The sequence below is a fragment of the Scyliorhinus torazame genome, chromosome 15 (genome assembly GCF_047496885.1).
Source record: "Scyliorhinus torazame isolate Kashiwa2021f chromosome 15, sScyTor2.1, whole genome shotgun sequence".
In the NCBI taxonomy this organism is placed as follows: Eukaryota; Metazoa; Chordata; class Chondrichthyes; order Carcharhiniformes; family Scyliorhinidae; genus Scyliorhinus; species Scyliorhinus torazame.
The window spans coordinates 123,592,054-123,880,411 of NC_092721.1; the positions used below are offsets into that span (position 1 = coordinate 123,592,054).

Below are 288,358 nucleotides of genomic sequence, written 5' to 3' on the forward strand. Positions count from 1 at the left end.
CTGCTCCTAGTGCGGTCTACTCTACATTGGAGACGAAACGCAGACTGGGTGACCGCTTTCCAAAACACCTTCGGTCCATCCGCAAGCAGGACCACGACCATCTCGTTGCTGCCATTTCAACTCACCGTGCTGCTCTCATGTTCACATGTCCTTCCTTGGCCTGTTGCAATGCTCCAGTAAAGCCCAGTGAAAGCTAGAGGAACAGTACCTCATCTTCCGATTAGGCACGTTAACAGCCTTCTGGATTTAATATAAGAGTTCAACAACTTCAAACTGTGAAATCTCTCCTCCACCTTCATCCCATTTTTATTTCCATCAATTTATTTCAATTTGTTCTATTGATCTGTTTTTCCCTCACCTTTGTTTCCCTTTCTCCCACCTGGTCCATCTGTTCCCTGGTCCTAGTTGCCCTTTGACACACTGCTCAACTTTGTTCGACCATTCACACATTCTAATCTCTTTATGTGCTACTATCAGGACCCTTCTTGGCCTTAATCACCCTCATTTACATTCCCTTTAGCTTTCTGTCCATGGCATCTCTGTCCATCTCCATCTATCACTGCCCCCCTATCCAGCCTCACCGCTCCACGCCTTCTACAACAGTATAAATCGGACCCGATTTCCAGTTCTCCCCAGCTTTGACGGTGTCATCCAGACTCAAAACGTTAGCATCATTCTCTCTCCACAGATGCTGCCAGGCCTGCTGAGATTGTTCAGTATTTTCTGTTTTATTTCAGATTCCAGCATCCGCAGTAATTTGTTTTTTGACCGTTATAGTTTCTTCAGTACTGGGAATCAAGTAATTTGCCAGCAGAATGCAGTCACAGAAGCCATTTTAAAATAGTCACTTTATTGCCATAGGTACAAATAGGGGCAGCACGGTAGCACAGTGGTTAGCATCGTGGCTTCACATTGCCAGGGTCCCAGTTCAATTCTCGGCTGGGTCACAGTCTGTGCGGAGACTGCACGTTCTCCCCATGTCTGCATGGGTTTCCTCCGGGTGCTCTGGTTTCCTCCCACTAGTCCTGAAAGACGTGCTGTTAGGTAATTTGGACATTCTGAATTCTCCCTCTGTGTACCCGAACAGGCGCCGGAACGTGGCGACTAGGAGCTTTTCACTAACTTCATTGCAATGTAAGCCTACTTGTGACAAAAGATTATTTTTTTAAAAAATTCTTATTAAATTTACAAAAGGGTTATTATGATTTAAAATAAGAAGGATGGTCTGACAAAGCAACCATATCACTTTGCAGGCTACTACCACATCCCATCATAGGATTGTTCATCAGGAAAAAATGCTGATGGAATGATCATAGTTACTTTCCAACCGTAGCAGTCCAAGGGTAGTTGACTCCAGATTGCTTCAATTGATAAATCTTTGGATTTTTGTATTGTTTACAATATTGTAATTAAAATAGTAGCAATCTTAAATAGTGACATAGCTTCCTTCAAACGGCAAAGAATACAGGCAGCTGAGGACAAGGCGAGCTGGAAAGAATGGGCAATACCAACAAAATCAGACAATTCATCTTTGCCAGCGCTGTACTCTGCAATTGAGCCACATGGCCACGCTAGAATGAACAGATAACGCTATGCAGGCAAATGGCCATTTTCAATAATGAAGGGAAACCAACAACAAAGAAACAAGTAGCTCAAAATTAGTCAAATTCAGACAACATCCAATTGATACATTTTTTGACCAGAGAAAAGTCAGTTTGGTGCAAATAAACATAATGGATCATCCTTACAATAAGGAGGTAACCTCAAAATAACAGTTTAAAATATGGAAGTTAAGTTTCCTTTCATAGGTTCACCAAGAAATAATACCGTAATGGTGTTTGAACAGAGTTGCTAATTGTTAGGGGTGAAAAGATATTTCAACAATATACACCAAGATGTTTGAAAGTAAAAATTGATGGCAGACAGCAATTAGAAAGTTAGGAGAGATGACTTGAAAGCAAGATCAAAACTGGAAAAATCAAGTTTACAGTCTCAAGATCAGGGACATTTTTTTTTTTAAAAACAAGACTCCAATTAAGCTCATATTTCTGACCATTTTTAAAATAGAAAATATATTCAAGAAATTACAAACTAAGCACATGCTTCATTAACCCTTTCATTATAGTTTGTACTATTAAGGCCAGAAAGTAAACAATATATTTGAACCAATGACTCGAAAAATTATTTATCAAATGGATGTACCGCAAGCAATCATAACAATTCACATCATATACTATAAAATTAAATTTTCGAGCACTGGTCAGACTTAATGTTTCTTGATGATGTGGTCATGTCCATAAACCCAATATCATCCAAAACTATGCTGCCTCTTTCCTAACCTGCACCAAGCCTGGCTCGCCTGTGCACATTGACCTATATCAGCTTTGGTTCACTAATGCCTTAACTTTAAAATCATACAATTCTATTTTCCCAATGAAAGAATTTATTAAAATTGCCATCTGTACATTTATACAATTAAGTATGTCACCAAATATTTACAGTGCAAAGTTTAATAGAAGCAGAGCAGTTAGATACAACAATTAAAGTAGAAATTACTTCACCGCATTAGGCAATTTGCAAACATTAAAATGTTTCCACTTAAATGTCACCAGTTTTATGTGAGCACAAAGAGGAAACAAAGTTTAGATCATCATCCAATATATACTTTACTGCTACCAGCACTAATGCATATGCACAAACACTACAAAACCACAGAAACATAAGTGCATATCTGTGATTCAATAGTAAACATGCACTTTGGTTCAGTTTTTCTCATTTTGATTGCATTGTTGAAAATTTACCGAAATTTTTAAACTTGGTTGTTCGCTATTTGAAGCAAAATCTATGTTTTTCCTTTTAAAATCTAGTACAATTCACAAATTGTAAAAATATGCACATTTTAATAGAAAATGTTTTATTTACTTTAAAACATATCTTCTAAAGTATGATGTAACAGAACTGGAAGTTATCATTGATTAAAAACCTTTTAAATGCTATCAAACAAAATGGAATTGGAAATAGAGACACTAATGAAGATTTCGTTGCAAAAATACATTGGAACGAAATGGAAGAAACACTGTAAAGGAAGTGCAAATTTTGATCCAGATTTTTTTTATCAGTAAGCAATATGTTCAAAACACACTTATCCGTTACTGCGAACATTTAAAAGGTGTAGTATGGGTGAAATAGAACTGCAACAGATCTTTCGTCCAATACTTAATAAATCCTTCAGCATAGCGAATACAGAACACCTGAAAAAGATACATTTGACCAGGCCAGATGCTCTCCATAAACAAGATTTATAAATTAAATGTTCACTTGTAATGGAAGTATAATCATTGCAAGATAGAAGATTACTTAAACAAAACTCAGCCAGTTGCAACAGTTAATTGAATTATATTATGTTAATTAAACAAAACTCAGCCAGTTGCAACAGTTAATTAAGTTGTTATCTTAATAAATTAATGGCATCATTGATAAATAGATAAGTTGTAGATTTAACAAATAGCAATTGATAGGATGAAAGGGGTTATTTATTCTCATTTTTGTAGACTTGGATAATCAAACATTTTGCTTCATGAAGAATTTTTCCAGACCATTTAGTTTAATCAACATTCTCAGGTAGCCAAAAGCGATCTTCTCAAACAGAATAGAATTGTGTGAACTAAAACCTAGTCAGGCAATCAGCTTGTTCTATCCTCCCCAACTTTTCCCTTTAAAATTATGTGGAAATGGCATGCATATATCAGAATATACAGATTCACAAACTGAGCATATTGGAGATCAGACAATCATTATTCGCATTCGTCTTTTCTGTGCTCTCCATCACTCCACCCATCATTACTTGTCAACAGCCTGCAATCCATCGTTGCTGGGAAAGTCAGATTAAAAGATGAATAGGAAGGGAAGTGTAATGTTTGCAAACTCATTATGTAAAACACCTGGTCAGGACTAAGTTATAGATACAAATAGGACATTATATCTTTAGCCTGTAAATGAGCTCTCAGCTCTCCCACTATATACATACTGGCCCAAGTGTGACATGTACATCCACAGTTCACCCTTAGCAGTGTTTCTATGACAGAATTATTGGACAGTCAGAAGTCTATTAGTGGTGTTCAAATAAGTTCTTTCAGGAGCAGTAGGGATAGCCTACACATATCAAACGAAAGGTCGAAATTCACAGGATAAAGTATGATACTTGCACATTCACATCGAAAAATTTCCCAAACCATCAAGTAGAATAGAACCAAAGTCCAAGTCATCATACTATGAAGACAAACATGGCCAGGTGATCAGAAGATCCTTCTGCAGGTTGCACATTACAGCTAACTCGTATTGGGGGATTTGAAAAGTTCAGGTAATGCCCAACTGCGTTTCCTTTGTAGATCAGTGCAGTCATTTACATATAATGTAGGTTGCTGGAGATCTCCAGTAGACGCAGACTTATTTCTTTTTCTTTTTTATTAGCAGCATGTTCCACTTCCTTACTGTGATCTTCAATCAGGTAATTTTCGAACTGGCCAACCCACTCTGTTCTGGCCAATGTTTCATGACTGATTTCTAGGACTGGAAGTTCTGATCAGTGGCAGACAGGCTGTGGAGTTTTGTAGCACACTGGATGTGAATAAGACCACCATCTGGGTATCGCTGAAAGACTGGCTCAGTGAAAAAACCCCGGCATACTTGGCAGACTTTTTTATCGGAAAGTGTAACAATGTTTCCTCTTGATTTTACCTGAAAAGTGTAGAGTAGAGAGCAAAAACAAAGAGGGGACTATTTTTCAATTCATTTTGGTTTAGGTCCAAAAACAAACTCGAAAAGTATCTAACAAACCATGATACAGAAGGCAACCTGTGTGCAAAAATTGGAACAGAACTTTGTTTTAGTATTTTACTGTATAAAACAAATGTATTGGGGGTTATATTTGTCCATCATGCCCTGGGTTTAGAAAAATTACTTTTTAGGAAGTTTAGATTTAACCCTTACTCAAAGTGCTGATGCACACTCTCTACCTGAAGATTTCCTATCTTATGGCAGACAAAATAATAAAATATACTTTGTGCAACATGAGGGTGCAGCTAGAGGCAATGGTATAATAGACATGTTATGGCTTTGCTCCTAGTGAGATCTTATCCTCGGACCACAGACAGACACTTCTTAAAGCCTAGTATACTCCCGACACAGGTAAAACCAAGACAAGGTCTCTCATATTGGTGCCAGAACAGACTGACACAGGAGTCAATTGTTGGTTAACCCTCTAAAATTACACTTGTACAGTAGCTGATTCTTCAACTTAATAAAATCAGCTTGATCTGGAGAGATACAGTATTGCATTCTCAATAGACTTTAATCAATTATGTCTCCCCATGAACCAGAGATAGTCAGGGCATAGACAATGGGTGTTGAAACCTGTTCACTGACAGAACATTCAAAGTGCAGTCTTGAACAATGTTTTGGTCCAAGCTGTAAAAAAAAAAGGTAATAAATGTATTGCTCTGTGCAATCATATGCAAGCGTTCTTGAAGAGAATGATGAAACAATTGAAGTAATAGAGCATGTCATTTGTGAGTTTGACCAGCGCAGCCTCAGTAACAGAAAATCATGGTTTCATAAGGAATGGTGGAAGCTTGGATCAAACATCATACTCCAGATTTTTCGACTGCAGAACCATAGCCATCTAGCATTTTCAATCACTTCTTCATATTCTTTAATCAGTGTGACATTTTGTTCCTTATTGGAGTTTTACACCACCAAAACTAGAGACCATTTTGTAAATACAGAGTGCCTTTCTGAACACAGTCAAATAGAATGAACGGATACAAGGAAAAAAAGGGAACATAGTTTTTTAAAAATTCTTACATATGGGTGTCACTGCCTGCCTGCCCCTAGTTGTCTCACCCCTTGGATTGAGTGGCCCATTTAAGAGTGAACCACATTGCTGTGGGTCTGGACTCACATGTAGGCCAGATCAGCTAAGGATGGCAGATTTCCTTCCCTAACGGACATTGGTGAACCAGTTGGGCTTTTACGACAATTGGCAATGGTTTCATGATCATTGCTCAACTTCTAATGGAGGAGGTATTTCTTTTCTCAGAGGATCATTCATATTTAGAATTTTCCTCTTGATTAAGTAGTGGAGGCTGGGTCATTGAACATATATGAGGTTGAATGGATTATTTGATCCACAGGGGAGTCAAGGGTTATGGGGTCGGGGATCCAAAGTTGATTTCCCCAGAATGAATTGCCCCTGCCAAATTTCTCCAATCACCCAATCCATTTATGTTCCTTTGCAACCTCCTTTTTACATTTACACAACTTACTGTATCTATTCATTTATTACCAACTCCAAATTAGCCAAGCTACTCAGTACAGATACAACACTGGCATTTACCCAGCAATGTGAAAAAGTTCCCAGTTTGTCCTGTCCACAAAAGGCTGGACAAATCCAACCCGCCATTTATCACCCTGTCAGTCTACTCTGTATCATCAGCTGGGTGATGGCAAGTGACACAACAGTGCTAGCACACATCAGTTGCACAGCAATAGCCTGCCCACTGATGTTCAGTTTGGGTTCTGCCAGGGTCCCTCAACTCCTGACCACATTATTGCCTTGGTTCAAACATATGCACAAAAAAGCTGAAGTCAAAAGGTGAGGCGAGTGTGACTGCCCTTGACATCAAAGCAGCAGTTGGCCAAGTGTGGCATCAAGGAGCCCTAGTCAAAATGGAGTCAATGGGAATCAGGAGGAAACTCTGCTGATTGGAGCCATACCTAGCACAAAGATTATTGTGGATGTTGACAGGCAATCATTTCAGTCCCAGAACATCACTGCAGAGTTCCTCAGGGTAATATCCTAGGGCCAACCATCTTCAGTTGTACATCATAAGATCAGAGAAGTGGGGATGGTCGCTCAGATTGCAAAATGTCCAGCATGATTTACAACGTCTCAGACACTGAAGCAGTCTATGCCCATGACTTGGACAATATTCCGGCTTGGTCTGATAAACGGCAAGTAACATTCACACCATAGAAGTTCCAGATGACATTACCATCACTGAATCTCACATCATCAACATCCTGCGGGGTTACCATTGACCAGAAACTTAACTGGAGCAGCCATATAAATATTTTAGCTATAAGAGCAGGTTAGGGGTTGTGAATTCAGTGCAGAGTAGCTCATCTCCTGACTCCCCAAAGTCTGCTGACAATCTACAAGGCACTAATCAGGAGTGTAATGGAATACTCCCCACTTGCCTGGATGAGTGCAGCTCAAGTAACATTCAAGAAGCTTGACACCATCTAGGACAAAACAACCCACTTGATTGGCACTCCCACCATCTTCAACATTTACTCCCTCCACCAGTGACACACAATGATAGTGTGAACCAATTACAAGATTTACTGCAGCAGCTCACCAAGGCTCCTTCAACACTATCCGCTATACTGTTGTGCTTTCACTGTGGCTGGATCAAAATCTTGGAACTCCCTCCCAAACAGCACATAGTATGCCTTCACCACATGGACTTTGCAGTTCAATAAGGCAGATCACCACCACCTTCTCAAGGGAAATTAGGGACACGCAATAACGCTGGACTAGCCAGCCACATCTCACGAAAGAACAAAAAAAATTCCCTTCATCCAAGTTATGGTATAAAACTGACGGCCCATGCAGTTTCCTGTTGGAATGCCACTGGTCATACCATACTGGTCATGCCACTCCAATTAGAATATTCCCATTATTTGTAACTCTGCTCCTCACTCCCAAATACAGAGCCCTGTCACAAGTTTACTTCCAATTGCTGTTTTACTCACAATCCCCTGCAAAAACCTTGTCAAAAAATTTCTGGAAGTCCATATAGACACTTTCCTATCCACCCTGTTAGTGACGTCTGCAGAAGATTGAACTAAATTAGTTACAAATCCGTTGTTGACTCTATTGGTTCAGCTGAGCAGAAGGTCCAAGATGAGGTAGTTGAGAGAACAAGAAGTGATTTTGGGTGCAATTTATTTAGCAAGACAACGCAGAAAGTAGTGGGATATAAAATGGTGAGGGATTCAGTGAGGTGATCAGAGATAATGTGACTGAAACAATGAGAATACAGAGAACAACATAGCAAGGTTAAGGGAACAGCTATAAATATGGGTTGGTGAATTCAGGTTAAGGGAAGGCAAGTGAGTAGCAATATCAGAGGAGAGAGGGCAAGGTTAGTTGACATGTATTGCAATTACAAGTCATTGTTCAGTGCAGAAAATAATTTTTCAAAAATTGGGGTGGGCAACAACATTCCTTTTAAAATCTTTTAGGGTGGAACAAAGTGACATGCTCAAAAAAGAAAGTGTGGGGTAATAGGAGGATGAGGTTAACTTGAGTTTTGTGATAAGGAACATAGCAGTGGTTTGAGTGTGTGTGATGGAGGAAAGCATCCAGGAGGACAGAATTTAAGAAGAAGAAAAATGTTTGTTCCCTTTAGCCGAGTTTTCATCAATGAAATTATGCATTAACAGTGTCAATGTAATCATCAACTTTAAAAGTTGGTGAATGACAAAGACAAATGACGATGCAGAGGGTCGCTAATTGATGATCATCTGGCTGAGTCCAAGGAGTCAGAGGTTGAAGAGGTCAGCAAGGTGGGAAAGATTTTGGCAAGATTAGTCCAAATTCTTTGGGAAGAATACAGATGCATATCAACAAATAGAGCATTGCGTACAAATATATTGGTTCTGGAATTAATAATAATAATATTATATTGTATTAAAGCCACTACAGAACAGTATAACCGAGATAAAGAGGTCTATACAGGTATCGCATAGAATCCCTACACTGGGACTTCCGGGTTGCAGCGATGCGGAGCTAAGCCGCGCGATTCGGCAGCTCCCGCGAAAACGGACTTTCGGGCCCGCTAACGGAGCTCCAACGGCATTTTTTTGAAAACCAACCCGTGGGGAAGGAAGAAGAAAGGTCCCCAACCAACCTGTATGGATCGGACCCGCAGCGAAACGGCAAAAACAGCGGCCCTGGAGCAGCGAAAGAAGGGAAAAAAAACAAAATGGCCACGCCAACAGACAAAGAGATGCAGGAGTTCATCAAGCGCTGCTTTGAGGAGATGCGCAAGGAGATGGTGGCGCCTCTGCTGGCGATAATTGAAGGACTTGGAGCAACCCAGAAAGCCCAAGAGGTGAAGATCCAGGAAAAGGTGACCGTGAACGACAATGAGCTCGTGGGCCTGGCGGAGAAAGTGGAGCGGCACGAGGCGCTGCACAAGACGTGGGCGGGAAGACTTGAAGACCTGGAGAATAGGTCGAGGAGAAACAACTTGAGGATCCTGGGACTCCCAGAAGGAGTGGAGGGGGCCGATGCCGCGGCATATGCGGGCACAATGATCGGGACGCTGATGGGTGTGGAGGCCCCCCCCGGGATTGCTGGAGCTGGATGGGGCGCACCGAGTGCTAGAGAGGAAGCCCAAAGCAATGAGCCGACAAGGGCGATGGTGGTGAGATTTCACCGGTTTACGGACAGAGAGAGGGTCCTGAAATGGGCCAAGAGGGAACGGAGCAGCAAGTGGGACAATGCAGAGATTAGAATATACCCGGATTGGAGAGCAGAGGTCGGTAAGCAGAGAGCGGGTTTCAACCGGGCCAAAGCGGTGCTGCATCGGAAAGGAGTAAAATTTGGAATGTTGCAGCCAGCGCGACTGTGGGTTACACATAATGGCCAACACCACTACTTCGAAACGCCGGAAGAGGCGTGGACTTTTATACTAACTGAAAAGTTGGACTCTAATTGAGGGTTTGTGTGGGAGGGGGGTGTTTGAGGGTTGAAGTATGATGGTTGTTGTACATACGGGGTCAATCACGCACAGGGAATGTTATATGGGCTGGGGGAGAGAGACAAGGTCACGACAGGAGGTGCCATGGGGGGCGGGGCAGGCTTTGGAAAGCGCGGGGTTTTCTTTACCGCGCGCGGCAAGAAAGGCGGGAAGGGGAACGAAGGAATGTATATTGATTGGGAGATTCCCACACGGTGGGGGGTCAAAGGGATGGCGGGGGAAGCCGGGGTCAGCTGACTTACGGGAGGGATATGGGGGAGCAAAAAAGCTAGACGGGGATCTAGCGAGGGGGAGGGGAGGGAGGGAAGTGGGGGGGGGGGGGGGGGGGGGGGAGGGGGGAAGGGGGAAAGGGTTGCTGCTGCACTGGCCGAAAGAGAACGGGACACAGAAGAGGTGGCTGGGACGGGGGTCCCCCGGCTGGGGGACTGGAGAGGGAGGGAGGGAGACAAGGGACTGGCCCAGAAAAGGAGATGGCTAGTCGGCAGAGGGGGGGGGGGGGGGGGGGGGGGGGGGGGGGGGGGGGGGGCGGTGAGAGTGCCTCCAATCCGGCTGATAACATGGAACGTCAGGGGCCTGAATGGGCCGGTGAAGAGGGCTCGAGTGTTCGCGCACTTGAAGGGACTGAAGGCAGACGTGGCAATGCTCCAAGAGACACACCTGAAGGTGGCGGACCAGGTCAGGTTAAGAAAGGGATGGGTAGGACAGGTATTTCACTCGGGATTAGACACGAAAAATAGAGGGGTGGCAATTCTGGTGGGGAAGCATACGTCATTTGAGGCCAAGACTATCGTAGCGGATAATGGAGGGAGATATGTGATGGTGAGTGGTAGGTTGCAAGGGACGTGGGTGGTGTTGGTAAATGTATACGCCCCGAACTGGGATGATGCTGGATTTATGAAGCGTATGTTGGGGCGCATTCCGGACCTGGAGGTAGGAGGACTGATAATGGGAGGGGACTTTAATACAGTGTTGGACCCAGCACTGGACTGCTCCAGGTTCTCAGTGGTTTTATGGATCAGATGGGGGGAGTGGACCCATGGAGGTTTGCAAGACCGCAGGCCAGGGAATTTTATTTTTTCTCCCACGTACATAAGGTTTACTCCCGGATAGATTTATTTGTTCTGGGTAGGGCCGTTATTCCGAGAGTGGAGGGGACGGAGTATTCGGCCACAGTCGTGTCGGACCATGCCCCGCACTGGGTGGAAATGGGGCTGGGAGAGGAGAGGGACCAACGCCCGCTGTGGCAGTTGGACGTGGGACTGCTGGCTGATGAGGTGGTGTGTGGGAAGCTGAGGGGGTGCATTGAAAGGTACTTGGAGGCCAACGACAACGGGGAGGTGCGAGTGGGGGTGGTATGGGAGGCGTTGAAGGCGGTGGTCAGGGGATCTCCATTAGGGCTCATAGGGAGAAGACAGAGGGCATGGAAAGGGAGAGGTTAGTGGGGGAGATCTTGCAAGTGGACAGGAGATACGCAGAGGCCCCGGAGGAAAGAGTACTCAGGGAACGGCGACGGCTCCAGACGGAGTTTGACCTACTGACCAAGGGCAAGGCGGAGGCAGAATGGAGGAAGGCGCAGGGGGCGACCTATGAGTATGGGGAAAAGGCTAGTCAGATGCTGGCGCACCAGCTCCGTAAGAGGGCGGCAGCGAGGGAAATCGGGGGAATCAAAGATGGAAGGGGAGCCACGGTTCGAAGTGCCACGAAAATAAATAAGGTATTCAAGGCCTTCTATGAAGAGCTGTACAGGTCCCAGCCCCCGGGGGGGGGGGGGGGGGGGGGGGGGGGGGGGGATGAGGCGATTTCTGGACCAGCTGGGGTTCCCGACGGTGGAGGAGCAGGAGGCGGTTGGTTTGGGAGCACCAATTGGGTTGGAGGAGCTGAGTAAGGGCTTGGGGAGCATGCAGGCGGGGAAGGCACCGGGCCGGACGGGTTCCCAGTGGAGTTCTATAGAAAATATGTGGACCTGCTGGCCCCGCTGCTAGTGAGGACCTTTAACGAGGCAAGAGAGGAGGGAACCCTGCCCCAGACAATGTTGGAGGCGACAATCTCCTTGATTCTTAAGCGAGACAAGGATCCACTGCAATGTGGATCGTACAGGCCGATATCGCTCCTCAATGTGGATGCTAAGTTATTGGCAAAAGTGCTGGCCACGAGGATTGAGGACTGTGTCCCGGGGGTGATTCATGAGGACCAGACGGGATTTGTAAAGGGCAGGCAGTTAAATACCAATGTGCGGCGGCTCTTAAACGTGATAATGATGACATTGGAGGATTGAGAGGCGGAGATAGTGGCAGCTATGGACGCGAAAAAAACCTTTGACCGAGTAGAGTGGGAGTACCTCTGGGAGGTATTGCGCAGGTTTGGGTTCGGGGGAGGGTTTATTAGATGGGTTAAGCTCCTTTATAGCGCCCCGGTGGCGAGTGTAGTGACGAACCGGCGGAGGTCGGAGTACTTTCGGATGTACCGAGGGACGAGGCAGGGGTGCCCGCTGTCCCCCCTGTTGTTTGCACTAGCGATCGAACCCTTGGCTATATCACTTAGGGAGTCCAAGAAATGGAGGGGAATAGTCCGCGGGGGAGAGGAGCATCGGGAATCGCTATACGCGGATGACCTGCTGCTATACATGGCGGACCCAATAGAGGGGATGGTGAAGGTCATGCAGACTCTGAAGGAGTTTGGGGCGTTCTCGGGCTGCAAGCTTAATGTAGGGAAGAGTGAGCTTTTTGTATTACAGGCAGGGGACCAAGAAAGAAGGATAGGGGACCTACCGTTGAGGAGGGCGGAGAGGAGTTTTCGGTATCTGGGGATACAGGTGGCCAGAAGTTGGGGGGCCCTACATAAACTGAATTTGACGAGGTTGGTGGAGCAAATGGAGGAGGATTTTAAAAGATGGGACATGCTCCCACTCTCGCTGGCGGGTAGGGTGCAGTCGGTCAAAATGGTGGTCCTTCCGAGGTTTTTGTTTGTGTTTCAGTGCCTCCCCATCGTGATCACCAAGGGCTTTTTCAAGAAAGTAGGTAGGAGTATTATGGGGTATGTGTGGGCAAATAAGACACCGAGGGTTAGAAGAGGGTTCTTGGAACGCAACAGGGACCGAGGAGGGTTGGCTTTGCCAAACCTAGAGAGTTACTACTGGGCAGCAAACGTGGCGATGATCCGCAAGTGGGTCATGGAGGGAGAGGGGGCGGCATGGAAGAGGATGGAGATGGCGTCCTGTAAAAGAACGAGCCTGGGGGCGTTGGTAACAGCACCGCTGCTGCTCTCGCCGACAAAACACACCACAAGCCCGGTGGTGGCGGCAACGCTAAGGATCTGGGGCCAGTGGAGAAGGCACAGGGGTGCAATGGGAGCATCGGTGGGGTCCCCGATCAGGGGTAACCACCGGTTTGTCCCGGGGAAGATGGACGGGGGGTTCCAAGGCTGGCATCGGGCGGGGATTAGAAGAATGAGGGACCTGTTCATTGACGGGACATTTGCGAGCCTAGATGCACTGGAGGAGAAATTTGAGTTACCCCCGGGAAACGCATTTAGATATATGCAGGTGAGGGCATTTGTGAGGCAACAGGTGAGGGAATTTCCGTTGCTCCCGGCACAAGAAGTTCAAGATAGGGTGATCTCGGGGGTATGGGTCGGGGAGGTCAAGGTGTCAGAAATATACCAAGAGATGAAAGCAGAGGGGGAAGTGCTAGTAGAAGAATTGAAAGGTAAATGGGAGGAGGAGCTGGGGGAGGAGATTGAGGAAGGGCTATGGGCTATTGCCTTGGACAGGGTTAATACCTCCTCCTCGTGTGCCAGGCTCAGTCTGATACAATTTAAGGTGGTTCACAGAGCGCATTTGACGAGGGCGAGGCGGAGTAGGTTCTTTGGAGTAGAGGATAGATGTGAAAGATGTTCAGGGAGCCCGGCGAACCATGTCCATATGTTTTGGTCATGCCCAGCATTGGAGGGGTTCTGGAGAGGAGTGGCGGGAGTAATATCTCAGGTGGTGAAAGTCCGGGTCAAGCCAAGCTGGGGGCTAGCAATATTTGGAGTAGTGGATGAGCCGGGAGTACAGGAGGCGAAAGAGGCCGGAATTCTGGCCTTTGCGTCCCTAGTAGCCCGGCGAAGGGTCTTGCTATTGTGGAAGGAGGCAAAGCCCCCTAGCCTGGAGGCCTGGATAAACGACATGGCGGGGTTCATAAAATTGGAGAGAATTAAGTTCGCTTTGAGAGGGTCTGCACAAGGGGTCTACAGGCGGTGGCAACCGTTCCTAGAATACCTCGCGGAGCGTTAGAGGAAGGTCGGTCAGCAGCAGCAGCAACCCTGGGGGGGTGGGGGGGACGAGAGATTGCTGGAGGGGACGGATGAGCGGGGGATAACATGGAGGGTGGGGGAAACTGGCACGAATGGGCGAGAGCCAGTGAAAAAGCTATGTAAATATACCATCTTGCCATGTATATATATCTTGCTCAGGGAGAATTTGCGTTATTGTGTTACGAGGGGGGGGGGGGGGGGTTATTATTTGTAAGGGGAAAAAAATTGTGTTGTTAAAAAACCGTAATAAAATTATTTAAAAAAAAAGAATCCCTACACTGGAGAAGGCAGCCATTTGGTCCATCGGATCTGCACCGACCCTCTGAAAGAGCATCCTACCGTGGCCCATTGCCCCACCCTATTCCCGTAACCCCACCTAACCTGCACTTCTTTGGAGACTAAAGGGTAATTTAGCATGGACAATCCACCTAACCTGCACATCTTTGGACTGTGGGAGGAAACGGGGCCACCCGGAGGAAACCCAAGCAGACACAGGGAGAACATGCAAACTACGCACAGATTGTGACCCCAGGCCGGAATTGAACCCTGATCTCTGGTGCTGTGATGCAGTACAGTGCCATCGTGCCTCCCCTAGGTAGATATTGCAGCTTATTTTTACTTACTACCCAAATATAGAAACGACAGTTTAAAATAATTGTATTCATAGCGTTTGATATTTTAATTACTTTTTAAATTCATCTAATACATGGAGGATTGAAAAATAACGTATAAGTAATTTAAGAATAAGATTTCCTTCTACTGAAAGCTACCCACCTTTGTGTATTTATAATTTAAGTTTTCGGATCTTGCCAAGCCGGATGAAAGTTCTGCTGTGCATTTGGAATGAAAGCTCCCTCTCATCGCCCTGGTTAGGAATGGTGAAAGCAGTTGTATTGACCAATTTTCAGGGACTAGCTGTAAAACGCGAATTGCATCAAACTCAACAGCATGATTATTTAGAAGGTCCACACCAGCCATTGTTAATGCATCACTGGTGACACCTGGGTGCAGGTAAAGTGCTAATAACATGTGGAAGAGCCTCTGTCGACACGAAGGATCCTTTCCATGAGAATTCCACAAACAGTAATCCTCAGCTGCTCGGAAATCTTTTAACTTGTGAACCAGGATTTCGAGAGCTTTCTCGTGCTCTTCCAGTTTTCCGTGTAATATTGCACATTCCATGTAGAGATCAGTGTCTTTAATTTTACCTGCAAGTGAGGAGGGAGAATACATATTAGTTTCCAAGTTAAGTAAAATGCTGTTTTTATCCTTTTACACAGTATAAAGTAATTACTTTTCAAAATCAATTAAGGATAGTCTTTTTGTGATGTGGTCAGTTATACAAATATGAACACGGTAGTGCACACAAATCAGGTATAGACTTTCTGTAAGGAAATGCTATCAGCAACTTCATAAAAATTCAATAGATGGGACCACAGCGTGCACAATATTTTCTTACTCAGGAATTTCTTCATCCATACTCAAGGGAAACTTAGATGTCAGTCCATGCTAATCTATATAGAGCTACTTGTTGGCCTTCCAGCAGTTGGCATCAGCTAATGTCATCAGAATTACTCACTACTGAAGGGGTGAATGTATATTATGGGAATCCTTGGGTTTGAAAAAGATGATAGACAAATCTAGCACCGAGTTTGAAAAAACAAGGTTGTACTTTGATGTTCTTTTGTGCAGTGAAAGCACAGACTATATAAATTAATTTCTAAGCCAATAAGGCAAGTTTAAATATTACAAGTTTAATTTTGCATTACTTTGAAATGTTGAACTAACAGCAAGATGATGGCAGGACTTACCGAGCAAAAGATGAACTCTATAGAGATCAGAATGTTGAAACAGGTTCTTGAGACTGCGACGTGCTGCAATTAGTTCTTCTGAAATGTTCCCTGCCTGGGAGTGTAATCTTAGAACTTTATCCAGGTACAATACTGCCAAATGAGTGTGGTACTTTTCCTTCTGTAGATGCAAATAGATCAAGGATAATTCTCTTAAAACAGAAATTTGGTATGCAGTTCGAGAGCCATCAAATAACCAGATAGGCCACAAATGTCTTCTATGGCTCTGTACTTTCCTATATGCTCATCAAATCTAGAACGGTGGCCAGAGGCACAGAGAAACTAAGAATGGGCTGTTCAATACAAGGCAACTCTGGAAATCCAGCATGAATTAGACAAAATAGGTAAATAATTGCAAAAACAGAAAAGGCTGGAAAAACTAAGCTCGGAGGAGTTACTCAAAACGTCAACTCTATTTCCTCTCTCCACAGATGCTGCCTGACCTGCAGAGATTTTCCAGTCTTTTCTGTTTTTGTTTCAAATTCCAACATACTCAATATTTTACTTCTATTTTAGGGAAATGATTAAATGGATTCAGTTTAATAAATTTGTTCTCGAGCACTAATGCAAAGCAAGACAAGGACACATATTCAAACAAGTGAAGGGAAAATTTCAGATTGATGCCAGAAATTGCATCACACACATGATTAACAAATGGAATCGACTCTGAAATTAAACTGATCCATTTAATTGTTTAACAGTTGAATGCTGTGAGATGGTTGTGGAACTATGACCTTTCCGGGTGCATGAATTAAGCGTGGTCAAACAGCCTTCCTCTTCTGAAAAATCAGCATTGTAGTTAACTATGCCAAAAAGCAATTTCCAGCGTTAAATTTCAAAATTAAGAAACACAGTCCACCACAAGTGACAGCTGCTTAACTGGTACAAAGAGATATAACCGTACAATTCCGCTTTCTATTAATGCTGTTGCATAGTTTAAATATTCAAGCAGAAACTAAGGCCCACATATTGTTGGGCGGGGGGGGGGGGGGGGGGGGGGGGGGGGGGATGGAGCCAATTCCTTCCACGCCAGACCAACCCAGTTAGAATGTGCTCCATGTAGGCTAAATAGGTGTGGGACTTTCATCCCTCCTTGATGTTGACGTCCTGTCCTCAGGGGCTTCTGACCAATCGGACTGGCCAGCAGCTTCAGACATCCTGACAGTGCTAAGAGCACATTCAATGGGCATTTCCAGGACTGCAAGCAAGCCCAAGGCAGCAGCCCACAGATCCCTGAGCAAGGTCCAGGATCCTGGGCAGGGAAGATTTGGACCGTTTAAGGAAGGTGATACGATTGGCACCGGTCCGATTTTACGTGGCCTCCCACCACCATCAAAAGCATACCTGGCATGGGACATTATATCCATCCCCAAGTTGGATTTTTCAATCTTGAATTTTTCCCCACAAAGAATATTATGTCCCTCATTTATGCACCATAAATATTCGGCAATATTTTTCAATTTTCAAGCTGCATATTCATACATGTTTGCTGAAGGTTTACCTGAATATTTCTTTCAAATACTAAATGTTCCAAGTATGCAACAACAGCTTTCTTGTACTTGTGAAGGTAGTTGACAATGTCATCTGGATTCACACGGCTTGTCTGGTTTTCATCCAAAGGTCGCCTTGTGAAAATGTTTATACCAACCTACACCACAAGAACATAATGATAACTATGTCACTGCAGGAATCCTGAATTTATCTCATCCTGAACACTTTTACTGACTGTGAAGATTCTGCTGATTTATCACAGGACATAAGGTTTGCGAATTTCTCAATTAAATTACAGCAATCTACAATTGCTTGACAGATGATGTGTTTACAAGGAATAAAAAGCCCTCTTTCTTTCCTCTCCAATGACAATGTGCTACCAGACTTGCACGGCTGGACAAAATTCACAGATATAGACTTAAATGACAGTCACACACAGTTCTCCAGATTTGGTTTATCTAGCTCAGATGGCCATCTATTACTTGTTCAGGTAAATGTGTTTGTAAAAGAAAACCTCCCACGGCTTTGTTCAGCATCAATACTGAAGCTATTTGGTACTTTGTTACAAATTTTCTAATCCATAAGCGCATTGTGATTTTAATTTTAAACCTTGCCTAATATTTGTAGAAGGCAGATTCACATGTTGCTGAGATTATTGTATCTATTTTTCAGTTCTCAAACTAAAGATAAACCATTATCGTTTTCACCTCTATTGCATGTAGCAATTAGGAATGTGCACCATGTTCTTGAATACACAGTTACTACTCATGATGATGATTAATAAATATACCCTTCTATATAAATTATACCTGGGAATACAAGTAACTCGAACTAAACTTATGCTCCAGTGTGAAATTAATTCAGTGTCAGATTTTAAAAAAAATATATTCCATATGTATACATTAAAATAAGTTGCATTTGTAAACTACTGTGGAGCAGTTGCCCTTTGTGCATTCAAATTTTCAGATGAGACCAGATTGCAGGCTTTCACAGATAAGACCAGATTGCAAAATAATAATTAAATAATAATAATTTAAAAACATTAAGTCAATGACAACTCATCCAGCACCTACATCAATGAAATTTATAAAAAAAACAAGCTAACCTCTTCATTTTTCTGCAAGGCCCAATCTGCATACTTCCACACCAGTTCATAGTTAGAACAGAAACTGAGAAAATCCACTATATACTCAAAAAGGTCTGAACGGGTTGTATCCTGGAGCTGTCCATCCACGATCTTCACCCACAACTATGTGGAAAAGAAAGGAAAATATATAGTTGCACAAGTGCCTCAAATTATCAGACCATAAGACATAGAAGCAGAATTAGACCACTCAGCCTGTAGAGTCTGCTCCGCCATTCAACCATGGCTGATACTTTTCTCATCCCCATTCTCCTGCCTTCTCCCCATAACCCCTGATCCCCTCATTAATCAAGAACCTATCTATCTCGGTCTTAAAGACACTCCCTCCACAGCCTTCTGCGGCAAAGAATTCCACAGATTCACCACCCTCTGGCTGAAGAAATTCCTTCTCATTTCCATTTTGAAGGATCGTCCCTTTAGTCTGAGATTGTGTCCTCTGGTTCTAGTTTCTCCTACCAGTGGAAACATCCTCTCCACATCCACTCTATCCAGGCCTCGCAGTAGCCTGTAAGTTTCAATAAGATTCCCCCTCATCCTTCTAAACACCAATGAATACAGACCCAGAGTACTGAACCATTCTTTGGACCAGAACTTCCGAGGAGTGGAAATCAGTGGATTGCACTCCACTTTACATCGCTTCATCAGGAGCTGCACACTTCTTGCCCATTCTCTCAGGTCCTGGTGTGAAACGTACATATATATATATATATATATATATATATAGATAGATAGATATTAGAGTTTTAAATCTATATACTTATGAATTTTATTTGCCCAAATAAAGCAAAATGTAAAATTACAAACTCAAAGGCCTTCACGATGTGCACAGTCAACACGTCAATGCTAGACCTCCAAACTGCCACGTCAACATCACCATCACCCGGAGATAGACAACTGGTGCATTTCAGCACTGAAGAAATCAGAATCCAACAGTACTTTAATTAATGGTTGATCGAACAGTGAAAATTAACAATGTAAATATGAAGTCCTTTAATCTTAAACACCTCAATCTGCTCTCTTCTAATCAAAAATTAACACAGACTAAATGGCTACTTTGTCAAACCCTTGTTCTGTTCACAAGTATGACTGAAGTTTCCTGTCACTTGAGTTAACCAGCTGTATTCCAATTTAACCTCCAACTTTTGCCCTTCTTCACTACTGCAATTAAGCTCAACACAGACGTGAGGAACAACATTGGCAGCAAGTTTGTTCTTTCCCCTAAAAGTCCTGCAGCTGTAATTTCTTACAGTTCTGACAAAAGGTCTACACCTCAAATGCTAACACATCCATTCTCACCAAATGGTTTAACATTTTCTGGTCTTGGTTTCAGATTTTCAGCATTTGTATTGTTTTTACTCCTCTTAAATGTTATTTATTCTAACAAAATGTTTCCTCAAATCTATCATCACTGGTACATTAGTCAAACTCACTTATTCTGCTCAATGACCTTATTGACCATTGTTCCAAAAGTAAGGCACTCAAAATCTAACTGCAGCCCAAACTCCAATTTGTCCAGATTTAATACTGCTTCTTTTCATTTGCATTCCAGTTCTGATATTAATCACAAGTACTCATCTTAAAAATATACTAAATTATTTTTGTAATTATATGATTCTGTTGGCAACCAAGACAACGGAGGTACAGGTTTCCTTGATCTAAACCTCTATCGCCCTGCATTTCATTTAGATTCGCTTTAAGAGCCACCGCTTTTGATTAAGTTGTCATCCCACCTTCTTCAGTTGTGTGTCAATTCTTTTTTTATTACACTCCTGTGAAATAGTTTTTTCTAATTTAAAGGCACTACATAAATGCAGGTAGTTATTGTCGTGAACTTTCAAAATATTAGTCGAAAACAAATATAGTCCAAAGTGGTTAGCTTGAATCACAGCTGCTATTTTCACTCGATTTTGACATTGTGCGGTACAATGACTTGGCTCCCATGTGTTTACACTTATGGGTTCAAAGGAGGGAATATGGTACTGGGGGCAGGTTGACAAAGGGGAAAAGACATAGGCCAAAAACAGGAATTACCAAACAACGCCCTGGCATTTATAGATTTTGGTCCGTCGTCAGCGCGCTCAAGTCAACACAGAAATTCATTATCACTATATAGAATTTTGTGACTACCCACTTACAATAGTTATCATGTTTACGCAAAAGGGGGTGCCACATGGCACAATGGTTAGCATTGCTGCCTACGGCGCTGAGGACCCGGGTTCAAATGCCAACCCTGGGTCACTGCCCGTGTGGAGTTTGCACATTCTCCCCGTGTCTGCGTGGGTTTCACCCCCACAACCCAAAGATATGCAGGTTAGGTGGATTGGCCATGCTAAATTGCTCCTTAATTGGAAAAAAATAATTGGGTACTCTAAATTTATATTTAAAAAAAACACTTACGCTAAAGGACAAAATGCCATGCTATGAATATGTAACTTCAAGACAGTAGTGATCAACTTTGCAGCAGAATGTACAATGAGTAAAGAGGCCATCAGGCTCCATAATGGGCTAAAAGCTGGTCAAATACGAGTGCCCCAGAGGGCAATGGATCTTAATTGAATCACCCTGGCTAAACTGGTTTACTTCTATTAATGAATTTAAGTCTTGATAGGACATAGGACTCAGGCCAGGTCCGTTCGTGTATAACTCAGCACTAGCAGAACCTGGATAAAAGATGGAACACCTGAACACAGTCAGTGACAACATGGGAACCCCCAGGAGCAACCACTACACGCGAGGAGCTCTGAGCTTAAAGAAAATATATTCACACTGAATGATCGCAGCCTGGTCAGCCTCCTTCACTATAGCGGGTAATACCTAGAGCCCAGCTGTAAATCTGAGTCATGTTCTGTGTGATTGATGTTGAAGATTGTAATCCCCAAATAAAATAGGGTTACAGTAGAGAGGGTGTGTTTTCTTGTGCCTGTCCAAACCAAGCGAGAAGGATTTTCAGTCAACATGGGACATTCCCATGCTGAGGTTGGTTACGTGACTACCTACCTCCTGTGTGCAGCCCACCGCAGAACAGAATCGCCGAAACTCCAAACTGTTAGCCTCTCATGTCTATTGACAAAGTCTAGGAATAGAGAGATTGATACTCTGGGAATGCCTAAGCAATGGCAGAGATCTGGGAGTGCAAGTCCACAGATCCTTAAAAGTGGCAGCACAGGTGGAAATGGTGGTAACGAAAGCATATGGCATGCTTGCCTTTGTTGCTGATTTTCTCCTTGGTTCAATTGCTCTGTTTTATTACCTTTGCTCTCGAGTCGCCAGGTATCTTTATGATACCGCCACGAGGTTCAAGTCAGAGTAATGATCAATAACCCAATACACCGATTAGTAAGATTTAAATCAAAGCACATTTATTATACACAGTAATCGCTACTCATGCACAAATTCTACGTCTAAGCTACTTCTACAACTAACAGGCCTATACTTAACCTTGGACTGGCCCACCAGGTCAGGGGAACAAATGGCCTTTTGTTCGGGTTCGGAGTCTGCGTGATTCGAAGTTGGTACGGATTGGTAGCTAGGAGCGCCTATCTCGTAGCAAGCGTCGAATTAAGACTTGCGGGCTTTAGGCGATCACTGCACCGGTCATGGTCAATGTTGGTTCGTGTTGCTGGGTGACCCGGGCAGAAAGAAGAGGTGAAGAGAGAGCGATTTGAACTTGGGACTCAACTCTTATAGTCTCCAGGGGCTTCCCGCCTTTCGGGGCGGACCCTGTACCTGGTCCCACGTGATTGGACTTTGTCCCAATCGCTTGGTTCGATTTTCTCCAATACTGGAGTGGTTCCCTGATCGATGGGCGGTCTTGAGGTGCTCGTTCACCTCCTTTGTGTTGGCTCCTGCTGGCGCCGAGGAGTCTGGCTTTGCTTTGTGTGTCCAAAATGTTACTTATTGTTCCCGGGGATTGCTCATCAGTATGCAAATGGCTGCTACTTTGTTAAGCTGATGGTCGCTGGTATCGATATTGTCTGGCCTTTGCAGAGGTAAATACACTGCAGCTATTGGTTTTGATCTATGTTGGCTGACTTTCCCATCAGCCTTTGCCGTTCGCCATTTTAAATCGGGAGTTGGCCAATTTAGGTGGCTACACGCCCTCCTTGTGATCCCTGACCTGGGGAGCACTTCTTTCATGGCCTCTACACTGACCATAGCTATGCAAAAAATTTTAACTGACAATTCTAAGGGGCGCTATGTCAAACAGGAACATGCATTACAAAAAAATTGGGAACCTCTAACTATCCTTAATACACTACACTCACTTAAACATTTCATCACTCTAACATCCTCAACCATACAAACAAAATCATAGTCTATACACATTTTTCCTGGCTTGGCAGTCAAGCTCAGGATCGTACAATTGCTCATGAACATTCTGAACATTTCTTTATTTACAACAAAACGCGAATGAATGCTCTTTATTATAGATCGCGGGGGTCGGGGGTCTGGTCGTATCCAAAGATAGGGGATCTGATCCTATATACCGGGGTGCGAGCGCAGTAGGCTCTCCTTCTCCATTTTCTTAGACGCATAGTCTGCACGATGCAGCAGAGTATCACCAATACCAGGAAGGATTCTATTACATAGGACAGGGAGCACCAGGTTATAAACCTGGCACACCAAGATGGTGCAGTGTCACTGGTGACTGGGCTCTGGGTAATGTGGGGAAGTGAAACATTAACGGCTGGGGGGCTTAAGGTCATGTGGTTCGCGTTCACTCGCAACCAAATGTCCATTATCATGATGATGAACCATGTGAAGGAAGTCCTCCTGGTGCTTCTTCTTTCCCTTCTCTTCTCTTCTCCGGTCCTGGAGCTTCTGGCGTTCTGTGGAAACAAGCATGGTGTCTGTAACTATCTTGGTTTAACATCTCGTATGATAGCCTGTCTGTCCTTTAGTGCCAATTACTCCCTTTATAATTGGTCACTATGTGTGACTCCCTCATTTTTTTTTTCTTTCAAAAAACGAATTTTAGGACAAGACATACTTTCAAATAATGAACCAGTGCGAGTCGTCTCGCAGACTGTGCGATTTACCATCCAAATGTTTCAGGATGTAAATAGCATGTGGTTGGCAACCTAAGGGTCACCTGAAACAAAGCAAATCTTTTTGAACTAAAATTTCCAAAATGAGATGCGTATGGGTCGCGACGGGTAAGAGTTGGATGGAGTCCCCGGGTAGGACAGCTACCAATACAGTGCCTCCCCTACCCGAGCGTAGCTGACCAGAGCGGGGTTCCCAGGCAGGGCGGGTCCCAAGCCGTTTCTCCACTGCCTGAGCAACCGACAAGAACGGGCAAGAAATGTAATCATCGTGGTGGGGCTGCCGTATTGGTTCCTTCCTTGAACCAGAAGAGTAGTTATGAACGGGGGTCTGTGGTCTCTGTCGACAGACGAGTTCCACTGATCTGGCGTCTGGTACCTTAACAAGTCTCTGCAGACAAACTAGTTCCGCTGAACTAGCGTCTGGCCAATAGCAAGTCTCTGTGGGCAAGTCCTCAGTGGTTTCGGCCGAAAAGGCGTGGGGCCGTGAAAAAAATCTCTGCGGTCTGACAAACAACATTTAACAAACTGACAAACAACGTAAAACATGCGTCAGGTTCCATCAGAAAAGACAGTTTTCTCCCAAGCGGTTCCTTTTAAAACATCATCTGGACACCTCAGTTATCGGTTGCGAACAGGTTCGCAAAGGGGTTCTCGTTTTGGGAGTCAGACTCAAGGACGTCATCTTCTCCCAGATGCCAAACTCTTGAATGTATTAAGGTTGATAGGGCTGCATGGTGCGACTTGGGGTCGCTCTCATCGTTTCGGACAAGTCTGTATGAGTTGTCTCTGTGCCAATAGGTGGTGTCTAGTCGTGTGGGGACGGAATCGGGGTCGTCATGGTAGGTCGGTGGTCAGTGGTGGGGTTTGTTTAGGAAAGTGATCATGAAGGGATCACTCGGATCGTAGTCGGATTTGCTGGGTGTGGGTCCTGTTGCATGGGGATAGTAGGGAGGCGTGCTGTGGCTATCGTCCGAGTCACAGTCGCTGTCTCTGCTGCTGTAGTCGGTGGGCGTTCCGGGGCGGAGTGTATATTTCGGGGGTGGAGTTGAGGTCGAGTCCGTGGCTGGGCTGGACGTGTTGGGGGATGGTAGGGTTACGTTGGCTGTGGGCGGGGTGTGGTGTGCTGCGTCGAGCATGACGTGGTGTGCGTGGTTAGACTGTGTTCCATATGCCTTCAGCTGGTTGATATGGAACCACGCAGTCTTACCGTTGGGATACTTTATCTTGTATACGGAAGGGCTTACTTTGTCCGCAATGGAGTACGGACCCGAGTACTTTGGTGACAGGAATGTGCTGGGGTTGTATACGGAGAGCATGACTTGCTGTCCTACACTGTACTCAGTCGCATGCACTGTCTTGTCGAAACAAGCCTTGCTCTGTTTCTTTCGTGTGCCCAATTTCACTGCGGCTGCTAGCTGAGCCGTTTTAACATTATTCACTAATTGCTCTACTGCTTTCTCGTGTGTGAGGGCCGTCAACTCGGGGCTGGTCAAGTCTAAACTTAATAAAAATTCTGTGCCTTTCATGGGGCGTCTGGTCATGAGGGTGTGGGGTGTAACCTGTGGAAGTTGAAATTGTATTACGCAAGAACATCAGCGCAAAAGGGAGGACTGAGTCCCAAGTGGTGTTGTTTTGCTGGACCATTTTTCTGAGGGTGGATTTTAGGGTCCGATTCATGCGCTCCACGATACCACTCTATTGTGGGTGGTATGCCATGTGGAATTTTTGAGTGATGCCAAATATCGTGAGGACGTTCTTCATGACACGTCCCGTAAAATGGGAACCTTGGTCGGATTCAATGCTGCGGGGGACTCCCCATCTTGTAAAGATGTGGTGGGTCAAAACGTTGGCTGTGGTTTTTGCAGTGTTTGTTCTGGATAGGAATGCTTCCACCCATTTGGTAAAAGGGTCTATCACCACGAGTACATATTTATTACCATTCCTACAAGGGGGCAATGGTCCTATAAAATCAATCTGGAGGTTAGTCCAGGGGCCATTAACGGGTCGGGTGTGACTAAGCTCAGCCTTTTTGGCATATCTGTCTGGATTATTCTGGGCGCAGATAAGACAATTCTCGATGTAGTGATTTACATAGTCCTTTAAATTCGGCCACCAACAAAGCTGCTTGAGGTGGGCTGTAGTGGGATCGATTCCCTGATGTCCATGACCGTCGTGGAACAAACAAATCATTTGATTCCTGTCCTGTTCAGGAACCACATAAAGGGTGTCTTTTAACACCACACTGTCATGTGTGGTCAGAGCATTTTTAAATCTCTTGTAGGGTGCTGGATACTTTCCTTTTAAAATCTCCCTGAGATTGCTGCCCTGCTTCTGGGACTCCACTAGATCCTCAATCCTAGTCTGCGGGAGCTGAACTGCATTCACTGGTGCGCTTTTGGGGTGTGTCCAAAAATATCCATGCCTGGAACCTGCTTTAGCCAGTGCGTCGGCTTTTACATTTCCGGGGGCGGGGGGGGAAAGAAGAGGAGCGATGGTGACTTCGAACTTTGACTATCCCAAAAGTCCTGTTCTGTGCTCTCTAAAATGTGATGGAGCAGTGGGGCTGAGGGGAGGGGTTTTCTGTCTGCGGAAACAAATCCTCTTGCTTTCCACAGGGGCAGGAATTCAGTGAGGCTGTTGCAGACACAGAAGCTGTCAGAGTACATGTCTGCTGGGCTGGGGAAGGAATCTGGGTGTTCCACTATATATTCACTCAGGAAAAAGATAATGTTGTGGAGGAGAATGCTGAGCTCCAGGTAAATAGATTAGATGGCATTGAGGTAAGTAGGGAAGAGGTGTTGGCAATTCTGGACAGGCTGAAAATAGATAAGTCCCCGGGGCCTGATGGGATTTATCCTAGGATTCTCTGGGAGGCCAGGGAAGAGATTGCTGGACCATTGGCTTTGATTTTTATGTCATCATTGGATACAGGAATAGTGCCAGAGGACTGGAGGATAGCAAATGTGGTCCCTTTGTTCAAAAAGGGGAGCAGAGACAACCCCGGCAACTATAGACCGGTGAGCCTCACGTCTGTAGTGGGTAAAGTCTTGGAGGGCATTATAAGAGACAAGATTTATAATCATCTAGATAGGAATAATATGATCAGGGATAGTCAGCATGGCTTTGTGAAGGGTAGGTCATGCCTCACAAACCTTATCGAGTTCTTTGAGAAGGTGACTGAACAGGTAGACGAGGGTAGAGCAGTTGATGTGGTGTATATGGATTTCAGCAAAGCGTTTGATAAGGTTCCCCACGGTAGGCTATTGCAGAAAATACGGAGGCTGGGGATTGAGGGTGATTTAGAGATGTGGATCAGAAATTGGCTAGCTGAAAGAAGACAGAGGGTGGTGGTTGATGGGAAATGTTCAGAATGGAGTTCTGTCACAAGTGGAGTACCACAAGGATCTGTTCTGGGGCCGTTGCTGTTTGTCATTTTTATCAATGACCTAGAGGAAGGCGCAGAAGGGTGGGTGAGTAAATTTGCAGACGATACTAAAGTCGGTGGTGTTGTCGATAGTGAGGAAGGAAGTAGCAGGTTACAGAGGGATATAGATAAGCTGCAGTGCTGGGCTGAGAGGTGGCAAATGGAGTTTAATGTAGAGAAGTGTGAGGTGATTCACTTTGGAAGGAAAAACAGGAATGTGGAATATGTGGCTAATGGAAAAGTTCTTGAAAGTGTGGATGAGCAGAGGGATCTAGGTGTCCATGTACATAGATCCCTGAAAGTTGCCACCCAGGTTGATAGGGTGGTGAAGAAGGCCTATGGAGTGTTGGCCTTTATTGGTAGAGGGATTGAGTTCCGGAGTCAGGAGGTCATGTTGCAGCTGTACAGAACTCTGGTACGGCCGCATTTGGAGTATTGCGTACAGTTCTGGTCACCGCATTATAGGAAGGACGTGGAGGCTTTGGAACGGGTGCAGAGGAGATTTACCAGGATGTTGCCTGGTATGGAGGGAAAATCTTATGAGGAAAGGCTGATGGACTTGAGGTTGTTTTCGTTAGAGAGAAGAAGGTTAAGAGGAGACTTAATAGAGGCATACAAAATGATCAGAGGGTTAGATAGGGTGGACAGTGAGAGCCTTCTCCCGCGGATGGAAATGGCTAGCACGAGGGGACATAGCCTTAAACTGAGGGGTAATAGATATAGGACAGAGGTCAGGGGTAGGTTCTTTACGCAAAGAGTAGTGAGGCCGTGGAATGCCCTACCTGCTACAGTAGTGAACTCGCCAACATTAAGGGCATTTAAAAGTTTATTGGATAAACATATGGATGATAATGGTATAGTGTAGGTTAGATGGCTTTTGTTTCGGTGCAACATCGTGGGCCGAAGGGCCTGTACTGCGCTGTATTGTTCTATGTTCTGTGTTCTATGTTCTATATGCGATGGCCGCAGGTTCTGCTGCCTGCGCGCCCAAGTGGCCTGGCAGTTTTATTGCTATTTCTTCTGCGCGTCCTCGACATATATACCGCAACCTGTTATGCGTTTCCCATCCAAGACTGTGGAAGATCCATCCACATAGATCTTTATGGGCTCGCACGTGTCTGTGTGCTGGGGGCTCTGGGGTGAACTACCCATCTTTCTTGGGGGGGGGGGTTTACGCGATAAAGGGACCTGTGTTGTGGGGTGGAGAGATAATTTCACATTCATGGGGGGTTACGGGGTACTGTAAGTTGTCTGCTAAAAAGGTGTGCGTCTTTGTCCGTTTAACAGTGATGTCCCGTCCCTGCAAGAGAAGGGTCCATCTAGCTGCTCTAATTTGGCTTACTGTACCGTCCTGGAGTCGTCCGTCCAGTAAAAGTTGGGTGGGGGTGTGTCAGGTGAGAATTGTGATGGGGTTCAGTCCGGTAATATACGGAAAATACTGAACTGCCCAGAATACTGCGAGCAGGTGCCTCTCAGGCTGAAAATCCCTGCTCCACAGCATCTAAAATTTGGGAGGCGTAAGCTACAGGCCTTAACTGTTCGTGCCGTTCCTGGAGTAGAACGGCCGAAAGGGTGCGGTCTGTGGTTGCTACCTCTATAGCGTAAGGGGAAAGTGGGTCTGGAACTTGTCGTGCGGGGGCTGCTATGAGTGATTGCTTCAACACATCCACAGCATCTGTATGCTGCGGAAGCCATTCCCAGGGGGCTCCTTTCTTTAGGAGGTCTGAGAGGGGTGCTGCCTTGCTGGCGAAACCGTCAATGTGGTTTCGGCAGCAGCCAACCAGTCCTAAGAATGACCGGAGGGCTGAAACGTTCTGGGGAAGGGGCAATTTAGCAATCGAGTCAATCCTTTTATGCTCAATCTCACGTTTACCATGTGTGATAATTGTTCCCAAACATATCACCTTATCTTCCAAAATCTGGGCCTTTTTGGGGTTGACTTTACAACCAATTGAGTGTAAGAGTTCCAGGAGTTCAGACAGAAGCTCAATGTGCTCTTCCTTGGTGTCTGTCTGCAGTAGTAGGTCGTCTACGTACTGGACCAGACCTTCAGGGCGAGAGAATTTGGCTAAACCATTTGCCAGCTGTCGGTGGAAAATGGGGGGAGTTGTGGAATCCTTGTGGCAGGCATGTCCACGTGTACTGCTGATTTTTAAAGGTGAAGGCAAATTTGTACTGGCACGCCTTTGCCAATGGAATGGACCAGAATCCATTACTGACATCCAAAACCGGAAAGAATCGGGAATTGAGTCCCTGCTTGAGCATGGTCTCGGGACTTGTTGCTACTGTGGGGGCTGCTGGAGGAAGGGGGGGGGGGGGGGGGGGGGGGGGGGGGGGGGATTTTGTGGAGTTCCCGGTAATCGATGGTCAGTCGCCATTATCCATCGGGCTTTCTCACTGGCCAAATCGGGGCATTATTAGTGGAGGCTACTGATCTAAGTACGCCCTGCTCTAATAAGCTTTCTATTACCTTTGAGATTTCTCCCTCTGTCTCTGGGGAAATCCATACTGTTTTTGGGGTCTAGGGTCAGGTCCTGTTATCTGTACGGAGCCAGTCATCCGTCCAGTCGTGCTTGTGGGTCGTGAATGCTGCCCTGCTCTTTTGCAGAACTGCCCTAACTTGCTTCTCCGTACTAAGCGTGGTCGGGTTGAACCAAAATTTGCCTACTGCGCTAATTTTGTTCGCGTATTCACCTATGTTGAGCGTTGCGGGGGCTCTTGCAGACTTGCCATTTTCCAGACACACTGGTTGACTGGATCAAATTAAAGATTGTGGGAATTCATGAAATCGATTCCCAGAATGTGTTCTGCTGTGTGGGGCAGGTCAACTAAGACTACGGGGTGCTTGGTGGTGATGGTACCGATTTGAATGGGTACAGGGGCTGTGATGTATCCCTGCTGTGAGTGGCCTGTAAAGCCGCTGAGGGTGATAGTGGCTGTAGTGGGCCACGTGTCTTTTTGAAACAGGGTGGAGGAATTTATTGTGGTGCGGGACCCTCCTGTGTCCCAGAGAAACTCGATGGGCTGTCCCCGAATTTTCGCTGCGACTACCGGTCATCCGGACCTATCTCAAAGGGTGTCGCAGGCCCAACTGGGGGAGCCCAAACACAGTCAGTCCATTCCGGTCAGGTCCGTCTGATCTGAAGGGGCGCTAACGCTATGAATGGGCTCTGTCTTCTTCTTACTTAGAGTGCCCGTCTGCTGGGCTCTCTGTGACTTTCTAGGGGCATTGCACTCACTTGCAAAGTGTCCCAACTGTCCGCAGTTGTAACACGCCTGTGACTTGGGTGGGGGGGGGCTGTTCTTTCCCTCATTCACCCATGCGGGGTTCTGGTGTGTGTAACTGCCTGTATATCTGCGGCGGCCTGCTTTTCCTCGGGATTCTTGACTGCGGATTTGCTTTGTATAGATTGTTCCCAAGCGCGGGACAATCTTTTCACTGCCCACTTCTCGTGGTGGGCCTCCTCGGAGGGATCATAACTCGCGCAAGCTTTCTGTCCTGTTTCTGTGGCATGGGAGATAATGCGCGGGTCCATTTGGCCATGTTGTCTGGGGACAAATGGGTGCGATCTAAGTCTCCAAAGACTGCTGCAAAGTGGATTCACAGGCGTCCAGCGACCGCTGTGGGGTGCTCGGATTTCTTTTGCCTGCATTTGTTGAGGCCATCTACGGGGTCACCCCGGTTATACCCGATCGCATCCACGATCGCGGTATGCATTTCTGCAAGGGTGCCTCCTCCTACATTCTATGGGTCAGGAAGGGCTGCTGCTACTGAAGGGTCTAAACTTAAAACTGTGAGCTTTACATGCTCTCGCTCATCCAGGCCGCACATGGTCGCCTGATGCTTTACGGTGGCAAAGAAATGGTGGGGGTCTGAGGTGGGAAGGAACGGTGTGATCTTATCGCACGCATCCCGTAATTGGGTCACTGTTAAGGGGGTGGAGTGTAGAAATTCCGCATTGTGCGATGTGGCTGTGCGGTGGGTGGTGACTGGGTTCACTGGAGCCTGAATTATCTGCTCTGTGGGGGGTTGGGGCGCTTTTCTCTTTTGTGGTTTTCCCTGCGCACATGTTCCCTGAACATATCTCTGCGCTGTTTCATTTAATTCTTCCCCATCAGGGCCGTCTTCCTGATCTAATTTCGCTCCAAAGGTTTCCTGGAAGCCTTTCTGAACTGAAAGCAGCGATTGCAGCTCTGCAATCTGCTTCCGGCACTTTGTGAGATCTAGCGTGCTTTGTCTTTGTTCTGTGGTGGCAGCATGGAGTGCTCTTTATGCTGCCTTTAGATTGCTGCACTGTCTCTGAAACGCTTCTCCCTACTTTTCTGTATCTTCACGTACCAGGACTGCACGTTGCGTGTCCTGATAGGCCTTTTCATATTGAGACTAGAAGCTGCTTAAGTGCGCCAGACAAGACTGGTGAGCCCTTTTGGCATCATCCACCTCTCCATCTTTTGCTGCCAATTTCCTTCTCAATTCTAAATTCTCCTTTTCTACCTCGCTTACATTGATCTTACTCATTCGATGTATGCCGTCTACTGCTTTCCGGAGCATCCGAACGACCTCCTCTGTGCCTCGCAGTTGTGCCAAGCAGGACACGATTGCCATCGGCTTGCGAGCTTTCCCTAAGCTCTTTTTGTGGATCTCGCTCACGTTCTCCCACCAAGTATGTCCTATATTCCCGGGGCCCGATTCCTCGTTGTCACAGAATTCATTCCAAAAGGGGCCATCCTTTCCCTTTGAGATATTTCCTGATCTCTTCCTCCCAAATGGGACACATTGTCCCACTCTACTGCTGCTGGTCGCTGCGACCGCAAAATCCTCTGGGTTCATGAGGCGTTGCATTGCCATCTTTCCTATCCGAATGCTGCTCTTCAAATTTGGGACAGGGGTATTTAGGTGGTGCTGTAAATACGGTTACGGCTTTCGCTACGTTCCGATATACAAACCCCCGACAGTTTAGTCGCAACAAAAAATCTATCAGTTTTACCTTATCGCCCTGTTAGTTACGCATGCATACACACACTTCCGAATTATGAATATTGATCAGAACTGCTTGAACGCTTGAGGTTTTCTGTTCCCAATTGGATCTCAAATTCAAATTCTGGGTTCTCCTGGAGTGGTTTTCCACTTCTAGATCGGGTCCCACCAGAGTCGCCAAATAATGTTGCTGATTTTCTCCTTGGTTCAATTGCTCTGTTTTATTACCTTTGCTCTCGAGTCGTCAGGTGTCTTTATGATACCGCCATGAGGTTCAAGTCAGAGTAATGATCAATAACCCAATACACCGATTAGTAAGATTTAAATCAAAGCACATTTATTATGCACAGTAATCGCTACTCATGCACAAATTCTACGTCTAAGCTACTTCTACAACTAACAGGCCTATACTTAACCTTGGACTGGCCCACCAGGTCAGGGGAACAAATGGCCTTTCGTTCGGGTTCGGAGTCTGCGGGATTCGAAGTTGGTACGGATTGGTAGCTAGGAGCGTCTATCTCGTAGCGAGCGTTGAATTAAGACTTAGGGGCTTTCGGCAATCACTGCACCGGTCACGGTCAATGTGGGTTTGTGTTGCTGGGTGACCCGGGCAGGAAGAAGAGGTGAAGAGAGCTGAAGAGAGAGCGATTTGAACTTGAGGCTCAATTCTTATAGTTCCCAGGGGCTTCCCGCCTTTCGGGGCGGACCCTGTACCTGGTCCCAAGTGATTGGACTTTGTCCCAATCGCTTGGTTCAATTTTCTCCAATAGTGGAGCGGTTCCCTGATCGATGGGCAGTCTTGAGGTGCTCATTCACCTCCTTGGTGTTGGCTCCTGCTGGCGCCGAGGAGTCTGGCTTTGCTTTGTGTGTCCAAAATGTTACTTATTGTTCCCGGGGATTGCTCATCAGTATGCAGATGGCTGCTACTTTGTTATGCTGATGGTCGATGGTATCGATGTTGTCTGGCCTTTGCAGAGGTAAATACACAGCAAACCTGCAACTGTGGGTTTCTGACTATGTTGGCTGACTTTCCCCATCAGCTTTTGCCGTTCGCCATTTTAAATCGGGAGTTGGCCAATTTAGGTGGCTACACCTTCATCAGATGGGGCATCGAGTATAAAAGTTCTCAAATTATGTTACAAATTATAGAACGTTGATTAGGTCATATTTGGAATACTGTGCCCAATTCTGGTCACCACACTACCAGAAGGACGTGGAGGCTTTGGCGAGAGTACAGAAAAGGTTAATCAGGATGTTGCCTGGTATAGAGGGTATTAGCCGAGGAGATTGAATAAACTGAGATTGTTCTCCCTAGAAAGACGAAGGCTGAGGGGCAACCTGATAGAAGTTTATAAAATTGAGGGATATCGATCGGGTGAACAGTTGGAGGCTTTTTCCCAGAGCGGAAATGACAATCGCAAGGGGTACAAGTTCAAGGTGAGGGGGGATAGGTTCAGTGGAGATGTGCGAGGGAATTTTTACAGAGAGTGGTGGTGGCCTGGAATGCCCTGCCAAGTGAGGTGGTTGAGGCAGATATGTTAGCGATCTTTAAGACTTATGTAGATAGACATATAAATAGACGGGGTATAGAAGGGTACAGGCGGTTGATCTAGATAGGACACGTGATCAGCACAGGCTTGGAGGGCCGAAGGGTCTGTTCCTGTGCTGTACTGTTCTTTGTTCTGATCCAAAGTCCACAAATAGGGAAAAGATATTTAAACCACCTTGTGGAAGGTGGCCAGTGACAAAAGGCTCCTGGAAGGATCCTTTGTCTTAAAGCGGGGTAAACACGTGATATTGGGATAGTCAGGGATTATCCAGAGGAAAACGAAAGACACAAATCTTGGTCCATGAGTTTTACATCGGAACAAATGATGGCATGGGAATCCTCAGACGCAATCATTGCAGAATAAGAGCCCTGAGCTCGAAGGGTAGAAAAGAAGATACCCACACAGTGATTGTAGCCTGGCCAGGCTCCTTCATGACGGCAGGTAACACACATTCTGTCAGACTGATTTTGAAGAATGTAATACCCAAATAAAATAGATTTACAGTTGACAGGGTGCGCTTTCTTGTGTCTGGCCCAAGCCAATCGAGGAGGGTTTTCTTGGTCAACCAGAACAGCAGAGGAGGTTGATGAGGGGACTGCAGTTGATGTTGTTTCTATGAATTTTAAGAAACATTTGGCAAAGTATAACAAAAAAAGGCTGTTTAACAAAATTGAGCCTCATGGAACACAAGGGCCAGCAACATCTTGGGTAAACAACTATGCTTCCTAAGGATAAGTCCGAGGACCACTTCTTTTCAGATATATAAAAATAACTTGGATATTGAAATATAGTGTCAAATTTCAAAATTTGCTGTTGACACCAAATTTGGAAGTGCGGCAGAAAGTGAGGTGATACCAACTGACTGTAACACAATGTAGTTAGGCTGGTAGAATGGGCAGACAAGTTGCAGATGGAATTTAATACAGAGAACTGTGAGATGATGCATTTGGGCAGAAAGATAGGGAGAGTTGATATCAGCTTAATGCTACAGTTCTAAAGACTGTGCAGGGACAGAGGAACCTAGGGGTTTGTGTGCACAGATCTTTGAAGATGGAAGGACATATTTGGAGAGCAGTTAGCGAAGCACAAGGGATGCTGGTATTCAGAAATGGTAATATTCGGTACAACAGGAGGGAAGTTATACTAAACACAAGCTCTGGTTAGGCCATGATTAAAGTAAAGTATTGCACCCAGTTTGGCCCACCACAACTCAGCGAGGATCTGAAGGTCCTCAAGGGGTTCCATAGATTAGGGATTTTAGCTACAACGTTATATATTATGGGGGCTGGTTTAGCTCAGTGGGCTAGACAGCTGGTTTGTGATGCAGAACAAGGCCAGCAGCACAGGTTCAATTCCAGTACCAGCTGAGAATTCTGAATTCTCCGTGTGTGTGTGTACCCGAACAGACGCCGGGATGTGGCAACTAGGGGCTTTTCACAGTAACTTCATTGCAGTGTCAATGTAAGCCTACAAGTGACAATAAAGATTGTTTATTTATGTTTATATAGCAGAAGCTGAGATTGCAAAAATGGCTCTGGGGAGATTTCATAGAGATATGCAAGATTATGACCCTGTTGGATCAAGTGGACAAAAAAAAAAAAAAAAAAAAAAATGGGGGGGCCAGACCCCGAGGTGACAAGGACTCGGAGACATAGAATTGAGGTTTTGGGCAAGAGATTCAGGAGGGATTATGAGGAAATTTTTAAAAATGCAGCGAGTAGTAATGATCTGGAACTTGCTGCCTACAAGGATGGTGGAAGAGACGACAATCAGTGACTTAAAAAGGAAATCAGATGTATTCTTGAAGGAAATAAACTTGTAATACCCAATATATATGGGGATGGACTGGGCAAATGCTCGACAGAAGCAGACATGGACTGGATGGGCCAAATTACCTTGTCCTGCTCCATTATAATTGTAATTTTGGACAGAGAGGAACCTCCTGGGCATTCCAACATGCCAATTAGAATATCAACTCTTTTTTTATCTTTAAATTTAAGCATAATATCTGCTGAATTCCAAGCAATGTGGTTGTTAATTGTCATGAAGGAGAACACGGCTGGACTCTGCTCTTACAGAAGATTCTGGGAGAAGTCAACTCAGTCACCTCGACTGTACTGTGGGTAGCCGAAGAAGTGGTGTGAAAGAGAAGTTAAGCCGAACACTACATTAGTGTTTCCCTCCCTCCTCTTCTTATCGTGCTGGGTGAATGTAATGCAACATGAATCCAAGGTCCCAGTTGAGGCCGTACTCATGTGTGCAGAACTTGGCTATGAGTTTCTGCTCGGCGATTCTGCATTGTCGCGCATTCTGAAGGCTGCCTTGGATGTCCTGAAGCATGGTACATTGGCAAGACCATGCAGACGTTGCGACAACGGATGAACGGACATCGCGCGACAATCACCAGGCAGGAATGTTCCCTTCCAGTCGGGGAACTTTTCACCTGTCAAGGCCATTAGCCTCTGATTTTCGGGTAAGCGTTCTCCAAGACAGCCTTCAGGATGTGCGACAACGCAGAATCGCCGAGCAGAAACATATAGCCAAGTTCCGCACACGAGTACGGCCTCAACAGGGACCTTGGATTCATGTTGCATTACATTCAACCCCCACCATCTGGCCTGGGCTTGCAAAATCCTATCAACTGCCCTGGCTTGAGACAATTCACACCTCTTTAACCTGTGATTATCCTTATCTCTGGAGCTGTAAAGACTTAATTACCTGCAAAGTCTTGCATTCAAAGTATCGTCTTGCATCTTTGACTTTGTCTATATATATATATCTTTCTGGAACCAACCTCTTCATTCACCCGAGGAAGGAGCAGTGCTTAGTGATTTGAAACAAACCTGTTGGACTTTAAACTGGTGTTGTAAGACTTCTTACTGTGCTCACCCCAGTCCAACGCCGGCATCTCCACATCAAAAACAAAAAGGCACTGTGAGGAGGACAAGGAGGGATAAAGAAGGATGTCACGTCCAGCAGGTTGATTCTGGGAGACGTCAGCTCAGTCACCCCGACTGTACTGTGGGTGGTCGAAGAACCCCTCCAGTGACTAACAGGAGGTAGGTCATCGTCCAGCAGAGGCGGCAGAAGAGCATTCTGGGAGAAGTCACCTCGACCAGCAGTAAGTTTGACTGGTGACTGGCAAGTAGTTTTTTGTTAATTTTTCTCTTGGCATTGTAGTTGTTGTTGTAAGTTACCTTAAGGGTTAAGTTGGGAGTGCAGGGGGCGAAAGAGGCCGACGTCTTGGCCTTTGCCTCCCTGGTATCCCGGAGACAGATGTTGTTAATGTGGAGGGACTTGAAGTCCCCGAGTGTAGAGACCTGGGTTAGTGATATGGCTGGGTTTCTTAGTCTTGAGAAAATAAAGTTTGCCTTAAAGACGGTCAATGGTCAGGTTCACTCTGAGGTGGCAGCCGTTCGTCGACTTTCTCGGGGAAAATTTAAATGTCAGCAGATGCAGTATTCCAGGGAGGGCGGGTTGTTGTTGTATGGCTGGGGTGTGTGAAGATGGAGATTGGGGGGGGGGGGATGTTTATTATGCCATGTTGATGTTATTTTTATAAAAATTTTCAAATACTGTATTAAATTTTAAAAAAGAGTTAAGTCATGGCAGGAGATCCCAGACCCATGACATGTTCCACTTGTGCGATGTGGGAATTCAGGGACCCTTCAGATGTTCTTGGCTCCTTCACTTGCAAGAAGTGTGTCCAACCGCAGCCCCTGTTAGACCGCTTGACGGCTCTGGAGCTGCGGATGGATTCACTTTGGAGCATCCACGATGCTGAGGAAGTCATGGATAGTGTGTTCAGTGAGTTGGTTACACCGCAGGTAAAATTTACTGAGGGAGATAGGAAATGGGGGACCACCAGAGGAAGAGTAGGAAGGCAGTGCAGGGGTCCCCTGCAGTCCTCTCCCTCCAAAGCAGATATACCGATTTGGATACTGTTGGGGGCGATGGCTCACCAGGAGAAGGTAGCAGCAGTCAGGTTCATGGCACCATGGTTGGCTCTGCTGCACAGGAAAAAGAGAGTGACAGAGATATAGTGATAGGGGACTCTATGGTAAGGGGAATAGATGGGCGTTTGCGTGGATGCAAACAAGACTCAAGGATGGTATGTTGCCTCCCTGGTGCAAGGATGTCTCAGAGGGAGGGTGAACAGCCGGCTGTTGTGGTGCATATAGCACCAACAATATAGGTAAAAAAATGAGGTCCTACAAGTTGAAGTTAAGCAGTTAGGAGTTAAAATAAAAAGTAGGACCTCAAAGGTAGTAATCTCAGGATTGCTACCAGTGCCACGTGCTAGTCAGAGTAGGAAGGTCAGGAGAGAGAAGGTGAATATGTGGCTTAAGACATGGTGCAAGAGGGAGGGATCCAAATTCCTGGGACATTGGAACCAGTTCTGGGGGAGGTGGGACCAGGACAAACCAGACGTCTGCACCTGGGCGGGACTGGAACCAATGTTCTCGGGGGAGTATTTGCTAGTGCTGATGGGGAGGGTTTAAACTAAACTGATGTGGCACGGGGATGGGAACCGATGCAGGAAGTCAGAGGGAAGTAAAGTGGAGACAAAAGGCAGCAGGGGGAAAAGTGAAAGGCAGAGAAACCAAAGTCAAAAAGCGCCACAGTACAGAGTACAGAAACTGTGGATAACTCAGTGAATGGGTCCAGGAAGGCTGAGAGAAATAAAACACAGCGTGAGTGTGCAAAACATGACCGGACAGATGGTCTGAGAAAGCAGGGCAAAGGGCAAGGGAAATCTAGATGAAACTGCATTTCATAGAATCACTGAATTTACAGTGCAGAAGGAGGCTATTCGGCCCATTAAGTCTGGACCGGTCCTTGGGAAGAGCACCCTATTCCCATAACCCAGTAATCCCACCTAACCTTTTGGACACTAAGGGGCAATGTAGCATGACCAATCCACCTAACCTGCACATCTTTTTATTGTGGGTGGTGTAATAAAAAATAGGAAAATGTGGCATCTGAGCCGCGGGTGTTGTCCTGGGAGGACTTAGGATTTTTGTTTGAGGAACCAATGTTGGGCGAAGGGAGCGGATGACAAACTTGAGCTGGTGTCTTTAGAGGAACGGGACGTCACCAGTTAGTGCCTTGAAGCTCATCTGCCTGCCGTTCAATTAAAAATCATGGCAAATCTTTGACCATGTTGCAGGGGAGAAAGAAAAGATGGCTGGCCACTATTTGTATCTGCGAGTGTGTGTAGAATCGACCCTAGTGGGAGTTTGTTGTTGTTTACGAACATTTTTGAAAAAAATTATTGGAAAGGGGCATGTGCTGGGAATCGCGGGAGTCGTTGTATTTTTTTTTAAAAAAAGGCAGCAGTTGGCAGCGCATGCGGGAGGCACGTGTGGCGCTCGCGGCAGCCGTTATTTTAAAAAATAACAGCAGTTAAGAGCAGTTGGGGCTGTTGACAGCAGACAGTTGAACAAAGGAAGCCGGAGGGGAAGGCAGCCGACGACCGGAGCAGAAGAAAAAAGCCAACGGCATGCGGAGGCTGGGCGAACGGCTCCGCAAAGCGAAAAAAGTGCCAGCAGCTATAAAGAACAAGGTCACAAAGAAATAAATAAAGAGCAGGAGGAAGAAAGAAGGAAGAAAGAAGAAAGAAAAACCAAACAACCCAGAAAATATATCAGAAGACCCAAGACTAAAAGAATTATGATTGACAAGACCTGAAGGTCTTACTACTGGCCCAATACATCGAAAGAAAAAGATCAGTTATATCCTTTTTAAAAAAAAAGTTTTAATCTTTTAATTTTGAAAATAAACTTTATTTAAGTTAATATCCTGAAAGAATTGCTATCAAGTCCAATTGTAAAGTTTACTTATTCTACTTAAAAAGTCTGACCCGTGTGTAGTGCTATTAAGTGATAAGAAAATGAAATATTCGAGGAAGATATTACCGGTGATTACCTTGAAAGATTAGCTTGATCCGAACAGCACCCACCTTCGTCTGTCTAGGAGTCAGGGGCAAGGGAGTCCCTGTGCACCACATAGAATTTCTCGACACCTTTTGATGTAGGGGGAGATTTCTCGACCCTTTAGAGGTTTAGAGGGAGGTTTTTTGGTGTATCTCAACTCTTTGTCGTTATGGGGGAGATTTCTTAGGGGTTTCTCGATCCTTTGTGGTTTAGGGAGAGAATTCTTGGTGGTAGTAACTTCAGAGGAAACCGGAGCATCTGGAGGAAACTCACGCAAACACAGAGAACGTGCAGACACCGCACAGACAGTGATCTAAGCTGGAAATCCAGCCCAGGTCCCTGGCACTGTGAAGCAACCGTGCTAACCACTGTGATACCGGGCTGCCCCTTTTATTTCAATGCAAGAGGCCCGACAGGCATGGCAGATGAACTCAAGGCGTGGATGGGTACATGGGAGTGGGATATTATAGCTGTTACTGAAACATGGCTAAGGGATGGGCAGGACTGGCAGCTCAATGTTCCAGGGTATAGATGCTATAGGAAAGATAGAACAGGAGGTAAGAGAGGAAGGGGGAGTTGTGTTTTTGATTAGGGAGAATATCGTGGCAGTACCGAGAGGGGATATATCCAAGAGTTCACCCACTGAGTCTATGAGTAGTAGAACTGAAAAATAAGAAGGGAGAGATCACTTTGATAGGATTGCATTACAGGCCCCCAACTAGTCAGCGGGAAATTGAGGAGCAAATATGTAAGATTATAGATGACTGCAAGAAAAATAGGGTGGTATTATTTGGGGACTTTAACTTCCCATCATTGACTGGGACAGCCATAATATTAGAGGCTAGAATGGAGAGAAAGTTGTTGAGTGTATTCAGGGGGAATTTCTCATTCAGTATGTGGATGGTCCAACTAGAGAGGGGACAAAACCTTACCTCCTCTTGGGAAATAAGGGCAGGTGACAGAAGTGATAGTGAGGGATCAATTTGGGACCAATGACCACATGTCCATTAGTTTTAAGATAGCTATGGAGAATGATAGTACTGGCCCAAAAGTTAAAATTCTAAATTGGAGCAAGGCCAATTTTGAAGATATTAGACGGGAACTTTCAAAAGTTGATTGGGGGAGTCTGTTGGCAGGCAAAGGGACGGCTGGTAAGTGGGAGGCTTTCAAATGTGTGTTAGCCAGGGTTCAGGGTAAGCACATTCCTTTCAGAGTGAAGGGCAAGGCTGGTAGAAGTAGGGAACCCTAGATGACTCGGGGTATTGAGGCTCTGGTCATAAAGAAGGCGGCATATGCCATGCATCGGTTGCTGGGATTACATGGATCCCTTGAAGAATATACAGGTTGTCGGAGTAGCGTTAAGAGATAAATCAGGAGGGCAAAAAGGGGACATGAGATTGCCTTGGCAGATATGGCAAAGGAGAATCCAAAGAGCTTCTACAAATACATGAAGGGCAAAAGAGCAACGAGGGAGAGAGCAGGGCCTCTTTAGGATCTACAAGGTGTGGATCCGCAAGAGATGGGTGAGATCCTAAACAAATATTTCTCATTGGTCTTTACTATTGAGAAAGGCATGTTGTTAGGGAACTTGGGGAAATAAATAGTGATGTATTGGGGAGTGTACATATCACAGAGGTGGTGGTGCTGGAAGTCTTAAAGCGCATCAAGGTAGATAAATCCCCGAGACCTGATGAAATGTATCCCAGGACGTTGTGGGAGGCTAGAGAGGAAATTGCGGGTCCCTTAGCAGAGGCATTTGAATCGTGGACAGCCACAGGTGAGGTGCCTGAGGATTGGAGGGAGTAAATGTTGTGCCTTGGTTTAAGAGGGGCCACAGGGAATAATCTGGGAATTGCAGACCCATGAACCTAACGTCTGTGCTGGGTAAGTTATTCAAAGATATTCTGAGCCAGGATCTAACAGCATTGAGAGGCAAGGATTGATTAGAGACAGTCAGCATGGCTTTGGGAGTGGAAAATCATGTCTCACGAATTTGATTGAGTTTTTTGAAGGGGTAACCAAGAAGGTGGTGAGGGCAGTGCAGTCGACATTGTCTACATTGACTTTAGCAAGGCCTTTGATAACGTACTGCATGGTAGGTTGTTGCATGAGGTTAAATCTCATGGGATCCAGAGTGAGGTAACCAATTGGTATAAAATTGGCTTGACGACAGAAGACAAAGGGTGGTTGTAGAGGGTTGTTTTTCAAACTGGAGGCCTATGACCAGCGGTATGACTCAGGGATCAGTGCTGGGTCCACTGTTATTAGTTATTTAAATTAATGATTTGGATGAGAATTTAGGAGGCATGGTTAGTAAGTTTGCATATGACACCAAAATTAGTGGACAGTGAAGAAGGTTATCTTGGATTGCAAAGGAATCTTGATCATTTGGACCAATGGGCGGATCAATGGCAGTTTAATTTCGATAAATGTGAGGTGATAAATATTGGTGGATCGAATCGGGGCAGGACCTCCTCAGGGTGTTGGGGAGGGTTATAGAACAAAGAGATCCAGGAGTACAGGTTCATAGCTCCTTGAAAGTGGAGTTACAGGTGGACAGGGTGGTGAAGAAGGCATTCGGCATGCTTGTTTTCATTGGTCAGAACATTGAATACAGGAGTTGGGACGTCTTGCTGAAGTTGTACAAGGCATTAGTAAGGCCACACTTGGAATACGGTGTACAGTTCTGGTCACCCTATTATAGAAGTGATATTACTGAACTAGAAAGAGTGCAGGAAAGATTTACTAGGATGCTACCAGTACTTGGTTTGAGTTATGAGGAGAGGCTGGATACACTGGGATGTTTTTTCCCTGGAGCGTAGGAGGCTTAGGGGTGATCATATACAGGACTATAAAATAATATAAGAAGTCTTACAACACCAAGTTAAAGTCCAACAGGTTTGTTTCGAATCTCTAGCTTTCGGAGCGCTGCTCCTTCCTCAGGTGAACCTCGGCATCTCCCCATTCTAAAATAATGAGGGCCATAGATAAGGTAGATAGTCAACATATTTTCCCCAAAGGTAGGTGTGTCTAAAACTCGAGGGCATAGGTTTAAGGTAAGAAGGGAGAGTTACAAAAGGGTCCAGAGGGGCAATTTTTCCACACAAGTTGGTGAGTGTCTGGAATGAGCTGCCAAAGGCAGTAGTAGAGGCAAGTATAATTTTGTCTTTTAAAAAGCATTTAGAAAGTTATATGGGAAAGCTGGTTATAGAGAGTTATGGGCCAAATGTGGGCAATTGGGACTAGCTTAGTGGTAAAAACGGAGCGGCAAGGACAAGTTGGGCCAAAGAGCCTGTTTTCATGCTGTAAACCTCTATGACTCTAAGACAAACATGGTGCCTTATCGGTGAGGCATTCTTCGACACTGCTGATAATAAATAGGAGATAAATTACTGTAATTTAATCTGAGAAGATTCACTCCATTTAATGTTTAAAGAATCAATCTAATTTTCGACTGAGTTTCAATTTTACATCGTAATCGTTACATCAAAGAGGAACATGACAAAGAATGTAATGTATTAAAATGTTAAAAATTAACAAGACAAACAATAGAAGAAATTCTATAGTGAGCAGCATCAGAATTTAGTGCATTTAAAAATGGTACAAAAGTGGTGTAGTAAACTGCTAAACTGTGCAGCACAAAACTAGGTTTCAAATAAACTGAGAAATCTATTGCTCGAGACAAGAATATTCATTCAAAACCATTCCAAGTCTGTTTTGTGTTAATTATATACAGACAAGCTGACAATCAGTTCAGAAATCTGCAATGTTCTGAAAAGCGATAACCAGGCACACAGGTATAAACTGAGCTATACCCAAGGGGCACATTTACCCACACTTGATTTCCTCCATGCCTGCTGGGAATTTTAAATTCATTCTACATTCATAGTCACTGCTTTCCATTACAGCAAAGCCTACATGCCCCTGACTGCTCAGCAAAGGTGACATTTCTTAATGCAACAACGATCTGTATAATCACATTAACTTCTCCAAAATCTGTAATTATTTCTATTGTCATTTTCCAGAGTGCTAAGAAATATAAAGAAAAGCATGAACAGAAAAGTGAGACACCACAGAAAAGCAAAAAGGTTGAGAGTGTACACTTTAAAATCACAGACATCAGCTAAAAAAAAAAAAAAAAAAAAAAAACTTTGCATGATTACAAATGTTTTTCATTAAATATTGGAACGGCTGATGTTTTTTGGGCCCCACTCCAAACTCTGTTCCCCAACTACTGACTCTGTCCCGCTGTTGGAAGATGAAGCAAGTTTGTTGCAATTTTGGTGTCAAATTTCATCCCAAGATGAGCTTCTGACTGCATATTTGTACCAACACCAAGACCTATTTCCATCTCCGTAACATTGCTTAACTTCGTTGTCTCAGCTCATGTGCTACTGAAACGCTTGTTCATGTCTTTGTTACTTCTGGATTTGACTATTCCAACACGCCTGGATGCTCTCTCACAAACAAACAAACAAATCTTTTATTGCCACAAGTGTGAAGTCACAAGTATGAAGTTAGTGAAAAACCCCTAGTCGTCACATTCCGGCGCCTGTTCGGGCAAGCCGGTACGGGAATTGAACCCGCGCTGCTGTACTTGTCCTGCATTACCGACCAGCTGACGAGCCATTTGAGCTAAACCAGCCCCATATTACCTTCTGTTAACTTAGAATCATAGATTAGAATCATAGAATTTACAGTGTAGAAGGAGGCCATTCGGCCCATCGAGTCTGCACCAGCTCTTGGAAAGAGCACCCTACCCAAGATCAACACCTCCACCCTATCCCCATAACCCAGTAACCCCACCCAACATCAAGGGCAATTTTGGACACTATGGGCAATTTAGCATGGCCAATCCACCTAACCCACACATCTTTGGACTGTGGGAGGAAACCGGAGCACCCGGAGGAAACCCACGCACACATGGGGAGAACTTGCAGACTCCACATAAACAGTGACCCAAGCCGGGAATCAAACCTGGGACCCTGGAGCTGTGAAGCAATTGTGCTAACCACAATGCTACCGTGCTGCCCAAACTTAGGGCCATTCAAAATTCTGCTGCCCATGTCTTCACTCACATCAAGACTCATTTCACCTATACCCCCATAAATCCACTAACCCAGAGTGATTCACAGTCATGAGGCATCTTCTTTTAAAATTCTCTTACTAATTTTCAAATCCTTCCATGGCCATGTCCTTCTCCATCTCCCGCAACATTCAGATGTCTGCACTACTCTAATTCTGACCACTCGAGGCCCCCAAGTTTAATCATTCTATGTTTGATGGCCATGTCACTTGCCTAGACCCTAATCTCTGGGAATACCCCCTCTACACTTGTCAACTCTCTAATTCGCTTGCTTCTTTTCACACTCCTTAAAATCCACCTTGATTACCAAACTTTTGGTCACCTTGCCGAATATTGGCATATGCGGCTCAGTGTCATATTTTTCTTTGTACTACTCCTGTAAGGTGCCTTGAGGCATTTTATGTTAAAGGCACGACATATGTTATTGCCATGCTAACAAATATTATGATCACTTTAGATTTACAGGACTATAAACTAATACACTGTTCACATTTAGGCATCTATGGCATTTTTGCGTAGCTAATGTCATGGGAAGATTGCATCTATAGTTTTCATCCAATACGAGATTTGGAATACCTATCTTCCTAACAATCTAACTGGATTGCCCCTATTTTGGGCAGTGGTCTTTGCCTGGGGGAGGGTGGGGTAGGTGTTGGGGGAGGAGAAAAATCTGAGAATGCTTCTAGTTGGACGTTTAAATTGTTAGACTCAACTCCTATAAGCACTTCACCTATAAATTTCTGTGGAAAGAGATTCACATCACATCACGAGAGAAAGTAAAGCAAACTTCTTCCAACCAGCAGTGAAAGTTGTTCTCGTCTAACCCACCAAATTACACCTCCTCTTGAGACAAATATCAAGCACTGGTCAAAAGAGCATGGGCTGGATTCGCTGTTCCTGAGACTAAGTGTTGACACCAGGGCAGGATTCATGGACTTCTACAATAGCAAAACTGACGCCGCACCTGGGCCGATTCAGCGACTGCTGAGGGGCTAGCACCGGGTGCACCATGTGGAGCATGACTGATTCCAATGAAAAACAGTCTGATTCACCGGGTCTGTGATTGACACTCAGGAGGCTGACAAGCGGCAGCTGCATATACACACTTCACTCCTCACACACACTCATCCTAGCCAACAAGATGACACTGGTCGCACTGGAGTGAGTCTATCCCATTGATGGGTTGGCTGGGGCCAGAGGGCAAATAGGGGAGTGGCCTGGGAGGACACCCTTACGCCCGTGGCACTAAGTTCGCTGTGGGCAATCACCAGTGTGCGCAGCTGCATGGCTGCCTTTCCGACTGCAGCAATGGTGTTCCGTGCCCGTCCACCCCGACCCCACAGCCCACCTCCAGGCCACACCACGCTACTCCCCCGCCGGCCCAGGCAGAAGCCCCCCAGCCCTGGCAGAAGCCCCCCTGTCCTGTGGCAGACCTGTCAGCACACTATGGCAATGTTGGACACTTTTTGTACCTCCTCTCTCCCCCGCAGCAGCCAAGGCACCCGTTTCACGATTTTTCAAAGCATAAGTGAACCTCGGCGTCAGGAATTCCCCACTGTGGAGGCAGAGAATTATGGCGGCCCCAGAGAATACTGGGTCAGCCCCACTAATGATATGTAAATGGAATTTACTGCATGTGCAGAGTGGAACACATTGACGCCGCTGTTGAGGCAATGGAAAATTGTGATTTGGCATGAACCTAGTTCCCGCCACAATTTTGGCATCAAAACCAGTTCTCCGCCTAATCATCTTTATGATTTCGGTGTCGGCCGACAGAGAGTCCCACCCCATATTTTTGGATATAACTGTACATTTTAACAAACTCCAATAACTAGCTACCTTGGACTGTTGATCACAGTCAGAATCAGGAATATGAAATAGATGCTCTTCCTGGATGAAATATTCACTGATTTTCCTGGATAATGGTTTCAATTTCATTGCATTTACATGTGATGCTCTAGTTTCATAACCAGTAAAATTTCCAAGTCACAGCATTCGCTGTAGAAATCCCAATAAACAGTGTCTCAGCAAGTGATTTACACTGGACAATTTCTAAGCCAAGCACATATAGTAGGGCACGCTGAGACAGTGGTTAGCACTGCTGCCTCACAGCGCCAGGCACCCGGGTTCAATTCCAGCCTTGGGAGACCGTCTGTGTGGAGTTATGCACTTTCTCCCCATGTCTGCGTGGGGTTCCTCTGGTTGCTCCAAAGATGTGCAGGTTAGATGGATTGGCTATGCTAAATTGCCCCTTAATGTCCAAAGATGTGCAGTTTAGGTGGGGTTACAGGAATAGGGCAGGGAAGTGGGCCTACGTAGGGTGCTCTTTCAGAGGGTCGGTGTAGATTTGATGGGCCAAATGTATTGTAGGAATTCTATGATTCCAGTACGTTTCGTAGCATCACTACTACAACAGCGTGCTTTCACTCAGCCTCATCTGTCAACTGGGAGAATAATTTATTGAATGTCACTGTACATGGACTCATCAGCATATTATAGTTGTAAGCAACGTCATATTGCACTAAGACTACTGCGTTCCAAGTGTAGGTGCCCTGCAACCGCTGCAAATGAAGTATGAAATTGCTTCAAAAATTTGCGAAATCTATGACTCGGGGAAATTGTTTACGCAAGAATAGGTCTCACACTATATACAAAGTACTTACATCAGTGGTATGCCACTGACCATCATAGGTTCTATCACTACTTTGACCCATATGAGCAGCCAGAAGACAAATATCTGGATTGCTCAAATTCACTAAGCTCAATGACAAATGCACAAAAGACAACGAAATGCAGAAAATAATTTCAAGACCACAAAAGAGCCTGCTTCTGGTGTCAGCGCTCCTGGGCTATACAGCCAGGCAATTTGGGAACCGTTCTCGTATTCGACAATTACCACATTAAGTAACATTTAACAATGAACATTTGCAATTTCCCTGCTCCTCATCCCCACCCACTAATTGAGAAACTTCAATAGTTTCTCCCCAGTGAATTTCACCAATGCAGATATTATAGCACGAGTAACAACGGTATTGAAATAGATGTCTAAGCTCCAATTTACCTGTAGTGCTGCTTCATTTTGACCATTATAATGGTAAAGAAGACCAAGTGCAAAATACCTATGTTCAGAAAAACACAAGTTTAAACATTAGTTAATTCAGCTTCAAAAGCTCAAGTACTGGATTTAAAATGTTGCTATCTTATGTTGTGCTAGATATCAGCAAACACTCAAACTTCAAAAATATAGATTAGAGCTGCTTGCATGGTGTCCCTCACCTTGAGGTACAGTCACACAATCACTTGCTACAATGCCAAAGTCAAGTGGCCATTGAAATGGCCCAAACCAAACTGTAGAAGGTGGGGATGTATGGGAGGAGTTGGGCAAAAGGGCAATTCAAAAGTAGCAAGAGAAAAGGCAACGTTGTAATAAAAAGAGTAACAGTTTGGGTAAAAATAAGCAAGTTGGGTTAGGAACAAACAGGTAATAAGCATTCGTAATTATGGTTGGTATCAGGGAAAAGTGGAAAAATCTTAAAGCTAACCATATGTGTGAAGCATTTGTTGTGAATCGTTAGCACAGATAGAAATAAATGTGTTTAATCCAATAGTTGTTACAAAGTCATGGTGGCAGTGTGACCAATGTTGGGAACTAAATACTCCAGGAAGCTTGGCTTTGAAAACCAATTGACAATACAGAAAGGGTGGAGTGGGTGATCTGATAAAGGATGAGATAAAAAGAGAGCAGCGTGAAAGGACCTTAAATCAGTTTGGATTCAGCTAACAAAGGGCAGAAAGCATTTGGAAGTAATTTATGATCCCCAACAATAATACTATCAGGCAGAATATAAATCAGTAAATTAAAATGCATGCAACAAAGGAAAGAGACTAATCATGGAGGACTTGAATCATCATATAGACTGGGAAACTAGATTTGTATTAAAAGAAGAGTTCACGGAATGCATTCAACATAGTTTTCTGGGTCAATCTATCAAGGAGCCAACTGGGGAACAGGCTACTTTAAATATAGTTTTGTGCAAGAAGACAGGGTTAATTAATAACCTTATAGCAAAGGACACTCTGGGGAAATGTGACATAGCTAAACCCCAAACGAGGATTTAAGCTGAATAAAGCAAACCATTTGGGTACAAAGGGCATGTTGGCTATGGTAGGTTAGACTAAAGATATGGTAATAGATAAGCAATGGCAAATATGTCAAGAAATCACTCATAATTCGCAATGAATACATATTCTCTTGAGGAATAAAAGCCCACAAGAAAAGTGATCCAACTCTGGCTAACAACTGAAGTGAAAGATTGTATTAGATTAAAGAAGCTTATGATACACTGTAACCTCTCCAGTCCGGAATGTTTGGGACCATGACATTTCTTCATTTCAGAATTTTCAGAATTATAGAATGACATTAGAATGCCTAACCACAAAATTGTGAACTGGAAACACTGCAGATATAAAAATTTACCCGAGTCATAAAACAGTGATAAAACATTACAAAGCAGTAATAAAAATGGTTTTACTTATCCAAATACTGTATCTTCAATTAAATTAAATTCCATTTAAAGAATTTTAATAATTTTTCACGCTACTTCGTGGTGTCGTAAACTGTTGAGTTTCTTGGATCTGCTGAAAAGATTTCCGAACAACTGATGTTTCTGAACAAAATTTTCAGACTGGAGAGGTTGGTTATTGTATTGTCAAAAAAGTAGCAAGCTTGAGGATTGGGAGGATTTGAGAGTTCAGCAAAAGAGGACCAAGAAATTAAAAGAGAGAAAACAAATTTGAAGCAGACCAGCAAGAGGTATAGAAGCTTTTACAATCTGTTTATCAGGTATACATATATAGGAGGGGTTGGTGAAAGTAAACGCATGTCCCCTAGAGGTAGCGAAGGAGAAATTATAATGGGGAAAAAGAAAACGGGAGAGGCATGAATGAATACTTTGCATCTGTGTCTTTCTATTGAAAAGACAAAAGGACATTTCAGAAATAGTGCAAAACTAAGCATTTCATGACAATGATGGCCTATGCCAAATCATAGAATAGAATCATAGAAAAGTTACAGCACAGGAGGAAGCAATTAAGCCCATTTTGTCCATGTCAGCCCGAGGACATCCAGGTGCCCTTTCTGATCCCACCTTTCTGCACCCGGCCTATAATCTTGCACCTTAGAGCATTTAAAGTGCAGACCCAGGTACATTTTAAAAGACTTTAGGGTCTTGGGGTTTCAAAAGAGCTAGCTGCAGAAACCATGCATGCAGTGGTTTATCATCATTCAGAATTCTTTAGATTTTAGAATGGTTCTCATGGATTAAAAGGTAGCAACATAACCTTGCTAAAGGAACAAGGCAATAAATAAAACAGGAAACTGTAGACCAGTTAGCCTGACATGAGAAGAAGGGCACATGCTAAAATATATTATTAATGATAATAAAATAGGACACTTTAGGCAGAGTCAATATGGATTTAAAGGGAAATAATGTTGAACATATCTTAGGATTTGTCATTAGCGGGGAACACAAGGGGAAAAACAATGGAAATGATGAATTTTATACTTCTCAAGAGGACTTCAAAAAGATGCCACACAAGGTTATTACATAAAATTATTGCACATGGGATTGAGGATTGAATAATGGGCAGAAGATAGAGTAGGAATTAATGGATCATTTTCAGCTTGGCAGTTGTAACTAGTGAGGAACCACAAGGGTCAGTATACAAGTCTCAGCCATTTACAATCTAGATCAATTACTGAAACAGGGAACAGAGTGTAACATAACTGAGTTCGCTGACAATACAAAGCTAGGTGGGAAGTGCACCGGGGAGGACAACACAAACTGCAAAGGAATTTAGATTGGCTGGGTGAGTGGAATAAGGTAAAGTCCCAGATGACCATAGACTGCTTTCCCCTTTGAGGGAGAGAGCTGACTGGTGATGATTTAACCGGAGGATCACCACACTTCAGGCAAGGAGCAAGTTTGAGAAAGCGAAGACTTTATGAATAACCTCAGCCGGTACAGAAAATGAACCCGCATGGCTGGCCTTACTCTGCATCACGAACTGGCTGTCTAGCTAAGTGAGGTAAACCGTTGAGTGGAGTATACTGTGGGGAAATGTAAAGTTATTCACTTTACTACTAAAATAAGAAAACAGAACTTTTTTTTTTTAAAAAGCTAAGAGACTGGGAAATATTGATTATGGAGAGGGGCTTGGTTTCCTTGTACATACATCACAAATTCAACATTCAGTTCATGAAATTCTGAAAGCGTTTATTACTCTGTACTGCAATCCCTTTGTAAACGAGTCTTATTACAATTTTATACGATCTTGGTGAGACCACACCTGTAATTCATTGTACTGTTTTTGTCTCATTACCCAAGGTAAAGCACACTTGTCTCCAAATGGGGATGTAAATGTTCACTTGATTTGATTCCTGGGATGAGAGATTTGGGGAGATTGAGTAGAATGGACCTATATTCTCTGGTGTTCAGAAGAATGAGAAGTCATCTCATCGAAAAAGTTGTTTTTTTAATTGGGGGCCATGTTGTGATCAGCCACACGCAGGGTAACAAAGGTTTTGGTTAGGCCCCTTTTTCTGCCTGTTTATGGGGTGACTTGGTCAAGAAAGTGGGAAAAGTGATTTCTCCTTTGAGGTACTATGGCAGGGACATAAAGGTTAGGGCGACAGTGGAATGCAGGGTCGGTGTGCTGCAGAGGGAAAAAAAAGGTGGAGGAAGAGATGTTATCGTCAATCACCCCACTGTCAGCAAAACAACTGATGGGCCTGATCAAAGAGAGCATCGGCGGGGGATGCAGGAAGATTGGTCGAAGGCGATCGAGAGAGCGGTGCCCCTCTTCGTGGTACCATGGAGCAAATGGAAAAGTGCCTGGAGTCGCAAAGGACGACAAATCGATATGTAGAACGGGTGGTGACGTCCTCCTTAAAGAACTGGAGCCAGTTGAGGTGGCATTTTGGTTTGGGGGAATAGGTCGGTGCTGGACCCTATTCGTAAGAATCACTTGTTCGCCCCGGCAGGGATGGATGCAACATTTAAGTGGTGGCATGATTGTGTATGTGTGTGCGTGTGAGACAGGTAAAGGATTTGTTCTTAGAAGGTAGTGTGCTGGAAAAATGTCAAATTAAGGAGTGCTGTATTTTGTTACTGAACGATTATTGATACGTTTTGTGTTCCCTGATTTGAATTAAAATATTTTTTTTTAAATCTCAAGAGGATTGACAGGGTAGATGCTGGGATGACGTTTCCGTGGCTGGGGAGTCTAGAACTTGGGGATAAAATCAAATTACTGCGGATGCTGGAATCTGAAACATAAACAGAAAATGCTGGACAATCTCAGCAGGTCTGACAGTATCTGTGGAGAGAGAAGTTGAGAGTCTGGATGACTCTTGGTCAAAACTAGAGAACTTGCAGATGCAGTCTCAGAATAAGGGGTTAATTATTTTAGACTGCGATGGGAAGGAACCTTTTTCCACTCAGGTTTATGGTTCTTTGGAACACTATCTCAGAACTGTGTATGAATAGTTATTGACAGCAATCAATAGATATTTGGATACTCAGGGAATCAAGGGATCTGAGAATAGTTCATGAAGGTGGAGGGAAGGTTGAAGGTCATACAATCTCCCATTGAACAGTGGATCAAGCTTGAAAAGCCAAATCGTCTATTCCTGCTCCGATTCATGTTTTTGTTCTTTACATCGAAGCTTAAACATAAAGTGGTGGGTAGTCAATCTCAGTGTTGCCATCAGGCTGACTTAAAATGCCTTTAGAATATTGAGTATACTAAAGAAATTGGATAGCAAGTTACTTTCTTCAATGAATGTTTAGCAAATGTATTGATTTAATATTCCAACTAATTTATTCTTAATTTTACTAGTTTGTAATCTTTGAATTCTAATTTTCAAACTAACCCGCTTATACCACAAACTTATACCACAAGAACCTTTTGATTTTGGGCTCACTATCTTTAGAGAAAAATTCTCTCTTGGTCTTCATTACACGCTATGGGTGGACTTTTACAGCCCCTCCCATCGGTGGGATATTCCGGTTCTGCAAAGTCAATGGACATTTTCAATTATGGTGCCGTAAAATTCCACCCTACATCTTTTATCCTGTTTAGGAAAAAGACTCTTATTCTCCTGGATGTTTTATAATTTTTCTTTCTTCCATATGATCTTTCATCCACTTTGGAGATTGCCCATTTAGCATACATTTAATTTTCTCTTTCATATTCAATAATAGAGTGTTGGAAATATTCTATTTTATTTCCATTGTGCAATCACCAATATTTCCCAGTTTCTTTCTTTTAACTGTGGCCATCAATACTTCCATATATTTGCAAAGGCATAGAATATAAGAGCAGGGAGGGTATGCTGGAACTATGTGAAACATTAAATGGGCCACAAGCCAAATACTGTGTGCAGTTCAAGATTGCAGCTATGAGGAAAGATTGGACAGGTTGAAGTTGTTTTCCTATTTTAAATTTAAAAAAATCTTCATCGTCACAAGTAGGCTTACATTAACACTGCAATGAAGTTACTGTGAAAAGCCCCCAGTCACCACATTCTGGCGCATGTTCGGGTACACTGAGGGAGAATTCAGGTGTCCAAATTACCTAACAGCACGTCTTTCGGGATTTGTGGGAGATAATCGGAGCGCCCGGAGGAAACCCACGCAGACATGGGGAGAACATGCAGACTCCGCACAGACAGTGACACAAGCTGGGAATCGAACCTGGGACCCTGACGCGGTGAAGCAACAGTGCTACCCACTGTGCTACCGTGCCGCCCAAAATAGGAAAAACAGTAATAGTTAGATTATCAGAATGGAGGCAGGTATCACAGGACTCATTTGGACTTGGTTTTTATTTGGACCAGAAACAAACTAAACTGGTCAATTCTGTTGCTTTAGTAAAAGGAGAACAGGATGCATAGCATTTAGTGCAGAAGGAGGCCATTCGGCCCATCGAGTCTGCACAGGCCCATGGAAAGATCACCCTTTCTAAGCCCACAGCTCCACCCTATCTCCGTAACCCAATCACCCCATCTAACCTTTTTGGATACCAAGGTCAATTTAGCATCTCCAATCCACCTAACCTGCACATCTTTGGACTGTGGATGTAAACTGGAGCACCCGGAGGAAACCCACACAGACACGGGGCGAACGTACAGACTCCGCACAGATAGTGACCCAAGCCGGGAATCAAACTAGACACCCTGGAGCTGTGAAGCAACTGTGCATGATTCACATTACTCAAGGATCAAAGTAACGTAATTTATAAGCAGCCAATAAGCAGAGCTAAGGATGCAGAAGATAGCTTAGAATGTGATATGGAAACAATAATTAAATTGTCTCTTTCATTGGATACAAACTGACAGGCAAGAGATCTGGGTGTGCATGTCCGCCGATCACTGGAAGTGGCAACGCATGTGGATAAGGCGGTCAAGAAGGCATACGACATGCTGTCCTTCATCGGTCGGGGCATTGAATATAAAAATTGGTAAGACATGTTGCAGCTGTACAGGGCCTTAGTTAGGCCTCATTTGGAATATTGTGTACAATTCTGGTTGCCACACTACGAGGGGGATGTGGATGCTTTGGAGAGGGTACAGAAGCGGTTTACTAGAATGTTGCCTGCTATGAAGGGCATTAGCTATAAGGAGAGGTTAGATAAACTCAGTCTGTTCTCACTGGAATGACGGAGGTAGAGATGCGGCCAGATAGAGGTCTACAAGAATATGAGTGGCATAGAATCATAGATCATAGAATTTACAGTGCAGAAGGACAGAGTGGATAGTCAGATGCTCCTTCCTAGGGTAGGAGAGTCAAGTACAAAGGGACATAGGTTTAAAAGTGCGTGGGGAAAAGTTTAGAACTGATGTGCAAGGCAAGTTTTTAAAAAAAAATTATACACAGAGGGTGATAAATATATGGAAGGCGCTGCCTGGGGAGGTGGTGGGAGCAGGTAAGAGAGCGGCGTTTAAGGGGCATCTAGACAAATATATGAATAGGGTGGAAATGGAAGGATTATGGACTCTATAAGTGCATACGGTTTAAGTTTAGGCAGGTACCATGGTCGGCGCAGGCTTGGAGGGCAGAAGGGCCTGTTCCTGTGCTTTGTTGTTGTGTGTCGGATAAATGTGAAAAAGCAATTGAAAAGCTAGAACACTAGGATAAGAAACAGAATAGTATAATACAAATCTACAGGGATTGCACTCCTGTAGCATAACTAGTCAGATCACTTCAGAAGTGCATTCAGTCCTGGTCACCATACCATTAAAAATATATTAAAAAAAATATATACACCTGCATTGCAAAAGGCATAGAACAGAAGTTTAAAAAAAAAAGACTAACCCCAAATGTAACGTGCATGAATCATGGGTAAAGGTTAGAGCAGTCTACAATGAAGGAAGTTCAGAGGTTGACCTCAAGTAATAGTGTACAAGCATTACAAGCAAAGGATAGTTCAATGAAAGCTAAGAAAGCAGGTTCACTGGAAACAAATAGAAATTAATATTTCATTTAATGCAGATATCAGGAAGAAATGTTACTTTTTTGAAAGATCTGTTAGGCAGAGTAGGAGGGTTGAAAACAGATCAGAGTCAGGAATCATCCTGCTTTGAGATACTTAGGAATGAACATTGTTTAGGCCAAACTGCCTTCTACGTCCTCTACTTTTCTTATGTTCTCAGAACACAAAAGGTTATGATACCCACCAAATTTTATGAAAATACAAGACAACTCAATTACATACTTCTTGTGTTTCTCCAGCCAGGGAATACTGTCCACCAAGAGACATGAATTTTCAGAAACCAACAAATCCAGCAAACTGTCATGATTAGCTTCAGCATATAGTTTCAGCAAAGCTGTGTCTACATCTTCTTTATAACCATTTGCTACTTCAGTGCTCCGAATCTCATTCAAGTAGCTCATAAGGAAGCGCTTGCACTTTGCAATCTTCTCTTGGTCACCCTGCATTAGTTGATTTAAGTCAGCATATTCATGTAATGGAGGATGGGAACGTATAAATGTAGAGGTTGAAGGAAGCAGCAATGGATAGAGAGACATCAACTCTCTTACATCGAGCTGGCCATTCCTGTTGGCAAAGACAAAATTAAAATAAAAACAAGCCATCAATGTTTAATAAAATATGCTCATCTGGATAGTAAAATGATTCAGACTGTCTCAAAGGAACTGCTTTATCAATAAAAGGCATTACATCATTAGACATGAACTAAATGTGACAAGTATTAATCATTGTAACTGGAGGAGTGGGAATGGACTAATTGGATAGCTCTTTCAAACAGCATGTGCACAATGGGCTGAATGGCCTCCCAGCTGCGCTGCAAAACTTTTTGATTCAATGACACTTAAGGGGCATAGTTAATTTAAGTTTGTTTGACGGAAATGCTTAATAGGTTAGATAAAGTTGAACCTTTAGACAAACAGAAGAACAAATAGAATTCTGAAAAATTGTGATAGCAACTGCAAAGGTTCATTAAACACCATTTAAGACAATGGATTGCACAGCACTGAACTAATAGATTGGCTGCCCAGATTAGACTAGAGTGGCTGTCATAATTATACTGAATCACGTAAAGCAAATTGCATAACAACAAATTGCAGTTCGTACGTAATAAGGTTGGTTACTGCTTTCCTAGATTTGATATTTGGACACTTCTTCCCTCAACTATTATTTAAATATAATTAGATGTAGAATTTGGTAAAAATAAAATGAAACCAATAATTTAAACATGACACATTTAATAAGCATAATCTACTGTGCAACAGTTAACCAATTTCCCTGATATTTGTTGCTTAATTAAAATTTTGAAGTACCAGTCTTGTGAAACATACAATAGAAACGTAATGCAAGATCCCCAACAGTGGGATTAATAAAAACCGTTAAAAGAAACTATATGTGTGCGCAAAAACTTTGGAATTAGTACAAACAAAATCAGCCAAGGTACCAGGGATGCCCATACCTGAAAAGTTCTTTAGCTTCTAAAAATTGAAGCTGGCTAAACTGTATAAATCCTGCTTGCTGCAGAATTCTTCTGTACATACCCTAAATATTAAAACAAAAGTGGTCAGTCAAGTATCTATGAACAGCATTAAGTAGACATATAGTTAGCTGAAGCCTTACAAGAATCAATGCGGATTATTAACTGGGGCTTTTTTTAAATCTTAAAAACAAACAAAAAGAGTTACATTTTTTAGATGCAAACATCACAAGTTATATGCACTATTTAGAAATATAGCCCCATGGATGTTGGCTATACTCTGATCAATAATTATTTATACAAATTTCCAAAAGTTAGCATAGAGATTATTACTTATAAACACACTTTTCTGCAAAAGAATAAGGATTCAATCCATATTAAAATTATGCAATAAAATCTCTCTAACCAAATACTACTGCATCAAATTCAAGTATTTTGCGACATGCACAATAAAAGCAACTAATTTCCTAGCACTAGCAAGATAAATTAGTGATGCAGTTTTATTCCAGTGCAGAATTCATCACCCTTCATGCACGACACTTAATATTTCACTCCCAATATATTATTATTTTAAAAAATATATTTATTCAAATTTTAACAGATTTTCAACAAAAAGAAACAAAAACACAGCAATCAAAAATTATACAACAATTATACATTGGATTTCCCCTATATACAATACCCCCCATATGACATTTAAAAGCACCAATAGGGAAGCCCCCCCCCACCCACCCACCCAAACGCCCCCCCCACAACCCCCGGGCTGCTGCTGCTGACCTCCTAACGCTCTGCGAGATAGTCTAGGAACGGTTGCCACCACCTGAGGAACCCCTGTACAGACCCTCGCAAGGTCTCAAGCTTGATCTGCCATGTCATTGATCCAAGCTTCCACACTAGGGGGCTTTGCATCTTTCCATAATAGCAAAATCCTCCGCCGGGCTACCAGGGACACAAAGGCCAGAATACCGGCCTCTTTCGCCTCCTGCACTCCCGGCTCGTCCATTACCCCAAATAATGCCAACCCCCAGCTCGGCTTGACCTGGGCTTTCACCACCTTGGACATAGTCCTCGCAAAACCTCTCCAAAACCCATCCAGCGCCGGGCACGACCAGAACACATGGACGTGATTTGCCGGGCTTCCCGAGCACCTCCCACACCTGTCCTCCACCCCAAAGAACCTACTCAACCTCACCCCTATCATATGCGCTCTGTGAGTAACTTTGAACTGTATTAGGCTGAGCCTGGCGCAAGAGGACGAAGAATTAACCCTACGCAGAGCATCAGCCCACAGACCCTCATCTATCTCCTCCCCAAGCTCCTCCTCCCACTTGCCCTTTAACTCCTCCACCGAGGCCGCCTCCTCTTCCTTCAGCTCCTGGTAAATCGCCAAAACTTTGCCTTCTCCAACCCATACACCCGAAATAACCGTGTCCTGAATCCCGTGCCGGGAGCAGTGGGAATTCCCTCACCTGCCGCCTCACAAACGTCCTCACTTGCATGTACCTGAAAGCGTTTCCCGGGGGTAGCCCAAACCTCTCCTCCAGCACCCCTAGGCCCGCCAACGTCCCATCGATGAACAGGTCCCCCATTCCTCTAATCCCTGCCCGATGCCAGCTCTGAAACCCCCCATCCTTCCCGGGACGAACCGATGATTTGTCCCCCCTGTTCCTGCTACGGTCCAAAAACACTCTTCACCCTCGGGGTCTTATTCGCCCACACGAAACTCATGATACTCCTACTTACCAGTTTGAAAAAGGCCTTGGGGATCATAATGGGAAGGCACTGGAACACAAAGAGAAACCTCGGGAGGACCGTCATTTTGACTGACTGCACCCTACCCGCTAGTGAGAGTGGCAGCATATCCCATCTTTTAAAATCCTCCTCCATCTGCTCCACCAACCGCGTCAAATTGAGCTTGTGCAGGGCCCCCCAACTCCTAGCTACTTGGATCCCTAGGTACTGAAAGCTCCTTTCCGCCCACCTCAGCGGTAGCTCGTCTATCCCCCTTCCCTGGTCCCCTGAATACACCACAAAGAGCTCGGAGTTTATACTCCGAAAAGTCCCCAAACTCCCTTAGGATCTGCATGACCTCTGCCATCCCCTCCACTGGATCTGCCACACAGCAACAGGTCGTCAGCATACAACGACACCCGGTGTTCCTCTCCCCCCCGGACCAGTCCCTCCCATTTCCAGGACTCCCTCAGTGCCATGGCCAGAGGCTCAATTGCCAGTGCAAACAACAAGTGGGACATGGGGCACCCCTGCCTCGTCCCCCGGTACAGCCAAAAGTACTCCGACCTCCGCCGATTTGTAGCCACACTCGCCACCGGGGCTCTATATAGCAGCCTGACCCAGCTGATGAACCCCTCCCCGAACCCAAACCTCCGCCACACTTCCCAAAGATACTCCCACTCCACCCGGTCAAAGGCCTTCTCCGCGTCCATAGCTGCCACTACCTCCGCTTCCCCCTCCACCGGGGGCATCATAATCACATTGAGGAGCCTCCGCACATTTGTATTTAATTGCCTACCCTTCACAAATCCCGTCTGGTCCTCATGGATCACCCCCGGGACACAGTCCTCAATTCTCGTAGCCAGCACCTTTGCCAGCAACTTAGCATCAACATTGAGGAGCGAGATCGGTCTATACGACCCACATTGCAGTGGATCTTTGTCCCACTTCAGGATCAAAGAAATCAGTGCCCTAGACATTGTCGGGGGCAAGGTCCCCCCCTCCCTCGCCTTATTGAAAGTCCTCACTAGCAACGGGCCTAGCAGGTCCACGCATTTCCTGTAGAATTCAACCGGGAACCCATCCGGCCCCGGGGCCTTCCCCGCCTGCATGCTCCCCAATCCTTTAACCAGCTCCTCCAGCCCAATCGGTGCCCCCAAGCCAGCCAGCCACCTCCTCCTCCACCCTCAGGAACCTCAGCTGATGTAAGAATCGTCGCATCCCCTCCTCCCCGCTGGGGGCTCAGACCTGTACAGATCCCCATAGAAGTCCCTAAATACCTAGTTTATTCTCACCGCACTCCGCACCGTATTCCCCCCTCTATCCTTAACTCCACCAATCTCCCTCGCTGCCTCCCTCTTACGAAGCTGGTGTGCCAGCATCCAACTCGCCTTCTCCCCATACTCATACGTCGCCCCCTGCGCTTTCCTCCACTGTGCCTCTGCTTTCCCTGTGGTCAACAGGTCGAACTCCGTCTGGAGGTTCCGTCGCTCCCCGAGTAGCCCCTCCTCGGGGGCCTCTGCATACCTCCTGTCCACCCTTAATCTCCCCCACCAACCTCTCCCTCCCCTCTCTCTTCTCCCGGTGGGCCCTAATGGAGATTAGCTCTCCCCTGACCATCGCCTTCAGCGCCTCCCAGACTACCCCCACCAGCACCTCCCCGTTGGCATTGGCCTCCAAATGTCTTTCAATGCACCCCCGCACACCACCTCATCCGCCAACAGTCCCACATCAAGGTGCCACAGCGGGCGCTGGTCCCTCTCCTCCCCCAACTCCAGCTTCACCCAATGCGGGGCGTGGTCCGAGATGGCTATGGCAGAATATTCCGTTCCCTCCACTTTCGGGATTAGCGCCCTACTCAAAATGAAAAAAATCTATCCGGGAGTAGGCTCTATGGACGTGGGAAAAGAAGGAAAATTCCCTGGCCAGCGGCCTAACAAACCTCCATGGGTCCACACCCCCATCTGGTCCATAAACCCCGAGCACCTTGGCCGCAGCCAGCCTCTTACCTGTCCTGGACCAAGAGCTGTCCAGTGCTGGGTCCAGCACCGTGTTGTAATCCCCCCTCATTATCAAGCTTCCTACCTCCAGATCCGGAATCTGACCCAGCATGCGTTTCATAAATCCGGCATCATCCCAATTTGGAGCATATACGTTCACCAGTACCGCACCCCCTGCAACCTACCACTCACCATCACATATCGACCTCCATTATCCACTACAATATTCATTGCCTCAAACGACATCACCACCAGTATTGCAACTCCTCTGTTCTTCGCATCCAGCCCTGAATGGAAGACCTGCCCTACCCATCCCTTTCTCAACCTAACCTGATCTCCCACCTTCAAATGTGTCTCCTGGAGCATAACCATGTCTGCCTTCAGTCACTTTAAGTGCGCGAACACCCGGGCCCTCTTGACCGGCCCGTTCAGGCCCCTCACATTCCAAGTTATCGGCCGGATTGGGGGGCTACTCGCCCCCCCCCCTCCCCCCGCCGGACTAGCCATCTTCTTTTCTAGGCCAGCCATGTGCCCGCGCCTCCCGCACCCTCCAGTTCCCCAGGTGGCAGACCCCCGCCCCGGCCACCACTCCTACTTCCAGCTCCCATTTGGCCAATGCAGCAGCAACCCTGTTCCCCCCCTCCCCCTGCTAGATCCACATCTAGCCATTTTGCTCCCCCCATAAACCTCCCATAAGTCAGCTGACTCCTGCTGACCCTGGCCTCTCCCGCCATTCTATCGACCCCCCCAATGTGAGAATCCCTCCTCCCCTTGGCAGTCAGTGTGTGCTCCTCTCCAACACAACCCCCCCCCCCCACCCCCACCCCAGTCCTTCCCTAATGCGGGAAAAAGCCCGCGCTTTCCTGAGCCGGTCCCGCCCCCTCTGGCGCAGCTCCTTTTTGCGGCCTTACCCAAACTCCCCATCCCCGGGCCTCCACTCCCCCTCTTCCTCCATGGGGGCCTGCCCCTCCAACACCGATGCCCACACTCTCCCACAACCCCCACCTCCAATCCATTCACCCATCCCCACCTAGCACTCAAACCAAAAAAACATTCCCCAAACATGATAAACACAGTGAACACAGCAAACACCCCCCCCACAGCAAACCCTCAATTTGAGTCCAACTTTTCAGTCTGTATAAAGCTCCATGCCTCATCGGGCGTGTCAAAATAGTGGTGCCGATCTTGGAACGTGACCCACAATCACGCTGGCTGCAGCATACCGAACTTCAACCCCTTCCGATGGAGCACCGCCTTAGCCCGATTGAAACCAGCTCTCCTCTTAGCCACCTCCTCACTCCAGTCCTGGTAAATTCGGATCTCCGTGTTCTTCCACCTGCTGCGTGCTCTTTTTTGGCCCATCTCAGGACACACACACTGTCCATAAAGCGGTGGAACCTCACCACTACAGCCCTTAGCGGCTCGTTGGCTTTGGGTCTCCTTGCTAGGACCCGATGAGTCCCATCTAGCTCCAGGGGCCTCGGGAAAGCTCCCGCGCCCATCAGCGAATTGAGCATCGTGCTCATATATGCCCCTGCATCGGGCCCCTCCACTCCTTCAGGGAGACCCAGAATCCGAAGATTCTTCCTCCTCTACCCATTCTCCAGGTCCTCGAGTTTTTCTGCCCACCTCTTGTGCAGCGCGTCGTGTGCCTCCACCTTCACCGCCAGGCCCAAGATCTCATCTAGTTCTCCGAGGCTTTTTGCCGCACCTCCCAGATCGCCGCCCCTTGGGCCTTCTGGGTCTCCACAAGCTTCTCAATCGCTGCCTTCATTGGTGCCAGCATTTCTGTCTTCAGCTCCTCAAAGCAGAGTTTAAGAAACTCCTGCTGCTCCTGCAACCACTGCGCCCATGCTACTTGGTCTCCACCCGTCGCCATCTTGCTTTTCCTCCCTCGCACTTTTCGCTGCCCCAAGATCACTTTTTTCACCGCTCCATTCCTGGTCCAATCCATATAATGTCGGGGGGACCTTGCTGTCACCTTCCCACACTGGAAGCCGTCGAACAATTGCCATTGGGGCCCCTCTGCAGAGCCCAAAAGTCAGTTCCCGGCAGGAGCTGCCGAACGTGCGACCTACCTAGGCATAGCCACAACCGGAAGTCCCAATATATTATTTATTAAGAACTACCAATGGCACAGAAGTATTTATAGTATTCAAAGTTCGCAAAAAGCATGTTTTTTTAATACACTGACTGATTAGAATAAAACAGCTAAATCATATTTGAAGAGAATGCAGAATGCATAAAATTCAGCTTCATATTGCAGCAACCTTGTAGGAGGCATAGGGCAATACTGAACTGTAACAATGATAATTAATAAGGACAATGGATAGATCCGTGTCACCATGTTAGTAATAGATAGTTAGCAGGGAGAAAGTAGGTCCTGCTTATTTGCCATAGGCGAAATGGGTATTACTTGATGTTGTTTTTATTCGTTCATGGGATGTGGGCGTTGCTGGCTAAACCAGCATTTATTACCCATCCAGGAAGGCATTTAAGAGTCAACAACATTGACTGAATGAAGAGGACTAAGTGGGGCAAACATGGAACAATATAAACGTCCAGCAATAAACAATGAATGACCCAGAACATTCACCATTTGAATACACTAAGTAAACAATGGCCTTTACATTTAACAGAAGAGTTAGCAATTTTCCCACTTAAAATCCTACTAACCTGGAATTTCTCTTTTGGAATGTTCCGCCTAGCTCCTTTTGTTAGGATGAGCGCCTCTTCTACTCTCTGACTGGCCAGAAGATCTTGAATTTGCTTTTCCAAAGGCAAAGGTACCAGGATATGTACTTCTTTACTTGTGGCTAAAATCAGTTTTCCTATTGAGTAACAGACCTAACAAATCAAGATCTGCAAATTTACGATTCACAATACTGCCAAAAACACATGTGAATGCAAGTAACTAAGCAACTTTGTGACATGGTCCGTGTTGTTCAATTAAGAGAAAATACAAATCATTCGGATCTAATTTAGAAATTCAAGGTCAAACTTGTTAGAATACCCGACCAGACTACAACCTGCATTAGGATATCAGACGAGGAACCCCAAACAATTTGTAATTTGTAAAACTGTGAGGAAAGGATACCTCACCCCAGAAGTGATGACTCTGACCAATAGGTGTTTATTGTGTTGAAACCATCTTTAATTTGAACACGGAGTTAACCACATTATCAAATTTACAATTAACAGCGAAACAGTTCTTAAATAAAAGGAAAAACTTTAACTTGCCACTACATATATTCCAACTAAGCAACCAATAGAGTTCAATTAGCAATCAGGGTTATTTGCTGTTCTTCATGCTACCTTTGGAGACCCCCTTTCAGGAACAACCTGAAAATTGTCTTGCCAGTCTCAAATCCTATGGCAAAACTGCTAAAAGTACAGACAGACCTGGCTGCTCCCATTAATGACATCATTTGCATCCCACTAAAATGGCACATGACCTGCTTAGCTAGAACAAAACACCACCCCTTATAAATTTATATCCCAGGGAACCTCAAACACAGGCAGATTAGTGGCACAGTGGTTAGCACTGCTGACTCAGCTCCAGGGTCCCAGGTTCAATTCCGACCTTGGGTGATTGTCTGTGTGGAGTTTGCACTTTCTCCCCATGTCTGCATGGGTTTCCTCCGGGTACTACAGTTTCCTCCCAGTCCAAAGATCCTCAGGTTAGGTGGATTAGTCATGCTAAATTGCCCCTTAGTGTCCGAAAGATTAGGTGGGGTACTGGATTATGGGGATAAGGTGGAGGCATGGGGTTAAGTAGGGTGCTCGTTCCAAGGGCTGGTGCAGACTCGATGGGCCGAATGGCCTTCCTCTGCACTGTAAATTCTAGAAACAATATTCCATTAGCCATCTCTCTGTAAACAAGTAAATAGTTAAAATCAATGATCAACTCACCTTTATGACTCCTTAATCACAGCTTTAGCAAACATACTGCCTCTGTGTGTTTGAACCCAAGGTTGTTAACATTACTACAACAAAACCTAAAGATAACAATTTCCCACATTCATCACAAACTACAACAGAAAATATCGGAGAAACTCCTTTCGGGTTGACCTGAAACATGAACTGTTACGCTCTCCAAAGATGCTGCCTGACTTGCTGAGTATTTCCAGTATTTTGTTTTTAAGATGGCTTCAAGCATCTGCTGTGTTTGTTTTTGTTCCGAAGATTTCAGAAATTATCCAAAAATCATTAACTTTAGAAATTGCATGTTACAAAATAAATATTGCTCAGTGACCTCAGGCACAAAACGGCCATTAGGACAAAAACTAATCAGTATACATTTTCCTTCTCAGCCCAAATAGTTGTTAAATTTAATAAAATAAATGCAAGTATGCGCACTGAACATTTCTCCTGTCATATCCTCTACAATCCAATCTTGCATCAAGTGCCTTTATTTTGCTGTGTTTATTGATACAATATTCATGTAACAGAAAGATTTTCACAGCAAGCAAAACGCCTGCCCACAGCATCAGTGGAATCCCACCTGCTCTTGACTGGCTTCCCACCAGTGGGATGAAAATAAACATGGTACTAAAGTACAGAAAGCCAAACTGTAGAAATGTATTGAAATTATATAATGGAACAACACTGGAAGCTTCTGCTGTGGCAAAAGCCCCCAGATTCATAGAACCATAGAATCCCGACAGTGCAGAAAGAGTCACTCGGTCCATTTAAGTCTGCACCGGCACCTCAAAAGGCCACCCCACCTAGACCCAACTTTGAACTGCCCACAGGGGAAGGCGGCAGGGGTGCCTGTCACCACTGCTGTTTGCACTGGCTATAGATTCTCTGGTAATGGCTTTTAGGGGTGTGACAGAGTGGCAAGGGATTACGAGGGGACGAAAGGAGCATCGGGTGTCACTCTATGCTGACGACCTACTATTGTATGTTTCGGACCCGTTGGAGAGCATGGAGAGGATAATTGGCTTGTTGGGGAAGTTTGGGGCGTTCTCGGGATATATGTTAAGTGTAGGGAAAAGCAAAGTGTTTACGGTGAATGAGTTGGGTTGGCAAGCCAATTTAGGGGGCAAGCCATTTAAGGTTGCTAGAGACAAGCTTAGATACATGGGGATTCAGGTGGCGAGGGAATGGGCGATGCTTCACAAATTGGGACCCGCCTGGATCACAAACATGTCTCCCCCCCCCCCCCCCCCAGCAACCCTACTAGCTCAACCAGTGACCGGAACCTTGCCAGACGTGACCCCGGAAACGTAACCAGCACCCTGATCCCCACCAGCGCCTGGCCCCTGCCAAACGCAACCACCTACCTTCCACAAGGTCAGGCTTCTGACCCCGGGACCGTCCAGCTGCAGCCGCCGACCGAGGAAGCGAGGGAAACACGACGGTCTGCAGGTGAGACTGAAGCGATTAAGACTACTCTCCCCAGCATACTCCTGGCAAATGTTCAAGTGATCGAAAACAAGCTGGGTGAACTTAACACTCGGCTTACGTTTCAGAGGGAAGTAAGAGACTTCTGTGTGCTCTGTTTCACAGAGACACTGCTCACCCCGCCTCATCGGACTGTGCCATACAACCTGAAGGCTTCTCAATTCATCAGGCAGACTGCACCACGTCATCAGGCAAAGCGAAGGGTGGAGGGGTTTGCCTCCTCATCAACTCCTCCTAGTGCTTGGATGTGGTGACCCTGGCGACATACTGCTCCCCAGTCCTGGAGTACCTGACCGTGAAGTGCCGCCCATGCTATTTTCCACACAAGTTCATTTCAGCCATTTTCACAGTGGTCTACATACCACTCCAGGCAGAAGTGAAGGCGGCACTGGACGAACTGTACACGGTTATAAACAACTACGAAAAAGAAAACCCGGAAGCCTTGTTCACCGTGGCTGGGAACTTCAACAAGGCCAACCTCAAGAGTGTACTGCCGAAATTCCACCAGCACATCTCTTGTCCCACCAGGGGCGACAACACTCTTGACCACTGCTACTCAAAAATCAAGAGCGCTTACCGTTCCATCCCCCGACCACATTTAAGACCATAAGACACTGCTCCTTCTCCTGGCATAAAAGCAGAAACTCAAGCAGGAGAATCCAGCTAAGAAGGTCGTGCAGTGCTGGTCCGAGGAGACAGAAGACCTCCTACCTGACTGCTTGGAGACTGTGGATTGGTCCATATTTAAGAACTCAGCGACCACCTTAAATGAGTATGCCACCACCGTCACAGACTTAATCAGCAAATGTGTGGACGACTGCGTGCCAAAGAAAGCAGTATGTACATTCCATAACCGGAGACCATGGCTCAATCGTGAGATTGACTCCCTACTGAAGGACAGGTCTGAGGCATTCAAATCGGCGACCCTGACCTATACAGGAAATCCAACTATGACTTCCACAAAGCCATCCGAGGTGCCAAAAGAGAATATCAGACCAAGCTAGAGTCACAGACTAGCGTTACAAACTCACGGCGGTTGTGGCAAGGTCTAAACAACATAACGTGCACAAAGCGAAGCCGAGCAGTATCTCCAGCAGCAGGGCACCCCTCCCCGATGAACTCAATGCATTCTATGCTCAGTTCGAGCAGGAAACCAACGATCCGCTGTCGAGTGCCCCAGCAGCCCATAACACACGTAGACCCACCATCACAGCTTCCGAAGTCAGATCGGCTTTCCTGAAAGTAAATCCTGGGAAGGTGACGGGTCTGGACAGTATCCCTGGTCGTGCACTCAGAGCCTGCGCGGAGCAGCTGGCAGGACTGTTCGCGGACATCTTTATCCTGTCCCTATTCTGCTCAGAGGTCCCCGCCTGCTTCAAGAAGACCATCATGATACCGGTGCCAGAGAAGAACCAGGCAACGTGCCTCAATGACTACCGTCTGGTGGCCCTGGCTTCAGGCGTAATGAAGTGTTTCGAGAAGTTGGTCATGAAGTGAATCACCTCCATACTCCCAGAACACCTTGATCCACTGCAACCAGTCCACAGCAGACGCCATTTCCCTGGCACTAACACTCAACCCCAGAGCATCTCGACAACAAGGATTCCTACATCAGACTGCTGTTTATTGACGACAGCTCCACCTTCAACACCATAATCGCAGCCAAGCTCACATCAAAGCTCCAAAACCTAGGACTTGGCTCCTTGCTCTGCAACTGGATCCTCGACTTTCTAACCCACAGACCACAATCAAAGACCACAATCAGCAAGAATAAACAACAACACTTCCTCCACAATAGTTCTCAATACCGGGGTCCCGCAAGGCTGCGTACTTAGCTCCCTACTATACTCCCTGTACACCCACATGACCGCATGGCAAAATTTGGTTCCAACTCCATCTACAATTTTGCTGACGATACGACCATAGTAGGCCGGATCTCGAACAATGACGAGTCAGAATGCAGGAGGGAGATTGAGAACATGGTGGAGTGGTGCAGTGACAACAATCTATCCCTCAATGCCAGCAAACCTAAAGAGCTGGTCAGTGACTTCAGAAAGCAAAGTACTGTACACACCCGTCAGCATCAACGGGGCCGAGGTGGAGATGGTTAGCAGTATCAAATTCCTAGGGGGACGCATCTCCAAAAATCTGTCCTGGTCCACCCAGGCCGACGCTATCACCAAGAAGGCACAACAGCGCCTATACTTTCTCAGGAAACTAAGGAAATACGGCATGTCCACATTAACTCTTACCAACTTTTACAGATGCACCATAGAAAGCATCCTATCTGGCTGCATCACAGCCTGGTATGGCAACTGCTCGGCCCAAGACTACAAGAAACTTCAGAGAGTCGTGAACACAGCCCAGTCCATCACACGAGCCTGCCTTCCATCCATTGACTCCATCTACACCTCCCGCTGCCTGGGGAAAGCCGGCAGGATAATCAAAGACTCCTCCCACCCGGCTTAATCACTCTTCCAACTTCTTCCATCGGGCAGGAGATACAAAAGTCTGAGAACACGCACGACCAGACTCAAAAACAGCTTCTTCCCCGCTGTTACCAGACTCCTAAACGACCCTCTTATGGACTGACCTCATTAACACTACACCCTGTATGCTTCACCCAATGCCGGTGTTAGGTAGTTACATTGTGTACCTTGTTGCTAGATTATGTATTTTCTTTTATTTTATTTTCATGTACTTCATGATTTGTTGAGCTGCTCGCAGAAAAATACTTTTCACTGTACCTTGGTACACGTGATAATAAACAAATCCAAATTGAATTTAACAAAACTGGTGAAGTCTAGAGGAGATCTCAAGAGGTGGGGCACGCTGCACTTGGCTTTGGCAGGGAGAATCCAAGTGGTGAAGATGAACTCTGCTGAGGTTCCTGTTCATATTCCAGACACTCCCGAACTTTATATCGAAGGCCTTCTTTCGGAAACTGGACATAATTATTTCGGACTTTGTATCGTCAGGGAAGGTGCCACGGGTTAAGACGACCTTGTTACAGAGGCAGCAGGGAGGGCTGGCATTGCCAAACCTGCTACATTACTATTGGGCGGAACTTGGAGAAGGTAAGGCGATGGTGGGAAGGAGAGGGGGTAGAATGTGTTAAGATGGAGGAGGAATCCTGAGGGGGGGTCCAGTTTAAGGACTATGGTGACGGCAGCGTTGACAATGTCATTGAGCAGATACTTAGGGAGCACGGTGCTGCAGTCCACAGTGAAGATCTGGAACCAGTTGAGGAGGCACTTTAGGGTAGAGGGGATGTCGGTGTTTACACTGTTGTGTGAAAACCACGGTTTTGAGCCTGGGTGGGGGAGATGAGGATAGATGGCACGTATAGGAAATGGAGATAAGTGGGGCTGGTTAAGGCGAGAGATTTGTATCTGGAAGAAGGGTTTGCCAGTATAGATGAATTCAAGGAGAGAGTAGACTCCCGAGAGGAAGTGAGTTTAGGTACCTGCAGATAAGTGACTTCACGTGGAAGGTTTGGAAAGAGTTCCCAGGTTGCCGAGGTACACCCTGCTGGAGTGACTGCTGCTTCTGGATGTGGAAGCAGAGGGCAGGATTGGGGACATATACAGGTGGCTGGGAGAACATGGAGGTGGGTGGGTGGTGAAGATTAAGGAGAAATGGGAAGGGGAGCTGTGTGGTGAGATAGACTATGGAGTGTGGCGCTACGAAGAGTAAATGCGACCTCCTCGTGCGCAAGGATGAGCCTGACACAGTTAAAGGTCATACACAGGGTACATATGACGCGGGCAAGAATGAGTGGGTTCTTTCAGGGGGTGGCAGACGAGTGTGAGAAGTGTGGGCGGAGCCCAACGAATCATGTACATATTTCTGGGGCTGTGAAAAGTTGGAGAGACTCTGGGCAGGAATGTTTGCGGCGCTAGCAAAGATATTGAGGGAGGAGGTTGAGCCAGACTCTTTGGTGGCGATATTTGGGGGTATCATGGAAGCTAGAGCTGATGGAGGAGAGGAAGGCCAATGTTGTGGCCTTCGCCTCAGATTGCCCGGCAACAAATTTTATTGGAGTGGCGGTCAGCAACGCCATCGGGAATGGAGGCCTGGCTGGGTGATTTATGACTTTCTTCGGCTGGAAAAGAATAAATACGAGTTAAAGGGTTCAGCGGAGGGCTTTGAGGCAAAGTGGGGGATGTTCGTGATCGTGTCTGAGGAATTGTTCATCACTGGGGGAGGAGGGAGCGAAGAAAAAGGGGAAAATTTTGTACAAGCTGTGTAGTTGTGTGTTGGGAAGTTTATTTCCCCAAACTGTTTGTGTGTCGTAACGTTTCATGTACGTTTGGAGTAAAACACATTTTAAAAAACACTAATGTCTGTCAATAACTACTGATTCTATCCCTCTTCTTGGCAATAGTTTGAGATTAAGCCCATCTACCTGCAACATTTGTATCATGTTTGAACACGAGATGAGCTTCTGACCCCATATCCACCCATCACTCAGACCGTCCATCTCAAACTTCTGCAACCATGCCTGACTTTGCGAGTCTTAGTTCATTTGCTGCTGAAACTCTTGTTCATGCCTTTGTTAGCTCTAGATTCAACAATACCAATACATTCCTGGCTGGTGTCGCACATTCTGCTCTCTGTAAACAAGAGGTCATCCAAATTATGCAGCCTGTAACTTAACTCGCAAGTTTCCTATCACCCTTAATCTCGTTGATCTACATTGGCTTCCATGTACAACATATTACTTATAAAATTCCCATCCATTTGTTCCAAAACTCTGGTCTCACCCCTCCCTACCTCTAATCTCCTACAGCCCACAACTCTCAAATATTTGCACTCCCCTAATTCTAGCCTCCTGTGCATCCACAATTTTAACTGTTGCACAGTTGGTGGCTGCATCTCCAGTTGCATAGTTTCCAAGCTCTAGAAAGCCCTCCCTACACTTCTCTCTACCATGCTTTTTTTCTAGATGCTGCATAGGAAAGAAAATAAAAGCGAGTAATTAATTTGGCCCCTTGAGACTGCTCCACCATTATGATCATGGCTGATCATCCAAATCAGTAGCAGTTCCCTCTTTTCCCCCATATCCTTTGATCTCTTTAGCCTCAAGAGCTCCTTCTTGAAAACATGCAATGTTTTGACCTCAACTGCTTTCTCTGGTAGAGAATTCCACAGGCTCTCACTCTCTGGCTGAATACATTTCTCCTAATCTCAGTCCTATATGGCCTACCCCCTATCCTCATCCACTCTACTAATTATGTCCTTGAAGAATTCCAGACTATTAAGGACACTGGCATTTTCCCCACTACCCGTGTCAGGCTGCTAATCTATAATTCTCTGGTTTCTCTCTACCTCCCTTTTTAAATAGTGGAATTACATGAGCTGCCCTCAAATCCATAGGCACTGTGGAATCTACAGAATCGTGGAGGATGACCATCAATGCATCCACTATTTCTCGGGCCACCTCCTTTAAGTACTCTGGGATGCAGATTATCAGGCCTGAGGATTTATCAGCCAATTTACCCAACACCATTTCCCTGCTAATACGGATTACCTTCAGCTCCTCCCTTTCACTCTAAACCCAGTGTACCCCCCATTATTTGTGTCTTCCTTTGTGAAGACAGAACCAAAGTATGTATTTGGTTGGTCAGCCATTTCTTTGTTCTCCATTATTAATTCTCCTGTTTCAGACTGTGAAGACCTTACATTTGTGTTCACCAATCTTTTTCTCTTCACGTCTTGACCAACATTTTGGAAATATCTTGAAAAATGAAATGAAATGAAATGAAAATCGCTTATTGTCACAAGTAGGCTACAAATGAAGTTCCTGTGAAAAGCCCCTAGTCGCCACATTCCGGCGCCTGTTCGGGAGGCAGTTACGGGAATTGAACCGTGCTGCTGGCCTGCCTTGGTCTGCTTTCAAAGCCAGCGATTTAGCCCTGTGCTAAACAACCCCTAATCATCTAACATTCCTCGTAGTTTGGTGCCATTCTTTGTTTTAGAATGCTTCTGCGAAGCAACTGGGGTTAAAGGTGCGATACAAGTATATCATATCTTAGCTTCAACAAGCAATTAGAAGTAATGCATTACTGAACTCCTTAATGGAGCAAAATCTTTACAGAACTCAAACATTATTCTGAAACTGATGACAGTGAAATCTAAGCACAATGGGTAAATAAAATTGCAAAAGAAGTTAAAATAAGTCAATGTCACTTGCCAAGTAGGCTTGCATATCCTTTGATTTTTGAGATTGGACTCAGATTTAATATGTAACAGAAAGCGCTCTTTTCCCTTACCCTTAATTTTCAAGTTTATAAAAGGTACACATGTTTGAAGCCAGAATAATTTATCAATACTGAAGTAACTGAACCCACACTAATCCAAAAGGTAACTTCCTTTGAATTACCTTCAAAGTCTTGCAGTATGTGGCCATCTCTGAATGGAATAGTCTGCTTCTGTTGCTGGTCGAGCATGCTGTGCACAGTAACAAATCCCTCATCCAGAGCTACCACATAAGGAAAACATACAGCTGCTCCAATCACATTCTCTGACCAATGAACAGGTGCACGCTGGGAGATTCCTGCAGCTGTCACAAACATTCCTGAAAAAGCAAAATTTTAAAAAACAGAAATTAATGAGTTGCAATTACCATATCCCTAATGCCTTGCAGCAAATTTGCTACCTGAATGGTAAGCATTTGTTCATAATTATAGGACCTACACTACTGAGAATAAAAGTGTTAATTCACACATTTAATTACAAGCAACATTTCAATCCCTTCTCATTCCCAAGGCTCTTGACTAGTGTAGACCATATTGGAGGTTGTTTCTTCACTCCTCAAAGAAAGCGGCATGAATTTTATCCGCAAAATATGCAACAGCGCTTGATGCTCTGCTGGTGTCCATTTGACCAGAATAGCAACCAAGTGCAGCATCTCGCAACAAAGTCAGTTGAATTTAAATTTGTTTGGTAGAGTTACCAGAAAAATTAGTTTTTAAAAGCACAAAAATCACCTAATTTTCAGTAATCTTGAGTAACTGGTACTGACTGTAGCCATGTAAAATGGCTGCGTTCCGATTAATCTGGCCAAAACCCAGTTTAAAATAGCTAACCCGAAAAACTGCTGGGAAAAGCAGCCAAGAAGACACAAGCAGGCAGCTGCAGACAGGTTTGCAGCTTCAGCTCGGGGAACGTAGCCCAGATCGATACTCAGGGCTATCAACAGCCCATCAACCCAGGTATCCGCAGTTGCATTCAGGACTGTTTACACCTAATCTATTCAGACATCCACAGTTAAATCGGCCATCCCCGGGAACAATTGCAACATATTAGCAATTGAATACCGGGCCAGACCTGTCGGCGCCTGCAGTGGCCGAAACAAAGACAGGTGAGCGACCACCCCCCGATCAAGGAATCGCCTCACTATTGGACACATCGACCCCAGAGACTGTGGACAGAATCCAATCACTTGGGACTCAGGGTCAAGGGCCGCCCCGGGAGGCGGGAAGCCCCTGGGCCCTATAAAAGTGAAGGTCCAAGTTCAGATCTCGCTCATCTTCGCCTGCTCGAAACCTTCGCTTGACCAGCCATCGGCAAGTGTAAGTTTGAATCCAACGATCGCTATCCGGTAGAGACACCTAGCCACCGACCTGTAGCAGCCTTTTGAATCCCGCGGGCCTGTTTTGATTGGACAAGCCATTCGTTTCCCTGACCTGGTGGGCTCTTCCTAAGTTAAGTATTGGCCAGTAGTGATAGGTTTATTATATAGAAAGTAGTATTAGGGTATTAATATTGCTTGTTGGATATAATAAATGACCGTTGTTTTAACCCTTACTAAGCGGTGTGCTGTGTTATTAATCATAACCTGAACTTGAACCACGTTGCGGTATCATAAAGATACCTGGTGACTCATGAGCAAAGGTGACCTAAACAGAGCAAATAGACTGAAGGTCAAAAAAAGAGCAACATGACCTGCAATGAAAACAAAAAATTGATTTGGGTGTGGACTGCAAGCTCAGATTATTTCCACACAAATGTCAAAAAGTTGATAATATTTTGCAAACCTTCAGTCCAGTTCTTGAGCAATGAAGGAGGGAAAAAAACATTTTTTTCCAGCCAGGCCAGCCAACATTTCTTCTTCAAAGGCTGTCTCCAGGAAATTGCGACACTGCCATAGTAATTAACTATTAGCATTAGGTGGCACTGTTAAATGGGTCTTTTGTTTGACAAATGTGTGCTACCAGGAGCTTTGTCAAATTGTGATGCACTTCTAGAATCTTTATTAAAATAAATGTATTTAGACAGGGTGCGGTTTGTACTACAAATGTTACAATGACTGATTCTTAATGACGCCAATCAGGTCTATGCAACACCAAAATAGGGAGCACTTAAATCCTATACTCCGTTTGCACAAACTAGCTACGTTCTGTCCACTGAAAGAGGGAAGTAACTTCATATCCTGTTCTTTGACATGGTGTCCCGGATAATTAGCAAAAAATGCTGACAAACTTCGAATGTTCCATTATGCTGTTCTCTGATCGGCCTTTCTTGTCCCTTCCAATACACAAACAGGAACTCCAAAGTGAGTTGTGGAAAATGGTCAAAAAATGAACACTGAAAAATACATACACAAAACTGAAAATCCAATCCCAAATTCTGCAGGCAAAGATAAAAACACTTAATGTTGGCTCTGGGAATTATGCAAGTGTTCCAGAAACTCTGTTCAGGGTTAATAGAACATAAAACAAGGCTATTAATAGAATTGGAAAGCAGGGATAGTATGTTAAAAATATACAAAATCATTAGTTGAGGGTTTTTCAAGTGCGGGTCATGGACAGGTGTTGGGAGGGTTGGAGTTCCGCGGTGATCCCGATTGCGGGAGAAGTGCCCAACTGCCATTACTGGCATTCAAACGGAGCACAAAATGTGTGCCGTCTTTCGGCCACATGCAGCAGGAGTGAGCAGGTCATGAGCCATGCATGTACACTTGACTTCAAGCACTCTACACTTGGGTAACCCTTGGGTTACGGGGTTAGGGTGGAAGTGAGGGCTTAAATGGGTCGGGGCAGACTCGTTGGGCCGAATGGCCTCCTTCTGCACTGTATGTTCATGTTACACGCATGTGCTTTTGGCACCAAATCATTGGCGGAAAGCTTCTTCCATTTTTTAAGCTGCTGGCAAACAAGGCAAGTGGACTGTGAACAATAACAGATAATACTGGACAATCTCAGCAGATCTGACAGCATCTGTGGCGAGAAAGGTGAACTAATGTTGAGTCTTGGTGACTATTTGTTAAAGCTGGACTGTGATGATGGATCACTTCATTCAAAGGAAGAGACAGTGAGAGACACAAACAGGCAGTGTACCTACTGGCCAGGATCTCAGATTTGAATCTGGAGAGCTGCTCAGGAGAATCCACGGCAGGACAGAGCAGTGCTAGTGTTAGCTCTGCATAGAGCTCCACGGCCTCTGATGAACAGCCTGTGAGGAAGAAACTTAACTCGGGGGGAAAAATAGCAGGACAAAGATGATTTCTTGAGATATGGTTTTGTCAGTTGTGCCAATGCAAATAGGGATGCAAAGCCCATGTGAAAATGAAAATTTTCATTTTTCATGTGTAATATATGCAAGGAAGTACTGGAAAATGAGCCACGTTTCAGGTTTTGAAAAAGTGGTGGATGAAAAAGTCCTTTTGAGGTGGAGGCCCCAGAGTCAGTTATTAACTTACAGCTGACTCCAAATGGAATGACTATGCTGCTGTACCTGACCTATGACAGCACATCAAAAACACACCAAAAGTCCATGAGGCGGCCAGCATCCTGGAATAGTATCTCCCAGTATCTAGTGCTGAGTAAAACAAGCATTTTGCTGCTAGATGTGCTAGGTGGATTGGCCACGCAAAATTGCCTCTTAATTGGAAAAAAATAATTGGGTACTCTTAAATTTATTTAAAAAAAAGAAACAAACTGTTTGGACCTTCCTTCCTCTTTTTCTCAACTGATTACACAGAATCTTAAGTTGAGATTTGTTTCGCAAGAGCTGGTAAACACTTGCCTGCATGGCTTCACTTAAAGTGGTGAAAATTTGCAGCCAATTTTAGCATCTCACTATAGGAAACCTGTCATTTCAGTTCCCAGCACACATCAAGGCCCTGTTGGTCAAAATCAGAAATTACATCCTGTCCAACTAGGACTCAGTATTGTTCCCCGTCCTTCAATTCTCCTGCCTTCCTAATATTGCATCCTCTGCAATTCAGCTTTGTGACAAGACTTCTTTGGAATTCAGATCCTGTGAAAAAGGGATCAGCAACGTGGTCGCGCCATTGCCTCTGGGACGCAGTTTAAAATGAATCGCGCAGCAGCAGGTAACCGTTTTGTGCAGGCGCGGGTAAGAAATAACCCCAAAATCTACATTTGACGTTCTACGCAGGATCCGTTCACACATGCGGACTTTTAAAAAAGGACACGAACCGGAAGTTGACCGATTTGCGCATGCGCATGATCAACGTGATGACATGTACACACTGTGGACACTCTCACTTAAAGCAACACTTCTGCATTTGGAAAAAAGGTGTACAACATGTAACAAACGCAAATCATTTTGCTCCACAATGCAGATTTAACACAACACAGCAGAATGAATTTAAAAAGGCATTTCAATAGCATAAAAAAGTCAACACTATACAAAACAAGAAGAATTTTAAAAAAAAATTAAACATTGATCTTACGACTCCCAATTCACTGGGCAACTTCATATTAGAAGCAATCACTAAAACAAATGGAAACGATACTGTTGATAAACCAATCGGGCAACTATCTGATAGAAATAAAGATTGGATAGAAACATTGATCATAAATGGATCAGAGGTACAATTTAAATTGGACACTAATGCGCACACTAATCTGATAACAGAATCTGATTTGGGCAAACTAGCAACCCGTCCAAAATATAAAAAGACACATTGTAGATGAACAGACTACGATGGAAATGAAAAAGCAACAAAAAGGTTCATGCTCCCTCAGTTCAGAATGGTGACATTAAAATTCCACTTGTTTTTGAAATTATGGATGACACAAAATCCTCACTTATTGGAGTAGATGCATGTATCCAGCTAAATCTGATGCAGAGAATTCACATGAGCCACAATGCATGAGGATAACAAAGTTGTTGACATTGTACTCCGCATTGAAGCACATCACATCAATGCTACTTGTCACAGATGCTAAACTACAAATAATCAAGGCAGAAACTCTGCGAGATACGACACTTCAGCAAGTGATCTACATACTGACTGGCCTAATGGGAAAAGTGCAAATATTTGCGACACCAGAGAAGACCCAACAGCAATAGATGACTTTCTATTGAAAGGGGACTGTATTGTAATTCCATCATGTCTTAGACAAGACATTCTCGCACAAATCCATGAAGAACATCAAGCCATTGAGAAATGTAGAAGAGCACGGTAATCGGTATATTGGCCAGGAATCAACAAGGATATAGACAACTACATCCAGCAGTATCGGATATGCCAAATGCACCAACCGGCACAATACAAGCAGACCTTGATGGAAAGCGAATTAGTTACTCAACCATGGACAAGAGTCGCTATGGACATATTTTATTTTCAAGGCTATGATTATTTGATAATCACTGATTATTACTCAAATTTTCCGGAGGTTATCAAATTATCCGACTCAACACGCATTCAGTTGTCAGAGAAATGGAAAATGTATTTGCCAGACATGGCATACCAATTACTGTTATCACAGACAATGGACCGTTTTTTAGCAGCCTGGAGTGGTTACAATTTGCCAATGACTAGAACTTCACACATTTAACTTTTAGCCCACTGTGCCCATAGGCAAACGGGAAAGCTGAGAAAGGGGTGGGAATTGTGAAGCAGCTTCTCAAAAATGCTATGGAGGACAGAAAGGACTTGGACTAAGCACTGTTAGCACACAGGGCTACACCATTGTCATCGGCGCTTTCTCCAGCACAACTATTGATGGGACGAAGAATACGTACTATGTTACCAACTCTAATTGTTCCAAACACAGATGAACAAGTTGTGCATTAAAAAAAATACAGCAACTGAGGAAGTATTCCAATAAACTCCAAACCACTATCTACACTCAAAGGTGATATTGTATGCATTCGTAATCCTGAAGGTGGATGGACGGACATTGCAAAAGTACTCAATGAACTCACACCAAGGGGGCATTCTGGCTAAGTTTGCCGATGATACAAAGATAGGTGGAGGGGCAGGTAGTATGGAGGAGGTGGGGAGGCAGCAGAAAGATTTAGACAGTTTAGGAGAGTGGTCCAAGAAATGGCTGATGAAATTCAACGTGGGCAAGTGCGAGGTCTTGCACTTTGGAAAAAAGAATAGAGGCATGGACTATTTTCTAAACGGTGACAAAATTCATAATGCTGAAGTGCAAAGGGATTTGGGAGTCCTAGTCCAGGATTCTCTAAAGGTAAACTTGCAGGTTGAGTCCGTAATTAAGAAAGCAAATGCAATGTTGTCATTCATCTCAAGAGGCTTGGAATATAAAAGCAGGGATGTACTTCTGAAGCTTTATAAAGCATTAGTTAGGCCCCATTTAGAATACTGTGAGCAATTTTGGGCCCCACACCTCAGGAAGGACATACTGGCACTGGAGCGGGTCCAGCGGAGATTCACATGGATGATCCCAGGAATGGTAGGCCTAACATACGATGAACGTCTGAGGATCCTGGGATTATTTTCATTGGAGTTTAGGAGGTTGAGGGGAGATCTAATAGAAACGTACAAGATAATGAATGGCTTAGATAGGGTGGACGTAGGGAAGTTGTTTCCATTAGCAGGGGAGACTAGGACCCGGGGGCACAGCCTTCGAATAAAAGGGAGTCACTTTAGAACAGAGATGAGGAGAAATTTCTTCAGCCAGAGAGTGGTGTATCTGAGGAATTCATTGCCACAGAGGGCGGTGGAGGCCGGGACGTTGAGTGTCTTTAAGACAGAAGTTGATAAATTCTTGATTTCTCGAGGAATTAAGGGCTATGGAGAGAGAGCGGGTAAATGGAGTTGAAATCAGCCATGATTGAATGGTGGAGTGGACTCGATGGGCCGAATGGCCTTACTTCTGCTCCTATGTCTTATGGTCTTAAGATCATACATGATTAGAACAGAATCTGGAGGGCAGCGATCGTGAACGGAGCGGCCGCAGCAAAGACGCTCCCGCACAGCCACAAAATCACGGCTTTTTGGGGGGTTTTCCCGGGGAATTTAAAATTTTTTAAAAAATAATAATTCTTTAGGCCCCGCGAATTCGGCCCTGCCCAGGTGCCAAAGCTCCGATCCACGTAGCTGGAGAGGGAGAAAAAAAAGGAAAAACTGGTCCCGGTGAGCTGCACGTGGAGGAGTGGGGATCGCTCAGAAACGGCCTGAAAGTCGGAGCACGGAGAAAATCACAAGAACAAAATAAGAATTTTAAATTCAGCCTTCCTTGTTCCTCTCCTGCAAATTTAAAAAAGAAGGGGAACTTTTTTAAAGTGAAAAATAAACTTTCCAAAAAAAAAAAAAAAAAAAAATCCCTTGTTATAAAAACCAAATTGTTTTTATAACCCTTGGGGTTCTTTTTCTTTGGGGGGGGGGGGGGGGGGGGGGGGGGGGGGGGAGAACAAAAAAAAAAAAAACGAATTTTTTTTCCCCCCACACCAAAACCCAGAAAAAAAAAAGAGAAAGGCACAGACAGAAATATGCCTCCAAATAATAAATTGGGGGGACGGCGAGATGCAAGAAGGAACAGCAGTGAAGGCGATGGAAAAAAGCAGGAGCTGCGGCCGCGCAGGCAGAGGACCCCACGGGGAGAGGCGGAGGTTCAGGCGAATCAGGAAGCGGAAAAACTGGCGAACCGAGCAGCGGAGCAGGAACAGGACGCGGCGGCGACCCCCCCCCCCCCCCCCACCCCGCACAGGGGGAGGAATGGAGAAGTGTGCTGAAAATGGAAATAAACGCCATAAAGGAGGAAATAAAAACAGAGATAAACTCCATGAGGGAGGCACTCAGGACGGAGCTCCACACAATGAAGGAGATGCTGGCGGAGACAACAGAGCGACAGGATGGTAACTCAGGAAACCGAGGTGAAAAGGCTGGTAACGACCCAGGGGAGCCTAAGAAGGAAAGTGGAGGACCAGGAAAATAGGTCCAGACAACAGAATGTTAAAATAGTGGGTCTGCCAGAGCGGTTGTAGGGCAGAGACCCAACAGGCTATGTCAGCCAAATGCTGGGCAAGCTAGTGGGAAGGGAGAAGTTTCCAAACCCCCCAGAAATCGACAGGGCGCACAGGTCGCTCCGACCCAGGCCCAAAGCCGGGGAGCAGCCCAGAGCGGTTATCGTGAAGCTGCACAGGTTCCAAGACAGGGAAAAAATCCTAAAGTGGGCCCGGCAGCCGAAAGCGATCACGTGGGAAGGGAAGACCATAAGGGTGTACCAGGACATTGGGGCGGACCTGGCCAAAAGAAGGGCTGAATTCAACAGGGCCAAATCAGCACTCTACAAAAGTAAAGTGAAATTTGGGATGCTATTCCCGTCCAAACTCTTGGTAACATTTGAGGGGAAGGAGTTGTTTTATAACACCCCCGCGGCAGCGGAGGAGTTTGTTAGAGCGAACAAACTGGGGGAGGGACAGCCACAACGGCCATCATGAAAGCGGCAGGGATGGAAAAGAAAGGAAGAATCGGAACAAAGAACAGCGGGCAGAACGCAAACAGAGACAATACAATCATGGACTGTACACACATGTTTGGTGCACTGTGCGGGACTGTGCTAACTCGTTCCCGGGCTCATTCCATCTCTCAACACAAAAGAGAAGCAAAGGGAAGGGTGGGGTAGATAAGCAGCACGAACACAGGCCTCGGCAGGCATGGAGCAGGGCGAGGAACCAAGATGGTGCCACAAACAGCCACTCGGGGGGGAGGCTTCAGGATGAAGGGAGACCCTGGAGTGCAGGGGCGCAGCCACGTGGCGTACACACAGCTGGCGGCCATAGTGGGTGCCCCTGGACAAAAGGAAACCCCGGTGCCCGACCTCATGGTGAGAGCGGTGACCGCGGCCATTTTGTACGGCATCCTAACGAAGGGAAACCCCGGAGGGCAGGGGCACGTCCACCAGGTATGTATGGGTGACCCCGCAGGACCGGGGGGTCAAAAACCCTCCACCATGATAGTTACCTTGAACGCAAGGGGACTCAACGGCCCTGTCAAAAGATCCAGAGTCTTCACGCACCTAAGAAGCCTGAAAGCAGACATAATCTACCTACAAGAGACACACCCGAGGGAGAAGGACCGACTGCTGGTAAGGAAGTGCTGGGTGGGACAGACGTACCACTCATGCTAGGGACGAGGGCTAGGGGAGTAGTAATATTAATTAGTAAGAGGACGAGGTTTACGGAAACCAAGACAGTTACGGACCCAGGGGGACGGTAAGTCATGGTCAGCGGTGTCCTGGAAGGGGAACTGGTCGTACTGGTAAATGTGTACGCTCCCAACTGGGACGACACAGAATTCATAAAGAAGACCATGGCAGAAATCCCCGACCTTGACACACACCGACTGATCATGGGGGGCGACTTCAACTGTGTACAGGACCCACTGACCGACCGATCAAACCCCAGAGCAGGGAAAAAGACTGGCATGGCTAGGGAACTAGGAGCATTCATGGGGCAGTTGGGGGCGGTGGACCCATGGAGGTTCCTGCACCCGGGAGAGAAGGAATTTTCATACTTCTCACAAGTACACAAGGTTTACACCCGTATCGACTTCTTTGCAGTGGGGAAATCGGTGCTTCCAGGGATCACGGGAACGGAGTACTCCGCGATCGTTATCTCGGACCACGCTCCACACTATATGGATGTGAGGTTGGAGACCGGCCGTGCCCAGCGCCCCACATGGAGGCTGGACATGGACTTTCTGGCCGACAAGGCCTTCTGTTAGAAAACATCACGGGCCATAGGCAACTACGTGAGTAACAACCAAAACCGGGAGGTCTCACCCTCCACGTTCTGGGAGGCACTGAAGGCAGTGATTAGGGGATAGATCATAGCCTACAAGGCAAGCAGAGATAGGGAAGAGAGAGTGGCCAGGCAACAACTGGTGGACTCCATCCTGGAAGTCGACAGAAAATACTCCGAGACCCCGACCGTACAGCTGCTGGTGGAGAGAAAAAAAGCTGCAAATGGACTTTAACCTGCTATCCACTAGGAAAGCAGTGTACCAACTCCGTCAGACACGGAGGACCGTCTACGAACACAGAGACAAGGCTGGCCACCTATTGGCTCACCAGCTGAGAAAGCAGGCAGCCACAAGGGAAATAGCTCAGGTAAAGGATAGCAGTGGCAGACTGGTAACAGAAGCAAAGGAGGTAATCGAGCATTTGAGACCTTCTACCGGGGACTGTACACCTCCAAGCCCCCCAACGGGGACGCGGGGATGAAACTGTTCCTAGACGGACTGGAACTACCAATTGTGGGGGAAGACAGATGGGCGGAGCTGGAAGCACTAGACCTGGGAAAAATCATGGAGAGCATCAGCTCCATGCAGGCGGGGAAGGCACCGGGACACAATGGGTTCCCGGCGGACTTTTACAAAAAATTTGCACTCGTCCTGGTCCCACACCTAAGGGACATGTTCGCGGACTCACTGGCAAGGGACACCCTGCCCCCAACGCTAGCGCAGGCCACAATTTCACTGATACCCAAAAAAGATAAAGACCTGACGGAATGCAGATCATACAGACCCATTTCACTGCTGAACGTGGATGCGAAAATACTCGCAAAAGGTCCTGGCCAAAAGGCTGGAGGGCTGTGTACCAGAGGTGGTCGCAGAGGACCAAACGGGCTTTGTCAAGGGTAGGCAACTCACAGCGAACATCAGGCGGCTGCTGAACGTAATAATGATCCCCTCTGGGGAGAGAACACCAGAGGTGATCGTCTCCCTGAACGCAGAAAAGGCCTTCGACAGAGTCGAATGGAAATACCTCCGAGGTACTGGAATGGTTTGGGCTCGGAGCGGGGTTCATCGCCCGGGTGAGTCTCCTGTACAACGCTCCCAAAGCGAGCGTCCGAACTAACACCACCAGCTTTAAATACTTCCAGCTGCAGAGAGGAACAAGACAGGGCTGCCCCCTGTCCCCACTCTTGCTCGCGCTAGCCATCGAACCACTGGCGATAGCCCTGCGGGACGCGAAAAGCTGGAAGGGAATCTGGAGAGGAGACAGAGAGCACAGAGTCTCACTCTATGCAGATGACCTGCTCCTCTATGTCTCGAAGCCACAGGAGGGACTCAAGGCAATACTGCAAATGCTGAAAGAGTTTGGAACCTTCTCAGGCTACAAACTTAACCTGGGCAAAAGCGAGGCATTCCCAGTGAACCCAAACAGGGGAGTGAGAGAGCTGGAGGGGCTCCCCTTCAAAACAGCCCAGAACAGATTCTGCTACCTGGGGATCCAGATAGCCAGAGACTGGACACAGATCCACAAGTGGAACCTGACCAGCCTGGAGGAGGAAATAAGAAGAGACCTTCAAAGGTGGGGCTCACTCCCACTCTCCCTGGCGGGGAGAGTGCAGACGATCAAGATGAACGTACTGCCAAGGTTCCTCTTCCTGTTTAGATCCATTCCGATCTTCATCCCCAAGGCCTTTTTCCAAAACGTAGACAGTCTAATCATGGCGTTTGTGGGTGGGTGGGGGGGGGGTTGGCAAGCTGAGAACATGGACCCAGCTCAGACACCACTTCGGGATAACTAAAATATCCACCATGGCCCCCATCTGCGGCAATCACAGATTCCCCCCAGCCATGCTAGATACCACCTTCAAAAGTTGGAGGCGGGGCAGGGGTACATTGACGGTCGGGGACTTCTAATTAGGGCACAGACTGGCGACACTAGACGAACTGCTGAGGAACTGGAGGCTAGCAAAAGGACAGGAAATGAGACACCTCCAAATAAAACACTTCCTCCGTAAAGAGACAGTGGGGTACCCTGGGGTCCCAGAAAGCACACTACTAGAGGACCTGATAGGCACAAGCAACGGGAAGGGGGGACTATGTGGGAAAATATACGGACAGCTACTGGACAGAGCCCGGACTCCACTGGACGAGATCAGACAAAAATGGGAGAACGAACTGGGGACAGAGGTAGGATGGGGACTCTGGAGCGAAGCACTGAGCAGGGTGAACTTCACCTCCTCCTGCGCAAGGCCAAGCCTAATGCAGCTCAAAGTGGTGCACAGAGCACACCTGACTAGAACCCGAATGATCCATAGACCGATCCAGAAGGCAATGAAAGGCACGTAGGGTCAGTTAAACGAAGGACAAACTAAACCTCTGTATAATAAAGGAAATTAGCGCAGGCGAGAAAAATGTGATGTGTATATATTATACACACAACTGTTTATAAATGAGAAACGCCAATAAAAAGATTTTTTTAAAAAACAGAATCTGGAAAGATTTTTTTGTAGAAACATAATAGACCTCTTGAAACCTGTTACATTCTCAGAATCAGCCACGAGTCAACAACTCCTATTTCCTACCAATGACTTTCCAAAAGCTATATTGTCAAATGTACAAGATAATTCAAATAACACTGTTACAACATTAAGAAGGTGTACAAGATGTAGCAAACCTCCAAATAGATTAAATCTGTAAATCTAACATTCATCCTATCATTGTTGACATGCTGTATAATACTGTAAACAAGAAAATGTATAGCCAACATTTTTCTCAAAGAAAGAGGGTTGTGACATAATACAAATGTACAGCATGTGAAGAGTTAATGTTATGTTAAGCCTAGCCACCAGAGGGAGCTAAGGGGCAGCACTATAAATTGCAGTGGTTCTTAAACTAAAGGATGGAGATTAGACTGGAGCTGAAGAAGATAAGATTCATAGTATATTGCAGAGTAAGTTAAAATATAATAGTTATAATTAGTAGATAGAGATAGTAGTAGAGATAGTAGTGTTAATGAGTGTAGTTTAATTCTTACATGTATGTTTGCTATTCAGAATAAGTGTTGAACTCAAATTTAGTAGTGTTAATAAAATTAGTTTAGTTCTTCAAAAGAGCTTGGTGTATCTTTGTGATCACTACGTCTTCCATCCTGGAAACCCCTCACAAAGATCACCACAAATGGAATGAAAATTGAGGCAGGATCAATGGAAAGGTTGGCTGTGCATCATCCGAGGTTGTGCCAGAGAATTGGAAAGTATCAAATGTGACACCCTTGCTCAAGAAAGGGTGCTAGGACGTTCCTAGTTATTGCAGGTCGGTCAGTGGGAAGTAAGGTTTCAGAAACAATAATTAACAAAAAGAAAATCACCAGACACTTGGAGAGCTTTGAGTTAATTAAGGAACAGAAAAATTACCAAATTTACCAATGACCAATGGCAAAGACGGAGGATGACACCAATCGACTGCAACACAACGTAGATAAGCTGGCAGATAGGGTAGACAAATGGCAGATGGAATTTAATGCAAGAGAAATATGAGGCGATGCTTTTTCAAAGGAAGAATAGGAAGAGGCAATATAGATTTAATGCTGCTCTAAAAGAGTGTGCAAGGGCAGAGGTCACAGATCCTTTAAGGTAGCAGAACATTTTGGGAGAGCAGTTGGCAAAACATATGGGATCTTGGGTTTCACAAATAGAGGTATTGGGCACAAAAACAGGGAAGTTATGCTGAACCTTCATCAAACTCTGGTTCGACCACAATTAAAGTATTGCACCCAGTTCGATTCACAACACTTCAAAGGGTTTTTAGGTCCTGGAGATTGCAGAGAAGATTTACGTGAATGGTTCAAGAGGTGTGGCAATTTAGCTACTAGGTTGGGTTGGAGAAGCCAGGTTTCGATAAGGGAGACAAAGAAAAGCTGTTCCAATTAATTGATGGCACAGGACTAGGAGGACACGGGTTGATGATTGTAGGCAAGAGAAGCAGGAAATATGAGGAAGGACATTTTGAAATGCAGCAAGGAGTGGTGAGCTGGAATTTGCTGCCTAGGACAGTGATGGAAGCAGAGATGGTCAACTATTTGAAAGGAAAATGGAATAGGCACTTGAGGGAAATAAACGTGCATGGCTACAGGATAGAGTGGGGGAATGGGACTTCCTGGATTTCTCTACAGAGAGCCAGCAAGGACTCGATGAGCCAAACAACCTACTTCTGTGCCTTTAGGACTTATGACTGTAATCTTTAACTCGATGAAAGATTTCTACTTTTTAAAATAGGTGGTGGTAATAATAATAATAATAATAATAATAATAACTTATTGTCACAAGTAGGCTTCAATGAAGTTACTGTGAAAAGCCCCTAGTTGCCACATTCCGGCACCTGTTCGGGGTGGCCGGTACAGGAATTAAACCCACGCTGATGCCTTGTTCTGCATTACAAGCCAGCTGTTTAGCCCACTGCGCTAAACCAGCACCTGGTAATCCAATCAGAAAGGTACTGTCATCGTTTGATGTTTCAAATTCAAATGATCTTTTGTTTAATTATATTTAACAAGTATGACACCAAAACAGGCCACTCAGCCCATCATACCTATGCCAGCTCTCCGAAAGAATTACCCAAATCCTCAAGTTTTAGCTTTAAGTATATATTCAATTCCTCTTAAGTTACAGCTGAATCGTTTTCCACCACCCTTCTAGACAGAACATTCCAGGTCATAACTACCTTCTTCTTAAGTTTTCTGTCCAAAGGCAGGTTCTAGGCAATTATTTGCCAAAGCGCTGCCATTTTAAAAAAAACTATTGGTCGGGTGAGAATGCAGACCCCAAGTCTACCTCAGCCGGAACACTATCAAAACCAGTATTGTTGGCATTAATTTGACCCACATGACAGCCGTCTAGCCAACTGTTCATCACAACAACTAGAGCCGTGAGAATAAAATCCACCCATCTCCATGTCTTATTTACTAAAAATTAAGAAATGTGTCCTCTAGTTACAGGTCTTCCTGCTAGTGGAATAAACTATTTCCATCTAATCAAGCCCCTCATGATTTTTAAATACCTTATTAAATCTCCCTTTGAGCATTTTTCTGCTCAAAGAATAATCCTTCATTCTCTATTTTCTCCAGATAATTGAAGTCTGTTATCTTTCATATTATTCTGGTAAATCTCCTTTGCATCCTTGGAAAATTACCTTGCTTTTTTCTCCCCAAAGAATATTTATTGCTCAGATTACGGTGCATTACGCTTGCTGAGGTCTCACTAGTGATTTATGAAAGATCTACCATTACTTCCTTGCTTTTGAGCACTACTCTAATTCAAGGACCTCGAATTCTTCAGCAGGGCTAAAGCATTCAAATTAGTCTGTACCAAATTATCCCATCACGTTCAGAGAATTCCAAGGTCAATGTTCCTGTCCCCCTTCTAAAATGACACAATTTAGTTTGCATCACTACCCTTCATTCTTTTTACCAAAGTGCATCACTTCACACTCGTCAGCATAAAATTTAATCTGCCATGAGTCTACTCTTGGCCTCCTCAAGTCTATGATCAACTCCTTCATTATTTACTATACTTCTATCCTTGCCCTTACCTGCAGAGTTTGCAATTGTGTCCACTGTCCCCAAATTATATACAAATTAGGAGCAGGAGACCACTCCACTCTGAGTTGCTCCACCATTCAATACGATCATAGCTGATCTGATTGGAACCTCAACTCAACATTCCTGTCTACGAGATAACTGTTCACCATTTTGAGGAAGAGTTCCAAAGACTCATGACCCTGAGAAAAAAATTCTGAGGTCTTAAATGAGCGAGCAGCACGGTGGCGAGTGGGTTAGCCCTGCTGCCTCACGGCGCCGAGGTCCCAGGTTCGATCCCGGCTCTGGGTCACTGTCCGTGTGGAGGTTGCACATTCTCCCCATGTTTGCGTGGGTTTCGCCTCCACAACCCAAAGAAGTGCAGGGTAGGTGAATTGGCCACGCTAAATTGCCCCTTAATTGGAAAACATTAATTGGGTATTCTAAATTTATTTTTAAAATGTCTTAAATGAGTGACCTCTTATTTTTAAATAGTGACTGCTAGTTCTAGATTCTCCCACAATATCCTCTCCACATCCACCTTGTCAAGACCCCCGTGCTTCAGACATCTCACCAGTGCCCAAAATGACTGAAGCGTATAGAATTGAAGTGCATAAGGTGGGAACATAGGCTGTCAGGGAAGGACACAAGTGAAATATGGAACTTGTTCAAGGAACAGGTACTACGTGTCCTTGATATGTATGTCCCTGTCAGGCAGGGAAGAGATGGTCGAGTGAGGGAACCATGGTTGACAAGAGAGGTTGAATGTCTTGTTAAGAGGAAAAAGGAGACTTATGTAAGGCTGAGGAAACAAGGTTCAGACAGGGCGTTGGAGGGATGCAAGATAGCCAGGAGGGAACTGAAGAAAGGGATTAGGAGAGTTAAGAGAGGGCATGAACAATCTTTGGCGGGTAGGATCAAGGAAAACCCCAAGGCCTTTTACACATGTGAGAAATATGAGAATGGCTAGAGCGATCAAGGACAGTAGCAGGAGATTGTGTATTGAGTCCGAAAAGATAGGTCTTGAACGAGTACCTTTCTTCTGTATCTACAAATGAGAGGGGCCATATTGTTGGAGAGGACAGTGTGAAACAGACTGTAAGCTCGAGGAAATACTTGTCAGGAACGAAGATGTGTTGGGCATTTTGAAAAACTTGAGGATAGACAAGTCCCCCAGGCCTGACGGGATATATCCAAGGATTCTATGGGAAGCAAGAGATGAAATTGCAGAGCCGTTGGCAATGATCTTTTCATCCTCACTGTCAACAGGGGTGGTACCAGGGGATTGGAGAGTGGCGAATGTCATGCCCCTGTTCAAAAAAGGGACTAGGGATAACCCTGGGAATTACAGGCCAGTTAGTCTTACTTCAGTGGTAGGCAAAGTCATGGAAAGGGTACTGACGGATAGGATTTCTGAGCATCTGGAAAGACACTGCTTGATTAGGGATAGTCAGCACGGATTTGTGAGGGGTAGGTCTTGCCTTACAAGTCTTATTGAATTCTTTGAGGAGGTGACCAAGCATGTGGATGAAGGTAACGCAGTGGATGTAGTGTACATGGATTTTAGTAAGGCATTTGATAAGGTTCCCCATGGTAGGCTTCTGGAGAAAGTAAGGAGGCATGGGATAGTGGGAAATTTGGCCAGTTGGATAACGAACTGGCTAACGGATAGAAGTCAGAGAGTGGTGATGGATGGCAAATATTCAGCCTGGATCCCAGTTACCAGTGGCATACCGCAGGGATCAGTTCTGGGTCCTCTGCTGTTTGTGATTTTCATTAATGACTTGGATGAGGGAGTTGAAGGGTGGGTCAGTAAATTTGCAGACGATACGAAGATTGGTGGAGTTGTGGATAGTGAGGAGGGCTGTTGTCGACTGCAAAAGAGACATAGATAGGATGCAGAGCTGGGCTGAGAAGTGGCAGATGGAGTTTAACCCTGAAAAGTGTGAGGTTGTCCATTTTGGAAGGACAAATATGAATGCAGAATACAGGGTTAATGGTAGAGTTCTTGGTAATGTGGAGCAGCAGAGAGATCTTGGGGTCTATGTTCATATATCTTTGAAAGTTGCCACTCAAGTGGATAGAGCTGTGAAGAAGGCCTATGGTGTGCTAGCGTTCATTAACAGAGGGATTGAATTCAAGGGCCGTGAGGTGATGATGCAGCTGTACAAAACCTTGGTAAGGCCACATTTGGAGTACCGTGTACAGTTCTGGTCACCTCATTTTAGGAAGGATGTGGAAGCTTTGGAAAAGGTGCAAAGAAGATTTACCAGGATGTTGCCTGGAATGGAGGGTAGGTCTTACGAGGAAAGGTTGAGGGTGCTAGACCTTTTCTCATCAGAACGGAGAAGGATGAGGGGCAACTTGGTAGAGTAGACAGTCAGAGACTTTTTCCCCGGGTGGAACAAACCATTACAAGGGGACATAAATTGAAGGTGAATGGTGGAAGATATAGGGGGGGGGGATGTCAGAGGTAGGTTCTTTACCCAGAGAGCAGTGGGGGCATGGAATGCACTGCCTGTGGAAGTAGTTGAGTCGGAAACATTATGGACCTTCAAACAGCTATTGGATAGGTACATGGATTACGGTAAAATTATATAGTGTTGATTTATTTGTTCTTAAGGGCAGCACGGTAGCATTGCAGATAGCACAATTGCTTCACAACTCCAGGATCCCAGGTTCGATTCCGGCTTGGGTCACTGTCTGTGCGGAGTCTGCACATCCTCCCAGTGTCTGCATGGGTTTCCTCCGGGTGCTCCGGTTTCCTCCCACAGTCCAAAGATGTGCAGGTTAGGTGGATTGGCCATGATAAATTGCCCTTAGTGTCCAAAATTGCCCTTAGTGTTGGATGGAGGTGTTGACTTTGGGTAGGGTGCTCTTTTCAAGAGCCGGTGCAGACTCAAAGGGCCGAATAGCCTCCTTCTGCACTGTAAATTCAATGATAATCTATGATTAATCTAGGACAAAGGTTCGGCACAACATAGTGGGCCATATAGTTCTGTGCTGTATTTTTCTATGTTCTACCTACTTTTGTAATCAATTCCCCTCACAATAAACAACATTCTATTAGCATTCTTAATTGCTTGCTGTACCTGTACACTAGTTTGTGATTCATGCACTAGGACACCCAGATCCCTCTACACCTCAGAGCTCTGTAATCTCTCACCAGTTAGATCATCAGCTTCTTCTTTATTCTTCCTGTAAAAATGGACAATTTCACATTTGCCAGATTATACTCCATTTGCCAGATCCTTGCCCACTCACATAACCTATGACCCTTTGTAGTCTTCGGTCCTATTCAGAACTTACTTCCCTACTTTTGTGTCAACTTCAATTTATCAGAAAGAGAAGTTGTCCCTTGACCGACCTTCATGGACATCACTGCACGTTTCTATCCACTCTGGAAAAAACAAACCATTCATCTCTGCTTTCTGCCTTGCAGTCAATTTCATATCCATGTTGGTACTGTTGCTTTAATCCTATGGATTTTAAGTTTGCTAACAGATTTATTTTGTGGGAAATCATCAAACCTTTGAAAGTACATAATCACAACATAAACATTCTGTTCACCAATTCTAGCCATTATTTTAACAACTCAATAAAGTTTGATACACATGATCATTGCCATTTATTAAGCTCAGTATTGGCTTTTCCAAGTGACAATCATGGACTTGATTCATGCACTTTTGTCTCCTCGTTTCCATTCTCTGTTCTCCTCTGCACTATGTAGCCTGTGTGATTCTCTATTTTTTAACATAAATTTAGAGTGCCCAATTAATTTTTTTCCAATTAAGGGGCAATTTAGCATGGCCAATCCACCTAACCTGCACATCTTTGGGTTGTGGGGGTGAAACCCGCACAATGTGCAAACTCCGCACATACAATGACCTGGGGCCGGGATTGAACCCGGGTCCTCAGTGCAAATAAGCAGCAGTGCTAACCACTGCACCACCCTAGCCTGTGTGACTCTACTGTAACATGAACCTCATATTTACCAGAAGCCTTTCGGTTTCATTTGAATCTCAATTCCTTTAGTCATTTATGGATCTTTAGCTTTGGATACCCTCCTTTCTCATAGAAATGCTTTGAGTTTGCTTCCGAACTATCTCCACCTTGAAAACCTCCCATTGCTCACATATTGTTTTAGCTGATCATCTCTTTCCACTCCACCTGGTTCAGGTCCCTTTTCAACATTGAAATTCTTCCAATTGAATGCAGAAAATCTTCCTGAATATTGGGGCTCTCTGGCAGAGTTAGTGCAATAACAAAGAATGTGGTGAACTTTTCCGTGCATTTGCACAAACTAAGATCCCCTCTCCCCTCCAGTTCATTTAGGAATCCAGAACACAGTACAGAATCAGAAAATTAGATCACAAACATTTGGTATTTCTCCTTAAACTATCCAGTCTGAGCCCACTAGGGGCTGGTTTAGCACACTGGGCTAAATCGCTGGCTTTGAAAGTAGACCATGGCAGGCCAGCAGCACGGTTCAATTCCCGTACCAGCCTCCCCGAACAGGCACCGGAATGTGGCGACTAGGGGCTTTTCACAGTAACTTCATTGAAGCCTACTCGTGACAATAAGCATTTCCATTTCATTTCACTATCCTACTTTCTCTCCATACACACCATCTCTTTTGAGTGATGGTGAATCAAATGTACTTATGAAAATATATATTTGATTCAAAACTGGCAGTAATTTTTGAAATGGATAACTTATCCACCATTCCATCTGAAATAATTAAAACCCATATCAGTCTGTGTAATCATATACACCAAATGACATTGAATATCTCAATCAAATCATCAATAAACTTACCCAGTGCACCTGGGCCAGCTAATAGAAATTCCTGTCGACCAATCCGCTTTACAATCGGTCGTTTCTCCTCACTATTATATGGAAACAGGTCTTGCGATGTTCCTGTGTTATAACTCAAAATAATATATTGTGTGCTCATTGCCAAGCAAAGAAAGTACCCATCTGCAGCTATAGCAACTGGTTGCTCTGGTGTGGAGACTTCCTTTATTAGTTGGACACGGTCTTCATGCACTGCATATATTTGTACAGTTTTCCGCTTCATTGAAATGGCACAAACCTCAATACAGAAAGGATCTCCAGTCACTGGGTTCTCGTTCACAGCAAATGCAGTTATTCCTTTGATTTTAGCTCCTGATGGTACAGGCTCCAGGTTGATCATATTCAATAAAACCACAGTATTGTCACATAAAACCATAAGTCTGTTCAAAGCAGATGCTGCCTTGAGCTCATTCACAGCTTTTTTTAGCCCCAGGTATTTGTGCAGTTGTTTTGTTGGAGTAAACACAGGTCGCCCTGAGGTGGATGCTTTTTCTTCCAATAGAAAGTGATAGATACAGCAGTCACTTGTTCCTATATAAAGATTTTTCCCACAACATTCAATGCAGTCAATAGACATCCAGGTTTTATCTACCAGCAGATCCTGCCCAAGCACAGGAACAAGTTCAAACGCCTTCACACTCATTGTGCCTTCTCAGTCATCTAAAAAAGGACAAAAATACAATGAATCATAAAACATATACACATTAAAACAACAGAGCCTCAAACCCCTATGGTTTCTTATGTCGATTAAAATGAGTTCTATAAAGGTGTCCTCACCCAACATACAAAACATAAATGATAATCCACAATCTTACTCACAAAACAGTATCCAAAGCTTTACAACAGAACTGGAAACAGCAGTGAAAGTGCATTACTGCATTGGTAACTACACCACTTAAGATTTAATAGAAAAATTATTGAACTTGCGATTTTGGTAACATGATTATTTAATGCACCATAGCCGATTCACATTCACAAATCTCAAGATACATGATTGCATCCTTGACGTTAGTTGGGAGCACGATGGCGCAGTGGTTAGCACTGCCTCACGGCGCTGAAGGACCCAGGTTCGATCTCAGCCCTGGGTCACTGTCCGTGTGGAGTTTGCATAGTCTCCGTGTCAGCATGGGTCTCACCGCCAGAACCCAAAGATGCACAGGGTAGGTAGATTGGCCACGCTAATTTTTGCCCCTTAATTGGAGAACAAATTAATTGGGTACTTTAAGTTTTTTTTTAAAAAGGTGAAACAGCACAGCACAGGAAGAGAGAAGGAACGGAGAGAGTGTATTATTCAGGTCATTTATGGCAACGGCATTGAGTCAGCTCCAAGACAATTTGTGACAATGTAAGATCGGAAGTGAATCAACCCCCAAACTTGGCCCACTAAAAGAACCTGGATATGTAGATCTGTCATTGTGGGCTCTGGTTCTGTCAAATCTTGGAAGATAACTCTGCAAGCCAATGCCCCAGCAAGTGTAGTCACCTTGGCTGGAAAAAACTTTATACTGTATGCTACTAGACATTAAGGCAGTAGCTGGCAAAACTCCCACAGTATTTCTATGCACACATGGAACTCCTACACTTGGGCAAACCTGTGCCTCAGCTATGATGGTTTTGTTAGATGTTTATGTTATTCATGGTAAATCCCTTACAGACTCGCCCAGTAATGGGTCAATGTAGATCTTTGATGAAAAAGCTTATGTAACTATTCTGACAACCTTTAAGTCAATGCCAACATGGTTGTGAAATTGAATGCTGGGAATCACATCGATGCAATCTACACTGGAATTTCATTGAAATAAAATCTTCACAACATGCTGAAACATTTAGTCACAAATGTTTTGAATTAATTGCTGGCCCATCCTTCAACAGCTCAAAATGTGATGCCGTGCTCAGCTATACAAACACAATGCGAGTCCAAGATTTAATTCCTTTTCTGAGCTGAATTAGCTGATCTCAGCCGGAGCAGCAATGCAGTAAATCATGTCCCAGTTGGAAGTGCTACATACATGGCTGGACTCAGTCGCAACATACCCAACAGCTGAATAACCAGCTGATACAGTGTTATGGAACATGGAAACAGGAGACCATTTAGCCTTTCAAAAATGTTTATGCGTCCAAATTAGATAATGGTTTATATGTTACCTCACTCCATATACCTTTCTTTGCCCAATGTCCCTTAAACCCTTTGCTTAATAAAAACCCTTCAATCTCAGATTTAAAATCAACAATTGACCTGGGCTCTTACAGAAGAGTTCCAAACTTCCACCATACTGTGTGTGGAGAAGTTTTCCCGAACATCATTCTTGAAAACCTGGCTCTAATTTTTAAACTCTGACCCGGAGTCCTGGGGTCCTCAATCAGCAGAAGTTATTTCTAGCTATCCTCAGGGCTCCTCTCATTATCTTGAAAACTTTGATCAAATCACATCTAAGATTCTGGGTTTTACATGAGTATGTAAATTGATCCCTGTAAATCAATCACTGGAAACCAGGTATCGTTCCAGCAAATCCACACTGCACTCCCTCCAAGGCCAACGTATCGTTCCTGAAGTGTGGTGTCCAGTACTGCTCTCAGTATGCCAGGCGTGGTCTGACAGGTCTTTGCATAGCTGAAGCATGACTTCTACCCCATTGTATTGTAGTCCTCTAGATATAAAGTCAGCAATGCATCAGCTGTTTTTAATATTTTCTCTGCCAATGCCATTGTAATGATTCATGCATTTGAACCTTCAAATCTCTTTTAATCTCCACTTTTTCTAGTTTTAGAAAGAAACTTTGTCAATTCAGTCACTTTGTAGACATGCTGCCAAAACGTATAGTCTTGCACTCATCAAGATAAATACAAGAATGCCAAATTTCAAATGATCGCAACAATTTATATGGAGAAAGGGATGCTGACTATTGGTCAAGATGTTGCCACGGTGATAGCAACAAGGAACTATCAGCTCCCCAAACCCCCAGGTAATTGAAGGCTTGAACATAATCCTTTTGATTGCAGAGAATGGGTCCTTGTATGTGAATGTATGTTGCTTCTACCAAATAGCCCTGGAAAGCCACAGCAGTTCAAAAATTTTAACAGGTTCAGCAAGCTGTTTCACACTGCTGCTGTGCAGTGGCTACACGAGTGGCATTTTCCATTAGCAGAATGCTACCTGTAGCAGTCTAAAACTGCCTGAGGTTTGCTTATTTGCTTAACCTATTAATAATTTTACAACTTTTATGCTTCTACCTACACTGCTTACAATGCCACCCATGGTCACCAGCAATCTTGGATATGTTTCTACCCCACCCGAGTTGGTCAGGCTGATGGGGCGTGGCCTACCGTTTATAACTATAGCCGCCGCTCTTTGATCACCTGAAAAGTTAAGATGTCCATCATTATCCTTAATTGTAGATTCTAGTAATTTCCTGACAACAGATGACACTGGGCAATACACGACTAATGGTCATTTAAGAGGAGGTATCAGAAATCTGTGGTAGCTCATGAAACTAATCTAGTATGGGTCACTGCCTCTGGAGGAGAGAAAATTGGAGAAATAATTATTGATCATATAATAAATAACCTGTTGGAACCTATCCAAAATCCATGTATACATGGAAAGTGTGACTTACTGCACAATTCCAATTACAAACAAGCAGTTTAAATGTGACATAGCATGAAATGTCTAAATTGCACCCATTTGACAACAATTTATATTTATATAGCATCTTTAACCAATGAAATGACCCAAGGTGCTTCACAGGAGCTCTACAAAACAAAGTCAGATAGCAGGAACTACAGAGGAGTCACCCAACTGCTACAGGGGTGACCATTGCAAGAACCCTCCTAATTGCCTCCCCCCAGTGGCTGAGGAACTCCTTCCAGATTTGCTGTGTGGGTTTTCCCCATTGACAGGCACTGCGCTGTGTTGCAAATTAAAAAAAAAAAATTTTTTAACTAAAGTGCAGGAACAAAGCCAACCACTGTACATGTTTTATTTCGACCATATCAAAAGATTTGGACTATCAGCCGTGAAGGCTTATGGAGTATACTTGTCAAATTTGACTGCCTTCAGAAATTCTTTGCCTATTCTATGATGACATGCAAGCCGTGGTCCTCACCAATAGAATCACCACAAACCCTATCTCAGTGAATACTGGGGTCAAACAAGGTTGGGTATTGCACCAACTCTCTTCTCCATTTTCCTTGCTGCAATACTACACTTCATCTGCAGCAAAGTAGCCACAGGTAATCTACAGAACAAGCAGGAAACTATTCAACGTATGCCGCCTTCAATCCAAAACCAAAAACACCACAACTTCAGTTTCAGAGGACGCTTTGGTGTGTGCTCGCTCAGAAACTGAGCTCCAGGTTATCGTTGCTACCTTCTCAAAGGCATGAGGAAATAGGCCTTTCACTTGGAAAACTAAGGTCCTCTTCTAACCAACTCCCACAGCACAACATCTGTTGGTATCAATTAATAGCAATGGCAATATTGCGGAAAACCTGGAGGATCTGCCTTCGACCAAGGCAAACATAAGACTACAGAATCCACGATCACTTTCAACATGCCAGCTTAGCCATTGGCCGACCAAGAAGAAAATAATATTTTACAATCAAATCTCAAACCCGAGGACTTCCGGGTGCGGCTATGCAGAGCTAGGTCGCATATTCAGTAGCTCCCGCTTGGAACGGACTTTTGGGCTCTTTTGCAGGGCCCCCACGGCATTTGTTTGACATTTCCCAGTGTGGCAAGAGGACTGCAACACTCCCCTGACGGTGTCCCCCAGGAGTGTTGTGTCTTTTGGCTGCCAGGTCCGGCAGAAGCAGTGGAAGATTTGGCTGCAATCAGGATAAACAGGGCCCCTTCCAGCATGCAAGCGGGGGAAGTGCAAGCTTAAAGCTGCAAACTGACCTGAGGACCTTTATCAAAAGAGAATTCTAACAGCAGAGGGAACAACTGTGAAAAGATCTCACCAGGGCCACTGAAGAAGCGGGGACGCGGCTTCCGGTGGCAGCCATGGAGGAGTAGGTCACGCATTCGGCAGCTCCCGTCTGGAACGGACACTTAGACCTTTTTCAGGAGTTTCCACGGACATTTTGGGGCAGATTGGTGAAGAGAACACTGCCAAAAGGATTCCCTCTCAAGACTTTTGGGCTCTTTTCAGGGCCCCCAAGGGCACTTTTTCGACGTTTCCCGGTGTGGGAAGGAGTTAATAATAGTTCCCCGTCAGTATATGGCTTTAACTAGGAGCGGGGTGACAAAAAAGGTGGTGGTGGACCAGAAGAAGGGAGGGAAGAAGGACAAAATGGCGGCGGCCGGAGACCAGGCAGCGTGGAGGCAGTGGGCGGAGGAGCAACAGGAGGGTATCCAGCGCTGCCTTAGAGATTAAAAAGGACCTGCTAGAGTCGATGAAGGCTTCTATTGATAAGCTGCTGGAGACACAGACGGCCCAGGGGGTGGCAATCCGAGAGGCTCAACAAAAGATCTCGGACAATGAGGACGAGATCCTAGCCCTGGTGGTAAAGTGGAGGCGCACGAGGCGCTCCACGAGAAATGGCAGGAGTGGTTCGAGGAGATGGAGAATCGGTCGAGACGGAAGAATCTGCGGATTCTGGGCCTCCCGGAGGGGCTGGACGTGGGGGCCTATGTGGTCACCATGTTAAACTCGCTGATGGGAGCGGGGTCCTTCCAGGGGTCCCTGGAGCTGGAAGGGTCCCATAGAGTGTTGGCGAGGAGGCCCAAGGCTAACGAGCCTCCGCGGGCGGTGCTGGTGCGGTTCCATCGGTTCGTCGATCGGGAGTGTGTGCTCAGGTGGGCCAAGAAGGAGGAGCAGCAGGTGGGAGAACGTGGAGGTTCGGATATATCAGGACTGGAGTGCGGAGGTGGCGAAGAGGGGGGCCGGGTACAATCGAGCGAAGGCGGTGCTGCACAGGAAGGGGGTGAAGTTTGGCATGTTGCAGCCAGCGCGATTGTGGGTTATCTACAAGGACTGGCACCATTATTTTGAGTCTCCGGAGGAGGCGTGGGGGGCTTTGCATTGTTTCGGGTTTCTTTCTCTGTGTTTTTCTCTTTCGGGTTGAGGGTGGTGGATGGGGCGGGTTGGGCACTGTTTTGGTTGGTGGTGGGGCCTGGTAGGTGGAGAGCGCGGGATTTTTTTCCCGCGCCGAAGACTGGAGGGGGGGGGGGGGGGCGGGCGGGACCGGGGCGAGGAAGTGAGGATTGTTTCCCGCGCTTAGAATGGAGGGGGGAAGGCCTGTGAATGGGGAGCGGGAGAGGAGGGTGTGCCACACAATGGGAGGAGTCGAAGGGGAGGCGGGAGTGGCCGGGGTCAGCAGGAGTCAGCTGACTTGCGGAAGTGCAATGGGGGGAGTAAACCAGCTAGGATGGGTCCTAGCGGGGGGGGGGGGGGGGGGGGGGGGGGGGGGTCGAGTTGCTGCTGCTAAGATCAAGGAGGAGCTGGAGCGAGTGGGGTGGGTCGAGACGGGGGTATGCCGCTGTGGGGAACGGGCCGGGTGTGGGGTGCGGGCGCATGGCTGGCCGAGGAGGGGTCATGGCTAGTCGGCGGGGGAGGGGGGCGGGTAGCCCCCTAATCCGGCTGATAACCTGGAATGTAAGGGGACTGAATGGGCCGGTCAAGCGGGCCCACGTGTTCGCGCACCTGAAGGGGCTCAAGGCGGATGTGGTTATGCTCCAGGAGACACACCTGAAGGTGGCAGACCAGGCAAGACTGAGGAAAGGGTGGGTAGGTCAGGTGTTTCACTCGGGGCTAGATGCCAAAAATCGAGGGGTGGCGATCTTGGTGGGAAAGAAGGTGTCATTCGAGGCGTCGAGCATTGCGGCAGATAATGGCGGTAGGTACATAATGGTAAGTGGTAAGGGAGAGAGGGTGGTACTGGTCAATGTGTATGCTCCGAACTGGGACGATGCGGGTTTTATGCGGCGTATGTTGGGTCGGATCCCAGACTTGGAAGTGGGGGGCCTGATAATGGGGGGGGGAGACTCTAACACGGTGTTGGATCCTGCACTGGATCGCTCCAGGTCTAGGACGGGTAGGAAGCCGGCGGGGGCTAGAGTGTTGAGGGGATTTATGGACCAAATGGGAGGGGTGGACCCTTGGAGATTTGCAAGGCCGGGGGCCTTCTCACATGTCCATAAGGCTTATTCTCGAATCGATTTTTCCATTTTGAGTAGGGCGCTGATAGCGAGAGTAGAGGATACCAAGTATTCGGCAATAGCCATTTCGGACGACACCCCGCATTGGGTGGACTTGGAGATGGGGGTGGAGAGGGACCAGCGCCCGCTGTGGCGCTTGGAGGTGGGGCTGTTGGCAGACGAGGAGGTGAGCGAGCGGGTCCGAGGAAGTATAGAGAGGTACTTGGAGACCAACGACAACGGGGAGGTCAGAGTGGGGCTGGTATGGGAGGCACTGAAGGCGGTGGTGAGGGGAGAGCTGATCTCCATCAGGCCCACAAGGAGCGGAGGGAGGAGGGGGAGAGGGAGAGGCTGGTGGGGGAGATGGTGAGGGTAGACAGGAGGTATGCGGAAGAACCGGAGGAAGGATTGTTGAGGAAGAGGCGCAGCCTCCAGGCCGAATTCGACCTGGTGATCACCAGGAAGGCGGAGGTGCAGTGGAGGAAGGCCCAGGGGGCAGTCTACGAGTATGGGGAAAAGGCAAGCCGGATGCTGGCGCATCAGCTTCGGAAGCGGGATGCAGCTAGGGAGATCGGGGGAGTTAAGGACAGGGGAGGGAGCGTGGTGCAGAGTGGGGTTGGCATCAATGGGGTCTTCAGGGACTTCTACGAGGAATTGTACCGATCCGAGCCCCCACGGGAGGTGGGAGGGATGGGTCGTTTCCTGGACCAATTGAGGTTTCCAAAGGTGGAAGAGGGACTGGTGGCAGGACTGGGGGCCCCGATTGGGCTGGAGGAGCTGATCAAAGGGATAGGAATCATGCAGGCGGGGAAGGCACCGGAGCCGGACGGTTTCCCGGTCGAGTTCTATAAAAAATATATGGACCTGTTGGGCCCGCTGTTAGTTAGGACCTTTAATGAGGCAAGGGAGGGGGGGGGGGGGGGGTTTACCCCCGACGATGTCCTGGGCACTGATCTCCTTGATCCTGAAGCGGGACAAGGATCCCCTGCAATGTGGGTCTTACAGACCGATTTCCTTGCTAAATGTAGATGCCAAGGTGCTGGCGAAGGTCTTAGCCACGAGGATTGAGGATTGTGTGCCGCAGATCATCCATGAAGACCAGACGGGGTTTGTGAAGGGGAGACAGTTGAACGCGAATGTGCGGAGGCTTTTGAACGTTATCATGATGCCGGCGAGGGAGGGGGAGGCGGAGATAGTGGTGGCAATGGACGCTGAGAAAGCCTTCGATAGGGTAGAGTGGGGCTACCTGTGGGAGGTGCTGAAGAGGTTTGGGGAGGGGTTTGTCAGGTGGGTTGGGCTGTTGTACGAGGTCCCGATGGCGAGTGTGGCCACAAATATGAGGAGGTCAGAGTACTTTTGGTTGCACCGAGGGACGAGACAGGGGTGTACCCTGCTCTTCGCACTGGCGATTGAACCCCTGGCTATGGCACTGAGAGAGTCGAGGAACTGGAGGGGGTTGGTGCGGGGTGGGGAGGAGCATAGGGTGTCGCTTTATCTCAAACCCGAGACCAAGGTCATGGTTTTCCAGTTAGCAGTGATCATTGTGCTCCTTCTAGAGACTTGGACAACCTACAGTAAGCACCTCAAAGCACAACTAGCAATGCGTTGCAAGAGTTTTCAAATCCAGTGGCAAAAAAAGTAGTCCAGCAGTAGTGTCCTTGCCCAAGCCAACTTGCCCAACATCAAGGCACTAATCATTCAAAACTGGCTTCGCTGGGCAGAACAGGTCATTCATCCAGCTGACACCAGACTCCTGAAGCAACTGTTCTACTCTGAATTTGATCTCTGCAGGAGTCTCCCAGGAGGACACGCGCCATAAGAATGTTCTCAAAGCACTCTGTACTGGTCAAACATCCATGTCCCTACCAACCCAAGGATTTCCTAGCTTTTGACTGAACAAAATGGAGCAGGCTCATCCAGAAAAGCATCAAGCACATAGAAATGTTTTGTTGGGAGCACACAGAGGCAAAGTCTAGGTGTCAGAGCGCGCAAACCTCCAAACGACCCATCTACCCAACCGTCCAAGCAGCACCTTTCCTGCATGTAGCAGAGTCTGCAGATCACGCATTGGATATATCAGCCATGTCAGTGCTCATCAAACCAGAGTGGAATTGATCCTCGATCCTGAGGGACTGCCTAAGAGGAGAAAACAAAGTATGACACCGAGCCACATCAGGAGTTATTAGGAAATATGACAAGTAGGTTTTAAGTGTCTTAAAGGAGGAAAGTGAGGTAGAGAGTTGGAGAGATGCAGTGAGGGAATTCCAGGACTTGGGGCTTGGGCAAGTGAAGGTACGGTCACCAATGGAGGACAAATATAACACAGAATTCACACGAGGCCAGCATTAGTGGAGCAGAGATAGAGGACCATAAGATAGAGATATAGAATTGGGCCATTTGGCCCATTGAGTCTACTCCTCCAATCAATCATGGCTCATCTCCAATGTCCAGCCTTTTCCCCATAACCCCTGATCCCCTTATTAATCAAGAACCCACCTGTCTGTCTTAAAGACACTGCGTGACCTGGCCTCCACAGACCTCTGTGGCGATGAGTTCCACAGATTCACCACCCTCTGGCTTAAAAAATTCCTCCTCATCTCAGTTTTAAAGGATCTTCCCTTCCAGTCTGAGGCTGTACCCTCAGGTTCCAGTCTACTAGTGAAACATCTTCTCCACGTCCTCGCCAACTAGGCCTCTCAGTAATATTTAAGATTCAATTAGATTCCCGCCTCATTCATCTAAACTCCATCGAATACAGACCCAGAGTCCTCAACCGCGCCTCATATGACAAGCCCTTAATTCCCGGGATCATTCTTGTGAATCCCCTCTGGAAGTTCTCCAAGGCCAGCACATCCTTCCTTCGATACGAGGCTCAAAAAAGCTCTTAATATTCCAAATCAGGTCTGACCAGAGCCTTTTACAGCCTTGTACGTCTGAGGGCTGTGGAATTGGAGGAGATTACAGATATATAGAAGATGAGGCCATGGAGGGATTTCAAACAAAGGTAAGAATTTTAAAAGCTTAATGCAATTCTCGGATAATTCCAGCCCTGGGGACCGGAGGAAAAGCAGAAAATTTGGAAGGGAAAAAAGATGTCAGCTGTTGCTTGCCCCCAGTCTCCTGAGCATAAACATGGAATTGCTGAGACCAACAAATTCAGTAACGAGAAAGATTGACCACTCAACTGGGACCTAATTAGATGCTAAACCTATTTAATTGCATTTGTATTATTTGTTAATTGCCAAGCTTTTGGATACATAAAATCATAACAATGGTGAAAATGACCATTCAGCCCATCATGCAGATTGTTTTCAAGAGACTATACATTGAACTTTACTAATCTCTCCGAATAAGCAATTCTGCTCATGAAAGTTCCTACTTCGGCATCTTATTTGGCCGAGCCAAACTTTAAATTCTATATCCTCTCCCTTTCAAAATCCGACAACTTCCACCTCCTTAACATCGCTCATCTCCAGCCACACCTCAGGCCACCTGCAGATGAATCCTCCAATCAAGTTTTTGTTTCTTCCGGACTCAACTATTTAAGTGCTGTGCTGACCAGTCTTTCAGCTGCGATGCTTCCTGTACCCAAGCTCACCCAAAACCCCACTGTCTGCGTTCAAACTGATACCTGGTTCTAATCACCCATCAGCAAGCTCGCTGACAGTGGCTCCCGGACTCACGCCATGAATTGAAAATTCTCATTCTCCAGTTCAAAGTCCACCTCTTGTCCTCTGAATTCTACACTCCACTAATTTAGGTCTCTTGCATAACCCCCACTCATTTCAAACTAATACTGGCACCATGCCTTCAACCATCGCGGCCCAAAGCTCTGCAATGCCCTCCTTAAACCCAACTCCTCTTTTAAAACCCTCCTTACAACCTATCTCCTTGACCAAGATTTTAATCATTAATTCTAACATTTCCTCTTTCGGCTTCATTAAACTTCAAGTGATCACTGCTTGTGAAGCACACAGAACATTTTCCTACATAAATGATTTTTTTAGGGGTGGAAGTTTTTTTTAAAACATCAAATTTTCAGTACAAAAAGAGATCTTTCTATTTACAAATATAATAATAATAATCTTTATTGTCACAAGTAGGCTTACATTAACATTACCCCTAGAAATTATCAATTTGTACTGAGATTCTGATATTTCAGTTGGGAGGGGGCACCGCTCTTGCTTGAATCAGAAGGCTGCCTATATGGGCAGCACGGTAGCACAAGTGGATAGCCCTGTGGCTTCACAGCACCAGGGTCCCAGGTTCGATACCCTGCTGGGTCACTGTCTGTGTGGAGTCTGCACGTTCTCCTCGTGTCTGCGTGGGTTTCCTCCGGGTGCTCCCGCTTTCCTCCCACAGTCCAAAGACGTGCAGGTTAGGTGGATTGGCCATGATAAATTGCCCTTAGTGACCAAAAAGGTTAGAAGGGGTTATTGGGATAGGGTGGAAGTGAGGGCTTAAGTGGGTTGGTGCAGACTCGATGGGCTGAATAGCCTCCTTCTGCACTGTATGTCCTAAATCCAAGTAGATAATCGGACTAATACTTCAGTGCAGTACTGAAGTTGTGCAGCACTGACAAGGCTGTCAAATACCTGACACAACAGTAAATTGCAGCTACATAAAAGACTCAGAACAATATTCATAAATATGGCCATGCCCATCATGTCCTGATCTACGTTTATCCCTCAACTAGCTCCAGGAGGACAGATTCTCAAATCATATATCTTGATGTTGTGTGGGACCCTGTTGTGCGAAAGCTGGCACCATATTTCCCTGTAGTATAAAAATGACCACTTCAAAAATTACTTCATAGGCTGCAAAGCACTTGGCCCACCCAGAAATATGAAAGGTGCTGTATAATAGTTTCCAAACTCATGGCAGGGGCTAGCTGTATCCAACTGGTAGTGCCTACATAATGTACTTTCTCCATTGGTGCTGCTGTAGCACTCTCCTCAACACGGGTTTCTGCCCTTTCTTCGAAACCTATATGCATGCCTGTGCAAATAGTTTCACAGCCAGAGTTTCACAGCGCAAAAAGAGGCTGAAGTCCATTGTGCCTGCGCCAGCCATCAAGCACCTATCTATTTCCAGCACTTGGTCCATAACCATCTTCAGAGAAGTTTGAATAGTCTGTTTGAATGCATCGCATTCAGTTGTGCAACTTCAGGCTTTTTTGGAAAGCCCTGATGTCATTGCTGCCATACAAAAATAAGCAAACAGCACCAAGTCAATGTCCCTCCCGGCTTTGCTTCAATAATCTGTTAAACAAACTTTGCCCCACATTACACAGCTCTGCCCCGTATCCAAATCCTCATGATCCCTGGGCTGTGACATTTAGAGTGAATTAATAATAGCCCTCCTTTAAAAACTCATCACAGCAAAAGTAACTTCATTGCAGTGTTAATGTAACACTAATGTGACACTAATAAAGATTATTAACTTCATTGCCCAGTACTGTGCAATTTCCAGAAAGTTGATTTGGCCTCGAGTTCATTTTGTCACTAGATGTTCGGCATCATGTTAAATACAGAAATTAATCACTGCATCCACGTTTATAGATCCTTGGTAAAGAGAAAAAAAAAACTATTTGTCACGTCGAAAGCAACCCAACAATTGATTACTCTCTGCCCCACCAGCAATCAACCAGACCACAGCCCCATCCCTATTGGAGCTGCTGAAAACTGCTCACCCACTATCATGATTCCATGTCTAACCCAAAGCAAAACAAGCCCTGCAGCTTTCCTTTCAATAGCACAGTCAAGTGGTCTTCTTCCACTTCATTGGCGTTACATCATGAGCAACGTGGGGGCATATACAAGGAATTTCCCAGCCAGTGAGTTCCAACAACACCACTGAACATCTTATTAAAACCCCAAAATATACAGCAGCAGTAAAACAACTAGAATGACAAAGCTGTTTAAGTATTTTGGGTTACCAGCTATCAAATCATGAAACCTGGCAGATGTCACCCTCGTTTCGAGGGACTGATGACGTTTACGACAATGACCATTTATATCTACACTAACAATAATTATGCAAAAATGCTGTTAGAAAAAGGAGGCACTTTTGGATTAGGATTCTACAAAGGAAGAAGCTCAGCAAACAAAATTTGAGTCAGTCCCAGTGACTTGCCTCCGAGTCCAAGTTGTAGGATCAAGCCCCTCCACAGAGACTCAAGCACAAAATCGGGATTGACACTTCAGTTTGTTAGTGCAGTATTCTCTCAGAGGTACAGTCCTTTGGATTAGAAGCTAAACAAAGGCACTCTCAGGTAAAGGCAAAAGGTTCAATAACACTACTTGAAGATCAGGTGAGTTCTCCCAGTGGCCTTGAGAACATTTATACCTCAACCAATATGAATCAGAATTTAAAAATTGGAGAATGGTTACAGCACAGAAGGCCGCTGTTCAGCCAGTATATCCATCCTGGCTCTTGCAAAAGAGACTCAGCTGGACCTACTTCCGTACTTTTTCCCTGTAGCAATGTAAATTTATTCACTCCAGCTGATTATCCAATTCCCATTTGAAAGCCAACATTGAATCTACCTCCACCTCACTCTTGGGCAATTAATTCCAGATCCTAACCATTCACAACATAAAATCAATTAGCTCAGTTGCCCGAATGGCTAGTTTGCGATTTGGAGCGACACCCATAACGCGGGTTCAATTCCCGTACTTGTAGAGAAGGATCCGCCTTCTCAACCTTGCCCCTCGCCCGAGGTGTAGTAACTCTCAGGTTACATCACCACCAATCAGCTCTCGCTCAAAAAAGAAAGAGCAGCCTATGGCCACCTCGAACTATGGCAACTATCATTTCACAGAGAAATGTTGATGGCAGCACCATTTCTCATGTCACATCTGGCTCTTTTGCCTTTCACAGATTGTGTCCCCGATATTTCTCTGTCCTTCTGCCTACAAGAACAATTTCTTCCCATTTGCCCTGTCCAGACCCCTTGTGATTCTGAACAGGCCTATAGAAATACCCCTCAACTTGCTCCTCTGATGAAAACAGCCTAAGCTATCCTCTTGACTGAAGTCCCTCATCTCTAGAACCATTCTCATAAAACATTTCTTCACCCCTTCTGATGCCTTTGCCTCTGTCCCAGGTGCACAGACACGGAGACAATGCTCCAGTTGAGGCTGCTACACTGTTTATAATCATACAAGTTTATCATAACTTCCTTGCTTTGCTACTCTGTGCCCTTATTTGTAAAGCCAGCTCCAATCCCATTTGCAGTATTAACTGCTTTCTCAACTTGCCCTATTTGTACACAGATACCGCAGGTCTCTCAGCTCCTGCAACCCCATTAAAATTATATCCTATATTTTATATGGTCTCTCCTCATTCTTCCTACCAAAGTGAATTGCTTCTCAATTCTCTGCATTAAATTTAATCTTTCACTTGTTTGCCCGTTCCAAAAGCCAATGTCCTCAAAACTCTCTCTCTAATCTCCACATATTTCACATCTGCAAATTTTGAAAATTGTGCCCTCCACACAAGTCTAAGTCAGTAATATAGATCAGGAAAAGCAGTGCTCCTCAAGTCCAGAGGTACCCCATTGTATACTTTCCTCCGGTTTGGAAAACAATCCATTCAACTCTGTTGCTTGTCACTCACCGAACAACATAACCTTGCAACCTCTTGTCACTTTTATTCCATGGACCTTATCTTTGATGAAAAGCCTGTTTTGTCACTTTATCCAATGCCTTTTGGAGGTCTATGTACAACAGATTATCCACATTACCTTCATCAACCTTCTGTTATCACATAAAAGATACTAATTGTTTTAACAACTCCATGTTAGCTTTCCTTACTCAATCCATATTTGCCCAGATGACTTAATTTTGACCTGGATTATCATTTCTAAAAGCTTCACCACCAATGAGGTTAAACTGACAGGTCTATCATTGCTGCATTTATCCTCACACCCTTTTTTGAGCAAGGGTGAAATTCTCTAGGCCTTTGGTATCACTCCTGTAGCTAAAAAAATTGGAAGATTACGGACAGTGCATTCACAATTTCCACCATTACTTATCAGGTCTTGGTGACTTACCAATGTGACGTACAGCCAGTCTGCTAAAACTTCTTCCTTGGTCAAATTTTAGACCTTCCAGAGTATCAGTCTCCTCTTTCATTCTGACTTGTGCAGCATTTTCTTCCTTGGTAAAAACAGATGCAAAGTACGCAATTTAATTCCTCACCCAGGTCCTCTGCCTCCATGCACAAATCTGCTTTTGGGTCTTTAATTGACCTCACCCTTCCTTTCACCACCCTCTTGCTTTTCACACAGATAGAGAAGACTTTTGGATTCCCTTTCATGTTAACTGTCAGTCTCCTCTCACTGTGCTTCTCTTATTTCCATTTCAACTTCCTCTCAGAACTTTCTATATTCTGCTTCTCACTTGTAATGTCAATCTGTATAGGCACCTTTTTCCTTTTTCATCTTACTCTCACCTTGTCAGCCAGGGAGCTCTGGCTTTGTTTGGCCTACCATTCTCTTTTTTAAAAAAATGTTTATTCAAAGTTTTTCCAATAAAAAATTTTCAACCAATTAACCCCCCCCCCCCCCCCCCCCAGTAACAGAAAAGAGAAAAGAACAGAACATAAACATATCATTCAAACATACTACAGAACTTATACAATGGGTTTCTCCCGCACCTAATAACCCTCCCACATGCTTTTTTTTTTACAAGTACCCCATGGGAAAAAAAACCTCCCCCGCCCACCCAAATAACCCCCCCCCCCTCCCTGGGTTGCTGCTGCTGTTGACCGACCTCATTCAAACGCTCCGCGAGATAGTCTAGGAACGGTTGCCACCGCCTGAAGAACCCCTGCGCAGACCCTCTCAAAGGAAACTTCATCCTCTCCAGCTTAATGAACCCTGCCATGTCATTTATCTAGGCTTTCACACTGGGGGACTTCACGTCCTTCCACATGAGCAAGATCCTCCGCCGGGCTACCAGGGACGCAAAGGCCAGAATACCGGCCTCTTTCGCCTCCTGCACTCCTGGCTCGTCCGCCACGGCCTACCATTCTCTTTTGCGACAATGTACCTTGACTGAACCCAAACCAACTCCTCTCTAATGCAGCCCATTATTCCATAAGTTTTTCTCATTAATCTTTAATTTCAATTTACCTGGGACAGATCTGTTTTCACCCACTGAACATAGTCCTCTCCAATTCATTCAATTTACCCTGGATTGTTCCTTTTCCATAGCTGACCTAAACCTTATGGAATCGTAGAATCCCTACAGTGCAGGAGGCAATTCAGCCCATCAAGACTGCACCGACCCTACGGATGGGCACTCTGTCCATTTACAAGCATCCACCCCTACATATTCCCGTAATCCCATAACCTAGCCTGCAGATCCCTGGACACTAAGGGGCAATTTAGCATGGCCAATCCACCTAACCCGCACATCTTTGGACTGTGGGAGGAAACCAGAGCGCCCACGCACCCTCTTTCGGAGGCCGTTGTAGATTCGGTGGGCCGAGTGGCCTCCTTCTGTACTGTAAATTCTATAAATCAAATACAGATCAGCTGTTAATGACCTCCTCCTGGAACCTTGCTGCAGGTGAATAATCTCAACCATTTCCTACAAGTTTCTGAAACATGTTCAGCAGTTTGGACAAACATGAAAGGCACTCGTTTTTTTCTTTGTAACATAACAAAAGATTTCTTCCCAAAAGCCAAGTTAAATGCATGAACTGAGTCCAGATGGATAGAATTGTGAAACAGATACAGCATGAGGAACCAAAACCTCAGTTCTCTGGTTTCATCCTCCCTTGAAGACAGTGGACAACACAGAACCAAATCCACAACCAGCACACGGACAAAACAGCCACCTGCTCCAATGAGTGAAAGACCAGGGATGATGTGAAGTGCAGTTGTGGCCACAAACCCTAGAGCACGGAACACATCGCATTAATCTGCCTACTGTTGTGGGTGGGACCTTATTTCTCCATTCAGCACCTCAGGAGGCCACTGAATGGATGGTCACTAGGCATTGCTTTAAAAGCTTTTCTCGTCACACAGAAACAGAATAAACCCAAGGCACCGATATTTTATCTGGAAATGATTGAGATTCACTTATGGGCGTGTAAAGAGATACAACCGGTTTCTTAATCCCCACTGAATCGACGCTTTCCCTTAAACCCTTCCCCGAACCGGCACCGACCTATATTTACAATCGCCACTCGGTAAACCCGACAGGTTTTAATCTAATTACACATTGCCAACCACCAGCTGCACAACCCCAGTGACCTCCTTCTCTTACCCAAGCCTCTCCGTCCCAGCCCCACACCTGACGACTTCCTCCTGCTGACATCCGGCACCCTCCCATGTATGTCCGATCATGTGACATCGGTCTGTCACGTGATCCCGAGTTTATCACTACCCCCTCCTCTCCGACCGGCGGCGCTGTCGACTCCCTCAAGCTGATCTGCTCATTGTCCGGAGTCCCGCTGGGCGGCGCTCCCTTCCTCCCCCCACCTCCCGACAATGGACCCCGCCAGATTCGCGACTGCGCGCTATTCATTGGCTGTGACGTCGTACGGTTGCTGGGCGCTCTGATTGGTCTGAGTGGAGATCACGTGGCGCCAGTAGTGTGGGCGATTGGGAAGATGGCGGTTGCTGAGGTCGGCCTGAGGGAGTTTGATTCGCAGCTGTTGCTGCACCCGGAGATCCTGTCCGGCGACTTCCTCTTGCATCTTTTGCAGCAGGTGAGGCGATGGGAGCTGTACCCCGTAATCCACTTCCGTACCCCGAGCCGCAACTCACCGAGTTCTGCTATGGGCCCGGCCCGAGGTCGTCATTGTTGTATCTGCTGGTGGCTCCTCTGGGAATCAGAGTCGCACAGAGCAGAAGAGGCCCTTCAGCCCATCCAATGAGCACCGACACATGAAAAAAAAACTGACGCGTCTACCTAATCCCATTTGAAATGAAATGAAATGAAAATCGCCTATTGTCACAAGTAGGCTTCAAATGAAGTTACTGTGAAAAGCTCCTCGTCGCCACATTCCGGCGCCTGTTCGGAGAGGCTGGTACGGGAATTGAACCGTGCTGCTGGCCTGCCTTGGTCTGCTTTAAAAGCCAGCTATTTAGCCCAGTGTGCTAAACCAACCATTTGCCACATAGCTGTGAATGTTATGATGTGCGAAGTAATCATCCAAGTACATTTTAAAGATGTGAGGCAACCCGCCTCTACCACCCTCCCAGGCAGTGCATTCCAGACGGTCCCAACCTCTGGGTAAAAAATTATTTCCTCACCCCCCCTACCCCCCTCAAAACCTCCTGCCCCTCATCTTGAGCTTGTGTCCCCTCGTAACTGACCCTTCAAGTAAGCGGAACAGCTGCCCTTGTCCATGCCCTAATCTTGTGCACCTCAATCAGGTCACCCCTCAGTCTTTTACACTCCAGCAAAAACATCCCAAGCCTATCCAAACTCTTCATAACTTAAGTGTTCCATCCCAGGCAACATCCTGGTGAATCTCCTTTGCACCCATTCCAGTGCAATCACATCCTTCCTATAATGTGGCAACCAGAATTGCACACAGTACTCCAGCTGTGGCCTCACCAAATTTCTATACAACTCCGATATGACCTCCCTGCTTTTGTAGTCTATGCCTCGATTGATAAATGCAAGTGATTCATATGTTTTTTTCCACACCCTATTAGATTTATTGTCACATGTACTGAGGTACAGTGAAAAGTATTGTTCTGTGTACAGTCCAATCAGATCTTACCGTACATGAAAAACATAGGGCATATGATAGATACACAGTGTAAATACCTAGACATCAGGTGAAGCATATGGAGTGTAGTGCTACACAGAAGAGAAGATGTGTGGAGAGATGAGTTCAGTCCATAACAGGGCCACTCAGGAGTCTGGCAACAGCGGGGAAGAAACTGTTTTTGAATCTGTTAGTACGTGTTCTCAGACTTTTGTATCTTCTGCCTGATGGAAGAGGTCGGAAGAGAGAATACCCCAGATGGGAGGAATCTTTGATTATGCAGCCCACTTTCCCGAGGGAGAGAAAGATGTAGACAGAGTCATTGGATGGGAGGCGGGTTCGCGTGTAGGACAGCTGTTTTCGTGATTCATTTTTTACAGTCTTGGGCAGAGCAGTTGCCATACCAAGCTGTGATGCAGCCAGATAGGATGCTTTCGATGGTGCATCTAAGAGTCAGTGTGGACATGCTGAATTTCCTTAGTTTCCTGGGGAAGTATAGGTGTTGTTGTGCTTTCTTGGTCATAGCGCTGACGTAGGTGGACCAGGACAGATTGTTGGTGACGTGTACGTCTAGGATTTTGAAGCTGTCAACCATCTCCACCTCGACACCATTATTGCAGACAGGGGTGTGTACGGCACTTTGCTTCCTGAAGTTGATGACTAGCTCATTAGTTTTGCTGACATTGCGGGAGAGATTGTTGTTGTTGCACCATGCCACTAGGTTCTCTATCTCCCTCCTGTAGTCTGACCCATCGTTGTTTGAGATCCGACCCATTAATAATAATCTTTATTATTGTCAGTGCTTATATTAACAGTGCAATGAAGTTACTGTGAAAAGCCCCGAGTCGCCACATTCCGGCACCTGTTTGGGTACACAGGGAGAATTCAGAATGTCCAATTCACCGAGCAAGCACTTCTTTCGGGATTTGTGGGAGGAAACCGGAGCACCCGTTAAGGTCGTGTCATCAGCAAAGTTGTAGATGGAGTTGGAGCCAAGTTTTGCCACACAGTCATGTGTGTATAGGCATGTGTGTATGAACCTGCCCTTCTGCTGTAGAGAGCTATGGACAAACACGACAAGGTCCCTTTGTTCTTCAGAACTTCTCAGTGTCATGCCATTCAATGAATACTTCCTTGTCAGATTGCTCCTTCTCACATTTCAGGGTTAAATCCATTTACCCTGTAAACCAAGACACTCAACCTCACTGTTAATTACCCGGCCAATCTTTGTGTCATCCGCAAACTTACTGATCCTACCTCCCACATAATCATCTATGTCGTTTATATAAATGACGAATAACGGGGGACCCAGCACACCCTGTGGTACGCCACTGGACACTGGCTTCCAATCACTAAAGCAGCCGTCTGTCATCACCCTCTGTCTGCAACTAAACCAATTTTGAATCCACCTTATCAAAATACCCTGTACCCCATGTGCATTTGTCTTCTTCAGAAATCTCCCATGTGAGACCTTGTCAAAGGCTTTGCTGAAATCCTATATAAACAACATCAACTGCACTACCCACCTGGTCACCTCCTCAAAAGATTCAATCAAATTTGTTAGGCATGACCTCCCCATGATAAAGCCATGCTGACCATCCCTGATCAAACCTTGCCTCTCCAAGAGATGGATTCTTTCTTTCAGTATTTTCTCTAATAGTTTCCCTAACACTGACATGAGACACACTGGTCTGTAGTTCCCAGGCTTATCTCTACAACCCTTCTTAAATAATGGGACCATATTTGCTGTTCTCTGGCACCTCCCCTGTGGCCAGAGAGGAATTAAAAATTTGGGTCAGAGTCCCTGCAATCTCCTCCCTCACCAGTCCAGTCATCACCTGAAATAAACAACTAGATAAACCAACCATGCACCTCAGAACCTGGGGCAAGCACCACTGTCACTGGACAGGTCCGAGATTGGACACACTAGCAGCAACCTATTCCTCATAATATGCAAACTATCAAATTGGCAGCTTAAAAACTAAACTTGTGTCGATACCACATATGTCGGTGGCGAAGCAAACTCTGCCAGATTGGATAATGCAGTAACAAAATAATGCACATGCTTAAAATCTGGAGGGAAAGATGGAAGGCTGAAGGGTCATTGACCTAAAACACACTCTCTCCACAGATGCTGCCTGGTGTGCTGAGTATTTGCAGTATTTTCTGTTTTTATTCCAAATTAGAACATGTTGCCTTGAAGTTGTGCTATTTTAAAGACTTGAGCAGCAGAAATACAGATTGGATTCGTAGGATTTCAGCTGCAAGGTTAATTTGGGGAAGCCGCCATTGTTCTCCTTGGAGACAAGAAGATCGAGGGGAGATTTGATAGAAGTGTGCAGTATTGAGACGAGTTTAGATATGGTAGACAACAAAAAACTGTTCCCGTTAGCTGATGTTACAAGAATTAGGAAATGCAGATTCAATGGTTTGAAGTTTTAAAGTTTGAGAGGGATGTGAGGAAGAACCTTTTTAATGCAGCAAGTGGCAATGACCTAGAACTCCATGCCGATGAAGATGGGGAAGTCAATGATTTCAAAAGGAAATTTGGATGAGCACTTGAGAGAAGTAAACTTGTGTGGCTACAGAGGGGTAATGGGACTTACTGGATTGTTTTGCAGAGAGGTTTACATGGACTTGGTGGCCTTCCTTTGTGTCATAATGACTGACTGATTTTTAAAAATTCCTCATTTCTTCTTTTGCCTTGTAATTTCCTCCTAGGTTAAGCTGACAGTAATAGACAAGCGTTAATTAGGAAAATACGATAACTAACTGAGTTATAGGAGACAATGGTGTCCTGAATTCATGTTGAAGATGATTGACCTCTAACAAGTTCTGTGTTTGACAGATATGAAAGCCTTCACCCAGTTTTAAATATCGATATTAAACAAAATGGCTTACTATAGATGATCATTTTAACACATTTGATATAGGCCTGTTTACTTTCAAATTGCTCTAACTGGGTTTTCTTCCATTGTGTTTTCGAACTAGTGCCATAGACCAAAGTCATTACATTCTGCAAGTATAAAATACCACACTAAACCTGTGGATTTGAGGTGGCCGCAATCTTCATATTCTATTGAATGTGGGGCATTACTGTTCATCAGTTACTGTGTCATCAGGGAGTTGATAGCATTGAGATGTTGGAACTACACTTTATCCAGACAAGAAATATTCAATCACACTCCTGACATACGCCTTACAAGTGAACAGGCTTTGAGGAGTCAGGAGCTGAGTTAGTCACTGCAAAATTCTCAACCTCTTGTAACCCCAGTATTTATATGGCTAGCCCAATTAGGTTTCCGGTCAATGGTAACTGCCCTCCCCCCCCCCCCAATATGTTTTTTCACAAATCCATTTTTTTAAATTGGAAAAATATTCTTCCAGAAAATGCAGTATGGTGACAGTGGATAATTGAGCATGAATTAATGGTATTAATTGTCATGGGGCGATGGCCTGATTCTTTCTTATTTGAGATAGACATGGGGCTGTGTTATGGAGAACAGCTGGAAAGTAACATTTCCAGTGTTGCAGTTATCAAGTGTAATTGTTTGTGGAATTTAACTGGATCTGCTTGATTTCCTTTAGAGAAAAATAACTACTGAGAACCTCCATGACGCTCAGAAGGATCAGATTGTTGAAGTGTATATTCAGCATGTCATTCCACTGCCACAGAGAGAGCTGCCCAAGAATAGATGGGGAAAAATGATGGCTGAAAAAAGAGGACAACAGCCCATGTGTGCTACAGAGAGTAAAAGGCATGTCATTTGTGTATTGTAGTGAATCAAAAATGTTAATCAGTGTCTTTATCTTTATGGTTTGATAGTGTATGAAATGCTGATCGCTTCAAGCGATGTTTTCGTTTTAAATTGAATGGGGTGATGGTTGTCAGCGATGGTTTTTGCACAGTTAGCATTAAGAAACTGACATACTCACTTTGGCACCAGAAATTTATTTGGATGTGGATAATGGACTTGTGACTTCAGAATTGGTCAATTAACTAATTCTTTAACTGCCAGTTTTAAAAGTTCTTCCTGCTCCAATTGGTTCAGTGAAGTTCTCTTTCATACTTGGCTATGTGAGTATTATAGCACACAAAAAGAAATAGCTTCAATTCACTGAATTATCTCTGAAATTCATGTGGTTTCAATGAACAGGAAAAGTTCAGCTGCAATCTTTTGATTGAAATGAGACTGCAGTCTTGCCATTTTGTTTGAGAATGCTTCACTGTTCTTTAGAAACCTTAATGAGTAAAGTTATATTACCTAATTTTGAATATAAATTTGGATATATGCATGTGTTTGGTCTCATTGTATTCATTAAGATCATGCCAATTGTTGCTTATTGTTTATAATTCATTCATGCAACCATGACGTTGCTGACTACCCTTTTCTACTTCAGTATTATAGGTTTTCAACATTCAAGGTAATCTATTTTGCTATAAAAAGATTTGTTTTGCAGTGGCTTGTGTAAATATTTGCTGTGATGCGTAGAGAAAGCTGCAATTTAAAAAAAATCTGAGAAATATCCTAAACACATTTTGTGCAATGCTGCAAGTAAATCTACAATATCATGGTATTAGGCAAGAAGGCCATAACAATATTTTGATTGAAGAGTATAATATTTTAATTTAACTATGTACCAATTATATATGACATCAGAGATCTGTTTATCAACATTAATGTGTTATACTCTTATTTGCAGTTCACTGAAACACAGCTTCCTTGTACTGTAGTTCCCACCTACTTGCAGAACACCTTTGTAATCACTTATATTGTTTGTAGTTTTTCTTTATTCTTTGATGGGATGTAAGCAGCGCTGGCAAGACCAGCATTTGTTGCCCACACCTAATTGCCCTTGAGAAGGTGGTGAACTTCCTCTTGAACTGCTGTGTCCAATTGGTATAGGAGCTTTCACCGTGCTTTTCAGAACGGAGTTTTAGATTTCTGACCCAATTACAGTGAGCAATAATAGTCCTTCAGCCAGGATTGTGTGTGGTTTGGATGGGAACTTGCAGGGGGTGGTTTTTCCATATGTCTGCTGTCCTTGCCCTCTAGTTGGTAGATGTCATAGATTTGGAAGGTACTGTCATAAAGGAGTTTAGGTGAGTTGCTGCATCTTGTATATGGTAAACACTGCAGCCACCAGTGGGGGAGGGAGTAAATGTTTAAGGTGGTGGATGGGGTGCCAATCAAGCAGGCTATTTTATCTTGGTTTGTGTCAAGCCTCTTGAGTGTTGTTGAAGTTTCACTCATCCGGACAAGTAGTCAGTATTCCATCACACTCCTGATTTCTGCGTTTTAAATTGTGGTCAGGCCTTGGGTAGCCAGGAATTATTCACTGCAGAATTCTCTACTTCTGACCACAGTATTTATTTGACTAGTCCAGTTATTTTTCTGGTCAATGGCGACCTCTCGGATTCTTGAAGGTGTGGCATTAAGCACTGGCACTGACGTTGACTGACGAGAGATAGTTAGACTCTTTCTTATTGGAGATGAGCATTGTCTGCCATTTGAGTGGTACAAATTTGTTGGAAAATATTAAATAGTTCCTAAGGAGTATATTGATCTCTATTGATTATTTTATAAAGAAGAAAGAATTATTTTAGCTATAAAAATTATTTTAACATACCATTCAGCTTACCACATTTTATCACTTATTTTGCAGATCATCAATGGAAGGCTCAAGGAAAAGGCCTCTAATTGTGTTTGATGGCAGCTCTACAAGTACGAAAATAAAACTGATGAAGACCGAAAATGCAATGGCTGATCAAGTAAAGCCGTTGCCACCAAGGATCATGGGTACCAGTCCCAAGAATAACCTTGCTATCCAGCCAAGTAGCACAAATATTCTGACCGATAATAATACAGTCAAAAGTCCAATTCGAAATGTTGTACCCAGCAATGGTATGGCTGCCGTGAAGCATGGAGGCAATATGCCTTTGAAAACCTCACCATTGCTTTACTCAACATCTGGAGGCACCAACCCCATAAAACTAAAGCGAGCACTTGCAAACGATGGAGAGGGAGATGCACCAGTAAGTTTTAAAATTTACCGTTTTTAGCAGACCTAACAGGACATGCAGGCGTAGATTTTTTTTTGCACGCTTGTGTAATTGAGATGTAGCAGCTGTAATGTAACTTTTTATGAAATGTGCTTAAATGACCATGAAGTATAAAAGCTGAAGAACAGGTCCTGTTGAAGAATCACATTGGATCAGCTTGTTGTTATATTAATTGGAAATGATTTCATAAATTAGTATTCTGTAATAGTTCAACTTAGTGCATTTGGTCCAATAAACATAATTGTGTCTGAGCTTACATTTTGTTTGTTGTTTGTTGAGTGACATTTATTACCTAACATAGTTAGATATATTTGAATAAAAATAGATACACCAGGCATCCTAGTCCAAAGCTCACATTTCAGCATCAGTTCTCACTGCAGTCTCTAGTCAATGTGTTCTCAGTTGTAATTCTGTTGTTCAATGGATGCTGTGTGCTTACGTGTAGTCTTAATCTTTAGTTCTGCACAGATCATGTGTGCCGTCTCTTCAGTTGGTTATTATTCAGAATAGCAAATGTAGCCCTCTATCACTGCCAAGTGTTAGTAAGCTGGTTTTAGTTCCTTTTCCCTCTCTCTGCAATCTATTTATTAAAGGGAGAGGTGAGCCAGGATTTTAAAAGTTTGCAGAAGTACTGCGGAGCTAAGTATAATTGTAAAATGTGCATGATTTCAAATTTTCTATCTGTATTTTTTGCTGCTGTGAACTTTTAAAGAAACCTGTTGCTGCATTCCAAGAGATATCATTTGATCTTCAAATATGCTATTCTTCAATGCTAAAACTTATGAGCTTATCTTCCATCTAACGTCTTATGGTGGTGAAGTCTTTTTAGGCATTAGAAGCCCTCTGGAGTAGGATCTGAGCTGTGATCCTTGAGCTTTATCTATCCCTCTATCACCAAGAATCCTGTCCTCAAAGCCCAAGGACCTTGGTCCTTTTTCTGCTCATATTTCTTATTTGATTTTTTTTCCCCGTTTACACTGTGGGCCTAGATGATTGGAAAGGAAAGGTTATAGCACAGCTGCCTCGTTGATAGATATTACATTGGGACACCAACATTTTTTAATGTCTGCAGACAATGATATGAAAATTAATGGAAAGATTGATATAAACCTTATGAGAATGAATTTCCTGCTCTCCCGTACTGAGCACGCTGTGTGTATCTGGACCAGGTGTGCTCTAATTTCCTACCCCTGTCGCTTGCAAAGTATAGGCTAGAAAACTGGAGCACAACTACAATCCTAGGGCCCCTAATCTGATGACCTGCTGGAGAAAAAATTATACTTAAGAAGCAGTTAGATATAGTACTTGGGGCGAAGGGGATCAAAGGATATGGGGGGAAGGCGGGATTAGGCTATTGAGTTGGATGATCAGCCATAATAATGAATGGTTGAGCAGGCTCGAAGGGCCAAATAGCCTCCTCCTGCTCCTATTTTCTATGTTTACCTTGGGGATCTTTGTTAGCATGCCACTGGTTCTCCTCAGATTCTCTGATTTGAGCAGAGTCTTCATGCAAAGCACTGTGACGGTTTCAGGAGATATCCACACCCCATGGCTGCAGGAAAAGGTAATTAAGCATTAAAGACTGACAATGCTACTTTGCGCTGACATTGTGACAACATTTTTATCCCTTTCCTGTGGCTGCTGCAGGCTCCGGTCTACTACCTGGAGAGGCCCTAGAAATTCAGGTGCAATGTGAAAGGCCAAGAGATCTGGGGCTAAATTCTTCGCCGTCGGGATTCTCCATTTTGCCGGCAGCCCGGGAGTTTTCCGACAGCGTGAGGCTGCCCCACAATGGGAGCCCCATTGACCAGCCAACGAAACAGAGAATCCCGACGACATGCTGAACCAGAAATCTGGTGCGATGGGACAGAGAAACCTGCCCCTGGTGTAGCTAGTTTTCATCTCTTTATTTTTCCTGAACTTTGTTTCTAGAGGACAGGCTTTCCCTGAGGACAAAAATAGGAAAAGTTGGCTGCTGTTTAGAATCATAGAATGATTCAGTAGAGAAGGAGGCCATTCGCCCCATCATACTTATATTTGTTCTATAAAAGAACTATCTAGTTAATCCCAGCACCCTGCTCTTTCCTAATCGCCCTGTCAATCTTTTTGTCTTCAAGTATTTATCCAATTTTGCTTTGACTATTACTATTCACTGAAATTCCACCAATCTCTCAGGAGGTGCATTCCAGATCTCTGACTCTATTGTATGTACCTACATGCCTAAAAAAACTCAATTAGTCCTCTTAGCCAAGTGATCATTCATGTGTAAAATAAAGAGTATTGAAAGGCTATACTTATGGTGACAATTGGCATCATGCCAACGCATAGTCGCTCACACTTCCGTTTTTTTACTTCTGACAGAATGAATGATCATAAACATGAGATGAAATGTATGAGATTTAGGGCACAGAACAGGCAAAACCAATTGTGAGCTGTGGAATGGACTCAGTGCAAGACATTGAAACAGACTATGTCAGCTTGTAAGAATAGGTTAGATCCATGGTTGTCGGAAACAGGATAGTCACATGTGGTTAGGTCAACTGTGTTTGTAGCGAATAAATATTAACACTGGCTAGCACATTGATTCCTGGCACCAGTAGATGGATTTTCCACTTGCAAGTTGTTGGTTCCCCATCTCTCGAGCAAATCAGCATCTCTTGCATCTAAAACTTCCCTTTATAGACAATTTGGTACTGTCCTTACAAATGATCAATCCCTTGATCAGAAGTGTACGTCCTGTGTATGAGTGGAGGGCCTGCCTTCAGTTACAAGGACAAAACTTTGTACAACTTATCATCACATTAAGTCCTTGACAGTCAGTTGACTGCTAAGTTCAAATTACAGGAAAGAAAGTTGATAATTAAACTAATCCTAACAAACCATCTAGAAATCAAAGTTAAAAAATGAAAATACATATCTGGCCATCTACACCCAGATTTTTGTGTCAGTAAATATGAGAAGATGACTGCAAATCATGTTTGACTGGAAAAGCAATTTAGTGGCAGTAAACATTTGTTGAGTAGTGTAATGCATTTTGGAATGCAGCTAGAGGATATGGTTGAGATTTGACCTTATTTTTAAGTCCAGTTTTTCTACCTATCATGGTAAGTTCACCGAAGTGATTCAGCTTACTTGACAGATTTTGAAGATGAGATTTGTTAAAGGAAAATAAACATTATGTTTCAGGATGATTTTGGCCACTTCCTCAGGTTATCCATGAAGAAAATCACTGCCTGATCCTAAACCTTTGAAATAATTGTAATGGCCACCAGGAAGACAGCCTTCGAAGTAAAGAATTTTATTTCAAAAGAAGGAATAGGTTTAAAAAGTAGGTAAGACTGATGGGGAAAGTTATTGCTCCAGTTTCAAGGAATGTATTAAGGTGTATATTGACTACAATAGGACAGTGTCCTCAAACAAACTTGCTGAAAAGTTTTCACATGCATCCAAGAAATCAATAGCTTCTTGTAATGGATTTTAAGTCATAGGAATAAGCCATTCAAGTCAACAGTACCATTCAATCGGATTGTGGTTGACCTGTACTTCAACTGCATATGGCTCTATACTTTGGCCTCATCAAAAGAAAATCTTTCGATCTCGGGTGTTAAAATTTCAAATGACCCAGTATTTACAACCTTTTGGGAACAGAGATTTAGATTTCCATTACCTTTACATAAAAAGTGCTGATTTCACTCCTAAATGGCATAGCCCCTTATTCTGCACACCAGAAGAAATAGCTTCTTTGTATCAGTACATCAAATCACCACCATTTTAAACACCTTGATTAATTCACTCCTCAACCTTCTAAACGCAAGGGTACACAAGCTACCTTTATGCAACTTTTCCCTATAACAACCGTTTAAACTATGATGGGAATCTACATTACGCCCAAACCACAATACCCTTCCTGAGGTGTGTTACACTAAACTGAGTGCAGTATTTCAGCTGGGATCTGGCCAAGGCTCTGTGTATCTGAAGAATCAATTCCTTTTTTGTTGAGATAAAGATTAACATTCCATTAGCCTTTTCGATTGCATTCTGTATCTTTGTATTAACTATTAATGATTGATTGCCCATGGACACACAAATTCCTAGGAGTGCACATCACCAAAAACCTGTCCTGGTCGACCCAAGTGGAGAATTTTGCCCTTGATTCCCATTAACATCAGTTTTACTGAGGCTCCTCGATGCCACATTCAGTTATCTGGATCCCCAGGTAACGAAAGTCCCTTGTTACCTTCCTCAACGGTAGGTCCTCTATTTCTCTACTCTGCTCCCCTGGATGCACCACAAACAACTCACTTTTCCCCATGTTCAATTTATACCCTGAAAAATCCCCAAACTCCCCAAGTATCCGCATTATTTCTGGCATCCCCTCCGCCGGGTCTGCCACGTATAGTAGCAAATCGTCCGCATACAAAGATACCCGGTGCTCTTCTCCTCCTCTAAGTACTCCCCTCCACTTCTTGGAACCCCTCAACGCTATCGCCAGGGGCTCAATCGCCAGTGCAAACAATAATGGGGACAGAGGGCATCCCTGCCTTGTCCCTCTATGGAGCCGAAAATATGCAGATCCCCGTCCATTCATGACCACGCTCGCCATCGGGGCCCTAAACAACAGCTGCACCCATCTAACATACCCCTCTCCAAAACCAAATCTCCTCAACACCTCCCACAAATAATCCCACTCCACTCTATCAAATGCTTTCTCGGCATCCATCGCCACTACTATCTCCGTTTCCCCCTCTGGTGGGGCCATCATCATTACCCCTAACAGCCTCCGTATATTCGTGTTCAGCTGTCTCCCCTTCACAAACCCAGTTTGGTCCTCGTGGACCACCCCCGGGACACATTCCTCTATTCTCATTGCCATTACCTTGGCCAGGAACTTGGCATCTACATTTAGGAGGGAAATAGGTCTATAGGACCCGCATTGTAGCGGGTCCTTTTCCTTCTTTAAGAGAAGCGATATCGTTGCTTCAGACATAGTCGGGGGCAGTTGTCCCCTTTCCTTTGCCTCATTAAAGGTCCTCGTCAGTACCGGGGCGAGCAAGTCCACATATTTTCTATAGAATTCGACTGGGAATCCATCCGGTCCGGGGGCCTTTCCCGCCTGCATGCTCCTAATTCCTTTCACCACTTCTTCTACCTCGATCTGTGCTCCCAGTCCCACCCTTTCCTGCTCTTCCACCTTGGGAAATTCCAGCCGATCCAAGAAGCCCATCATTCTCTCCCTCCCATCCGGGGGTTGAGCTTCATATAATTTTTTATAAAATGTCTTGAACACTCCATTCACTCTCTCCGCTCCCCGCTCCATCTCTCCTTCCTCATCCCTCACTCCCCCTATTTCCCCCGCTGCTCCCCTTTTCCTCTATTGGTGTGCCAGCAACCTGCTCGCCTTCTCCCCATATTTGTACTGTACACCCTGTGCCTTCCTCCATTGTGCCTCTGCAGTGCCCGTAGTCAGCAAGTCAAATTCTACATGTAGCCTTTGCCTTTCCCTGTACAGTCCCTCCTCCGGTGCTTCCGCATATTGTCTGTCCACCCTCAAAAGTTCTTGCAGCAACCGCTCCCGTTCCTTACTCTCCTGCTTCCCTTTATGTGCCCTTATTGATATCAGCTCCCCTCTAACCACCGCCTTCAACACCTCCCAGACCACTCCCACCTGGACCTCCCCATTATCATTGAGTTCCAAGTACTTTTCAATGCACCCCCTCACCCTTAGACACACACCCTCATCTGCCATTAGTCCCATGTCCATTCTCCAGGGTGGGCGCCCTCCTGTTTCCTCCCCTATCTCCAAGTCTACCCAGTGTGGAGCGTGATCCGAAATGGCTATAGCCGTATACTCCGTTCCCCTCACCTTCGGGATCAACACCCTTCCCAGCACAAAAAAGTCTATTCGCGAGTAGACTTTATGGACATAGGAGAAAAACGAGAACTCCTTACTCCTAGGTCTGCTAAATCTCCACGGGTCTACACCTCCCATCTGCCCCATAAAATCTTTAAGTACCTTGGCTGCTGCCGGCCTCCTTCCAGTCCTGGACTTCGACCTATCCAGCCCTGGTTCCAACACCGTATTAAAATCTCCCCCCATTATCAGCTTTCCCATCTCTAGGTCCGGAATGCGTCCTAGCATCCGCCTCATAAAATTGGCATCATCCCAGTTCGGGGCATATACGTTTACCAAAACCACCGTCTCCCCCTGTAGTTTGCCACTCACCATCACGTATCTGCCCCCGTTATCCGCCACTATAGTCTTTGCCTCGAACATTACCCGCTTCCCCACTAATATAGCCACCCCCCTGTTTTTCGCATCTAGCCCCGAATGGAACACCTGCCCCACCCATCCTTTGCGTAGCCTAACCTGGTCTATCAGTTTCAGGTGCGTTTCCTGTAACATAACCACATCTGCCTTAAGTTTCTTAAGGTGTGCGAGTACCCGTGCCCTCTTTATCGGCCCGTTCAGCCCTCTCACGTTCCACGTGATCAGCCGGGTTGGGGGGCTTCCTATCCCCCCCCCCCCCCCCCTTGTCGATTAGCCATCCCCTTTTTCCAGCTCCTCACCCGGTTCCCACGCAGCTGTATCTCCCCCAGGCGGTGCCCCCCCGCCCATCCCCTCCCATACCAGCTCCCCCCTCTCCCCAGCAGCAGCAACCCAGTAATTCCCCCCTCCCACCCCCACCCCCCCCGCTAGATCCCCCGCTAGCGTAATTACTCCCCCCATGTTGCTCCCAGAAGTCAGCAAACTCTGGCCGACCTCGGCTTCCCCCCCGTGACCTCGGCTTGCACCGTGCGACGCTCCCTCCTTCCTGCTTCTCTATTCCCGCCATGATTATCATAGCGCGGGAACCAAGCCCGCGCTTCTCCCTTGGCCCCGCCCCCAATGGCCAACGCCCCATCTCCTCCACCTCTCCTCCTCCCCCCATCACCACCTGTGGAAGAGAGAAAAGTTACCACATCGCAGGATTAGTACATAAAACTCCTCTTTCCCCCCTTTTTTACCCCCCTCTTCGCCCCCCACATTCGCCCCACCACTTTGTTCAAACGTTCTTTTTAATAACCCGCTCATTCCAGTTTTTCTTCCACAATAAAAGTCCACGCTTCATCCGCCGTCTCAAAGTAGTGGTGCCTCCCTCGATATGTGACCCACAGTCTTGCCAGTTGCAGCATTCCAAATTTTATCTTTTTATGAAGCACCGCCTTGGCCCGATTAAAGCTCGCCCTCCTTCTCGCCACCTCCGCACTCCAGTCTTGATAAACGCGGATCACCGCGTTCTCCCATTTACTGCTCCGAGTTTTCTTTGCCCATCTAAGGACCATTTCTCTATCCTTAAAACGAAGGAATCTCACCACTATGGCTCTGGGAATTTCTCCTGCTCTCGGTCCTCGCGCCATCACTCGGTATGCTCCCTCCACCTCCAACGGACCAGCCGGGGCCTCCGCTCCCATTAACGAGTGCAGCATCGTGCTCACATATGCCCCGACGTCCGCTCCCTTCGCACCTTCAGGAAGACCAAGAATCCTCAGGTTGTTCCTCCTTGCGTTGTTCTCCAGTGCCTCCAACCTTTCCACACATCGTTTCTGATGTGCCTCATGCGTCTCCGTCTTCACCACCAGGCCCTGTATGTCGTCCTCATTCTCGGCTGCCTTTGCCTTCACGACCCGAAGCTCCCGCTCCTGGGTCTTTTGTTCCTCCTTTAGCCCTTCGATCGCCTGTAGTATCGGGGCCAACAGCTCTTTCTTCATTTCCTTTTTGAGCTCTTCCACACAGCATTTCAAGAACTCTTGTTGTTCAGGGCCCCATGTTAAACTGCCACCTTCCGACGCCATCTTGGTTTTTGCTTGCCTTCCTTGCCGCTGTTCTAAAGGATCCACTGCAATCCGGCCACTTTCTCCTCCTTTTTTCATCCGTATCCAGGGGGGATTCCCTTCTGGTTTACCGCACAGTGTTTTTAGCCGTCAAAATTGCCGTTGGGGCTCCTATCAAGAGCCCAAAAGTCCGTTTCACCGGGAGCTGCCGAAACGTGCGACTCAGCTGGTCATCGCCGCACCCGGAAGTCCCTCGCCGCACCCGGAAGTCCCCACATTCAGTTAAATGCTGCCTCATATCTTACCACTGGAATTCGGCTCTTTCTAAGACTGAAATTAAGCCTGGAGCTGGGTGGTGCTTGTATAACCCAAATAGAGCATCTGCGAACAGGTTGTTGGTAAGTAAGTGCCCTTTATAGCAGTCAACAACATTTTCAATTTTCCTGATGGCTGGTGATGGGGTGTTAATTGAGCATACTGCATTTGTCCTGCTTTTTGTGGCAGGTCATACCTAGCAATTTTCCACTTTGCAGGGTAGATGGTGATGATATAGCTTTGTTGGGGTGCAGCTGGTTCTGAAGCACAAGCCTTCAGCACGACAGCCTGGATGTTGTTGGGGCCCATAGCTTTGGTTGTACCAGTGTTCTCTTCAGTTTCTTGATATGAAGTTAAATTGATGTTTTTCCTCAACAGTGTTGCACAGAATTAGACACAGGACTGAAGCTAAGTCCCTAACAATGCTTTTTAAAGGTTTAATATAACTTGCTTTATACGCAATGGCCTGGAGTTTCCACTTGTCTTTGCCACCTGTGCAGACTGAACGGCATTCACCATTAATATAATTGAGGACCGGCAGAGCTGTCAGCCGCTGGGGAATCTTAGTTGACTGCATAGTGGTGCTCCACGGGCAAATCTTCTTCTCTATAATTTACAAATCTCGAGAGCGTCAGAAAATTATAGCTAATGCATCTAAAATGCCTTTACCTATTTCATTAGGCTTGGAAGTTGTTAGATCCTGGAATTTTGTCCATAATAATGTATTATTTTCACCATTATCATTTTTGAAACATATATTTGCACTTCATTACTTTCTCCCTAGTGTTGTTTTGTACTTCCTTATCTATTTTTTTCTTGCATTTGTGTAAATCTTTTCTTTGTTTCCTTCAGTGCCTGTAAGAATTGGTTGCAAAGGTACTGAAGGGCCAAGTGGAAAGTATGTCCACGCATCTTGCGTAAGCTAAATTGTCATCTGTGGCCTTAAAAGAGAAATGAATCTCTTCTTGTACTGAAAATAATTATTGCCTTTGAATGGTGTGATCATAGTTTGTTTCTTCCATGAATTAAAACTTATTTTAGATTCAGACCTATGGAAGCACTCCCCTCAGCCCTGCCATTGTTTTTCTTTTCTTTTCTTCCCTCGTCCCCAGGTTCAGATAAAGTAGTTCTGTATTTATGGTGGATAGAAAGCAGCAACCCCTTTGGAATACAGAGATTATGACACAAGTCAACACCCCACACCCCAGTTTGCTGATCCATCTTTTGCACTCTTGTGCAGCAGATCAGAGGAAGTTGTGAAAAGGATCCGATATTGGTGAGCGGTACCAAAACTGCAGCATAATTCCTGATTTTCAGAATTACAGTGAGGGAGGTGCGAACGGCAGATATGGGAATTATTTTGTTCATTTTCATACTTGAGTTAATGATTGATTTAGTGAATTCATCAGACAGCCTCCGGAGCATCTTTAACCAAAGGAGTTAGTTCCATTTCTACTGTCTAAACTCCAAACTCTGTCTATAGTACTGGCATTGATTAACTGAAACCATTTCCATTATTTTCAAGGAGCCAAGTGGCAGACAAGACAATTACCAGGAAAATACACAGAGGAAAAGTGATCTATTTTACCAGCCGAGTATTTCCATCATTTTCTGTTTTTGTTTCAGATTTTCAGCTTCCACAGTATTTTGCTCTTGTGAACATTAAAGCATTGGTCAAAATTATAGGGAGAAGATATCAGCATTATGCATCGGCAACACCTGTTTTAGTTTACCCAACTTAAGTTTTGTGCTTTACTAGAGTAATCCAAGTAGCGGATATCATACAGTCGAAACACCGGAGATTCATGACATGGTCTTAAAATATCAACTTCATGCTCTATCAAACAAATCGACAAAAAACAGTGTTTGTATTTGCTTATTTTTTTTTTCATGTTATACTGCAGAGTTGGAAATTGTATTTTGCTCATAACTAGTACTGATAAAACACAGACAAAACATTTGTGTATCTTTGTGAAGTCTAAATGCAAATTGTATTCAGCTATTACAAACACAATTTCAATCCTGGTGGCAATTTAACGCATACATTATTGCTGTTATATACACAGGCGCACAGAACAATTAAATAGTATTTAGTATTGCAAATAATACTTTGTTTTTGCCTGCAGGTGGAGTTGAGATCTACAGAGCCAAAGAAAAAGATTCAACATGTTACCTGGCCATAAGGTCTGACAGTCCTGTTATTACATTTTTCATTTACATCTTATGATGTAGCTATGCCTACTAACCTGTTGGAAAAGGCAGGCTGGAAAACCAACTGGGAATGAGGCACCCGTTAAACAATTAAAATAAATCCATGATCCATTTGGTTCTGTAAAATAGACCAACCAGTGGAATAGCATCTTTCACTGAACAATTTTATACTACATGCGATTTGTATACTACTTTAGAACAGTGGATTTTTTGGATGTAGTTTCTTTCTGTTTGTGAATCAGACCAATTTCATTTTTGAATAGAAATAGGAATATCAGGTATAATGCATTGTTTTATGCACAATTTATACAAGTCCATATTTAACTGTATATATGTTTGGTCTAAATTTGGAACTCAGTTTTTAAAATCAAAGATAGTTAAGGCTCATCAATTTGACTTCGTTAATTTTGCACTGTATTGTCCCATATAATCATGTCAATTTTCAAATTTAACTCATGATGGAACATAGGACACTTTAGTGTTGCAAACTAAGGTTCCTGAAGAAATTTATAGCAATTGATATTTCTGTTATGTCCTAATGGAAACTTGTGTTGTTCATTGTGCATCTGTCCTCCGCTTCTGGATTCATATCAAAACATGTAAACTAACAGTCGGCAATGCAAAAAATCTGAATTCTGTGAAAATTGTCTCCAATTAAATCATGCCATAAGAGGACCACATATGAAAATAAGTTCCATTTATGATAGCATATGATTTCTTCTTAGAAATGTCCCAATGGTCTTCACAAATATTGATTTACTTTACAATCCCATTGGTGTTATACGATTCACACATTGAATGTAATATTTATAATAATATTATACTCTTACACTCTGAGTAAGGTGTAAGAAACAATCCTGAGGGCGGCGCAGTGGTTAGCACTGCTGCCTCACAGCGCTGAGAACCCGGGTTCAATCCCGGCCTGGGTCACTGCCCATGTGGAGTTTGCACATTCTCCCCGTGTCTGCATGGGTTTCACCCCCACAACACAAAGATGTGCATGGTAAGTGAATTGACCATATCTTTTTATTAAAACAGTAAAATATATGCAAGGCCAAACGGTATAAACAGTAATTTTGTGTTGGAGAAACAGGGTACCCTCCCCTCAGTACCAACGTACGGGGAGGGGGGGTGGTAGGATACCCTGATTATTAAAACAGTTCACAACACAGTTGTACAAAATCAAATGGTACACGCACTAAACTTTGCGCTGGAGAGACCAGATACCCTCGGCTCTGTACCAACAGAAGGGAAAGGAAGGGGTGTGGTGGGGCGAGAGGGGAAAGGAGCTGGTGGGGAGGGCCCAATAGGACAATGCCTGAACTATCTACAGAGGCAGAAAAACAAAAGAACCTTCAATTATGATGTGTCCGATTACAGGAGTCCCCCAGAGGGGGTGAGGGGTGACACAGTGTCAGGCATGAGTGAGCCCTGCACCCCACTGCAGAGATCCTCATGTGCAGCCTCCGCTCCCGGCACTGGGCAGCTGACAGCCTTCAGACAGCCGCCCTCCGTACCCGGATCCTCCACGACACTGAGTGCGGAGGGTGACACGGGGCCCACCAACCAACCCAGGGCCTGCCTTGATCCCGCCACCAGGATCATCGACAGGTGGGATCTCCACAGGCTCCTCCCGGGCCCCCGCCGCCTGGTCACCGGAAGGCCCTAAAAATCAGTCCGGAAACAGGTCCAGGATGGTGGCAGAGGTGCCCGAAGACAGCGTTTGGGACAGAGGGTCTTCCAAACTATAACCCGGTAAGAACCTAAAAAGCAGGGGGTTATCGATGACCCCCCTCCCCTGAGAAATTGAACAAGTCCAGCGTGCTAATTTGTACTGGGTGGAACGGGCCCTCTAGGGTCCCGGCCGACCCCGAAGCATCCTGCTCGGTGGACAGCGGCAGCTGCTGGGATTTCCTCACTATTCCCCCGCCTCTTTTCTTTCGGGGACTGGACGTGACATCTATGGAAAAGAACCTGAAGTGACGCTGTTTGCAGGGTCACACACTGGGGAGACCTCTATCTCTGGAGGCCCCTCCAGGCTGACTCCTTGTCCCTCAATGCTTCTCTCCAGAATTTGTAGCTGGGACAGAGCACCCTCTGGTTCGAGGTCACGCACCTCACTGCCACCACCCACAGGAGCCTGCGCAGAAGTGTCGCCGGGCCCGGCATTTGATGGCAAAATATCACCGGACTGAGGGTGTTGCTGGGTGATGGTGGGTGAGGCGTAACGACTGCACTCGTGTCAGTAGCCAGGGGCACTGGGTCAGTCAGAGGGTCAGAAGGATCCAAACCTGACCGCTGGCGAATCGCCCTGTTGGTCGTCTTCTCGGCCTTCCGGCCACGCGGCTGTCCCCTCACCGCCATGCCAGTAGATGTAGAGGGGCGGCGGCACCATCAGCGGCAGTGTTAGAGGTGGGGCAATTCTTTCTAATATGGTCCACCTTGCAGCCGTGGCACATCACCCGAGGACCAGAAGATGCAGTAGGTTTTTTCGCCAAAAATGATCTCAAAAGCCCCTTCCAGGACCTCCTTCCGGGCCAGGCAAACAAAGACCTAGCGTCGGAAGGAGAAAATATCCTTGAGGGTGGGGTCTTTGAGGCCGAGCGGGAGCGGTATCACCCCGGATCCGCTGTAACTCCTGCCAAATTACCCCTTAATTGGAAAAAAATAATTGGGTACTTTATGTTTATTTTTTTTTAATCGATCGTGAATATATTATGACAGGGGTACATTTTAGGTAAATAGCATATGTGATGTGTATTTTAAAAATTTATTGGATTATTGTGTTGTGGCCATCAGAGTAATGGATATTAGTGCAATGTTAGAATATGAAATCGTTACCAATTTTGGGTAAGTAGCATTGGCATCGAACACTGCATGGACAGTTATATTCCAGCTAGTTGTGGAGTCTTGGCTTTGCCTTGATAACCTGTCTCTCAACAATGTGCCTTTCCTTATAGAAACATGTTTCAGTGTGATACTTCCAGTTCCCTCAATAACCATCCTTATGCCTTCAGAGATTGCCAATTCGTGACAAAATAGGTAAACATTTAGTGAAAGGGCCTAAGAAGAGACAGCCAAAGATTTGGTTTTATAAGAAAGTTGACAAACCAGAAAAAACTGGGTATCTTCATCCGAGCAATTTGGATTGGAATCAAACCCAGCTGCCAGAGGTGAAAAGTAATATGTATTTGTACCATAGGTGCAGTCATATATCTGTACACATGCAACTTTATATTAGGCCAGGCAATATGATTGAAACTGTGATGCATTTGCTTTGTATTCCAATGCTATGACATCTGTGATTTAATTGGTAGTGTTGGGGCCTTTTAAATCTTGTGAGACCAGCTATATAGCATCTCTCAGATTTTAGTCTGTACAGAACTGGACCTCATCAGTTTTCTGTTAGTAGGAAAAACTATCAGATCTAAAGTCATATTCCTGAGATGAGAATTTTAAAATAAAGTTATTTTTAACTATATTATGTAAAGAAAAAATAATTTGGATTCATGTAGTGCCTTTCTTGACCTCGCAAAGCACTTTACAGGCAATAAGGTGCTTTTTGAAGTGGAGTCACTGTTATAACATAGGAAACAAAGCAACAACTTTTCAGACTGCAAGGTCCCACAAATATTTACGTGATAAATAACTAGATAATCTATTGCTGATGTTGTTTGCAGATTCTCCAGCTCTTCTTCAAATTCTACATCCACTTGAAAAGGTAGACGTGACCGAGGTTTAATATCATCTTTGAAAGATAGTGCTACATTCCTACAGTATTGCACTGAAGTGCCATTTTAGTTTATGTGCTCAAGTCTCCAGTGTGGAGCTTGAATCCACAGTCTCTGACTCAAGTGAGTGTTCTACTGTTGAACTTTGGCAAACACCAAGAGTGGGCCATTTAGGTGATGTCCTAGATGGGACCCCTGTGATGCTGCCTTGGAGGCCGGAGCACTGATGCTGTGGTGGTGTAGGTGTATCCTGTTGATTGTTGGTACCAAGTAATCAAACAAGACCCAAACCTTTTGAGAATGACTTAAGGGAAGATATTCAAACATTGGAGGCAACAGGGAGGTGAACCACAAGGCCAGTGCCTAATGTTAGAGGGAGTGTGTTATGATAAGAGATTTGGGGCAACCTTTGCCTAACCCTGTAATAATATATTGGGCTGGAATCTCCATCAGCAGGATCCTCCATTTTGCTGGCAGCGCACTCAGGCCCGCGGATTTTCCGATGGTGTGAGGGTGGCCACATTGGGAAACCCCATTGGCTGGCTGCCAGGACAAAGAATCCTGTTGCTGGTGGGGGCGTGTCCCACCAGAAAACAGATGGGGCAGGTCAAAGGATCCCACCCATTATCTTTGGAGATTGTTATTCCTGTATCAGCCTCTTTTTCTCAACTACACAACCTAGAATATGCACACAGATTTCATTTAGGAGAGGTTCAAGTTGCTATATATTAAATTGCATCTCCAGGCTTGTCAATAAAACCACAGCTGTCTGCCCTCAGCTTTCTGAATTAATTGTATTACTATCATTGTGTACAAAGAAATGATCTGCCACCGATATTACATTTAAATGCCTGTCAAAGTATGAGCTCCAGATTACCAAACTATAACACCTGTTATCTTTGGACTCTTTATTGCTGTTACAGCAATTCTGTAATTCTGTAAATCACTTGTTGTTTTGTTGGATATAACAGAAGTTTACAAGATATTGTTTTAACTGTGAGTAATTTTTGTATGAGTGGTAAAAGTAGCAACAACTGAATAAATGTTTTTGAATCTTTCATTTTCCCTCAGTTTTTTCCCCACTCAATATATAGGTAAATATAATTAGCACTATTCACATGTTCTTCATATTTGGGTGACTTAGAGCTGTGTTGGTACCTGATATGCTCTGAATACATCCTTTTGAGACAAGTCTATTTTAACAGATGATTTCTACAAGTTTTCCTCAAGTGGATAACACTTAGAAATGTTTATTCTTTTAATTCCTTTTGGGCAATGCTATGAACTTTGTATAGCTAATACTTTATTTTATAGGTGCTGCAACTGTAGAAGGTGTGTATGCTGAGTGAAGAAATGGCCCTTTTTGGCTATTCTCTTACATTGTAACCAAAATTTATATACCAGATGATTGCTATTATAAACCAAGAATGCATTTCAGTTTTCAAAATCAAAATGTATTTTTTACAATATGTGAAAAACGAAGTCCCCCATGTTTTGGGCACCAAAGGATGAATTTTAATGCAATGCTATGTGTTGGTCTAGCTCTTGATGTACCAAGGCATTGGGCAATGGAGTGTTGGGACAATAGATTTGCATCTGATGTGAGCATTCCCCTTTCCGCTGGGCTTTCAAGCAGTTGTGAATTCCCATAGGAAGGGAAATCAATTTAAGTAATTCTCTCACTTGCACGTGCATCTTATTGTTGCCGTTGACCACATGGTTCAATAGAGGCTGGGGTAAATCAAAAATGTAATTCAAACCTTTTGAACCAAAACATGTACAAATTTAAATATTAACAATTTAACTGATCAAACAGGTCAACTGCTCATTTGAATGATTTAGTGGGCACTGGCGATTTGAAATTTATAAATGTTGATTGCTATGCAAATTTAAGAAACAGAACTTCTCATTTTCAGCCTAACAGAATGCTGAGGTGGTATATTGCCAAATCCATCAACTACAAAGCAGAGGCTGTTGTTGAAACTGTAATGGTGCTGTAGTTAGGCAAGCACCTTGGGTACTGCATTTAACTCTGGTCACCAAAACATGAAGGGCAAGCATCAGAGGCTGTGTAATGAAGCTGATTTCTACTCTGAGTCATAAGGATAAACTAGAACTCTTGAATGAAAAAAGGAATTGATATTGAATTTGTACAGGGCTCTGACTTGACTACAGATGGAGCAGTGCCACACGTAGTTCCTTACATTTCATTGCAGGAGGACTATTACAGCCATTGAATGGGTTCAGTGAAGGGTCACCAGACCTGTTCTATGAAAAAGCAAGTCATAAAAGTGGGAATATTTCAATGGAATGATGCAAATCAAGACAAAATCAAACTGACGATATTGAAAATGATTAACACTTTTGAGAGGGTATAAAGATTATTTCCATTGGATGACAAATTGATAAAAAATGGGAAAACTCAAGATTATCACTAAAACAACAAAAGAAAAAGCATTATTGCAACACCAGTTACTTATTTAAGTGGTTAATGTGGTGTAAAACGTACCATTATAAAAGAAAATTGGACAAGGATTTGGAAATGAAAAGCATAGACTATATGGAGGGTGGAGTTAGAAGTAGATAGCTTCAGTTGAAGGTGCAACATTGGCAGAGAAACAGTGGGCCGAGTGACCTGTACTGTAATTTCTAGGAACTCCTTAGCCTTGAAAGGTGAATGAGAGAAGCCTTTATTGAGCTATGTAAAGTAAGGTGGGGAATAGGAGGTAAATCAGGAGCATTATTTAATTATTAAGCCACAACTGTAAGATATATGACAGCTATCGAGCAAGAAACACAGAGTTATTAAGTCCCCAAATAGTCATTTGGGTCAGAAATTAAGGAGAAAACTCTGGAATTTGGAATACCACAGGGATCAATACAGGGCCATTGCTGTTCTCCCTGTATTTAAATGACTTGGAATCAAGGAAAGGAATCACAGCTGCACTTGCAAATAATGTAATAATGGGGTGTGGTATTTCAAACAAAAGGTAGGTGGCAAACCAAGTGGCACACATTGGGAAGATTGGCTCGCAAGTGGGAAAAGCCGTCTAATAAGAAGAAATAAAGTGCCAACCTCCAATCTATTCTCATAACTGAAATTTCTCATCCCTGGAGCTATTCTTGTAAACCTCTTCTGCACTCCCTCCATTGTGCTCACATCCTTCCTGTAGTGTGGCAACTAGAACTGTACACAATATTCCAGCTGCAATACAGTTTTATGGAATCATAGTATTTACAGTGCAGAAGGGGGCCATTCTGCCCATCAAGTCTGCACCCGCCTTTGAAAAGAGCACTCGACTTAGGCCTGTGCCTCCACCCGATCCCAGTCACCCCACCTAACCTTTTTGGACACCAAGGGCAATTTATCATGGCCGATCCACCTAACCTGCACATCTTTGAGCTGTGGGAGGAAACCCACGCAGACATCGGGAGAGCGTGCAGACTCCACACAGACAGTTACCTGAGGCTGGAATTGAACTCCGGTCCCTGGAGCTGTGATTACAGTAACTTTCTACAGTAAGAAATGTCCCGAAGACTCCTGAACACCTAATATGTGACTGATAATAAGTGAAACTGGCTTTGTATGTGACACAAATGTAGGCTGGTCATTATTACACCATTTTGTTATAAAAACACAAACAAGATACTATGCCATGTTTTGTGGAAAACAAAACTTTGTGATGACTTTATTTCCAAATTTCCTTCAGATATTATAGAAATAAAATATTTTGTAAATAATTAGGGATTATCATTAATCCAGGAGACTGCTGTAATACTCAGATTTCACCACTAGATGTCACATGAATTGCATACAAAATCAAATGGGCTTCAGCGAATGCGTTTACATGTTTTGACTTCCACTCAAAAGCCACAGAATTTCTGTCTAAATAACGTGAAAACGAAGGGTGTGTGCTGATTGTATTGAATTCAAAAGTGAGTTATGGCAACTGAAATATATATTTGGGAATTCCATGCAGATTATCAATTGCTGATGGTGCAAACTGCTGTGGGACAATTGAAGATGTGACAAAATAGATCTCTGCATCATTAGCATGCATGCAAAAGATGGCTTAATTCTTCTAAATAACACTCAAAAAGGGCAATATATAAATGATGACGAGGCGTCGGCCAAAGATGGAACAGTGCAATACACAAGAGGTGTCTGAAGGTGCGAGAGAAGTCTTGCGATAATGTAATGTCTACAATGGAAGCAGAAAGATGTGCCCTGGAGATGGACTGTAGAGACATTCAGAGAGACCAAGGAATTCAATGAGGATCGGTGCAGTATTATCAGGCACATTAGAGGTGACGACTGTTTCAATGCACTCCTGGCCAGCCTCCCATGATTTACCTTCCATAAACCTGAGGTCATCCAAAACTCTGCTGCCCATATCTTTACTCGCATCAAGTCCCCTTCAACCATCCTCCCTATACTCGCTGACTTACATTGACTCCCGGTCAGGGAGCGTCTTGAATTAAAAATCCTCAGTTTGATTTTCATATCCCCCCATGGCCTTATCCATCCTTATCTTTGTACTCTCCCTCCAGACCAACAACTCTCCCAAGGTGTCTGCATTCCCGTAAATCAGGCCTCTTGAGCATCCTCAATTTTATTCACTCCACCATTGGTGGCTATACCTTCAGTTGCGAGTGCCCTAAGCTCTGTAATTCCCTCCCTTAATCTCTACCCTGCTTTCCTCTTTTAATTCACTCCTTAAAACTTAACTCTTTCATCATCTACCGTAATAGAAATATAAAAAATAGGAGTAGGAGGAGGCTATTCGGCCCTTCAAACCTGCTCCACCATTTGTTATGATCATGGTTGATCATCCAACTCGATAGCCTGATCCCACCTTTCCCCAATATTCTTTGATCCCCTTTGCCCCAAGTGCTATATCTAACTGCTTCTAGAAATTTCTTTTTAAAAATAAATTTAGTGTACCCAATTCATTTTTTCCAATTAAGGGGCAATTTAGCATAGCCAATCCACCTACCCTGCACACCTTTGGTTGTGGGGGGCGAAACCCACGCAAACACGGGGAGAATGTGTAAACTCCACACGGACAGTGACCCAGAGCCGTGATCGAACCTGGGACCTCGGCGCCGTGAGGCAGCAATGCTAACCACTGCAGCACCGTGCCGCCCTCTGCTTCTTGTAATAATAACACTTTGTGTGGCGTAATGTCAAGTTTTGTTTTGTAGTGCTCTGAAATAGCTTGGGGCATTTTGTTACATTAAAAGTGCTTTATAAATGACAAAGTTTTGTTGTAGCGGTTTTGCTGCATGTGATTTTGATGTTCGAAGCTTTAAGTGACAGTATAGTTGCAAGGTTATGATATGACCTACTGCTTTAGAAAAAGGTTTGAGATAGGGCAATGGTTAGAAAGGATGGAGATGTTGAGAGTTAGAGAAAAGTTTGTTCATGTCCAAAAATTGGCAGGCAAGTGTCAAAATATGCCTTTAAGAGATAGCAGCAGCACATCACTCAAAGTGAAATGTGTCACGCGATCCAGTCTTGGTTTCACTTTTGCTTTTGAGCAGAATGCGCACATCCATACATTTCTATCTATGTACATCTATTATGTACCATGCACCTAGACAAAATAAATAAACCCATGACATGTTTCCCTAAGCATTATGAGTGATTGGTGCCTTTATATCATTAAAACACCACAGCATTGTGGGATGCAGCTGACCTACTCTCTGAATTCAAAATGTTTAAACGGCGTACTGAGCTTTGGTTTCTTGATTTAGGTGTATCTGAACCAGACAAGCAAGCCATTAAATTTGCCTAACAATTGGCAATGAAGATCTACACAGTGGACATGTCAGAATTAACAGCAGAAGTGCTAATAGACCCCCAAAAGATATGGACTACATTGGAGGACCGGTTCAGAATCAGATTAATGTTCCGTTATCATCAGCTGGAGATCAGGTCATTTCAACAACATTCTACAGAATTCAAATACTACTTCATTGGCAGATGAAGAGAAAAGAGGGCATACTGTGATTTTTTTTTTTTAAAGCAGAACAAGCAGATAGAATTGTTGAGTTGGTGATTGCATCCACTCCAGTGGAAGTGTTGCAGAAAGATCTGCCAGACAAGCACAAAATGTAAAGCAACAAAGAGCAACACATAGATGGACATATGTATGAAGGGTTCCTCACAGGTCAACAAACTTTCAAATCCTTAGTACAATCCCAATTTTAATGCACTAGAGTACCTGGATCGAGCAAGACATGTGGAAGATCATAGAATCATAGCATTTACAGTGCAGAAGGGGGCCATTCAGCTCATCGAGTCTGCACCGGCCCTTGGAAAGAGCACCCTACTTAAGCCCACACCTCCACCCTATTCCGTAACCCCAACTAACCTTTTTTGGACACTAGGGGAATTTAGCATAGTCAATCCACCTAACCTGCACATCTTTGGATTGTGGGAGGAAACCGGAGCACCCAGAGGAAACCCACGCCGACAAGGACAGAACGTGCAGATTCCGCACAGACAGTGGCCCAAGCTGTAAATCAAACCTGGGACCCTGGAGCTGTGATGCCACTGTACTACTGTGCTAAGGTGTGGTCTTCTGCATTGTTACACTCCTCGTTGATGCTATAACTGGACAGGAAGATCCAATGGAACCTTGGCTCAAAAGACCGGAATTCTTTTTTAAATAAAACATGGAGGAACAGAGTTATAGAACTGCTCATTTGTTTTAACAACATGTCTTGATTGCTGTACAAACTGTTCAAAAGTGCTTTCACACTCAATTCCCAGACTCTAGTTAAATGGCATCAAACCTTAGAGTTACCTCTGAAATCTGCTGTCCCACTTTGAATCTGGTTATTACAATTGTCTCTTTAACTCAATGTTTTGTTTACTCTTCCTTGAACTCTTCTTAATAACATCTTGGTCTCTGTTCTCTTAACTTCAGTCGCCTTGACATTCATTCTGTCCCAATTCCCTGGTTATCTAGACTGTATCTTGTTCTTTAGGAAGACTGTACCTTTGCAACTCCCTTGTCCTTATCCTACTTGTCCTAGCAGAGTTGAGAGATGTTCACTCCCCAGTGTCCTGTACCCCAACTGCAAACAACTTCAGCTAAACTAAGAACAGAAAGTCTACCTTAAAAGGCCTCCAGTTGCAAAGCAATGACTGCTACGACTATTTATTCTTCACGCTGTAACCCTCTCTAAGCACAGTAGATTCACAGTTGAAATTGAAACCACCCATCACACATACAAGCACCTTTGTCCAGCATGAATCTAACTTCCAAGCACTAAAGCATTAAATTAAACTCACCTAAAACTATACCTTATTTCTATTTTTTACTATTACCATTTGGGCAGAACGGTAGCATAGTGATTAGCACAATTGCTTCACAGCTCTAGGGTCCCAGGTTCGATTCCCGGCTTGGGTCACTGTCTGTGCGGAGTCTGCACGTTCTCCCCGTGTGTGCGTGGGTTTCCTCCGGGTGCTCTGGTTTCCTCCCACAGTCCAAAGATGTGCAGGTCAGGTGGATTGACCATGCGAAATTGCCCTTAGTGTCCAAAATTGCCCTTAGTGTTGGGTGGGGTAACTGGGTTATGGGGATAAGGTGGAGGTGTGTGGTTGGGAAGGGTGCTCTTTCCAAGAGCCGGTGCAGACTCGATGGGCCGAATGGCCTCCTTCTGCACTGCAAATTCTATATAAAAATTCATCTCTATATTCTATATCTATATATTACAAATATAAATCCCTTAAAACGACCTTTGTTTTCCTAACATCGCCTCTTTTGAAAGAAAGAACTCTTCCAAATTTGTGTTACATCCACTTGACACCAACTTAGCACCACAAATATCTAACAACATAATTTACTACATACAAGTACAGGTTTCTTAGTTCACAATTACACATGTCGTATTGTATAATTAAAATTATTTAGCCAAAACAAAGACACTGGGCAGGATTCTCTGGTGTGGTGCACCCCTGGGATTCCCCGTCTCACCAGCCGGCCAATGGGGTTTCCTATTGTGAGCAGCCCCATGCTGTCGGGAAATCCCCGACTGCCGGCGCAATGGAGAATCCCAACTGCGGAGAATCCAGCCTAATAACTTCAGCAGCATCATCAGAATCTATACATGGAACATTATTATACTCCAGTCTTGTGTTTCTTTTACTTCTGATTTCCAGTTTTCAACTCCGAAAATACTGTTTCTTTTAGACTTACAGTGCAAATGTTCTTTTTGTCCTTTGTAGACACAGCTCCATTCTCAAGCCGAGTTTCCAAATTCACATGTGATATATTCGCATTTCGATTTTACACCGTCAAAATGTCATTATTGTGCCATTTCTTCTCGTCAAAATCTCTTTTAGCTGGAGCCTAACACGAGGCCGTTGAGGCGGCAGGCCTGAATCCAGGATGCACCATGTAGAGAGGAAGTAGCACATTGGGAGGCTCCCGCTTAAAATGTTTTTGAGAAGTTTGAAGTCTGGTCCCTGTGAAAAACAATTTTTTTTAAGGATTGAAGTAAGAAAAATAATAAGTCATTAAAGGATGCAAAAAGGGTTGCGAGGAGCAGCTGTGTAGAAGGCAGGAAACGAGAATTCACCGTCGAGTGAGAGGGCCAACAAAAGCACTGACTAGAGGGCGGAAGCCGAACCGCATGTTGGGGCCGCACTGCTTATGGTGGAAAAGATGACCGAGGTGATGGCTGTGGAGCTGGAAAAGCAGTTTGCGAAGCACATGGAGGCGTTGAGGAAGGAGATGGCAATCGCACTGAAATCATTGGTGGCGGTGAGGGTAGCTGTGACAAAGAGATCGACCGAGATGAGAGAACAAGGTGAAAAAATGAAGGAAGTGGAGGAGGCCATGTCACAGCACAGTGACCAGCTCACCTCGATGGGGGATGAGCTGCGGATGGTGGTAGAGGTCAACAGAGGACTCCGAGCAAGGCTCGAAAATTTGGAGAACCGCTCGAGGCAGCACAATCTGAGAATTGTGGGCTTGCCCGAAGGGGCAGAGGGCTCGAGGCCAGCAGAGTACTTCGCTAAGATGCTGACGGAGTTGATGGGAGAGGGTGAGGACCCCTCCCGGTATGAACTGGACCGAGCTCATAGGTCGTTAAGGCCAAAACCCAAAGTAAATGAGTCACCAAGATCAGTAATTATGTGCTTCCATAAATACCACATGAAGGAGAGGGTGTTAAGCTCGACGAAGCAAAAGCGGGAGGTGCAGTGGGCTGGTGCTAGAGGTTTTTTTTTGAAAATTTAGAGTGCACAATTATTTTTTTTTCCAATTAAGGGGAAATTTAGCATGGCCAATCCACCTAACCTGCACATCTTTGGGTTGTGGGGGTGAAACCCATGCGGACACGGGGAGAATGTGCAAACTCCACACGGACTGTGACCCTGGGGCGGGATTCAAACCTCAGTACCAGTCCTAACCACAGCACCATGTGCCACCCTTGCTGGTGCTGGAGTTCAGATATACCAGGGCTTGATGGCAGAGTTGGCGAAGAGACGAGCGGCGTTCGGCTCGGTAAAGGCGACACTGTACAACAAGGGGGTGTGATTTGGTATGATATACCAAGCGAAGCTGAGGGTGACGTATAACACCAAAGATTTTTATTTTGGAACGGTGGAAGCGGCTGAGGCGTTCGTGAAGGCAGAAGACTTGGGACAGAAGTGAGGAGTGGAGCTGTAACAGAGATCGTGGACTGTGATTGGGGAGCTGAAAAATGTATAAAAGTTATGACTTTCTTTTCATTGACCTGTATTGTAACTTACTTGACTTCACATTGTCACAGAGTTTACGTTTTTGTTTGGTTTGATTGGCATATGTTATTTTATTGAATTGTATGGGTTGGATTGTTTTTCTTTTTCTTCTGGGACTGGGTGGGAGGGGACAGTATACTTTGAGGGATGGGGGGTGGGGGGGGGGGGGGGCGGGGGCGCGCTTGCTAACTGAAGTCGGCTAGTGAACGGAGGTGAGGTGAGAGGAGGACTGCGGACATTGGAGCCTGATTAGCTGGTGTCGATGGGTCTACAAGGGGAGGGAGGGGGGGGTGGCGGGGGCGTGGAGGGAGACAATACTGGGTGAGGTTTTTTCGAGGGGCAGTGCAAGGGGGGATTCTGGGAGGGGGAGGGGGTTCAATGTTAATAATGGATAGGGGCAGGTCAGGCTCATGGCGCAGGGCTCGGTGGTATGATGATGGTGGACAAGAAGGGGGGGGAGTGAGAGACCCCAGTTAGGATAGTCACGTGGAACGTGAGGAGGATTGGGAGGTCCAGGATGCTTGCGCATCTTAAAAGTTTGAAGGCCGATGTAGCAATGCTGCAGGGGACTCACTTGAGGGTGAAAGACCAGGTGAGACTTAAAAAGGGCTGCGTTTGCCAGGTGTTTCAATTTGACGGAAGGGCTCGAGGGGTAGCGGTAATGGTCAGCAAAAGAGTAAGGTTCCAGATCGAGAAGGTGGTTGCTGATCAGGGGGGTAGGGACGTGATTGTGACAGGAGCGCTGGAGGGGAGGCTAGTGGCGCTGGTAAGTATTTTTGGTCCCAATTGGAACGATGTGGGATTCGCGAAGAAGGTGTGTGGGGCCATCCCCGACTTGGCTCACACACAAACTGAAATTGAGGGGGACTGGAACTTGGTGCAGGAGCCAAGGTTGGACTGGTCACAGCCGTGCTCCCTGGTCCCGTCAGGGGGGGACAAAGGCTTGGCTGGGTTAATGGTGGAAATGGGAGGGGTGGATCTTTGGAGGTTTCTGCACCCGAGGGAGCGGGAGTACTCTTTTTTCTCGGCGGTTCATAAGGTATACTCGCGGATCGGCATTTTTGTGGTGGGGGAATGCTTTGCTGGCTGGGGTTAAGGGGTCGGAGTACTCGGCATTGCTACACCGGAGTGGAAATTAGATGTGGGACTGTTGGGGGACCAAGGGTTCTGACAAAATTGAAAAAGTGAGGAATATGTAGGATTCAACTTTACGGGTGAGGTGTCGAAGGCGGTTGTCTGGGAGACTCTAAAGGCGGTGGTGAAGGCTGAGGTGATCTTGTTTAAGGCTAGGGTGGACAAAGAGGAGAGGTTAGAACATCAGAGGGTAATAGATGAGATGCTGGAGGTAGATAGGAGGTATGCAGAAGACAGGGACCCAGCAAAATTGGAAAAGAGGAAGGAACTACAGGCGAGCTTTGACCGAATATCTACCAGGAAGGCGGTGCGCCAATAGAGGCGAGCAAGAGGTGCAGTGTACGAGCATGGAGAGAAGGTGGGGTGTTTGTTCGTGGGTCAGCTTCGGAGGGAGGTGGCGGCAAGGGAAATTGCCCAGGTGCGGGACAGGGCAGGGAAGTTGGTGGTGGCTCCATCAAGGCCTACCTCGCCGCCTCCTCCTCGCCTTCCATCAGGAATTCTATGAGGTTGTACAGGTCAGAGCCACCTGGGGCAGACTGGGAGGTGTAGGAATTTCTAGATGGGTTGGAGTACCCGAGGTTAGGGGAGGGGGACAGGGCTACATTAGAAGGGGCGATAGTGAAGCAGGAGATAAAAGATGCGATTGGGGGGATGTAGTCGGGGAAGGTGGCAGGCCGGATGGGTTTCCGGTGAAATATTATAAAAAATTCAAGGATAAGCAGGCACCGCTGATGGTGGGGATGTTTGAGGAGGCGATAGAGAGGGGGGATGTTACCACAAACTTTGAGGCAGGCATCGATTTCCCTGTTGCTTAAAAAAGATAAGGATCGTGCAGGTCGTATAGGCCCATATCACTTTTAAACAAGGACTACTGGCAGGTAGCTGGAGGCGTGCCTACCGAAGCTAATAGGTGACGATCAGATGAGGTTTGTGAGAGGGAGGCAGCTTTTTTTGAACGTTAGGAGGGTATTGAACGTGGTTATGGCACCAGCAGAGGGGAAGGAAACAGGTGGTTGTGGCATTGGACGCCGAGAAAGCTTTTGACCGGGTAGAATGTGGGTACTTGATGGCAGTTCTGGAGCAGTTTGGGATTGGGCTGCGATTTGTGGACTGGGTAAAGCTACTGTATAAGGAGCCAAGGGCGAATGCCCGCACAAATAGCATCAGCTCAGGATACTTTTCTCTCCACCATGAGACTAGGCAGGGATGTCCTATGTCCCCCCTGCTCTTTGCACTCGCGATTGAGCCGTTGGCCATCGTGTTAAGAAGTTTGGGGGTATGGAAAGGGATAGTGGGGGGCGGGGTGGATAGAGCATAGGGTGTCCTTGTATGCAGATGACTTGTTATACATGTCAGAACCGAGTGTGTCAATATTGGAGCTGCTTCGGGTCTTTCTCGGGATACAAATTAAATCTAGACAAGAGTGAGTATTCTGTGGTGTCAGTCGGGGTTGGGGTAGAGCTGGGGGGCTGCCATTCCTTAGGGCATGGACTCACTTTAGATACCTTGGGTGCAGGTTGCTCGGGATTGGGGCGGGGGGGGCTCCGTGGGTACAACATTTATAGTTTGGTGCGGAGGGTGAAAGCTGATCTGGCAAGGTGGGATGGTCTCCCTCTGTCACTGGCGGGTCGGGTACAGGTGGTTAAAATGAACGTGTTGCTGCGATTTTTTAGAGAGATTCAAGGAATGATTATCTCGTTCATATGGGGAGGGAAGGTAGCCAGAGTTAGATAGGTGCTGCTACAGAGGGGAAGGCAGGCAGGGGGTTTGGGTCTTCCGAACCTGATGTATTATTACTGGGCGGCAAATGTGCACAAGGTGCGGAGCTGGGTCAGAGGGGTTGATTCCCAATGGGTCAGAATGGAAGAGAGTTTGTGTAGGGGGTCGGGATTGAAAGCACTAGCAACAGCGCTGCACCCGATGGCCCCGGGGAAATACTCAGGGAGTCCGGTAATAATAGCTTCATTGAGAATTTGGATTGGGGGCAGGGTCAAGGGAAAGGCCGATTCAGGGAACCACAGATTTGAGCCAGGGAAGTGGGATGGAAATTTTCGGAGATGGGAGGAGAAGGGGATTAAGACACTAAAAGATTTGTTTCTTGGGGGTCGGTTTGCACGATTGAAGGAGCTAGGAGCGAAGTATGGGCTGGAGCAGGGGGAAATATTTAGATACATGCAGGTTTGAGATTTTGCCAGGAAGGAGATACAGCGCTTCCCTGGTGGAGCCGACCTCCCCATTGCTGGAGGTGCTGACGACGGGGACTGGAGAAGTGGGTAGTGTCGGTGGTTTACGGGGCTATTTTGGAAGAGGAGAAGGCACCGCTGGAGGGATCAAGGTGTGGTGAATGTATTGCTGTAACAATTCACCATGTACATATCTGTATTACGCTGTTGCCCTTGTGGGCTCCACCTATGGACCATTGTAAGGTATTACCTATGTTGGGGCCTGTGTGGGCTCCGCCCCTGGCTCCACCCCTTGAGGGGAGGTATAAAGAGCAGTCGCCCTGTAGGCGCCTCCCACTAACAGATCAGTCGCAGGCAGGCACTGTTCTAGTTGATTAAAGCCACAGTTTACTTCTACTCCTGGTTTCGTGTAAATTGATGGTCGCATCAATTTAATCAACTACAACGCAACTATGGAATCGGCCCGCAAACCTTACCGACTGGAACTCGATCCACAGGCCGCGGAGGCGAAAGATTTTTTCGCACTGGCTCCGCTCTTTCAAGGCCTACCTCGCCGCCTCCTCCTCGCCTTCCGTCACCGACGAACAGAAGCTGAGTCTCTTCCACGCACGGGTGAGCCATCGAATCTCTGTTCAACTCGAGGGAACCTCCACCTATGCAGACACCCTCGCGATGCTAGAGCGCCTCTACGTAAGGCCCGTGAACTAGGTATACGCGCGGCATCTCCTCACCACTCTCCGCCAGCATCGTGGGGAATCGCTGGAAGAGTACCTACGCGACCTCAAAGTCCTTGCACGAAGCTGCAATTACCAGGCCGTTACGTCCACTCAACATATGTACCTCGCTATCCGGGACACCTGGTGGCTGGAGTCAGGTCTAACTACGTGAGACAGCGCCTACTCGAAAAAGGTACCCTAGACCTGGAAGAAACGGTAAAATTAGCCTCCTCTCTGGAAGTAGCGTTCCAAAGCCGTAACGCGTTCCAGTCCGAACACGCGACCCCCTCGTGGACCCCCGACCAAAGAATACCCCAGGCCTGTGCCGCGCGGCTGACCGCCCACCATGGGGGGCTACCCTGTTATTTCTGCAGCCAGCCTTATCACACCCGGAGCGCTGCCCAGCCCAGAACGCAAACTGCAGCGACTGTGGGAGAAAAGGACATTTTGCTAAAGTTTGCCTGGCCAGGTCCAAAAACTCTAAATCGCAGGCCCGACCCTCAGACTCACAGGCCCGCAGATCCCGCAATGTGGCAGCGTGTCTGCCGGCTCCGCCCCCCCCGGACGTGTCATCGGCTTCATGTTGTCCGTGGGGGCAGCCATCTTCGAGCCCGCACAGCGTGTGCGACTCATGGGGGCCGCCATCTTGGCCAGCCTTGCCCACACGGCCCGCCACGTGCGATTCATGGAGGCCGCCATCTTGGACGCCATCTTCCTCACCGCCCGACACGTGCGACCGACGGGAACCGCCATCTTGGCCGCCATCTGCAACGCCGCCCGACACGTGCGACCAATGGGGGCGAAACCCACGCAAACATGGGGAGAATGTGCAAACTCCACACGGACAGCGACCCAGAGCCGGGATCGAACCTGGGACCTCGGCGCCGTGAGGCAGCAATGCTAACCACTGTGCCACCATGCTGAACCCCCCCCCACTGCTAAAGTTTTGGCAGCCAATACCTTTTCCGATGTTTCCTTTCATACTACTGCAGCTAGTCTTCTATTTAATTCCAACAATTTGACTGCATCTATCCCAATTGGTTACAATGAAAACACTTAGACCTCCGAATGTCACTTCCACCCTCTGCACCTGCCCCTTTGATCTGAAGTGAAATTGCCTGACCATTCCCAAATGTTCCAACTCTTCCTTGACTATTTGTTTTATTTTCTCCCTTCCACTTCCTATCCTTTCCATGTTTAGAAGGATGACAGAAAAAAGATTTGGTTCTTTGGACAAGTTCATAATGATCAGGTAGCTCTGCTGCCTGTCTAGAAGCATTAACCCGTTGTTCCTCAACATGTATCCTAATAACTAAAGGAATTGAATCTTTAAATTCTTCGAACAGAATCACCTCTCTAAGGGCTTCATATGTTCTCTCTATCTTTAACGCCCAATCCAACAATCAGAATTATTTTGCATCACCCTCTCAAATTCAATATGGCATTCCAAAATTTCAGCCTGTATGCCTCTAGGCACTAAGTATAGCTTTCTTTACTATATCATAATCTACAGATACCTCTTCCAACAATGATGCATACACCTCACTAGCTCTATCCACTGGTCTACTTTGTTGAAGTAATATCCACATTTCTTTTGGCCATTTCATCTGTTTAGCAACCTTTTCCTAAGAAATAAAGAATGTTTCCACACCATTCTCCTCAACATTTGTAAGTGCTTGTATAAATTTAAGCATTTCCCCACAGGATTCGTGTCTGGAATGAATCCTTCCTCAACCTGCTCTCGTGTCTCTGCTTTAGCTTCCCGCATTTTAGGCTGAAATGTTCTCTCTCTCTCCCTTCCCTTTTCTGCTATAGCTAACTTCTCAATTTCCAATTTATTTTGAAAAAGTCTCTCTTTTTCCCTTTTCCTGCATTTCATGCTACCTCAATTCTATTCTATTTTCTCTTTCCTGAATTTAAAATACCTTTATTTCCATTTCTCTTTGTAACTTGATTTTAGCCATATCAATTGCTTCAGTTTTGGAGAACTTGGGGCGCGGTTCTCTGCTCCCGCGCCGGTTGGGAGAATCGCCTGGGTCGCCAAATTTTCCCACGACGCCGGTCCGACGCCCTCCCGCGATTCTCCCAAGCGGCGAGAACGGCCCCGTCGAGTTCCGCGCGGCGCAGGCCGGAGAATCGCCCGAGACACCCAAAATGGCGATTCTCCCGCACCCCTGCAAATCTCAGGCCTGGATGGTCCGAGCAGCCAGCCCAAAACGGCGGGTTCCTCCGTCACCAAGGAAAATGGAGGTTGGAGCACCAGGGGAGGCCGCATTGCTTACGGCTGAAGAAATAACTACGGTGATGGCTGCGGAATTCGAAAGGCAGTTTGCAAAATACATGGAGACAATGAGGAAGGAGATGAGGGAGGTTTTGAGTGTGTTGGTGGAGGAGGCGATTTCCCCGGTGACGACGGCGCAGTAGCGGAGGTGCGGGAGCAAGGGCAGGCGCTGAAGGAAGTGGAGGAGACATTATTGCAGCACGGTGATCAACTTACTTTAACTTTCATCTTTAATTCTATTGTTTTGCGTTTCTTTTTCTCAGAATTTACAGGTCTTTTGTGTTATTTTATGATTACCACCTTTTGGGTAAAAGTAAAATTACTTTGCTTTATCCATTTATGATCTATGCCAATTGAGCCTGTTCCTTTTGAAATACAATGGTTAACTCAAAGTCATTTCCCTTAACTTCCTATTGTAAATTTATATTTGTGCTGCCCACTGGTACTCCATCTTAGCTGTCTCATCAAACTACTTGCTTTCATATCAAACCCCTTTTTGATATTTTGAAACTTGCAGTCTTCATTTAATTAAGTTATTCCCACCCATGCTGAAATACACAAGCGTGTACAAGCGGTAGGCCCCGATCGCGGGCTAACCCACCGTGGAGGCCCCCCCCACCCCCCCCCCCGGTTGGATACCCCCCTCCAGGATGGCCCCCGCAGACAAGCTTTGAAACCAAGCTTTGAAAATATTGTAGCTGTGGGAAAGTATACTCTGGGAACACATCAGCCTTTCAGAATCCAGACTTCAAATGTGACAATGTAACAAAGTAAGTGATGCACTATCAATTACGACGAGACGAGAGTAGAGAGTAATCGAGGCTTTATTAAGCAGAGATGTGTGGCCTCCTACAGCTGCTACCAGAAATGGGAGCAGCTCGGTGTGCACACACATTTATACTCCGTCTACTGGGCGGAGCCAGCAGGCAAGGATCTACCCCCGTACCTGTAGTACAGGAGCCTTACCGTATTACTTATAATACAACTATTATACAAACATTCAACTCCTGTTAAAAAATACTCCAGCGGGGGTGGTGGAAAACTATTTACAGGTTTGTGAGGATTGAAAGGTTACAGTCTGGTGAAGATTTACAAATTTAGCCGGTTGGGTGCCTTGATCCTCCGCTGTGAGTACCTCGGTCCCGGGAGTGATGCAGGCGCCGACTTGGTCGCCTGTGACTCCGTGAGCGTGTTGTCCTCATCTTCATCCCCGGGTGGAACCAGTGGGAGGACGGATCGTCCTGGGGTGGGGTCTGTAGTGAGGTGCGCTGGGGGGAGGGTGTGTGTGGCCGGGGCAATAGGAGGGGGGGGGGGTCGGGTCGTGTTGGCCCGTGGGTGGGGATCCAGCTGGTGCCAGGTCCCTGAGGGAGACTGTGTCCTGGCAGCCGTCGGGGTATGCCACGTAGGCGTACTGCGGGTTCGCATGCAGCAGTTGTACCCTTTCGACCAACGGGTCCGCCTTGTGGAGCCGCACGTGTTTGCGGAGGAGGACGGGTCCAGGAGCTGCCAGCCATGTTGGGAGCGAAACCCCGGAGGTGGACTTCCTAGGGAAGACAAGGAGACGTTCATGGGGGGTTTCATTAGTCGCAATGCAGAGTAGCGATCGGATGGAGTGGAGCGCGTGGGGGAGGACCTCCTGCCAGCGGGAGGCCGGGTGATGTTTAGACCGCAGGGCCAGCAGGACGGCCTTCCAGACCGTCACATTCTCCCTCTCTACCTGCCCGTTTCCCGGGGATTGTAGCTGGTCGTCCTGCTCGAGGCCTTTACCAGGTGCGCTCGGTCTGGCCGGTAAAAGTGCGGTTTGCACTCCGCGCAGTCCTCGCAGTCTCTGGGGGCAGCCCTGACCTCCACAATGGAGTAGGGCAGGTTGCGGGCCTGTATGAAGTGAAAGACCCGGTAACCCCTGGGTGACAAATGCCATCGTGTACGGCCCGGAGTCGGTCCACTTGTGCGCTAGCACATGTACCTCGGGATAGGGCATCGGGGGGCTCGTTGAGCTTCCCGGGGCGATACAAAATCTCGTAATTGTAGGTGGAGAGCTCGATCCTCCACCTTAAGATTTTATCATTTTTGATCTTGCACTGCTGTGTATTATTAAACATGCAGGCAACCGACCGTTGGTCAGTGAGGAGAGTGAATTCCTGCCGGCCAGGTAATACCCCCAATGCCGCACAGCTTCTACGATGGCCTGGGCCTCCTTTTTGACAGAGGAGTGCTGAATTTCAGAGGCATGGAGGGTGCCGGAAAAGAATGCCATGGACCTGCCTGCCTGGTTGAGGGTGGCAGCCAGAGTGACGTCCGATGCATCGCTCTCGACCTGAAAAGGGAGGGTCTCGTTGACCGCGTGCATCATGGCCTTGGCGATGTCAGTCCTGATACGGTTGAAGGCCTGGCGGGCCTCAGCCGTCAGAGGGAAAACTGTGGACTGAATGAGTGGGCGGGCCTTGTCCGCATAGTTAGGGACCCAGTGGCATAATAGGAGAAAAACCACAGGCATCGTTTCAGGGCCTTGGGGCAGTGGGGGAGTGGGAGTTCCATGAGGGGGCGCATGAGGTCGGGGCCGGGCCCTAGAACTCCATTTTCCACAACATAGCCAAGGATGGCTAAGCGGTTGGTGCGGAACACGCACTTCTCCTTATTGTACGAGAGGTTCAGGAGTTTGGCGGTGTGGAGAAATTTGAAAAGGTTAGCGTCGTGGTCCTGCTGGTCGTGGCCGCAGATGGTGACGTTATCTAGGTACAGGAAGGTGGCCCGCAGCCCGTACCGGTCAACCATTCGGTCCATCTCACGTTGGAAGACCGAGATCCCGTTCGTGATGCCGAAGGGAACCCTAAGGAAGTGGAGAGGCGGCCGTCTGCTTCGAAAGCAGTGTATTGGCGGTGCGCCTTGCGGTTGGGGAGCTGGTGGTAGGCAGATTTCAGGTCCACTGTAGAAAAGACCCGGTACTGTGCAATCTGATTGACCATATCAGATATGCCTGTGAGGGGGTACGCGTCGAGCTGCGTGTACCAATTGATGGTCTGACTGTAGTCAATGACCGTCCTGTGCTTCTCCCCAGTCTTTACTCCTACCACTTGGGATCTCCAGGGGCTGTTGCTGGCCTCAATGATGCCTTACCGCAACAGTCGCTGGACCTCCGACCTGATGAAGGTCCTGTCCTGGGCACTGTACCGTCTGCTCCTGGTGGCGACGGGTTTGCAATCTGGGGTGAGGTTTTGCTAACAGGGATGGTGGATCGACCATAAGGATCGTGAGGCCACATACGGTGAGGGGTGGTAGGGGTCCGCCGAATTTCAGAGTTAGCCTTTGGAGGTTGCACTGGAAGTCCAGGTCGGGTAACAGGGCAGCGCAGAGGTTGGGGAGGACGTAGAGTCAGAAGTTGCTGAATTCTACGCCCTGGACGGTGAGGGTGCGATGCAGTACCTCCGGATTTCCACAGAATGGGATCCGGAGGCCAGGGAGATCCTTTGGGTAACGGGGTGTACCGCGAGGGAGCAGCGCCTTACCGTAGAGGTGTGGATGAAGCTTTCTGTGCTCCCAGAGTCAAGAAGGCAGGAAGTCCTGTGGCCATCAACTTTCACCGTCGTTGACGCGGTTGTGAGGTTGTGAGGCCGGGACTGGTCGAGCGTGACGGAGGCGAGCTGCGGCTGGTGTTGGTAGGCCCTGGGCTGGTCGGCAGTAGTGGCAGGCGATGAACGGCCAGATGAAGTTCCCGATGAACCGGGGTCCTGAGGTGCCGTCCAAAATTGCGCTGAAAATGGCGGCGCCCACGGGGCACACATGGGGGCGTGCAGGAATGCTGGGCCTAGAAGCTGCAGTGATCGACCGGGCCTGGCACACAACAGAAAAATGTCCTTTCTTTCCGCAGGCCTTGCAGTTTACACTCCGCGCTGGGCAGCGCTGCCGGGGGTGTTTGGTCTGCCCGCAGAAGTAGCCCCCCGGGGTTGGCTGGCTGCCGCGCGGCGCAGGCTTGGGGTGGGCTGGGGGCGGAAGCTGGTGAGGCCCATGATGTCCATGAGGATGCCGTGTGGTCGGGAGCGTATGACTGTACGTTACGGGAGGCAACAGTCAGTGAGTTTGCGAGCTGCCTGGTTGCCGCAAGGTCGAGCGTACCCCCTTCTAATTGGCGCTGGCGGATGTACGCTGACCCCATGCCCGTAACAAAAGCATCCCTGATTAAAAGTTCAGTAGGTTCGACTGCCAAAACTGCCTGGCAATCACAGTACTCGCCAGGATGTGCAGGGCACGCCAGAAATCGTCTGAAGACTCACCAGGGAGTTCCTGTCTCGTGGACAGGAGGTGCCTGGCATACAGTTTGTTGATTGGGCGAATATAATGTCCTTTCAGGAGCTTCATTGCTTCCGTGTAAGTAGGCTCATCCCGGATAAGGGGAAAAATATTGGAGCTCACCCGTGAGTAAAGGACCTGGAACTTCTGTGCGTCCGAAGTTTGTTCGGTCGCAGATCGGAGGTAGCTCTCGAAACAAACGAGCCAGTGGTCGAAGGCCGACGTGGCGTTGGCTGCTTGCGGGTGCAGCTGTAGGCGATCAGGCTTGATGCGTAGTTCCATCGCTGTAATATCTCTGCTTAATAAATTGATGCACAATCAATTACGACGAGACGAGAGTAGAGAGTAATCGAGGCTTTATTAAGCAGAGATGTGTGGCCTCCTGCAGCTACTACCAGAAATGGCTGCAGCTCGGTGAGCACACACATTTATACTCCGCCTACTGGGCGGAGCCAGCAGGCAGGGATCTACCCCCGTACCTGTAGTACAGGAGCCTTGCCGTATTACCTCTAATACAACTATTATACAAACAGTGGTGACTACCACAGTAAGTACAGCCACAAGTTTAGATACCTGTGTGAATGCTGGTATGGAACGCCATTCAGAAGTCACAATTCAAAACTTGTAAGGCAATAAAGGGCAGGGAGGGGACTTTGAGGGGGCGTGCAGGTCTAATGTTCTTGGTGCACGTGTTTCCTGTTCTCTTCTTTGTTCTCTTTCCATTGTTTCCTTTCTTTTGGCCTGCTGGGTTTTTGTTTCTGTTGTTTGTATTTGAAGGTGTCCTAACCAAGTTTTACAATAACCTCAATGTCAAACTGCCACCGGACCCCGTCTCTTATTAGAAAATAAGAGATCGTACAGGCCCTTATTGCTGGATTAGGTTTGTCCTGTATTTTGTGAGCAGGATATATCTGGACAATTTCCACATTGCTTGATAAGATGTCAGTGTTGTAGGTGTGGTGGAACAGCTTGGCGAGGGCACAGCTAATTTAGAGCACATGTCTTCAACACTACAGTTGGGATGTTTTCGGAGAGGAACCTGCAGCCCGTAGCCTGAGCTGTGTCCAGTTCACTCTAAGGGGAGTGACTAAGGGGTTTTCGCAAGGATGATTTTTAGTTTGCCATGTTCAGTCTAAGTAATTGTAAAATAAGTCTTGAAGTATCTTTGTAGACATTTTTCTTCTTGGTTTATTGGTGATCTTGATGTTCTTAATATTGTATACGCAAGACCCATGAAGGTGGACTATGTGAGGGCATTCAGGTGGCAATTATGAGGACTTGGTTACATGGGACTTTTGATGCATTGGAGCGGAGATGGAATATTCTTACTAATATCGTGAAATACATTTAAAAACTTATGATTATAACAATATTAGGCGGGAACTGAAGAATCTAGATTGGGGCGGATGTTTGAGGGTAAATCAACCTCTGACATGTGGGAGGCTTTCAAGTGTCAGTTGAAAGGAATTCAGGACCGGCATGTTCCTGTGAGGAAGAAGGATAAATACGGCAATTTCCGGGAATCTTGGATAACGAGAGATATTGTAGGCCTCGTCAAAAAGAAAAAGGAGGCATTTGTCAGGGCTAAAAAGCTGGGAACAGACGAAGCCTGTGTGGAATATCAGGAAAGTAGGAAGGAACTTAAGCAAGGAGTCAGGAGGGCTAGAAGGAGTCACAAAAAGTCATTGGCAAATAGGGTTAAGGAAAATCCCAAGGTTTTTTACACGTACATAAAAAGCAAGAGGGTAGCCAGGGAAAGGGTTGGCCCACTGGAGGATAGGCAAGGGAATCTATGTGTGGAGCCAGAGGAAATGGGCGAGGTACTAAATGAATACTTTGCATCAGTATTCACCAAAGAGAAGGAATTGGTAGAAGTTGGGTCTGGAGAAGGGTCCGTAGATAGCCTGGGTTACATTGAGATCCAAAAAGACGAGGTGTTGGGCGTCTTGAAAAATATTAAGGTAGATAAGTCCCCAGGGCCTTATGGGATCTACCCCACAATACTGAAGGAGGCTAGAGAGGAAATTGCTGAGGCCTTGACAGAAATCTTTGGATCCTCACTGTCTTCAGGTGATGTCCCGGAGAACTGGAGAATAGCCAATGTTGTTCCTTTGTTTAAGAAGGGTAGCAAGGATAATCCAGGGAACTACAGGCCAGTGAGCCTTATGTCAGTGGTAGGAAAATTACTGGAGAGACAGGATCTACTCCCATTTGGAAGCAAATGGATGTATTAGTGAGAGGCAGCATGGTTTTGTGAAGGGGAGGTCGTGTCTCACTAACTTGATAGAGTTTTTCGAAGAGGTCACAAAGATGATTGATGCAGGTAGGGCAGTGGATGTTGTCTATATGGACTTAAGTAAGGCCTTTGACAAGGTCCCTCATGGTAGACTAGTACAAAAGGTGAAGTCACACGGGATCAGGGGTGAGCTGGCTAGGTGGATACAGAGCTGGCTAGGTCATAGAAGGCAGAGAGTAGCAATGGAAGGAAGCTTTTCTAATTGGAGGGCTGTGACAAGTGGTGTTCCGCAGGGATCAGTGCTGGGACCTTTGCTGTTCGTAGTATATATAAATGATTTGGAGGAAAATGTAACTGGTCTGATTAGTAAGTTTGCAGATGACACAAAAGTTGGTGGAATTGCGGATAGCAATGAGGACTGTCAGAGGATACAGCAGGATTTAGATCATTTGGAGACTTGGGCGGAGAGATGGCAGATGGAGTTTAATCCGGACAAATGTGAGGTAATGCATTTTGGAAGGTCTAATACAGGTAGGGAATATACAATGAACGGTCGAACCCTCAAGAGTATTGAAAGTCAGAGAGATCTAGGTGTACAGGTCCACAGGTCACTGAAAGGGGCAACACAGGTGGAGAAGGTAGTCAAGAAGGCGTACGGCATGCTTGCCTTCATTGGCCGGGGTATTGAGTATAAGAATTGGCAAGTCATGTTGCAGCTGTATAGAACCTTAGTTGGGCCACACTTGGAGCACAGTGTTCAATTCTGGTCGCCACACTACCAGAAGGATGTGGAGGCTTTAGAGAGGGTGCAGAAGAGATTTACCAGAATGTTGCCTGGTATGGAGGGCATTAGCTATGAGGAGCGGTTGAAAAAACTCGGTTTGTTCTCACTGGAATGACAGAGGTTGAGGGGCGACCTGATAGAGGTCTACAAAATTATGAGAGGCATAGACAGAGTGGATAGTCAGAGGCTTCTCCCCAGGGTAGAGGGGTCAATTACTAGGGGGCATAGGTTTAAGGTGTGAGGGGCAAGGTTTAGAGTAGATGTATGAGGCAAGTTTTTTACACAGAGGGTAGTGGGTGCCTGGAACTCGCTGCCGGAGGAGGTGGTGGAAGCAGGGACGATAGTGACATTTAAGGGGCATCTTGACAAATACATGAATAGGATGGGAATAGAGCGATACGGACCCAGGAAGTGTAGAAGATTGTAGTTTAGTCGGGCAGCATGGTCGGCACGGGCTTGGAGGGCCGAAGGGCCTGTTCCTGTGCTGTACATTTCTTTCTTTGTTCTTTGATTAATGGAACCCTCCAATGTTAACATATTAACATTTCAGGCTACTGAAGACGGAATGAAGGTTGTTTTTTAAATTCATTTTTACGGGATGTGGGTATTGCAGGTTAGGTCAGCATTTATTGCCCATCCCTAGTTGCCCTTCAGAAGGTGGTGGTGAGTTGTCTTCTTGAACCGCTGAAACCTTTGAGGTGTAGATACACCCACTGTGCTGTTAGGGAGGGAGTTCCAGGATGTTGCCCCAACAACAGTGAAGGAACGGTGATATATTTCCAAGTCATGGCGGTGAGTGCTTTGGAGGGGAACCTCCAGGTGGTGGGGTTCCCAGGTATCTGCTGCTCTTGTCCTTCTGGATGGTAGTGGTCGTGGGGTTTGGAAGATGCTGTCTAAGGAACCTTGGTGAGTTACTGCAGTGCATCTTGTAGATGGTGCACACGGCTGCCACTGCTCGTCGATGGTGGAGGGTTTGAATGTTTGTGGAAGGGGGAGCAATCAAGTGGGCTGCTTTGTCTTGGATGGTGTCAAGCTTCTTGAGTGTTGTTGGAACTGCACTCACCCAGGCAAGTGGAGAGTATTCCTGACTTGTGCCTTAAGGATGGTGGACAGGCTTTGGGGTCAGGAGATGAGTTACTCGCCATAGAATTCCAAACCTTTGACCTGCCCTGGTAGCCACAGTATTAATATGGCTAATCCAGTTCAGTTTCTGATCAATGGTACCCCCACAGGATGTTGATTGTGGGAGATTCAGCGATGGTAATGCCATTGAATGTCAAGGGGCGATAGTTAGATTCTCTCTTGTTGGAGATGATCATTGCCTGGCACTTGTGTGGCGTGATTGTAACTTGCCACTTGTCAGCCCAAGCCTAGATATTTGCCAGGTTTTGCTGCATTTGGACATGGACTGTTTCATTACCTGAGGTGTCATGAATGTGCTGAACATTGTGCAGTCATCCGCTAATATCCCCACTTCTGACCTTATGATGGAAGGGAGGTCATTGATGAAGCAGCTGAAGATAGTTACGCCTAGGACACTACTGAGGAACTCGTACAGTGATGTCCTGGAGTTGAGGCAATTGACCTCTAACCACCATAACCATCTTCCTTTGTGCCAGGTATGACTCCAACCAGCGGAGAATTTCCCCTGATTCCCATTGAGTCCAGTTTAGCTAGAGCTCCTTAACATAGAACATACAGTGCAGAAGGAGGCCATTCGGCACCATCGAGTCAGCACCGACGCACTTAAGCCCTCACTTACGGGAGAGGAGCCAGAGAGTTAAAAGCGGGAGAAAAGCCAGAGATTTAAAAATGGGGGGAGGAGCGGGAGATTTAAAAGCGGGAGAGGAGCCGGAGGTTTAACAGCTGGAAGGAGCCGGAGATTTAAAAGCGGGAGAAGAGCATGAGAGTTAAAAGCGCGGGAGAGGAGCCGGAGATTTAAAAGCGCGGGAGAGGAGCCGGAGGTTTAAAAGCGGGAGAGGAGCCAGAGATTTAAAAGCGCGGGAGAGGAGCCACCTCCTCCAACCTGAGGGATTGAGTGAATATCAGGTGAGCTCTTTCTTTCTTCCTTTTTCTTGTTTTATCTGAAAGTTATCTAGAGGGGATGGCAGGGAAGGCAGTGCAATGTTCCTCCTGCAGAATGTTTGAGGTGAGGGACGCCGTCAGTGTCCCTGCTGATTTCATCTGTGGGAAGTGCACCCATCTCCAGCTCCTCAAAAACCGCGTTAGGAAACTGGAGCTGGAGCTGGATGAACTTCGGATCATTCGGGAGGCAGAGGTGGTCATAGATAGAAGCTTCAGGGATGTAGTTACTCCGAAGAATGAAGATAGATGGGTGACGGTGAGAGGGGCTGAGAGGAAGCAGTCAGTACAGGGATCCCCTGTGGTCGTTCCCCTTAGTAACAATTATACTGCTTTGGATACTGGTGGGGGGACAACTTACCAGGGGTAAGCCATGAGGTACAGGTCTCTGGCACAGTGTCAGTCCCTGTTGCTCAGAAGGGAAGGGGGGAGAGGAGTAGAGCATTAGTCATTGGGGACTCCATAGTTAGGGGGACAGATAGGAGATTCTGTGGGAAAACCTGTTGGTGTGTTGCCTCCTATGTGCCAGGGTCCGTGATGTCTCGGATCGTGTTTTTGGGATCCTTAAGGGCGACGTGGAGCAGCCCCAAGTCGTGGTCCACATAGGCACAAACGACATAGGTAGGAAAATGGATGGGGATGTAAGGCAGGTATTCAGGGAGCTAGGGTGGAATCTTAGAGCTAGAACAAACAGAGTTATTATCTGTGGGTTGTTACCCATGCCCCGTGCTAGCGAGAGGAGGAATAGGGAGAGTGAACAGTTGAACACGTGGCTACAGGGATGGTGCAGGAGGGAGGGATTCAGATACCTGGATAATTTGGGGCTCATTCTGGGGTAAGTAGGACCTCTACAAACGGGATGGTCTACACCTGGACCAGAGGGGTACCAATATCCTGGGGGGGAAATTTGCTAATGTTCTTCAGGAGGGTTTAAACTAATTCAGCAGGGGGATGGGAACCTGAATTGTAGCTCCAGTGTACAGAAGGTTGAGATAGTGAGGTCATGAATAAGGTTTCAAGGTCGCAGGAGTGTACCGCCAGGCAGGAAGTTGGTTTAAAGTGTGTCTACTTCAACGGCAGGAGCATCCGGAATAAGGTGGGTGAACTTGCGGCATGGGTTGGTACCTGGGACTTCGATGTTGTGGCCATTTCGGAGACATGGATAGAGCAGGGACAGGAATGGATGTTGCAGGTTCCGGAGTTTAGATGTTTCAGTCAGCTCAGGGAAGGTGGTAAAAGAGGAGGAGGTGTGGCATTGTTAGTCAAAGACAGTATTACGGTGGCAGAAAGGACATTTGATGAGGACTCATCTACTGAGGTAGTATGGGCTGAGGTTAGAAACTGGAAAGGAGAGGTCACCCTGTTGGGAGTTTTCTATAGGCCTCTGAAAAGTTCCAGAGGTGTAGAGGAAAGGATTGCAAAGATGATTCTGGATAGGAGCGAAAGTAACAGGGTAGTTGTTATGGGGGACTTTAACTTTCCAAATATTGACTGGAAACGCTATAGTTCGAGTACTTTAGATGGGTCAGTTTTTGTCCAATGTGTGCAGGAGGATTTCCTGACACAGTATGTAGATAGGCCAACAAGAGGCAAGGCCACATTGGATTTGGTACTGGGTAATGAACCGGGCCAGGTGTTAGATTTGGAGGTAGGTGAGCACTTTGGTGATAGTGACCACAATTCAGTTACGTTTACTTTAGCGGTGGAAAGGGATAGGTATATACCGCAGAGCAAGAGTTATAGCTGGGGGAAAGGCAATTATGATGGGATTAGGCAAGATGTAGGATGAATAGGATGGGGAAGGAAACTGCAGGGGATGGGCACAATTGAAATATGGAGCTTGTTCAAGGAACAGCTACTGCGTGTCCTTGATAAGTATGTACCTGTCAGGCAGGGAGGATGTGGTCGAGCGAGGGAACCGTGGTTTACTAAAGTAGTTGAATCACTTGTCAAGAGGAAGAAGGAGGCTTATGTAAAGATGAGACGTGAAGGTTCAGTTAGGGCGCTTGAGAGTTACAAGTTAGCCAGGAAGGACCTAAAGAGAGAGCTAAGAAGAGCCAGGAGGGGACATGAGAAGTCCTTGGCAGGTAGGATCAAGGAAAACCTAAAGCTTTCTATAGTTATATCAGGAATAAAAGAATGACTAGGGTAAGAGTAGGGCCAGTCAAGGACAGTAGTGGGAAGTTGATAGGAGAGGTGCTAAATGAATATTTTTTGTCAGTATTCACACAGGAAAAAGACAATGTTGTCGAGGAGAATACTGAGATATAGTCTACTAGACTAGATGGGATTGATGTTCATAAGGAGGAGGTGACAGCAATTCTGGAAAGTGTGAAAATAGGTAAGTCCCCTGGACCGGATGGGATTTATCCTAGGATTCTCTGGGAAGCTAGGGAGGAGATTGCAGAGCCTTTGGCTTTGATCTTTATGTCATCATTGTCTACAGGAATAGTGCCAGAAGACTGGAAGATAGCAAATGTTGTCCCCTTGTTCAAGAAGGGGAGTAGAGACAACCCCGGTAACTATAGATCAGTGAGCCTTACTCCTGTTGTGGGCAAAGTCTTGGAAAGGATTATAAGAGAGAGGATTTATAATCATCTAGAAAGGAATAATTTGATTAGGGATAGTCAACACGGTTTTGTGAAGGGTAGGTCGTGCCTCACAAACCGTATTGAGTTCTTTGAGAAGGTGACCAAACAGGTGGATAAGGGTAAAGCAGTTGATGTGGTGTATAGGGATTTCAGTAAAGCGTTTGATGAGGTTCCCCACGGTAGGCTATTGCAGAAAATACGGAGGCAAGGGATTAAGGGTGATTTAGCGGTTTGGATCAGAAATTGGCTAGCTGTAAGAAGACAGAGGGTGATGATTGATGGGAAATGTTCTTCCTGGTGTTCAGTTACTAGTGGTGTACCACAAGGATCTGTTTTGGGGCCACTGATGTTGGTTATTTTTATAAATGACCTGGACGAGGGCGTAGAAGGATGGGTGAGTAAATTTACGGATGACACTAAAGTCGGTGGAGTTGTGGACAGTGCGGAAGGATGTTGCAGGTTACAGAGGGACATAGATAATTTCCAGAGCTGGGCTGAGAAGTGGCAAATGGAGTTTAATGCAGAAAAGTATGAGGTGATTCATTTTGGAAGGAATAACAGGAATACAGAGTACTGGACTAATGGTAAGATTCTTGGTAGTGTGGATGAGCAGAGAGATCTCAGTGTCCATGTACATAGATCCCTGAAAGTTGCCACCCAGGTTGATAGGGTTGTTAAGAAGTCATACGGTGTGTTAGCTTTTATTGGTAGAGGGATTGAGTTTCGGAGCCATGAGGTCATGTTGCAGCTGTACAAAACTCTGGTGCGGCCGCATTTGGAGTATTGCGTGCAATTCTGGTCGCCGCATTATAGGAAGGATGTGGAAGCATTGGAAAGGGTGCAGAGGAGATTTGCCAGGATGTTGCCTGGTATGGAGGGAAGATCTTATGAGGAAAGGCTGAGGGACTTGAGGCTGTTTTTGTTAGAGAGAAGAAGGTTAAGAGGTGACTTAATAGAGGCATACAAGATGATCAGAGAATTAGATAGGGTGGACAGTGAGAGTCTTTTTCCTCGGACGGTGATGTCTAGCACGAGAGGACATAGCTTTAAATTGAGGGGAGATAGATATAGGACAGATGTCAGAGGTAGGTTCTTTACTCAGAGAGTAGTAGGGGCGAGGAATGCGCTGCCTGCAATAGTAGTGGACTCGGCAACATTAAGGGCATTTAAATGGTCATTGGATAAACATATGGATGATAATGGAATAGTGTCGATGGGCTTTAGATTGGTTTCACAGGTCGGCGCAACATCGAGGGCCAAAGGGCCTGCACTGCGCTGTAATGTTCTATTCTACTGTACACTCTATCCCCGTCACCCTATAACCTCTCCTAAACTTTTTTGGTCACTAAGGGCAATTTATCATGGCCAATCCACCTAACCTGCACATCTTTGGACTGCATTGAGTATGGCATCTTTGATGCCATACTCGATCAACTGCTGCCTTGATGTCAAGGGCAGTCACTCTCACCTCACCTCTGGAATTCAGCTCTTCTGTCCATATTTGAACAAAGGCTGTAATGAGGTCAGGAGCTGAATGACCCTGATGGAACCTAAACTGAGCATCCGCGAGCAGGTTATTGCTGAGCAAGTGCTGTTTGATAGCACTGTTGATGACTCCTTCCATCACTTTGCTGATGATGGAGAGTAGACTGATCGGGCGGTAATTGGTTGGGTTGGATTTGTACTGTTTTTTGTGTATAATGATAATAATAACCTTTTATTGTCACAAGTATGAAGTTACTGTGAAAAGCCCCTAGTCGCCACATTCCGGTGCGTATTTGGGTAAGCTGGTGGCCTTGTTCTGCATCACAAACCAGCTGTCTAGCCCACTGAGCTAAACCAGCCCCTATAGGGCACACCTGGGCAATTTTCCACATTGCCAGGCAGATGCCAGTGTTGTAGCTGTACTGGAAGAGCTTGGCTAGATGTGCAACATGTTCTGGAGCACAGGTCTTCAGTACTATTGCTGGGATATTGTCAGGGCCCATAGCCGTAGCAGTATTCAGTGCCTTCAACTGTTTCTTGATATCACGTGGAGTGAATTGTATTGGCTGAAGACTGATATCTGTGATGCTGGGGAACAAGTAGACAACCAGGATTTCTTCGGTTGCCAGGTTTTACAACATCGGCAATCATGGTTCTCCAATTTTCAAAGTCCCTGATAATGAACAATAGCTTGGTGTGTTCTCAAATCTTATAATAGTAGTAATAATCTTTGTTGTCACAAGTAGGCTTACATTAACACTACAATTAAGTTACTGTCTGGGGCGGCATGTGGTTAGTATTGGGACTGCGGCGCTGAGGACCCGGGTTCGAATCCTGACCCTGGGTCGCTGTCCGTGTGGAGTTTGCACATTCTCCCCGTGTCTGCATGGGTTTCACCCACACAACCCAAAGATGTGCTGATTAGGTGGATTGGCCATGCTAAATTGCCCCTTAATTGGAAAATAAAAACAATTGGCTACTCTGCACTTCCTGGTGTTTTACTCACTTTTTCCATCAGACACTGTTAGGCCACCAAGATAAGAAAATTATTCTACTTGCTTTATTTATTTTATACTTGATTACTGCACTCAGTAAGAGTTAATAATTGGGCTCATTCCTGCTCCTGCTCCGATGTTCCAAGCCAATCCCTTTAACACAGCCTTCCTTTGTTCCAGAAATTACTGCAATGTCCCACAAATGTGATGCTTCTTCCTGCACAAACTCTTCCCAATCTTTTTCCGGTACAATGTGCAGAAAGCAGAACGTGCCACCCTTAGAACCTTGCTTTATGATCTACCTGTGCTCCTGCTCGTAACCTCAGGAAACTGGCTAGAAAATCAGAATTGGATTTCAGGCTGTTGTATCAGGAAGGTCTGTGGTGTGTTGGGGACAGGAGGAAATGGATGAGGTGGACAGGAGCGAAAAGGAATAGGATGAGGTGGGGAGGCTATCAGGAGTAATGAGGTAATTGGAAGGTGTAGATGAGAGCCGAGCAGGAGCTGTAAATGCTCTGGAGACGCAGGAGTGCTCCTCCATATTCTTGTTTACGTTTAAAACAAAATAAATTTACTTTTTTCACCATTGGTTTGGTTGTTGCAGTTAGACCTTATTTCTCTGAATGCAGCCAGTCTAGTGCCAATTGTGTTCAAAGCAAGCCAACTAAAAAGGCCTCAAACAAGCCCACCACCCCTTTATTTGTAAATGCAAAGGCTCTGGATTATGGCATCATCCCTGGACGTTTCCTTTTCTTCCTTTACTAAGGCACAGACTGACCGCCATATTGGAAGCTTTGCCATGTCAACTTATTGCTCGGCCCAGATTTATTTTATTTAATATGCACATGTACTCTTGTATTATGAAAGTCAGTCTCCAATCACCTCTACATCACTCCTTATGCTTCAAAGGGCATTTGTTCAACATGACCTTAATCCAAGCGAGAAAATTCTGTATGCCAGTGACATCGCCATCTCCACTCTCTCAGAAGAGAATCTCCAAGCCATGCTTGACACCTTTGTGGAAGCATACCAAAGAATCGGTCTCAGCCTTAACCTCAAGAAGACTCAAGTCCTTTCCCAACCCACCCCAGGGCAAGATCCGGTATCTCCCTCCATCAAGATCAAAGGAAAAATCCTGTGAAATGTGGAACATTTCCCTCCCCTCTAAGGCTGACATCGATGTGGAGATTCAATATCATATCCAATCCGCGAGCACTCCCTTCAGATGCCTAAGGACAAGAGTCCTCAACGACCGCAACATTCATGCTGACATCAAGATCCCTGTGTACAAGGCGATCATCCTCCTAACTCTTCTATATGGATCAGAAACTATGACTGCATACAGACGCCACGTCAATGCCCTGGAGAGGTACCATCAACACTGCCTGAGATAGATTCTCTGCATCAGCTGGGAGGACAGACGTACTAACATCAGTGTACTTGAAGTGACAAATCCCAAATTTCTTTACCCGTCAGTCTGGCCTCAATAAAAGTCGAGATGGATTTGCAGGTACAGCATTAGTTATTTTATTTGACTTGCAAGCCTGACTCAGTTCACAGCGGTACAAAACACATCTTGCTTCGTACACCTCTGGAATCAAGTGAGTCTGTAGAACAAAGGGATCTCTACTACTCACACAACTGGCATCAAGTTTCACATACACGATTCCCATAGGTCATCCTATACCCCTCCTGACCTATCCATACACTCTAATTGGCTCACTTCCAATCCCTTCCTCTGGCCCCTATTACCCAGCATCCTTTTCCCCTCCTTTGGTGGACACACCTCCTCCTTGCTTTGCCATGCGCTCTGAAATCCTTTGTCTGTGAACTCACCAGAATGAGACTGGCCTATCTCTACATAACATTAACTAATATCTCTAAAGTAACTATTTTATATCACATTTGTCAGAAGGAGCCAAGAGCATCAGCATCGAGGCCATGATCTTCCGAAATCAACTCCGCCGGGTTGACCATGTACTTAGGATGTCAGAGTTCCAACTGCCAAATCAAATCTCCTTTACCCAGCTCAAGGGGGGCTTTGGAACAAGAGGAGGACAAAGGAAGCACTTCAAAGACACCCTGAAGGCTCACCTCAAGAAATACAACATCAACATCAATGCCTGGGAGACCCTTGCTCAGAAGAGACCTACTTGGAGGAACCTCCAGATTGAAGGGACGCGGTTCTTCAAGGACACCAGAATGTAAGAGGAGGCCCAGAAAAGGAGCCCGAGAAAGGAATACCAGCGATCTAGAGTGTAAGGCCAGATCCCACCTCCCATAAACACCTGTCAAGTGTGCGATCGAAGCTGCAGCTCTATCGGGCTCAGCAGCCATGCAAGAACCCACAAAACCCAATGTCCAGTAACACAGAGTTTCTCAGGTGGACAATCATAGTTGTTAGCGAGTGATCACCGAAGAAGAAGAATCAAAGAGAGGAGATGTCTCATGGGATCTGATTGGAGTTCAGAACTAAAAAAAGGTGAATCCAGAAAAGGGCAATAATTTATCTAAAGTAGGGGAATTAGTTGTAGCTGATTCTTTCTAAAAATACTTTGAATAGTACATTGAACTTAATAGACAGCACTACTCCAAAGAACTACATTAAACAATACATTGCCCCAAAATCTTTATTTTAAAGCCATTTTTAAACACATTTGAGACATTTAAGTATAATTGGAAAGTTGATTGTGACCTTATTTAAAAAAAAATCACATTTCATCTATTATGTACCACAGTGTAGTTGTGTATGTTTTAATTCTTATACAACAGAATCAAGGGCCTGATGAACTACTGTCAGGAATCTAGGTTTAGATGTGGCAGTTGTAGATACTTTCTTCAAAAATTCAGGATATTGGAGAAGTGTACAGAGACATATTTTTTCTTTGATGCTCATTATGTATCAAAATACTGAATGGCTGAAGAAAGTATTGAGATGCACAGTGGTGCCTTCAACCACTATTCACTTCACACATGTGTTCATGCAGTAAAGTAAAAGTATTACTTGCAGATTTGTTTTTACCAAATGTGAAATACAGCAGGCCAAAGTTAGCTTAGTCATGGTGTCTGGAACATTGGGCGAAATTCTCCCGAAACGGCGCGATGTCCGCCGACTGGCGCCCAAAACGGCGCCAATCAGACGGGCATCGCGCCGACCCAAAGGTGCGGAATGCTCCGCATCTTTGGGGGCCGAGCCCCAACATTGAGGGGCTAGGCCGACGCCGGAGGAATTTCCGCCCCGCCAGCTGGCGGAAACGGCCTTTGTTGCCCCACCAGCTGGCGCGGAAATGACATGTCGGGGCGGCGCATGCGCGGGAGCGTCAGCAGCCGCTGAAAGTTTCCCGCGCATGCGCAGTGGAGGGAGTCTCTTCCGCCTCCGCCATGGTGGAGACCGTGGCGGAGGTGGAAGGTAAAGAGTGCCCCCACGGCACAGGCCCGCCCGCGGATCGGTGGGCCCCGATCGCGGGCCAGGCCACCGTGGGGGCACCCCCCGGGGTCAGATCGCCCCGCGCCCCCCCCAGGACCTCAGAGCCCGCCCACGCTGCCTTGTCCCGCCGTTCAAAAGGTGGTTTAATCCACGCCGGCGGGACAGGCAATTTATCGGTGGGACTTCGGCCCATCCGGGCCGGAGAATCCAGCGGGGGGGCCCATCAACCGGCGCGGCCCGATTCCCGCCCCTGCCGAATATCCGGTACCGGAGACTTCGGCAACCGGTGGGGGCGGGATTCACAGCAGCCCCCGGCGATTCTCCAACCCGGCGGGGGGTCAGAGAATGATGCCCATTGTCACTTCTGTCAGTTGCCAGGTGATTCAATTGGTAAAGTCACTTACAATTTCTCCACGACTTTTAAATCTGTACCACACTACTTTTACAGTTAAAAAGAATCAGCAATGTTAATTAACATATAATCAACAATAAAATGCAATCTTTACTGATATAATGTGGACCACTATGTCTTGGTATGCGCACATCATTGTACGGATATTTAATTTTGTTTGCTGATGTTGATGTGTGTTTACTAGATTAAAATGCAAAACTTTCACTTGGAAACATTCCAGTGCGTTCATGCAAACCATCTGTGAATTCATAAACATTTTGTAAACTGTTTTTTTGAATAAATCAAATTGTCAAGCAAAGGAAGAGGAAGTACAAGTGTGGATAATTCATACAAGAGTAGGTGATAGCCAGATAGGTTTGCCTTCATGCGGCTGCAGTCAAAGTTGCCGTAAAATCTTTTGCTGACCAATTTGTTCTCACAGATTCTTGCCACACTCAGGGCAAAGGATTTCATCTCGTTCTGTGAGGAATCCACGGCCCACTAGTGACATAGAGCATTTTGTGCAGCTGAAGCAGTCGTTATGCCACTGACGCTCCTCAAATGAGATGTACTTGGTTCCCCCAAGACCTGGAAAAAATTGATTGCAAAAGGAAGGTAAATAGATAAATGATGTTTAACCACATTACACAGAGGGTCATAATTATGTGGAACAGATCGCCAAGGAAGCAGTTGAGGGAGATGATACCAGGAAACTGCATAGATATTGGACCAAATGCAATTTAGAGCAGTTCAGCTTTCATACTTTACCCCCAATTCCACGAGTTGATCAGACTAAACCAAAAAATGATCAATCTTCCTCTGTTGTTGTTGCTTTTAATTCAATGAAAATTGGGTGGATTCTGCTAGAGGCAGCCACTCAACTCCACTGAAGTACTGCCCAGGTGGTGAAGGTTAAAATTACTCATACACTGCACTGGAATCAGATTAAATCTAAATATCTTTTCTGTACCAGATGTCAAGTGAACATGTCTCACCGGGTAAGCAGAACAAAGATTCATCTGAACTGTTGGTGATAATTTCCTCCTTTTATAATCACAGGCGAGGCGGTGGCATAGTGGTCTTGGGGGGGGATTCTCCGCAATCGGCGTGATGTCCGCCGACCGGCGCCAGAAATGGCGCAAATCAGTCTGGCATCACGCCGCCCCAAAGGTGCAGAATCCTCCGCATCTTGAGGGGCCGAGCCCTTACCTTGAGGGGCTAGGCCCGCGCTGGACTGATTTCCGCCCCGCCAGCTGGCGGGAAAGGCCTTTGGTGCCCCACCAGCTGGCGCGAAACTGACTTTGCCATGCGGCGCATGCATGGGAGCGTCAGCGGCCGCTCACTGCATCGCCGCGCATGCGCAGTGGAGGGGGTCTCTTCCACCTCCGCCACGGTGGAGACCATGGCGAAGGCGGAAGGAAAAGAGTGCCCCCACGGCACAGGCCCGCCCGTGGATTGGTGGGCCCCGATCCCGGGCCAGGCCACCGTGGGGACACCCCCCGGGGCCAGATCGCCCCGCGCCACCCCCAGGACCCCGTAGCCCGCCCGCGCTGACTTGTCCCGCTGGTAAGAGAGGTGGTTTGATTCTCACCGGCGGGACAGGCATTCCAGCAGCGGGACTTCGGCCCATCGCGGGCCAGAGAATCGCCGGGGGGGGGGGCCCGCCAACCGGCGTGCCGCAATTCCCACCCCCGCCGAATATCCAGTGCTGGAGAATTCGGCAACCGGCGGGGGCGGGATTCTCACCAGCCCCCGGCAATTCTCCGACCTGGCGGGGGGTCGGAGAATCCCGCCCATTGTCACTGGACTAGCAATCCAGAGACCCCAGGGTAATGCTCCGGGGACCCGAATTCGAATCCCGCAAACTCAATAAAACACCTGGAATTAAAAGTCTAATGATGACCATGAAACCATTGTCAATTGTCGTAAAACCCAAATTAGTGGTTCATTATTGTCCGTTGTGGAAGATAACCTGCAGTCCTTACGTGTCTGACCTACATGTACTCCAAACTCATAGCAATGTGGTTGACTCTTACATGACCTGGCAGGTGACTCAGTTGTATTCAATCGCTACCAAAGGAATGAAACAGGACGGACCACGCGGCACCGGAAATAACAAAGGCAAACACAGCCCTGTCAATCGGCAAAGTCCTCCTTCCTAACATCTGAGAGATTGTACCAAAATTAGGAGAGCTGTCTCACAGACGAGTCAAGCAACAGCCCGACATAGTCGTACTCACGGAATCATACCTCACAGATATTGTCCCAGATACCACCAGCAACATTCTTGGGTATATTCTGCCTCACCGGCAGGACAGACCTGGCCTTGGTGGCAGCACAGTGGTATACAGTTATCCTGGGAGTCCTCAACATAGACTCTGGACCCCATGAAGTCTCATGGCATCAGGTCAAACATGAGCAAAGAAACCCGCTATTGATTACTATACTGTTTCCCCTCAGCTGATGAACCAGTACTTCTCCATGTTGAGCTAGCACTTGGAGGAAGCATTGAGGGTGTAAAGGGCGCATAATGTACTCCGGGTGGGGAACTTCAAATGTCCATCACCAAGAGTGGCTTGTTAGTTTCACCACAGACTGATCTGGCCTTATCCTAAAGGACATAGCTACTAGATTGTAACTGCAGCAGGTGGTGGGGGAACCAACAAGAGGGAAAAATATCCTTAACCTCATCCTCATCAACCTGCCTGCCGTAGATACATCTGTTTATGGCACAGTCCTTGTGAAGACATAGTCCCATCTTCACATTGAGGATGCCCTCCGTCATGTGCGGCACTACCATTGTGCTAAATGGGATAGATTTCAAACAGATCCAGCAATTCAAGATTGGGCATCCATGAGGAACTGTGGTCCATCAGCAGCAGCAGCAAAATTGTAGTCAACCACAATCTGTAACCTCATGGCCTGACACATCCCCTACTCTAACATTACCACAAAGCCCGGGATCAACCCTGGTTCAATGAAGAGTGCAGGAGAGCGTCAGGAGCAACATCAGGCATACCGGAAAATGAGGTGTCAACCTGGTGAAGCTCCAACACAGGACTATTTGGGTGCCAAACAGCATATGTAGTAAGTAATAGACAGCGTTAAGCAATTCCATAACCAAAAGATCCGATCTAAGCTCTGCAGTCCTGCCACAACCAGCTGTGAATGGTGGTGGACAATTAAACAACTCACAGAGGAGGAGGCTCCACAAATATCCCCATCTTCAATGATGGAATAGCCCAGTACATCAGTGCAAAAGATAAGGCTAAAGCATTCGCACCAATAAATGCTGGCCTAGCCAGTGACACCCACATCCTGTAAAAATGAATCAAAAACAGTTACATCGAAGAACTTACCAGTTATTGGATTGGCACAACCGGCACATTTTTTGGCATAGAGATTACTGAAGCAATCCAGGCAGTAGGCAAATTCATCCCGCGAGGTGAAACGTTGTCCAGCCAGTGGCATTTTACATCCGGTGCAGAGAAAGCACTCTTTGTGCCAGGGCTGATCATGGTAAGTGACACCTCCAGTAGTAATGGCCTGGTTCGTAAGGTGAAATACAGGCAACTATAAGTTACTTCATCTTCAACAGGTAATGACTGATACCACTACAGCAGATTTTTGGTTGAAATATTGAGCAGGCAATGGAGAGAGGCTAAATCATACTCATTTTGTTGTATGATTGAGAACTTGTTCATGTAACAAAAGAAAATTGAAATTAATTTTAACATTTACCAGTTTGTGGAAACTGATGTCAGACTTTTAAAATGCCAAAGCAATGCTGGTAAAATTATTCAGTACGCTGTTTCACTGCATTAAATCATAGTGTGAAACACTGGCTTTAAATATTCAAAAATTTGCCCACAGAATTAGATCAACTGGTCAAGTTTTCATTGAAGAAAAAAAGTAGGCAATTCAACTCTTTCTGCACCATTATTGGAAATGGCAGCACCATAGCTTAATCATCAATTATAAACTCTTCCTCCATATCCCTAAATATTTGTACTTCCAAAATAGTACCTATCTCTCTTTTCATCACAGTCTTCGACATTTATTGGATTGGATTGGATTGGATTTGTTTATTGCCACATGTACCGAGGTACAGTGAAAAGTATTTTTCTGCGAGCAGCTCAACAGATTATTAAGTACATGAGAAGAAAAGGGAAAAAAAAGAAAATACATAATAGGGCAACACAACATATACAATGTAACTACATAAGCACTGACATCGGATGAAGCATACAGGGTGTAGTGTTAATGAGGTCAGTCCATAAGAGGGTCATTGAGGAGTCTGGTGACAGTGGGGAAGAAGCTGTTTTTGAGTCTGTTCGTGCGTGTTCTCAGCCTTCTGTATCTCCTGCCCGATGGAAGAAGTTGGAAGAGTGAGTAAGCCGGGTGGGAGGGATCTTTGATTATACTGCCTGCTTTCCCCAGGCAGCGGGAGGTGTAGATGGAGTCAATGGATGGGAGGCAGGTTCGTGTGATGGACTGGGCGGTGTTCACGACTCTCTGAAGTTTCATGCGGTCCTGGGCCGAGCAGTTGCCATACCAGGCTGTGATGCAGCCCGATAGTGCTTTCTATGGTGCATCTGTAAAGGTTGGTAAGAGTCAATGTGGACATGCCGAATTTCCTTAGTTTCCTGAGGAAGTATAGGCGCTGTTGTGCTTTCTTGGTGGTAGCGTCGACGTGGGTGGACCAGGACAGATTTTTGGAGATGTGCACCCCTAGGAATTTGAAACTGCTAACCATCTCCACCTCGGCCCCGTTGATGCTGACAGGGGTGTGTACAGTACTTTGCTTCCTGAAGTCAATTACCAGGTCTTTAGTTTTGCTGGCATTGAGGGAGAGATTGTTGTCGCTACACCACTCCACTAGGTTCCCTATCTCTATGGTCTTCAGGGATGACGTGGGTAATTTTCACTTTGAGTGCAAGCAGTAAACATCTATCTACAGATTAGTTGTTGAAAGGAAATTCAGACAGGGTGTATAGTAGGTGACCAAACTAAAACTGCACATTTTCTCCCCACCAAAAGTGGAAATCAGCTCCATCAACTTCAACATTCTACGATTCCACCCATTTGTTCTGGATTCACCAGTGATATATCCTCAATTATGACAGGAGAGAGTGTACTCGTAAAACAAAGGCTTTAATAAACAGAGAACTTCGCCAGCCAGAGAGATGAGTGCTCACTGAGTGCCACCCACAGGACGTCACCTTATATCCAGCCCCTGGGAGGTGGAGCCGGAGGCGGATCCAAACCCGGTCTTAAAGGGACATTACATGCATGATCTTAAACGCACATTACCCATTCATCATATTCACATAGATTACATGTCCATTCTCTTTGGAGGCCTGATCGTACTTGTCTGCCTTCTCAGCTCGGACGGTGGTGCGGCGGACACAGACGTCTTCGATGAGGGTACATCCAGGAGCACAGTGGTCGGAGCTTTTGTGCGGTGCGGGGTAGGGGGTTGGGGAGTAGGGAGGGTAGCTGGGGTTGGCGGTGACATCGCCGGCGTGGAGGAAGGAGGAGGCACGAGGGGGGTGCGCGGTTGGTTGCGACAGGCGGTGTGGTGGTGCAAGGGGGAACATTGGCGAGGGGGGGAGCGTCAGTAGGGGAACCAACATTGGCGAGGGGGGGGGGAGCGTCAGTAGGGGAACCAGCCAGTGCCAGATCCCGCAGGGAAACCGTATCTTGCCGTCTGTCCGAGCACGTGACGTAGGCGTACTGGGGGTTTGCATGTAGCAGTTGGACCCTCTCGACCAGAGGGTCCGTCTTTTGGCTCCTCACATGCCTCCGGAGAAGGACAGGTCCCGGAGCCGTCAGCCAAGGTGAAAGCGAGACCCCGGAGGTGGACTTCCTGGGAAGACAAACAAGCGACTGTGGGGGGTCTCGTTCGTGGACGTGCAGAGGAGCGACCTGATGGAGTGGAGAGCGTCGGGTAGGACCTCCTGCCAGCGGGTGGTTGGGAGACTTCTCGACCGTAGGGCCAAAAGGACAGCCTTCCAAACTGTCGCGTTCTCCCTCTCCACCTGCCCGTTTCCCCGCGGGTTATAGCTGGTCGTTCTGCTCGTGGCGATGCCTTTGCTGAGCAGCTACTGACGCAGCTCATCGCTCATGAACGATGTACCCCGGTCACTGTGGATATAAGTGGGGAAACCGAACAGGGTGAAGATGCTGTGCAGTGCCTTTATAACGGTGGCCGATGTCATGTCGGGGCAGGGGACAGCGAATAGGAAGCGGGAGAACTCGCGTTGACGGTTAAAAAATAGGTATTGCTGTTGGTGGACGGGAGGGACCCGTACGTGTAGGTGGAGAGCTCGATTCTCCACCTCAAGATCTTGTCATTTTTGATCTTGCCCTTATCGAACATGAAGGCGACCGACCGTTGGCCAGTGACGAGGGTGAACCTCCTACCAGCTAGGTAGTGCATCCAGTGCCGCATGGCCTCCACAATAGCTTGCGCCTCCTTCTCGACTGCAGAGTGCCGGATCTCGGAGGCGTTGAGGGTTCGGGAAAAGAATGCTACTGGCCTGCCTGCCTGGTTGAGGGTAGCAGCCAGGGCGACATCTGACGCATCGCTCTCGACTGAAAAGGGATGGTTTCGTCCACCGCGTGCATAGCGGCCTTGATGATTTTGGCCTTGATACGGCTGAAGGCCGACTGGGCCTCAGCCGTGAGGGGACAAATCGTGGTCTTTATGAGTTGGCGGGCTTTGTCCGTGTATTTCGGGACCCACTGGGCATAATAGTAGAAAAGCTCCAGGCACCATTCAAGGGCCTTGAGACTATGGGGTAGGGGGAGTTCCTTGAGGGGGCGCATTGGGTCGGGCCCGAGCACCCCATTTTCCACGACGTAGCCGAGGATGGCTAGCCAGGTTGTGTGGAAAACGCATTTTTCTTTGTTGTAGGTCAGGTTGAGGGCCCGGGCGGTCTGGAGAAACTTTTTAAGGTTTGCATCATGGTCCTGCTGATCATGGCCGCAGATGGTGGCATTGTCCAAGTACAGGAAAGTAACCCGCAGCCTGTCCTGGTCCACCATTTGGTCCATCGTCCTCTGGAAGATGGAGATCCCATTAATAACGCCGAAGGGAACCCAAGGAAGTGGAAAAGACGGTCGGCTGCTTCAAAAGCAATAGAGGCGGTCTTCCGGGCGGATAGGGCACTGGTGGTAGGCAGATTTCAGGTCGACCGTGGAGAATACCCGGTATTGCGCGATCCGGTTGACCATCTCTGTTATGTGGGGGAGGCATCGAGCTGCGTGAAGCGGTTTATGGTCTGGCAGTAATCCACGACCACCCCCGTTTCTTTTCCCCGGACCGGACTACCAACACTTGTGCTCTCCAGGGGCTGTTGCTAGCCTCGATGACCCCCTCTTTCAGTAAATGCTGGACCTCTGACTTGATGAAATTCATATCTTGGGCACTGTACCGCCGGCTCCTCGTGGCGACGGGCTTACAGTCGGGGGTGAGGTTCGCAAATAGTGAGGTGGGTGCAACTTTCAGTGTTGCGAGGCTGCATACCGTGAGGGGGGCAAGGGTCGGCCGAACTTCAGGGTCAGGCTTCGGTGGCTACATTGGAAATCCAGGCCGAGCAGCAGGGGTGGCGCAGAGGTGAGGGAGGATGTACAGCTTAAAACGGGCGTATTTGGCATCCTGGATCGCGAGATTCGCAATTCAGTACCCCTTGATTTGGACCGAATGGGACCCAGAGGCGAGGGCGATGGTTTGGGATGCGGTATAGGTGTGCAGGGAGCAGCGCCTTATCATTTCTGGATGCACAAAACTCTCCATGCTCCCGGAGTCGAAAAGGCAGCGAGTGTCGCGCCCGTTGATCTGGACGAGCATCATGGAGTTCTGCAGGTGCTTTAGCCACGACTGGTCGAGGGTGATTGCTCCCAGCTGTGGGTAGTCTGAGTCTTCTGCCGAGTTGGAGTCACAAAATGGCCGCCCCCGTCGGTTGCACGTGTCAGGTTTAGAAGATGGCTGCCGCCAAGATGGCCGCCCCATGACTCGCACGAGGCCGATGACGCATCAGAAAGGGGCGTGTCCGGCCAGCGCGCAGACGTGTTGCGGGGCCTGCGAACCTGTGAGCTCGATTTTCGGGCCTGTTGGGCTTTTTGTTTCTCGGCCTTGGGCCTGGTCAGGCAGACCCTCGCGAAATGCCCCTTCTTTCCGCAGTCGCTACAGGTCGCGGAATGGGCTGGGCAGTGCTGTCGTGGATGCCCTGCCCACAGAAAAAGCACGGTGTGCCCCCGGTCTGGGCAGGTCCCCACGCGGCGCAGGCCCGTGGCGTGGCCAAGTCTGGGGAAGGCCAAGAGGGGCTCGCAGGGTCTGCGGGATACGTGCCGAGGTTCTGGTAGGCCACCTCCAGAGAGGTGGTGAGCATTACCGTTTCCTGCAGATCTTTCGCCCCGTTTTCCAGGAGTTGCTGCCGAATATAGTTTGGTTGGATTCCAGACATAGGCGGCGCGGATATGTAAGTTTGTGTGGACCGCCGCGGTCACATCATGATGGTTTCATTTTCTAGCGAGCATGGTGAGCTTTTCCAAGTAATCGTCCAGCGATTCCCCTGAGCTCTGCCGGCGAGTAGAGAGCAGCTGCCGTGCATGTACCTCATTGATGGGTTTTATGAAACGCTTCATCAGAATCTCGATCGCCGCATTGTAGTTGGCCACCTTCTCGATCAGGCCGGAGATTCTGTGGCTCACCCGGGCGTCGAGTAGGCGTAGCTTGCGAGGATCGGCGATGGGGTCTGCCGAGGAGTCCAGGTAGGCCTCAAAACACCAAAGCCAGTGTTCAAAAATTTCTTTGACTTCCGGCGTACGTGCGTCCAGGTCGAGCTTTCCTGGCTTGAGACCACTATCCATCCTATCGTAATCTGTTTATTAAATTGATAAACCTCAATTATGACACGAGAGAGTGTACTCGTAAAACAAAGGCTTTAATAAACAGAGAACTTCGCCAGCCGGAGAGATGAGTGCTCACTGAGCGCTGACCACAGGACGTCACCTTATATCCGGCCCCTGGGAGGTGGAGCTGGAGGCGGAGTCCCCCTGGGTTCCAAACCCGGCCTTAAAGGGACATTACATGCATGATCTTAAAGGCACATTACCCATTCATCACAACCAGCTAGAATAAGTCATTCCCTTTCATCAACCATCTAGTCCCTTATTATTAACATATTAATCCGTTCACTCCTCTATCTCCTGATCATTTATGAGTATAACCCACAGTTGCATGGCCTATGATCATTGCTTCATCCAATCATTTACTTCCTGTGAATCCTTAAGAGCAGAATTTCTTTCTTCAAGTGGGGTACCCAAAACAGAATATACAATTCCTTTGCACCTCTAATGATGAATCTCGCATATTGGATTTGGAAAGAAATGACCTTACACGTATGAGCTGACATTTAAAAAAAATTTAGACTACCCAATTCATTATTTCCAATTAAGAGCAATTTAGCGTTACCAATCCACCTACCTTGCACATCTTTGGGTTGTGGGGGCGAAGCCCACGCAAACACGGGGAGAATGCAAACTCCACATGGACAGTGACCCAGAGCCGGGTTCGAACCTGGGACCTCGGTGCCGTGAGGCAACAATGCTAACCACTGCGCCACCGTGCAGCCCCCGTATGAGCTGACTTTTAATGATTTGTGACATATAATTTGAATGTCCTTTAGGAAATTACACCCCTTAACATCATCTTTTTGATTGAATTTCTTTCTGCTATTTGTATCTCAGACTTTTCTACGCTAAACTGCATCTACCATTCTTTCGCTCGTTCACTTAATCAATCACTGCAATTTTCTGTTATCTTTGCAATTCAGCATACATCTAACTTTGGATCAGCTGGCATTTTATACACCCTCCTCCCTTCATTGGTCTAGGAAATCTATTTCCAACCAGCTTCAGTCATGTCACAAGTTTATCCCAATTCCGTGTACTTCAAATTCAGTTTGTAATATCTTGTTCACAATACTGTCAAATTCTTTCCAAAATTCTGTATATTTGATATTCCCTTGCCAGTTTTTGCCCTCCTTGCTGAATCTGCTAACTGATGCTTAGCAAGTCTCTTGGTTGCTTGCCTCAGTAGCCACTCTTTATCAGTCAGTCGAGACACTGAAAGTTGGCAGAACATTTGAAGGTTCCAGCTTCAATTTGCTGAGTTATCAGATTAGGTACATTGACAGTTAGTTTAATAGCATTTGCTTTAGTGCCATGATTTGGAGAGCTATCCAGCAATGATTCCTACTTTTCGCAATATAGTGAACCCTCCGGGAAGTTGATATATGTGGCCATTAAATGAGGAAAGGATTGGTCTTTCTAGCTCCTGAATGTGGAAAACCTAGAAACACTCACTGTCTAGGTTCACACTTGGAGGCTGGTCAGTCGAGGTCAGTGTTGGGACCGATATTTTTCTCAACATATCTGAAAGATCTGGAGTTGGATCTAGGGGGTGCAACAGCAACATTTTCTGGTGACCAAAAATACAAAGGCTGATTAACTGCGATGAAAAATAGTAGTTCATTTAAAATTGGATTTCAGTCAACCAGGTGTTTGAAACATTCCTCTTCCTGATATATATTAATGACATAGGCCTTGGGGTACAGGGTACAATTTCAAAATTTGTGAACGATATGAAACATGGAAGTTCATAAACCATGAAGAGGACAGAATAGAACTTTAAAAGGACAGAAACAGGTTAGTGAATGGATGGACAAGTAGCAAATGAAATTTGGTTAAATGCTCCTCCCAGTTTTGGTGCTGGCTTCTCAGAACCATATTCCCAGCACCTTCAAGTAGTCCGGTCTAATAGTAAAGGAGACAAAGGATCAGTTGGCCCAATTCCCAAAGATCATTGCTTTGCTCTTGTCACAATTTACCTTGGCTCCTGAGGCCAGTTTGAACAGGTCACAGATGCTCATCAGCCTGCGTCCCAATAGCAGATACAAGCAGAAGATGGTGGCATCATCCATGTAAAGGGAGACTTTGATCTGCACGCCTACACTGCCATGATTGTCATCCCTCTTTTTTAAAAAAATATATTTTATTCAAAATTTTGCAGCCAAACATAACAGTACATAGTTTTTCTTTTGAACAACAACAAAGCAATATAAATAACCGTGGCCAATTTTAAACAAATAAATAAATAATATATAAACAAAAACAAAAACAAAACTAAGTGGCAACTGCCTTGTCAAAAATAGTTACTCTCCAAAGATACAATCCAACAATCCAATACACATCACCTATAACAAGTGTCTATACATATACAATGACATCCCTGAGAGTCCGTCCGGTTCCTCCGTCCCCCCCCCCCCCTCCCCCCTGGGTTGCTGCTGTTGTCTTCTTCTTTTCCATTCCCTCTATCTTTCTGTGAGGTAGTCGACGAACGGTTGCCACCGCCTGGTGAACCCTTGAGCCGAACCTCTTAATACGAACTTGATCCGTTCTAACTTTATAAACCCTGCCATGTTGTTTATCCAGGTCTCCACACCCGGGGGTTTGGCTTCCTTCCACATTAACAATATCCTGCGCCGGGCTACTAGGGACGCAAAGGCCAAAACATCAGCCTCTCTCGCCTCCTGCACTCCCGGCTCTTCTGCAACCCCGAATATAGTCAACCCCCAGCTTGGTTCCACCCGGACCCCCACCACCTTCGAAAGCACCTTTGCACCCCCACCCAGAACCCCTGTAGTGCCGGGCATGACCATAACATGTGGGTGTGATTCGCTGGGCTTCTCGAGCATCTCCCACACCTATCCTCTACCCCCAAAAATCTACTGAGCCGTGCTCCAGTCATATGCGCCCTGTGTAGAACCTTGAATTGTATCAGGCTTAGCCTGGCACACGAGGATGATGAGTTTACCCTACGTAGGGCCTCAGCCCACAGCCCCTCCTCAATCTCATTTCACGGATAGACTTTGTGGACATAGGAGAAAAACGAAAACTCCTTACTCCTAGGTCTACTAAATCTCCAGGGGTCTACTCCTCCCATCTGCTCCATAAAGTCCTTGAGCACCCTAGCTGCAGCCGGCCTCCTTACGGTCCTGGACCTCGATCTGTCCAGCCCTGGGTCCAGCACCGTATTAAAATCTCCACCCATTCCCAACTTTCCCGCCTCTAGGTCCGGGATGCGTCCCAACATACGCCTCATAAAATTGGCATCATCCCAGTTCGGGGCATTACGTTCACTAAAACCACCGCCTCCCCTTGCAATCTGCCACTCACCATCACGTATCTTCCCCCACTATCCGCCACTATGGTCTTTGCCTCAAACATTACCCGCTTCCCCACTAATATAGCCACCCCCCTGTTTTTTGAGTCTAGCCCTGAATGAAACACCTGCCCCACCCATCCTTTGCGAAGTCTGACCTGGTCTATCAGTTTCAGATGCGTCTCCTGCAGCATAACCACATCTGCCTTAAGTTTTTTTAGGTGTGCGAGTACCCGTGCCCTCTTAATCGGCCCGTTCAGCCCTCTCACATTCCACGTGATCAGCCGGGTTGGGGGGCTCTTTATCCCCCCCTTGTCGACTAGCCATCTCCTTTTTCAATCCAGCTCCTCACCCGGTTCCCACGTAGCCGTATCTCCCCCCAACGGCGTCCTCCCGCCCCGACCACCCCACCCCATACCAGCTCCCCCTTCTACCCAGCAGCAGCAACCCAGTTAACCCACCCACCCCCCCCGCCCCCCGCTAGATCCCTTTCTAGCGTAATTGCACCCCCCATGTTGCTCCCAGAAGTCGGCAAACTCTGGCCGGCCTCGGCTTCCCCCCGTGACCTCGGCCCCCACTGTGCGAGGCCCCCTCCTTCCTGCTTCCCTGTTCCCGCCATGATTACCATAGCACGGGAACAAAGCCCGCGCTTCCCATTTGGCCCCGCCCCCAATGGCCGGCGCCCCCAGCTCCTCATCCTCCCTCCCCCCCTCCCCCACGACATGGGGAAGAGAGAAAAGTTACAGGGTCGCAGGATTAACAACTTGGGAAATCATCTCTTCCCCCATTTCCCCCCCCTTCACCCCACGTAATCACCCCACCACTTTGTCCCAAACGTTCTTTTTCTAGCCCGCTTATTCCAGTTTCTCCTCGACAATAAATGTCCACGCCTCTTCTGCCGTTTCAAAGTAGTGTTGTTTCCCTTGATGTGTGACCCACAGTCTTGCCGGCTGCAGCATTCCAAATTTAACCTTCCTTTTGTGCAGCACCGCCTTGGCCCGATTAAAGCTTGCCCTCCTTCTCGTCACCTCCGCACTCCAATCTTGATATACGCGGATCACCGCGTTCTCCCACCTACTGCTCCGGGTTTTCTTTGCCCATCTGAGGACCATCTCTCTGTCCTTATATCGGAGAAATCTTACCACTATGGCTCGAGGAATTTCTCCAGCCCTCGGTCTTCGCGCCATAACTCGATAAGCTTCCTCCACCTCCAACGGGCCTGTCGGGGCCTCCGATCCCATTAACGAGTGAAGCATCGTGCTCACATATGCCCCAACGTCCGCCCCTTCTGCACCTTCGGGAAGACCAAGAATCCTTAAATTCTTCCACCTCGCATTATTCTCCAGCACCCCCAGCCTTTCCACACACCTTTTGTGTTGTGCCTCGTGCATCTCTGTCTTCACCACCAGGCCCTGTATTTCGTCCTCATTCTCAGCAGCCTTTGCCTTCATGAGCCGAAGCTCCTGCTCCTGGGTCTTTTGCTCCTCCTTTAGCCCTTCAATCGCCTGTAATATCGGGGCCAACAGCTCCTTCTTCATCTCCTTTTTAAGTTCTTCCACGCAGCGCCGCAGGAATTCTTGTTGGTCAGGGCCCCATATTAAACTGTCACCTTCCGACGCCATCTTGCTTTGTGCTTGCCTTCCTGGCCGCTGCTCTAGAGGATCCACCGCAATCCGGCCACTTTCCTCTCCTTTTTCCATCCGTGTCCAGGGGGGATTCCCTTCTGGTTTACCGCACAGTGTTTTTAGCCATTAAAATTGCCGTTGGGGCTCCTATTAAGAGCCCAAAAGTCCGTTCCACCAGGAGCTGCCGAAACGTGCGACTTAGCTGGTCATCACCGCACCCGGAAGTCGATTGTCATCCTTCTTAAACTCCAGTCCTTCTCGAAGGACTTGGTGAAAGTTTCAGCACATGAATAGGACAGAGAATAGAGGGCAGCCCTGCCAAATTCCAGATATAATTGAAAAGCTTTTGATTCTCACCCATGGATCAAAATTGTGCTGCTGATGTTTGTGTAGAACAGTTGGGTCTACTTGTGGATTTTCTCTCAAACACGATTTTGGAGAGCACATCCATCATCTAGATATATGGGGCTCGATTCTCCGCAGCCCCGCGCCGAAATAATGTTCGCTGCGGGGGCGGAGAATCCAATTTCACGCCAAATTCGGGCCCAGTGCCAATCCGGCAATTCTCCGGGACCCGAGAATCGGCGTGATTGCGGAGAACGCCGCGCGGCTGTGGGCCCATTGACAGAGGCCAGCCCAGCGATCCTCTGCGCCCGACCGGTCGAGTTCCCGACGGCGTGGAACTAACCTGGTATTGCCGGTCGGGATGCTGGCGTGGCAGCTGCGGACTGAGTCCACAGCCGCCCTGGTGAGGGGGGCGGGGGGATCGGGCACGGGGGAGGCCTTATAGGCGGCCGGGGTTCAGATCTGCGCAGTCAGATCATCGGGCGTGCGGCCGATCGGGGGGCTCTAATTTTTGTGTCTGCCTCCGCAGTCCGAGTCCGCCATGGCGCTCGGCACGGTCACTGGAAGCCGCCGCAGGGCGCATGCGCGAACTCAAAACTGGAAGTGCGGGGGCCCGTATCAGCAACTAAAGTTGCGTGAATTACTCCGGGTCCCTGCTAGTCCCTGCAGGGCTGTGAATTAGCTGAATGTTTTCCCAGGAATCTCCAGAGTAAAACTCCATCGTTTTTACGCCGGCGTGGGGACATAGCCCCATTTTGGGATAATCCAGCCCATGATATTCTGTTAAAGGCTGTTCCAGGTTGATCAAGTAGGTGTCGCCTATAGGCAATCATATCCCTGACTAACGCAAGATTCTCCGAGAACCTCCTGTCAGGTACAGTGCAGGTATGGTCAGGGTGGATCACCAACTCCAGAGTACTTGACCTGATTGGCAATGACCTTGGACAGAATTTTGTAGTCCATATTCAGTAATAAAATGGGTCTCCAATTTCTAAATTCATCCCTTTCCTTCTTCTGCTTTGTGAAGACAGAACCAAAGTATGTATTTAGTTGGTCAGCTATTTCTTGTGATTTGCTCCTTATTGTTCACTGCATGATAGTAAACAAATATATTTGGGATTTGGAAAAGGCATCCATTGAAAAAATAAACTTATAAATCTTTGTTGTGATTAACCAAAGAGGCTGAATCGAGGGGAGGTAGTTCACTCCTCACCTGGCCATAACAACTCTCGTACACTTCGAGCAGGTGTGGGCCGATCCAGTCTGTTATTGAAAATATGGAAAGATGTGTCATTTGAAACATGGAAGTCTGGCAATATCTGGTCTGAGTGAAACATGAGAGAATGTAGGGAAAGATCCCACGAAGGGTTAACAGCAGCTGCCAGGGAAGGATTGTAATATGCAGATATCCTTGATCAAGTAGGCAAACAAGACAAACAGGCTTTTGAATGAAGCCAAAAACAATGGCTCACACCTTCATTGAAAGTAACTATCTTAGTTAGCAGCTGGAAAAAAGGATGAGGTTCAGTTGAATTTGGTGAGAATTCTAGGTGTGAAAATTTGCTAATACCAGGTAAATTAAAGAAAACTGGAGACTATCAGTCTACGAGAAACATAATTCAAAGCCAAAATCAAAGTCAAAATTATGAGCTGAGGACACAATTGGAAAATAAAACGATAGAAATGACAGGAATTAAAAGTAACACCTCTATTGAAACCAAAGCATTTCGAACTTCACAAAGGAAACAATGTAATCAGATCTATGAGATGAAGTCATGTCAAAATGAATACTTGGTTGGATTAGAAGGTTTAGATCAAAGATATTTTTTACAATCAAAGTGAAAAATGTTACTTTACAATAACGTCATAAAAACTTAATAACTGTTAGAAAGAGAATATAAACCCCGAGACCAGGGCAGCGAGAACCAGAACTCAGAGGGAGAGAGAGAGAGAAGCAGAGAAGGAACAAGCAGCTAGAGTCAGATTACAGTCAGCTCAGTCATGGGAAAGAGACAGGGCAGAGCAGCCGAGCTAAAATAGCTAATACATCTAAGGAAGACTAGAATTTAAAGAGTAGACAGATTCAGCTCAGAGTCAGCTCAGAGATAGCCAGCAGAGTCAGCTCTCATATCTTGGTACATGGGAAAGATAGGACACAGCAACCGAGCTCATCAGCGAATACATCTAAAGAAGACCAGATTTTAAAAAGAAGATTGATTGTCAAGTTGGGCCTGAAGGTCCCTTCAACCAACCAGAAGGATCCAGAAGCAAGATCGTTTTACTTTTCTATAAAGACAGTGATTGCATCTTTTAAAAAGAGAAAAAAATATATAATAATAAAATAACTTAAAAGTTTTAACCTGAAACAGTGGTTATTAGTGTACTTTACTTACTTAGCAATGCAGGACCCAGGATCGATGCTACTAAGTGGTAAGTAGATGAAATCTTTGGTGAAGGTATGGGTTATACCGGGGGATAACTTGAAAATATAGTTTGACCTGAATAGCACCCACTGAAGCTTGCATCGGAGTCGGGGAGTGAGAATCCCTGATCACCATTTAGAATGTCGGCCCTTTTTGGTATCGGGGGACTTCTAAGAATAGTGGTGAGTTTTCAAAAACAAGTCCCACAGAACCAAACACAACTCAGCCGGTAAGCTGCCACTCCCAGGAGTTTTACTTTTCTCACAGGATCTAATGGCCTTTGCCAGCACTTCCAGATTTAGCGTTTTGTCCAGACTGGCCCACTTGTTTCGTCTAAAATACCTCCATAATCTAGGACAGGAAGGACTTTGAAGCTGTGCTGTCTGTCACATGAAACAATGCGGTATAAAAAGATTTACTGATCTTCAACAGGTCAAAATGTGATGACTTCCCTGAGCCACCTTCTTCCTTCAGGTTGTTGATCACAGAGCTCTCAGTGTACCTTTGGGAAGAAGATACAGGAACGTTTCTCATCCTACTCCATGGAGCAGCCTCTGGACCGGATGATAACCTTGGAGTCCTCCAAGGCAAAGAGCGAAGCTTACTGACTTCTTACCTATTGGAGATCCTCCTTGACATCAACTGCAGGGATAATTAGGCACGAACCATGGCCTGCATTTTCTCAGTGAGGTTCTATGTAGGCGGGGAGCACCAAGTGGACATAAACCAAGGTGCACATTTTCTAAGTTTCTCAATTTCTGCAGCAATTGCTGCAGTTTCAGCATAAATTGCATATAACCCACCATCCACAATCCTCAGGGATCATGGAGAGAGGAAATAGAACTGTAAAGATTATGCTGAATAAGATATGTACAGTACATCCCGGTAAATGGACAGATACACTTTGCATGAAGGCAATAAGGTCAACCCACATTAGACCACATCTGAAAGTCCATATGAGGCCATGACTGGATGGCAAATGAAAATTCCAGGCCACTGAACTGGACTAGCCGTTTAATACTGTGGCTACAGGTCAGAGACTAGGAATTCTGCAGCAAGTAACTCACCTCCTGACTTCACAAAGCCTATCCACTATTTACAAGGCAAAAGTCAGAAGTGTATTGGAATAATTTCCACTTGCTTGGATGAGTGCAGCTCCAACAACACACTTGATAGGTACCCCATCCACATTAATTCCCTCCACCACTGACACACAATGACAACAGTGTGTACCATCTACAGGATACACTCAAAGAACTCACCAAAGTTCCTTAGACAGCACCTTCCAAACCCACAACCTCTACAATCTGAAAGTGCAGCAGATGCATGAGGACTCCACCACCTGGAGGTTCCCCTCCAAACCACACAGCTTCCTGGCTGGGAAATATATCAAAGCTCCTTCACAGTCACTAGATCAAAGTCCTGGAACTCCCTCCCTATGAGCACTGCGGATGCAGCTGCATCTCATCATCATAGAATTTACAGTGCAGAAGTAGGCCATTCAGCCCATCGAGTCTACACCAGCCCCTGAAAGAGCACCCTACCTAAGCCCACACCTCCACCCTATCCCCGTAAGCCAGCAGCCCCACCTAACTTTTGGACACTACGGGGCAATTTTTACCCACCTAACCCACACATCTTTGGACTGTGGGAGGAAACTGGGGCACCTGAAGGAAACCCATGCACACACGGTGAGAACATGCAGACTCTGCACAGAAAGTGACCCAAGCTGGGAATCAAACATTGGTCCCTGGCTCTGTGAAGCAACAGTGCTAACCACTGTGCTACCATACAGCCCTCATGGACTGCAGCGGTTCAAGAAAGCACCTCATCACCACCTTCTTGAGGGAAATTGGGATGGACTTTAAAGCTGGTCTAGCCTGCAATGTCCATCCCATGAATATATTTTTAAAAACTTGACTTTGGGAGGGTACACTCCATTAACAATGCAGCCATGCCGTCAGATATGGCTACAGAGTTCGATTGAGCACATAACAGGTGGTGAGAAACACACACAAATCACAGAAATTACAGAACCTAGTTAAGAAATATCTTGAAAAGTAAATCCGTTTGAATATAATGTAGGAGATCAAATGATGTTGCAAAACTGCACCCAGGAAAAACTCATTTGATGTGAAATGGACAGGATCATACACAATCGTGGACAAATTGAATCAGACCTACTTTTTGGGCCCAAGCAGGAACCAATGTTTTTTTAAATAAATTTAGAGTACCCAATTCATTTTTTCCAATTAAGGTGCAATTTAGCACGTTCAATCCACCTACCTTGCACATCTTTGGGTTGCAGGGGCGAAACCCACGCCAACATGGGGAGAATGTGCAAACTCCACACGGACAGTGACCCAGAGCCGGGATCGAACCTGGGACCTCGGCGCCATGAGACTGCAGTGCTACCACTGCGCCACCGTGCTGCCCTGGCAGGAACCAATGTTGAAATGGTTCCACATTATCCAGTTAAAACAGGAAAGAATGAATGCTAAATTCTGTTTTCTTTTCTTATAAAGGTAGGCAACTTGAAATGTCTACCAGCATTCTATCTCAAACTTGTAATAGCAACCAACAGTCAGGGACAGTTGCAGAGAGGTCATTATGTATCCAGGTTAGGAGCCAGCAGGAAAAACTTCAATTGGAATGACAAAGAAGACAGTGATATCTTTACCTCGAATGACATAAACATATACATAAATTCATACACAAACGATTTGGAGGAAAATGTAGCTGGTCTGATTAGTAAGTTCGCGGATGACACCAAGGTTGGTGGAGTGGCAGGTAGTGTTGAGGATTGTCAGAGGATACAGCAGAACATAGATAGGTTGGCAACTTGGGCAGAGAAATGCAAATGGTGTTTAATCTGGACAAATGTGAGGTAATGCATTCTGGTAGGTCTAACATAGAAGGGAAATATACCGTAAATGGCAAAATTCTTAGGAATATAGAAAGTCAGAGAGATCTAGGCGCACAGGCCCACATAGCTTTGAAGATGGCAACACAAGTGGACAAGGTAGTCAAGAAAGCATACGGAATGCTTGCCTTTATTGGACGGGGCATCGAGTATAGAAACTGGCAAGTCATGCTACAGTTGAAGAGAACCTTGGTAAGGCTGCACTTGGAATATTGTGCACAATTCTGGTCGCCACACTACCAGAGGATGTGCAGGTTTTGGAGAGGGGACAGGGGAGGTTTACCAGGATGTTACCTGGTCTGGAGGGCGTTAGCTATGTGGAAAGGCTAAATAGACTCAGACTGTTTTCATTAGAAAGACGGAGGTAGAGGTCTACAAGATTATGAGGGGCATGAATAGAGTGGATGGGCAAGCACTCTTTCCCAAGGTGGAGGGATCAGTCACCAAGAGGCATGTCTGTGGGGCAAAGTTTAGAGGAGATGTGAGAGGTGGGGTTTTTTAAGCAGAGGGTGGTGAGTGCCTGTAACGCGTTGCCAGGGGAGGTTGTGGAAGCCGATACATTCATGGCATTCAAAAGGCCTCTTGACAAACACATGCATAGGATGGGTATGTAGGGATACGGCACAAGGGAGTGCTGAGGGTTTCGGCAAAGGTTGGTATCATGACAGGTACAGGCATGGAGGGGAGAAGGGCCTGTTCCTGTGCTGTATTATTTTTTGTTCTTTGACATACCGATAGCAGCACTGGTGACCAAAGGGATAGAGAAACCATCAGAGACCTCGAAGATCATGAGGAGGGAAGAAGCTGCAGGAAGCATGCACCTTTGATTGCGCACTGAAAGATTTTTATTCAGATATGGGAGATTAAAGAGGAATGCAGAGTATGCATTGAATGCACATTTAAATGGGAGACAGAGAAGAACTATACAAAAATGAGAAATGTGTGTAGTGATATGCATCACTGTATATACACAAGGGGTGAATGTAAATACACTACAACTAAGTAACCACTAGAGGGAGTACCAGAGATGTCATGATATGCAGACACGTAACCAATGGGTCATTAGAACAGGACACAACCAATGGGTAATCAGGACACCCAGAGGTGGCATTACCACAAGGGGGCACTACACAACCCATATAAAAAGGACAAGGCACACAGGCTTTGCCTCTTCCACCAGCAGAAACCAAGAGAGCAGGTCAGAGTTGATTATCAGCAACATCACACCCTAGCACATGGTCGAGAGCAAGCTTGTATAGTTAGCAGAGTAGACTGAGTTACTAGAGGCAGATTAGTAGAGTGTCGAACTCATTTAGGAGCATTGTTAATCGTTCAATAAATACGTTAAACTTATCTCCGAGTCTGGAGCATCTTTCAGCACAGCCTACATCAAGTAGCAACTTATGTTACTCGAGGTAACATAACACAACATGGTACGGGAGTGACTGCTCAATCTCCATAGTTCAACTCAGCAAGGTTAGAGACAACCAGCTACCAAATCCAGGCACAATGGACAAGATGCAGGCTCCTCATCAACTCCCGACCACCGGTAATCTTAGTGCTAACTGGCGTTTGTTCAAACAAAGATTCCAACTATACATGGAAGCAACCGACCTGAATGGCGCGACTGATGCTCGGAAGATAGCTCTTCTACTCACCACCGCGGGTGACCATGCGTTAGACAACTTCAACTCGTTTCAATACTCAGAAGGGCAGGACAAAACAAAATACCAGACCATCGGGACAAATTCGTCAGCCACTGCAAGGTGGACACGAACAAAATATTCAAGCGCTACAACTTCAAGCAAAGGATGCCAGGTAAAGATGAATCCTTCAATAGTTATCTAATTAACCTTAGGCTGCGAGCGCAATCCTGCAACTTTGGTGACATAACTGACTCAATGATCAGAGACCAAATCATTTTTGGTGTCCACTCATCCTCTGCGAGAGCAATTGCTGAAAATCAACCATATGACCTTAAAAGTTGATATTGAAACGTGCACTGTGAATGAGCATTCACAAAATTGCGACTCACAATACAAAAATGCTAAGAGTGAAAAACAAGCCTCCCATGAGGTGGCAAGTGTTCAGGCCATCTCCCGGATGCAGCGCCTCCACATTGCCGACGGCAGCCATTTCGCGCGCTCAACCCAGGGCATGCGGCCGGGAATACGAAACAGCCGAGAACCGCACCACGCATGCGCAACGACGCACTGAGCGTCATTACGTGTGCAAACTGTGGCACCGCACACTTTAGAGAAAAATGCAAGAGGCAAACGCTGTTTACACTGTGGGAAACTTAACAACTATGCAGCCCTCTGCAGATCTGCACCACAAGTCAGGAGTCAGCAACCACAATTCAGGCAGGATCGTATCAGCAGTGTGCAACACCGAGCGCATGACTCTGATCAAGGTAGTGCTCGAGATCCCGACGATGACTACCTGGATAACACATACCGAGTGGGCATCATCACGAAGTGCGAATACGCCACACCGGGCACATCGCAAGTCCAGTCAATCCTTGCCGAGGATTTCGAGGACGAATGGAATGCAGTGATGGATGTCAACCAATGCCCCATCCAGTTCAAACTGAACACAGGTGCCTCCGCCAACCTGATCTCGCAGTTGGACTTCAAGAGGATCAAGTAGGCTCCCAAGCTCCTTCCAGTTGCCTGCAAACTTCAGGACTACAATGGCAATGCAATTAAGGCACTTGGGTCCTGCCACCTGACAGTGTCCAACCGACACATACAGACAAGCCTACGCTTCGAGATTGTTAAACTAGACAGGGCATCCCTGCTAGGTGCGCACGCCTGCAAGCAATTGAACCTCATCCGACGGATCTACACCATGATGCCGTCTCATCCGGATCTTCAGGCCAGCATCGACGACATCCTGACCCAGTACCCAGATGTCTTCAGTGGGATGGACACGCTTCCGTACGAATACAAGATTCTACTGCGGCCTGACGCCAAACCAGTGGTCCACGCACCACGACCAGTCCCTGCTCCACTGAGGGAGCGACTGTAAGCAGAGCTCACCAGCCTACAAAAGAAAGGCATCATCTCTAAGATCACCGAACCAACCGACTGGGCCAGCTCGATGGTGCACGTAAAAAAGTCTTCGGGGGACCTACGATCTGCATCGACCCCAAGGATCTAAACAAAAACTACAAGCACAACAACAAAAACTACAAGAACAACAACAAAAGCAACAACAAGAAGCATAACAAAGGCAACAACAGCAACAACAAGCACGACATAAACAACAAAAACAACAACAATGAAACAACAACTTGTACGACATGGTACAACTCTGCACAGGAAGGACAATGTAACTGCACAGCTCCGAACAATGGCAAGAGTACAAACATACCATGGCATGACAACGAATCTCGCAAATTCACATTTGCTCCACTACAAACAAGCAAACCAGCTTTTAAGGCAGATGACAAACAGCATTAATTTTTTTTTAAATTAAATATTTTATTGAAAATTTTTGGTCAACCAACACAGTACATTGTGCATCCTTTACACAATACTATAACAACACAAATAACAATGACCTATTTTATAAACAAAAAATGAATAAATAATAAATAACAAAAATGAAAACTAGCCCTAATTGGCAACTGCCTTGTCACAAGTAACACTCTCTAAAAATATAATTTAACAGTCCAATATATAATTATCTGTAGCAACGACCTATACATACTATACAGTATATATTAACAACCCTGAGAGTCCTTCTGGTTCCTCCTCCCCCCCCGCCCCCCCCACCCCCCCCACCCCCCCCACCCCGATCCTGGGCCGCTGCTGCTGCCTTCTTTTTCCCATTCCGTCTATCTTTCTGCGAGGTATTCGACGAACGGTTGCCACCGCCTGGTGAACCCTTGAGCCGACCCCCTTAGGACGAACTTAATCCGCTCTAGCTTTATAAACCCCGCCATGTCATTTATCCAGGTCTCCACCCCCGGGGGCTTGGCTTCTTTCCACATTAGCAATATCCTGCGCCGGGCTACTAGGGACGCAAAGGCCAAAACATCGGCCTCTCTCGCCTCCGGCACTCCCGGCTCTTGTGCAACCCCAAATATAGCCAACCCCCAGCTTGGTTCGACCCGGACTCCTACTACTTTTGAAAGCACCTTTGTCACCCCCATCCAAAACCCCTGTAGTGCCGGGCATGACCAAAACATATGGGTATGATTCGCTGGGCTTCTCGAGCACCTCGCACACCTATCCTCCACCCCAAAAAATTTACTGAGCCGTGCTCCAGTCATATGTGCCCTGTGTAATACCTTAAACTGAATCAGGCTTAGCCTGGCACACGAGGACGACGAGTTTACCCTGCTTAGGGCATCTGCCCACAGCCCCTCCTCGATCTCCTCCCCCAGCTCTTCTTCCCATTTCCCTTTTAGTTCATCTACCATAGTCTCCCCTTCGTCCCTCATTTCCCTATATATATCTGACACCTTACCATCCCCCACCCATGTCTTTGAGATCACTCTGTCCTGCACCTCTTGTGTCGGGAGCTGCGGGAATTCCCTCACCTGTTGCCTCGCAAAAGCCCTCAGTTGCATATACCTGAATGCATTCCCTTGGGGCAACCCATATTTCTCGGTCAGCGCTCCCAGACTCGCGAACTTCCCATCCACAAACAGATCTTTCAGTTGCGTTATTCCTGCTCTTTGCCACATTCCATATCCCCCATCCATTCCCCCCGGGGCAAACCTATGGTTGTTTCTTATCGGGGACCCCCCCAAGGCTCCAGTCTTTCCCCTATGCCGTCTCCACTGTCCCCAAATCTTCAGTGTAGCCACCACCACCGGGCTTGTGGTGTAGTTCCTCGGTGAGAACGGCAATGGGGCTGTCATCATAGCCTGTAGGCTAGTCCCCCTACAGGACGCCCTCTCTAATCTCTTCCACGCCGCTCCCTCCTCCTCTCCCATCCACTTACTCACCATTGAAATATTAGCGGCCCAATAATACTCACTTAGGCTCGGTAGTGCCAGCCCCCCCCCCCCCTATCCCTGCTACGCTGTAAGAATCCCTTCCTCACTCTTGGGGTCTTCCCGGCCCACACAAAACCCATGATGCTCTTTTCAATCCTTTTAAAAAAAGCCTTCGTGATCACCACCGGGAGGCACTGAAACACAAAGAGGAATCTCGGGAGGACCACCATCTTAACCGCCTGCACCCTCCCTGCCATTGACAGGGATACCATATCCCATCTCTTGAAATCCTCCTCCATCTGTTTCACCAACCGCGTTAAATTTAACCTATGCAATGTGCCCCAATTCTTAGCTATCTGGATCCCCAGGTAACGAAAGTCCCTTGTTACCTTCCTCAACGGTAGGTCCTCTATTTCTCTACTCTGCTCCCCTGGATGCACCACAAACAACTCACTTTTCCCCATGTTCAATTTATACCCTGAAAAATCCCCAAACTCCCCAAGTATCCACATTATTTCTGGCATCCCCTCCGCCGGGTCCGCCACGTATAGTAGCAAATCGTCTGCATACAAAGATACCCGGTGCTCTTCTCCTCCCCTAAGTACTCCCCTCCACTTCTTGGAACCCCTCAACGCTATCGCCAGGGGCTCAATCGCCAGTGCAAACAATAATGGGGACAGACGGCATCCCTGCCTTGTCCCTCGATGGAGCCGAAAATATGCAGATCCCCGTCCATTCGTGACCACGCTCGCCACTGGGGCCCTATACAACAGCTGCACCCATCTAACATGCCCCTCTCCAAAACCAAATCTCCTCAACACCTCCCACAAATAATCCCACTCCACTCTATCAAATGCTTTCTCGGCATCCATCGCCACTACTATCTCCGTTTCTCCCTCTGGTGGGGCCATCATCATTACCCCTAACAACCTCCGTATATTCGTGTTCAGCTGTCTCCCCTTCACAAACCCAGTTTGGTCCTCGTGGACCACCCCCGGGACACATTCCTCTATTCTCATTGCCATTACCTTGGCCAGGACCTTGGCATCTACATTTAGGAGGGAAATAGGTCTATAGGACCCGCATTGTAGCAGGTCCTTTTCCTTCTTTAAGAGAAGCGATATCGTTGCTTCAGACATAGTCGGGGGCAGTTGTCCCCTTTCCTTTGCCTCATTAAAGGTCCTCGTCAGTACCGGGGCGAGCAAGTCCACATATTTTCTATAGAATTCGACTGGGAATCCATCCGGTCCCAGGGCCTTTCCCGCCTGCATGCTCCTAATTCCTTTCACCACTTCTTCTACCTCGATCTGTGCTCCCAGTCCCACCCTTTCCTGCTCTTCCACCTTGGGAAATTCCAGCCGATCCAAGAAGCCCATCATTCTCTCCCTCCCATCCGGGGGTTGAGCTTCATATAATTTTTTATAAAATGTCTTGAACACTCCATTCACTCTCTCCGCTCCCCGCTCCATCTCTCCTTCCTCATCCCTCACTCCCCCTATTTCCCTCGCTGCTCCCCTTTTCCTCAATTGGTGTGCCAGCAACCTGCTCGCCTTCTCCCCATATTCGTACTGTACACCCTGTGCCTTCCTCCATTGTGCCTCTGCAGTGCCCGTAGTCAGCAAGTCAAATTCTACATGTAGCCTTTGCCTTTCCCTGTACAGTCCCTCCTCCGGTGCTTCCGCATATTGTCTGTCCACCCTCAAAAGTTCTTGCAGCAACCGCTCCCGTTCCTTACTCTCCTGCTTCCCTTTATGTGCCCTTATTGATATCAGCTCCCCTCTAACCACCGCCTTCAACGCCTCCCAGACCACTCCCACCTGGACCTCCCCATTATCATTGAGTTCCAAGTACTTTTCAATGCACCCCCTCACCCTTAGACACACACCCTCATCTGCCATTAGTCCCATGTCCATTCTCCAGGGTGGGCGCCCTCCTGTTTCCTCCCCTATCTCCAAGTCCACCCAGTGTGGAGCGTGATCCGAAATGGCTATAGCCGTATACTCCGTTCCCCTCACCTTCGGGATCAATGCCCTACCCAGCACAAAAAAGTCTATTCGCGAGTAGACTTTATGGACATAGGAGAAAAACGAGAACTCCTTACTCCTAGGTCTGCTAAATCTCCACGGGTCTACACCTCCCATCTGCTCCATAAAATCTTTAAGTACCTTGGCTGCTGCCGGCCTCCTTCCAGTCCTGGACTTCGACCTATCCAGCCCTGGTTCCAACACCGTACTAAAATCTCCCCCCATTATCAGCTTTCCCATCTCTAGGTCCGGAATGCGTCCTAGCATCCGCCTCATAAAATTGGCATCATCCCAGTTCGGGGCATATACGTTTACCAAAACCACCGTCTCCCCCTATAGTTTGCCACTCACCATCACGTATCTGCCCCTGTTATCCGCCACTATAGTCTTTGCCTCGAACATTACCCGCTTCCCCACTAATATAGCCACCCCCCTGTTTTTCGCATCTAGCCCCGAATGGAACACCTGCCCCACCCATCCTTTGCGTAGCCTAACCTGGTCTATCAGTTTCAGGTGCGTTTCCTGTAACATAACCACATCTGCCTTAAGTTTCTTAAGGTGTGCGAGTACCTGTGCCCTCTTTATTGGCCCGTTCAGCCCTCTCACGTTCCACGTGATCAGCCGAGTTGGGGGGCTTCCTACCCCCCCCCCCCTTGTCGATTAGCCATCACCTTTTTCCAGCTCCTCACCCGGTTCCCACGCAGCTGTATCTCCCCCAGGCGGTGCCCCCCCGCCCATCCTCTCCCATACCAGCTCCCCCCTCTCCCCAGCAGCAGCAACCCAGTAATTCCCCCCTCCCACCCCCTCCCGCTAGATCCCCCGCTAGCGTAATTACTCCCCCCATGTTGCTCCCAGAAGTCAGCAAACTCTGGCTGACCTCGGCTTCCCCCCGTGACCTCGGCTCGCACCGTGCGACGCCCCCTCCTTCCTGCTTCTCTATTCCCGCCATGATTATCATAGCGCGGGAATCAAGCCCGCGCTTCTCCCTTGGCCCCGCCCCCAATGGCCAACGCCCCATCTCCTCCACCTCCCCTCCTCCCCCCATCACCACCTGTGGGAGAGAGAAAAGTTACCACATCGCAGGATTAGTACATAAAACCCCTCTTTGCCCCCCACATTCGCCCCACCACTTTGTTCGAATGTTCTTTTTAATAACCCGCTCATTCCAGTTTTTCTTCCACAATAAAAGACCACGCTTCATCCGCCGTCTCAAAGTAGTGGTGCCTCCCTCGATATGTGACCCACAGTCTTGCCGGTTGCAGCATTCCAAATTTTATCTTCTTTTTATGAAGCACCGCCTTGGCCCGATTAAAGCTCGCCCTCCTTCTCGCCACCTCCGCACTCCAGTCTTGATAAACGCGGATCACCGCGTTCTCCCATTTACTGCTCCGAGTTTTCTTCGCCCATCTAAGGACCATTTCTCTATCCTTAAAATGGAGGAATCTCACCACTATGGCTCTGGGAATTTCTCCTGCTCTCGGTCCTCGCGCCATCACTCGGTATGCTCCCTCCACCTCCAACGGACCCGCCGGGGCCTCCGCTCCCATTAACGAGTGCAGCATCGTGCTCACATATGCCCCGACGTCCGCTCCCTCCACACCTTCAGGAAGACCAAGAATCCTCAGGTTGTTCCTCCTTGCGTTGTTTTCCAGTGCCTCCAACCTTTCCACACATCGTTTCTGATGTGCCTCCTGCGTCTCCGTCTTCACCACCAGGCCCTGTATATCGTCCTCATTCTCGGCTGCCTTTGCCTTCACGACCTGAAGCTCCCGCTCCTGGGTCTTTTGTTCCTCCTTTAGCCCTTCGATCGCCTGTAGTATCGGGGCCAACAGCTCTTTCTTCATTTCCTTTTTGATCTCTTCCACACAGCATTTCAAGAACTCTTGTTGTTCAGGGCCCCATGTTAAACTGCCACCTTCCGACGCCATCTTGGTTTTTGCTTGCCTTCCTTGCCGCTGTTCTAAAGGATCCACTGCAATCTGGCCACTCTCTCCTCCTTTTTCCATCCGTATCCAGGGGGGATTCCCTTCTGGTTTACCGCACAGTGTTTTTAGCCGTCAAAATTGCCGTTGGGGCTCCTATCAAGAGCCCAAAAGTCCGTTTCACAGGGAGCTGCCGAAACGTGCGACTCAGCTGGCCATCGCCGCACCCGGAAGTCGACATACAGCATTAATACCGCAAACACAAAAAAAAGTCCAGGTCAGACAACAAAGATGACATACGGAATCGCTACGTCAAGCATAGAAAAAAATGTCTAAATCAGACAACAAAGTGATTCGACCATTCGAACACCTCATGATGACTTCCTGGTTACTTATTTAAAAATATAAATTTAGAGTACCCAATTCAATTTTTCCAATTAAGGAGCAATTTAGCGTGACCAATCCACCTACCCTACACACCTTTGGGTTGTTGGGTGAAACCCACGCAAACACGGGGAGAATGTGCAAACTCCAAACGGACAGTGACCCAGAGCCAGGATTGAACCTGGGACCTCGGCGCTGTGAGGCAGCAATGCTAACCACTGCGCCACCGTGCTGCCCTCTTGGTTACTTAAACACAAGAACACTGACGACGTTCACAAAGAAATGACAACATCGCCATCGCCACTTCAACAACAGAAGAAGAAAGCAACTCAACCGAACAAATTCATAAAGTTTGGACTCAATTTTTTAAATTAAGATTGGACTCAAATATTAATTGGCTTTGTATAATCATCAATATCATCACAACTTGTACATGACATCATTTATCTACATGCTTTGTACAATTTTCTTCAACAAAGTACATAAATATGTAACAAGAAAATCTATTCCCCAACTACCTAAGGGATGGTTACTAATAGATGGATAGCCAAATGGTACTGAAGATCAGGCTAAGGAGTAATGGGGTGATGTGTGGCACAGTAGCACAGTGGCAGGGTCCCAGGTTCGATACCCGGCTTGGGTCACTATCTGTACAGAGTCTGCACGATCTCCCCGTGTCTGCGTGGGTTTCCTCCGGTTTCCTCCCACAAGTCCCAAAAGAAGTGCTTGTGAGGTGAATTGAACATTCTGAATTCTTCCTCAGTGGACCCGAACAAGTGCCGTAGTGTGGCGACTAGGGATTTTCACAGTAAGTTAATTGCAGTATTAATTTAAGCCGACTTGTGACTCTAATAAAGATTATAAAAGTTTAGTTCCTCCACTCCCAGAACATCAAATACAGTTAAAACAGGAAATTTACCGTTCCTCAGAATGGTATTATATATTGAGACAAAGGAATTAAGAAAGAGAAAAGGAGATGAAGGAAATAGGTGTTTATTGTAGGTGGTGGGACAAGGTTCAAATATTGAGGTACCCAAAAATAACATCATATAAGCCAGTGTGTATTCGGCTGGTTATTTCGGTGGCATTGATAATCCCCCTCAGGCATATGAGAGGTATGATCAAGAACCTGAGAAGGAGAATGTTGGTCACTGAATTTATGCAAAATGAGAAATTCCAATGACCAAGGGTATGAAAGGCACTGACATTGAATGTAATATAGTAGAAGGATGTGCGTTGTTACAGAAAATTTGAATATTTCCAAACCTTGATTATTATCCAGATTCCTTCATTTTCAAAGTGTGCATTTGAACGATTAAGCTTTTTTAAAATAATGATAATATTGTTAGAAGTAGTTATCATGACCTTGAGCAAATCTGTTAACATTGTATTCTGTCTGCAACATAGCTGTAAAGCATGATGAACAAGCTCAGTTAAATGTTAACTAAAGTTTTGTACAAGTGATATGAAATGCCGAGAAGCAATGTGAAATGGTTAATTCAGTTAATGTAAAAGTTTACTGGAAATTCTTTGAACTGTGGACAGTCTCTGGGAAACTCCTGCCTCTTTGTCCAGTGAAAGTCGCTAAATATACCCTATCCTGTAAAAAGCTGGAAAAACAAACTCTGCGCACATTGATTATTTTAAACTGCTGTTGTTGGGTAAGTGATAAGTGAACTACAGCAGCAGGGGGTGTGACCCTTCAGTCTGAGAGCTGTGAAAGACAACAGGGATGTGTTGCAGAGAGTTAATGGCATCAGGAATTGTAAGACTAAAATCAAAACAGAAAACGCTGGATAATCTGGCAGCATCTGTAGGAAGAGAAACACAGTTAACGTTTTGAGTCCATATGACTGTGCTACTGAACTGAAGATGGATAGAAATGCAATGAATTATAATATACTTGGAGAGGGGGTGGGGGCAGAATGGAAAGTCAGTCATAGGTTGGAGCTCAGGGGAGATTGACAGAGATGCCATGGACATAAGATAAAGGGGTTGTCAATGGTGCCATTCGGGACTGAAGCGTGTTAATAGTGGTAAAGGTAGAATAGCAGAATGTGTTAATAGGAGAACAAAGGTTAGTGCTCAGTGGGAACAAAACTGAACAACAAGAGACAGTGGCCATCTGGAATTGAAAGCTCGTCTCAGTAATGGAGACTATGGCGGTATCATTGATTGTCATTAAAACCCACTGATTCACTAATCTTCCTTCAGGAAGGAAATCTGTCATCCTTACCTGGTCTGGCCGACATGTGACTCCAGATCCGCAGCAAAGTGGCTGACTCTTAACTGCCCTCTGAAATGGTCTAGCAAGTGATTCAATTCAAGGGCGATTAGGAATTGGCAACAACACCCACATCCAATGAAACAATAAATTTTAAAAGCTCTTGTTGGAGGCGAGGGCCCCAAAGGCAGTAGAAGATAATTGGTACTTATTGCACTGTTAGGTAGTTTTAATTTCCAAAAGTTTGTTTTAATTTCCTTCCTTTGCATGTCAGCATCCACTGTCTTGGCTTAGTGACAATTATCCACTAATGAAACCGAATTGTGAATGGCCTTGGGATCCTCAACAACCTGTTTCATGAATTCCAAATTTACTGTTCTCAACATTTATGTCCAAATTTCAAGTTGGAATTGCTAACCAACTTTTGGGAATGGAAATCCTGGGAGGTTTTTCTTTTCCCTACGTTCAGTGGTGCTGAAGCCAATTCTGGTGTCCCTGGTGCTTTCTGCTGGATTTATTCACTTAACACAAGGAAAATGGAACCTTCTTGATTTGAATGCCCCCTATGCAACATCACATAATTGGTTTCGATCCATTGAAAGAATTACTGCCCACAGACCTCGTAATAAGTGGCTCACCTTTTTGCACTGCACACAGTGCATGGCAAATTGCTTTTCATAACAAGGAACACAGTAGTTTTCATTGTCCTTAGGGATGAAGCTTTTTGTGCCCATTGGTTGTTGGCAGCGGTGACAAATGAAACAAGTCTCATGCCAGCTGTTACCGTTGTACTCCATCTTGCGGGTGCCTATGTTTCAGCAAGAGATGCAAATGCAAGTTTCAATCCAGATGCTACCTCTCCTATTTCTACAAGCAATTTTTAAAAAGTAAAGAATATGCAATAGTTCTTTCTGTAGCAGCCCGTGGAGCCTGCTATACAAGGCATCACTATTTAATCTTGTCAGCTGAAGCGGAACTGAGCTAATGACCAAGTAATACAATAAAATTAGAATACCTAAATTACATTTTCTCAGAATATAAATATCAGCTGAAGACACTAAACCATGAAAGAAAAATTCTTATCCTACCATCTGTTTGGAAGATGGCAAAGTTTATCTCGCAAAGATCAACTTTATTTACACAGATTTTGTGGCACCATTCTGCTGACCTCAGCTCATTGTTCCTGGCTCACTGAGAGTCACAAAGAGAGAACACTAGAAGAAAGCTTTATCTATCCATGTACAGTATTTCTGAAATTGCTCTCTGTTACAGATATTTCCTTCCAAAAATATTTGGAGCACAGCTTTTCTCAGCTCTGTGTGTGAGAGGGGGGGGGGTTATTGAGGAAGGGCAACTTTGAGTTTATGACATTGATAATTCCTCTTGGGCACAGTTCTAGTTTTATTTTTAAATAAGAAATCTCAGTCCCAATGACCATTTCATTTCAGCAGTAGGAATCCAATCTTCATATGACAGCAACTCTCTCTATGATAATTCATCACAGCGTAACATTCATTTCAGGAAGTTAACAGCCGGACCAAATGATCATCAACTTTGTTATGGTCGTTGGATGTGACATGTAGGATGTAGTAGATGCAGCATAAGGTCATTATCTTGCGGAGGTGACTGAAGTTGCTTATAACAGCCGTATCAAATAAACAGTTCAAATGCAATGTGTTATAAAATGACGCTTTGCCGTAGCGCCACATCGGATGCCAGTTGAAAGGATGATCGCAAGATATTTGGTTTGACAACAAGTCTCAGAATTCAGCTTAGCGATATTCGGTTCAGCAATAATAACACAATATTGCCACACATACATCATAACAATCAACACTGATAGTGTAACAGATATCAAACAACATTAAAGACTAATAACCTACACAACGAATGAAATCATTTTCTACCAGTGTCTGAAGAAGAGAGAGAGAACCTGTATTTATGCAGTGCTTTTCCTGACATTGATGTGCAGTCAGTGTTGTAATACAGGGAAACACAGCAGCCAATTTGTGTACAGCAAGGTGCCACAAACAGAAATTAGATTATTTGGTTTTGGTGATGGTTCAAAGATAAACATTGGACGCGATTCTCCAGAAAGATTTCTAAGTGTGGTAGCGAGCGGGAACTGCTAGAGAGGCCGGCAACGCTATTCAACGTTAATTGGTCCACTTAATGAGGCCTCACGGGTTTCTCGCCGCAAATGAAGGGTCGCCAACTGATTTGCCGGCACCGCGCTCGCCAGCCCCCGCTAACAAGGTCAAGCAGCATTTAAGCAGCACTTGCTCAGCCAACCTCAGCAGGCTTGCAACAATGGTGCCCAAGAGACCGGCCCCAAGATTCGGGGATACAGATCTGGGGAGGCTGCTAGTTGCTGTGGAGGCCAGGATGGATGTCTTGTTCCTCCGCAGGTCCTGAAATGTCAACCATAGGGCAGCCAGTGCTGCCTTGGACGAGGTGCCGCTGGCTGTGAGCACCGGGAGTATGACCAGGAAGAGAAGCATCCAGTGCCGGAAAAAGATCAACAACCTCTACCAGACAGCACGAGTGAGTAGACATCGACGCCCCCCCCACCCACCCCCCCAGATCTTTCTGCCCCCAATCGAGCGCCCACCCCCCCAACTCTCCATGCGACCCACCAACCATCTCCCTCTCCCTTCAACCCCCACAACCCTCCCTTTACACGGTGCCCCCCCCCCCCCCCCCCCCCAACCACTGTGAACCATGCATGATGCCCTCTCGGTGTCTCCTCAGGAAAAGCTCTCCCACAACCAACAGGAGTGGGCCCAGACTGGATGAGGGGTGCAGGACATAAGAATCCTCATGACCTTCGAGGAGCGTATCCTGGCGGACACCGGTGAGGCTGAGGACAGGGCGGTCACCAATGCGGAGGCTGGCTGACGCTGCAGAGGTGAGGAACCACCGGGCCCCAGCCAAAGGACTGTCAAACATGAGTTATTATTACCTTACTGACTGACCCATCCCACACACTGACCACATGGCCATTCTCCCACAGGTCTTACCAGGTGACGGAGGTGGCCCATCCTGGGTGTCCCCCTCTCCAGCCTCGCAGAAGAACACCTCAGAGGGAAGCTCCGAGGAAGACACGATCAAGACGTAAAAGCCGACATCCCTACCCTCCATGAGCGCAGATACACAGACCTCAGTGGGAAATGTTAGTGGTCAGACTTCTGGGGCACAATCTGGTGAGCACCACACAGCTGCTCATGCAGATCAGGTGGAACATAGAACATAGAACATAGAAAATACAGCACAGAACAGGTGGAGGCAGGAACCCCCAGGCGAGACAGCAGTTGGAGATTTGCTGGATCTCAGGACCCAACTGGGGCTAAGCCTGTGGAACAGGCTCTCACAGAGATGATGGAGGCATTAGGGAGTGGCCGGGAAATTCAAGGGGAGATGTCAGCGTCACTCCAGCAGATCCATAGCCGCTTGGAGGAGTCCCAGAGGCTTTGGGCGTAAGAGATGTCGCCAGGAATGCTTGGCACCGAGGCCAACACTGCTAGGATGGGGACCGCAGTGGAAGCCTGGTGCACGTCGTCGGCACCACGGGTGAAGGTGTCCAAGGCGTTGCACAGTGAGTGACAGCCATGGCTGAGGGTCTCGGCAGAATGTCCGACTCGCTGGAGAATATGACCAGTACCAGGCGGTCCTTGATGAGGTTCTGCAGTCCATGTCCCGCTCTCAGATGGACATTGCCGAGGCATTGCAGAGCATGGCCCAATTACCGAGGAACATCGGCGAAGGCATCGACACAATGGTGCTGACATTGGGGAGCCGCCAGGACTGGCAGAGCCAGATGATGCAGGGGCAGCCGGGGCTCGAACCAGCTGCCCCTCCGTCCCAAGGTGAACCTCAGTGTCCTATGGGCACTGAGCAGGTGCCAACCCCGGCCGGTCCCATGGAGTGGCGATGGTGGCCACCAGCTTCCCCGGTTTCACCCCTATGATGAGGCCACGTCTCACAACCAGCACATGGGACAGGGCAGCAGGGCTGTGTATGTGCTGCCACAAGTGAGCCGGGGCCCTCCGGCCCTAGAGCCCCCAGAGGACGCCCGCGAGGGAATGGAAGGCCATGGGATGTGGTAAGCAGCTGGCCGCCTCCACCTCAGATGTGCATCCTGGAGACACACCTAAATGTAACGGTAGAGCTAGGAAAGCAAAGCACATCGAGGATCATTGAGGGCACCGGGGAGTAATGGGAGGGGGTGAGGGGGTGAGGGGGTAAGGGAGGTCACCATCAGGATAGTGAGGAATTGTTACACACAATTAAACACCTTTGTGCACAACTAGTATGATGCCTCTGTTACATTCTTCCACAATGCGGCCGACCTCAGAATCTTTGGCTCACCTCTCCAGACATGTCCCCATTCCTGTGGCACTCACCCACCCTCAGGCCATGGACATGTCTCTGGAGCTGTGTCCCAACCCCATGTAGGCTGCTGCATGTGTCGTGTTGCCTCCCGCAGTGTTCAAGCACAGTATCCAGTCATCAGGGTCTGATTGAGATGGTAGCAATGAGCTGCACTTGCTACATGGTCCATCCACCCACGGGAATCCACTTGGGTTGTGTGAGGTTCTCACTTAACCATGATTGCCAATTCTCTATTAGCAAATGCCTTCAGCCACATGGGCAGAGGCCACGGCAGTCTGTGGGGGTTATGGGTGGTCGATGGGGCAGACAGGCAGGGACAAGGTTTGCCCTGGAATGGTTACACATGATCTAGTGGCTTGCTGGTGCCGCACGTAGTTGCCCCCAGTTGCCACCCTCCCCAGCGCCACCCCAACCCCCATGGCGGTCCACCCCTGTGGAGGGTCCCCAACCCTAGCCAATGATCTGCCAACCCCCGCCGAGCACTGGGCTGTCACGCCCAGCACCCCCGGGCTCTTTGCCTGCAAGCAAAGATGGCTACTGACCTCCTTAGCTCCACACAGAAGCCCTTCTGCCAGTTTCACGTTTTTCAAAAGGAGTACTAATTGGCGACAGCTTGACCACTTGCTGGGGAGGCCGATTAATGGCGGGAGGCCGTTGGATAAGGGGTGGCTCTCGTTAATTGTATGGAAATAGGGCTTAAGTGTTGATAATTTGTTTCTCGCCTCACTACGACAATATCCTGATTTTGTCTGCAGGAGCGAGCCAGTTGCATGGTAAACTGTTTGGCGCTTGTCGTGGTTCTCATTTTTGGCCTCTCCCGCTATTCATCGGCCTCATTTTGCTTAAGCGAGAGCGTAACGAGGCCAGAGAATTGCAGCCATTGATTGGGACACCAGGAACATTCCCTTGCTCCTCTTTGAATCATACCATGGGATGAGAGGGCACTTGAGAGGGCACATGTTTAAACTCTCATCTAAATGTGGAAGTACTTCTGACAGCGCTGTGCACTTTTAGAACTGTCAGCTTAGTTTATGTTGGGGTCTCTGAAAGGGGGTGCTTGATCTTGTCATTCTGTGGTAAGGAGAATACTATCACTGAGCCAAGGGTAATATTTGAACAGAGTTTTCTTGATGGTTCATAAACATTAGCTACTGTTTTGTGAGTACAGCAATAAAATGATAACTCATGTAATACACATGATAATGTAATATAAAGCTTATTGATAATTGAATTTTGACAGTGTTGCTACAAATGTTTATTTACTTCTGCTGTACACTGTTGATTATAGTTATCATTCTTTAATATTTGGAGCTTTTTAGACTCTTTGGTGACCTTTGAAATTTGTGTAAATCGCAGGCATATGTATGCAGCACTGTCAATTTTGTTTCTGATATAGAACACTGCATTTTACATCATAGCTTCTCATTCTAAAATTCATTGGCCCCATGTACTGTGATCACGCTTATTGCTGGCTTCCAGCATTCACCCTACGAGCTTTGGGATCAGTTGGAGGGCACCTAAATTATGTGGGACTGTTATAGGTCAGGGTTTAGAAAACTCCAAAGTATATCATGGAGTTCATCTGACCTATAACTGTGTATCGATTTTAGTTACGATGAACACAAGGGCCTGCCTTTCAGGATTTATTCATCAGAGGCCTTAAGCACTTTTAATCAAAAACAAGCTTTAATCTACAAATTTAGTTTAACATTTTAAGAAACACACAGTAAGCATTTTTATCAACGACAAACATAAATACCCCACACAGTAATCTATGTATCACCCTTAATAAATTTCCCCCTTTAACTGTTCCAATTTAATAACAAGATCCCATAAACCAGAAACCCCTTTTCAAAGGTGTTGCCCAACACACGGCACTCTTACTATCTTTAAGACCTGGTATGGATACACCTGTTTCCTTTCCAAAACAGCAGGTTTGAATTCCTTCCAGAAAACAGTTATCACTTTTAAGCTATCAAGAAATCTGGAAACAGCTTTTAAACTGAAAATAGAGAGACACTTCTTTCCAACCTGTGCAATACAAAACTAGGTCAAACTCAAAGCGAAAGTAAAACTCAGCTCCCAACTCAAAAACGAAAGTAAAAACTCAGTGCCACAGCCCAGCTCCACCCACACAATGACATCACCAAAGCCATGTGATAAGACAAAAATATTTCTTAAAGGGACACTCCCATGACAGGGTCATTTGGGTACAAGTGTCAGTATCGGCACATAATCAGTGTCCATCTCCTCCATGTAGCTGAAAAATGGAATGCCTATCAGCATGGACCATACCCCACCCCCCAAACTCACAGTAGGCTCCCAGACCTTATCTCACTCGGTATATCAGCCTCCACTATGCTGCTGGTTCCCAACTGAGCCAGGCATGTGCAAATTCCCAGCGGGTGGAGTGAATGATAACATTTACCAGTAAGAAGTGGGCAGAAGTTCTACCCTTTGTGAGGTTATCAGAAAATGCCACAGTTGGCAGAACGCCACAACAACTCTCTTGCTAATAGTTGTGCAATGATATAATGAGAGAACCTGCAAATATTTGCAGCCATTATAGATAGCTGTAGTTGCATTTATTAAAGATTACTAGGACTTGAGTCCACAACCACAGAGATTTATCGACAGCAGAGATTGAAGCATTGACTGACTTTAATTTGTGATATCATTGAGCAGCTTAAGAACTCGGAGGCGGGATTATCCCCTACCCGGCGGGGCGGGGGGGTCCCGGCGGGATGGAGTGGCGTGAACTACTCCGGCATCAGGCCGCCCCAAAGTGCAGATTTCTCCATACCTTTAGGGGCCAAGCCTTCACCGTGAGGGGCTAGCCCCGCACTGGAAGCGGGTGGTGCGCCGCCAGCTGGCGGGAAAGGCCTTTGGCACCACACCAGCCAGGACTGAAAGGACTTCGCCGGGCAGCCGAAGTCCGCGCATGCGCGGGAGCGTCCGCGGCTGCTGACATCATCCCCGTGCATGCGCAGGGGGGGGGTGTCTCTTTCGCGTCGGCCATGGTGAAGACTGTGGCCGAGGCGGAGGGAAAAGAGTGCCCCCATGGCACAGGCCCGCCCACGGATCGGTGGGCCCCAATCGTGGGCCAGGCCACCGTGGGGGCACCCCCGGGGCCAGATCGCCCCGCGCCCCCACAAGGACCCCGGAGCCCGCCCGCCCGCGCCGCCTACTCCCGCCGGGAAGAGAGGTGGTTTGATCCTCGCCGGCAGGACAGACATTCCAGCAGCGGGACTTCGGCCCATCACGGGCCGGAGAATTGCCGGGGGGGTGCCCGCCGACCGGCGCAGCGCCATTCCTGCCCCCGCCGAATATTCGGTGCCGGAGAATTCGGCAACCGGCGGGTCGGGAAATATGCCAGCCCCCGGCGATTGTCCGACCCAGCAGGGGGTCGGAGAATCCCGCCCCATATTACAACAGAAATCAGCTAAATTCACCAACACTAATTTCTTTGAAAAGATAGTTACATTTAAGCAAGAACAAATTTTCCGCTATAATTTGAAGAAGGTTGGAAAGTTGCAGTATAAACAGTTAACAGATGAGATGTGCATGATGTGGATAATGATGTACCACTTACAATAGTCAGTTATTTGTTAGAATCTAAGAGTGAGGTTAAATCATGCCTTAGAGCTTTGTGCCTACTCTGTACCCTGCTTTGAAGTAGCACTAATAAACAAATGTTAAGCAAACATCAGAGTATATCTACAGTCTTTTACAGATGCACCATAGAAAGCATCCTATCTGACTGTATCACAGCCTGGTATGATAACTGCTTGGCCCAAGACCGCAAGAAACTTCAGAGAGTCATGAACACAGCGTACTCCATCACACAAACCTGCCTCCCATCATGGACTCCAGCTACACCTCCCGCTGCCTGGGGAAAGTGGGCAGCATAATCAAAGACCCCTCCCACCCGGCTTACTCACTCTTCCAACATCTTCCATCGGGCAGGAGATACAAAAGTCTGAGAACACACACGAACAGACTCAAAAACAGCTTCTTCCCTGCTGTTACCAGACTCCTAAACAACCCTCTTATGGACTGACCTCATTAACACTACACCCTGTACGCTTCATCCAATGCCCATGTTATGTAGTTACATTGTGTACCCTGTGTTGCCCTATTATGTGTTTTCTTTTATTTCCTTTTCTTTCCATGTACTTAATGATCTGTTGAGCTGCTCACAGAAAATACTTTTCACTGTACCTCTGTACATGTGACAATAAACAAAATCCAATCCAATCCAGTCTGTCATAGAATAATAGAATCTCTACAGTGCAGGAGGCCATTCAGCCCATCGAGTCTGCACCAGCCCTTGGAATGAGCACCCTACTTAAGTCCATGCCTCCAGCCTATCTCTGTAACCCAGTAACCCTACCTAACCTTTTGGACACTAAGGGGCAACTTAGCATGGCCAATCCACCTAACCTGCACATCTTTGGACTGTGGGAGGAAACTGGAGCACCCGGAGGAAACCCACACAGACATGGGGAGAAAGTGAAAACTCAACAGTCACCCGATGCCGGAATTGAACCCGGGTCCCTGGAGCTGTGAGGCAGCAGTGTTAACCACTGTGCCACCGTGCTGACCAGCCATCTGTCTAAGAACCAAGTCCCAAAATAGAAGTACCCAATCTCTGAACATGGTGGCAGTGATGGAGACATCAATGTAAAAAATACATCAGTGTTATCGAAGGAGCCATGGAGTAAAGTAGCTTTTGAAAGTAGTTTGAGAAATTTCAGCAGTAGCAGAAGGCACACTAGGGAGGGGTGACAATGATTGTACCTAATGAGCAGTCACTCCCCTTTCCCGCCCATTTGACTGCCTCAAGGACCCGCAGTGGGAGTTTTGGAAATGCCTTTTTCTCCGGCACCAAGCAGTATCAGGGGCGGGATTCTCCCCTACCCGGCGGGGCAGGGGGTCCCGGCGGGACGGAGTGGCGTGAACCACTCCGGCGTCGGGCCACCCCAAAGGTGTGGAATCCTCCGCACCTTCAGGGGCTAGGCCCGCCCCGGAGTGGTTTACGCCCTGCCGGCCGGCGGGAAAGGGGCTTGGTGCCACGCCAACCGGCACTGAAGGGCCTCCGCCGGCCAGCGCCAGTTGGCGCATGCGCGGCGCGCCAGCGTGTGCTGGTGTCATCCCCCTGCATGCGCAGAGGGCTTCGTTTCCGCACCCGGAATGGCGGACCGGTACAGCTTCCCGTGCAGAAGGATAGAGTGCCCCCACGGCACAGGCCCGCCCGCGGATCGGTGGGCCCCAATCGCGGGCGAGGCCACCGTGGGGGCACCTCCCGGGGCCAGATCCCAACACGCCCCCCAAGAACCCCGGAGCCCGCCCATGCTGCCAGGTCCCACCGGTAAGGGACCTACTCCAATTTACACCGGCGGGACTGGCAAAAGTGGGACGGGACTTTGGCCCATCGCGGGCCGGAGAATTTGGGCAGCCCCGGCGCCCATTGAGTCATGCCGGACCCCACCATTCTCTGATGCGGGCGGCGTGACTCATGGGGCGCTGATCTTTGGGGGGCCGGAGAATTAGGAGGACGGCGTGGGCAGGATTCACGCCGACCCACGGCGATTCTCTGACCCGGCGGGGGGTCGGAGAATCCCGCCCCAGATCTTCACAAAAAAGAGCCTGAGTTAGTTCCTTTCTTTATGCGGTCGGTGCAGATGATGTTCTGTTAAGGCTGGGTGTGCGGGAGCCACTGTGAATTTAAGGCTGGGTGTGCGGGAGCCACTGCAGGCACTAAAGTTTGTGCATTTACATTTTATTTCTGTTTTGTTCTTGATTTTAAGCGTATATTGAATATTGAAAGTTATTTTGTATTAAATATTACTTTGTAGGCATTGATCTAAACCTAGCTGTGATTGTATTTTGATCAGTAGTAACATGTTTTCCTAAGACTTTGTTTTCCATATTGGCGATCTGATATTTGGTTTGCATCTCTGTTTTCCATTTCTAAGGCAGGATACATCGGGGAGCCTACTCAGAGTAGGCAGTAAAAGTATCCCTGGAGATAGTGGAACAGTGGTCGACCCGACCTCAGAGAGAGTGTGTGTGTGTGTGTGTGTGTGTGGGGGGGGGGGGAGAAGCATGGAGAGAACGCAGGAAGTGGGCAAGAGAAGACCTCAAAGGATTAAAGGAAGAGCTGAAAGCCACCAGACGCAGTTGTATTCTCTCCCTTTGCATCGTAATGAGAAGTTCCTTGGAAGTTTTGGAAATGAGCTACAAACAAACAATAGAGCTGTAATCAATCAGAAACTGAGAGAAGCCACAGCAGAAGGAGAACTAAGAGCGATGAGAAAAGAGTTGGGCAAACTTATCAAATAACTGCAGCTGGTCGGAAGTGAGTTAAAAGTTTGAGACCTTGGTCTAAAGGAGAAGCAGCCCAGCTACATCAAAGCCACTATGCCAAAGACAAAAGTAGGTAGGAAATGTTATCAAGTACAGTAAGAAACAATACAACATTCACCGGCCAGCGGATAGGGAACTAGTGTTAGAGCCAGAAGAGGGAATAAAAAGAGAGAGAAAGCACGAGCAGTACCCCAAACAGGCAACACAGAATGGAACCTGATTTGAGCTGGAGAAATCGCATTGTAATGAGGCAATTGGTTTTGTGATGAGTGAGAGGACTGCTAGTCTCAGAGTAAAACACATGAAAGACCTGATCCATGACATTCATGGATCTGGTTCCTAGAAAGTTAATTTGTTCTTCAACTTGGGGAGATGATGTCAGCGATGGGTAGAGCTAAGATTCAGTGAGACATTTTGAGAAAGGTTCTCGAAGAAGGATTGAGGTCTGATCTGGCTACCACAGAGTCCACAAGGGCAGTTTTCTTTCCCAATAGGATGGTTTAAAAAAAAGAGTAATAATATTTTAAAGCAGAGCAGTCTTGTCTGAAGAGAAGGAAGAGGCTGAAACTACCCACTTGAAGTAGCTATTTGAAGATATTCAGCCAGAATCTGCAATGATTCTAATTGGGGACCAAATCAGTTCTGCAAAACAAGTATGCCCTGCTGATTTTAAGCTGGATTGAGAGCTGTTTGTTTTCTTGTTGTTTAATGGGGAATTGGGTATTAGTGTTAAGGGGTAATTGTAAACTTTGCTTTTTGTTTTAAAATACAAAATCCCTATTTCTTCATACAATCTCTTCTGGAACAAATCATTCTTTCCGCACAGTCTTGCAAAATAAACTAAAATATTGGAGTTTCAGTCCAGTATCCTAGCCACTGTTGGGGTCTGGTCTGGGATCGTAATAAAAGTCACAATAATCAAGGAAGAACACCGAGGTGTTCAGAAACAGAATATTAAGTTGGCAGAATATGTTAGTAGATTGTGAATTTCCCACAAAGAATTGGAACTGCTCCGATCGAACTGCATCAGGTGGTGCTGGAATGAGAAAAATGTATGGGTGGAGGAGGAAGCGTATGTATGGCATAAAGAACTCCACATGTCCATGTATGGTATAACAAATTCTTCATGGCCAAGCAAAAGATTGGTTGACGTAGTAGACGAAGCAGTGGAAATTCAGCCTTCAGAAGCTGAGGAAGTTTATACACTCAGCAGTAAGATTTTTCAAAGACAACAACCACGAGACAGGGGGCAGACAAGCAAGTTATACATCCCTCAGTTCTTCACAAAGTAAGTTGGAAGTGAGATTGATTTTTCGTTTGAAATTTGAATCAAATCTCAAAATCACAGAGGTGCAATGGGAAAAGGTCACGGTCTAAGACCTTTGAGCCAAAGAGCACCAAAAGGCGGGAAATTGTACAGAACCCTTCCGGATGGACGACTCGCTTTGAATATATACAGTAAATATTACATGTATCACAAATTTATTGAAATATCTCAGAACGCAATATGATCTGTGTAGAAAACTTGAACATCATTGCACTCTCTGTGATGGACATTTTGAAATGTTTTGTAATGTTCTTTCAGATATTTTAAGAATGAAGCATATCTTTGCAAAGCAAAATGGGGAGAACAAATAATTAGTATTTCAGTTGTGGACCCTTTGTCTATACTAATCTATAGATCTATAGGTTCTGACTAATTATGGAAATATCTCTTCGTATTGGTTTCAAATTTCTAAAGGCTGATATTTACTTTCAGTGATGGTGCAAAACTAACCAATTGGCAGTCTTATTTGTTGAGTTCAAGGAGCGGCCACACAGGGAGCGTAAGGAACAAAAGATTTATTAACAACAAAACAAAGACTAGTGCACTGGTCCCAGAAGGGGCTACCCACGCCCAGCTCACACTCCAGGAGCGAAATTCTCCATCCCGCCCCGCCACATTTCTGCCCCGACCCGCCGGCGGGATGCTCCGTTACACCGGCCGGTCAATGGGGTTTCCCATTGTGGGGCAGCCCCACGCCGTCGGGAAACCCCCGGGCGCCGGCAAAACGGAGACTCCCGCCGGCGGAGAATGACGCCCCAGGTTTCCTCGCCTGCTGATGAGGGAGCTCTGCCCCCTCAGCAGGAGAGCTTGTGTTCCACATGACTCAAGAGAGCATAATTAGCCTGGCCCCATGGGTCTCGTGTAGGTTACAACGCTATTAAACATCTTAGCCAATTTTCCTTTCCTTTCCTGCTGCCTATTTTTATAAATCGTAACTGCAAGTTAAAATTAGACATCTATCATCAGATAACTATCAACACTGCCTCCATCAATCAGGTGAACAATTCTGTTCCTTTCACTTACCACAAGGTTGTGAACCCTGTGGCTCAAGAGAACCTTTCTGTAGGAAGGGGAAAACCTATTAGGGGGCACGGATGCACAGTGGTTAGCACAGTTGCTTCACAGCTCCAGGGTCCCAAGTCCGATTCTCTGCTTGGGTCACTGCCTGTGCGGAGTTTGCACTTTCTCACTGTGTGTGCGTGGGTTTCCTCCGGGTGCTCCGATTTCCTCCCACAGTCCAAAGATGTGCAGGTTCGGTGGATTGGCCATGCTAGATTGCCCTTAGTGTACAGAAAGGTCGGATTGGGTTACAGGGATAGGTTGGGGGGGGGGGGGGGGGTGAGCTTAGGTAGGGTGCTCTTTACAAGGACCGGTGCAGACTTGATGGGCCAAATGGCCTCCTTCTGCATTGTAAATTCTATGATATTAGGACCTGTTTTCTTATGCTCTGCAGATATTAAGAGCAGCACTGATGATGACCCAGGTGATAGTCTGAAGCTTTCTCGACTTCTCGATTCTGTCATGTATCACTGAGGAAAGGAAATTAAAGAACATTTTCACCATGAAGAAGCAACCTTCTAACAGAAAATAGGTTTAATTTCATCCCATGATGATTCAGGAATTAATATATGTAAACTTTGTTCTAACCTGGAATTATTGTCTTCTTGCAGCTCTGACACTTGGAGGAGTATTCATTTGAATAACAGTCTGTACAGAGCAATTGGTCGTCCTTGGCAGAGAAAGGCTTATCCACCAGTGACCGTTTGCACTGGAAGCAATGGAAGCAGGCTTCATGCCAGTGGCGATCCTTATAGGACAAGTCCTGTTGGAATCAAACGATACATTAAAAATACAAAGCTGAAGCATCTCAAATTGCAGATAAAATGTCACACAGTTTACATTGGAGTTACTGTTCCATGTTTCAATGGGGGTAGGGATATTTCCTGAAGTATCCTGTAGATAAGACAGATGTTTCTGGTTTACATTTTTGTTTGACAGTTAAGAGCATAAGCTGTACAAAAATGATCATGCGCATATGCACAGGACGTGCTGCACTAATAAGTTAAAAATGTAGAAGTACAGTAACTCTCGTGGAAATTTATCTTTGTGGAAAATGTGAGCAGAAGCTAGCAAATTGCTTTACAAACATACTTAACCATAATGAAGAGTAAAGCTGGGAAGTAATTTTCATTTTAAACGGGCTCCTTCTATTGCATTTTATTTGCAGTTGCAGCACATAGACATGCACACTTAGTTGGCATGGTACATATAGCACAGTCTACATATTATAGAGATGGAGTGATTGATAGTAAGCATTAAAAAGTAGTTCATGAATGGACCATGAGTATGCTCTGGTCAGTTTGCTTGCTGCCACCTCAGTGGGTGGGCACTGTCTAGCAACGGCTGTATGAACATACAAATAAATGACATGAAAAGACCAAGCCATCCAACAAGCCTCTCCTGCCCTATATGGTAAAGCATGCAGGCAACATTAAACCCATCTCACCTAACATGCCACCCTTACCATAACCAAGTAATCTCCTGGGAAAGGCAGAAAAGCAGAGCAATAAAACCTTAAGTGCAAAATCTCAGTGAGGTTCTTCTCTGACTCCCAGAAGCAATCAAGCAAACTCCATAAGACCATGGTGACGGGCACCATTATTCCTCATTAGCTCAAATACTTCTATAATCAAGTGTAGTCCGCTGCCAGGAACTTGTCCAGCTTCACCTTGACCTCATGCTGGAATTCACACAACCATTTTGCACTGATAATTGAATTCAAAGGTCAATGACTATGCAAAAAGAACCTCCTGACATCTATCTTAACTCGATACTTTACAAATATATTACACAGGGCAGCAATATGGCGCAGCAGTGGTTAGCATTGCTGCCTCACGGTGCCGAGGACACGGGTTCAATCCTGGCCCCGGAGACTCCAGATTGGGACACCACTGAGGAGTTCTGGTGAGCGGAGCTCCTGAGTGCAGAAAATGGGGCTTTGTGCGTCCTCGGCCGCGTGGTCCCCGCTAAGGCCCCCTATCTAACCAGGGGCATTAAATAGCGGGGAGTTGTGGGCAGCAAGGTGGTGCAGTGGTTAGCACTGCTGCCACATGGCGCTGAGGACCCGAGTTCGATCCCAGTGTCTGCATGGGTCTCACCCCCACAACCCAAAAAGGTGTGCAGGGTAGGCGGATTGGACATGTTAAATTGCCCCTTAATTGGAAAAAACAAATTGGGTACTCTAAATTTATTTTTTTTAAAGCGGGCTGTTTCTCGGTGCCGGGAAACATGCGGTAAGTGTTGTTTACTGAGAAAGAAATGGTTAGATAAATCTGTAGATTGAGATAACATTCAAAAAATATTCAAAGTCCAGGCCAGGAGCTGCTTCATTGTGTAGATTTGTTTAACAACTGAAAATATATAAAAACAACCACATTTCCACAATGTCGCGTCGCAAAGCAAAGTATCCAAGTGAATTTCTTGAGACAAAAAAGGGCACACTAATTGTTCAGTAGGCAGCTAGCATTGCATGCTCTGGTACGGAGCCTGACAAACTAAGAAAGCCCAATCTTTGATCTGAGCCCAATCTTTATACTCAGCTGGAACAATGATGGGGATGCAATGTCTTTTCAATAGGCAAAGGACAACAGGTAGAATATTCCTGCTCACCTGCGAACATCTTTTGGAAGGTGTGTGTGTGCACGTGTGCATGCATGTGTATTTATGAGTGGCCCGGCACCACCCACTTTCTATGGTCCGATGTAAAAAATATCTGCTGCAGCAAGGTACAGGATGGTGTGTTGGGTACTCTGGATCTGTGGAGACTGCGTTTACCTTAGCAGTAACATAAACAGGCTACCAACACTTGTAATAGTACAACTCTATTTTATTTAACTAAGAGCTGTTAAACATACTTGCACTGTGGGTCGACACTATGTTAGATTGACTGAAGACCTATGCCTAATCTGACCAGCCTACACTGCTAGCACATGGTGGATGTTTGTGCTATTGACTGCGGGCTCTGTCTCTCTCAGAGGCTGCATCCCGAATGAGCGGGAAAACTGGTGCCCTCTGTCTTTATAGTGACCGTGCCCTAACTGGTGATTGGCTGCTGTGTTGTGTGTGTTGATTGGTCTTGCAGTGTGTGTCTCTGCACCATCATATACCGATGTGTATATTATGACACAGGAGAGTTGTGGATGTAATGGAATTACACCCAACTAGTCATCGCTTTCAGAAGAACAGGAGAGACATTTAGGAAAAAAGGTACAAAATCTTTGTTTAATATGTAATCGACAGGTGATACAAAACATAGCCATCTTGTAATGTGAAAAATAACTTCAGGTATTCATTCTCCCTCACATGTGGTGATATTGTAAAATCAGGATCTGGTCATGGTATTGTTCTTGTGTTTATTGTTGCAGTTTTAATTGGATGTAGAGAGTGCCATTTTTCAAGTTTACATCTTTTTAAACTCTGAAGGGGCCAATTGGTCTGTATTCAAGGAAACAAACATCCAGAAACTGCTGATAAATGTGTCTCGTCTGCAGTCACTCTGATAAACATTTAAAGTTTCTCTAAAGTCTGTCACGTGCCTCCTGTGGTTTGTCTCAACCAGTCAAGATGCATTGTTTATGACAATATGTCAAAGAGTCACATTTACTGAGATGTTTATGATAGGTGATGGACTGATGCCAAAATAATCTTTGCAACACATGTTGGAACGGCCTTTTATTTCATGATCTCACTCTAAGGCCACATTTTTCATCCAATCTGACAATATGGCGAGCTTTACTGTGGTTAATTATCGAAGCAGCACCCCTTATGAGCTTAGTCAGTTAATACTATGAAAATGATCTACAATCTATGTCTTTCACTTTTACAAATTCATCATTTAACATGGAAAATAACCAGTCCAAATGTTATGCAGTAAATTGATTATATTATAAAAACTGCAAAGGATTCTTAGCGTGCAGCAAGCTGGAGTTGTTTGGCCACAAATATTTGCTGTACGTCTGAACTCCAAATCAATCAAAGATTTTTTGGAACCTAATAAATTATTCTGTTCAGCAGAAGAAACAAAAATTAAAGATAAGTTCTTGTTTTATGATGGTATCTGAGTCTTCAATAACTAAAAGTGCAAGTTGTTAAGTATTGTATATTGTGTAACGACAGCAGACTAATAGTATCAATGACCAATGGGCAATTTGAACTATTTGAAGGAAGACTTATGTCTTTAAACAGAAAGGCAAGCAAAGACACTGAGGAGAAGATGGCCAATAAACTTTCTGGAAAATTCCATTGTGGATTATAGTTGACAGAACTGTCATGAGAGAACATTGACAGTGAAGGCCCACTTCAGACAGAGACACTTGAAAGGAAGAGTTGAAATGCAAAAGACTGAATTTTGACCTCCTGTGGTCGCACAGACAATGTAGACTGATTGCCAGATCTCAGCAGTTATCCAAAAATCCATCCCCTGTTGATTTTTTAAAATATCAATTTAGAGTACCCAATTATTTATTTCCCAATTAAGGGGAAATTTAGCGGGGCAATTTAATCTACCTTGCTCATATTTTTGGGTTGTGGGATGAGACCCAAGCAGACACGCGGAGACTGTGCAAACTTACACGGACAGTGACCGGAGTCAAACCCAGGTCCTCGGTGCCGTGAGGCAGCAGTGCTAACCACTGCGCCACAGTGTTCTCCTGTTCATTTATGTCGCTAAATGTATAAAATGATCTGAGATCAGAGAAAGAACGGACTCCGGACGCAAGACTTTCCTGCCTTGAGTACATAGGGAAATTAGTTAAAAAGCTGCTACAGATCTGTGTGTGTGTGCTGGTGTGCCAGTTTGTGAGTGACCAGAAACAAGAAGAAACAAGAAGTCACCCCAGTTGCAGGAAGTCTCTCTGTCTCTCTTGTTGGAGGCAAAGCTTTGCAGTCGCCACAATCAAAAGGACATCGGATAGTCTCTCTGCCATCCAGCCAAACCCAAGTGTCTCCAATTAGCTACAAAACTGCCAAAGTCAGCTCTACCAGTGTCACAATCCCAGTTGATGTTATAACTGGATTGGAAGATCTCAGACTGGAACCCCCCCCCCCCACCCCCCCCCCCCCCCCACCCCCCACCCCCCCCCCCCCCCCCCCCCGGGTCGGAGAATCACCAGGGGGCGGCGTGAATCCTGCCCCGCCGCTCCGACTCCGGCTGCCAAATTCTCCGGCGCCGGTTTTCAGGCGGGGGCAGGGATCACACCGCGCCAGTTGGGGGCCGTTGGCAATTCTCTGGGTCACAATGGGCCGAGCAGCCGCCCGTTTACGGCCAGTCCCGTCGGCGTGAAATAGACATGGTCCATCCCGGCGGGACCTGGGTTGGAGGGCGGCTAGCGGAGTCCTCGGTGGGGGGGGGGGCGTGGGGGGATCCGGCCTTGGGGGGGGGGCCCCCACGGTGGCCTGGCACGCGATCGAGCGGGCCTGTGCCATGGGGACACTCTTTCCCTCCGCGCCGGCCTCTGTAGGGCTCCGCCATGGCCGGCGCGGTGAAGAAACCCCCTGCTCATGTGCCAGAACACGCCGGCAGTTCTGCGCATGTGCCAACTCGTGCCGGCCCACGGCGGCCCTTTGGCGCCGGTTGGCGTGGCGCCAACCCCTCCGGCACCGGCCTAGCCCCCAGAAGTGCGGAGGTTTCCGCAACTTCCGGGTGGCCCAACGTCGGAGTGGTTCACGCCGCTCTTAGAGCTGGCATCGGGCCATCACGCCAAGTGCGGGAGAATCCCGCCCCAAAACTTTTACTTTATTTATAAAATGTGGAGGAACAGAGTTACAGGACTGCTATTTAGTGTTAACAACAAGATTTGTTTTAAAAATTAAACATGAAAAAATTGGTTATGATACAATACTCCTTTACTCCCCCCTGAGCTTAATAATTAAAGACAGTGTTTTAGGATTAACATGGATTACAAAGTACATTTTGTCAACAATAGTCTCATCAACACAAAGTCCCTTTTAAGCACACAAGATGACTGTGGTAAGACACACTCCTCTCTTGAGCCCAACTGAATGTCTGTGGATTTCTCTTCAAAATCCCCCCAGCTGATTCTTATACTGTGGGACACCTTGTCCCACTGAATTCGAGCTTTCACACGAATGATTTCAAATTCCGCTTTCAAAAGTTACACTTTCAAATCTTCTGTTAAATTATGCTTTCCATCTGCTGTTTCCATCAAGGTTTTACACCTCTCCCTTCAGGTTTCCTTTGTCTTAAAAGCTTGTACACAAACTCCAAGGTCCAGCCACCTATTTCCACAATTGTTTCAAATATGTCTCCCAAACTGTACTAATTTCTCTCAAACCTTAGCACTGCAGATAGTTTTTTGGCCTCTCACGATCCAATGCCGTTTCAACTTTCCATGACCTTACTAAACAGTTAGCTGTCTGGTTCCCAGTTTCCTCAGTTCCATTTAGTCCAGACTCCTTGGAAACTTCTCTTAATTTCTCCAATTTCCTTAACCAGCTGGATGTTTTCTTAACCATTACTCCATTGTATGATTTTTCTTCTCGCAAGGCTGAGAGAGATGTTACCTCTTTAGCCTTATAAAACCAAATGCTTCTAGCAGAGTTCTGAGAGCTTCTTTTTCCCTCATTAACTATCTCCAACTGCAATCAAATTAGTTAAACTAAAACTTAAATATGTTGCTACCTTATAAGGCCTCAGTTGCTAAGCTGCCACTGCTGGGTTATTTACTCTTCAGGCTGTAGCCCTCTCTCAGCACAATAGAATCACAATTAAATTGAAATCAACCCCCACACAAACAAGCACCTCTGTCCAGCATGAATCTAACTATAAGTCTAACTCTTCCAGGCACAGAAACATTAAATTAAACCCACTTATTTCTAATGTTTACCAATACAAATATAAATCCCTTAAAACTACCTTTATTTTCCAAACACCAGAAATATCCAAATTAACGTCCACAACCTACTGCCATTTACACCTCATTTACAGATAAGCCGAGGACTGATTTGTAAATTTAAAAAAACTTTTATTTGGTCTCTTAACGTTTCATTTCTGATCTGTGTAAACGAGTGTTGCATTTTCCATTATATTTCTTGGATTTTAGTAGCTAATAAATTTACTCTTTCTTTGTCTCAAAAAATCCCGATTAAATTAGCTCCTTCTGAAGAAATGAATACATTTGGACTAGGAATGGGGAATGGATCCCTTTAGAATCAACCTAGTTGTGACCAACTGATGGGATCATAACAGAATTGGGGTCCCGTTCAGGAATTTAACAAATTGCAGGATCTCATCTGGACACCGGTCATAAAAACGACTTTAAAAATGACTGCCATGGCTGGCAGAGAGCATTGTTATCCATAGCTGGATTTTGAATTCTTTGGGAGGCAATCCATTTAACTAATTCAGTCTTGAACGATCATCAGAATAACAATTTGGCTTTGCCAGTTAGGAAACTGACATCTGCACTCAGGATTTCTTCAGGTGACTAAATCTTGCCAAGTCAGGACCTTGAATGCTTCACGGTAGGTATGTTATCATGCTTATTGCATACATAGATTATAAAATGCGTACAACAATAAGCAACATGCATAGGTTATTGTGCAAGATGAATTGGTCAACATACAATTTGCATATGTCACTTCAGAACATGCATATGTCATCACTCAATGTGCATAGGTCAATATAAAACATGCATAGGTCATTGCACAATAGTATCAGTCAACAGGCAACATGCCCAGGTTACAGACTTGGAATTCTGCGATGCATAACTCATCTCCTGACTCCAAAAAACTGAAAATGATCTACAAGGCACAAGAAGTGTGATGGAATACTCTCCACTTGACTAGGTGGGTGCAACTCCAACAACACTCAAGAACTCAACACCATCTCAGATAAAGCAACCTGCTTGATTGGCACCCTATTTAGCACCTTAAACATTCAATTCGCACACCACTGTAGCAGCAGTGTGTACCATCTATAAGATGCATCACAGTAACTTCAATAGCACGTACCAAACCTGCGACCCCTACCATCTAGAAGCAGGTGCATGGGAACACCGCAACCTGCATTTTCGCTCCAAGTTACAACCCCTGACATGAAAATATATTGCTGTTCCTTCACTGTCACTGGGTAGAAATCCTGGAACTCCCTTCCATACAGCACCATGGCTGTACTTACACCACGTGGTCGACAGCAGCTCAAGAAGGCAGCTCATCACTACCTTCTCAAAGGCAATTAGGGTTGGGCAACAAAGGTGGTCTTAACAGTACCTTCACAACCCAGAAACAAAATGTGCATAGGTTATCACAGAACATACATGGGTCATCATGCAAATGTACATGGATCATCATGCAACTTGTATCGATTACCATTCAATGTAGGTATGTCATTGCACAACATGAATAAGTCATCATATCACATGTATTGATCATCATACAAAGCAACCCAAGAGCAAGAAATTTCCAGTTTTAGACAGTGAAAATAATTTTTATCCATTATCAATCTAGGAAAATTCAGGGACCGATCAGTGGAAATTGGTTAAAGAAAAACATTTTAAATGTTGCCATTGATATGTGAGCCAAAATAGCAGGCTGTTTACCATACGGGATATCGCAACTAAAGAAATGTTCGCAACAGGAATGCTCACAAAAAAACATTATGCAAAACAGATTGTCTCCTCTTTACCACATTGCTGTTTTTGGGATATTACTGGCCTGGGCAAGACCCGTTCCCCTTTGCCACCAAACTCTATCCAGTTTATGGATATAGTTCTGAAGCCCAGTACCATGCTTCTGAAAGCTTTTGTCATTAAATGAGGAAATCAAAATATCCTCACTTAAATATGTCATCCAGAGTTAGAAACATGGAAGGTTTGACCCAGAATCAGGGCTAGATTGAAGAGTTTGTATTATTAATAATAATAATAATAATAATCTTTTTAAATATAAGTATGAAGTTACCGTGAAAAGCCCCTAGTCGCCACACTCCGGTGCCTGTTCGGGTACACAGAGGGAGAATTCAGAATGTCCAATTCACCTAACAGCACGTCTTTCGGGACTTGTGGGAGGAAACCGGAGCACCCGCAGAAAACCCACGCAGACACGGGGAGAACGTGCAGACTCCGCACAGACAGTGACGCAAACGCAAATCGACCCTGGGATCTTGGCGCTGTGAAGCAACAGTGCTAACCACTGTAGTACCATGATTGAGACTGAGTTTGTGTGGGTTAGAGGTTGGGAGGCTGACAGGGGTGGCATTGCAGAAAACTCGCTTTGAGGTGAAAAGAATCATGGAAGGGGCGAAAATTGCAAGAAAGTAAACATGTCAGTGGTCTAACACCTAGCATGTGGTTCATTAACATACCAGTCACCAAGTGACTTCTCAAGGCCATTGTGTTCCTTAACTTCATCAAAACTTGGGTGGCATGGTGGCGCAGTGGTTAACACTGCTGCCTCAAGGCACCGAGGACCCTACTTCGATCCTGGCCCCAGCTCACTGTCCATGTGGAGTTTGCACATTGTCATGTGAGAGTACCTTTGAGAAATGGGTGTTTGGGAAATGTACCTTTAAGAATAGAGTGTTTATCAGTGATGTCAGAGTGTGGGTGGAACTGGGTTGTCTGTCAGCTTTTTACTTTCGTTTTAGCCTGTTTGATGCAGGGTGTGTCTTTTTGGTTTCGTTTTTCAGCTGAAGCCAGACAAAGCAGGTGTACTGTTGATCTCTCTGCCATGAAAAGACTGTCTCTTGATCATTTGGTGAATTCAGAATTATAAATGTTTTCAGTAGTGAATGTAAACCTAATGTGCTTCTGTTAAAAGGTTTTCTTTTGTCTTCTGGATGCTGTTTGGGAAGTTATTAAGGATTACTCAGTGTTGTCTTTTTGGGGGTTGTAGTTGAATTAATGGTTGCTAAGATGCTCACTGTATGGTTTAAAAAGGTTAACTTGAATTCATAGAATAAACATTGTTTTGCTTTAAAAAATACTTTTCCATTTCTGCTATACCACACCTGTGAAGTGGGCGGTGTGCTCCCCATACCACAATCTATTAAAAGTTGTGGGTCAGGAGAACTCCATGATACACTTTGGGGTTCTATAAACCCTGGCCCATAACAACATTCTCAACACTCCCCCCCCCCCCCTCCCGCACAACCCCAAGATGTGCATGGTAGGTCGATTGGCCACACTAAATTGCCCCTTAATTGGAAAAAATAATTGGGTACTCTAAATTTATATTAAAAAAAAGAAACTTCATCAAAACTCACATAGTCACTGAGTGGATTTGATGTTTTTGCACAGGAAGAGACCATCAACAAATAAATCATTTGAGACTAATTTTTTGTACATCCTGACATTCATTTTTAACTTCACCAGCTAGGTGGTAACCTGGTGTAACAAAGTGTCTGCCCTTTGTAGTATCTGCCCAATCATTCCATTGATTGAAACAAGAAGATCAGCCAGATTGTGCTACACAACACCTACTACCCATGCAGTTACCTGGAACCGTCCCCCTCCCCTCCCCCCACACCCAATTTCCTCCTCTTCTATTAAATTTACAAACTATTTTGAAGTAGGGCCTGAGGATTGATTAGTGCGCTGCCCTGTCAACCTGTTATCGATGCAGGATTCAAAGAGCAACCTGAAGAACTTAGACAAATGAAAATGACTTTCAATGGAAGATCCAATCGAGAACAGAAGAACTTGAGGCAGGGAATAAAATAGCATCCACAGTGGCTTGGACCAGAATGTTTCAGGTTTCATCGCCACTCCGTGCTGAGTTAATTCATCTCAGTTGTATTGTTTGTTGAGTAAGTAATTGGCCAAAGTGCTGCCTGGTTCAGGATAAGAAATTTGGCCAGCCTGTTTGCTACTAGTTGTTATTCAGTAAGTCCTGCTAGAGGTACACATGTGAGTATTAAATTGTGATGCAATTGAAGTTGGCAGCAAGATTTGCTTGAAAGGGACGACCATACCGACTTTTATCGTTCACATTTATGAGTCTCAACAGTGGGTTTCTGGCACGGTAGTGCAGCCATCTGAGATGGCCACCTGCAAAGGACCATGGGAATTATGGCCAACCCAGGACTCAGACAGATACAGAGCTTCTGTGTATTTGAAACGCAGGTAGCTAGACCTCATCGAAACCCCTGCTCGTTTGCATTCTAATGGCCCATTTCCCCAGAACAATAGGACTGTACTCAAGAAACCGATACAGCCACAGACTGATCGGCGACACCCCCCTTTACTGAGAGAGCCCAACCACCAGGTCAATGACCGCTAAGGACCCGCCCAGCCACCAAGGCACATGCCCCTTTATTGGCCGAAATCGAAGGCAGTGATCGAAGTTTTGTCGAATTATTGGGTCCAAGGTTAAGGACCGCTCCAAAGAGCACAAAACTCAGAAGGATAAAAAGGGACACAGCCATGTGTTCGGTCTCTTTTGGACCCGGCCTATGCCAGCCTCCTTTGAATCCGGCCTGTGCCAGCCCAACTGCAGCATAACGACCAGACAGCCAAGTTCAAGACCAACGATCGCTGAGCCCAGCAGAGACAGAGCCACTTCTTCAAACCAGCCACGTGGTAAAGATAAAGGCCTTATCCACTTGCACAGTGCCGGTCGCCTGAAGTTAAGTATAGGTTATTGTCGTTGATAGGTGTAGTTTAACTTGTAGTATATTGTGCTTGCATGTCGAAGTAACCCTTGTGTGTAAATAAACCATCTTTGAACTTGAACTGACTAACTGGTTGTGTGATCATTTGACCGATATACGGGAAAGCTGTGTGGTTCAGTAAGAGAAATAGAAACACCCACAGAATTAGCGATGATGTTGGGACATAACATCATATCATAAAAAGAGCCTCAGTATCATATTGGCGACTCTAAAGAGCAACATTATGATAGTATTCCATTAAATCGGCAACTTTATTGGTGACTCTGGTGGGATTCGATTAGAAGTGACTTTGTCACTCTGAGAGAACCCACAAACTTTAAATCCAATTGCGTGAGAAAGAAAGAACCAAATCAAAGAACCATATCGACAAAATCAACAAATTTCGGAAGTGTGTACTAACCTGCATGCATACTAACAGGATATTAGGAAAACTTGTTAGATTATGTCAAAACTATCGAGGGAATTGTGAACCGGAAAATAGCTTAGGCCATACCCACAGTTCAGATCGCTGCCTTATCTCCCTGTACCAAATTAACGATAGGAAACAGAGATTAACAGTAGGAAATGAGAGAAAAGAGAAATTAAAAAAGGGATATTAGAAGCAATGGCCACTAAAGCGATGGAACGTTTAATCCACAGGAACCTGAGGTCGCAGCGACCAACAGCACAGAGCAATGCCCCATGTGGGAGGTAGAGTTGAGAAAGTATTTAAAGGGGAAAGGATGGCCCCTTTGGTCCAATTTTTGTGCGAATGACGAGTCAGGTCCAGGAAGCATAGGACAAACTTGGTGGGACAACCTAACTGAGGTCCATAAGAAAAATGCAGCGAAAGTCCGAAAGCCGATGGCAATAGTGTCCTGTTTGGCACAGTTGCGGAACACAGAGGAGGTCGTGAAGGCGCTCCGTAGACATTTAGTTGAGAAAGACAAGAAGCATGAGGGAAACAATACTGAAAGTGAAAAGATAATCGAGCAACTCCGGGAACAGTTAGCAGCTGAAGATAAGGAGATGGCTGATGTGAAACAGGCACACCAATCTTGTTCAGTTCACCTTAGCAGCTTTCAGACCCAGTACGATATTACACAGTGCACAGTCCTGGTAAGAGAAGAAACAGAACAGCAGGTAGCACAGTTAAGTGGTCAATGCACAGATTTAACAGCACCTTTGCGAGCGCTCCCAGCTCCATAACAGAACAGAGACAGAGCACAGTAGACCACGTGAAATACAGACAACAAATGGAGAAACAACAGTCACTGCTATCAGTGCAGAATGGCTTTAGATATACCTTTGGGCAAAATTTAGATGAGGAAGATGCCCCCAATTGGCAAGAATTAAATGAAAGCGCCCAGAGATATGTAGAGGATACAGGAACTCAGAATCGAGCCCCCCATGCCCCAAAAAGAAAAGCACCCGCACCACCGATTGTACAGGCAGCACACACCCCCATGAATCCGGTTACCACACAGCGCAAGTCATCGGATCAGGATGAGCCTGATTTTGTTTACACCACCCCACTATCCGTAACCCAGTTGAGAGATGCTTGTACGAAAATCATTCCATTTCAGCCCACCACAGACCCGCACAGCTTCTTTGAGGAAGTGCGCCAACAAAAAGTTATGTACGGCCTTGACGAGAGAGAGAAAGTCAAACCCATAGTTATGAGCCTTAGCCAGTCCGTAAAATTAGCTTTGCCAGAACCCCAGAATTTAGCAGGAGGAACCCTACAGGAGATGAAAACGGCCATTTTCGACGCAATCGGGCACAACAAGGGAGATCCGGTAGAAGGTTTAAACCATTGTAGGCAAAAGAAGGGAGAGCATCTGACCGCATTTGCAGGTCGCCTTTGGATCCATTTTAAAGCAGTATTTGGGGATTTGAACCACGCACACCTAAATGAGGGCGACGCCACTAAATGGTTCCGCACTTTAGTCTCGCATGCCACAGAAGCAAGTCAAAAGGCTTGTGTGAATTACGACCCCGCAGACCACACACATAATGAAGTTTGGGTTTTAAAGAGACTCTCCAGAGCATGGGAACAATCCTTACACAGACAGGCAGATCAAGACAGATAGAAGCAAATATGCACCCAGTCAGGACTAGCCAGGACCCAGCATGGATAAACAAGGGTAGACACGAGGGACAGCACCCCAGAGCACAGGCACCACAGGGTTGCTACAATTGTGGACACATGGGACATTATGCCTGTGAATGCCGACAAAACCCCTCGAACCAGCAACGATACCAACAACCAAACCCCCACCTAGGAACAATGTTAGGCCCATGCATAGTATTAGCGCCCCTTCAGGCGATTTAGTGGTTAATTCCACAGATTGATGGTGTTCGGACTCCCCAACCTGGGTCTGCGACACACTCTGGGATAAATCAGGCAGACCAGTAGTCACAGGCACAGTCCGGGGACAACCAGTCTAATTTCTTTGGGACACAGGAGGGTCCCGCACCATTTTAAACTCCTCCACCGTGTTTCAACGTGACAAATGGCCCACCACAGACACCATCACCCTTAGTGGATTTACCGGACACATACAACAGGGATACATCACAGCCCCCGTAGATATTCAGATAGGGAACATAAGCACCAGGCACCCAGTCGTTTTAGTGGAGTTGCCCCAAACAGCCGAGCACATTCTAGGCATCGATTTTATGAGCTCCCATAATCTTTCCTTTGATCCGATGAATAAATGTGTGTGGAGAATGGCCAAAGCAGCTAGGTCCCCCGCTACTCTCACAGTAGGGGATTATGAACATAGGATTTGCTCAGTAGGAGACTATTGGTTTAATCCGCAAACAATTAGTGCAGACCAAACAATTAGAGAGGTCCTCATGAAACACAAAACTTCGTTCGCACAACACAAACACATTTGTGGGATGATCCCAGGTATGGTCACAATTTCAGGTCCCGATCCAAAGCCACAGAAGCAATACGGTTTCCCACAGTAAGCCAAGGGTGAGATATCAAAAGTTATCAATAGTTTATTAGACCAAGGAGTAATTCAGCCCGTCGCATCAACAAATAATGCCCCAATTTGGCCCGTAAGAATACCCGATGGTTCATGGCGATTAACGATCGACTACTGAGAACTTAACAAGGTAACCCCTTTAGCAGCCCCCAGCATTGTCACGAGTCCCAAGACCATGCTCAAGCAGGGAGTACAGGCAAAGTACTTCACAGTGCTGGACATCAGCAATGGCTTTTGGTCCATCCCGTTGGACAAGGCCTGTCAGTATAAGTTCGCGTTTACATTTCAAGGCAGCAGTACACGTGGACATGCTTCCAGCAAGGATTCCACAACTCCCCCACTGACAATTGGCCAAAGGACTTTCCAAATTTTCCCGACCCGAATGCCTTATACAGTATGTGGACGACTTACTCCTATAAACGGACACTAAGGAAGAGCATGTAAAGCTTCTTTCGGAATTACTAGGTCTTTGCAATCCATTGGATGCAAGGTCAACCCTAAAAAAGGCCTTGGGCGAGATTCTCCGACCCCCTGCCGGGTCGGAGAATCGCCGGGGGCTGGTGTGAATCCCGCCCCCGCCGGTTGCCGAAGTCTCCGGCACCGGAGATTCGGCGGGGGCGGGAATCGCGCCGCGCCAGTTGGCGGGCCCCCCCGCGCGATTCTCCGGCCCGGATGGGCCGTAGTCCCGCCGCTAAAATGCCTGTCCCGCCGGCGTAAATTAAACCACCTACCTTACCGGCAGGACAAGGCGGTGCGGGCGGGCTCCGGGGTCCTGGGGGGGTCGCGAGGCGATCTGGCCCCGGGGGGTGCCCCCACGGTGGCCTGGCCCGCGATCGGGGCCCACCGATCCGCGGGCGGGCCTGTGCCGTGGGGGCACTCTTTCCCTTCCGCCTCCGCCACGGTCTCCACCATGGCGGAGGCAGAAGAGACTCCCTCCACTGCGCATGAGCGGGAAGCTGTCAGCGGCCGCTAACGCTCCCGCGCATGCGCCGCCCGGAGATGTCATTTCCGCGCCAGCTGGCAGGGCACCAAAGGCCTTTTCCGCCAGCTGGCGGGGCGGAAATTCGTCTGGCGCCGACCTAGCCCCTCAAGGTTGGGGCTCGGCCCCCAAAGATGCGGAGGATTCCGCACCTTTGAGGCGGCGCGATGCCCGTCTGATTTGCGCCGTTTTGGGCGCCAGTTGGCGGACATCGCGCCGTTTCCGGAGAAGTTCGCCCCAGATCTTAAAAGAAAAGGTCCTTTACTTAGGCACCATTATAAACAAAGAACAAAGAACAAAGAAATGTACAGCACAGGAACAGGCCCTTCGGCCCTCCAAGCCCGTGCCGACCATACTGCCCGACTAAACTACAATCTTCTACACTTCCTGGGGCCGTATCCTTCTATTCCCATCCTATTCATATATTTGTCAAGATGCCCCTTAAATGTCCCTATCGTCCCTGCTTCCACTACCTCCTCCGGTAGCGAGTTCCAGGCACCCACTACCCTCTGCGTAAAAAACTTGCCTCGTACATCTACTCTAAACCTTGCCCCTCTCACCTTAAACCTATGCCCCCTAGTAATTGACCCCTCTACCCTGGGGAAAAGCCTCTGACTATCCACTCTGTCTATGCCCCTCATAATTTTGTATACCTCTATCAGGTCTCCCCTCAACCTCCTTCGTTCCAGTGAGAACAAACCGAGTTTATTCAATCGCTCCTTATAGCTTATGCCCTCCATACCAGGCAACATTCTGGTAAATCTCTTCTGCACCCTCTCTAAAGCCTCCACATCCTTCTGGTAGTGTGGCGACCAGAATTGAACACTATACTCCAAGTGTGGCCTAACTAAGGTTCTATACAGCTGCAACATGACTTGCCAATTCTTATACTCAATGCCCCGGCCAATGAAGGCAAGCATGCCGTATGCCTTCTTGACTACCTTCTCCACCTGTGTTGCCCCTTTCAATGACCTGTGGACCTGTACTCCTAGATCTCTTTGACTTTCAATACTCTTGAGGGTTCTACCATTCACTGTATATTCCCTACCTGCATTAGCCCTTCCAAAATGCATTACCTCACATTTGTCCGGATTAAACTCCATCTGCCATCTCTCCGCCCAAGTCTCCAGACAATCTAAATCCTGCTGTATCCTCAGACAGTCCTCATCGCTATCCGCAATTCCACCAACCTTTGTGTCGTCTGCAAACTTACTAATCAGACCAGTTACATTTTCCTCCAAATCATTTATATATACTACAAACAGCAAAGGTCCCAACACTGATCCCTGTGGAACACCACTGGTCACAGCCCTCCAATTAGAAAAGCATCCCTCCATTGCTACCCTCTGCCTTCTATGGCCTAGCCAGTTCTCTATCCACCTTGCCAGTTCACCCCTGATCCCGTGTGACTTCACCTTTTGTACTAGTCTACCATGAGGGACCTTGTCAAAGGCCTTACTGAAGTCCATATAGACAACATCTACTGCCCTACCTGCATCAATCATCTTAGTGACCTCCTCGAAAAACTCTATCAAGTTAGTGAGACACGACCTCCCCTTCACAAAACCATGCTGCCTCTCACTAATACGTCCATTTGCTTCTAAATGGGAGTAGATCCTGTCTCGAAGAATTCTCTCCAGTAATTTCCCTACCACTGAAGTAAGGCTCACCGGCCTGTAGTTCCCGGGATTATCCTTGCTACCCTTCTTAAACAGAGGAACAACATTGGCTATTCTCCAGTCCTCCGGGACATCCCCTGAAGACAGCGAGGATCCAAAGATTTCTGTCAAGGCCTCAGCAATTTCCTCTCCAGCCTCCTTCAGTATTCTGGGGTAGATCCCATCAGGCCCTGGGGACTTATCTACCTTAATATTTTTTAAGACACCCAACACCTCGTCTTTTTGGATCACAATGTGACCCAGGCTATCTACACCCCCTTCTCCAGACTCAACATCTACCATTTCCTTCTCTTTGGTGAATACTGATGCAAAGTATTCATTTAGTACCTCGCCCATTTCCTCTGGCTCCGCACATAGATTCCCTTGCCTATCCTTCAGTGGGCCAACCCTTTCCCTGGCTACCCTCTTGCTTTTTATGTACGTGTAAAAAGCCTTGGGATTTTCCTTAATCCTATTTGCCAATGACTTTTCATGACCCCTTCTAGCCCTCCTGACTCCTTGCTTAAGTTCCTTCCTACTTTCCTTATATGCCACACAGGCTTCATCTGTTCCCAGCCTTTTAGCCCTGACAAATGCCTCCTTTTTCTTTTTGACGAGGCCTACAATATCACTCGTCATCCAAGGTTCCCGAAAATTGCCGTATTTATCTTTCTTCCTCACAGGAACATGCCTGTCCTGTATTCCTTTCAACTGACACTTGAAAGCCTCCCACATGTCAGATGTTGATTTGCCCTCAAACATCCGCCCCCAATCTATGTTCTTCAGTTCCCGCCTAATATTGTTATAATTAGCCTTCCCCCAATTTAGCACATTCATCCTCGGACCACTCTTATCCTTGTCCACCAGTACTTTAAAACTTACTGAATTGTGGTCACTGTTACCAAAATGCTCCCCTACTGAAACATCTACCACCTGGCCGGGCTCATTCCCCAATACCAGGTCCAGTACCGCCCCTTCCCTAGTTGGACTGTTTACATATTGTTTTAAGAAGCCCTCCTGGATGCTCCTTACAAACTCCGCCCCGTCTAAGCCCCTGGCACTAAGTGAGTCCCAGTCAATATTGGGGAAGTTGAAGTCTCCCATCACCACAACCCTGTTGTTTTTACTCTTTTCCAAAATCTGTCTACCTATCTGCTCCTCTATCTCCCGCTGGCTGTTGGGAGGCCTGTAGTATACCCCCAACATTGTGACTGCACCCTTCTTATTCCTGATCTCTATCCATATAGCCTCACTGCCCTCTGAGGTGTCCTCTCGCAGTATAGCTGTGATATTCTCCCGAACAAGTAGCGCAACTCCGCCTCCCCTTTTACATCCCCCTCTATCCCGCCTGAAACATCTAAATCCTGGAACGTTGAGCTGCCAATCCTGCCCTTCCCTCAACCAGGTCTCTGTAATGGCAACAACATCATAGTTCCAAGTAGTAATCCAAGCTCTAAGTTCATCTGCCTTACCCGTAATGCTCCTTGCATTAAAACTTATGCACTTCAGGCCACCAGACCCGCTGTGTTCAGCAACTTCTCCCCGTCTGCTCTGCCTCAGAGCCACACTGTCCCTATTCCCTAGTTCTCCCTCAATGCTCTCACCTTCTGACCTATTGCTCCCGTGCCCACCCCCCTGCCATACTAGTTTAAACCCTCCCGTGTGACACTAGCAAACCTCGCGGCCAGGATATTTATGCCTCTCCGGTTTAGATGCAACCCGTTCATCTTATACAGGTCACACCTGCCCCGGAAGAGCTCCCAGTGGTCCAGATAACGGAAACCCTCCCTCCTACACCAGCTGTTTAGCCACGTGTTTGTCTGCTCTATCTTCCTATTTCTAGCCTCACTGGCACGTGGCACAGGGAGTAATCCCGAGATTACAACCCTCGAGGTCCTGTCTTTTAACTTTCTGTTAAAATTATCATTCACGGGAAGAGAGAAATTGAACACAAATGAATTGAGTCAATCGTTAAATTGCCCCTGCCCCACAATGTCACTGCACTCCGGTCATTCCTAGGTTTAGTAGGATATTGTAGGAACCATATAGATGGTTTGGCCACAAAAGCAGCCCCACTCTCAGAACTCCTTAAAAAGAATGCCTCATGGGAATGGCTTCCACAGCACACAGATGCCATCGATGAATTAAAACAAGTTCCAGACCCAGACTCGCCCTATGCCATCGAAGTGACAACCACCGACCGAACCCTATCAGCAGTACTCCTGCAGGAAAAACATGATCGCTTAGGACTCGTAGCCTATGCCTCACGAGTTTTGGACCCCGTAGAGCAAGGACTATGAGCTTGCGAATGGCCCTTGCTCGCAGTCTTTTGGGCAGTACAGTATTTCGGACATCACAGGCCTTAACCCAGTGACGATCTTAACCGAGCACACCACAACGCAACTCTTGTTAGATGGTAGATTAAAGGACGGTTCAGTCAACCAAATCAGAGCAGCTCACTGGACACTACTGTTACAAGGAAGGGGCATTACAGTCAAACATACCAAGACCCACACATTTCTGGCCAATAATCTTTAGTATGCAGGGACCCCACATGAGTGCCAGATCATAGCAGCCCAACATCACACAGGGTCTTTTATTCCAAGGTCACTACACCCACTGGCAGGCAGTAAAACACAGAATTCCCAGATCACAGGCAACGCTTTAAAGATTTATGTCGACGGTTCCACCACGATAGAAAATGGAAAGAGAAAAATGGTTGTGGAATTTATGTAGAAGACGCGCATTAGAAGAAATCTCTTTAAAATTGCCCGGCTTCCTAGGTTCACAAGCAGCAGAACTCGCAGCCATAGCATATGTAGTGGGGATAAATGGGTGTTTCTCTGGTTGGCAACCTGTAACTAGTGGGGTCCCTCAAGGATCAGTGTTGGGCCCGCAGTTGTTCACAATTTACATCGACGATTTGGAGTTGGGGACCAAGTGCAATGTGTCAAAGTTTGCAGACGACACTAAGATGAGTGGTAAAGCAAAAAGTGCAGAGGATACCGGAAGTCTGCAGGAGGATTTGGATAGGTTAGGTGAATGGGCTAGGGTCTGGCAGATGGAATTCAATGTTGCCAAGTGTGAGGCTATCCATTTTGGGAGAAATAACAGCAGAATGGATTATTATTTAAACGGTAAGATGTTAAAACATGCTGCTGTGCAGAGGGACCTGGGTGTGCTGGTGCACGAGTCGCAAAAAGTTGGTGTGCAGGTGCAACAGGTGATTAAGAAGGCTAATCGAGTTTTGTCTTTCATTGCTAGAGGGATGGAGTTCAAGACTAGGGAGGTTATGCTGCAATTGTATAGGATGTTGGTGAGGCCGCATCTGGAGTATTGTGTTCAGTTTTGGTCTCCTTACCTGAGAAAGGACATATTGGCACTGGAGGGAGTGCAGAGGAGATTCACTAGGTTGATCCCAGAATTGAGGGGGTTAGATTATGACGAGAGGTTGAGTAGACTGGGACTGTACTCATTGGAGTTTAGAAGGATGTGGGGGGATCTTATTGAAACATATAAAATTATGAAGGGAATAGATAGGATAGATGCGGGCAGGTTGTTTCCACTGGTCGGGGAAAGCAGAACTAGGGGGCATAGCCTCAAAATAAGGGGAAGTAGATTTAGGACGGAGCGTAGGAGGAACTTCTTCACCCAAAGGGTTGTGAATCTCTGGAATTCCTTGCCCAGTGAAGCAGTTGAGGCTCCTTCTTTAAACGTTTTTAAGAAAAAGATAGATACCTTTCTAAAGAATAAAGGGATTCGGGGATATGGTGTACGGGCCGGAGAGTGGAGCTGAGTCCACAAAGATCAGCCATGATCTCATTAAATGGCGGAGCAGGCTCGAGGGGCCAGATGGCCTACTCCTGTTCCTAGTTCTTATGTTCTTATGTTCTTATGTAGTGCAACACCCAGATTCTTTCCCAACCCCCCACAGACATACATTCGGACAGTCTATACGTATGCAATAGCTTGACAGAATTCCTGCCCCTGTAGGAATCTAGAGGATTTGTTTCAGCCAATGTAAAACCCCTACCCTCTGCCCCGTTGTTAAAGCATATTCTTAGGACAGCATCAGACTGCACGTACGGTATAATTAAAGTGAGAAGCTATCATCGTTCGTCCCCAGCCGGTAATATAAAGGCAGACACTCGAGCCAAGGCAGGATCACGCCATGGTCACTTTTGGCAGCCCCCAGCAAGCGAACTGACACACGCAGTCCACGTTTCCCAGACCAATATTGAGGATCTATCTCAGGCCCAAAAAGCAGACGACACCCTCAAACAAGTTTTAGACGGTAACTTCCCAGCCCCCTACGATAAATGGAAGGACGCACTGACGGTACAGGACGGCATAGTTTTGAAAAATGGAATTCATGTGGTCCCCACTCAGGACAGAAATCAGCTCATTTACAAGTTTCATGACGGACACTGACACCAGGGAATAGACAATACCATTGCCCATTTAAGACCATTGTGCTGGTGGCCCGATTTAAAAATCGATGTAATACATTATGTAGAAAATTGTCTTATCTGTGCACGAAACAATCCTGAAAGGCAAGCCCCACAGCAACAGCCCTCACCCAAGAAAAAGCAGTCCAACAAGTCACAAAGAATATTAAAGCAGCACAACTCACTGCAGCTGTCTGACTAGGCGCTAGAAGGAAGCAGAGTAAAGCTTGCGTTGACAAAACTGTCCATCCCGTAGAGTATACAGTCGGTCAGCAAGTGATGGTTTCCCTTTACAACTCCAGTTCTTTCCTCTCTCCCAAATTTGCAGGACCCTACTCCATTTCGGACAAAGTGAGCCCCTCAGTGTACAAGATAATGTACCCCAATGGTAAAACTAGTTGGTTCCACATCAACCAACTCAAAGTCTATGGAACCCAATGTAGCCACTCCCACCACATCTCTCTGGCAATAGGAGACGAATCTGCCCCGCCCATCAACAACCTAGTCCAATCCACCCCCAGCCATGCCAGCACGTCCACAGACCCAACCTTGTCTCCGCCCACAGGTACAGACTTCCACCTTGAACTTGACTCCGACGACAGCGACAGCCTTCCCGAATTGAAATGAAATGAAATGAAAATCGCTTATTGTCACGAGTAGGCTTCAAATGAAGTTACTGTGAAAAGCCCCTAGTCGCCACATTCCGGCGCCTGTGCGGGGAGGCTGGTACGGGAATTGAACCGTGCTGCTGGCCTGCCTTGGTCTGCTTTAAAAGCCAGCGATTTAGCCCAGTGAGCTAAACCAGCCCCTATCCCTGCTATCCCTGACCAATAGCACGATCTCGCTGCCCCCAGTCACCCCAGGCCTCGGAACCATGACAAGGATATCTTCGCCCCCCTACCTCCCCTTCCACAGCCACCGTCCGATGACAGTAACTTGCCCTTCACTGCCACCGCCCCTACGCCTCATGACAAATGATCCCCCCCTTTGGCACCGCGACAACTCTTGTAGATTGGTAAGGCATGACGATTCGGATCCTACGACGGCCCACGCGGCCACGGCACAAAAATGGCAGACACGAGTCTGGCAACCAGGAGATGGTGATGATTCAGATTCTGACTCTCGTTTCGGGAATGCTTTTACAACGCTGTTTGGTACAGAACCCTGAAGTGTCCAGATGATAAAGAGACATCGCCTAAGTATTAAGGTGTCCTAATTTCTGATGGAGCCTGCCCGCCTTTTTCCTTCTTCTTTTCCTCCCAATACATGGTTTTAATTGATGTCGGCCTGACACCCAATTTCTTGATAGTCATAGTTACTCTTCTCACAGAAACCCAGGTGCCATTTACTGACCAATGGCCATTAAAGGAACAATTGTTGGATCTCACATGACTACAAATTCTTTCCGCTCGTTTCGGTCACCCAGGTAGTGGAGTCACGGCACTAATCCACGCCCTACCTGAGGATCCGGTCAGTTAAGCTCGGGTAGTGGAGCAACGGCACTGATCACCGCCCTACCCGGGGATTCCACCCATTCTTGCCCTGCCGCGGCCCACAGGCACCTCATGTTCCCATCACTTTGAGTACTGTGGAATGGTTCTTTACACTTTTCACTGTCTTTGGCAGGTCTAAGTTTCACCTTATCTGCGCTTTTATTGTGGTTTAAAGAATGCCCTTTGCCACAGTCTGTACATTCATCCTTTTACCTTCTGCGACCCTCTGGTCGTTCCCCACCTGCTATTTACATGTTTGACAGACTTGGTTGCCACATATGCTGCTACACGCGAACTACCTCTGGACCCTGGGACAAAGAAACTTTATAAAACTGGTCGCCCTAACATTTGGCTGGTTAAGATGAGCCTCAACCATCAACGGTTGCAGTAAAGAAAAGACTGGTCGGAGGAATTGTCCGTCCACTCCCCGCATGGACCACCCGTTGCGAGAATCTCTGCATTTAAAAATAAAAATTTTTGCCATGTCTTGTCTCTCAAAATGTTATTTCAAAAAATAATGAGGGAGTCACACATGGTGAAGATCATAATGGGTAATTGGAGTAAGGAGAGAAAGACAAATAAAACGAGATATTAACCGAAGATAGTAACAGATATTATGCTTGCACCCCCAGGATCACACGGAACACAAAAGAAGACAAGATGAAGCAAGGACCGCTGACATACGTTTTGATCTTCACTGGACTCCTGCAACTGCGCGTGCAATGAACTATTTTAATGCACACTACACCAGCCCCTAATACCACCACACAACATAACACCCCTAGCCCGGACTCTACACCACACATAGATATAGACACTGACACACCCACTTGGTGCGAAAACATTGCCAAATGGAACCCCCTTTCATACACAATAGAGGCCCTTCTAGTAATTGCAATAATCTGCAGTGTCATTCAGATACTTCGACTCCGCAAATGGCGAGCAAAAGCCTCCCAGTCCCCAATATATACAGTTCGCGCCCCCTTTTTCGGCATTCAACAGAACTGATTTACCTGCTGTAAGAATTACAACCATGTACCTCTGTAAACTTTGCTAGATTAAGTAGAAATGTAATGCTGCTGTTTTAAAATTTTTGCACTGTACATACATTCTTTTTGATATTTACCAGCAGCATAAGAATAGTTTGGATAGTGTTAGTTAGAGATTCAATTGTGCGGATAAATTAAATATTTAATAGTGGAATGTTTTGTAGTGACCCGTTAGAAATTACTAATTTGTGATGTGTTAATAGAATTAGGTAAATGCCCCAAAATATAGGACAGAGTAGTGTAGAACCTGTCTTTGACCAAGGGTGACCGACACACCAAGGATGATAGAGATCAATAGTGTGATCCACCACGCTTCACGTTCAGGATCAGGAGGACAGGATGTAGCCATCTGAGATGGCCACCTGCAAAGGACCATGGAAATTATGGCCAACCCAGGACTGAGACTGATACAGAGCTTCTGTGTATTTGAAACGCAGGTAGCTAGACCTGATCGAAACCCCCACTCGTTTGCATTCTAATGGCCCATTTCCCCAGAACAATAGGACTGCACTCAAGAAACCGATACAGCCACAGACTGAACGGCGCCACTCCCTTTACTCAGAGAGCCCAACTGCCAAGGTCAATGACCGCTAAGGAGCCGCCCAGCCACCAAGGCACATGCCCCTTTATTGGCCTAAATCGAAGGCTGTGATCAAAGCCCTGTCGAATTATTGGGTCCAAGATTAAGGACTGCCCCAAAGAGTGCGAAACTCAGAAGGATAAAAAGGGACACAGCCATGTGTTCGGTCTCTTTTGGACCCGGCCTGTGCCAGCCTCCTTTGAATCCGGCCTGTGCCAGCCCAACTGCAGCATAACGACAAGACAGCCAAGTTCAAGACCAACGATCGCTGAGCCCAGCAGAGACAGAGCCACTTCTTCAAACCAGCCATGTGATCAAGATAAAGGCCTTATCCACTTGCACAGTGCCGGTAGCCTGAAGTTAAGTATAGGTTATTGTAGTTGACAGGTGTAATTTAACTTGTAGTATATTGTGCTTGCATGTCGAAGTAACCCTTGTGTGTATATAAACCATCTTTGAACTTGAACTGACTAACTGGTTGTGTAGTCATTTGACCGATATGCGGGAAAGCCTTGTGGTTCAGTAATAGAAACAGAAACACCCACAGTATTGGCGACGCTGTTGGGACATAACAACATATCATAAAAAGAGCCTCCGTATCATATTGGCGACTCTAAAGAGCAACATTATTATAGTATTCCATTAAATTGGCAACAGCAGTACAGTGGTTAGCACTGTTGCTTCACAGCGCCAGTGTCCCAGGTTCGATTCCTGGCTTGGGTCACTGTCTGTGCGGAGTCTGTACGTTCTGTAGCCACGTAAAATGGCTGCGTCCCAATTAATCTGGCCAAAACCCAGTTTGAAATGGCTAACCCGAAAGGCTGCTGGGAAAAGCAGCTAACAAGACACAAGCAGGCAGCTGCAGACAGTATTACATATTCGGCTCTGGGGAAGTTGGCCCAGATCGATACTCAGGGCTATCAACAGCCCATCAACCCAGATATTTGCAGTTACATTCAGGACTGTTAGCAGCCCATCTATTCAGACATCCACAGTTAAATCGGCCATCCCCAGGAACAATTGCAACATATTAGCAATTGAATGCCGGGCCAGACCTGTCGGCGCCTGCAGTGGCCGAAATAAAGACAGGTGAATGACCACCACCCGATCGAGGAATCGCCTCACCATTGGACACATCGACCCCAGAGATTGGGGACAAATCCAATCACTTGGGACTCAGGGTCAAGGGCCGCCCTGGGAGGCGGGAAGCCCCTGGGCCCTATAAAAGTGAGGGGCCAAGTTCAGATCGCTCTCTCTCTCCTCTTCGCCTTCTCGAGACCAGCAACCGGCAACTGTAAGTTTGAATCCAGCGATCGCTATCCGGTAGAGACACCTAGCCACCGACCTGTAGCAGCCTTTTGAATCCCGCGGGCCAGATCTGATTGGACAAGCCATTCATTTCCCTGACCTGGTGGGCTCTTCCTAAGTTAAGTATTGGCCAGTAGTGATAGGTTTATTATATAGATAGTAGTATTAGTGTATTAATATTGCTTGTTGTATATAATAAATGACCGTTGTTTTAATCCTTACTAAGCGGTGTGCTGTATTATTAATCATAACCTGAACTTGAACCACGTGGCGGTATCAGAAAGATACCCGGCGACTCATGAGCAAAGGTGACGTAATCAGAGCAAATAGACTAAGGCTAAGAGCAACAGTTCTCCCCGTGTCTGTGTGGGTTTCCGTCGGGTCCTTTGGTTTCCTCCCACAAATCCCGAAAAACGTGGTGTTAGGTGAATTGATCATTCTGAATTCTCTCTCCGTGTACCCGAACAGGCGACTAGGGGCTTTTCACAGTAACTTCACTGCAATGTTAATGTAAGCCTACTTGTGACAATAAAGAGTATTATATGGAGTTGTACCCAATTCCTTTCAATACCTTCATGGGGTGTGAGTTAGAGTAAGTTTACTGAGAAAATTGGTGAGGTAAGAAGAACGACGGTTACCTGACACTCAAAACTCTCAAATTAAGTATCGTTGAAATTGCGATGAGTATGTATCATGTCGAATGATTGCAAATGTGAAGAGGCACATAGTTTTGAGTGTTGGAATACTAATACAGAATGTCTAAACTAGATAACTAGATTGATGGTTTGTTCATTCTCCAATCAATCAACTTTCCAAATAGGAGCTGTGCTAAGCAGGTGGGGCACTGAATGGAGACTGTGGCAGCCTCCTACATAATGAAGGGAAATCCAGAAAGAAGAGTGGCACCAAGATGTTACCCAACACATCCTGATGCAGTATAGAGCTTTGGAACCCATAGGTTCAAAGTCATCTGTTCGGCCCAAGCTACATTTTGCTCCACATGTTATGTCTCAAATTATACTTGAGCACTGACAGTTACTATTAAGTGTTCAGTAGCAGTGCTCTTTGCACCAGCTCATACATCTGCACTGTGCAGCAGCACTATGAAAGCCAAATGAGTCTGAAGATAGTGGCTAATTTGTAAAGAAAAAGCAACATTACAAAATAAAGTTTGAATAAACTTTAAATGCTAAACAGTTCTTAATAATTTGAAGAAAATATTTAGACCGAAAATCTGAATGATCTAATAATTTCAACTAAGCAGCATAAATAAAACAGCAAGTGACAATTTTGTATGCAATGCATTTGAATTCCCAGATAACCTGAATAAAGCAACTTTGAATTAACTGCAATAGACTATAGCTATTGAGATGCACAATAGTGTTTCGCAAGTTGTGTATTTGATTGCCATGTGTGGCAAGTTCTAGTCCCGCCTGCAATAGTGCATGTCAGTTCCTGCCCCCTGTCAGAGGATGGACAGTAATTGCTGTTGTTCTTAATTTTTTTTTTTAAAAGGGCTGCCATTGAGAACATCACAATAATACAACAGCTAACTCCCACTGAATTGATATTATCAGCATCTTGGTATGGCAGAATTCATTAGCCCCGACCCAGTGTACAGAAATGAGACATCATTGTTAAAACATCAGGTCCTAACATTGCATTATATGGCAGTTACAGCTCAGTGAATGAAGATGATGGATCATATACCTTGTTGTCACACGCAATTGGTTTCTTGCATTCCTCACAGGTATTAGAATAAAGGCTTTCGTAGCACTTCACACAATAGGGGTTCTCTTCTCTAAGGATGTATTTCTTCCCAAAGAGGGACTCCTTGCAGTAGTGGCAGTCAAAGCGTTCTGTCATTGTGCTTTTTTGGAAAACTCTAAGCTCCTAAAATTCAAAACAAGAGCAAGAAATTGAAACAGTCCTGATTATCTCGATGCATTTCAGCACATAAACATTTGACTCAGCTCAGTCATCACAAAAACAAAAGCATTTAAAGATCCACAGTGCTCAGCAGAAGATCAGAAATATAAATTGTGACAGATTGTCAGTCACCCACTGTTCTGCTGGTCAGACACAATCTGAGGTGTTAGATCACCAGCCCGTAGAATTCGAGCAGTTTAAACTGCTGCACGTCTAGTATCTGGTGAGTGTCGTGTTGGAGCAATTGAGTGGCTGACTGCCTAATAAAATCCTGTGTCATTTTACCATATAAGGATATAAAAACTAGGAAATCATTCTCTCTCAGAGCTTCGCTTCAGCTGGCAGCTGATCCTTCTTCTCCATAGGTTTACCGTTTTCCACACTGCCTTCTCTAATTTTTCCTAATGAGTAAATAACTTTAATCATTTTAACAAGCACAGAAAAACAGCAGGCCTCCCCACAGGGGCTTGTAAATATATCCCTAGATAAGTTATTAAAATAGGCAAAAATATCATGAAATCATTATGATTTAAATTAATTTCACGTTCACTGTGTACAAATAAGTAATCTTGTTCTGTCTGTAGCCATTCAAAACATAATGTTTAGGTGTAAATTGAAGAATACAGGACTTTGAGGATTTGTTTTACTATCTATCTGGATAATTAAATAAATAGATCAACATATATCCACATATTTATAAGGTTATTCATATCACCTGGTTGCTGAGTGAAACCTAGTATATTATCAAAGTCACTAAAGAACTCTCAATATTACATGAAATATCTGGGGCAGCATGGTGGTGCAGGGGGTTAGCACTGCAGACTCACGGCGCTGAGGTCCCAGGTTCGATCCCGGCTCTGGGTCACTATCCATGTGGAGTTTGCACATTTTGCATGGGTTTCGCCCCCACAACCCAAAAATGTGCAAGCTAGGTTGATTGGCCACGCTAAATTGCCCCTTAATTGGAGAAAATGAATTGGGTACTCTAAAAATGTTTTAAAAGAAATATCCTGATACTTAACCTAGCTCCTAATTTATTTGGTCCTCATTTTGGGATCAATCTGCATTTGTACTGTTGGGAATTTGGTTTTAGGACAGAATGGGGGCAGCACGGTAACACAATGGTTAGCACTGTTGCTTCACAGCGCCAGGGTCCCAGGTTCGATTCCCACTTGGGTCACTGTCTGTGCAGAGTCTGCATGTTCTCCCTGTGTCTGTGTGGGTTTCCTCCAGGTGCTCTGGTTTCCTCCCACAAGTCCTGAAAGACGTGCCGTTAGGTAATTTGGACATTCTGAATTCTCTCCATGTACCCGAACAGGCGCCGAATGTGGCGACTAGGGGCTTTTCACAGTAACTTCATTGCAATGTAAGCCTACATGTGACAATAAAGATTATTATTATGAATGGGGAATGTGAGAGATTGAATGTCTATCAGAAAATGACTCCATTACAGTGCATCCATACAAATATCAATTTATTAACCAATAAGGGATTAAGTCTGGTTCAAATTAACTTTAACCATGAAAGTTGCCCCAGTCCCAGAGGACAATAGGCTGCTCTCCTCTTTGAGAGAGGGCTGACTGGTGGTGATTTAACGTGAGTGTCACCGCATGTCAGGCAAGGGGTAAGGTTGAGAAGGCGGGCCTTCATAAATAACCTCAGCTGGTACAGGGATTGAACCTCCATTGTTGATGTCACTCCACATTATAAACCAGCCATCCACCCAACTGAGCTAACCAACCCCTCTACTTTAACCATAACCCCCACATTTGCAGGACTGTCTCAAATAAGGTAATTCCTCCTAACTTTTCAGTACTGTATGAACAAACCCAACCTGTGATAGCTTTAAATTTGTGCCGCTGATTGTATTCACAGAGGACGAGGTGTTCCTGGGAAGGATCTACATGGCAATCCAGGAGTTTCCTTCTAACTAATATTAATAACATTGTTAACATTTTTTGACCTAATGGAAGAATTTACTGTTATTGTTTCTTCAGCTGCTGTACCAAGTTCACTTAGAAGAATATTAATTCACAATGTGAGGCGCTCTGCATTCAAATACCAGTTAGATCAAGCAGGGTTGATCATTCCTTCAACTCAATTACTGGATCGAACTGTCTTATGAGGCAAGACTGGACAGTCTAGGTTGTATCTGCTGGAGTTTAGAAGAGTAAGAGGTGACTTGATTGAAACATACAATATCCTGAGGGTACATGACAAGGTGGATATGGAAAGGATGTTTTCTCTTCTGGGAGAACTCAAACTGGGGGCCACTTTTTAAAAATGAAGGGTTGCCCATTTAAGACAGAGATGAAGGAAAACACATTCTCTCAGAGGACTGTGAGGTTTTGGAATTCCCTTCGTCCAAAGGTGGTTGAGGCAGAATCCTTGAATATCATGAAGGAAGAAGTAGATAGATTCTTGAGAAGCAAGGGGGTGAAAGGTTATTGGGGTAGGTAGGAATGTGAAGTTCAGGTTCAAATTGGATCAGCCACGATCTTATTAAATGGTGAAGCAGGTTTGAAGGGCCAAGCGTCCACTCCTGTTCCTAATTCATATGTTTGTATGTTCTTTCCAGTCCAACGTCTGGTCCCTCCAGGCTCTTTGAGCGAGTGGAGGTTGGCACTGTACCTTTGTCACCAGAACCCAGGACATATCTAAAATGGTTATTAATCTTTATTTTGTACTAATGTTGAGTCCCACTTAATACCAGTAAGATCATCTTCAGTCCTGTCGACTACAGACACCATGGGTGGGATTTTACCGATGCCTGGGCAGTGGGCCAAGCAATGAAAGGGGATCTGGTCAAATGCTTTGGAGCGTCCCTGATGCAGTCTCGCCACTGAGGAAGTTACCCAGCAGTGAGAACAGCAGCAGCTTGGCTATTTGGCAACAGAATGCAGGGGACCAATTTAGGCAATTACAGGCCCATTAAAGAGTCAGCTTCCTGGGTCGCTGGTGTTGTGTTATGCTGCTTCGGATAACACAGGCAGCTACTTGATGCAGTCTTAACGAAAGGATGCTCCAGACTCTGAAATGGTTCAACGTGTTTATTGAACTATTAACACAGTTCTCAAATGAGTTTGACTCTCTGCTAATCTAACTGTAGTAACTCAGTCTAACTGTACCAGCTCGCTCTAAGCCACGTGCTGGGATGTGATGCTGCTGATTTACCCTATCTAACTCTCTAGACGTCTGTCTGTGGAAAGAGGCAGGGTGTGAGTGCCTCATCCCTTTTATAGTGTTTATGTCATGCCTTTTTGTGGTGATGCCATCTCTGAGTGTCGTGACATTGAGAAGGTGGCCCAAAACTGCTCCATTTGCCAGGAGCATCAGAAGCTTCCGCCGGCCGCGCCCCTACATCACTGGGAATGGCCAGGGCGGCCTTGGGCATGCTTGCATGCAGATTTCTCAGGCCCTTTTCAAGGATCCATGTTCCTTCTATTAATCGACGCCCAGTCTAAATGGCTAGAGGTGCATAAGATGCAGGGGACAACGTCCTCCGCAACAATTGAAAAGATGCGTTTGTCTTTTAGAACGCATGGCCTCCCCGAGGTCCTGGTCACGTAAGGCACCGGGCGCGCCCGGAAATAGCGCGGCGTGGCTCCTGCTTCGACTTGGATACGGGCTACGGCCCCTTTTATTTTCCCCAAACCAGGCTGGAATACATCTGGGTATCATCCTAGCACCTCAGTCAACCCTTCAGAAACTGTTTGGAGGATGTGCTGCCATTGCAACCGCAAATGGCGCAACCAGTCCCGACCCAACAGGCTGGGCCCCTGGCCGCGCACCACGATAAGTGGGAAACGTCCCTCCTGGCGTCCATAAACAACAGGGGTCATTGTAATTCCTGCAATGTCCAGTGGTTCCCCCGTGTAGGTGGCCAACCTGGCCCGTGAGTCGGTTAATGTAAGGGTCTGTATACTCTGCTTGATGCGGTCGAATGTCCTCTGGGAGATCACGGAGACGGCTGCGCCAGTGTCCAACTCCATCTCAAGCGGGTGACCATTGACCCGTACTGTCACCTTAATGGGGGCCACACGGGGAGCTGCCACACAATGCAGCTGCAGGCAGTTGTCCTCCGTCTCCACGTCCTCAGGAGTAGTCGCCGCAGGTTCATCCACAGGTTCATCCACTGGGCTGGTCCCAGTTTCGTCGGAATGACGGTGCCTCTGGCGCCCCCAGGACCAGCGTCCGCGACGGGGTCGGCGCCTACAAGTCTGACACGGACATGGCTCCTCATCCATTGGTTCTGGAGAAGGCTCCCTTCGGGGAGGAATGTCCTCTGGCCACTGGCGTCGGTCCGGACGTCGCCTCGCCCGAGGTACCACAGGAGTGCGGGGGGACGTTTTCGGACGGAAGGGGTTGCGCCCCAAGGCATGCACTTCCATTCCCTGTAGCTCCTGCAATCCTCGTTCTGCGCTCTCTCGGGACAATACTTTTTGAATGGCCTGTTGAAAAGTCAAAGTTGGCTCAGCTAACAACTTTCTCTGGGTGGCCGCATTGTTAATACCGCAAACCAAACGGTCGCGTAACATTTCTGACAAGGTCTCACCATAGTCACAGTACTCCGCAATCCTGCGTAGCCTGGATAGAAAATCGGCAAGGGATTCTCCAGGGGTCCTCTCAGCGGTATTAAACCGGTAACGCTGGACTATCTTGGACGGGGTTGGGTTAAAATGTTGCCCCACTATATTCACAAGTTCATCAAACATTTTGGTATCCGGCGCAGCTGGGTACGTAAGGCTCCTAATCACCCCAAACGTATGCGGGCCACAGGCGGAGAGCAATATAACCACCTGGCGCTCATTTTCGGTGATATTGTTTGCCCGGAAATAGTAACGCATCCGTTGTGCGTACTGGTTCCAGCTTTCCAGCGCAGCATCAAAAACATCCAAATGTCCGTACAGAGGCATGGTATAATAGAAAACACCTTCCAACCTGTATCCAACAAAAATCCAGGGAGGTGGCTTCAGCAGTGTAGACAGCGATTCACTTTAACCCTCGTCGCCAGTTTTGTGAGGGCCACGAAGAATCCAGCACGAGTTTTAAGGATACAAAGTAATAACATTTATTTACAATAACATATATATATATAACAGCAGCAGCAACTTCCCTTGCTGCACACTCCTTCCTGCTGGTTCCAAACTGGCCAGCTTTATTTATACTTGGAGTTTACTAATGGTTTCTCCGCCCCCCTCATTGGGGAAGCTCATACTCCCACAGGATTGTGGGATTGTCATTAGTCCCCAGCCAATGCTAAGCAGGCAGGTTATAACAAGGCCCAAAAGAGGGGCCCCCAGGCATTAATGGCTACTCCGTGGCCCTGATACTGGAGGATTCCCCTTCCAAACACCAGGCAGAATAATGACGTCTTCCTTCTCTGCAAGGGAGATTTAAAATGGAGGCCCCCTCTCACTATCTGTGATGAACCACTGTTATTGTAGTTCCACTGTTGTTCCACTGTTATTTACAGCGCTGTATAAATATTCTCTGTTACTGTTTGTTCCATTGTTACTCACTGTGTTATATATTGTTGTTCTTCCGTGGCTCCGCCCGACTGGGTGTTGTATGTAGTTGACTGATCTGTAGCCCTGGCTCCAGTCTGGGTTCAGCAGCAGACAGGCTACATCTTAGAGTATTAAAACCATTACTTTGTTTTCTACAACTTGCCTCGTGTGTAATTGATGGTGCACCAATATCCTAATTGCCTTACCAGTGGCCACCTGTCATGGTGGTGCTGCTGAGACTTCTGAGCCGACGGTCACCCACCCACTATTCTTAATTGGACGCTGGGTCAGGTGGCAGCCCAGTGAAAAGGCCACTTCCCTGCTGCTGCGGTCCTGCTGCCCACCCATGGAGGCTCAAGGCCTGCAAATGGTCCTGAGCTTAGCGCTTACTTGCTCCTGAAAAAATCCTGGACCATCTCTGTTGAATTTCTAGTAAAGGACCCACCTGTTTTGTCTTCATGAACTTAGGAAGTAAACCAGCAAACCAAACCCATAAAAGATCAGTAGAAAAATGGTCCCCGGCCACATTGCAAAATGCTTGAATGTTATGAAATGGTTTATTTCCTGTTTGAAAATTGCTTGTATAGTTAGTCTACTGTGCTTTAGCATTTATTTGTATTCTGTTCTGGTTTTTTGTTGTACTTTTTAATCTTTTATTATGGAGGTTTTGTATTTGGCCTCAGGCTGTTCTTGTTTCCTTCAATAACTGCTTTGCTCCCCCACAATCATAAAATTAGATGTCAGTTCGTGGCACAATAGTCCATAAATTTCTTGCCAGTTCTCAAAGCAGAAGTAACAATGTTGTTGCAGCATCAGCAAGCTGACATTAGAGTGGTAAATGTTGGCTATTCATTGCAAAACTGTAAGATGTATTTTCTTATTTAAATTTTCCGAGCTCAAAGTGATAATTGTGGCCTCAGTGACAGTTGCAGCAGTCTGGAGAGTTTATATGTCTTTCAACGACAAATGGTTATTTGAGCAGCAGAACTGCAGATCTGGAACAATGATATCTGACTTTCTGGCCACATATTGAAATACGCAATGACATAGCAAACAGGCTTGCACAACTGATAAATGGTATCATAAATTCCAATGACATTCTAGTAATGCTAAAGTTGTCACCATAAATAGTTCCAGAACTAAAAACAGTTGGAAAATTTTCCATTGGTTATCCAGGGACCGCTGAAATTATAGTTTCACTAATCTGCATATAAAAAGACAATGGGCGGAATTTTCCATTCTCTGCACAGAGTGCTGGTTGGTGCGAAAAACCGGTGTGCTGGCTTTTCCCCCTCTGTAACCCAGCACTTGGTGCAGAAAAATTTGGGACGTATAGCCCACGCCATTGTGCTGGCAGGGTGCGATTGGAAAAAGCAGGCAGCCAGGAATCCCAAGATTGGAGCGCTCTGATCTCCAATGGAATTCTAAATTTTTTTTTTTAAATGATGATATCATCGACAAGGAATACAGTGGTGATTTTCACACATTACCTCAGCGCATCAGCTGATGGAATTTAAATTCAATTAACTGCTAAATCTAGAATTAAAAGTTAGTTTCAGTAATGGTGACGACAAACTGCTGGATTGTCTTAAAACCCATTTTGTTCATGATGCGACCATCAATTCACACGAGTTGGAGAGTTGAAGTGAACAGTGGTTTTAATCAGCTAGAACTGTGCCTGCTTGCGACTGCTCTGTACTGAGTGCCACCTACAGGCTGCAGCTCTATATACTTCCCCCGAGAGGGCGGAGCCACAGGCGGAGCCCACAAGGGCATCAACATAATACAATACAATGTAATGCAATTACAATGCTAAATGGTAGCAGTAATACATTCACCACATTCACCCCCTGTTAAAAATTGAAGTCCAGCGGGGGTGAAGTGGGCTCACAGATTGAGTCTGTCCGGCGACTTGATCGTTCACTGTGATTGCCTGAGCTCTGGTTTCGCTGCGGACACGGGTGTTGAACTCGTCGTTGTGGGCACGGGTGTTGGGCTCGTTGACTCCGGGAGCGTCTCTTCTGGAACGTCATCATTGTAGGTTTGCGATGGGGTGAGGGAGGGTGTAGGCCATGTAGGGGTAGGGGGGGTGGTGTTCGGTGTAGGGTTGGGGGTGGTAGGTGATGGTCGCAGGGGAACCGGCGGGTGCCAGATCCCGGAGGGAGACTGTATCTTGTCGGCTGTCATGGTGCGCCACGTAGGCATACTGGGGGTTGGCGTGAATGAGCTGGACCCTCTCGACCGGAGGGTCGGACTTATGGCTCCTCACGTGCTTTCGGAGGAGGACGAGCCCCGGTGTTGTCAGCCAGGACGGAAGCGAGACCCCAGAGGTGGATTTCCTGGGGAAAGCAAATATGCGGTCATGGGGGACTCGTTTGTGGCTGTGCAGAGGAGTGACCTAATGGAGAGGAGCCTGCTGGGGAGGACTCCTGCCAGCGGGAAACTGGGAGACTTCTAGACCGTAGGGTCAGAAGGACGGCCTTCCATACTGTTGCGTTATCCCTCTCCACCTGTCCGTTTCCCCGGGGGTTGTAGCTGGTAGTCCTGCTCGAGGCAATGCGCTTACCGAGCAGGTACTGATGCAACTCATCGCTCATAAATGAGGATCCCCGGTCACTGTGGACGTAAGTGGGGAAACCGAACAGGGTGAAGATGCTATGCAGGGCCTTAATGACAGTGGCCGCGGTCATGTCGGGGCATGGTATGGCAAAGGGGAAACGGGAATACTCATCAACGACGTTAAGAAAATATGCGTTGTGGTCAGTGGAGGGGAGGGGCCCTTTGAAATCGATGCTGAGGCGCTCAAAGGGCTGGGATGCCTTCACCAGGTGAGCCTTGTCTGGACGATAGAAGTGCGGCTTACACTCCGCGCAGATTTGGCAGTCCCTGGTCATGGCCCTGACCTCCTCGGTGGAGTAGGGCAGGTTGCGGGCCTTGATGTAGTGGATGAGCCAGGTGACCCCCCCTGGTGACAGAGGTCATCGTGGATAGCCCGGAGTCAGTCATCTTGCGCGCTGGCGTATGTGCCGTGGGACTGGGCATCTGGGGGCTCGTTAAGCTTCCCGGGACAATACACAATATCGTAATTATAGGTGAAGAGTTCGATCCTCCACCTCAAGATTTTATCATTCTTGATCTTGCCCCGCTGTGTATTGTTGAACATAAAGGCTACCAACCATTGGTCGGTGACGAGGGTGAACCTTCTACCAGCCAGGTAGTGCCTCCAATGCCGCACAGCTTCCACAATGGCTTGAGCTTCTTTTTCGACTGAGGAGTGTTGAATCCCGGAGGCGTTGAGGGTACGGGAAAAAAGGGCTACGGGCCTGCCTGCCTGGTTAAGGGTAGCGGCCAGGGCGACATCTGACGCGTCGCTGTCCACCTGGAAGGGGATGGACTCGTCCACCGTGTGCATCGCGGCTTTGGTAATGTCTGCCTTGATGCGGCTGAAGGCCAGGCGGGCCTCAGTCGTCAGGGGGGGAGATGGTGGCTTTGATAAGTGGGCGGGCTTTGTCCACATAGTTGGGGGACCCACTGGGCATAATATGAAAAGAACCCGAGGCATCTTTTCAGGGCCTTGGGGAGGGGGAGTTGCAGGAGGGGGCACATGCAGTCGGGGCCGGGCTCTAAGACGCCGTTTTCCATGACATAGCCGAGGATGGCCAGTCGGGTTGTGCGGAAAACACATTTCTCCTTGTTATAAGTGAGGTTGAGGGCTTGGGCGGTTTGGAGAAACTTCTGAAGGTTGGCGTCGTGGTCCTGCTGATCATGGCCGCAGATTGTGACGTTGTCCAAGTACGGAAATGTGGCCCGCAGCCCGTACTGGTCCACCATTCAGTCCATCGTTCTTTGGAAGACCGAGACCCCGTTGGTGACGACGAAGGGGACCTGGAGGAAGTGGAAGAGGCGGCCGTCTGCCTCAAAGGCGTGTAGTGGCGATCTTCCGGGCGGATTGGAAGCTGGTGGTATGCGGACTTCAGATCTACCGTTGAGAACACACGGTAGTGTGCAATCTGATTCACCATGTCCGCTATATGGGGAAGGGGGTACGCATCGAGTTGCGTGTGCCGGTTTATGGTTTGGCTGTAGTCTACAACTATCCGGTTCTTTTCCCCGGTCCTGATGACCACCACTTGGGCTCTCCAGGGCCTATTACTGGCCTCGATGACTCCCTCCCTCAAGAGCCGCTGGACCTCTGACTTGATAAAAGTCCTGTCCTGGACACTGTACCGCCTGCTCCTGGTGGCGACAGGTTTACAGTCGGGGGTGAGGTTCGCGAAGAGCAGGGGAGGGGCGACCGTAAGGGTCGCGAGGCTACATACGGTGAGAGGGGGTAGGGGCCCGCCGAACCTCAGGGTCAGGCTCCTGAGGTTGCACTGGAAGTCCAGTCCTAACAGGAGAGGAGCGCAAAGGTCGGGGAGGACATATAGTTTAAAATTGGCGTACTCGGCGCCCTGTATCGCGAGGTTCGCTGAATGCGATCCGAAAGCGAGGGAGATTGTTTGGAAAGTGGGGGAAATTTGGAGAGAACAGCGCCTTACCGTGTCTGGATGTATGAAGCTCTCCGTGCTCCCGGAGTCAAAGAGGCAGGACGTTTCGTGCCCATTGACCCGGAGGTCATCATTAAGTTCCTGAGGTGCTTGGGCTGTGACTGGTCGAGGGTGACAGCGCCGAGCTGCGGGTAGCCAGCATGATCGGAGGTGGTGGGGTGGTCCCAAGATGGCGTCCCCCGTCGGTCGCACATGTCGGGCGGCGTTGGAGATGGCGGCCAAGATGGCGGCTCCGTCGGTCGCACGTGTCGGGTAGGATTAAAGACGTCTGCCCCCACGGACAGCACGAGGCTGATGACGCGTCCGAAGGCACGCCGCCACGCTGCGGGGTCTGCGGGCCTGTGAGTCTGAAAGTCGGGCCTGTGATTAGGAGCTTTGGATCTGGCCAGGCAGACTTTGGCAAAGTGTCCTTTCTTGCCGCAGTCACCACAGGTCGCGTTCCGAGCCGGGCAACGCTGCCTGAGGTGCTGGTTCTGACCGCAGAAATAGCAGGGCAGCCCCCCCCGGGGTGGGCGGGCAGCCGCGTGGCACAGGCCTGGGACACCCTCTGGTCGGGTGTCCACGAGGGGATCGCGTGGTCGGAGGGGAAAGGATTGAGGCTCTGAAACGCTACTTCTAAGGAGGTGGATAGTTTTACCGTCTCTTCTAAGTCGAGGGCGCCCTTTTCGAGCAAGCGCTGTCTGACGTAGTTGGACCAGACACCAGCCACATAGGTGTCCCAGGTGGCGACTTCCATATGCTGCGAGGCTGTGACGTCCTTGTAGTTGCAGTTTCGAGCGAATACCTTCGGATCGCGAAGGTATTCCTCCAGCGATTCCCCGGGGCGTTGACGACGAGTGGTGAGGCGATGCCGGACGAACACTTCGTTCACCGGCCTCACGTACTGCCTATTCAGGATCGCGACCGCGTCTGCCTACGTGGTCACTTCCTCAATCTGCACAGAGATTCTGTGGCTCACCCGGGCGTGGAGGAGACTCAGTTTCTGTTCCTCGGTGACGGTGGAGGAGGAGGAGGCGGCGAGGTAGGCCTCAAAACAGCAGAGCCAGTGCGAAAAAATTCCTTTGGCTTCAGCTGCCTGTGGGTCGAGTTCCAGTCGATCAGGTTTGAGGGCTGCTTCCATAGCGATATTGTAGCTGATTAAATTGATGTGACCATCAATTCACACGAGACGGAGAGTTGAAGTGAACAGTGGTTTTAATCAGCTAGAACTGTGCCTGCCTGCGACTGCTCTGTACTGAGTGCTGCCTACAGGCTGCAGCTCTATATACCTCCCCCGAGGGGGGGGCGGAGCCACAGGCGGAGCCCACAATGGCAGCAGCATAATGCACTACAATGTAATACAATTACAGTGGTGAATGGTAGCAGTAATACATTCACCACAGTTCACTTCACGGGAGGAACTTTGGTGTCCTTACCCAATCTGGCCTACATTTGACTTCAAATCCATAGCAGAATGGTTGACGCTTAACTGCTGTTTGAAATGGCCCATGCACCAAACCACTACTAAAAAGTTGAAAAGGAATAAAGGCAGATGGACAACCTGGCATTGACCTATGCACCAGGAGCAACAACAGAATACCTTGGTCAGTCATCCCTGCAAAGTTCTCCTTACTAAAACTTGGGTTGCGCCAAAATTGGGAGAGCTGTTGCATAGAGGACTCAATATATAGCCTGACATAGTCATAATCATGGAACCATATCCTACAAGCAATGTCCCAGATGCCACCATCACTAATTTTCGGTATGACCTGTCCCATTGACAGGGCAAACCCAACACAGATCCACAGACTCTCTGTGTTGGTATTGAAGTGGTCAGTCTGAGCGGTCCAGGCTGCGCAGAACCTCATCTTCAGCAGTCCGATGGCCTGTTCTGCTGTTGTCCTTTTCGTGACATGGAAGGCATTGAAGAATGCTCCCCCCTCTCCCCCTCTCCCCCTCCCTTGCTGGGCTTTGTTGGTTCCATGCTGGTATCATGAGCCAGAACTCTGTGAATATCACGAGTCATTATTCAACGTCCCACTGGACCCTGGACGCCTGCATCCTAAACTGCCTATCCCTTTGCTTGAGCCTCTTGTTGGTGTTCCAGCAGTTGCTGTGCTTGTCCCAGGCTACCATCTGCTAGTTTCTCTGCACCAGAGCTAGAAGATGCATTTGACCCATCTTGTATGCATGAGAGGAACTGCAAACTGATTGCAGGTAAAGATCTCATTGGCGCAATTTTTAAGGCTCTTCCTCCTCTCCTGAGCAGTTTTCACAAATGGAAGGCCCTATACTTTTCATCCGTCACACCCTGGTCTCCACCCACACCACCGTGGACAACTCCATCCTTCAGCTTTACCCCGGAGAACTCTTGGTGTTGTTGCAGCTATGTCTATGGATACCAGTACAATAAGACTGAAACTGGAAATATCACTCGGCATCCTTCTTCAGTCGTCTTTGACATTTCCTCCACCACCTTCCACCCTCACGCCATCACCCTTGCTGTGCTTTTGGTGACCCTCAATCAACCCTCCCACCCACACCACCCTACCCTTGACCAAATATCATTTACCCAAGAGCATGCCCTGCCACCACCGGCCAGCTCTTCAGCACATTAGAACTACCTCCCCCCCACCCCGTTACCCTTGACCTTCCATCCATCACCTTTGGCCCTCCCACTATCACCTTTGACCTGCCCTCCGTTACCCTTGGCTTTCAGGACTTCACCATTGATGTTCCTTGAAGAACCCTTTATCTCCCGACAATCATGCTTGATCTATCCGTAGACATTGATCTTCCCTGTGTAGTATAGCTTCCTCCCTCTGTCTTCCATGAACATTTGTAGGGCTACTACCTGCCTCACTCAGCTTGTTCCCCCTTCACAGCCACCTCCCTCAGCCAGATATGTCTCTTTCACAGCTGCCAGTCAATCTCAATGCATCATTACCTCCTCTCCTGTGGCCAAGCAAAGCTTCTCATACAAAAAAAAGCAGCTCCTATTATTCCAAATCAACCAGGAAGACTATCTCATCAGCCGCATGCCATCTTTAACCAGTCATGAATCTGAAGACACATGTTTCTCATTTGCTGCATAATTAATTCCAAATGTACAATTAAATTTGGCCAAGTTGTGTTTTAATGAGCATACATGACATGTTAATGTATTAAACGCAAGCTCCCATTGCTGCCATCTGGATTCACCTTCAATCTAGATTGTGGGAGAGCATTGCCAGGAGCAGCATCAGAATTAATTTAAAAAAAAAAAAATTTAGAATACCCAATTACTTTTTTCCAATTAAGGGGCAATTTAGCATGGTCAATCCAACTACTCTGCTCATCTTTTGGGTTGTGGGGGTGAGACCCATGCAGACACGGGGAGAATGTGCAAACTCCACACGGACAGTGAACCGGGGCCGGATTGAACCTGGGTCCTCAGCACTGTGAGGCAGCAGTACTAATGACTCCGCCAACGCGCCTTCCACTGCATCAGACTTGCCTAACAATCAGGCGCCAACCTGGTGAATCTGCAACACAGGACTATACATTGCTAAACAGTGGGAGCAGCATGTACCAGGCACAGCTAAGCGACACTACAACCAATGGATTCGATCAAAGTTCTGTTGGCTTTGATAGTAGCACTCACATCACAGGAATTTTTTTAATGACGCAAGCTAATACGTTTAAAAAAACATTCAATAATTCTTCTCCCATTTTGGAGAAATGTTGTGGACTCTTCCAACACAGAAAGAGGCCATTCGGCCAGTCAAGCCTATGCCGGCTCCCTACAGGAGCAATTTACCTTTTGCTTTTTTAAAATTTAAAGTAACCAATTCATTTTTCTCCAATTAAGGGGCAATATAGCATGGCCAATCCACCTACCCTGCACATCTTTTGGGCTGTGGGGGTGAGACCCGCGTAGACACGGGGAGAATGTGCAAACTCCACACGGACTGTGATTCGGGTTACTTCATGCTTTTACCCCATAGCGCTGCAATTCCTTCCTGCTGCAGATAATTATCCAATTTCCTCTTGAAAGCCAAGGCTGAATCTACCTGCACCATGCTCTCAGGCAGTACTTTCCAAAACCTTTTAAAAAAAATATTTTTATTGGTACTTTACAGTTTTTACACTTTTTACAGAGTAACAGTTCAATCTATGGTGTACTTGGGATTTACATAGGAAGTCATTTCTTATTTACAGAGATTTTTACATATGATCCCCCCATCTGTCTTCCCCCCCCCCCCCCCCTTCCTTCCCTCTTGGGGATGGCTCCTGCCCTGGGTGTCTCATGGTGTTCCGCTCCTGTCTGTCATGGTTATTAGCTGATGCCTTTGCGGGGTCGGGGGGGGATGCTGCATGGCCCATCCCTTCCTCCCTTTGTTCTGTGATTCCCACTGGTTCCCTCCTCTCTCCTTCTCCCTCTGCTTCTTTCTATTGTGTGTGTCCTCATTTGTTGCCCTCCTTTCCTCTTCCCCCTCCTCCCCCTAGTCGCTATTGGCCTTGAACAGGTCTTGGAACAGGCTGATAAATGGCCTGCATGCTTTGTGGAAGTCCTCGTCCGACCCTCAGATAGTGCATTTGATCTTCTCCAAGTGGAGAGATTCCGACAGGTCTGCCAACCAGTCTGCAGATGGTGCTGCTGATAGCCAGTCGAGCAGGATTCTCCGGCATGTGATGAATTAAGCAAAAGCCATGGTGCCAGCCCTCTTTCCCATATGGAATTCTGGCTGGTCCGATACCCCGAAGACTGCCACTCTCGGGCATGGCTCTATCTTCACCCCACAACCTTGTACCTCGCCTCGAAGAAGGCTGTCCCAAATACGACAAGTCTAGGGCAGGCCCAGAGCGTGTCGGCATGCTTGGTTGGGCCTCCTTAGCACTGTTCACATTTATCTTCCACCTCCGGGAAGAACCTGCTCATTTGGGTTCTGGTTAGGTGGGCTCTGTGCACCACTTTGAACTGCATGAGGCTTAGCCTGGCACAGGAGGAGGTGGAGTTGGCCCTGCCCAGTGCCTCGCTCTAGAGTCCCCAACCCACTTCCATCCCCAGTTCTTGCTTTCCAAAACCTAATCACCCATACGTAAAATGGTTTTCCTCATGTTACCATTGCTTCTTTTGCCAATCAGAATGCCAAATCAGTGTATTCTGGTTCATGATCTTTCCACCAATGGGAAAGTTTCTTCTGATCTACTCTGCCCAGACTCCTGATGATTTTGAACACTTCTTTCAAATCGCCTCTCAATCTTGCTTTTCTCAGGAGCACAGCCCCAGATTCCCCAAACCATCTAAATTAAGGCCTGCTGACATCTAGTCATTTACGATGGGCGGCACGGTAGAACAGTGGTTAGCACTGTTGCTTCACAGCACCAGGGTCCCAGGTTCGATTCCCGGCTTGGGTCACTGTCTGTGTGGAGTCTGCACGTTCTCCCCGTGTCTCCGTGGGTTTCTTTCGGGTGGTCCGGTTTCCTCCCTCAAGTCCCAAAAGACGTGCTGTTAGGTGAATTGGACATTCTGAATTCTCCCTCTGTGTACCTGAACAGGCGCCGGAGTGTGGCGACTCGGGGCTTTTCACAGTAACAGTCATTGTAGTGTTAATGCAACCCTATTTGTGACAATAAAGATTATTATATTATTATTATAAATGGGCAAACCTGTTATTTTCTGGATGATGAGAGCCAGTCCAAGACCTGGCAACGCCATCATTAAATATAAGCACTGGCACATAATGCATTGTAGTACCCAATATTCCACTCCATTATAAATTAATTTTTACTTGAAGCACCTCAGTAATGTAAATGGGATTTCTGTTTGTAGCACATAGTCTCCAAATCCTGAGACATGTGTTGACTTGATAAAAAACAGAATCTCTCTACTGTGGAGAAATGAATGGCTTCCCAGTCTTAGATGCCAATCCAGAAGTATCAGCAAGTAATTGGCGCACAGCAGGTCAGGTACAACTGTGATAAAAATAGTGATTTTTAAAAAGTACTTAAGCCTGGCTGCAGTAATAAGAAGGCATGAACAAAGCAGAAGGAAAGTTGACTCTCAGTAATACAGCAGCAAAGAACAACAATCCATCAACATACTTCATTGTTTAAACCTAAACAACCTCTTAAATTCATTGTAACTAAGCAGTTTAAGGTGGACATTTTGATTAGATCCTGTCTGAGGGATGATTTTGTCAAGAAACAGTGCAGGAGCAAACACTGACAGGAACGAAGGGTGCTTGTGCAATCAAGTGCGATCCAGCACTGTGAAACATAGTTGTGAAACAAATGTTTAGCGCTCAAGCAATGAGTTGAGCAGCACTCCTGTTGCTTGATGCCACCAGAAGTGTTGTGTGTTGCTGGCCTCCATAGTTCCAAATTAATTGCGGCATCAGAGAATTATAATTTGATATAGAGAAGCTTTTAAGCTGAGCTGCAGCTCTCACCTTTCTATTTCTTGCTCTAATTAGTGATTTTCATGGCTCAATCTCTTTGTCACACAGAAAAATATCTTGGAAAGTCAGAAATTTATTAAACCTTTCATTAAAACAAAAGGGCGGATTGCAACTCGTACATCCCTTAGTGAAATGAGGTAATTCCCTGGGAGCTGCAGCATTCCATGCTGATACCATTGGCGTCTCTGCAATGAGACAAATGCTGTAATGTAGTGTTAAGTACTGAGACAGGGCGCAATCTAATTCTGGTTTGAACTTTCCATTTTCCCAAAGGACATCTTGTTTCACATCCAAAAGGACAGCTTGCCAATAATAACACAACAGGTGCTGATGCGATGTATTGATTGTGCCCACTGCCTCCTGGTGGTCTAAATATGTATGGCATGACAAAATGACGACAGTGATACTATTATGGAAATGAGTCACATGGGTTCAGTTCGGTTAATCTCACTCACATCGTGTTTGATTTTTTAAAATATCTTCAGTAAAACATTTTGTTGGAAATGTTTACTTTTTGTTCTTGCCTGATTTTACCCCATATTTTCTTCTGAGTTGTGATACTTTTCAGCAATGTTACTGCTTCTAATAATCTTTATTAGTATCACAAGTAGGCGTACATTAACACAGCAATGAATTACTGTGAAAAATCCCCTAGTCGCCACATTACGGCCCCTGTTCGGGTACACTGAGGGAGAATATAGAATGTCCAATTCACCTAACAAGCACGTCTTTTGGGACTTGTGTGAGGAAGCTCACGCAGACACAGGAACAACTTGCAAACTCTGCATAGACAGTGACCCAAGCCGGGAATCGAACCTCGGTCCCTGACGCTGTGAAGCAATGGTGCTAACCACTGTGTTACTGTGCCACCCATGGTCAGAGGATGCTCTGTGCTCATCCTGCAAGTTAGCATCCATGATCTGATATGTGCAGCCTTTTCTCATCTCAAACCTTTGGAACTGATTTAAGGCAATTAGAACCTCCCTTTCAAATGTCATCCCGAGCTTCAAAATGGAAATTTGAAAAACGAAAGACCAGGGAGTATGAGAACAACAGGTGAGGAAATGATAGGATGACTGCCCAAAATAAAAATGTAATGATTCCATTTAATTAAATTTTAAGACATTGATGTTCTGCTTTAGGATAAACATTATCTCTTAATTGAAAGTACAAGCTTCCCTCAACCTGCAGTACCAAAAATGCAAATTGTCTGATCACACCTTTCACATGGTGTATGCCATGTCGCTGAATCAAAATAGCTGTTACATGTGCCAATATTTCAATAGTTATTACACTCTATAAAATATTTGTTCAGAATACTTTGAGACATTTGAACAACATAATAAAGCACTATGTAAGTGTAAGAACTTTTCAGGGAGTCCGGTAATAATAGCTTCATTGAAAATCTGGAGGCAGTTTCGCCAACACTTCGGGTTGGGTTTAGGGTCAAGGGAAATGCCGATTCGGGGGAACCACAGATTTGAGTCAGGGTGGTGGGATGGAAGTTTTCGGAAATAGGAAGAGAAGGGGATTAAGACGCTAAAAGATTTGTTTCTTCGGGGTCGGTTTGCAGGATTGAGGGAGCTGGAAGCGAAGTATGGGCTAGAGCAGGGAGAAGTGTTTAGGTACATGCAGGTTCGGGATTTTGCCAGGAAGGAGATACAGAGCTTCCCAGAGGAACCGGCCTCCACATTGCTGGAGGAGGTGTTGACGACAAGGGGACTGGAGAAGGGGGCAGTGTCAGTGGTGTACGGAGCCATTTTGGAAGAGGATAAGGCACCACTGGAAGGGATCAAAGCAAAGTGGGAGGAAGAGCTGGGAGAGGTTATAGAGGAGGGGGTCTGGTTTGAGGTGCTCTGGAGAGTGAATGCCTCCACCTCATGTGCGAGGTTGGGGCTGACACAGCTGAAGGTGGTATATAGAGCGCACCTCACAAGGGCGAGGATGAGCCGATTTTTTTAAGGAGTAGAGGATTTGTGTGAGTGTGGGGGGGGGGGGGTGGGGGGCGCGAATCACGTTCATATGTTTTGGTCATGTCCAAAGCTAGGGGAGTTCTGGAAGGAGGTGTTTAGGGTAATTTCCAAGGTGGTGCGTGTGAAACTGGACCCGGGTCCCGAGGAGGCCATATTCGGGGTGTCGGACCAGCCAGGGTTGGAAACGCCTCGTTGATCGCCCGAAGGCGGATCCTGCTGGGATGGAAAGCAGCCTCTCCACCCAGTGCCCTGGCGTTGCGGGGGGGCCTGTTGGAATACTTGACCCTTGAGAAGGTTAAGTTCGAACTGAGGGGAAGCTCGGAGGGGTTCTACAAGTCATGGGCACTATTTATTATGCACTTTCAAGAACTGGATAACATCGAACATTAGTTGGGGGGGTGGGGGTGGGTGGGTGGGGGGGGAGGGGGGCTGTGTAGATTAAGGGTGACTACGGGTAATCCCTGATTCCTTTTTGTCATTTGTTTATGTAAACATGCGGGCTGATGTTTGGGGGTTGGTGGGCGGATGGGATCGTTGTTATTATGGGGATTGACATATCTTGCTGATTATTGTTTATTGTGGATGGGTGTAAATGTGGGAGAAAATGTGAAAAAGGAGAATAAAAATAATTTTTTAAAAAAGTATAAGAACGTTATCTTTTTTCAATAAAAAAAACCTTGTACCATGTGTTTTGTACTATTAGTATTTGTTTCATGTGTCATAATGCATGAGATTTAGTAAACTTACATTACCAGGAAGAATGTACCTGCTGGCAGTTTAAAAGTTCATTCAATTATTTCTTGATCAATGCATCCTGCTTAAACAAATGAATTCAAAAACAAAATAGCTGTAAAAAGACAGAACAAGAGAAAAGGATGCAAATGTGAATGAGAAAGCTTTGTAAATTGTGATAAAAGACCAGCAGGGTTTTAAACAGAAACACATTAAGAGGTGTTATTAAATTGTAGTCGGCAGTAACTAAATTAAACATTCAACTTCCAGTAGCTGCAGGGAAATAAGTATTTCACAGGCTTTGTCAGCTTACACTTCATGCATTATGATTGAGAAACAAACAGTAATATTACAGCAGTGGAGCTAATCAAATGTGATTTATTGAAAATGTAAAATAAATACTTACGTTTATATAATGTTTATCATGTTGTTAATAACCAAAGGTTAATGTTGTTATGAACCAAAAGAATACTGATGCTTTTTTTGAATAAAGGAAAAGCTTGCATTTATATAGCAACTTTCACATCCACTAGACATCTCAAAGTGCTTCACAGCCAGACTGATAACAGAGCCAAAGGAGGTCGATCGGGCATTTGAGACCTTCTACCGGAGACTGTACACCTCCGAGCCCCCCGATGGGGATGCAGGAATGAAACAGTTCCTAGACAGACTGGAACTATCAGTGGTGGGGGAAGACAGGGCGGGGGGAGGGGGTGGGGGGGGGGGGGGAGCTGGGAGAAATCATGGAGAGCATCAGCTCCATGCAGGCAGGGAAGCCACTGGGACCCGACGGGTTCCCGGCGGACTTCTACAAAAAATTCGCACCAGTCCTTGCCCCACACCTAAGGGACATGTTCGCGGACTCAACTGGCAGGGGGCACCCTGCCCCCAACGCTAGCGCAGGCCACAATTTCACTGATACCCAAAAAAAAAAAAAGACCTGATGGAATGTGGATCCCCCCCCCCCCCCCCCCCCCCCCCCCCCCCCCCCCCACCCCCCCCCCCCGGGAAAGAACAACAGAGGTGATCGTCTCCCTGGACGCAGAAAAGGCCTTCGACAGAGTCGAATGGAGCTACCTCCTCGAGGTACTGGAACGGTTTGGGCTAGGAGCGGGATTCACCGCCTGGGTGAGGCTCCTGTACAACGCTCCCAAAGCGAGTGTCCGAACTAACACCACCAGCTCTAAATACTTCCAGCTGCAGAGAGTAACAAGATAGGGCTGCCCCCTGTCCCCACTCTTGTTCGCACTAGCGATCGAACCCCTGGCGATAGCCCTGCGGGACGCAAAAAGCTGGAAGGGAATCCGGAGAGGAGACAGAGAGCACAGAGTCTCACTCTATGCAGATGACCTGCTCCTCAATGTCTCGAAGCCACAGGAGGGACTGAAGGCAATACTGCAAATACTGAAAGAGTTTGGAACCTTCTCGGGCTACAAACTTAACCTGGGCAAAAGCGAGACATTCCCAGTGAACCCAAAAGGGGGAGAGAGAGAGCTGGAGGGGCTCCCGTTCAAAACGGCCCAGAGCAGATTTCGTTACCTGGGGATCCAAATAGCGAGAGATTGGACACGGATCCACAAGTGGAACCTGACCAGCCTGGTGGAGGAAGTGAGAAAAGACCTTCAACGGTGGGGCTCACTCCCACTCTCCCTGACGGGGAGAGTGCAGATGATCAAGATGAACGTACTGCCAAAGTTCCTCTTCCTGTTTAGATCCATCCCGATCTTCATCCCCAAGGCCTTTTTCCAAAACATAGACAGGCTAATCATGGTGTTTATGTGTGTGTGTGTGTGTGTGTGTGTGGGGGGGGGAGGGGGGGGGGGGCGGTGTTTATGTGTGTGTGTGTGTGTGTGGGGGGGGGGGGGGGGGGGCGGTGTTTATGTGTGTGTGTGTGGGGGGGGGGGGCAAGAACCTGAGAATTCCCAAACTGACACTGCAAAGAGGGAAAGTCAGAGGAAGCCTGGCTCTACTGAACCTACAATACTACCACTACAAGAACCTGACACAGATTGGGTACAAATGGAGGAGGCATCCTGTAAAGGAACGAGTCTCTGGGCCCTGGCCACAGCAGCACTCCCATCCCCCTCAACAAGGTACACAATGAGCCCAGTGGTAGCAGCCACGCTGAGAACGTGGACCCAGTTGAGACAACACTTCGGGATAACCAAAATGTCCCTTATGGCCCCCATCTGCGGCAATCACAGATTTCCCCCAGCCATGCTAGATACCACCTTCAAAAGATGGAGGCGGGACGGGGGCAGACTGACAGTCGGGGACTTCTACGTAGGGCACAGACTGGCAACACGGGACGAACTGACGAGGAAGTGGAAACTAGCAAAAGGACAGGAATTGAGACACCTCCAAATAAAGCACTTCCTCCGCAAAGAGACAGTAGAGTACCCCGGGGCCCCAGAAAGCACACTACTAGAGGACCTGATAGGCACAAATTGCGAGAAGGGGGGTGGGGGGGGGGGGGGGGGGGGGGGGCTATGTGTGAAAATATACGGGCAGCTACTGGACAGAGCCCAAACACCACTGGACGGGACCAGACAAAAATGGGAGGACGAACTGGGGACAGAGGGGACTCTGGAGCGAAGCACTGAGCAGGGTGAACTCCACCTCCTCCTGTGCAAGGCAAAGCCTAATGCAGCTCAAAGTGGTGCACAGAGTGCACCTGACCAGAACCCGAATGAGCAGGTTCTTCCCGGAGGTGGAGGACAAATGTAAACGGTGCCAGAGGGGCCCGGCCAACCACACCCACATGTTTTGGGCTTGCCCCAAGCTTTCTGGGTTCTGGACAGCCTTTTCCGAGGCAATGTCCAAAGTTGTGGGGGTGAGGGTGAAGCCATGCCCAATAGTGGCAATCGTCGGGGTATCGGAGCAGCCAGAGGTACACATGGGGAAGGGGACCAACGCCCTTGCTTTCGCAAAGCCTAATCGCATGCCGGAGAATCCTGCTCGGCTGGCGATCGGCAGCACCACCCACAGCTGCAGACTGGCTCGCTGACCTTTCGGAATTTCTCCACCTGGAGAAGATTAAGTACACCACCCGAGGGTCAGAGGAAGGCTTCCTGGATACTTGGGGGCAGTTTGGCGACCTGTTCAAAAACCTGTTCGAGGCCAGCAACATGGAGTAAGCCAGGGAAAAAAAAAAGATGAAGAACCAAAGGACTGCACAACCCGGGGGTGGGTGGGAGGGGGAGGGGGGAAATGGGGAAACCACAAGAGAAGCGGAAGGGTGCTGAAACCAATGGGGGGGGGGAGGAGGAAGGGGGGGGATATCATAGACTGATCCAGAGGGCAGCAAAATGTACGTACAGTTAGTCAAATGAAGGACAAAACAAACTTCTCTGTAAAATAAGGCAAATTAGCGCGGGCAAGAAAAATGTAAATGTATGTAAGTAACAACTGTTTATAAACATGAGAAAAGCCAATAAAAAGATTTTTTTAAAAAAAGTGCTTCAAAGCCAATTAATTATTTCTGAAGTATAGTCACTGTTGTAAGACAGGAAACACGACTAATTTGGCACATAGTAAGCTCCTACATACAATTGTGATAATGACCAGTTAATCTGTTTTTATGATGTTAATTGAGGGATACATATTAATCAGGGCATCAGGGACAACTCCAACTCCACTGCCCCTCTTCAAAATAATGCTATAGAATTGTGCATGGAGATCAACATCAATCACTGCTGGAGGATCATAAACTCAGTAAAAAACACTGTTTTCTGTGCTCAAAACTTGCTGGCCTTCCAATGCAAAGAACTGTTGACAACTGAGTGCTCCAAGCTGGCACATTCCAAGGCATAGGACTACGTGCTGAGGGACACACTAAATCTTGGGACAGCAGGCACAAAGGGTCAATGAAGAAAGGCCACTTCCCAGCACAGTACACTGAGCTAAGATCAGAAAACCATGTAAAACGCCAAAGAACGTTTGATGTGAAATGTGAATATTCACTATAGACACTGTAAATATAACCTGCAATGAGGGCAGCACGGTGGTGCAGTGGATTAGCCCTGCTGCCTCATGGCGCTGAGGTCCCAGGTTCGATCCTGGCTCTGGGTCACTGCCCATGTGGAGTTTGCACATTCTCCCCGTATTTGCGTGGGTTTCGCCCCCACAACCCAAAGACGTGCAGGCTCGGTGGATTGGCCATGCTAAATTGCCCCTTAATTGGAAAACATGAATTGGGTACTCTAAATTTATTTTTTAATATATAACTGGCAAGTGTAGTGAAGCAAATAGATCTGCGTCTGATTCCTCATGCACTGTATTGCAAGCAAGATCTGTATTTCACTTTATATATTGTCAAGCTTGAACTACTGTGTAATGTAATTTTTAAATTGCATGATTAGAGTATAGTTTTGTGAAAAAAATTCCCTTGGTGATCCAGATGAATCCTCAGTTTAACATCTTATCCAAAAGACAGCACCTCTGGCATTCCTTAAACCATAATATTTTGTGATGCAGTGGGGCTTAATCCTGCAACTGTATGATTTTGAGGCAAGGGTGCGACCAACTGAGCCACAGCTGATACACAATGCAGTTTCTGGTGTTACTGAAATGAAACATTGCAGCATCTGTGGGGAGAAACAGTGTTCACATTTCAGGTTTGTGTTATTGACCTGAAACTGAACTCTGTTCCTCTCCTGATGCCTGACCTACTCATTATAGCCAACTTTCTCAGTTTCTATTGTTAACAGTCATTTGATAAAAGCAACGTCACATAAACAGCAATGAGGTGAACCATCAATTAATCTGATGCAGAACTACTTTTACAAAATAAATAAAAATGGTTTCCTTGAAGAGGCAGTGTACAACGAAATAATTCAACAGGATATTGGGCTACATTAGTGCGGCATGGTGGTGCAGTGGCTAACACTGCTGCCTCACAGCACAAAGGATCTGGGTGCGATCCCGGCCTCGGGTCATTGTGGAGTTTGCATATTCTCCCGTGTCTGCGTGGGTCTCACACCAACAACCCAAAGATATGCACGATAGGTGGATTGGCCATGCTAAAATTGTCCCTTCATTCGAAAAAAAAAGAATTGGGTACTCTAAATGTATTTTTTAAAAAGGATATTGGGCCACATAGATCCAAAAAGGTCCAAATTCAATCCATGGTCCAGGGTGGGTTAATTGGTTTCGTCTGGGAAGGCAGTTGTGGGTGTCTTGGGCTAGGTTCTTACTTCTTACTGAGCTTGGTTGTGACATCCTGTGGTTGAGCAACATGCCGACAATGTCCAGACTAGCACATTAGGAATGGCTACTTTTGTGAGGCATCAAAGTACTGCTGATAGCTGTGGAACTGTACGCCAACGAAACTCTGCGCCTCCTGAGAAATAGGGAGAAAACCGAAGAGGGAAAATGTGGACAAACCCGCAAAAAGGCTAATTAAGGAATATTTAATGAAAAGAGCATAACACCATATTTAAAGTTTAACAATCATCAGCATTTTAATAATGAAATACGGGAAATATTCAATAGTTGCCCTAAATTGACTTGTAGTTCATGATGTAAATTCCTATATCTGAAAATGTCGCACAATGATCATTGAGCATGTTATATCAGTCTGATAGTTACTTATAATCGGGGATCACCTCATCTAACAATACGAGAAGAGTTATGTAGGATGAAAAAAAGAGAGAGGCCAATTTGTTGGATTCATTTTCATGAATGCTCCAACTGGACTAATTATGGGGAGGAATTAGGTGCAGATCTATTTGCAGTACCAAGTTCCTGAACTACCATGTAACTATTTAATAAATCTTTTGCTTTATCAACCTGTTAACTGAATGGCTCCAGGGAGTAGAAGCTGCAGTTCGTTGACATTTAATTAGACCATGCACCTGAAGCTATGTATTTGAAATGGCAATGAAAGAGAAACAATGACTACATAAAGTAATTACGTTCAAAAAAGTCAGTGCAAAGGTTGGTGAGACACCCGTCCTTACCTCAAAGTTGAATACAGTGATCTTCACTTCCAAGCAAATGAATGATAGAACAAGACAAGTGGAGAGACCCACTGCTTTATTTGACTGTCAAAGCTTTGTACGAGGTAGATGACGCCAGCAATTAAGCAGATAGGGATTCTTTTGCCAAACAGTCTATAAATATAATCTCTCCAGCAACTGCTGTCCACAAGAGATAAGAACCATTATTGCGGTGCACAACTTCTTACCTTTTAAGGTATCAGAAATTTAACAACACATGGCCTTCAATGGAAAATCTGTACGGATAGAAAATATAACCACTTATACTATTACTTCAAGGACACACTATAAATTGGGAATGAACCATGATCAAAATCAATCATAACGTGGTCTAATTTTGATACCTTTACTGGTACATAAGCAACGGAATATTTCCCCAAAGAAACCCCAAACCTGGGATTTAGATTAATAGACACAGAATGGTTCTAGATTGTGACACACTCTAAATGAGCTCTGCTGGTGACCTTCAGGCTTATTATTCTAATCTCTAATCAGTAAACCAGGGCAGTCATGGCCATGGTCAGATTTAACTATTGTTCTCACAGTAAGATCACTGTAATCAAATATGACTAACTTTCAGCAGCAAAGTTAGTAAGAAACAGTCACAGAAGCTGCAATAGGAGAAAAAGTTGTCATACATTTTAATACAGGGCTGAAAGATCACAAGGCTGGATTTTATATGCCCCCCATGCCCCCCCCCCCCCCCCCCCCCATCATTGGGGGACAGGTAAAATGAGTTGAGCATATGACCTTCCCGGAGTTCACTGCCATATTACAGGGCTGTTGGTGGGCACCATAATTTGCAGCCCATCCGCCATATTTAAATAGATAATCAAGGGTCAATCGTGCTAGCTACTAAGCCAATTGATTCTGATAATACCCTGCCCATTGCATAAAAGAGTTGGTGTGGGCAGTCGGGTGGGAGTGAGCAGCCCAATTTTTGAACAAATTCCTCAAAGGGCTGGAAAGAGTGGCTGCGGCTCTATCTTCAGTGGCTGTCCTTTCCAAATTGGGTGACATCTCCGCTAAGACAGAATCCCCATTTCCTCCTACCCACCTGCTGCATTTAACCCACCACTCCCAATGCTAATGTACCCAAACCCTCGCTGCCCCAAACCCTGAACTTCAGTGTCATTGGGATCTATTGGAAGGCATTCCTGGGACTATTGGGCCTTCTTCTTCTTTCTGGTTGCAGTCCTGGAAGTGCACTAATGCCCGTTGGCACTGTTGGAACTGATGGAGCTGCCAGCCAACCGGATTGTCTGGCAGCTCACGAGGGTGGGTCTTCCTCCCCAGTGAGGGGTGAAGCCCTCCACTGCCACTGTTTAGCCCGCAGCGTGTTATGGCTGAGGAGGAGCTGGCGTGGACTGGGTCGTCTCCATGCCGTCTTTGCTTCCTGGGATGGCGAACCATCTGTCCACCGTATTATACCTATCAACCCATTTCTAGATGGATGTTATCTATTAAACACTGCGTGGCTGGTAGCATTGTGGTAATGTTACTGGACTAGTATTCCAGAGACCAATGCTAAAATTCCAAAAGTATCAGTTTAAATCTTCCCACAGAAGTTTGTTGGGTTTTGAGTTTAGTTGGTGATACACCATCAATAATAGACGACGAGTGATGAACGTAACTGACGCTTTAATACACTAAACAGCAAGCCTCCTGCCTCTGGACCCGAACTGTGTCCGGAGGCGGAGACTTGCCACTTTTATACAGAAGCCCCGAGGGGAGGAGCCACAGGCGGAACCAGCCTGGACAAGCCCAGGCATGTACAACACAGCACAGTGAATATAACACAATGAACACAATAACGTGGTTTACCACATTCACCCACTGTTTAAAAAAAGTCCGGCGGGGGTGAAGTGGTGTTAAAGGTCAAGTCTGTCGGGGGCCTTGACCTTCCGCTGTGACCGCCTCAGTCCCGGCTGTGGTGTTGGCACCGGCGTCGAGACCTGCACGTCCGGGAGCGTGTTGTCATCTTCTTCACCCAGATGTTGAGTTGGCGAAGGGTGGGGCGGTGTATGGGCGGGTGTGGTGGTGCTTGTCCTCAGTGGGCCTGCGGGAGTCAGTTCATGAAGGAGGTGGGCGGGGGTGGGGGGTGACAGTGTAGGGTGGGGTGTGGTGATGATTGTCGCCGGGGAGCCTGAAGGAGCCAAATCCCGAAGGGAGACCGTGTCCTGCCACCCGTCCTGGTGTGTCACGTAGGCATATTGTGGGTTCGCATGGAGCAGCAGGACCTTCTCGACGAGGGGGTCTGTTTTATGGCTCCTCGCATGCTTGCAGAGAAGAGCGGGCCCCGGGACTGTCAGCCAGGATGGAAGCGAGACCCCAGAGGTGGACTTCCTGGGGTAGGCAAACATGCACTCATGAGGAGTCTGATTAGTGGCCGGACATAGAAGCTACCGGATGGAGTGGAGCGCATCGAGGAGGACCTCCTGCCAGAGGGAGACTGGGAGACTTTTCGTCCGTAGGGCCAGAAGGACGGCCTTCCAGATTGTTGCGTTCTCCCTCTCCACCTGTCCGTTTCGCCAGGGGTTATAGCTGGTCGTCCTGCTGGAGGCGATGCCTTTGCTGAGCAGGAACTGACGCAACTTGTCGCTCATAAAGGAGGAGCCCCAATCTCTGTGGATATAGGTGGGGAACCCGAACAGTGTGAAAAGGCTGTGCAGGGCCTTGATAACGGAGGCAGAGGTCATATCAGAGCAGGGGATGGCGAAGGGGAATCTGGAGTACTCATCAACAATGTTGAGGAAGTACACGTTACGGTCAGTGGAGGGGAGGGGCCCTTTGAAGTCCATGCTGAGGTGCTCAAAAGGGCGGGAGGCCTTTACCAGATGTGTTTTGTCTGGCCGATAGAAGGGCGGTTTGCACTCCGCGCAGACCTGGCAGTCCCTGGTCACGGACCTGACCGCCTCGATGGAGTTGGGCAGGTTGTGAGCCTTGATAAAGTGGAAAAAGCGGGTGACCCCCGGGTGACAGAGGTCGTTGTGGAGGGCACTGAGTCGGTCTACTTGTGCGCTGGCACATGTACCGCAGGAGAGGGCATCTGGGGGCTCATTGAGCTTCCCGGGCCGATACAAGATGTCATAGCTGTAGGTGGAGAGCTCGATCCTCAACTTCAGGATCTTGTCGTTCTTGATTTTGCCCCACTGTGTATTGTTAAACATGAAGGCAACCGACCATTGGTCTGTGAGGAGAGTGAATCGCCTGCCAGCCAGCCAATGCCTCCAATGACTCACAGCTTCTACTATGGCTTGGGCCTCTTTTTTTCGATGGAGGAGTGTCGAATTTCGGAGGCATGGACGATACAGGAGAAGAAAGCCACGGGCCTGCCCGCCTGGTTGAGTGTAGCGGCCAGAGCAAAGTCCGACGCATTGCTCTCCACTTGGAAAGGGATGGATTTGTCCACAGCGTGCATCGCGGCTTTGGCGATGTCTGCTTTGATGCGATCAAAGAACAAAGAACAAAGAACAAAGAAATGTACAGCACAGGAACAGGCCCTTTGGCCCTCCAAGCCCGTGTCGACCATGCTGCCCGACTAAACTACAATCTTCTACACTTCCTGGGTCCGTATCCCTCTATTCCCATCCTATTCATGTATTTGTCAAGATGCCCCTTAAATGTCACTATCGTCCCTGCTTCCACCACCTCCTCCGGTAGCGAGTTCCAGGCACCCACTACCCTCTGCGTAAAAAACTTGCCTCGTACATCTACTCTAAACCTTGCCCCTCTCACCTTAAACCTATGCCCCCTAGTAATTGACCCCTCTACCCGGCGAAAAGCCTCTGACTATCCACTCTGTCTATGCCCCTCATAATTTTGTAGACCTCTATCAGGTCGCCCCTCAACCTCCTTCGTTCCAGTGAGAACAAACCGAGATTATTCAACAGCTCCTCATAGCTAATGCCCTCCATACCAGGCAACATTCTGGTAAATCTCTTCTGCACCCTCTCTAAAGCCTCCACATCCTTCTGGTAGTGTGACGACCAGAATTGAACACGATACTCCAAGTGTGGCCTAACTAAGGTTCTATACAGCTGCAACATGACTTGCCAATTCTACTCAATGCCCCGGCCAATGAAGACAAGCATGCCGTATGCCTTCTTGACTACCTTCTCCACCTGTGTTGCCCCTTTCAGTGACCTGTGGACCTGTACTCCTAGATCTCTTTGACTTTCTATACTCTTGAGGGTTCTACCATTCACTGTATATTCCCTACCTGCATTAGACCTTCCAAAATGCATTACCTCACATTTGTCCGGATTAAACTCCATCTGCCATCTCTCCGCCCCCAAGTCTCCAAAAAATCTAAATCCTGCTGTATCCTCTGACAGTCCTCATCGCTATCCGCAATTCCACCAACCTTTGTGTCGTCTGCAAACTTACTAATCAGACCAGTTACATTTTCCTCCAAATCATTTATATATACTACAAACAGCAAAGGTCCCAGCACTGATCCCTGTGGAACACCACTGGTCACAGCCCTCCAATTAGAAAAGCATCCTTCCATTGCTACTCTCTGCCTTCTATGACCTAGCCAGTTCTGTATCCACCTTGCCAGCTCACCCCTGATCCCGTGTGACTTCACCTTTTGTACTAGTCTACCATGAGGGACCTTGTCAAAGGCCTTACTAAAGTCCATATAGACAACATCCACTGCCCTACCTACATCAATCATCTTTGTGACCTCCTCGAAAAACTCTATCAAGTTAGTGAGACACGATCTCCCCTTCACAAAACCATGCTGCCTCTCACTAATACGTCCATTTGCTTCCAAATGGGAGTAGATCCTGTCTCGAAGAATTCTCTCCAGTAATTTCCCTACCACTGAAGTAAGGCTCACCAGCCTGTAGTTCCCTGGATTATCCTTGCTACCCTTCTTAAACAGAGGAACAACATTGGCTATTCTCCAGTCCTCCGGGGCATCACCTGAAGACAGTGAGGATCCAAAGATTTCTGTAAAGGCCTCAGCAATTTCCTCTCCAGCTTCCTTCAGTATTCTGGGGTAGATCCCATCAGGCCCTGGGGACTTATCTACCTTAATATTTTTTAAGACACCCAACACCTCGTCTTTTTGGATCTCAATGTGACCCAGGCTATCTACACACCCTTCTCCAGACTCAACATCTACCAATTTCTTCTCTTTGGTGAATACTGATGCAAAGTATTCATTTAGTACCTCGCCCATTTCCTCTGGCTCCACACATAGATTCCCTTGCCTAACCTTCAGTGGGCCTCCCCTTTCCCTGGCTACCCTCTTGCTTTTTATGTATGTGTAAAAAGCCTTGGGACTTTCCTTAACCCTATTTGCCAATGACTATTCATGACCCCTTCTAGCCCTCCTGACTCCTTGCTTAAGTTCCTTCCTACTTTCCTTATATTCCACACAGGCTTCGTCTGTTCCCAGCCTTTTAGCCCTGACAAATGCCTCCTTTTTCTTTTTGACGAGGCCTACAATATCTCTCGTTATCCAAGGTTCCCGAAAATTGTCGTATTTATCCTTCTTCCTCACAGGAACATGCCGGTCCTGAATTCCTTTCAACTGACACTTGAAAGCCTCCCACATGTCAGATGTTAATTTGCCCTCAAACATCCGCCCCAATCTATGTTCTTCAGTTCCTGCCTAATATTGTTATAATTAGCCTTCCCCCAATTTAGCACATTCATCCTAGGACCACTCTTATCCTTGTCCGCCAGCACTTTAAAACTTACTGAATTGTGGTCACTGTTCCCGAAATGCTCCCCTACTGAAACATCTACCACCTGGCCGGGCTCATTCTCCAATACCAGGTCCAGTACCGCCCCTTCCCTAGTTGGACTGTCTACATATTGTTTTAAGAAGCCCTCCTGGATGCTCCTTACAAACTCCGCCCCGTCTAAGCCCCTGGCACTAAGTGAGTCCCAGTCAATATTGGGGAAGTTGAAGTCTCCCATCACCACAACCTTGTTGTTTTTACTCTTTTCCAAAATCTGTCTACCTATCTGCTCCTCTATCTCCCGCTGGCTGTTGGGAGGCCTGTAGTAAACCCCCAACATTGTGACTGCACCCTTCTTATTCCTGATCTCTACCCATATAGCCTCACTGCCCTCTAAGGTGTCCTACCGCAGTACAGCTGTGATATTCTCCCTAACCAGTAGCGCAACTCCGCCACCCCTTTTACATCACCCTCTATCCCGCCTGAAACATCTAAATCCTGGAACGTTTAGCTGCCAATCCTGCCCTTCCCTCAACCAGGTCTCTGTAATGGCAACAACATCATAGTTCCAAGTACTACTCCAAGCTCTAAGTTCATCTGCCTTACCCATAATACTTCTTGCATTAAAACATATGCACTTCAGGCCACCAGACCCGCTGTGTTCAGCAACTTCTCCCTGTCTGCTCTGCCTCAGAGCCACACTGTCCCTATTCCCTAGTTCTCCCTCAATGCTCTCACCTTCTGACCTATTGCTCCCATGCCCAGCCCCCTGCCATACTAGTTTAAACCCTCCTGTGTGACACTAGCAAACCTCGCGGCCAGGATATTTATGCCTCTCCAGTTTAGATGCAACCCGTCCTTCTTATATAGGTCACATCTGCCCCGGAAGAGCTCCCAGTGGTCCAGATAACGGAAACCCTCCCTCCTACACCAGCTGTTTAGCCACGTGTTTAGCTGCTCTATCTTCCTATTTCTAGCCTCACTGGCACGTGGCACAGGGAGTAATCCCGAGATTACAACCCTAGAGGTCCTGTCTTTTAACTTTCTGCCTAGCTCCCTGAACTCCTGCTGCAGGACCTCATGCCCCTTCCTGCCTATGTCGTTAGTACCAATATGTACAACAACCTCTGCCTGTTTGCCCTCCCCCTTCAGGATGCCCTCTACCCGTTCGGAGACATCCTGGACCCTGGCACCAGGGAGGCAACATACCATCCTGGAGTCTCTTTCACGTCCACAGAAGCGCCTATCTGTGCCCCTGACTATAGAGTCCCTATTACTATTGCTCTTCTGCGCTTTGACCCTCCCTTCTGAACATCAGAGCCAGCCGTGGTGCCACTGCTCTGGCTGCTGCTGTTTTCCCCTGATAGGCTATCCCCCCCGACAGTATCCAAAGGGGTATACCTGTTCGAGAGGGGGACAACCACAGGGGATTCCTGCACTGACTGCCTGCCCTTTCTGGTGGTCACCCATTTCTCTGCCTGCACCTTGGGTGTGACCACATTTATATAACTGCGATCTAGCCGTCCGGGACGCTGGAAGCCTCCCGGACCTGCCACATCTCACAATCAGAGCACTGCACCCCTCTAACTGACATTGCGTCAATTAATTAAAATTAAAAGTTTTTTAAAAAAATCTATATATTTTTTTTATTTTTTTGAAGTTACTGTTAACTATCTGTTTCCTAGCACTAAATTTCTAATATAAATGCGAAAGCTAAATATAGTACTCTCCGATCTCTGGCTTAGATACCCCTCTAAATTATAATTAAGTAATTATGTTTAATTAGTTACCAATGCTTAATTTAAAAAAAAAAATTTAGTGTAGATTCCCAACCAGCCACTCAGGTCACAGCTTTTCTGTGATGTCCATAAGACCATAAGACATAGGAGCGGAAGTAAGGCCATTCGGCCCATCGAGTCCACTCCACCATTCAATCATGGCTGATTTCAACTCCATTTACCCGCTCTCTCTCCATAGCCCTTAATTCCTCGAGAAATCAAGAATTTATCAACTTCTGTCTTAAAGACACTCAACGTCCCGACCTCCACCGCCCTCTGTGGCAATGAATTCCACAGACCCACCACTCTCTGGCTGAAGAAATTTCTCCTCATCTCTGTTCTAAAGTGACTCCCTTTTATTCTAAGGCTGTGCCCCCGGGTCCTAGTCTCCCCTGCTAATGGAAACAACTTCCCTCCATCCACCCTATCTAAGCCATTCATTATCTTGTAAGTTTCTATTAGATCTCCCCTCAACCTCCTAAACTCCAATGAATATAATCCCAGGATCCTCAGATGTTCATCGTATGTTAGGCCTACCATTCCTGGGATCATCCGTGTGAATCTCCGCTGGACCCGCTCCAGTGCCAGTATGTCCTTCCTGAGGTGTGGGGCCCAAAATTGCTCACAGTATTCTAAATGGGGCCTAACTAATGCTTTATAAAGTTTCAGAAGTACATCCCTGCTTTTATATTCCAAGCCTCTTGAGATGAATGATAACATTGCATTTGCTTTCTTAATTACGGACTCAACCTGCAAGTTTACCTTTAGAGAATCCTGGACTAGGACTCCCAAGTCCCTTTGCACTTCAGCATTATGAATTTTGTCACCGTTTAGAAAATAGTCCATGCCTCTATTCTTTTTTCCAAAGTGCAAGACCTCGCACTTGCCCACGTTGAATTTCATCAGCCATTTCTTGGACCACTCTCCTAAACTGTCTAAATCTTTCTGCAGCCTCCCCACCTCCTCCATACTACCTGCCCCATCACCTATCTTTGTATCATCGGCAAACTTAGCCAGAATGCCCCCAGTCCCGTCATCTAGATCGTTAATATATAAAGAGAACAGCTGTGGCCCCAATACTGAACCCTGCGGGACACCACTCGTCACCGGTTGCCATTCCGAAAAAGAACCTTTTATCCCAACTCTCTGCCTTCTGCCTGACAGCCAATCGTCAATCCATGTTAGTACCTTGCCTCGAATACCATGGGCCCTTATTTTACTCAGCAGTCTCCCGTGAGGCACCTTATCAAAGGCCTTTTGGAAGTCAAGATAGATAACATCCATTGGCTCTCCTTGGTCTAACCTATTTGTTATCTCTTCAAAGAACTCTAACAGGTTTGTCAGGCACGACCTCCCCTTACTAAATCCATGCTGATTTGTCCTAATCCGACCCTGCACTTCCAAGAATTTAGAAATCTCATCCTTAACAATGGATTCTAGAATCTTGCCAACAACCGAGGTTAGGCTAATTGGCCTATAATTTTCCATCTTTTTCCTTGTTCCCTTCTTGAACAGGGGGGTTACAACAGCGATTTTACAATCCTCTGGGACTTTCCCTGACTCCAGTGACTTTTGAAAGATCATAACTAACGCCTCCACTATTTCTTCAGCTATCTCCTTTAGAACTCTAGGATGTAGTCCACCTGGGCCCGGAGATTTATCAATTTTTAAACTTCTTAGTTTCTCTAGCACTTGCTCCTTTGTGATGGCTACCATATTCAACTCTGCCCCCTGACTCTCCGGAATTGTTGGGATATTACTCATGTCTTCTACTGTGAAGACTGACGCAAAGTACTTATTTAGTTCCTCAGCTATTTCCTTGTCTCCCATCACAAAATTACCAGCGTCATTTTGGAGCGGCCCAATGTCAACTTTTGCCTCCCGTTTGTTTTTAATGTATTTAAAGAAACTTTTACTATCATTCCTAATGTACTGGCTAGCCTACCTTCATATTTGATCCTCTCTTTCCTTATTTCTCTCTTTGTTATCCTCTGTTTGTTTTTGTAGCCTTCCCAATCTTCTGACCTCCCACTACTCTTTGCCACATTATAGGCTTTCTCTTTTGCTTTGATGCATTCCCTAACTTCCTTTGTCAGCTATGGCTGCCTAATCCCCCCTCTGATAACCTTTCTTTTCTTTGGGATGAACCTCTGCACTGTGTCCTCAATTACTCCCAGAAACTCCTGCCATTGCTGTTCTACTGTCTTTCCCACTAGGCTCTGCTCCCAGTCGATTTTCGTCAGTTCCTCCCTCATGCCCCTGTAGTTACCTTTATTTAACTGTAACACCTTTACATCTGATTCTACCTTCTTTCTTTCAAATTGGAGATTGAATTCTACCATATTATGATCACTGCCTCCTAAGTGCTCCCTTACTTTAAGATCTTTAATCAAGTCTGGCTCATTACATAACACTAAGTCCAGAATGGCCTGTTCCCTCGTGGGCTCCATCACAAGCTGTTCCAAAAAGCCCTCCTGTAAACATTCAATGAATTCCCTTTCCTTGGGTCCACTGGCAGCATTATTTACCCAGTCCACCTGCATATTGAAGTCCCCCATGATCACTGTGACCTTGCCTTTCTGACATGCACTTTCTATTTTGTGGTGCATTGTGTGCCCCCGGTCCTGACCACTGTTAGGAGGCCTGTACATAACTCCCATTATGGTTTTTTTGCCTTTGTGGTTCCTCAACTCTACCCACACAGACTCCACATCATCTGACCTTATGTCATTTAGTGATATTGATTTAATTTCATTCCTAATTAACAAGGCAACCCCGCCCCCTCTGCCCACCTCCCTGTCTTTTTGATAGGTTGTGAATCCCTGGATGTTTAAATGCCAGTCCTGAACCCCCTGCAACCATGTCTCTGTGATGCCTACCACATCATACCTGCCAGTCACAATCTGGGCCACAAGCTCATCTACCTTGTTCCGTACACTGCGCGCATTTAAATATAGCACCTTTAATTCTCTATTGACCGTCCCTTTTTGTTTTCTTAGTGTGGTGGACCTTGGTTTACTGAGCCTTTCCATACACTGTGTCATATTTTGTGGGATGGGGACTATCGTAACCTCTCCTGAGTTTTGTCTTTTCCTGCTTTTTTGTATTCCTAAGCAGCTACGCTTCCCACTGATTACTTCACCTCTTGGTTCCCTGACTTTCAGTTTCCCCCCGACACACACAATTTGAAAAAGGTATAAAAGTAAAAATGAGTAAAAATCACTTACTTACCTCCTTACCTTCTGAGTGTCTTAGATGTTCTCAGATTCTCTCCCTGACAGAGACTGCTCCTCCTCCTCCGAACGGCTCCCGAAACTAGGCCGCGATCTTTTAAAATCTCCGCTCTGACTTGCAGCACCTGCGCTTTTTAAATCTCCCGCGCTTTTTAAATCTCCCAGCTCCCTCTCCTCTCGCGCTGTTTTCAATGTCCCGGCTCTCTTTCCTCCCGCGCTTTTTAAATCTCCCGCGCTTTTAAAATCTCCCGGCTCTCTCTCCTCTCGCGCTGTTTTCAATGTCCCGGCGCACTCTCCACTCGCGCTGTTTTCAATGTCCCGGCTCTCTTTCCTCCCGCGCTTTTTAAATCTCCCGGCTCTCTCTCCTCCCGCGCTTTTTAAATCTCCCGGCTTTCTCTCCACTCGCGCTGTTTTCAATGTCCCGGCTGTCTCTCCACTCGCGCTGTTTTCAATGTCCCGGCTCACTCTCCACTCGCGCTGTTTTCAGATCGAAGGCCAGTCGGGCCTCAGTCGCCAGGGGAAACGTGGTGGACTTGATCAGTAGGCGGGCCTTGTCTGCGAGGTTGGGGACCCACTGGGCATAGTAAGAGAAGAACCCCAGGCATCTCTTCAGGGCCTTGGGGCAGTGGGGAAGGGGGCGTTCCAGGAGAGGGCACATGCGGTCGGGGTCGGGCCCTAGGACTCCGTGTTCCACGACGTAGCCAAGGATGGCCAGGCGGGTTGTGTGAAAGACGCATTTCTTTCTATTATAAGTGAGATTCAGGAGTTTCGCGGTGTGGAGGAAGCGCCGGAGGTTCTCATCATGGTCCTGCTGGTCACGGCCGCAGATGGTGACGTTGTCTAGGTACGGGAACGTGGCCCGCAGCCCGTACTTGTCAACCATTCAGTCCATTTCCCTTTGGAAGACCGAGACCCCATTGGTGACGTCGAAGGGGACCCTGAGGAAGTGATAGAGGCGGCCGTCTGCCTCAAAGGCAGTGTATTGGCGGTCCTCCAGGTGGATAGGGAGCTGGTTGTATGCAGACTTAAAGTCGACTGTAGAGAAGACTCGATACTGTGCAATCTGATTGACCATGTCAGGTATGCGGGGGAGGGGGCACGCATCGAGCTGCGTGTACCGGTTGATGGTCTGGCTACAATCGATGACCATCCGGTGCTTCTCCCCAGTCTTGACGACCACCACTTGGGCTCTCCAGGGGCTGTTACTAGCCTCGATGATCCCCTCTCGCAGGAGTCGCTGGACCTCCGACCTGATAAAGGCCCTGTCCTGGGCACTGCAGCGTCTGCTTCTGGTAACGACGGGCTTACAGTCCGGGATGAGGTTTGCGAAGAGGGTGGGTGGCGCGACCTTAAGGGTCGCGAGGCTACAGACGGTGAGAGGGGGCAGGGTTCTGTTGAACTTTAGGGTAAGGCTCTGGATATGGCACTGGAAGTCGAGCCCCAGTAATAGGGCAGCGCAGAGATGGGGGAGGACATAGAGCCTAAAGTTGGTGTACTCTATGCCTTGCACAGTGAGGGTCGCGACACAGTATCCCCGGATCTCCACTGCGTGGGATCCGGAAGCCAGGGAGATTTTCTGGGTCGCGGGTAGGATGGGGAGGGAGCAGTGCCTTACCGTATCTGGGTGTATGAAGCTGTCCGTGCTCCCGGATTCGAAAAAGCAGGCAGTCTCGAGCCCGTTGATCCGGACAGTCATTGTAGACTTCGCAAGGTGGTGCAGCCGGGTCTGGTCCAGTATGACAGAGGAGAGTCAGAAGACAGTCGGCGGACCGGTCAGCAGTAGCGGTGGCTAGCGTACGGTCGGGCGAGCTGGGTTCCAGGGAGGCAGCGGAGGGGTGCCAAGAATGCGGTCCCCATGAGTCGCACATGGCGGGCGAGGTGCGAAATGGCATCTAAGATAGCGGCCCCCGTGGGTCGCACGTGGCGGGAGAGATGCAAGGTGGCGTCCAAGATGGCAGCCCACGTGGGTCGCACGTGTCGGCTGAGATTAAAGATGGTGGCGCCCACGGGTCACACATGGTGGGTGACGCGGCAGCTGGGGGTGGCCCCGACCGGCAGCAGGCAGCGCTGCTGGGTAACCGATATCGCCCAGCAGTCACAGTTTCGACAGAGGATGCGCAAGGCGCACAGGAATTCCACGAGTGATTCCCCAGGGCAGTGGTGTCTCGTGGCGAGGAGGTGTCTAGCATATACCTGGTTGACAGATTTCACAAAATGTCCTTTTAGCAGCGTTATCGCCTCTGCGTACGAGGGGGCGTCCCTGATGAGGTTAAAGACTCTTGGGCTCACCCATGCCTGGAGGACCTGCTTCTTCTGGAGGTCCGTGAAATCTTCGTTGAAAGATGAGAGGTAGGCCTCGAGGCAGCTTAGCCAGTGTTCAAAAGTCTCTGTAACATCAGCTGCTTGTGGGTCCAGGTGCAAGTGATCAGGCTTGAGTGAGGAGTTCATCTTGAGTGAAGAGTCCATCTTTAGAAGTTTAGTGTATTAAATCGATACACCATCAATAATAGACGACAAGTGATAAACGTAACTGAGGCTTTAATACACTAAACAGCAAGCCTCCTGACTCTGGACTCGAACTGGGTCCGGAGGCAGAAACTTGCCACTTTTATACAGAAGCCCCGAGGCGAGGAGCCACAGGTGGAGCCAGCCTGCACAAGCCCAGGCATGTACAACACAGCACAGTGAATATAATACAATGAACACAATAACGTGGTTTACCACAGTTGGTAAATCATTTATATTACCATCATCAGTAATGATGATCATGAAAAATGACTGTTTTAAAAAATATCTGGTTCACTAATAAAGGAAGGAAATCTGCTGTTCTGTCCAGTCTGGCCTACATGTGATTTGAAAGCTACAACAATAAGGCTGACATACAACTGTCCTCTGAGATGGCATTCAGTTGTACCAAACTACAACAGAAAAGATTGAATAAGAACAAAACAAAATCCAGATGGACCATCCAGCATTATCCTGGACATCAGAAATGACAAAGACACATCCTGCAAGTACACCCTACTGACATCTGGAAACTTGTTCTAAAATTGGGAGTGCTGACCGACAGACCAGTCAAACGACAACCTGACGTAGTCATACTGACTGAATCATATCTTACTGCTAAAGTGCTAGACTCGTCTATAACCATCCTCGGGTATAACCTATCCCACCAGCAGGATTAAGGGAATACAGGTGATGGAATAATGATATTCCATCAGGATAGAGTGAACCTGAGAATTCTCAACACCTGGATCCCTTGAAGTCTCATGGCATCAGGTCAAACACGGGCAAGGAAACCACCCGCTGATTGCTACCTCTGCCTTCCTTTAGCTGATGAATCAGTACTCCCATGTTGAACATCATTTGGCAGAGGTATTGAGTGTGGCAAGGGAACAGAATGTACTCTGGGTGGGGGATTTCAAAGTAAATCACTAAGAGGTGGTTTGGTAACACGGCTGCTGGCTAGGTCTAGTCACACTCGTCTGGGCAGTTGGTGAGGGAACTGGGGAAAACCTATTTTACCTCAGCCTCACCAATCTACCTGTTGCAACTTATATATACATAGTGCCCTTAACATAATAAATGTTTCAAGATGCATTCCCAAGAGCATTATTGAAAAAAGTATGACATTGAGACACATAAGGAAATAATGGGTCGGAGAATCGACGGGGGCTGGCGTGAATCCCGCCCCCGCCGGTTGCCGAATTCTCCGGCACCGGAGATTCGGCGGGGGCGGGAATCGTGCCGCGCCGGTTGGCGGGCCCCCCCCCGCGATTCTCCGGCCCGGATGGGCCAAAGTCCCACTGCTGGAATGCCTATCCCGCCAGCGTGGATTAAGCCACCTCTCCTACCGGCGGGACAAGGCGGCGCGGGCGAGCTCTGGGGTCCTAGGGGGGGCGCGGGGCGATCTGGCCCCGGGGGGTGCCCCCACGGTGGCCTGGCCCGCGATTGGGGCCCACCGATCCGCGGGTGAGCCTGTGCTCTTTTCCTTCCACCTTCGCCACGGTCTCCACCATGGCGGAGGCGGAAGAGACTCCCTCCACAGCGCATGCGCGGGGATGCCGTGAGCGGCCGCTAACACTCCCGCGCATGCGCCGTCCGGCAATGTCATTTCCGCGCCAGCTGGCGGGGCACTTCCGCCAGCTGGCGGGGCGGAAATCAGTCTGGCACGGGCCTAGCCCCTCAAGGTTAGGACTCGGCCGGTCAAAGGGCGGAGGATTCCGCACCTTTGGGGCGGCGCGATGCTGGACTGATTTGCGCCATTTTTGGCGGCGGTCGGCGGACATCGCGCCAATACCAGAGAATTTCGCCATTAGGTCAGATGATCAAAAAAGCTTGGTCAAAGAGGTATGTCCATTACAATATTTGTAAGAGTGACCACTGAAATATCCTTGTGGAGATGAAGTCCTGTCTTCATAGATATCTGAGGATAATTTCCTTAGGTTGCGTGGCACTACCACAGTCCTAAATGAGGTAGATTCAGAACAGATCCAGCAGCTCAATCCCTGGAATCCATGAGATGCTGAGGGCCTTTAGCAGCAGAATTGTTTAACCACAATCAGTGATCTTATGATCTGGCATATCCTTCCCTCTATCATTACCATCAAGTTCAAAGGATAATCTCTGGTCCAATGATGAACTATGGAGAGAATACAGGAGCAGTAGTAGGCATTCCTAAAAATGAGGTGCCAACCAAGTAAAGCTACAACGTAAGGCTGCATAAAATCAGAAGAAATAAGAGGAGTAGACTATTTGCCCATTGAGCCTGCTCCACGATTCAATAAGATCATGGCTGGTCTGATTTTGGCCTTATCTCCTCTTTCCTACCTGCCCCCTAATAACCCTTGACTCCCTTGTCAATCAAATATCTGTCTAACACAGCCTTGAGTACATTCTATGACACAGCCTCCACTGCTCTCTGTGGAAGAGAATTCCAAAGATTAACAACACTCCGAGAGAAAACATTCTCCTCATCTCGCTCTTAAATGGGAGATCCCTTATTTTTAATTTATGCCACTAGTTCTATGTTCCCCACAAGAGGAAACACCTTCTCAGCATCTACCCTGTCAAACCCCTTCAGAATCATATATGTTTCAAAAAGATCATCTCCTATTCTTCTTAACTTGTGTATGTTAACCACTGAAGCAGCGTGCAATTGAGCTAAGCAATCCCACAAACAGACCGGATCTAAACTTTGCAATCCTGTCACATACAGTTGTAAATGGTGGTGAACAATTAAACAACTAACTGGTCAAGATGGTGCCATAAAAATTCTTATCCTTAATAATGGCAAAGATCAGCACATCAGTGCAAAAGACAAGGTTGAAGCATTTAAAACAATCTTCAGCCATAAGTACAAAGTGATTTATCCATTTTGGCCTTTTCCTGACACCCCAGCATTATAGGTGCCAGCGTTCAGCCAATTCAATTCATTCCACATGGTATCAAGAAATTGCTGAAAGTAGGAAGTGCGTAGTGGGGGAGGGGTCGGTATGGGAGCGGGTGGAGGTGGCATCACGTAGGGGCACGTGTTTAGGGGCGCTGGTAACGACACCTCTACCGTTCCCGCCGGCTCGGTACTTCACTGAGGGTATGGGGGCAGTAGCGGAAGCATATCGGAGTGGAGGGAGCATCGGTGTGGGCTCCAATTTGTGGGAACCACAGGTTTATGCCAGGGAGGCTGGACGGAGGATGATGTGTTGGGTGCTCTGGATTTGTGGAACACATACAGGCCACCAACACTTAAAATAGTGCAACACAATTTTATTAAGTTAGAAACTGTTGCACATACTTTCACTGTGGGTTAACACGATGTTAGATTAAACTAAAGACCTATGCCTGTCCGAACCAGTCAATGCACTCAGCACATCTGTCCTTCAGAGAGGCTGCATCCCGAATGAGCGGGAACTCTGATGCCCTCTGTCTTTCTAGTGAGTGTGCTCTAACTGATGATTGGCTGTGGTGTTGTGTGTGTTGATTGGTCTTGCTGTGTGTCCATCAGTGTGTGTGTCTGCACCATGATATACTGGTGTATATTATGACATCCCCCCTTTTATAAAAAATGTATGTGTGTGGCAATAAATAGTGTGTGGTGAGAATGTTCCTAACTACGTGTGGGGTGCGAAGACATATTTACAGAACTACGTACATGAGAACAAAGCTATTTACATGGGAAAGTGACTGGTGCAGAGAAGCAGTATGCAACAAGAGTAACGAGATCAACACTATATACAAACCAGGGAAACAATCAAACAAAGCAACAAAACAATTCAGAGTCGATTTCGGCGTGAGAACAGCTGGTGAGTCAGTTTCAGCGGGAGCATTGCGGAAGGAGGTTGCTGGGAGGTAAGTCAACCTTTAAAAGCACTTGTCTTTGCAGGGGCAGGCCAGTCGATTTCGGCGGGAGAACAGCTGGTGAGTCAGTTTCAGCGGGAGCATTGCGGAAGGAGGTTGCTGGGAGGTAAGTCAACCTTTAAAAGCACTTGTCTTTGCAGGGGCAGGCCAGTCGATTTCGGCGGGAGAACAGCTGGTGAGTCAGTTTCAGCGGGAGCATTGCGGAAGGAGGTTGCTGAGAGGTAAGTCAACCTTTAAAAGCACTTGTCTTTGCAGGGGCAGGCCAGTCGATTTCGGCGGGAGTGGAGCTGGCTGGTTAGTCAATTTCAGCAGGAGCTGAGAATTTTTCTTTTTTTTTAAACTAGTTTTTTTAGGCGGGAACAGGAAGTCCACCCGCGGACGTCTGTGAAGACCCTCACCAATAAATTCTGGTGGAGAGGAAACCCGAGACACTACACGTGTAGTGTCTCCCACCCACCCTCCTCCTCTAACCTAATAATAAAACCCATTGGTGTGAGGTAAGTACCATATTTTATTATATTATTATTTTTAATAAAAATTTAATTTAGTTGTTAGCCAGATCTTGGTAGAAAGTTAGAGGAATGGCAGGGAAGGGAGTGCAATGTTCCTCCTGCAGGATGTTTGAGGTGAGGGATGCAGTTAGTGTCCCTGCTGATTTTACCTGCAGGAAGTGCTGCCATCTCCAGCTCCTCCAAGACCGAGTTAGGGAACTGGAGCTGGAGTTGGAAGAACTTCGGATCATTCGGGAGGCAGAAGGGGTCATAGATAGCAGCTTCAGGGAATTAGTTACACCAAAGATTGGAGATAGGTGGGTAACTGTAAGAGGGACTGGGAAGAAGCAGTCAGTGCAGGGATCCCCTGCGGTCGTTCCGCTGAGAAACAAGTATACCGCTTTGGATACTTGTGGGGGGGACGACTTACCAGGGGTAAGCCATGGGGTACGGGCCTCTGGCACAGAGTCTGTCCCTGTTGCTCAGAAGGGAAGGGGGGAGAGGAGCAGAGCATTAGTAATTGGGGACTCGATAGTCAGGGGCACAGATAGGAGATTTTGTGGGAGCGTGAGAGACTCACGTTTGGTATGTTGCCTCCCAGGTGCAAGGGTACGTGATGTCTCGGATCGTGTTTTCCGGGTCCTTAGGGGGGAGGGGGAGCAGCCCCAAGTCGTGGTCCACATTGGCACTAACGACATAGGTAGGAAAGGGGACAAGGATGTCAGGCAGGCTTTCAGGGAGCTAGGATGGAAGCTCAGAACTAGAACAAACAGAGTTGTTATCTCTGGGTTGTTGCCCGTGCCACGTGATAGTGAGATGAGGAATAGGGAGAGAGAGCAATTAAACACGTGGCTACAGGGATGGTGCAGGCGGGAGGGATTCAGATTTCTGGATAACTGGGGCTCTTTCTGGGGAAGGTGGGACCTCTACAGACAGGATGGTCTACATCTGGACCTGAGGGGCACAAATATCCTGGGGGGGAGATTTGTTAGTGCTCTTTGGGGGGGTTTAAACTAATGCAGCAGGGGCATGGGAACCTGGATTGTAGTTTTAGGGTAAGGGAGAATGAGAGTATAGAGGTCAGGAGCACAGATTTGACGTCGCAGGAGGGGGCCAGTGTTCAGGTAGGTGGTTTGAAGTGTGTCTACTTCAATGCCAGGAGTATACGAAACAAGGTAGGGGAACTGGCAGCATGGGTTGGTACCTGGGACTTCGATGTTGTGGCCATTTCGGAGACATGGATAGAGCAGGGACAGGAATGGATGTTGCAGGTTCCGGGGTTTAGGTGTTTTAGTAAGCTCAGAGAAGGAGGCAAAAGAGGGGGAGGTGTGGCGCTGCTAGTCAAGAGCAGTATTACGGTGGCGGAGAGGATGCTAGATGGGGACTCTTCTTCCGAGGTAGTATGGGCTGAAGTTAGAAACAGGAAAGGAGAGGTCACCCTGTTGGGAGTTTTTTATAGGCCTCCAAATAGTTCTAAGGATGTAGAGGAAAGGATGGCGAAGATGATTCTGGATATGAGCGAAAGTAACAGGGTAGTTATTATGGGAGACTTTAACTTTCCAAATATTGACTGGAAAAGATGTAGTTCGAGTACAATAGATGGGTCGTTTTTTGTACAGTGTGTGCAGGAGGGTTTCCTGAAACAATATGTTGACAGGCCAACAAGAGGCGAGGCCACGTTGGATTTGGTTTTGGGTAATGAACCAGGCCAGGTGTTGGATTTGGAGGTAGGAGAGCACTTTGGGGACAGTGACCACAATTCGGTGACGTTTACGTTAATGATGGAAAGGGATAAGTATACACCGCAGGGCAAGAGTTATAGCTGGGGGAAGGGCAATTATGATGCCATTAGACGTGACTTGGGGGGGGATAAGGTGGAGAAGTAGGCTGCAAGTGTTGGGCACACTGGATAAGTGGGGCTTGTTCAAGGATCAGCTACTGCGTGTTCTTGATAAGTATGTACCGGTCAGACAGGGAGGAAGGCGTCGAGCGAGGGAACCGTGGTTTACCAAGGAAGTGGAATCTCTTGTTAAGAGGAAGAAGGAGGCCTATGTGAAGATGAAGTGTGAAGTTTCGGTTGGGGCGATGGATAGTTACAAGGTAGCGAGGAAGGATCTAAAGAGAGAGCTAAGACGAGCAAGGAGGGGACATGAGAAGTATTTGGCAGGAAGGATCAAGGAAAACCCAAAAGCTTTCTAAAGGTATGTCAGGAATAAGCGAATGACTAGGGAAAGAGTAGGACCAGTCAAGGACAGGGATGGGAAATTGTGTGTGGAGTCTGAAGAGATAGGCGAGATACTAAATGAATATTTTTCGTCAGTATTCGCTCAGGAAAAAGATAATGTTGTGGAGGAGAATGCTGAGCCCCAGGCTAATAGAATAGATGGCATTGAGGTACGTAGGGAAGAGGTGTTGGCAATTCTGGACAGGCTGAAAATAGATAAGTCCCCGGGACCTGATGGGATTTATCCTAGGATTCTCTGGGAGGCCAGGGAAGAGATTGCTGGACCTTTGGCTTTGATTTTTATGTCATCATTGGCTACAGGAATAGTGCCAGAGGACTGGAGGACAGCAAATGTGGTCCCTTTGTTCAAAAAGGGGAGCAGAGACAACCCCGGCAACTATAGACCGGTGAGCCTCACGTCTGTAGTGGGTAAAGTCTTGGAGGGGATTATAAGAGACAAGATTTATAATCATCTAGATAGGAATAATATGATCAGGGATAGTCAGCATGGCTTTGTGAAGGGTAGGTCATGCCTCACAAACCTTATTGAGTTCTTTGAGAAGGTGACTGAACAGGTAGACGAGGGTAGAGCAGTTGATGTGGTGTGTATGGATTTCAGCAAAGCGTTTGATAAGGTTCCCCACAGTAGGCTATTGCAAAAATACGGAGGCTGGGGATTGAGGGTGATTTAGAGATGTGGATCAGAAACTGGCTAGCTGAAAGAAGACAGAGGGTGGTGGTTGATGGGAAATGTTCAGAATGGAGTACAGTCACAAGTGGAGTACCACAAGGATCTGTTCTGGGGCCGTTGCTGTTTGTCATTTTTATCAATGACCTAGAGGAAGGCACAGAAGGGTGGGTGAGTAAATTTGCAGACGATACTAAAGTCGGTGGTGTTGTCGATAGTGTGGAAGGATGTAGCAGGTTACAGAGGGATATAGATAAGCTGCAGAGCTGGGCTGAGAGGTGGCAAATGGAGTTTAATGTAGAGAAGTGTGAGGTGATTCACTTTGAAAGGAATAACAGGAATGCGGAATATTTGGCTAATGGCAAAGTTCTTGAAAGTGTGGATGAGCAGAGGGATCTAGGTGTCCATGTACATAGATCCCTGAAAGTTGCCACCCAGGTTGATAGGGTTGTGAAGAAGGCCTATGGAGTGTTGGCCTTTATTGGTAGAGGGATTGAGTTCCGGTGTCGGGAGGTCATGTTGCAGCTGTGCAGAACTCTGGTACGGCCACATTTGGAGTATTGCGTACAGTTTTGGTCACCGCATTATAGGAAGGACGTGGAGGCTTTGGAGCGGGTGCAGAGGAGATTTACCAGGATGTTGCCTGGTATGGAGGGAAAATCTTATGAGGAAAGGCTGATGGACTTGAGGTTGTTTTCGTTGGAGAGAAGAAGGTTAAGGGGAGACTTAATAGAGGCATACAAAATGATCAGGGGGTTGGATAGGGTGGACAGTGAGAGCCTTCTCCCGCGGATGGATATGGCTGGCACGAGGGGACATAACTTTAAACTGAGGGGTAATAGATATAGGACAGAGGTCAGAGGTAGGTTCTTTACGCAAAGAGTAGTGAGGCCGTGGAATGCCCTACCTGCTACAGTAATGAACTCGCCAACATTGAGGGCATTTAAAAGTTTATTGGATAAACATATGGATGATAATGGCATAGTGTAGGTTAGATGGCTTTTGTTTCGGTGCAACATCGTGGGCCGAAGGGCCTGTACTGCGCTGTATTGTTCTATGTTCGATGTTCTATGAAAGTCCATCAATTCGAAAAGTTCATAAATTTAGTCGCTGAGGTGGGCGACGAATTCTGGTTGACCGCCGCAAGGGTGGGTCGAGAGCCGCCGGTTCAGGAGCGGGCTGGACTGCGTAAATGTCAGGGGGATGCAGAGTGACAGGGAGCTCTGCATAGTCCGTGGCAGGGTCAGCAGGAGGGCGAGGCGACACTAGAGGATCACGTGGCGAGCGTGGAACGAGATGAAGGGCGCGTCGATTGCGACGCAGAATAGAGCCATCCGGTAGACAAACCAGGAACGAGCGGGGGGCCACCTGCCGAAGGTCAACAGCGGTCGCAGACCAGCCACCATCCGGAAGATGGACATGGATGTTGTCATCTGGAGCCAGAGCAGGGAGATCAGCTGCACGGGAGTCATGAGCCGCCTTGTGTTGTGCACGATACAGCTGCATCCGGCGAAGGACTGGAACGTGGTCGAGGTCTGGGACATGGATGGACGGCACCGTCATCCTCAGGGTGTGACTCATGAGTAACTGGGCTGGCGATAGGCCAGTGGACAGTGGGGCGGAGCGAAAGGCCAGCAAGGCAAGGTAGAAATCAGACCCAGCATCGGCAGCCTTGCATAGGAGCCGTTTGACGATATGTACTCCCTTCTCCGCTTTGCCGTTGGATTGGGGGTACAGGGGACTGGACGTCACATGGGCAAAATTATACCGCCTGGCAAAGTTGGACCATTCTTGGCTGGCGAAGCAGGGACCATTGTCCGACATAACCGTGAGCGGGATGCCGCGTCGAGCAAAGGTTTCTTTACATGCACGAATGACAGCAGACGAGGTGATGTTGTGCAACCGTATCACCTCCGGGTAATTCGAAAAGTAGTCCACGATCAGGACATAGTCTCTACCCAGCGCATGGAACAGGCGATGCCCACCTTGGTACATGGTGACGTGACCAACTCATGGGGCTGCAGGGTCTCACGTGGTTGGGCCGGCTGGAAGCGCTGACAAGTGGGGCAGTTGAGCACTGTGTTGGCTATGCCCTCATTAATGCTGGGCCAGTACACTGCCTCTCGGGCCAAAAGCGGCACATTTCCACGCCAAGGTGGCCCTCGTGTAGTTGTTCCAGGACAAGCTGGCGCATGCTATGCGGGATGACAATGCGGTCCAGTTTTAGAAGAACCCCGTCTACTACCGCCAGATCATCTCTGACATTATAGAATTGACGGTATTGGCCCTTGAGCCACCTGTCTGTTAGGTGGCGCATGACACGCTGTAGCAAGGGGTCAGCTGCCGTTTTGCGGCGAACTTGGACGAGGCGTTCACCCGAGGCAGGTAGATTGGAGGCCACGAATGACACATGGGCGTCAACCTGGCAGACAAATCCCGCTGAGTCACATGGAGTGTTGACTGCCATGGAGAGAGCGTCAGCAATGATGAGGTCCTTACCTGGGGTGTATACCAGCTGGAAGTCGTATCGCCGGAGCTTGAGAAGAATACACTGGAGGCGAGGCGTCATGTCGTTCAAGTCTTTCTGTATTTATATTGACCAGCGGGCGATGCTCGGTCTCGACGGTGAATTGAGGAAGTCCATAGACATAATCGTGAAACTTAACAACACCGGTCAGAAGGCCCAGGCACTCCTTTTCTATCTGCGCGCAGCGCTGCTCCGTGGGGGTCATCGCACGTGACGCATATGCAACGGGGGCCCATGATGAGGCCTCATCACGTTGAAGGAGCACTGCCCCAATGCCGGATTGACTGGCATTGGTCGAAATTTTGGTCTCCTTTGCTTGATCAAAGAAAGCTAAGACCGGGGCCGTGGTCAGTTTTGCCTTGAGTTCTCTCCATTCGCGCTCGTGGGCAGGAAGCCATTGGAAGTCTGTCACCTTCCTGACCAGGTTCCAGAGAGCCGTGGTATGAGAGGCGAGGTTAGGGATGAATTTCCCTAAAAAATTGACCATGCCCAGAAATCGGAGGATCGCCTTCTTGTCCTCTGGTGTTTTCATAGCTGTGATGGCAGCTAACTTGTCCGCATCCGGCTGCACACCCAATTGGGAGATGTGGTCCCCGAGGAACTTAAGTTCTGTCTGACCAAAAGATCATTTGGCCGTGTTGAGGCGGAGGCCATACTCATGTATATGTCTGAATACGCGCTGGAGGCGACTAACATGCTCCTGCTGGGTGGTGGACCAAATGATTATGTCATCGACATAGACGCGAACACCTTCAATTCCTTCCATCATTTGTTTCATAATCCTATGGAACACTTCTGATGCAGAGATGATCCCAAACGGCATCCTGTTGTAACAATATCTTCCAAAGGGGGTGTTAAATGTGCAGAGCTTCCTGCTGGATTTATCGAGCTGGATTTGCCAGAATCCTTTTGAGGCGTCGAGTTTGGTAAAGAGCTTGACGCAAGCCATCTCACATTTCATAGAATTTACAGTGCAGAAGGAGGCCATTCGGCCCATCGAGTCTGCACCGGCTCTTGGAAATAGCATCCTACCCAAGGTCAACACCTCCACCCTATCCCCATAACCCAGTAACCCCACCCAACAATAAGGGCAATTTTGGACACTAAGGGCAATTTATCATGGCTAATCCACCTAACTTGCACATCTTTGGACTGTGGGAGGAAACCAGAGGATCCGGAGGAAACCCACGCACACACGGGGAGGATGTGCAGACTCCGCACAGACAGTGACCCAAGCCGGAATCGAACCTGGGACCCTGGAGCAGTGAATCAATTGTGCTATCCACAATGCTACCGTGCTGCCCTCGCTTGGGAATTGGATAGTGCTCTGTCATAATATTGTGATTTAGATCCTTGGGATCAATGCAAATTCTCAATTCGCGGAAGGCTTTTTTACACATACCATGGAACTGACCCAGTCGGTCGGTTCCGTGACTTTGGAAATCACTCCTTGGTTCTGGAGGTCCTGCAGCTGCTGCTTGAGGCGGTCCTTAAGGGGTGCTGGGACCCTGCGAGGTGCGTGCACCACAGGCGTGGCATTCGGTTTTAATAAAATCTTGTAGGTGTACGGGAGCGTGCCCATGCCCTCGAAGACTTTGTGGTGCTGGTTGATAATGTCGTCGAGCTGCGCCCTGAAGTCAGTGTCCTGAAAGGCAGACGCGTCAGCAGGAGAGAGAGAGTGAACTCTCGGAACTAGGTTCAACAGCTTGCATGCCTGCGCGCCAAGCAGGTAGGCTTTCGAGGAGCCCACGATTTCAAAGGGAAGGATGGCTTTGCGTGACCTGTGCATCACTTCACGTTGGCATGAGTCGCTGGCAGCAATGGCATTGCCATTATAATCTAATAGCTGGCAGGCTGATGGCAGGATGGCTAGTTTGACCCAAAGGCTTTGAAGGTCAATGAGATTGGCGGAGGCACCAGTGTCCAGGCGGAATCGTATTTGGGACCGGTTGACCGTAAGGGTGGCACACCACTCATCGTCCGGATCAATGCTGTATACCGATAGAGGCTGGATTCTTTGCTTCGGGGACACCCTGTTTTTTGTAATGATACCGACTCGAAAAGGCGCCTTCGGGTCCTCGGTGTCAATATCGGGTAGCAGGTCCGAATCGGTCTCGGTGATCATGGGTTGAATGGCCCGGACATTCCTGCTAGGCTGCTGGAGCGACGAGAGTTGGCAGGCTGAGCTAATCTGCATTCAGCAGCATAGTGGCCAAGTTTGCCACATCGCAGGCATCATCGGGATTTGGCAGGACATTGCCGCTTTAAGTGGGCGGAGCCACAGTTGCTGCACGTTGTAGCGCCAGTACGTTCGCTGCTCCACCGCGCATGCACGGTGTGGTCGTACGTGGTGTGCGCCTGCGCAGTACGTTCGTCGACG

At 46.7% G+C, this 288,358-nt stretch overlaps 3 protein-coding genes and 1 long non-coding RNA gene across 14 annotated transcripts; 2 read left to right on the forward strand and 2 right to left on the reverse strand.

The window, feature by feature from the left end:
• Positions 1–833: 833 nt before the first annotated feature.
• On the reverse strand, positions 834–109,693 carry tgfbrap1 (transforming growth factor, beta receptor associated protein 1). 3 transcript variants are annotated; one of them, XM_072476653.1, is made up of 14 exons: positions 109,610–109,693; positions 107,386–107,491; positions 92,153–92,851; positions 72,181–72,375; positions 63,063–63,217; positions 58,399–58,437; positions 56,638–56,720; positions 55,407–55,748; positions 47,692–47,749; positions 18,570–18,713; positions 17,475–17,621; positions 15,935–16,094; positions 14,898–15,331; positions 834–4,737 (listed from the first exon to the last, which is right to left on the reverse strand). In XM_072476653.1, the coding sequence occupies exons 3-14, from the start codon at positions 92,832–92,834 to the stop codon at positions 4,564–4,566; spliced, it is 2,613 nt and encodes an 870-aa protein (XP_072332754.1). In that variant the 5' UTR covers positions 92,835–92,851; positions 107,386–107,491; positions 109,610–109,693; the 3' UTR covers positions 834–4,563. The 3 variants fall into 3 exon arrangements, with proteins under 3 accessions (XP_072332754.1, XP_072332756.1, XP_072332755.1); XM_072476655.1 differs by having other exon boundaries at positions 107,386–107,487; positions 109,610–109,665; XM_072476654.1 differs by lacking the exon at positions 109,610–109,693 and adding an exon at positions 109,511–109,596.
• A 182-nt stretch (positions 109,694–109,875) lies between these two features.
• On the forward strand, positions 109,876–117,385 carry c15h2orf49 (chromosome 15 C2orf49 homolog). Its single transcript, XM_072476665.1, has 3 exons — positions 109,876–110,054; positions 114,654–114,823; positions 116,733–117,385. The coding sequence occupies exons 1-3, from the start codon at positions 109,956–109,958 to the stop codon at positions 117,127–117,129; spliced, it is 666 nt and encodes a 221-aa protein (XP_072332766.1). The 5' UTR covers positions 109,876–109,955; the 3' UTR covers positions 117,130–117,385.
• An 8,737-nt stretch (positions 117,386–126,122) lies between these two features.
• LOC140391792 (uncharacterized) lies at positions 126,123–137,336 on the forward strand. Its single transcript, XR_011935186.1, has 2 exons — positions 126,123–127,440; positions 136,956–137,336. It is a non-coding gene; the product is annotated as an uncharacterized lncRNA (long non-coding RNA).
• Positions 137,337–164,341: 27,005 nt separating this feature from the next.
• On the reverse strand, positions 164,342–263,060 carry LOC140391788 (four and a half LIM domains protein 2). 9 transcript variants are annotated; one of them, XM_072476661.1, is made up of 9 exons: positions 262,943–263,028; positions 262,178–262,323; positions 251,814–251,920; positions 237,580–237,762; positions 210,336–210,510; positions 197,239–197,408; positions 176,446–176,589; positions 168,907–169,093; positions 164,342–166,135 (listed from the first exon to the last, which is right to left on the reverse strand). In XM_072476661.1, exons 4-9 carry the CDS (start codon positions 237,733–237,735, stop codon positions 165,984–165,986), a joined length of 984 nt encoding a protein of 327 aa, XP_072332762.1. In that variant the 5' UTR covers positions 237,736–237,762; positions 251,814–251,920; positions 262,178–262,323; positions 262,943–263,028; the 3' UTR covers positions 164,342–165,983. The 9 variants fall into 9 exon arrangements, with proteins under 9 accessions (XP_072332762.1, XP_072332758.1, XP_072332760.1 ...); XM_072476657.1 differs by having other exon boundaries at positions 251,801–251,920; XM_072476659.1 differs by lacking the exon at positions 251,814–251,920.
• Positions 263,061–288,358: the final 25,298 nt, after the last annotated feature.

Bases quoted from the DNA above. Each gene is read 5' to 3' on its own strand.
- tgfbrap1 (XM_072476653.1), bottom strand. From the start codon at position 92,834: ATGAGTGTGAAGGCGTTTGAACTTGTTCCTGTGCTTGGGCAGGATCTG. The intron at 18,714-47,691 runs GTAAATTGGAGC...TTTTCCACATAG, and splicing joins AAAATGAAGCAGCACTACAG to TTGTGGGTGAAGATCGTGGA. The intron at 4,738-14,897 runs GTGGGTAGCTTT...TACACTTTTCAG, and splicing joins TAAATTATAAATACACAAAG to GTAAAATCAAGAGGAAACAT.
- c15h2orf49 (XM_072476665.1), top strand. From the start codon at position 109,956: ATGGCGGTTGCTGAGGTCGGCCTGAGGGAGTTTGATTCGCAGCTGTTG. The intron at 110,055-114,653 runs GTGAGGCGATGG...GATTTCCTTTAG, and splicing joins TCTTGCATCTTTTGCAGCAG to AGAAAAATAACTACTGAGAA. The intron at 114,824-116,732 runs GCATGTCATTTG...CTTATTTTGCAG, and splicing joins TGTGCTACAGAGAGTAAAAG to ATCATCAATGGAAGGCTCAA.
- LOC140391788 (XM_072476660.1), bottom strand. From the start codon at position 237,735: ATGACAGAACGCTTTGACTGCCACTACTGCAAGGAGTCCCTCTTTGGG. The intron at 197,409-210,335 runs GTTAGAACAAAG...GCTGAAACATAG, and splicing joins CAAGAAGACAATAATTCCAG to GCACCCGCAAGATGGAGTAC. The intron at 166,136-168,906 runs GTAAGTTCTTCG...AATTTTTTCCAG, and splicing joins TTGTGCCAATCCAATAACTG to GTCTTGGGGGAACCAAGTAC.